General features: G+C 56.6%; 6 protein-coding genes across 14 annotated transcripts; 5 read left to right on the forward strand and 1 right to left on the reverse strand.

Annotated features, from left to right (window-relative positions):
• Positions 1 to 10,186: 10,186 nt before the first annotated feature.
• Positions 10,187 to 12,882, forward strand: TMED4 (transmembrane p24 trafficking protein 4). The gene is made up of 5 exons (XM_004582246.3): positions 10,187 to 10,385; positions 10,574 to 10,674; positions 10,762 to 10,887; positions 11,038 to 11,184; positions 11,951 to 12,882. Exons 1-5 carry the CDS (start codon positions 10,190 to 10,192, stop codon positions 12,098 to 12,100), a joined length of 720 nt encoding a protein of 239 aa, XP_004582303.2. The 5' UTR covers positions 10,187 to 10,189; the 3' UTR covers positions 12,101 to 12,882.
• Positions 12,883 to 14,739: 1,857 nt separating this feature from the next.
• Positions 14,740 to 20,989, forward strand: DDX56 (DEAD-box helicase 56). The gene is made up of 14 exons (XM_058678241.1): positions 14,740 to 14,894; positions 14,984 to 15,145; positions 15,314 to 15,474; positions 15,584 to 15,754; positions 15,839 to 15,929; positions 16,348 to 16,592; positions 16,867 to 16,986; positions 17,533 to 17,646; positions 17,742 to 17,836; positions 18,406 to 18,479; positions 18,572 to 18,661; positions 18,942 to 19,047; positions 20,288 to 20,364; positions 20,518 to 20,989. The coding sequence occupies exons 1-14, from the start codon at positions 14,835 to 14,837 to the stop codon at positions 20,593 to 20,595; spliced, it is 1,644 nt and encodes a 547-aa protein (XP_058534224.1). The 5' UTR covers positions 14,740 to 14,834; the 3' UTR covers positions 20,596 to 20,989.
• Positions 20,990 to 30,016: 9,027 nt separating this feature from the next.
• NPC1L1 (NPC1 like intracellular cholesterol transporter 1) lies at positions 30,017 to 48,299 on the forward strand. The gene is made up of 19 exons (XM_004582501.2): positions 30,017 to 30,067; positions 30,668 to 32,202; positions 33,274 to 33,374; positions 33,584 to 33,756; positions 33,976 to 34,104; positions 34,504 to 34,686; positions 34,999 to 35,113; positions 35,240 to 35,367; positions 35,679 to 35,816; positions 36,097 to 36,186; positions 43,612 to 43,802; positions 43,902 to 44,026; positions 44,436 to 44,562; positions 44,659 to 44,714; positions 45,832 to 45,982; positions 46,113 to 46,344; positions 46,464 to 46,577; positions 46,661 to 46,823; positions 48,073 to 48,299. The coding sequence occupies exons 1-19, from the start codon at positions 30,017 to 30,019 to the stop codon at positions 48,297 to 48,299; spliced, it is 4,029 nt and encodes a 1,342-aa protein (XP_004582558.2).
• A 12,225-nt stretch (positions 48,300 to 60,524) lies between these two features.
• On the forward strand, positions 60,525 to 120,416 carry NUDCD3 (NudC domain containing 3). 3 transcript variants are annotated; one of them, XM_058677978.1, is made up of 6 exons: positions 60,525 to 60,999; positions 62,074 to 62,414; positions 96,664 to 96,796; positions 105,152 to 105,295; positions 115,137 to 115,325; positions 120,255 to 120,416. In XM_058677978.1, exons 1-6 carry the CDS (start codon positions 60,808 to 60,810, stop codon positions 120,279 to 120,281), a joined length of 1,026 nt encoding a protein of 341 aa, XP_058533961.1. In that variant the 5' UTR covers positions 60,525 to 60,807; the 3' UTR covers positions 120,282 to 120,416. The 3 variants fall into 3 exon arrangements, with proteins under 3 accessions (XP_058533961.1, XP_004582305.2, XP_058533962.1); XM_004582248.2 differs by lacking the exon at positions 120,255 to 120,416 and adding an exon at positions 118,470 to 120,194 and having other exon boundaries at positions 60,527 to 60,999; XM_058677979.1 differs by lacking the exons at positions 60,525 to 60,999; positions 120,255 to 120,416 and adding exons at positions 61,148 to 61,298; positions 118,470 to 120,194.
• Positions 120,417 to 137,073: 16,657 nt separating this feature from the next.
• CAMK2B (calcium/calmodulin dependent protein kinase II beta) lies at positions 137,074 to 194,818 on the forward strand. 6 transcript variants are annotated; one of them, XM_058678050.1, is made up of 23 exons: positions 137,074 to 137,083; positions 165,105 to 165,199; positions 170,933 to 170,992; positions 173,508 to 173,562; positions 175,305 to 175,370; positions 176,793 to 176,865; positions 178,981 to 179,083; positions 179,161 to 179,244; positions 179,573 to 179,667; positions 179,781 to 179,903; positions 180,139 to 180,222; positions 180,655 to 180,697; positions 181,570 to 181,644; positions 185,011 to 185,048; positions 185,138 to 185,209; positions 186,120 to 186,164; positions 187,366 to 187,414; positions 188,344 to 188,457; positions 189,120 to 189,248; positions 192,279 to 192,354; positions 192,432 to 192,526; positions 192,833 to 193,066; positions 193,160 to 194,818. In XM_058678050.1, the coding sequence occupies exons 6-22, from the start codon at positions 176,839 to 176,841 to the stop codon at positions 193,063 to 193,065; spliced, it is 1,485 nt and encodes a 494-aa protein (XP_058534033.1). In that variant the 5' UTR covers positions 137,074 to 137,083; positions 165,105 to 165,199; positions 170,933 to 170,992; positions 173,508 to 173,562; positions 175,305 to 175,370; positions 176,793 to 176,838; the 3' UTR covers position 193,066; positions 193,160 to 194,818. The 6 variants fall into 6 exon arrangements, with proteins under 6 accessions (XP_058534033.1, XP_004582307.3, XP_058534029.1 ...); XM_058678046.1 differs by lacking the exon at positions 137,074 to 137,083 and adding an exon at positions 141,413 to 141,664; XM_058678048.1 differs by lacking the exons at positions 137,074 to 137,083; positions 189,120 to 189,248 and adding an exon at positions 141,413 to 141,664.
• A 2,689-nt stretch (positions 194,819 to 197,507) lies between these two features.
• Positions 197,508 to 207,047, reverse strand: YKT6 (YKT6 v-SNARE homolog). Of its 2 annotated transcripts, XM_004582260.3 has the most exons (7): positions 206,808 to 207,045; positions 203,358 to 203,440; positions 201,889 to 201,989; positions 201,274 to 201,378; positions 200,996 to 201,061; positions 199,251 to 199,352; positions 197,508 to 197,866 (listed from the first exon to the last, which is right to left on the reverse strand). In XM_004582260.3, exons 1-7 carry the CDS (start codon positions 206,909 to 206,911, stop codon positions 197,831 to 197,833), a joined length of 597 nt encoding a protein of 198 aa, XP_004582317.1. In that variant the 5' UTR covers positions 206,912 to 207,045; the 3' UTR covers positions 197,508 to 197,830. The 2 variants fall into 2 exon arrangements, with proteins under 2 accessions (XP_004582317.1, XP_058534167.1); XM_058678184.1 differs by lacking the exons at positions 197,508 to 197,866; positions 199,251 to 199,352 and adding an exon at positions 200,552 to 200,670 and having other exon boundaries at positions 200,902 to 201,061; positions 206,808 to 207,047.
• Between the last annotated feature and the right edge of the window lie 3,029 nt (positions 207,048 to 210,076).

Consider the following 210,076-nt stretch of genomic DNA (forward strand, 5'->3'; position numbering starts at 1 on the left):
ATCCCTCACTCCTTACCCTCTGTGCCTCCGGGGACCTGGCAATAAGTTTGTTAAGGGGGGTAGGTGGACACTAGCCCATGTGTGTAAGAGGGACAGAAAAAAATGTAGGAAAGCAAGTTTTGGGTGGAGTGGGACGAGTAAGCCTACTGGCAGTTATACCTGAAGTCGTTGTCTTGTGTGGGGTTCAACCCCCAACAGCAGAAACACACATACACCCCTCCCTGCACCAACGGGACTGTTAGGTCTGGGGCAGGCTCGAGGGAACTCTGCGTGGAGAAAACTCCCCACCCATGTTTCCCAGAAGAAGAAGTGAGGAAAAACGGGGCTCCACTCCTGTGGGCAAGCACTAGTCCGTACCGCTGGGGTCTCTGCTCCGTGCACGTCCCCTGCACTGGCAGGCGCCTGCAGCCTGGGCCGTGCCAGCCTGAGATGTCTGCCTTGGCTACCGGCTGCCCCGTCTCACTGCTCGGTTCCCTGCCCCTGCCTGGTAGTTTCACTGCCAGGCTGCTGGCACCGCAGAGCCAGCCTTCTCCCGCCACGGAGCACTGGTGGGGGCCTGGCCTGGGCTGGGCCGCTGGCTCGTCGCCTGGCACAGCACAGCTTCGCCGCCCGCTCCCGTCTTGTGCACTTTTCTCTACTTTTTGAGCAGAAGTCAGACATTAGACTTGCCCGTGTCAAGACAATGTTGGCAGCGATAGAAAAGCAACCCTTGTGCTGTGCTGGCTTCGTGAGTTTTGAGGTTTATGGTCAACGATACTGCTTTTCCTGTTTGTGATATTCTCCTCTGTGCTAAATGGTTTATTTTAGAAGCCTGAGGACTAGGTCTGATGGCTGGCATCCAGTGAGAGCCCTGAAGAAACGTGATTTCTCCAGGATGATGGCGTGCTGGAGGACGAGAACTGTCCCGTGTCTGGCAGCAGGTTGAGGGCCAACAAGAAGATCCAGCCGGCATTGCTGTACTCAACTATAGCGATGTGCTTTGAATCGAGGCCAGTGCTCAGACAGCCTGTGTGTCCTTTCACACATGTGGTTAGACCGAGAGAAGTTTCTGAAAAGAGATGGCAAAGTAAGAGCTGTGTGTGTGTCTGTGTTTAGTAGTGGAGAATATGGGGCCAGCACCTTGGCATAATGTGCTAAGCTTCAGCCCGCAGTGCTGGCATCCCACATGGTTGGCACCCACATGGGAAACACGGAAGAAGCTCCTGGCTCCTGGCCTTGGGTCGGCTCAGCTCTGACCATTGCCTCCATGTGGGGAGTGAACCAGTGGACAGAAGACCTCTTTGTGTGTTTCCTTCTCTCTGAACTCTGCCTTTCAAATGAAAATGAAAAAAATAATAAATGAATTCAAGTGGAGAACACAAGTGCTTGTAAGAAATAGGCAGCTCCTGAGCCGCTGCTTGCCAGCCTGGCCCAACCCTGGCCACTGCAGCCAGCTGGGGCATTGCGGCCAGCTGGGACATCGCGGCCAGCTGGGACATCGCGGCCAGCTGGGACATCGCGGCCAGCTGGGGCATTGCGGCCATCTGAGCCACTGCAGCCAGCTGGGCCATCGCGGCCAGCTGGGGCATGAACCAGCCTTGGAGGATCTCTGTTTCTCCCTCTGTAATTCTAATTTTCAAAATAAGTGAGCAAATCTTTAAAAACAAGAACAAGGTACCAGAGGTGTGCTGAGTGGCACGTGTCAGAGGACCGTATGTGGCTTGTGGCACTGGGCGGGCAATGCTCCCCATGGGCCTCTGGCACTCCTGGCCTGGCTCCCAGTTCGTGACTGGAAACAGGGTGAGGCCATCTGCCCACATGCGTCAGAAGCCGTGGTCTTCTGAGGACAGAAAGTTCAGCTGTAAGTCAGATAAGCCAGGGTCAGAAGTCCTGCTCCAATCTGACCCCTGGGTGGGTCGGAGGGGGCTGGTATACAAGTGCTGGTGGGCGAGTTCTCCCTGCAAGGATCTGAGTCAGGCATACAAAGCACTAGGGTACCTTGAGTATCAGATCAGGAACTTAAAGAGTGTGAAGCCTATGGTATAAGAATAATTAGGGGGGCCCGGCGGCGTGGCCTAGCAGCTGAAGTCCTCGCCTTGAATGCCCCGGGATCCCATATGGGCGCCGGTTCTAATCCCGGCAGCTCCACTTCCCATCCAGCTCCCTGCTTGTGGCCTGGGAAAGCAGTTGAGGACGACCCAAGGCTTTGGGACCCTGTACCCGCGTGGGAGACCCGGAAGAGGTTCCTGGTTCCTGGCTTCGGATCGGCACGCACCTGCCCGTTGCGGCTCACTTGGGAAGTGTAACATTGGATGGAAGATCTTCCTCTCTGTCTCTCCTCCTCTCTGTATATCCGGCTTTCCAATAATAATAATAATAAAATCTAAAAAAAAAAAAGAATAATTAGGGAATAGAGGAGTTGTTCTGGGTTTGGCAAGTCCAGTGGAAACCCAGCTTGGGGACACTCCAGCCAGATGGATACTCCTGCCAGCCACCAGGAGGCAGATGACTTAATGTTCATGTTTTGGGAGTTGCCTTTATTTAATGCCTCATTAGTTTTTGTTTTAGATGACTTGCAGTGTTTGTACAGTACATGGGCACAGTGTGACCTGGAGGAATCAGCTCGTTAGTGTATCTGTTTCCTGGCCTTTCCGTTTGGAGCCTGAGGACTGCTCTCACCTGGTCCTCCACAGTGGCTGCCCAGCATAGTGGAAAACCAGGACTTGCTGTTCCTCCGTGGGCTCCTCCTCTTGACCAATCTCCCTCCTCCCCATTATGCTTGGTGAGTTGGTCTTTTTTTTTTTTTTTTTTTTTAAGAGAGACAGAGATCTTCCATCTGCTAGTTTACTCCCCAAATGAAAATAACAGCTAGACCTGTGCTGATCTGAAGGTGCGAGCCAGGAGCTTCTTCTGTGTCTTCTGCGTGGGTGTAGGATCCCAAGGACTTGGGCCATCCTTTACTGCTTTCTCAGACCACAAGCAGGGAGCTGGATGGGGAGTGGAGCAGCCAGACACAACCAGTGCCCATTTAGGATCCAGCACTGCAGGCAGAGGATTGGCCTACAGAGCCACGACCCTGTACCCCACCCCATTTTTGGATGGCACATGTCAGATCTGTCTAAGCATACACTGGCAAATCCAAAGTCATGAGAATTTACCACTGTGTTTATTCTGAATGTTGTGTGGTTTTAGTGCATACTGACCTTGTTTATCATTGTTAGTCAGGTGTGTTTGAGGTACAGTAGGAGTCCAGCTTTGCCGCAGGCAGAAGCTAAGAGCCTTGAGAGAAACATGCTAGGGCGTTCTGCATTCAAGGCAGCGGTTGGCAAGAAGCTGAAACCCTCAGGGGCAAGTATTACCGAGTGAGAGGGAGGGACATCTTCCGTTTCCTGGTTCACCCCCCCAATGGCCGCAACAGCCTGAGCTGAGCCTGCCTGAAGCCAGGAGCCAGGAGCCAGGCAGGAGCTTCTTCCAAGTCTTCTTTGTTGGGGTAGGGTTAAGGACCTGAGCCATTCTTTGCTGTGTCGAGTTGTCCATCTCTCTGGATAGAAACCCTCTGGCCACCCGCTTTCAAAATCCATCTCAGCTCTCCTCGTTGCGCACTGCCCTCTCCTGGCTCCTGCTGCCAGTTTCAAGTTGCAGCCAGTTTCCTTGAAACCCCAGCTATTTTGATAGTGTTGGTGGAAGAGATCATCCTTTCCTTGTTGAATGAACATGACATCTGCACTCAGCAGCTTCTCGTTGCTCTGAACACCTACCCAAGAGAGGCTTCCTTAAGTCACCCTATAGGCTGGGGAGCTTTGTCAGCTTGGCCTGTCGGGGAGCTGGCATTGGAGGAGCAGAAGCAGAGGAGCAGTGGCGAGGTGAGCCATGAAGCTGAGGCACAGGACGCAAGCCTGCTGCTGGGACCAGCACTCTCACAACACCTGCCTTCCCAGAGCGAGCCCCTGGCCTCACGGCCGCCCACACACCCACCTGCCAAAGCCATAACTAGAACTCGTTTCCATCCATCATCGGCCACTGCTCATCAAGAATGCAGTCTTCATGGCCACATGAGTTTTGGGGATCAAGTCCTGTTGAACTCGGCAGCTCCTGCCAAGGTTGAGTTTATGTATAAACTCTCAATTCTACTCCGTGGGTCTGCATGTCCACCGTTATGCCAGTACCAAGGTGATTTGACTACTATTGCATTATAGTAAATTCTGAAATTGGAAACTGTTAGATCACCAACTTCTTTTTTTTCCTTTCTCAAGATTGTTTTTGGTGGTGTTGGAACCTGACATGCTGACATCCAATTTGGGCATCAGTGGGAGTCCCAGCTGCTGCACTTCTGATCCAGCTCCCTGCTAAAGTGTCTGGGAAAGGAACAGAGCTGGCGTAAGAACTTGAGCCATGAGGAAGCTTGGATGAGGTGCCTGGTTCCTGGCTTTGGCCTGGCCCAGCCTTGGCTGCTGTGGCTATTTCAGGAGTAAACCAGTAGATGGAGGATCTCTCTGCTATACTCTATAACTCTGCCTTTCCTTTTTTAAAAAAGATTATTTTTTTTTTATTACAAAGTCAGAATACAGAGAGGGGAAGAAACAGAGAGGAAGATCTTCCATCTGATGATTCACTCCCCAAGTGAGTGTAACGACCAGTGCTGCACCAATCTGAAGCCAGGAACCAGGAACCCCCTCCAGGTCTCCCACGCGGGTGCAGGGTCCCAAAGCTTTGGGCCGTCCTCGACTGCTTTCCCAGGCCACAAGCAGGGAGCTGGATGGGAAGTGGAGCTGCCGGGATTAGAACCGGCGCCCATATGGGATCCCGGGGCATTCAAGGCGAGGACTTTAGCCACTAGGCCACAGCGCCGGGCCCTAACTCTGCCTTTCAATTGAAAAAATTCTTTAAGAGCCAGGAGCGTTCACTGCATCTCCCACATGTGTGCAGAGCCCCAAGCACTTGGACCATCCTCTGCTGCCTTCCCAGGTACCTTGTCAGGGAGCTTGATTGGAAGTGGAGCAGCTTGGTCTTGAATGGCGCCCATAAGGGTTTCAGACATTGCAGGTGGTAGCTCTACTCACTGAGCCACAATGCCAACCTCAAAATGAATGATTAAAAAAATATTTTGAGCTATTCAAAGTCCTGAAGACTTTGTATGAATTTAAATAGTAGCTTCTTTGTTTTTGCAAAAGTGCTTGTTGGAATTTTGATAAAAAATGTGTTCAGGCCCTGGCACAATGGTTCAGTTGACTAATCTACCTCCAAGCACAGGGTCCCGTATGGGCGCAGGTTTGTGTCCTGGCTGCTCCACTTCCCATCCAGCTGCCTGCTTATGGCCTCAGAAAGCAGTGGAGGACAGGCCAAAGCCTTGGGACTCTACACTTATGTGGGAAACCTGGGAGATGCTCCTAGCTTCTGGCTTTGGACCATTGCAGCCACTTGGGGAGTGAAGTAGTAGTTGGAAGATCTTCCTCTCTCTCTCCTCCTCTCTGTTTATCTGCCTTTCCTATAAAAATAAATTTAAAAATATGTGAATTGACATTGTACCAGTATTAAGCTTTCTGATGAATACAGGATCTCTTTCTATTTATTTGAGCCATCTTGAATTTACTTCAGGGGCCCGGTGTGATAGCCTAGTGACTAACGTCCTCGCCTTGCACATGTTGGGTCCCATATGGGTGCTGGTTCTAATCCTGGTGGCACCACTTCCCATCCAGCTCCCTGCCATTCCAATAAAAGTAAATAAATCTTTTATTACAAAAGCAGATATACAGAGAGGAGGAGAGACAGAGAGGAAGATCTCCCGTCCGATGGTTCACTCCCCAAGTGACCGCAACGGCCAGTGCTGAGCCAATCCGAAGTCGGGAACCAGGAACCTCCTCCGGGTCTCCCATGCGGGTGCAGGGTCCCAAAGCTTTGGGCTGTCTTCTCCTGCTTTCCCAGGCCACAAGCAGGGATCTGGATGGGAAGTGGAGCAGCTGGGATTAGAACCGGCACCCATATGGGATGCCAACATGTTCACGGCGAGGACTTTAGCCACTAGGCCATGCCGCCAGGCCCAAAAATAAATAAATCTTAAAAAAATTGTTTTTACTTCAGTAAAGTCTTTTGGTGTTGGCTGTACAGGCTGTGGCCTCCTGAGTAAATCTATCTCCAGGTATTCTATTCCTGGCAATTAGTTTGCTCTCTTAATTTCCCCTTGGAATTGGTCATTACTAGGGTATTGATTTGGGGTTGTTGGTATTATATCCTACATCTTTGTGCTGAATTTAATTATTAACTCTAGTTGTTTTCTTCTAGACTCTAGAATTTTCTCCACAGGGTTATGCTGTCTGTGGACCACTGAGCATGAAGTTGTGACTTTGCAGCACAGACGCCTGTCGTTTTTGCTTCTTCTACAATTGCTCTGACTCGGAACAACCAGCACAATGGTGAATAGCAGGGCCTGCCTGCTCCTGATGCTCAGGGCACCTGTCCAGCCTTCCAGTGTGTGGCTCCATGTTGGCTGTGGGATTTTCCTGGGTGTTCTTTGACCTGTTCAATAAGTTCCTGTCTATTCCCAGCTGCATGTTTATTTTTTTTAAAGATGTTTTTATTTTTATTGCTAAGTCAGATATACAGAGAGGAGGAGAGACAGAGAGGAAGATCTTCCGTCCGATAATTCACTCCCCAAGTGACTGCAACAGCCAGTGCTGTGCCAATCCGAAGCCAGGAGCCAGGAACTTCCTCCAGATCTCCCATGCAGGTGCAGGGTCCCAAAGCTTTGGACCATCTTCAACTGCTTTCCCAGGCCACAAGCAGGGAGCTGGATGGGAAGCGGGGCTGCCGGGATTAGAATCGGCGCCCACATGGGATCCTGGGGCATTCAAGGTGAGGAATTTAGCTGCTAGGCCACCGCACCAGGAACTATGGAAGGGTTGGTCTTCTCAGATTCCTTTTCTTCATCAGCTGAGGTAGTCACGTGTTCCTCCTATTAATGTGTTTTGCTGTAATAACTGATTTTATGTTAACCTTACAGGACATTTTTCCAGGTAGCCTTGAACTGACCCAGTTCTTGGCCCTCTGTCACTCGTACTTCCCCAGAATAACTGTAGAATGTGTGGAGAACTCAACATCCTGTGATCAGGGGGTGGTGGCCAGCTCGGCCAAGCTGTGTTCCAGGCCGCCGCAGAATGAGGATGTCCTTCAGCACAGCCCAGCATGGCATGTGGCCCTTGGGACACAAACCCTGGGCACACAGCTTGCTTGGGTCCTTCAGCTGGGCACAAGTGGGGCACGGGCAGGCAGCACTTCCAGGCAGCTTCCTGGATCCCCTGAACACAGCCGTTGGCTTCCCTTGTGCCTGGCTGGGAGTGCCAGCAAGTGCCATACGTTCTTCCTCACTGGCCTTGGCAAGAAGTCAAGGGGCAGCCCAAGATGGAGTTGGCTCACGTGGTGGCCAGCGAATGGCCGGGCTGCCCTGCAGGGCCACCCTTGCTGCCACAGGACAAATCCCGTATTGCATGGTGTAATCCTCTCGGTAGACTGTCACATTTCACTTCTGCTTTATTCAGGATTTTTCTTAAAAAAAAAAAAAACTGATTTTTTTGTAGTAAGTCATGCAGTTGGGACAGACGGCACAAGGTGTAATGAGTGCGTCTCCTCAGCAAGGCCAGGAGTTGCCTCTGGCTGCCTAGCACAGTGGGCAGGATGTCTCTACTCACCTCATTGCTGCCTCACCCCATTATTTGGACCATCGATCACCTCTTTGCTAGTTTATGGAATTACTGGTATAATACCTGAAACTGATTATTTTCAATCATGTTATGGGAAAAGGGTCTTTAGCAACTTAGACAATGACAGACAGCTAGAAGCATACAATAGTACAATTGAGTCCACATTGTTTCCAAACCTCTTATTATGTTCCCACCTTTGTCCTGGAACTTACTCTAAAATGCATAATGTTCTCCTTAAGAAATGGCTTGGCAACAGTTGACAATAATGGAAGTACAAAGAGCTTCGAACTGCTGCCTTACACAGATGACGCAGTTTGGCTTCCCACCACATAAAGCGGAAAGTATACGGGGCATCTTCTAAAGGGAGACAAATGCTGTGAGCCCCTACAGGAAAATGGTTTGAAACTTATGCCTTATATTGCCACTTATAATCAGGGAAAGAAAATAGTTCAAAAAGATAAAAGGAAGTTTGTAGTGAAGGCCTTCCATTCAGAGAAAGGCTGAACTGCCCTGATCCTCCCCACTGCCCTTTAACAAAAGAACAAAAACAATTGAATAGGTACTAGGTGAGGTGATCAGTATATCATTGATTGTAAGATTTAATAAAGAATCTATGGGCCCGGTGCCATGACCCAGCTGCTAAAGTCCTCGCCTTGCATGGTGTAATGCGCCAGGATCCCATATGGGCGCCGGTTCTAATCCCAGCTGCTCCACTTCCCATCCAGCTCCCTGCTTGTGGCCTGGGAAAGCAGTTGAGGACGGCCCAAGGCCTTGGGACCCTGCACCCGCATGGGAGACCTGGAGGGGGTTCCTGGTTCCTGGCTTCGGATTGGCTCAGCACTGGCCGTTGTGGTCACTTGGGGAGTGAATCATCAGATGGAAGATCTTCCTCTCTGTCTCTTCCTCTCTCTGTATATCTGACTTTGCAATAAAAATACTAATAGGGCCTGGCGTGAATAGCATGGTGGTTAAGGTTCTTGCCTTGCACGCCCGGGAACCCATATGGGTGCCAGTTCTAATCCCGGTGGACCTGCTTCCCATTCAGCTCCCTGCTTGTGGCCTGGGAAAGCAGTCGAGGTCGAGGACGGCCCAAAGCCTTGGGATTCTGCACCCGCGTGGGAGACCCGAAAGAGCTCCTGGCTCCTGGCTTAGGATTGGTTCAGCACTGGCCATTGCAGCCACTTGGGGAATGAACCAGTAGACAGAGGATCTTCCTCTCTGTCTCTCCTCCTCTTTGTATTTCTGCCTTTCAATAAAAATAAATCTTTAAAATAATAATAATAGTAAAATAAATTTTTAAGAACAAAAAGAGGGGCTGATTGCCTCACACTGAGAGAGATGGCTTCCAGCATTCCCTGAAGGCGGCCAGCCCCTCCCGTTGCTTCCTGCTGTGTAAGAAATGAGAATGAGTCAGACCTCTGGTCAGATCCCGGTCCAGGCTGTTGGGCCTGAAACTGTAGTAACTACCAATGTGGATTTGAGTACAGGAGGCTGTGCAGGAGGAGGGACAGGGGCTGCGTTGATTTCCTTGCCACCCGCCTGCAGCCATCCGTGTGTAATCACCATCTTGCCTTGTGGGTGACCCGATACACATCTGGAACTCTGGGAGGGAGTGGACAGAGTGTTCAGAGAACCAGCTGGGCTTGTCCTGCACACTGGACCTTGGAATGCGTTATCTAATGCCTGGAGTATTAATGCTTCCTGGGACAGCTCAGGTGGACCAAGGTTAACCTAATTAAACTCCCCTGCTTCTGAGAGGGGCATGACTGCCCTCTTGTCTCAAGTCTGTCCAGTGAGCTGCATTCGAGGTGGCCTTGGCGCTGACTTCTCCCTTCAGGTCATTTGCCTCCTGGAGCTAGTGCTGGTACACTGGGTTGTTCTGAAACTGTTTCAAGCCTCCCCGCGGTGACAGCCTACAGGCCTGTAAGACCATCAAGATGTATCAGCCCAAACCCCCTGCAGACTGAGCAAGCTGACCCAGCTTCCTCAATAAGTAAATGGCAGGAAAAGGAATTGTTAAGAAATTAAGACTTAACAAGTGTGTCAATGAGCTACGCAGTAAGTAGACTTTGCTGCAGGAGGGTGGGCACGGGGTGACATAGGCACTAAATATCACTAAATATGAGATGATGGGAAGGAATTATCTTTAACTTCCAAGGGTATGATAATGGTGCACTTAGGTCTTTGACACCCAAGTGTCTACGAGATGAAAGGTGATTTGCTGTAATTTTCAAGCAAAAACAAAAGGGAGAGCAGCAAGAGGCAGACAACAAGGCGGAAGTTGCTGGCGGCGGTACAGGGGGGTCAAGCTGGCCCCATAGCCCTGCAGTCGCCTGGGAGACCGGTCGCCCGCACCACCCGGCGCGCGGCAAGAGGAGGCCGCGCAGACGCAGAGCGGAGTTGCCGTGCAGCTTCCCTCGCGCAACCCGGAAGTCTGGGGAGCGCGCAGGCGCGGAGCGAAGCCGAGACCCCCGCTTCGCCGCGCGGTGTCGCTAAGGCGACGCGCACGCGCATAGATGTGCAGTGCGCGCAGGCCTACGGAGCGAGGCTCCATGGCAGGTGTCGGCGTCTGGTGGCTGCCGGGGATGGGCCCTTCGGTGCTTTTGCTGCTCGCGCTGTGCGCCGTGGGCGCTCGGGGGCTTTACTTCCATATCGGCGAGACCGAGAAGCGCTGCTTCATCGAGGAAATCCCCGACGAGACCATGGTCATCGGTCAGCCGGGCCGAGGGGGTGGAGAGGCCTTTTGTACTTGCCCGCGCCCCGGCGACGCCCCCTCCTTCCGATCCTGGTCGGGTCGTTGTCCCCCCCACCCCCGGCCCCGGCCCGAGGATGTGCCGGGAGGACGCCAGGCCGCCGCGCAGCGCTGCGGGCCGGGCTGTGATTGTGTGTCTACTCTACAGGCAACTATCGCACCCAGATGTGGGACAAGCAGAAGGAGGTCTTCTTGCCCTCGACCCCTGGCCTCGGCATGCACGTGGAGGTGAAGGACCCCGGTGGGAAGGTAAGGCTGGTAGTGCGAGGCGCTGCCAGTGGCCGGGGAGCCGTTTGCAGAGGTCACAGCCAAGCTGGGCTCTGGCGCGTGTTGCAGGTGGTGCTGTCCCGGCAGTACGGCTCCGAGGGCCGCTTCACCTTCACCTCCCACACGCCGGGGGACCATCAGATCTGCCTGCACTCCAACTCCACCAGGATGGCCTTCTTCGCAGGCGGCAAGCTGGTGAGACTGCCCTTGCCGCTCCGCAGGGACTCGTAGGGGTAGCCAAGCGTGGGCTGCGTCGCCCTCTTGGTTTGTGACCGTGGGTGTCGGGGAGGTGGGCGTGGGTGGGCTGAGGATGCCACCCCTCGCACACCCCGCGTTCCCTTGCAGCGCGTGCACCTGGACATCCAGGTTGGGGAGCATGCCAACAATTACCCTGAGATCGCTGCCAAGGACAAGCTGACGGAGCTGCAGCTGCGGGCCCGCCAGCTGCTGGATCAGGTGGAGCAGATCCAGAAGGAGCAGGATTACCAGAGGGTGAGGGCCTGAGTGTGGGGACCCCTGCAGCACCTGCTGCTTGTGCGGCGGGCATGAAGGAAGCTCAGTGCTTGGGAGGCTCTGAGTGCTTGGGTCTGAGGTGTTAGCTACATTCATGATGTTGGGTACCCCTCCTCCCAAACTGAGCGTCTATACCCTCACACGACCCCGACCCCTATGCAGAGCCCCGTTTCTGTGGCTCACAGTGCACAGCGTGCTGGGGCTCAGCCAGCTTGCGTCACTTCCCTTTAGTCTAACAGTGTGCTGCAGACGTAGAGCCTCCTTTAGCTTAAGGAGTTGTTGGTGGTTTCTGGGAAGGCAGAGATGCAGGCCTCTCCCACAATAGCCAGAGCTGAGCCAGGCCCAGGCAGGAGCCGGAAGCCCTGTCCAGTCTCCCACGTGGGGACAGGGACCTGCTGCACATCGGCTGGAAGCCGGAAAGCAGAGCGAGGGCATGAGCCCAGCAGGTGGCTGTCTTGAGTGGTGTCCTCCCGTCCCCCTGCATGGTCACTTTCAACTTCTGTGAAGCAGTGAGGAATGGCTAGCTCACAGGCTAGTGAGAGAGTGCTGGTTTTCCCTGGGCTCTGTGTGACAGGAAAAGGGTTGCGATCTCGACCTAGCCAGGTGTAGTGGGCTGTCAGTGCTGAGCCTGGCACTCCCGCTGGCATCAAGTGAGGCATTGGGTGCTGGAGCCAAGGGGCCAGGCCCAGGGAGGACCTCCAGCAACCTGGTCCATGTAACCGCACTCGCCTCCTTGCCTGCGCAGTACCGAGAAGAGCGCTTCCGCCTGACCAGCGAGAGCACCAACCAGAGGGTCCTGTGGTGGTCCATCACGCAGACCGTCATCCTCATCCTCACTGGCATCTGGCAGATGCGGCACCTCAAGAGCTTCTTCGAGGCAAAGAAGCTGGTGTAGCGCCTGCTCTGTTGGCTTTCAGCTGCTCACCCACCTGCCTTTGAGAGGGACAAGAAAGAGGATGTGAGTCACATTGGTCCATGGCAACAGGACCTTCAGAGCAGCCATGCTAACCCTGGTTGTCAAGGACACAGGACCCTGGTCCAAACTTTCAGAAATCTTCTAGGCCCATGAGGCAACAGAGCTAACTCAGTGATTCCCCCGTCCTCTCACAAAATGAGCAAATGAAAAAAATCTTTTCATTCTGCTGTGTCTTGGACTGCTGGCACTGTGGGAGCCCGGTGTGCCCCGGGAGGGGGCCTCGTCCTCCTGCTTCCTGCTCAGCCCTGGGTCCCCCTGTGGCTTTGTGGATGTAAACAAGGGGCAGGTCTTGGCCCCAGAGGACTGACGTGTTTTTCTATATCCTAGAACTATTTTTTGATAAATTATATATTTTCCTTCCTAGATGAGAGTTACTGCCTATTCCTAGCCAACAACACCAGTGCAGTCCCCGTGCATTCTGTTTATTCACACATTTCTGGTAACTTCCATTACAGCTCTCGGGAGCTTTTGGCAGTCCCTCGGCCAGAAAGCTGATGTTCAGCCATTCTCGAGCTGAGTCGTATGTGACACCTGTGGTCCCCACCTCGCAGGACCACAGAGCCAGAGGCGTCAGCACAGGGCAACACACTCTCACCTTCCCTCTTCCCCTCTTATTTAAGGTGTGACAAATATTTTCTTCAAGGGAACCGGATTTGGTTCTTTATAGAAAAATTTCCAGTGAAATAAAATGTGTTGTAGTAGCTGTGTTGGAGATGAAATATGAGGCTGTGGGGCAGAGAGGAGGCAAAAAGGGAAAGAAAAGGTTCCTGGCTCGGGTCTGCACTGCGGGTGACCCCAAGTGGACTGGGTGTGGGTAGCTGGTGCTGGGGCTTGGGCTGGACCCAAGCCAGTCTCCACAGGGGAACTGGATGGATGGGCTCACGTCCTCCTGAAGGTCAGGCAGGGACACATCAGCAAGGGTTCTGGACAGAGCAAGTGTGGGTCCTCTGGGCGTAACAAGCCCAGCTGCTGCCCACTCTTGACATTCCATTTCATAGTGTTAAATATTTCCAATACTACATGTATCTGACCTCAGAACTAAATTGTCTTTATTTCTTAGTCGTACTATCATATATATACACATATAAATGATACTCCTTTTTTTTTTACTGTCAAGGATACATACAGTTCAATTCTCTAGGTGTTCTCATTTAACATCTTTGTATTGTGTAACTTGTGCTTATTTCTGCTTTCCCACTCTGGAGAGCCGTGACAGTCCCATGAGGTGTGTGCCAACATAGTTCAGAGTTCCCACTTCTCTCCAGGTGAGGATGAGCAGTTAGTGGGATGGCCTCTGAACCAGTTTGATGTGGGAAATGTGACTTGTGGGGAAGGGACACAGTTATGCACCACGGCTGTTCCTAGAAGTCTGGCCACAGAGCAGGGGCAGACCACCGCAGGCTGCAAGGACATAGGAGCCTGCCGTGCGGGCCGGGGCTGGACATCAGCACCTCCTCCGTGCTGACTGGGTAGGGAAGTTGAGTGTACCTTTACCCTGAAGGAGATGTCCAGGTGCAGGCCAGCAACTGGTGGCTGTGGGAACCAGGCCTTCCTTACTGGTGTCACATTTACAGATACACTGGCCTTAGAAGGTTTGTAAGTAGCAGTTAAGCTACATCCAAGAATTGGGTGTAGCCTTGGTTGCATTTGGAAGAGCTTTGTCTTTAGCATCCTGCTTTGTGCCCCTGACTCCCCAGCTCTCCCTGGGCCTGGCTGGCTGTGGGGCATAATGGCCTGTGGGACCTATGGAAGGCTGCCCACCCTCCTTGCACGCATGCCCTGATTCCTGAAACCTTCAGGGAACATGGCAAACCAGGTGACATCCAAAAGGTCTACTTGCAGTTCCACAGAGAAGAGACTCATCTTCCATCTACTGGCTTGCTCCCCAAGTGGCTGTAACTGCTGGGGCTTAGGTCAGGCTGGAGCCAGCTCCCCACTTAGACCCAGCAGCACTAGCGGGGACTTGGGTCAGAAGTGAAGCACTTGAACCAGTCGGTGCTCTTAGGGGATGCCAGCATCGCAGGTTGTGGCATATCGTGCAGTGCCACAGGGCTGGCTCCTAGCTGGATTTATAAAATATTTTCTCCTGGGCCCTCTGGGTGTGCCTGATGGTGGGGTCCCCGCTGCACCGGGACCCTTCTTTCATCTAACAAGCCAGCGGCAGAGGGGCAGTCCTCACAAGGCACCTGTCTCCTACTCTGGAGTCCCGGTCCCCAAGGGAGGAGCTTCCTGCTGCTGTCACCCCAACTCTGGACCTGCAAAACCCCGGGCCGCGAAGCCGGAACGGTCACCCCGACTTCAGACCCTGTCCCGACCTCGCCGAGTAGTGGGGGGGCAGCTCCAGGCACCCGCTGCCTTTCCCCAGCCCGGCAGCCGCAGCCGGCGACCCGCGCCCTCCCGCTGCCATTGGCCGGAGCCCTGACATCCTCAGCCCCGCCGAGTCGGGAAGCACAACTAAGGTCCGCCGCCAACCACCCCCCCCCCGGCCCTTTCTGACACCGGCCGTCGGTGCGCGCAGTCGTGTTCCCTTCCGGAACGCCAGAAGCACAGGCTCCGCCACTTCCGGGAAGTGACGCTCTCCTGCCTCTGATTGGTTGTCGCCGTCGGCCCTCTCTTCCTGACGCACGAGTGCGGCGTGGATTCCGGCATCGCCATGGAGGAGCCGGACTCGCTGGGCTTCGAACACATGGGTCTGGACCCCCGGCTGCTGCAGGTACCGGGGCAGGGGCGCTGGGGAGAAGCGGGAGACAGCGTCCGGGTCCCGGGGGGCGCCGCCCTAGGCGTACGCCTCGTGTCTCGTAGGCAGTCACAGACCTGGGCTGGTCGCGACCTACGCTGATCCAGGAGAAGGCCATTCCGCTGGCACTGGAGGGGAAGGACCTGCTGGCCCGGGCCCGCACGGGCTCGGGGAAGACCGCCGCCTACGCGCTGCCGATGCTGCAGCTTCTGCTCGACCGCAAGGCGGTGGGCACCGGGGAGGGTCGGGTGGGCGGGTCGGGGAGCCTCGCGTGGTCGTGGCCAGGTGGACGGCCCCAGGGAGCCTCGCGTGGGTGTGGCTGACGAGTGGGCTGCTTCAGGTGGACACAGCAGCGTTGAGCTCCTGCTAGAGCCTTCAGCTCATGTGTTCCACAGACAGGTCCAGTGGCGGAGCAAGCTGTGAGAGGCTTGGTCCTTGTCCCCACCAAGGAGCTGGCACGACAAGCCCAGACCATGATTCAACAGCTGGCCAAATACTGTGCTCGGGATGTGCGGGTGGCCAACGTGTCAGCTGCTGAAGACTCGGCAGCCCAGCGGTGGGTGAGGATGAGGGGAGTAAAGGGCAGTGGGCAGAAGAGATGTGGGCGGGTTGGGGCAGCCCTGACTGCTGTGCTCTCTTTGGTCCTGGTGCCCCGCTGGCCACAGAGCCGTGCTGATGGAGAAACCGGATGTGGTGGTGGGGACCCCGTCGCGGATCCTGGGCCACTTGCAGCAGGACACCTTGAGGCTGCGGGACTCCCTGGAGCTGCTGGTGGCGGATGAGGCCGACCTGCTGTTCTCCTTCGGCTTCGAGGAGGAGCTCAAGAGCCTGCTGTGGTGAGGGAGGGGTCCGGGGGAGTGGGGTGGGCAGCCACCCAGCTGCACTGCCTGTGTCCCTGACTCAGCTCTGATTGGTTTCAGTCACTTGCCCCGCATTTACCAGGCCTTCCTCATGTCGGCCACTTTCAACGAGGACGTGCAGGCACTCAAGGAGCTGGTCCTACATAACCCGGTGAGGGGAGCTGCTCCTCTGAGGAGGAGAAGGGGTGGGGACCCTGTCGCTGAGTGCCTCCACTTGATCTGGCACATGTCAAATCCGTCATTCCAGCTGGTCCCTTGCTGTCACCTGGTTAAAGTCGGGGTTCGTCTGAGGCATGGGCAACAGCCCTGTGGGACTGCTACGGGGGGACAGAATGACAGTCCTAGCCCAGGATTCTCATACCCACCCACTGCATGGCGTGGCTGCTCCTGGACGTGGTCTGCCCCATGCCCCTGTGTTCTGTGTGTGGTGGTTTGTCCCCTGTGTACTAGAACAGGGAGGGAGGCCCTAGGTGCCAGGAGTCCTGCGCTGCAGTGTCAGTGCCATGGCCAGCAAGCCCATGGCCGCAGTCTCTGTCTCTCTCCTGACCACAGGCCTGTCCTCCCTCCAGGTCACACTCAAGTTGCAGGAGTCTCAGCTGCCAGGGCCTGACCAGTTGCAGCAGTTCCAGGTGGTCTGTGAGACGGAGGAGGACAAGTTCCTGCTATTGTACGCCCTGCTTAAGCTGTCCTTGGTCCGGGGCAAGGCCCTGCTCTTTGTCAACACCCTGGAGCGGAGCTACCGCCTGCGCCTTTTCCTTGAGCAGTTCAGCATCCCCTCGTGCGTGCTTAATGGCGAGCTCCCGCTGCGCTCCAGGTGCACTTCTTTCTGGGGTCCCTTTTGGCTTCAGGGTCCCAAGGCACAGGCTGAAGAGGAGGGGATGCACTGGCCCAGTGCTGTGCCTGTTCCAGAAGCACTGGCGATGGCCAGGTTCTGGGCTTGCCAGGCACCGTGACATACCCATCACTTCGCATCTCGGTGAAGATGACGAAGGCAGAGAGTTCTAGAGGAGGCAAAAAAGAAAAGACGATGGGGTGCGAGGGTCTCTGTGGGCTCTGCGGAGCTGACTGCCTGCCCTTCCTTCACCCAGGTGCCACATCATCTCCCAGTTCAACCAGGGCTTCTATGACTGTGTCATCGCCACTGATGCCCAGGTCCTGGGGCCTCCGGCCAAGGGCAAGCAGCGGGGCCGAGGGCCCAAAGGGGACAAGTAAGTTCATGTTTCTCTCTTCAGCCCTTCCCAGAGAGGTCCGCTTTCTCAACTGTCTGCAAGACACAGCAGGGTGCCCAGAGCAGGGAGCCAAGTGCTGAAGGCCTGGTTGGGCAGGTGACACAGAGCGCCTCCTGGATGCTGGCTCAGTTGCCTGCATGGGCAGTGTGCTGGGAAGCTTGCAGCAGGCCTAAGGCTGCACCTGGGGAGCATGTTTTTGAGCGGAAAGGGGAAGGTCCAGGGCCTGGTTCTTAGAGTGGGCGACAGCCGTGAGTCCTATTCCACCCAGTGCTGATGCGTTCAGCTGAGGCCACGAGGCCCTTCCCAGGACAGTGCTGATGCATCCAGCTGAGGCCACGAGGCCCTTCCCAGGACAGTGCTGATGTGTCCAGGTGAGGCCACGAAGCCCTGCCTGGGGACAGCCTGGATGCCAGAGACTGTAATCCCTGTTGGTGCTCTTGATCTTGAGGTTTTGTTCAGTGATGCAGCCTGGGCTAATGTGCTTGGCACAGAGGGTGGGCCGACATGGCTGCCTCCTCCCTGCAGGGCCTCTGACCCGGAAGTGGGCGTAGCTCGGGGCATAGACTTCCACCATGTGTCTGCCGTGCTCAACTTTGATCTCCCCCCGACTCCTGAGGCCTATGTTCATCGAGCTGGCAGGTAAGAGAGCTGGGGGCATGGGGGAAGGCCCCAGTAGGTTGCCCATGGCCCAGCTTGCAGGCTGGAGATGCAGGCGTGGCCATGTGCCCTTGTAGGACAGCACGCGCCAACAATCCTGGCATCGTCTTGACCTTCGTGCTGCCCACTGAACAATCCCACTTGGGCAAGATTGAGGAGCTTCTGAGTGGAGGTAGGAGCTCCGGCTCTGATGGTGCCCTGACAGCCGTGTCATGGCAGCCACAATGCCGGCAGAGTGACAAGCAGCTGCCATAGTCTGTGCTTGTGCCCTGCACGTGGTAGGCCCTGTCCTTCACAGAAGGACAGTTGGGTTGGTTGTCTGCTTCATAGTAGTGCAGTGGTGCAGCCTGGCATGTGTGTGCAGGGAACTGGTGACAGCGCCTGCCACTGGGCTGTGGGTGTGGACCAGCTGCTCTCCCCAGCTGCCACCAGGCGCCACTGGAGGGGACAGCAGTGTGGCTGGGGGCCAGAGTGGTGGGAGAAGATGGGTGAGTGGGCCATGGATTCATGGCTCAGCAGTTGGCAAGCCATCCCTGTCCATGTGGCCCTGCTGGTTATCCCTGTGCATGTGTTGCTGGGCTGTCCCTGGTACAATCCAGCAGGTGCAGTAAAAATGAGTGTTGGGCTAGGTCCTCTGCAGCCTTGCCCCAGGGAGGGACACTGGTATCCACAAGCAGAGGGCTGGACAAATGCTGTCCTGAGCCTGTGGCAGACAGGGCCTGACTGCTGCCTCTTCTGCAGAGGGTGAGGCTCCTGTCTTGCTTCCCTACCAGTTCCGGATGGAGGAGATTGAGGGCTTCCGGTATCGCTGCAGGGTGAGCTGGATATGGGTGGGAGGGGAGAGGGTGTCGGGAGCGGCTGTGACCCAGGGGTTGCGCCTCCCCTGTGACCGTCGCTGTCCGCCCAGGACGCCATGCACTCGGTGACAAAGCAGGCCATTCGGGAGGCGAGGCTGAAGGAGATCAAGGAGGAGCTTCTGCACTCAGAGAAGCTCAAGGTGAGGCCCGGGGGAGGGCCGGCCAGCCTAGCTGGCTGCCCCGGAGCTCAACCAGCCAAGGAGTGCTGAGCAGCAGAGGGAGGCAGGGGGAGGAAGTGGCCAACAGCCCCAGAGGGGCCAGCCTGCCCACCGGGGGCCATTGGGCACAGCTCGTGGTGGACACTCCTGTGCCCACAGAGTGGCAGGTTCACATGTCCTTTGACGTTTTAAACTGCACTTCTCATGTTTCACGCCTCAGTCTGGCGGGGCGTGACATGCTGACTGTTGTACCTCCCCTCAGACCTACTTTGAAGACAACCCCAGGGACCTGCAGCTGCTGCGGCACGACCTCCCCCTGCACCCTGCTGTGGTGAAACCTCACCTGGGCCACGTCCCCGACTACCTGGGTGAGTGCACGTGCCAGGTGGCCCAGGTTCTTGTGCTGGTGCCCAGGCTGTGGTGGGGATGGGAACTGGGGCCGTGGGTGGCATGCAGGCCCATGAACACACAGCCCCGTGGGTGTGCTCTCCCGTTGGGATGTGTCTACCCACCGCGCGGGGCTGCTATGCTCGTCTGTCGTGATGACGAGCATGCGGTAGCACAGCTGGTAGCCAACCTGGGCCTTCAGTTCCCATGGGAGCTGGCTGTTGAGTGCAAGGCCACGGGAGGGTGTGGGTGGAGGCAGCCACAGTGCCACAATGGCCTGCCCACTGCTGAGCCATGAATCCATGGCTCACTTACCCCATCTTCTTGGGGTTCGTGGTCAAGGTCTTGCTAAAGCAGAGCGGCAGAGCTGGGGCCGGCACTGAACCTGACAGCTGCTCACGTGAGCGCTGGGAGCAGTGTCCTTCGGCTCCTGCTCGTGCTGAGTTGGTTCCTGCAGGTGGTAGTTTGCTAATGAGTATGTGACTTCCCTGGTTAAGGGAATTACAGGAGCAGCGTGGCAAGGAGGCAGCCCCAGCAGCTCAAGCCTCACTTCTCCCCTTGCATGGGCCCTGGTCTGCGTGGCCTGCCATGAGCAGCTGCTCCTCCCTAGAGAAAGAATGGGGTGGACCTTCCTGGACAGGCAAGGCCTGAGTGGTGGGAAGCAGGGCCCAGGAGAGCAACTCAGGAAAATGCCAGAGCGTAGCAGGTGTGTGGTGCAGTGTAAGCCGCATCCTGTGTCAGTGAGAGGAAGTCTTCCTGTTTGCAGCTTCCCTCCCCAGAGCTCTGACGGCCAGGGCCTGGCAGGGCTGGAGCTGTGTGCTGCATGAGTGGCAGGCAGCTGGTAACTTTAGTTGTCGTGGCTGCCTTCCCAGGTCTGCTGAAGCTGGGAGTCAGTGCTGGGGGTTGAATCCCGGTGCTCCCGGGTCGGGGGGATTGTGGGCATCTCCACTAAGACACACGGGCACCCTTCTCCTCTTCCAGCTGTGTATTGCTGTAATGCAGAAAAGCCCTGGCACAGGCAGTGACTGACGCTGCGTCTAGGCGTCCTTGTGGGGGGAGAATTGAGAATTTTACTGTGGAGCCAGGGTGAGGGGCACAGCCCTGAGGAGAGGGCACGGATGTCACCAGGACAACCTACAGTAACGGGCCCAGGCGTCCCGCCAGAGGGGGGCTTTTCAGAGGGGAGGGAAGGCCGCTGCTACAGCCTGTTCTGTTCCGCAGTTCCTCCTGCTCTTCGTGGCCTCATACGCCCTCCCAAGAAGCGCAAGAAGCCCTCCTCTTCCTGTAGGAAGGCCAAGGTATGTCACCCAGGGCCTTGGGAGTGACAGCAGGAGTCCACCCCAAGTGCTGGTGCAGGGGCTGGGCCTCGAAGGCTGCCTGGGGGCTGGTGTTGGTCTTGGTTAGCACAGTGAGACCGATTGCCCCAGTTAACCCGTGGTTTTGTCCTGTAGAAGGTGAAGGCCCAGAATCCACTGCGCAGCTTCAACCACAGAGGAAAGAAACCCAGACCCACAGTGTTGCCCTCCTGAGGTCACCGGGCCCGAGTCCAACGTTGGTGGGACTGCAGCCTGGGGCACCCATGTGGGCACTCTGGTCTCACTGTGCTGCCTGGACATACTGAACTCGGTGCAGGGCCAGCATCTGGCTGCATCACAGAATAAAGGTTCTGCCCCAGGTTGTGCTTCCAGACCTCAGGGATCAGGAAACTTCCGGAAGGTGGTGCCTGTGCCGTGTTCTGCAGTACCAGGCTGCACCAGCAGAGGTCAGCCTGGTGGAGCCAGCCCAAGTCCACTGCATCCAGTTTGTCCAGCTTCTTGTTTTCTTGGCTGCTGTAACCCCGCTGTCTGATGTGTCTCTGGAGAACAGGTCTTCCTGGCCACAGGTCTTCTCTTTTAAAGAGTTAAACCCCCCATGAGCAGGACAGCTCTGTGATGGGCTGGGCCTTAATGTGTGTGTCAGTTGTGTCTACGTGTTAGAGGTGCGTGCCAACAGCGAGACGTGTTCACACACCCTCTTTGGCTTCTCTGATTCTGTGGCTGAGCCTGGGCCTTCCACCTGCTGGCGCCCCGCCCAGAGACTGGGACTCTTTGCTGACTCAGCATCCTAGAATGTAAGGTGTTGTCATCTACTGGCAGGCATGGCGAGGCCAGGTTGGGGACCTGGCAGAAGTGCAGTTGTAGCCCCCAGGGGCTGAGGCTGCGGGCACCACGTGTGTGCCACCTGAGGTTCCAGGACTGGCTGAGAATTTCCAGGAAACTGCTGGGTGTAGGTTTGGCAGCATGAAGGCAACTGTCAGGGTCGTCCCCACTGGCCGGTAAGAGCTGAGAGTGAGGGGGGACCACGTGTGTGCCCGCTGGAGGCCCTGGCAGAGCGGCTTCCAGAAGGGCAGACAGTGCAGAGGGCTTTGCCTGCCTTGACCAGGCCTCCGCACCCTGCCCCAGCTGAGGGGTGTTGTGGCCAGGGTGATGCCTGCCTCGAATCCTGCTGGTGTGCTGCAGGGAGGTGGGCAGGCGTGGGCTGTCACAGCTGTGTTCCTCATTGGGGTGGCCGGAGTCTGGCCAGAGCTGAGAGGCTGAAGGGAAGCATGGTGACTGTCCCCTGCAGCTGTAGATGCAGGAGCTGTGCATTGAACTTGTCTGGTCAGCAGTGTGGGGCCACTGAGGCCTGCTGCTCATCCTCCTGGAAGAGCTGGTGGCACTGGGGGATGAGGGAGAATGGGGCAGCAGTGCATGCCAGTCTCAATGCTTGGGGCATCTCTGAGCTCCGAGAAACATGGCCTCTCCAGGCCTTAGGAGAGCAGTGACGTTGCCACCTTGGCCTGGTACAACCTCAGGGCAGGCCTGGGAGAGTGCCTGTGTGCAGCCAGGTCTAGGATCAGGTGAAGCAGCAGGCTCATCAGGGCAAGGATTGCCCATTAACCCGGCCACACTTCGTGCTTGGCCACGTATCCTGACAGTGCTGGAGCTGTCCATGAGTCCACTCCCAGAACTCTGGCCAACTGGTCATCTCTGGTTGGGCAGGGGCAGCTTCCACACAGGAGGGTGGAGGGGCGTTGGCAAAGCCTGTTTGGATTACTTTTGAAGACAGGATATACAGAGAGAGGAAGATCTTCCGTCCATTGGTTCATTCCCCAAGTGGCTGCAATGAACAGAGCTGAGCTGGTAAGGAGCCTGGAGCCTCTTCTGGGTCTCCCATGCTGTTGCAGGGTCCCAGGAGTTTGGGCCATCCTTGACTGCTTTCCCAGACCACAAGCAGGGAGCTGGATGGGAAGCAGGCCATATGGAATCCTGGTACGTTCAAGGCGAGGACTTTACCACTACGCTACTGCACCAGGCCCTGGACAGAGAACTTATTAAAGGAGAGGCAATGATGCGGGGCTTTTCAAGGGAGGGGTGCTGGGCCCGGCGGCGTGGCCTAGCGGCTAAAGTCCTCGCCTTGAACGCGCCAGGATCCCATATGGGCGCCGGTTCTAATCCCAGCAGCTCCACTTCCCATCTAGCTCCCTGCCTGTGGTCTGGGAAAGTAGTCGAGGACGGCCCAAAGCTTTGGGACCCTGCACCCACGTGGGAGACCTGGAAGAGGTTCCAGGTTCCCGGCTTCAGATCAGTGCAGCACCGGCTGTTGCGCTCACTTGGGGAGTGAATCATTGGACGGAAGATCTTCCTCTCTGTCTCTCCTCTCTGTATCTGATTTTGTAATGAAAACAAATAAATTAAAATATATATATAAATCAAGGGAGGGGTACTGATAAACAGGGCGCTCACACCACCTCTTGGTGGTGTGCCCTGGGCTGTGGTGGCAGATACCTTCCCTCCCGGCAGCGCCTCCGCCTCATGACTCAGCGGGGGGACTTTGTTCCCCTGAACAAGACTCCAGCAAATGCTTCCCCTCCCTGGAACAGTGGCTCACTGTGCAACACCTCACCAGGGTCAGGGCAACTGTGTGCCAGGCACAGCGTGAGCACATTCATGGCTTGGATTTGTCCCCTTGGATGCCCATGGAGTCCAGCATGCGTACCTGCTAAGGAGCAGTGAGGTGATGGAGCATTCCTGGCTGGGCCTGAGCTGGAGACCGGGGCTACAGCACTGGGTGCTCACTGAGCCTCTCTCCCCCCACCAGAAGATGCCTCACTGTGATCGGGCACTTCGGACTGGCACGAGAGCCTTGTTCTTTGGGGGTGTTCATCTGTAAGCCCCCTGGAGAGGGCCCGCCTCCGCCGATACACCTAGCCCTCAGACTGGTCTGCACACTGAGTCACATTGGCTGCCTGGTTCCCACCACCTTCCTCCTTGGTGAGGCTGCTCTGCTGCTTCCTGCACCCTGGTCTGAGGTGATGCTGTGATAAACACTAGGCCATCTGTTTTCCAGGTTGGCAAGCTGGGCTCAGGTGGAGGAGCCAGCCCAGTGGTGGGGCAGGTGCTTAGGCCTGGGGGATTCTAGTGTGGCCGCAGAGGTGGAGGCTGGAGCTTGCAGCTGTCTGGAAGCTCCACGCCCACCCTTGACGTAGCCTGAAGCTTTGTCCTTGGGCTTGGCACTGACAGGCTTGGCCTGGGCAAGTGCAGGTGTCCACTTGATGGGGCTTCAGGCCAACAGGACCTTGGTGACCAGGACCTGTTCTCACACCTCATGTCCAAAATTCAGGTCTAGTTGGGCACATTGCTTGATTGGCTGAATTTACCAGCCTGTGTGTCCTGCTTTCTTGGAACTGTGTTTGTTTTTTCTAATGTTTATGAGAGATATTGATCTTCCATTCTGTGACTCACTCCTCAAATGCCTGGAGCAGCCAGGGTTTGGCCAGCCTGAAGCCATGAGCACCAGATCTGTTTCAGTCTCTCATGGGGGTGGCAAGAACCTGAGCCCTTGAGCCAGCACCCCTGCTCCCCAGGCTGAAGCAGCAGCTCAACACTGCAGGGTGCTGCCCACCCCTGGGCTTTGGGACACTGCCTTGTGTTGGGTGATTCACTGAGGCAGGAAGCCCCACCCCACTCTACGATGCTGCAGGACTGGAGTGTGGCCTGGGGTCGGCAGCCACATCCCTGGCCTTGCAGACACCTCTGCAGGCACCCCACATGCTCCTTGGGCCCTGATACCTCTCCAAGAGGCTTGGCTTGAGGCTAGAAGTGGTGCAGTGGCCTTGGGAGCACCCCTGCAGGTGAGGGTCCCAGCAGGAAAACCCCGCCCCCCTGCTACCCAGGCCCAGCTCTCAGGAGGGCTGAGACGGCGGTGCCCACATGTGCAGGTAAGCTCCAGGGGCCAACAAGGGCTGGTACTCCCTTTTGGACCAGGCTCCTTGCTGGGGGAGGTGTGGCCTCTGCCCCAGGGAGTGGAATTTGGCGTTGGTGGAAGTGGGGCAGACTGATCCCAGATAACAGAGGGCAGAAGGTTCCAGGAAGAGAAACCAGTGAGGTGTGAGGGCTTAGTGGCGTGAGTGGGCAGGCACAAGGCAGCGTGGCCTCTGGGAGGGGCCTGCACAGCGCCGGAAGTCTCCTGCTCTGCCATCTTTATTTCTTAGGGAGGTAAGTAAACATGTGTGGCAGGAACTTCACAGTCTCACTGTGCACATATACTTTCCATAGCAGCAAGGACACTGCTGGGAACATGCCACGGCCTCACTAGCCCCTTGTCATTCCCAAGCAAAATTCCCCAGTTAGATACCAGCTCCCTTTGCCCTGCCCTGCCCCTGCTAAGTGCCCTCTCCTTTCCAACCCTGTAGATTGTACTACGCTAGGAGCCTCCAATTCCCATCCAGCTCCCTGCTGGTGGCCTGGGAAAGCAGTCAAGGACCCAAAGCCTTGGGACCCTGCAGCAGCATGGGAGACCCAGAAGCTCCTGGCTTCTGGCTTCAGATCAGTCCAGCTCTGGCCATTGCGGCTACATGGGGAGTGAACTAGCAGATATCTTTCTGTCTCCCCTTCTCTGTAAATCTGCCTTTCCAGTAAAAATAAATCTTAAAAAAAAGATAACATAATAAAAATTAGAAAAAAAGAAGATGCATGTATCTGAAATGGAATTCTCCCTTTCCACTGCTCTGGATATAGCTGTGAGGTCTCCACCTTGTGGTCCTGAGGCATCAAAGGTAAGGAAAAGTTAAGATGTGAAAAATGATGCCCCTGGGGATGGCATTGGCACAAAGGGCAGGCAAGGAAATTCTAGTGTCCAACTCCCCTGCAGACACACTGGGAAAGCAAGCTGGGGGTCTGGCGCAACTTCTCACAGAATGGGGAGGGCTCTCCGGCCCTCTGGTGACAGCCTCCTGCGCTGGGGAGGGGTTGCCCGTCTCCTTTAACCCTTGTCCTGCTTGCTCCATTGCGTGCCAGCCCTCCTAACAGCTCCCTGCCCAGATCCCTCCTGCAACCCAGAGGGAGCTGAGTAGGTCTGAATAAATGAGCAGGCACACCTCCACCCTGGTGCCTGTTACACTGCAGGTCAGGACTCGGAATGCAAGTGGCCTGGCACCAGAATCGCCTGAGCTGGGCCTGGAGATTCCCAGGTCCCCAGCAGCTGCAAACACAGTGGACTGTTCCCACTGCTTGCCCGGACAATATGCTGGATCCTAGCAAGCTTTACCCATAGGCCGGCTGCTGGCCCAGGGAGAGCCCAGCTAGGGTTGAAGGAAGAACTTTATCAGGAAGGCTTGCAGAGGAAGGGCTTCCGGCCTGGGTGCTTGGACACTGCCTTTCTCCCAGAGTCAAGGTTTTGGCGGTGGTGACCTGTGTGAATGTGTGTGGTCTAATGTCACGCCTTCACAAGAGTGGCTTTTGTAGATTTATCTGGTTCCTTTGGAAGCCACCTTTCCCTGCATCTAGATGACACTGTGGTGGAAAACTGGGCATTAGTGATGTGTAGTTATTGTGGAGATCCTTCCTTGTCGTTTAAAAACATTATTGAAGGCTGTAACAGTGTTTTTGGCACTTTCTGAGGGTTTTTTTTGTTTTGTTTTTTTTGGCTAGGACTTTTGTTGCTCTTTTTTTTTCCCCCAGATTTTTGTTTGAGAGGCAGATTTTATAGAGACCTAGAGAAGATCTTCCATCTGCTGGCTCATTCCCCAAATGCCTATAATAACTAGATCTGGACCAAACCAATGTCAAGTGCTTCCTCCAGGCCCCCACGCGGGGGCAGGGTCCCCAGGTCTGGGCCGTCCTCCACTGCTTTCCCAGGCCACAGGCAGGGGGCTGGATGGGAAGCGGAGCAGCTGGGACATGACTAGCTGCTTACAGGGGATGATGAAGCTACAGGCAGCAGTTTAACCTAGCCACACCACAGTGCTGGCCCCATGCAGCTTCTCTGACGAGGAAGGTAAAAGCCTTGGCGGGAGCATGCAGCAAGGTGGGCACAGTCCTTGCCCAAATCAGAACCCAGATTCCGACAATTTAAAGACAGCTGTGCCATAGCAGGCGGGTTACCCTGGTGATCCATAAGTTGGGGGTGTGATTCCTCAGGTCTGCTCTGGTCAGACTAGCGTGTACATGCAAGTGCCCGTGGCCCGTGGCCCAAACCCGTGATGGACTCAGCCCTGATCCTGCCCTTGTTATCAGGCAAAAGACTCACGAGCTCTGGGATGCAGTGCAAAACGGTTCCCCCCTCACAGCCCTGAGCCATCCTGATGTCTCCGGAACCCACCTGTCTCAGCCGGATAGGTCCACCCCTGGCCGCGGAGGGCCACTTTTTGCCACTGCTTCCTAGTGAAGGGGCACACAGCATGCTCTTCTTCCTGTACCTGCTCACGGTCATGTTCCATTCATAGGCTTTTTTTTAAGGTTTATTTATTTTTAAAGATGTTTTTATTTTTATTGCAAAATCAGATATATAGAGAGAGGAGGAGGAGGAGAGAGAGAGAGACAGAAATATCTTCCATCTGATGATTCACTTCCCAAGTGACTGCAATGGCCAGTGCTGAACCAATCTGAAGCCAGGAGCCAGGAGCTCTTCCAGGTCTCCCATGCGGGTGCAGGATCTCAAGGCTTTGGGTCGTCCTCGACTGCTTTCCCAGGCCACAAGCAGGGAGCTGGATGGGAAGTGGAGCTGCCAGGATTAGAACCGGCGCCCATATGGGATCCTGGCGCGTTCAAGGCGAGGACCTTAGCCACCAGGCCACGCCACTGGTCCCCTAACTCTGATTTTCAATTAAATAAATAAACCTTGGGCCCGGCGCCATAGCCTCTCGGCTAAAGTGCTCACCTTGAACGCGCCCCAGGATCCCATATGGGCACCAGTTCTAATCCCAGCAGCTCCACTTCCCATCCAGCTCCCTGCTTGTGGTCTGGGAAAGCAGTTGAGGACGGCCCAAAGATTTGAGACCCTGCACCTGCGTGGGAGACCCGGAAGAGGTTCCTGGTTCCTGGCTTCGGATCAGCGCAGCACCGGCCGTTGTACTCACTTGGGGAGTGAATCATCGGACGGAAGATCTTCCTCTCTGTCTCTCCTCCTCTCTGTATATCTGACTTTGTAATAAAAATAAACAAATCTTAAAAAAAAAAAAAAGAAAATCAGAGTTAGAAAAAGATGGTCCATTTCATGGTTCGCTCCTCAGATAGCCACAACAGATTAAAAGTGGAGCAGCCAGCCACTTCCCATCCAGCTGCCTGCTTGTGGCCTGGGAAAGCAGTTGAGGACGGCCCAAAGCCTTGGGACCATGCACCTGCGTGGGAGACTTGGAAGAAGCTCCTAGCTCCTGGCTTTAGATCAGCTCAGCTCCAGTCATTGCAGTCGTTTGAGTAGTAAACCTGCAGATGAAAGATCTTTCTGTCTTCTCCTCTCTATAAATCTGCCTTTCCCATGAAAATAAATCTAAATTAAAAAAAGCAGAAGAAGAAGAAGTAGAACCTCCAGGACTCCAAGTACTCAGATGAGATGTAGTTCGTAGGTGCTGGCTTTACCCACTCTGCCACAGCACTAACTCCACATTCAACTTACAAGCAGAGAAAGTCTAAACTGTCTTAGTACAATTGCGAAATTTGACAGCAAATACATGCAGAGGTGGGGGTGGAGGGAGTCGCCTTGTGTGGTGCTGCTGTGATCTGAGAGCCACACCCTTGGGGATGTTACCTCTTCCTTGGCCCAGGCTGCCATCAACCCTTATCCAGGCACAGGGACTGGGAATCTGATAAATCCCTGATAATGGGAGTGAGGAGCTATGCACTTGGGAATGGTAAACACCAGCTTGTTGCCAGGAAGATCAGTCCCCGAACGGAGAAACAGCACTGGGCCCAGGAAATCCTTTCATGAGAAGCAGAAGTGGGAGACCTGTGGCTTTGTGGGTCCTCGTGCTGGCCTGGGACAGGGGCCGCAGCGAGTGCTTGTGGTTAACGTCCCTGGGCTCAGTGGCAGGGGCTGTGCTGACGCATGAACATGCATGCCATGGGCACACATGCACAGGCCACAGACTGCGGCAGGCTGGGCAGCTTCTCCTCCAAGTCACACTGCAGTGCCCTCACTCTGTGGTCCTCAAGACCCCTAGTGACCTTGGTCTGAGCCCCATCCTTGTGTGGTGCTGGGCTGTTTACAGATGCGTAGTTGGGTCCCTCAGAGGCAGTTCTTATCTGGTCACTCCCAGTCTCTTGCATGCCAGTGGTGGCTTCCAGTGTGAGGGTCCTGGACCCTGCAGCGTGCTGGCTGCAGGTGCCTGGGCCCAAAGCTTCCAGGGCAGAAAAGAGGTGAGCCGCAGAGGTGGGCTGGGTGAGAGCCCCCGCTCCCCGGAGGGACCCAGGGGTAGCAGCTGCTCTTGAAGGCATTTTGGTTGGTTTCCTGTGTGGTCCCCCTGCGCACTTGCTGCTGTCACCCAGGTTCCCTGCCAAATAAACCATGTATGTTGGGATCCTTGTCTGAGGAACAAGATGATGAAACCAGGACAAGGGCAGAGAGAGGTCAGCTTCCTGGGTCTCACCCAGGGCCTGCCAGCGTGGGGCCAGGAAGGTGCTGGGGTGTTGACCCTAGGGCAAGGGCCTCCATCATCCCTGCCACTAGCCTGGGTAGCAAGTCGGGGAGTCTGGCAAGGTTACATGGAATATGAGTGGCAGCCAGGTTGGGGGACAAGCAGCAGGCCCCTCCCTGATGCTATTATGGGGGAGGGGGTAGCCATGCTGGACCTTCGGTCGCTCAGCCTTGGTGATGGTTCCAAGGTCCTGGCCCATCCTGGTGATACTGGGAGGCTGGGGGAGGCCTAGAAGTTTTCTATCGGGAAGGGACAGAGGTGTGTTCAGTGCACCTGGACTCACGTGGGGCAGGGCTGCTGCCCAGGAGGGTTGAGCAAGGGAGCCAGGTTGGCCTTAGGGAGCCAGGGACAAGAGAGCCAAGGAAGGAACTGGGTAGAGTGAGGGGTGTGCCCGCCGTGGCTCTGTATGGGCTCTGTCCTCTGTGGGTGCCTGCAAGGGGCTTTGGTTTCTGCATCATCCACCTGCTGTCTTATCAGTCTATTAATTATCGACAGTTGCTAAGGATGACGGAGAGAGCAACCAGCCCACAGCTGGCCCCAGGCTGGGGGAGGCAGGGCAAAGTAGGGGGTGTGAGGCTACCGTGGGGAGGGTGTGCAGACACTGGGGATCCCCTGAGCCCTTCCAGTACCCAGGGTCCCACCACTGTCCTGGGTCTGGCGCAAATTCCAGCAGAGACTGCCTAAGAGGGGGTGGTAGCAGGTGTGCCCCGGCTGGGCTTGGTCTGGATTTGGTGGCTTTGGGAGGTGGGTGGGGGCCCACTCCACTGGGAGGATCAGGAAAGAGGGGCCCATGGAACAGAAGCACTGTGGGAGGAGCTCCTAGTGATCATTAACCTGCAGACCGTGGTCCTATTGGTCCTCAACTAGTCAGGCTGGGGCTGTCCCTAGGAGCAGGAGGCCACCTTAGTACGCGTTCCCAGGGGCCAGCCCCTGGCTGTTGGCTGGCCTGCCTGCCACAGTCCCTGTGCGCTCGCTCGAAGCCTGGCCTGGTCCCCAGTGAACCCTCTCCGACCTTCAGGATGGTAGTGGCCCTGCAGGGCTGGCTGCTCTGGGCTCTGCTCCTGCAACAGGTGAGGCCAGCATTCCACCCTCCCCATTGTTTCCTGTCGTGGTCCTGAGGGGTTGCAGGCTCCTGGGAGGGGGTTGTGTATGGGAGGGTCTCTGGGGCACACGGTTGAGGGGGCATGGGAGAGGAGAAGCAGCTGGGGAGAGGGTCCCTGGACCTGGTGGCAGGTGGACAGGGGGCAGGGCGGGGGGAGCAGATCCTGGCCTGGTCTGAGACCAGCATCATGAAAGGGCAGCAGGCATTCTGGGGGAGAGAGGTGGTCCAGGCTGGCCCCATGCTGGGGAGGGGGACAATGCAACTGCCCCACACCTGGTGTGAGAGGCCTGGCTTATGGCCCACGCAATATTTGTAAGAGGCCCAACCTGTAGGGTGGACTTTGGTTTAGGGGGCCACAAGGCCCTCTGGAGTGGCCTCCGCCTTTGCTGCTCCCATCCATTCCCCTGCAGGGTGAACTTCGAGTCTTCATGGGCCCCATTATGCTTGGGAAGCAGGGCCTATGTTCACCAAGAGCCCTTGTCACTCTGGCGCCTGTGGACCACACACACACACACACACCTGTGCCCTCTGTGCCCCACTCAGCCATGCCCATCCTGACCTCCCACAGGCCCACGGGGAGCTGTACACACCTGTGCACCAAGCCGGCTACTGCGCCTCCTACGAGGAGTGTGGGAGGAACCCAGAGCTGTCCGGGGGGCTGACGTCGCTGTCCAATGTGTCCTGCCTGTCCAACACGCCGGCCCGCCTTGTCACGGGTGAACACCTGGAACTTCTGCAGCGCATCTGCCCTCGCCTCTACAATGGCCCCAACACTACCTATGCCTGCTGCTCCCCCACACAGCTGCTGTCATTGGAGAGCAGCTTGTCCATCACCAAGGCGCTGCTCACGCGCTGCCCCTCCTGCTCCGACAACTTTGTGAGCCTGCACTGTCAGAACAACTGCAGCCCCAACCAGAGCCTCTTCATCAACGTGACGCGGGTCGTCTCCCAGGGTGCCGGCCAGACCCCCGCTGTTGTGGCCTACGAGGCCTTCTACCAGCGCAGCTTCGCTGAGGCGGCCTACGAGTCCTGTAGCCGTGTGCGCATCCCAGCTGCCGCCACGCTGGCTGTGGGCAGCATGTGTGGCGTCTATGGCTCTGCTCTCTGCAATGCCCAGCGCTGGCTCAACTTCCAGGGCGACACGAGCAATGGCCTGGCCCCGCTGGACATCACCTTCCACCTGGGGGAGCCTGGGCAGGTGCTGGATGGTGGGATACAGCTGCTGGATGCCGAGATTGTGCCCTGCAACGAGTCCCAGGATGGAGCAGCTGCCTGCTCGTGCCAGGACTGTGCTGCGTCGTGCCCGGCTGTCACCCAGCCCCAGGCCCTGGACTCTACCTTCCGCATCGGCAAAGTGCGGGGCGGAGTGGCAATGGTTGTCATCCTTTGCAGTCTTCTAGCAGTGCTTCTCCTGATCCTCGTGGGTGCCCGTGTGATCTCGACCAAAGCCAAGGCCAAAGCCAAGGCCAAGGGCAAAACCAAGGCAGGCACTAGACTCTCCCACCGCATCAGCCTGTCCATCCATACCTTCCTCCGGCAGCTCTTCCAGTGCTGGGGCAAGTGGGTGGCCTCATGGCCACTGACTGTCCTGGCTGTGTCCTTGGTGGTGGTGGTGGCATTGGCAGCTGGCCTGGCCTTCACAGTGCTCACCACGGACCCCGTGGAGCTGTGGTCAGCCCCCAACAGCCAAGCCCGCAGTGAGAAGGCTTTCCACGACGAGCACTTTGGCCCCTTCTTCCGCACCAACCAGGTGTTCCTGACAGCCCCCAACCGGTCCAGCTACACATACAACTCGCTGCTGCTGGGGCCCAAGAACTTTAGTGGGGTGCTGTCCCTAGACCTGTTGCTGGAGCTGCTGGAGCTGCAGGAGCGGCTGCGGGCACTGCAGGTGTGGTCGCCCGAGGAGCAGCGCAACATCTCCCTGCAGGACATCTGCTACGCGCCCCTCAACCCGCACAACACCACCCTGTCCGACTGCACCATCAACAGCCTCCCACAGTACTTCCAGAGCAACCGCACACGGCTGCTTCTCACGGCCAACCAGACGCTGCTGGGCCAGACTGCAGAGGTGGACTGGAGGGACCACTTTCTCTACTGTGTCAAGTGAGTCCCCGTGGGAGCCCAGGAGGGAGCTGCCCCCACAGCCTCTCTCCCGCTCCCCCTCGGCTGCAGTTCCTACTCACCAGCCACCCTGTGTCCTGGCTTCAGGCCTGCTGGAAGGATCTGGCAGGCACAGCTTACGTCTGCCTTTGGGATTTCCTTCTGGTATCTTTGCCATTGGCAGCCCATCGAGTCCGTGGCAGGAATGGAGGCAGTCCTTGGGGAGGGAGGGGTCCTGCCCGGTCTCAACTACATCCTAATATGGTTGGCTTCATCCACAAAGCCAGCCAGGCTGGGCACTGGGTGGGCCCACAGGAGCATGGACCCCTTGAAATGGGCATGGGCCTGAGGTTTATTCTTGGGCCTGGGATGACAGCACAGTAAAAGGGGAAGCAGCATCTTGGGGCCATGGTAGGAGAACAGCTTGGCCCTGGCAGGTCTCTGGGACTTCAGCATGCCCAGGCCACAGTTTGAGAACCGTGAAGCCAGATGAGAAAGTCCACACTCCCTGCTCCTGCTCCTGGCTCCTTGACTTTGACCAGAGCCCCGGGTCCCAGCTGCTTCCCAAGTTCCTATGACAGGGGCAGGACACAGGGGCCCGTCTGACCAGCTTACACTCCTTGGAGATCATCTTGGATGGCCCTGGGGAGAAGTGAGACATCGAGGGGGCTCCTCCTGTGACAGCCGTCTGGGTGGAGCTCAGGAACCAGGACCCCTAGTTCAGAGTCCAGGGATTCCCCGGTGGCAGACCTGCCAAGGGCTTGGGGACAAATGGGCCACGCCAGACCTGGGGCACAGAATCTGTGCTTCTGGGAGGCAGTGGCCGAGGTAAGGACACATGGGAGATGGCTGGGCTGAACCTACAGGCTGGCTCAGCTGAGGCCGGGAAGCCTAGAGGCTCATGCTGAGGAACAGGCCTGGGAGGTGCTCTGGTTCAGAGGTGCCTAAAGCAGCCCTCTGCCCCCTGGGAGCCTGCGGCAGAATAAACACCTGATGGGCTGGGCTGGGCAGCCCAAGCCAGGGTGCCTGCAGGGTATCTACAGAGCCACGCCCATCCTGGCTGTCTCCCGGCAGTGCTCCCCTCACCTTCCAAGATGGCACGGCCCTGGCACTGAGCTGCATAGCCGACTACGGAGCTCCGGTCTTCCCTTTCCTTGCCGTGGGGGGGTACGACGGTAAGTTGGGCCAGCCTGGGAGTTGGTGGGAGAGCGACAGAGGCGATGGGAGCAGGGCGCATCGTGGCAAAGAGGGTCCCCTCGGTTCTGTTGGGGCCCTGGCTTTGTACCTGAGCACACAGTCTTTTCCTGAAGGAGGGTGGAGAGGGTGAGGCTAGGGAGGTGGCTGCCAGGCTAGAGCTGGAGGGGCTGAGCATTTCCTATCGCAGGGGAGGACTACTCGGAGGCAGAGGCCCTGATCCTGACCTTCTCCCTCAACAATTACCCTGCGGGGGACCCCCACCTGGCCCAGGTCAAGCTCTGGGAAGAGGCCTTCGTGCGGGAGATGCAAGCTTTCCAGCTTCAGACAGCTGACAGGTTCCAGGTCGCGTTCATGGCTGAGGTAGGGTTCCGCAGGGGATCCCGAGTTCTGCAGCTGCCAGCCCGGTGGGCTTGAGTGAGCTCTTACATCCCTGTCCTGGCCCTGCACCTTCCTGGGTGACCCTGGACAGCGGTTGCTTGCTCATCAGAGGGATGGCCAAAACTGTTCCCGGGACTCACGGTGGGCTGCTGGGCAAAGTGAGCCAGCGTGAGGTCAGTGGGGCTGCCGGTGTGTCTGCAGCGCTCGCTGGAAGATGAGATCAACCGCACCACGGCGGAGGACCTGCCCATCTTTGCCATCAGTTACCTCGTCACCTTCCTGTACATTGCCTTGGCCCTGGGCCGCTTCTCCAGCTGGCGCCGAGTGCCGGTGAGAGGGGGCAGGGTACAGCCAGGGGCAGCAGGGGGTCCCAGGCCTCTCCAGCACCTACAGGGGTCTGTAGACCATCAAGAGAAGCCTACCTCCTGCCCCACTCATCCACAAAAAAGCCAGGATTCACAATGCATGGGACGTGAGTCTTGGAAGTATACCCAGGGGTGCTTGGGCCTTGGTGGGCCCTGGGCCTGCCCCTCGGGAGCACAGCCTTGTAAGTGGACAGAGATGCAGATCCCAGCTCCTCACTGCAGTGGACGATGGCCAGCCCTCATCCCGAGGGGGGGTTGGTACTGAGCCTGCTGCCCACCCGTCTGGGCAGGTGGGAGGTGGTAGAGGGGGTGCTGTTCGGGCAGACACCCATGTGAGCCTGCGGCTGAGCCTGGTGCATTGCAGGTGGACTCCAAGATCACACTGGGCCTGGGCGGGGTGATCGTGGTGCTGAGCGCGGTCATGGCTTCCATGGGCTTCTTCTCCTACCTGGGCATTCCTTCCTCTCTCATCATCCTGCAAGTGGTACCTTTCCTGGTGCTGGCTGTGGGGGCCGACAACATCTTCATCTTTGTTCTCGAGTACCAGGTGAGATGAGAGCCAGCCCCATGCCCTGGGTAGTGCCTGTAGCCTGAAGTGTGCAAGCATCTGCAGGGTCCCCTGCATGCCACAGGCCCCTCCCCCTGCCACAGCTCTGCAGGAGGGCAAGCACAGCCCAGCACTCTTGTCAGTAGCATTCAGGGTTCCAAGATGGCTTGGACTGAGGATGCTCCAGGGTCCAGGCCCTGGAAGCGGGGATTGGGGTGTGTGGTGGTTGTGGGGCTGGCTCCTTGCCTGAGCCCGGCCCCTTGACTGGGGTTCCTGCTAGCTCTGGAGTGGTTCCCTGCTCTTTCTCCACAGAGGCTGCCTCGGAGGCCTGGGGAACAGCGGGAGGCCCACATTGGCCGTGCACTGGGCAGGGTGGCCCCCAGCATGCTGCTGTGCAGCCTCTCCGAGGCCATCTGCTTCTTCCTGGGTGAGCACAGCGGGGAGTGCTCGCAGGCACTGGACCCTGGCAAGCCCCTTTCTCCCTGCACCTGTTAGAGCAGGTGCCCCACCTGTCCTGGGCACCAGGGAACCTGATGACTTCCTGTCACTGCAGGGGCCCTGACCCCCATGCCAGCTGTGCGGACCTTCGCCCTGACATCTGGCCTGGCAATCCTGCTTGACTTCCTGCTGCAGATGACTGCCTTCGTGGCCCTGCTGTCACTGGACAGCAGGAGGCAGGAGGTAGGGACAGCCAGGCCAGGCCCGGGTCCTTGCTTGAGTGTGACCCTGACCCAGGGAATGGGCAGGGCCCTGTGTCAGGAGAAAACAACTGACCAATTTCTCACAGAGATAATTTCTGGAGATACAACCCAACTGCCTAGAGACCCAGGGTCAGAGCAGTAACTGCCATAGGCGGCTAGTGATAATGTCAAATTCAAGATGGAGACAGGACGCCTTTGATCAAGATGGAGATGAAAGTTTGGAAAGCAGCACATTGGCTGTCCCCTGTGGGTGGGCCTGGGCTCTGCCTGAGGGGGGCTGCCTTTCCCAAGGCTTCTCGACCAGACGTCTGCTGCTGCCTGAAGCCCCGGAAGCTGCCCCCACAGAAGCCAAGCGAAGGGCTCCTGCTGCACTTCTTCCGCAAGATCTACGCCCCGTTCCTGCTGCACAGAGTCACCCGCGTGGTTGTGGTGAGTGGGCTGGGTTGCAGGCTGGGGGCAGGGCCCTGGATGCTGTGGGGAAGTCAGTCAGGCGCAGGAGCTGGTCCACAAGGCTGCTGGGTGGAAGACAGGGCCTGGGATATTGTGTATGTGTGTGTGTGTGGCGGGGGTGAGTTAAGTGTAGGAGCTGTTCCACGGGGCTGGGCCAGAGACTCCCCCACCTGGGACGATTCCCAGGATGCTCCGGTCACAGACTTGGGGGAAGCTGGGGACGGTGGAGGGGGCTTCTCACACGGGCCTCCCCCTCCAGCTGCTGCTGTTTGCGTTCATGTTCGGATCAAGTCTCTACTTCATGTGCCAAATCTCTGTGGGGCTGGACCAGGAGCTGGCACTGCCCAAGGTGAGTCTGGGTGGCTCCCAGCCCTGTGACCCCAGGGATTCAGGAGGGGCAGCAGCTCCTAGTTCGTGAGGCCACAGGGCCAGGGCTGGATGACCATGCAGAATCGCCCACACGGGCCCTGAGGAGGGATCACCTGGGTGTAGGGAAGGAACAGCACAGGTAGCCCCAGTGGGCGAGATGTGCTGCTGCCCTGGGACTGGCCCTGGAGCACGACTGGCTGCTGACCCAGCCCTGGTCCCTGACTTTACTCGCTCGCCTACGCCCTTCTAGTGGGGTTGAGGGGTCTCAGCAGGTCTGATCTGAATCGCTCCCGTAAGTAGTGATGTGCAGCGTCTTGTTTTGTGATTACTGGTGACTTTGCCTCTTGCCTGGGCAAGTGACCCATTTCTAAATTTGTTGATGAGTTTGGAGAGTTCTCCGTGTGTTTTGGATGTCAGTTCCCAGTCAGCTATGTGACCTGCCAGTATTTCCTTCCTTTCTCAGGGTTGCCTTTTCATTTAGTTGATACTCTCGTTTGACACACAACAGTTTTTGATATATTTGTAAAAACCCAATATGTCACCTTTTTTTGTTGGCTGTGACTTTAGATCATAGTCAAGAAATGACTAACAAATCCAAGCTTGTGTCTTCTTCCAAAAGTTGTGCTACTGTAGACGTGACCTTGAGCTGCTTTCTGTACATCCTGTCGGGGAAGGGTCTGACCCGACATCTGCCCTTGCTGTACATCCTGTCGGGGAAGGGTCTGACCCGACATCTGCCCTTGCTGTACATCCTGTCGGGGAAGGGTCTGACCCGACATCTGCCCTTGCTGTACATCCTGTCGGGGAAGGGTCTGACCCGACACCTGCCCTTGCTGCTGTGCGCTGGCCTAGGCAGCTGCTGATGAGCTTCTCAGGAATTTAGAATTCACAAGGAGCAGCTTGGGAAGGACAAGGCTAATTTCAATTCACAGTTGATGGATTCACAGCTGGAAACTGGCTAGCCCCAATGGTCTGGCCCCGGGAGAATAGAGTGGAGCAATGCGTGTGTGTGTGTGTGTGTGTGTGTGTGTGTGTGTGTGTGTAGGAATGGCCATATGATGAAACAGGGAAGACAGAGGGAGGCACAGGAAGTGTGCTAGGTGTACCGGGCAGCTTTCTCATGAGACCCACCCTCTAAAGGCAGGCCCAGCCACCTAAAGAACTTACCCAGGCTCCCCTCCCAGCTGAGAGCTGGGAGCCAAGTCCTGTGAATTCACAATAGCACCCTCTCAACAGGAACTTGACCAAGGGTGGGTGGTGTGGTTCACTGGACTGAACTGCTTCCTGGGTGCTCACTGTGATGGTGTAGTTGGCTAAGCCGCCCCTTGCAGCTTAGTTCAATTTGCAGCCATTTGGTGTATGAACTGGTGAATGGAGGATCTTTCTGTCTCTCCTTCTGTTTATCTGCCTTTCCAATAAAAAGAAATAATTCCTTTTTTAAAACATTTATTCATTTTTATTGGACAGTCAGATATACAGACAGGAGTAGCGACAGAGAGGAAGATCTTCCATCCACTGGTTCACTCCCCAAGTGGCCGCAACAGCCGGAGCTGAGTTGATCCAAAGCCAGGAGCCAGAAGCTTCTTCCAGGTCTCCCATGCAGGTGTAGGATCCCAAAGCTTTGGACTGTCCTCCACTACTTTCCCAGGATACAAGCCGGGAGCTGGATGGGAAGCGGAGCCGCTGGGACGAGAACTGGTGCCTATATGGGATCCTGGACGTGCAAGGCGAGGACTTTAGCCACTAGGCTACCTCACTGGGCCCAAGAAATAATTCTTTTTAAAAAATAAACTGCCACATTGAATGCCCACGTCCCATGTCAGAGATCCCTGCATGTGAGTCCCACCTCTGCTTCCACCTTCGCTTCCTGTTGATGCATGGTGATGACAGATGGTAGCACAAAGGTGGGGGTCCCTGCTACCCACATGGAAGACCCAGATGCAGTTCCTGGCTCCTGACTTAGACCTGTCCCAGCCCCAATTGTCATGGGCATTTGGGGAGTGAATCAGCAGAAGTAAGATGTCTCTCTGGTTCCTTGATCTGTAGGTCTTTCTATGGCAGTGCCCCATTATTTTAGTATAAATTTTGAAAGCAGAGTGTGAGTCGTCTGCCTTTGCTCATCTTGTCAAGATTGTTTTGCTTGTTCCATGTGAATTTTAGGATGCATTTTTCTATTTCATCCAAAAGAAACCACTAAGATAGGAATTACACTGAGTGCAAAGGTCACTCTGGCAACACTGGCACCTTACAAACACTGGACATCCTCTAGTTCATGAACATAGGATGTCTTTGCATTTGTTTGTGTCTCCTTTAATTTCTTTAAGCAAAAGTTTGTGGTTTTTTACATACAGCTCTTTCACGTTTTGATTAAATTTAATCTTACGCATTTTATCATTTTTTGATGCTGTCAATAGTATTCTAAACTTCCTTTCTGGGTTGTTCATTGACAGTATACAGAAATACAATTGATTTTTGCGTTGTGATTTTGTTCTTCAACATTGTGGAATTCTTTCATTCTAACAGATTTTTCAGTGGAACATTTAGTTTTATCGCCCAAATGACTGCATCAGCCAGAGCTGAGCCGGTCTTAAGCCAGGAGATTCTCCCTGTTCTCCCATGTGGGTGTAGGGTCTTAAGACCACAACATCCCCTGCTGCTTTCCCAGCACATTAGCAGGGAGGCAGACTGGGAGTGAGGCAGCTGGGGCTTGAAGCAGCCTCTATATGGGATGCTGGCAATGCAGGCACTGGTTTAACCTACTGCTGTGTGATGCTGGTCCTCTCTAGTTTTTTCTTTTTGTAGTGTCTTGCTCTGGCTTTGGTGTTAAGGCAGTGCTGGCCTCACAGAGTGAATTAGGAAGTGTTTTCCCCAATGTTTTGAAAAATTTTATCTTTCCAAAAACAATTTTCAGAATAATTTTTTCAAAATATCTTTTCAAATTTCAAAATTTCAGCACATGTTCTGTGCTAATTCTTCCTGACATGTTTGCCAGGATGTAGGGCATAGGGCATGGTGGTAAAGAAGGGGCTTGCGACGCCCACATCCTATGTTGGAGGGCCTAGGTTTGAGTCCCAGCTCTCTCCTAACATATTTGCTTACTGGTGTGTGCTCTGGCAGGGAGCAGGTGACAGCTCAAGGACTTGGTTCCCTGGCTTCAGCCTGGCCCTGTCGTGACCTAGCGTGCAATCTGGCCTGGAGAACGGCCTGTGTACACGTGACAAGAGTGGGTTTTGTATTGTCAGGTAGGGTGTTTCATTAGTTTTCTGTGCTGTCCAAGTTCTCGATTTCTTAACTTGTCCTATCTGTTATGGGGAGAGAACTGCTGAATTCTCCGACTGCGTAACTGCCGTTCCCTCCTTTGCTTTGCCTAGATGCTTTGCTGGCTTGGTAGCAGGTGCATGCAGGTCTGCGACTGTATCTTCTCGCTGTGTACAACTCTTTGTAGTTATACTCTCCCTCTTCTCTGGTGAGCGTTGTTGTTTGGAAATCTGTGTTTCCTATTACTCACTTTATTTTAAAAATATTTATTGGGCCCGGCAGCGTGGCCTAGCGGCTAGAGTCCTCACCTTGAAAGCCCCGGGATCCCATATGGGCGCCGATTCTGGTCCCGGCAGCTCCACTTCCCGTCCAGCTCCCTGCTTGTGGCCTGGGAAAGCAGTTGAGGACGGCCCAATGCATTGGGACCCTGCACCCGAGTGGGAAACCCGGAAGAGGTTCCAGGTTCCCGGCTTCGGATCGGCGCAGCACCAGCCTGTTGCGGCTCACTTGGGGAGTGAATCATTGGACGGAAGATCTTCCTCTCTGTCTCTCCTCTCTGTATATCTGGCTGTAATAAAATGAATAAATCTTTAAAAAAATATATTTATTTATTTTTAGTCGAAAGGCAGAGATATATAGAGGAGGTTTTTTTTAAATTTAGCTATTTATAAAAATCATCAAAAATAAAAATAATTAATGGAAAAAATTATCTATTTATTTAAAAGACGAGGGGCCTAGTACGACAACCTAGTGGCGAAGTCATCACCCTGCAGCTGCCAGGATCCCATGTGGTCACGGGTTCGTGTCCCAGCTCCACTTCCCATTCTGGGAAAACAGTAGAGGATGATTCAGAGTCTTGGGACCCTGTACCTGCATGGGAGACCTGGAAGAGGCTCCTGGCTCCTGGCTTCAGATTGGCTTAGCTTCAGCTGTTGTTGGCCACTTAGGGAAAGAACCAGTGGACAGAGAGCTCTTTGTCATTCCTTCTCCCTGTAAGTCTGCCTTTCCAATAAAATTAAATAAATCTTAAAATAAATAAAAGGCTGAATTATAGAGAGTGGGAGAGACTCGGGGCGGGGGGTGGAGAGAGAAATCTTCAGCTGCTGGTTCCCTCCCCAAAGGTCTGTAACAGGCCAGGGCTGATCTAGGACGAAGGCAGGAGTTTCATCTGCCCCCCACCTCCCGGCAGGTGCAGGGTTCCAGGCACCACTACCGTCCTCTGCTGCTTTCCCAGGCGCTTTAGTAGGAGCTGGGTAGGAAGTGGAGCAGCCAGGACTCCAGCTGGCTTCTGGCTTCAGCCTGGCCCTGTCCCAGCTGTTGTAGGCATAAGTTGTGACCTAATATGTAATTTAGCCTGGAGAATGTAGCATGCGCACATGAAGAGAGTGTGTTGCGTTGTTGAGCTGAGTACGAGAGGCTGGTGGTGTGTGCGTTTGCTTTACCCACTGTGCCAGCCTCTAGAGGGCCTCATTTTCGTCGTCTCACCTTCAGTTGGCTAATGCCTTCTCCCAAGTGCTCAGATCTGCTTGTGAATTCTTCCAGTGAGGTTTATTATTATTATTTTTTTATTTTTAAAGATTTCTTTATCTTTAATACAAAGTCAGATATACAGAGAGGCGGAGAGACAGAGAGGAAGATTTTCCGTCCAATGATTCACTCCCCAAGTGACCGCGACGGGCCAGTGCGCGCCGATCCGATGCCGGGAACCTGGAACCTCCCCCGGGTCTCCCACGCGGGTGCAGGGTCCCAATGCATTGGGCCGTCCTCGACTGCTTTCCCAGGCCACAAGCAGGGATCTGGATGGGAAGTGGAGCTGCCGGGATTAGAATCGGCGCCCATATGGGATCCCGGGGAGTTCAAGGCGAGGACTTTAGCCACTAGGCCACGCCGCCGGGCCCGTGAGGTTTATTATTATTATTATCAGACTTTTTTTTTTTTTTTAAAGATTTTATTCATTTTTATTACAGCCAGATATACACAGAGGAGGAGAGACAGAGAGGAAGATCTTCCGTCCGATGTTTCACTCCCCAAGTGAGCCGCAACGGGCCGATGCACGCCGATCCGAAGCCGGGAACCCGGAACCTCTTCCGGGTCTCCCACGCGGGTGCAGGGTCCCAATGCATTGGGCCGTCCTCAACTGCTTTCCCAGGCCACAAGCAGGGAGCTGCATGGGAAGTGGAGCTGCCGGGATTAGAACCGGCGCCCATATGGGATCCCGGGGCTTTCAAGGCGAGGACTTTAGCCGCTAGGCCATGCCGCCGGGCCCCTATCAGACTTTTTAAATTGGAAAGTCAGGGATATACAGAGAGGAGGATAGACAGGGAGGAAGCTTTTCCTCCCTCGGATTCATTCCCCAAGTGGCTGCAATGGCCATAGCTGAGCCAATCTGAAGCCAGGAGCTAGGACCTTCTTCTGTGTCTCCTACGTGGGTGCAGGGTCCCAAGGCCTTGGGCTGTCCTCGACTGCTTTCCCAGGCCACAAGCAGGGAGCTGGATGGGAAATGGGGCTGCCGGGGTTAGAACTGGCACCCATATAGGATCCCAGTGCATTCAAGGCGAGGACTTCAGTCAGGGCTAAGCTACTGTACCGGGTCCTAATATACTTTTTTTTTTTTTAAGATTTATTCATTTTTTTACAGCCAGATATACACAGAGGAGGAGAGACAGAGAGGAAGATCTTCCGTCCGATGCTTCACTCCCCAAGTGAGCCGCAATGGGCCAGTGCGCGCCGATCCGATGCCGGGAACCTGGAACCTCCCCCGGGTCTCCCACGCGGGTGCAGGGTCCCAATGCATTGGGCCGTCCTTGACTGCTTTCCCAGGCCACAAGCAGGGAGCTGGATGGGAAGTGGAGCTGCCGGGACCAGAACCGGCACCCATATGGGATCCCGGGGCCCTCAAGGCGAGGATTCTAGCTGCTAGGCCACGCCGCCGGGCCCCTAATATACTTTTTAAGGTCAAGAATTTCTTTTTGGGTTTCCAGAATAACACAGCGTTTCTTTGCTATAAGCAAATTTGAGATGGTTGCCTTAAAGTCTTTTTCTAGTAAGTCTGCTATTGGCCTTTCCTGGAAATATTTCTGGCCAATAATATTTTTTGAATGGTCCGTCTATATAAATATTTTGTATGTCTGTGATTTTTGGCTAAAAAGTGAACTTTCGAGTCTGAAATGTAGTGACCTGGAGGGCAGTTTTTGTCACTTCCCTAGGCTTTGCTCATCCATGTGGCCACACTTCCCCATGTCATGTCCAGCTGAGGTGTGGAGTTGGTGTCTGCCCAGTTCTTTTCTGGACTACCACCTTTCTCTGGGCCTGTGAGATCACTCGCTAAGTCTCTTTATACTTGTCATTCCTGGCTGTCCCAGTCCTTCATGCGTATATCCCAAAGGATGGTCAAGTGTGCTGCCAGCAGGTGCTGCAACTACAGGCCCGATGGTTCGGAAATGGCAGGGCTGCGCTGGGGGAAGGAAGCACAAATTGATGTGTGTGCGCATGAGTAGGAACTGTGTTCATGTAGGGTGGTGTGTGTGTTGTGCCTGCATCTCCATGGGTATGTCTGTGTGTACCTAGTACCTGTGAGGGCCTGAAGGTATGCTTATGTGTGTGCCTGCGTGGTCTGTGTGTATCCTAGTGTGTACACCTGTGTGCATATCTGAGTGTGTTGCTAAATGTGTTCCTGTTTGTGTGTCTTATATGTGAGTGTGTACCACGTATACCTGAATGTATGCCTGTGTGTGTACTTGTGTCCTGTGTATCTGAGTGTGTGCCTGTTTGTGTAACTGAAAGGGTGCCTGTGTGGATCTGTGTGTATACAAGTGTGTACCTGTGTGTGTGCCTGAGTGTATACCTGTGTTTATCCGAGTGTGTTTCTGTGTGTGTCCCTGTGTGTCCCTGTGTGAGGTACTCCAAGTATGTTGGCTGAGTATGTTCCTGTCTGTGAAACCTGAGTGGGTGCCCCAGCTGGACTCCGGAGAGCAGGAGTTGGAGTATGGAGCATGCCTTCGCAGGGCGCATGAGGCTGTATGTGTCCCTGTGTATACAGGGCGTGTGTGGCTGAATGCGTCCCTGTGTGTACGGGTGGCTGCATGTGTCCCTGTGTGTCTTAGGTGTGTGTGGCTGCCAAGGCTCAGTGCCCTCCTGCACCCCCCAGGACTCGTACCTGCTCGACTACTTCCTGTTTCTGAACCGCTACTTCGAGGTGGGGGCCCCGGTGTACTTTGTCACCACCTCTGGCTACAACTTCTCCAGCGAGGCGGGCGTGAACGGCATCTGCTCCAGCGCCGGCTGTGACAGCTTCTCCCTCACCCAGAAGATCCAGTACGCCACGGAGTTCCCCAACCAGTGAGTGCCAGCCATCCCTGCCCCTGCACCAACCCACCACACGTCATCCATGCCAGGGCTGAGAAGGCCCGGCCTGATGCCCACTCCTCCCACCCCCAGGTCTTACTTGGCCATTCCTGCCTCCTCTTGGTTGGACGACTTCATCGACTGGCTGACTCCATCCTCCTGCTGCCGCCTTTACATCCAGGGTCCCAATCAGGGCCAGTTCTGCCCCTCAACTGTCAGTGAGTGGCGGACCCCATAGAGTTCACTGCCCCATAACCTGGGGAAACTGAAGAAGAAGGGAGAGGCCTGGCCAGGCTCCCTTAACCCTTATCCTCTGCAGGATCCTCGGGAGAAGGGTCCTGGGAGGAGCATTCGTGTGGGTGGTGGACGGCCTGTGTGCATGTGGCACCTGTTGCATCTCTGGGGCCTGTGTAGGTCCCCAGCGCCTCTCCCCTGAGGTAGCTGAGGGCAGCCGGTTCTCAGCAGGAACCTGTGCCGCGATGCCATGCAGGCAGCAGCCACCGCTGGGGTGGGGAGTGCGGTGGTGGTGGTGGCGGCAAGGGACGGGGCAGAGCCGGGGTAGGGAGGAGCAGTCGGCCAGAGTGCTGCTGCCTGCTGCCTGCTGCCTGGGGCCTCCTGTCTCTGCAGACTCCCTGAACTGTCTGAGGAACTGCATGAGCCTCACGCTGGGCCCGCTGCGGCCCTCAGTGGAGCAGTTCTACCAGTACCTTCCCTGGTTTCTGAGCGACGCCCCCAACATCCGATGTCCCAAGGGGTAGGCCCAAGATCAGGACATCTGGTGGGGAGTGAGCTGGGTGGAGGAGAGCAGGGAGGCCTCGTGCTCACTCAGTCTTGTCTCGGCCTCCCGCAGTGGTCTGGCAGCATACAGCACCTCTGTGAACATGAGCTCTGATGGCCAGATTTTAGGTAAGTGTGGCCTCCCCTGCTGAGGCCACTGCAGCCTGGGTACGCCCTGCGTCCAGTATGCCATCCTCAGATCTAGATACACCCTGTGTCCAGTGTGCCATCCTCAGATCTGGGTCCTGGTGCCAGCATAAAATTCGGGGATTTCTTTGATTGACAGTTGATGCTTTTCTGGCAGCGTCCCTCTCCCTACTCAGCTCTTGGCTTCACAGGCACTCAGTGTGCCCCCATGTGGGCAGGGGTGGCTGGTTGAATGGATACCAACAGCCAGGGACAGTGACAGGGAGCTGACATTGCATAGCTGTGAAAGGGACCCTGGGTTGTGAAGTCAACGCAGCAGGTGGCAGATGCAGGGGTGCTGCTTGCCGAGGCAGCTGATAAGGCTGGGTGCCCAGCCTGGCATGGGAGTTGGGCTGGGACCGGCTGCAGGGCACTGCCATCCCACCCCTCAGCTTCTCTCTCAGAGCCAGAATCTGCCCCAGCTGACTCCTCCATGAAGTTCCATTTCCAGCAAGGGAGGTCCACCTTGACAGGGGCCTGGTCCTTGGTCTCTGGTGCCATAGGCTGTCATGGGTTGAGGGTAGGTGTGGAGGGAGTGGACGGGGGAGCTCACCTGGGCAGGACCTGGCCCCTCTGACAGCAGCGTCGACAGGAACATGCACCCAGGTTAGCCACTTCTCCCAGTGGGGTCATGTGGAAATTGCCAGAAACACAAGGTGCCAATCCCGTGGAACCTCTGTGAGGGGCTCCTGAGGGAGGCTCCCAGATCGCTGCCGTGCATGTCCAGGAGCGCTGTTTTTCCCACCTGTGTCCCACTGCGGGGGCTCCACGGTGGGTGTCTCACTGTCTCACTCCCTAGCCCCTGGCTAGCGGGATAGCATATCAGAGCATGAATTTCAAAAGCCCTATGCCCACCTTGCAGCCACACACTGAGGGGCTGGGGTTTCTACCCAGACCTCTTCCCCAAGGTTGGCCTGGACTGGGATGTCTCCCAGCGCTGGTGTAAGGTGAAAATTCAACCCCCTTAGTCAGGATCTCCGGGGGTGGCTTGAGCAGAGTCTCTGTCCCCAACGCACGCGCCGCTGACTTGCCTCTGTCCCGTGGCGCGGTCGGCCCCCAGCCACTCGGTTCATGGCCTACCACAAACCCTTGAAGAATTCCCAGGACTTCACCGAGGCTCTGCGCGCATCCCGGGCGCTGGCAGCCAATATCACCGCTGGCTTGCGGCAGGTGCCCGGCACAGACCCAGCCTTTGAGGTCTTCCCTTACTCGTGAGCACCCCCGTGGGGTTGGGGGCGGGAGGGGACGGAGGCGGGGCCACTGCGGGGCCGGGCTGCGGGGATTGGCTGGGCAGTCTCCCCTGTGTCAGTGAGGTAGCCACCTCGCGCCTCTGCCCCGCAGGATCTCCAACGTGTTCTATGAGCAGTACCTGACCGTGCTGCCAGAGGGACTCTTCACGCTCGCCCTCTGTCTTGTGCCCACCTTCGCCGTCTGCTGCCTGCTGCTGGGCCTGGACCTGCGCTCCGGCCTCCTCAACCTGATGGCCATTGTCATGATCCTCGTGGACACGGTGGGCTTCATGACCCTCTGGGACATCAGCTACAACGCCGTGTCCCTCATCAACCTGGTCACGGTAAGGGCAGGGTGAGAGGAGAGCCTGGGGCGGCTGGAATGCAGCTTCCCAGGCCCCTCCCGGTTCCATGTTCAGCAAGCCCTGCCTGTGCCCATGCACCCTCCTCTCTCTGCCCCCAGGCAGTGGGCATGTCTGTGGAGTTCGTGTCCCACATCACCCGCTCCTTTGCCATTAGCACCAAACCCACGAGGCTGGAGAGGGCCAAGGAGGCCACCATCTCCATGGGCAGTGCGGTGAGTGGGCTGGGCTGGCTGCTGTGGGCTCCACCTGACCCTGTGCCCCTGCCAACACAACACGTGGCTGTGGTCTCCCCCAGGTCTTTGCAGGGGTGGCCATGACCAACCTGCCCGGCGTCCTCATCCTGGGCCTGGCCAAAGCCCAGCTCATCCAGATCTTCTTCTTCCGCCTCAACCTCCTCATCACCCTGCTGGGCCTGGTCCACGGCCTGGTCTTCCTGCCTGTCATCCTCACCTACCTGGGTGAGTCGCCACGGCACCGCTGCCCTTAGAGCTCGGCCTTCAGCTCGAGTGCATGCACAGCTGCTGGGACACATGGCGCAGTCAATCATCAACTCAAGTTTTAAAAATATTTTATTTATTTGAAAGGCAGAATGCTCTTCATCTGGGTCTCCCGTGTGGGGTAACAGGAACCCAAAGACTTGGGTCATCCGATCTTCCCCAGGCACGTCCAGCAGGGTGCTGGATTGGGCCGGTGTTGCAAGCAGAGGCTTAACCTGTTGTGCCCCAGTGGCAGTCCCTTCTGTCACTGATCTTAAAAATGCTTGTATCAACCTTCCGAATCAATTTCACACCTCCTTAATAAGTGTCAGGAAGTCCCTCCCTTTTTGATGGTTGTAGAACTCCACCTGGTGGATGTAAGGCTCTTCTGGAATTTTTGTGATATCGACCAGTGCTGCCCTGAGGACCTGGTGGCTGGGCCTTTGAGTGTTAACTGCTGCTGTTGAACCAGACAGCTCCTGCATTTGCACTTGGGCCAGCAGTGAGTGTGAGGGCACCCTCGTGCCCAGAGGCGACCGTTATACCACAAGCTGCCCTGCACAAGATGGTTGGGTCTCATTTCTGCCCCACTGGACCCTAACAACAAGGAGTGCCTGGCAGCAGGTGTGGGAGGTCCTGTTGGGCATTGGCACAGGAGTCCTCAGTCGTCCCAGCCCCCAGCCCCTTGCCCGCCCTGAGCAGGTGGGCATCGTTCTCCTCCCCATTGCGGACCAGGGTCAGCTGGAGCTCGGGTTGGGGTGTGGATAGGTAGCAGCTTGGTGCCGTGCCTCTCTGGGGTCTTTTAGGAGCTCCTGAACCCTCGGGGAAGAGGGGAGTATGGTTTGGAGGACTGATGGGAGAGGCCCCAGGCAGGGCCAGGAGGGCAGCCCAGGGCCTCCACCATGGGTGTGGCTGCTCCTTTGGGGTTCTGGAGCACCTAGTCCCAGGGCAGGGTGGCAGGCGAACAAGGAGCATGCAGATCTGCCCCACCCCACATAGTAGCCAGGACCACTCGCAGCCCTGGGCCATGTAGGCAGTGGGCAGCTCCATGGGAACCCTTGTGTGGGAGCCTGTGCAGGCAGGGAGAGCCCATGGGTGTGGCAGCTGTAGAACCCCTAGCCTGGTGCCAGCTTCCCCGGGCAGGGAGTGCAGGCGATGGTCGGGGCTCAGCTACGCCCCTCGTCCCCTGCCTGGCTCTGAGCATGGGTCTTCATCCTTGTCCCTCCTTCAGGGCCTGATGTCAACCCAGCTCTAGTAGCTCTAGAGCAGAAGCAAATTGAGGAAGAGGAGACGGCGGTGGCAGAGGCGGCGGAGACAGAGGTGGCTGGGGCTGGGGCTGGAGCAGACTCCTGGCACAGGCACCCAGACCCCATTTCTAACCCTTATGTCAACTTGGGCTTTGAAGATGGTGCCCAGGGTGCAGGAGCTGCCAACAGCTCTGTGCCCCACAGAGGGTGAGAGTTCTGAGGGCGCCAAGCCCTGTTCAGGCCCCTGGCCTGGGGTGAGACTCCCTAGTGTGGTTCTTCCACTGCCTCCCACTCTTAGGGACGGTGCAGGAGCAGGTCTGACACCCCGGCCCTGAGCTGTCCAGTGGCACCCAATGGTTTTGGGTAAAATGAGTTGACCTCCATATTGTGGACATGGACCTGGGCCTGGGGGCTGCTGGGAACAGACACACTCCACACTTGTCCCACACTCAGGGTCCCCTGGCTCCCACTTCTCAGCCCCACGTCAGGTGCAGCTTGATCCCGCGTCTCAGCACTCATTGCTTTTCTCCTGGACAGTGGCCCTGCAGCATGTCCAAGAGAGACCCGCGATGTACTTGCCGGGTGGGCAGGAAGAGGAGATGAGATGGGGTTCTTCAGGTGCACACAGGCCTGGACAGAGGGCCTCACAGCCCTTGTAGTCACGAGTCACCCCTGTGGGAAAAGGTGCAGTTCGGCCTCCAGGTGGTGCCTGTTGGGACTGCCCATTGGCCATTCAAGGGCCGAGAGCTTGTGGGGAAGTCTCCAGGAGGTCAGGGAGAAGCTGCGTACCTTGTGGTGTCCTTGGACCATGAATAAATATTTTCTGAGCAGAAGCGCTGTTCTCTGTCATATGTCCCTCTGGGGGGAGGGTGGGGAGTGTGACAGGTTTTGTCAGCGTCACAGCTGACATGTGTGGGATGCGATCTGTGGAGCTGTTGGCTCTGGCCTTGTCCCCTTGCTTCTTCCTAGGGTGAAGGGGGCAGCCAGGCCACCGCAGGCCTTGGTGGAGTCCCCTCCGACAGGAAGCTGCAGGCCTGGGGTCGCCCAGGGCCGGGCTACTGCTTGTGTTCCTCTGGAAGCAGCCTGGGGAGCAGGCAGCAGGGCCCCCCAAGCCCTGAAGAAGCCACCAGCCCCTGGGAGGTCAGTGACCCTGAGTCAGGACAGTGGCCAGAAACGCTGTTGCCTCTCGGCAGTGATGTCACCACGCTGGAGTGCCGTTCTGGTGTGTGAGGCCCATTGTTCACTGGCGCAGTGGTGTGTGCTGTGCGACTACATGTTTTCTTTCTTTTTTTAACAGACATTTATTTTATTTTTGGTATTGTTTACATTGTTGAGAAGGATGTATATCAGGTGGAGATGGTTGAGTTATGGGGGAAAGCGAGTGAGACAGTTGCTTCCAATGTTTTTTCTCCCTGTATCTGGAGGGAGGGGACAAAGAAGGGGATACACCTGCCCCCAGCAGCCTAACCGCATCAGCATCGGGGGTGGGGGACGGCCAGTCGGTGTTATCCCAGGTTCCCTGATGTGGGGCATGTTCTGAGGGTACTGCTTAAGTGCTTTCAATAGCTCTGAGTCGCTGTCGATTGCACTACTCCAAGGTTAAGTAAATCCTTCCAAGGTCCATTGGCTGGCATAGTCCACCTTAGCGTCTTCACTCACACAGATCATCACTGTCAAAGCTTGGCTGGAAGAGGTGTCCAGTCTGTTCTGCCCTCCTTCCTCTGCCATGGTGCCAGACGTCCTCCACAGGCCCCAGTGATCTGTCATGTCACCATGTGCATATGGGTGTGCTCACAAGTCTCCAAGCCTGGTCCACCCAGCACACCATGCCAGCACGCCAGCCTGGGGCCCTCTCCATCTTCACCCACATGCCTGAAATCCAAGCATGTGTGTGAGTCCCATGCCCTGGAAACAGGTGTCTAGCGGAAGCAACACATCAGCAGACTGTGTGTTTTCAGGTGACTACACAAAAATGTTGTATGTTTTTGTGAAACTAAATTTTTATAGTTATGAAATATCTGATAAAATTGTCCCTTTCTGTCGTTAGTGTTTGTTCAACTCTACAAGGTTATTATGCATGCATGCATAGTATACTTATTAAACATAGGTACACGTACACATACAAGATTATTCTACAATAATCTTGTAGAACTAAATGGAAGTCACACTCAGGCAGGAACTATGAACCTTTTTCCCTGAGATTGAGAATGAGACAAGAATGTTGACTTTTCCTGAACATTCTCCTAGAAGGTTTAATCATTGTAACAGGACAAGAAAAAGACAAATAAAGTTGTCATCGTTCACAAATGATGTGATTGTGTATTAGAATAGCCAAAGGATCTGCAAGTCGACTACGGGAATTAACCTAGGAAGAAGTGTTCAAGACAATTACACAAAAATCCAGAAAGCAGTATTGTGAGACATTGATTAGCTAAATAAATGGAGGGAAATACCATGTTCATGATTTGAAGGTTTTTTTTTTTAAACTTATTTTTATTGGAGAAATTGAGTTACAGAGAGAGAAGCAGACAGATCTTCTACCTGCTGGTTCACTCCCCAGATGGCCGCAACAGCCAGAATGGCAGCAGTCCGAAGCTGGTTCCGGGTGGCTGCAGTGTTCCAAGGGCCATCCTCCACTGCTTGCCCAGGTGAGCAGCAGGAAGCTGGATAAGAAGTGGAGTGGCCCATGTGGGATGTGGGCACTGCAGCTGGAGGGTTAACTTGCTGTACCACAGCACTGGGCCCAGTTCGAGGGTGTTCTGTTTTAAAGTCATTGCTTTTCTTCAGATTGATTTCTTGAGCTCTGCGATTCTAGTGTGCTTTCAGATACTCCTTTTCTTCATGGAAACTGACAGGTGAATTCAGAAATTTATACAGAACCACAAAAAGATCAAAATGAGTGAGAAAAATCTTGAAGAAGAGCAAAGTTGGAGGATTTAGGCCACCAGAAATCAGGACTTCCTGGAGCCACAGGGAGTAAGATAGTGTCATTTGACACAGGAAGGACAAACAGAAACGTGGACACGATGGAAGGTGCGGAAGTGGATCGCCTTCGTGGGCACACACGATTTGTGTGTGTGTGTGCGGCGTGTCAGGGAAAGCCGAGTCTTGTCACCCACGATGGGGAACTCATTTGGTACCTGCAGAAAGAACTGACTTTTGACCCTGCTTCCCTACATGCGCAGAGATCTGTTTGTCACAGATTGCACATCTACATATGAGAAATAAAATAATAAACTTCCATAAGATAACACAGGGGAGTCTCTTCAAGACTTTGAAATGGAAAACATTTGCTTAGTCAGGAAACAAAAGCCTTAATCATAAGGAAATAATTGATAATGCGGATTGCATTGAAATAAAAAAACTCCTGTTCATCTAAAGCTATCTTGAAGAAAGTTGAAATTCGAGCAGCAGAACGAGAGAGCTCTTTGTTCAGAACTAAGATAAACACATATTTGAGAAAGGGCTTGTATTCAGAATGTATAAAACACTGTGGTTATGCAATAAGAAAGACAGAGTGGCTGTCTCCTGCACCGTGGGGTGCTCCTTTTACACCTGCCTGCCACATACAGGTGCCTCGCTCCATTTTGGATCCAGCTTCCTGCCAGTGTGTCCTCCGGGAGGCAAAAGCAACAGCTCAGTACTTGGTTCTCAGCCACTCGTGTGGGAGATCTACGTGGAGCTCCAGGCTCCTGGCTTCAGCCTGGCCTGGTTCTAGCTGCTGTGGGTATGTGGGAAGTGAGACAGCAGACCAAAGAGCATGCTGTCCTATGCCTTGAAAGTGAGAAGTAGACCCATAACCATTCAGAGAGAGATGGTCCTAAGGACGAGCAGTGCCGTTGCCTCGGTCAAGACAATGGCCAACACACCTTGCTTGACTCAGTGGTCAGCAGAGCGCTGCCAAGCTAGGGCATGGTGAGAGTTCTTCCTCCTCCCTTCCCTTCCCTCTCCGAATAACTGCTCCTGCTCAGACATTGTGGCTAACTGAGTTCCTTAGGGTCAGAGACATCCCCTGGGAGTGAGACTGGAACCTTGGGCATGACAGGGTGGTTTTCTCACCACTAACTATGTTTTATAGCAAGACAGGGGCCCCAGGGCAGCCAACTTAGCACTGAAGAGCAACCAGGCCAGGGCACTGGCGCCGTGCACCTCAGGACTGGCCGCCAAGCTGCGGCAATCAGCACAGTGCGATTCGGGTGAACGAACAGAGGAACAGAGTGGGACAGGAGCAAGAGAGCAGAAATGGAACCAGCTGACCTTGATGCAGGGTCAAAGGCAATTCAAGGGAGGCAGGACAGGCTGCTTAACAAATGCTCTGGGAGAACTGGCCACCCACATACAAAACAAGAAATCAAGACACAGGCCTCACATGCTTCACAAAAAAAATTAACCAAAATTGGGCCCGGCGGCGTGGCCTAGCAGCTAAAGTCCTCGCCTTGAAAGCCCCGGGATCCCATATGGGCACCGGTTCTAATCCCGGCAGCTCCACTTCCCATCCAGCTCCCTGCCTGTGGCCTGGGAAAGCAGTTGAGGACGGCCCGAGGCTTTGGGACCCTGCACCCGCGTGGGAGACCTGGAGGAAGTTCCTGGTCCCGGCATCGGATTGGCGCGTACCGGCCCGTTGCGGCTCACTTGGGGAGTGAAACATCGGATGGAAGATCTTCCTCTCTGTCTCTCCTCCTCTCTGTATATCTGGCTTTCCAATAATAATAAAAAATCTTTAAAAAAAATTAACCAAAATAGATCTCAGACCTAATACACGCTGAAAAATCACCTTTTCAGCATCCCTAAATCTCATGTGAAGTTTAGGTGGGGCGTGGGGAATTGAGGGATGTGGGTATGTTCACCCCTGCTGGCCTGTGGGTCTGGGGCCTTCTGCAAGTAGGGTGGTCCAGGACAAAGGGGTGCACCTGTGTGTGTTCCCCAGCAGGAGGCCCCAGCACTGAGCCCTCTTCCTCTGCCTTTCCAGCACATAAGCGGGGAGCCTCTTCTTCTCCACTTGCTTATTTTGCGTGATCTCTCTCTGTGTATCAGACACACGTATCTGTATGTCATCCTAAATATCAACATCCTTCTCTCTACCTGTCTGCTTGCGGGGATTCATTTGGTACATTCTTTTTTTTTAAGATTTATTTATTTTCATTACAAAGTCAGATATACAGAGAGGAGGAGAGACAGAGAAAGATTTTCTGCCCGATGGTTCAATCCCCAAGTGGCTGCAATGGTCGGTACTGCGCCAATCCGAAGCCAGGAGCCAGGAGCTTCTTTTGGGTCTCCCACTGGGGTGCAGGGTCCCAAAACTTTGGGCCGTCCTCAACTGCTTTCCCAGGCCACAGGCAGGGAGCTGGATGGGAAGCGTGACCTTGAGATTAGAACCGGTGCCCATATGGGATCCTGGCGCATGCAAGGCGAGGACTTTAGCCACTACGCTATCGTGCCGGCCCATCTGGTACTTTGGATCCTAATATAATGCTATCTGAGTTGTTGCTCAGATTGTTGCTTGTCAGAACTCATCACTGTCGGCTTTTTTTTTTTTTTTTAAAAGACTTATTTGTTTTAATTGGAAAGTCAGATACACAGAGAGGAAGATCTTCTGTCCGATGAGTCACTCTCCAAGTGGCCTCAACAGCCATAGCTGAGCCAATCCAACACCAGGACCCAGGAGCCTCTTTTGGGTCTCCTACATGGGTGCAGGGTCCCAAAGCTTTGGGCCGTCCTTGACTGCTTTCCCAGGCCACAAGCAGGGAGCTGGATGGGAAGCGTGGCCTTGGGATTAGAACGGACGCCCATATGGGAGCCTGGACTACTGTGCCAGGGCCAGCTTTAGTACTTTGAAGGCGGAAAAGCACACACGGGAGTAGGGGAGAGAAAGAGAGAGGGGGAGAGAAAGAGGGAGGGGGGAGAAAGAGAGAGAGAGAAATATGTTCTCCACCTGCTGGTTCACTATTCAAATGGTCACAACAGCTAGAGTATGGGACTGGCTGAAGCCGGGAACTAGGAACTTCATCCCGGTTTCCCACATGCATGGAAGGGACTTGAGTGACCTTACTCTGCTTCCCAGCACATCAGCAGGAAGCTGGGCCAGAATCGAAACACCCAGAACTTGAATGGGCACTCTGAATGGGATGCAATCAACCCAAGTGGTAGATTAGCCTGTTGTACCACAATGCCCACCCCTCATGCCTTTTTTCCCCCAAATTTATTTATTTGCAAGACAGTCTCTCTGATTCTCTTTCTGTCTCTCACCCCTGCCCCCACATAGAAGGTATCATAATTAATGTTTTCACTCTGTAGCATTTCAGGGTACCTTGGGCCTATCTTGTGGACTTCCTGCCCAAATCTTGGAACCAGCCAGTCCTGCGTGGAAGCCTGGGTCCTTGGATTGCGTACTGATCTTGGAAGCCAAGGTCCGGTTGCAGATGTGCTCTTATGTGATTAATTTCTTTCTTTAAGATTTATTGATTTTGGGCCCGGCGGCGTGGCCTAGCGGCTAAAGTCCTCACCTTGAAAGCCCCAGGATCCCATATGGGCGCCGGTTCTAATCCCAGCAGCTCCACTTCCCATCCAGCTCCCTGCTTGTGGCCTGGGAAAGCAGTCGAGGATGGCCCAATGCATTGGGACCCTGCACCCGCGTGGGAGACCCGGAAGAGGTTCCAGGTTCCCGGCTTCGGATCGGCGCAGCACCAGCCTGTTGCGGCTCACTTGGAGAGTGAATCATCGGACAGAAGATCTTCCTCTCTGTCTCTCCTCTCTGTATATCTGGCTGTAATAAAATGAATAAATCTTTTAAAAAAAGATTTATTGATTTTACTTGACAGAGTTGCCCAGAGAGACAGATATGTCATCTGCTGATCCACTGCCCACAGGCTACAATGGCCAGAGCTGGGCCAGACCAACGTCGGGAGCTTCTTCCAGGTTTCCCAAATGGGTTAAGTGGCCCAAGCACTTAGGCTGTCCTCTGCTGCTTTCCCAGGCAGGGAGCTAAATCAGAAGTGGAGCAGCCAGGACTGGAACCCCAGTTTATATGGGATGCCACGTGGCGGCCGCTCTATTATGCCCCCATGTGATTTCCTGAAAGACTACATACATTTAGGTTCGCTGTTTATGTTGTGTGTTTCCGGGGTTTCAACACAGGCATGGTGTCCCGCACACCTCATTGACATCACACAGGAGAAACCCAGAGCGCTGCTTCACTCTTCAACCTGTCTTAAGCTCAGCTCGAACCGGCGCTGATCTTTTTACTGCTTCTATCTGCTGGCTTTTCAAGAATGCCAAATACTTGGAGCTCTTTAAGTAGGCTTGTGTCTCTTAGCAACATGTATTTACGATGAGCTCATATCACTGTTGTTTGTGCTTTATTATGTAACTGCACCAGTTGATGCTTAAAAAGCATTTCCCTGCTGAGGACATCTGGGTTGAGTTCAAATCTTGGGAAGTGTGAGTAAAGCCACAATAAACATTTGCATGTAGGTTTTTTTTTTTAAAGGATTTACTTCTTTATTTTTTATTGGAAAGGCAGATTTACAGAGAGAAGGAGACACAGAGAGAAGATCTTTCGTCCGCTGATTCACTCTGCAAGTGGCCACAAAGGCTGGAGCTGAGCCAATCCAAAGCCAGGAGCCAGGAGCTTCCTCTAGGCCTCCATGTGGGTGCAGGGTCCCAAGGCTTTGGGTTGTCCTTGACTGCTTTCCCAGGCCACAAACAGGGAACTTGGTGGAAAGCGGATCAGCCAGGATACAAAACAGTGCCCATACAGTATTCCGGCACGTGCAAGGATAGTACTTTAGTCACTAGGCTACTGCGCCAGGTACTATCTTTCACTTTATTCCAAAAATTATGGGACTGATGTGATGCTTAACTGAGTAATCTTCTACCTGCAAGCACCGGGATCCCGTATGGCCACTGGTTCATGTCCCAGCTACTCCACTTCCCATCCAGCTCCCTGGTAGTGGCCTGGGAAAGCAGTAGAGAATGGCCCAAAGCCATGAGACCCTGCACCCACATGGGAGACCCAGAAGAGGCTACGGGCTCCTGGCTTTGGTTTGGCTCAGTTCTGGTTGTTGCAGCACATGGGAAGTGAAACAGCAGACGGAGGGTCGTTTACTCTGTATCTCTCCTTCTCTCAATAAATCTGCCTTTATAATAAAAATAAATACAACTCCAAATTTTAAAAATTAGTTTGCTTTTTGAATAGAGAATGCATGTAGTTGGTGTCAAATTCCAAAGCCAACCTCTCTCTGGCTTTATGTTTGCTTTCCTTGATTTTCTCTTCTGGATAGTCTCTCTTCTGTTTCTTGTGACAGTTTTAGATATTAAAAACTTGAGTTCAAAACTTTAGACTGTAGCGAGCAGATGGTGTAGTTACCTGCTCATCACAGAGTTGTTCATTCTCTGGGGCCGCACTCTTGGGGTATGTGTGTCCAGGGCCAAGCTAACAATGCCAGGATGTTAGCCACCTGCCTACTCTGCTGATCACTGCAATGGCGCTGCACAAGTCCCGGGGTGAAATTAGGGGGTCTAGGAGCAAGCGAGGCCGAGGCACTGGTGCAGTCTCCTTGGGCTGGGCCACACAGCACCAGGGACCGTGTAGCTTCAGCATGCCCTGGCTGTTGTGGCCACAGTGCCAGGATCAGGTGCTGTTGGGCCAGCTTCCCACCAGGGCACTCTTCCTCGGAGCCACCTCACTGTGTCCTTGCGTGGCTTTTTTTTGGTGGTGTGAGTGCGGAGGCTTGGAGACAGAGATCCATCTGTTGTTTCTCCCTCTTAATGCTAGTTCTATTAGATCAGGGTCCCATCCTAACTTCAGGTAACCTTAACCACCTTCCTGAAGTCCGGTCTCCATACACAGTAGGGAGCTGGATGGGGGCGGGGCTGCCAGGATTAGAACTGGGACCCATATGCGATCCCAGCGTGTATGAGGCAGGACTTTAGGTGCTGGGCTATTGCCCCAGGCCCTATACTTTTTCTTTTTCTTCTTGTATATGGGGGAGAGGGAGATACAAGAGAAGAAACCACGCCAAGCCTCCCAACTGCCTCGTTAACCGAGGGATGGGGAACCGCCACCCGATGTCATCCCAGGGTCCCCATTGTGGAGCATTTTCTGAGGGTTCTGTTCATGTGGTTTTGATATTCTGAGATCCTGCTGACATCACCACTCCATGGATGAGGAAATCCTTCCAAGGTCTATTGGCTGTCATAATCCACCTCCTAGTCTTTGTTAGCCCAGGTATTTGCTGCGAAGCTTCACTGGGGTAGTTGATCAGTTTGTTCTGCCCTCCATCCTCAGCAATCCAATGGGTGCTGTGGCTCAGCCCAGCCCCGGCCAGCCCAACAACTGCTTGGCCCTCACAAACCACAAGGGGGAGCTGCAGCTCAGTCAGAGCCACCCCCCAAAACTCCCCACTGGATTGGCCCCCTAGCTCTGGTTCCTGTGCCTACCAGCATGTGCAGTGGAATGTTCCAGTCTGCTCCACTCCACTGGGATCTCGTATACATAGGCATTGAAGCCTAACTCAACCCAACTAACTCCACCCTCCAGCACACACTCATGCCAGCGGGTGCCACTGCCTGTCCAGCCAGGCCTGCACCCAGTGCTGGGTCTCATGCTCGGCAGTTCTGCATATGTATGAGTGGTGGATGTTGTGACCCAGCCCGCCCCACGCCATATTCTTGGGTGAGTCTGCAGGTGCAGCAGCCTGGAATGACCTAACCTGTGCCCAATCCCAGTACCCATGAGTGTCCGGGGGTTTCTTGCTTATGCCTAACTGCAAGTGACTGCAACGGCTGAAGCTGTGCCTATCTGAAGCCAGGAGCCTGGAGCCTGGAGCCTTTTCCAGGTCTCCCACACAGATGCAGGGTCCCAAGCCTTTGGGTCATCCTTGACTGCTTTCCCAGGTCACTAGCATGGAGCTGGATGTGAAGCAGGGCTGCCAGGATTAGAACCAGTGCCCATATGGGATCCCAGCAAGTGCAAGATGAGGACTTTAACTACTAGGTTACCGTGCCAGGCCCTACATGTTGCATTTCTTGTAGCTCTGCCCTTGTTAGAAATTATTTGCCTGTTTGGGGTCAACATTTGGCACGGTAGTTCTGACATGGCTTGAGATGTGCCTGTCCTGTGTGTGAATGTTTGAGTTCAGGTTCTGGCTCATTGAAGACTGTGGCTTCCCTGGCAACAGCGGGGCTTAGCTTGGAGTCAGGACCATTCTTCCCGAGACGTGCATTGTGTGCTGGGCTCCTGGCTGCAGACCGGGCCAGCCCCGCTGCTCAGGGCATCTGGAGAGACCTAGAGGGTCGCTCTCTCTGCCACTCCAATAAACAAAATTTTAAAAATTACAGAAGTGGTCAGTTTCACTAAAGAATGCAGTTGGGGCTGGGCCCGGCGGCGTGGCCTAGCGGCTAAAGTCCTTGCCTTGAATGCACCGGGATCCCATATGGGCGCCGGTTCTAATCCCGGCAGCTCCACTTCCCATCCAGCTCCCTGCTTGTGACCTGGGGAAACAGTGGAGGATGGCCCAAAGCCTTGGGACCCTGCACCTGTGTGGGAGTCCTGGAGGGGGTTCCAGGTTCCCAGCTTCGGATCGGCGCAGCACCGGCCGCTGCGCTCACTTGGGGAGTGAATCATTGGACGGAAGATCTTCCTCTCTGTCTCTCCTCCTCTCTGTATATCTGACTTTGTAATGAAATAAATAAATCTTAAAAAAAAAAGAATGTAGTTGGGGGTTAAATGTAGTTGTAGGCATTTTATTAAATGTTGACACTTGAGACCAAGTCTTTTTAACACTGTGCACAGTGAAACAGAAATAGACACAAAGCACATCTACCTCCTATGAAAGTCACGTTGGTGCCTTTGATGCCAACGCCAAGTCCTCGGGTGACTCAACTGCCGCTGGAATGAGCAGAACTCATTAAGGACACAGAATCTCAGGAGGCATTGAATTTGTCACCTCAAGACAACAACTGATAATGCTTACTCCAGTTGTACAGTTCATATTTTAAAGCCAAATTTAGAATAACAATAACCCCCCATTTGGCTCAAGGAGCTTGGCAGCCCAGCAGTGAACATGTTCTGCGGTGAGTATGGGGTGGCATTAACGAGTGCCAGCCTAAGGAAATGAGTGACCGTGGAAAGAACTGTACCTCGTCGCCAGCCGCCACTTCCAGACGATGGCACAGCACCACGCATGGACAGTGCAAGACACGTTCAAAGGACAGGCCGGATGCGTGGGTGTCAATGATCGTGGCAGCAGAAGCTTGCTGATCTGGCTTTGGGACACACACTGCAAAGTAACCTTGAAGAAACCACTGCCTGCTGCATTCTGATGCTGTTTTAAAGAGGAACACCCACGTTTATTTGAAAAGACTAGATATACCTGTCATTTCCAACTATCAAATAATGTGACATGAGGTTTCTCTATGTATCTCAGTCCACAACAGATGGGAATATGTACCCTGGTAGGCACGGCTATTGCTCATGTGGTGGTCCCTGCCACCTACCTGGGAGACTCAGATTTCTGAGTTCTTGGCTTTGGCTTCATTCTGGCCCAGCCCCGGTTATTGTGGACACTTGGGGAGTTAGGCAGATGGGCATTGCTTCTGTCTGCCTCTCTGGGGTAGGGGTGGACCAGGACACGGGCAGGAGCCAGAAACTTAATGTGGGTCTTCTCTGTCTGCCAGTACTTGGGCCCTCACTTCCTGTCTCCCAGGGACACTAGCAGTGAGCTAATGGAAGGTAAAGGTGGTTCAAATGGAATTCCAGGCACTGTAGGCATTGGCTCAATCTGCTGTGCCACTACTGCCTGTCTGCACTAACTTCTATTGGTTTCAACCAACACTGCTGTCTCATGATAATATGTAGATGCTTTTATGTTACTTAAAAATCAATAAATATTTTAAATTTCTATGTGGTAAATCTTGATAAGCAGAACCCATGCAAAACAAAACTTTCCTGGTGCCTTCCATAAATGGTATCAGCACCAATGGGCACAACGGCAAAGAGGAGTTAGAAACAGTGGCCAAGGGTAGCCAGTGTGGCCCTATTACAACTCACAGGTTCTCACACACTAGTCAGATTTTCACCATATGGCCCGCTTAAGTTTATTACTATTTTTGTTGGAGTCAACACAGGCTACTAAGAGTATCACCCATTAAACACAAAGAAGTTCACTTTTCCATATGGGGCCACAGAGCAATCTTCCTGCCCTGAATATACATTGCCCCCCGCTCCGCACACACACACTGCATTTCTTGGCTCCTTCTTTGAGCTCCCTCTAGTTTCCCTCTCAGCTCAGTTAACAAGAAACCCACACAACCCGTAGGCACGCAGGTGCCCGTCTAAGAGCCTGTGGGCCTGCAGGGACACCTGCAGGCAGCGAGGCTTCCAGCACCACGTGAACAAGCGCACCCGATCATGTGACGCTGCCCTCGCATGGCTCTTCCGCCCGCCTCAAACATGGCCGCCACCCGTCCCTTGCAAGGCGGCCAGGGGTTTTTCAGCGTGTAGGAACTGTGTCGGGTCCCGCATCCGGCGCCTTTCGAAAGGGCTGTCCGGGACAGAGCGCGGCGGGGCGTTAGGGTCCGCCCGGGGGTCGCTCGAGGGCGGACCGGAAGTCCCCGGGGGAGCCGTCCGGGGGAGCGGTTGGGCGCGCGCCGGAAGTGGCGGCCTGCGGTCCGCGGGAGCCGCGGGATTCGGGTCCCTGGGCGGCGGCGGCGGCGGCGACATGGAGCCTGGGGCTGCGGAGCTGTACGATCAGGCCCTGCTGGGCATCCTGCAGCACGTGGGTAATGTGCAGGACTTCCTGCGCGTGCTGTTCGGCTTCCTCTACCGCAAGACGGACTTCTACCGCCTGCTGCGCCAGCCGTCGGACCGCATGGGCTTCCCGCCCGGCGCGGCGCAGGCCCTGGTGCTGCAGGTGAGGCGGGCGCAGGTGCGGGCCCCGGCCCGTCCGGCCGCTCCCTGCCGCCCACGGCTCGCGGGGTGGCCGGTGGTCAGCGCGGCTCCGCGGGGCGAGGCTGGGCCCCGGAGTGCCGAGTGGAGGCACAGCCGGGCGCAGCGCAGCGCTTCCCAGGTTGGGTTCATCGCGTGTAGTGCGGCGAACTGGGCGCTTCTGAACGAAGCAGTCAGCTTTCTGAGCGTCTTTGATGCTGCGGGCAAGTGGGTGTGTGAGTCACGGGACGGAGGACGGCCCGCTGGAAGACAAGGGGCGGAGAGGTGGATGTCTGGCATCAGAGCCGTTGGCTGGGACTTGAGACCCCAGGCTCCGTTCTGCCTTCCTGCTAATGGGCCCACGGGGAGGCGGCAGGTGGTGGCCTGGCCCTGGGTATCGGCAGCTTTTGGAAGGGGTGCCCTCCCGCCTTTGTCTTCTGTGCCCAGCGCTTGGGGTCCCGCCCACTTGGCTGCAGCGGCAGCTTCCTGGTGGCAGGTGGGTCTCGCTCAGGGCCGGCGGAGCCCTCCCGGTGGCAGGTGGGTCTCGCTCGGGGCCGGCAGAGCCTTCTTCCTTCCTCCCAGGTTTCCTCCATTGGCAGTGCTCAGCGCTCCCTTGAGGCTGGGTTGGGGTCTGACTGGGGGGAGAGATGGCGCACGTTACCGGTGTGACTGGGACCCATGAGAGGTGCAGCCTTGAGCACACGGCAGAGTTCTCCTTTCTTAGGAGGTGGGAGCCATCCCTGGTGCACTATGGGTGGGTTAAACGCCTGGCCCCTATGGGTTAGGAGAGGGGCACATGCTCCCACCAGTATCCCCAGTTACTTCTTGGGGGTTGAGTTTAGCATGTGTCCAGTGTGGTTGTGCCTGGCGCAGCGTGAAGCAGATCGGGGTGTCAGATGGCTCGGGCTCAGGCCCGCTCTGCCAGCTCGCATGGCGCTTTGGTCTGCCAGTGGAAAGCGGTTTCTTGCGTCGTGGACCTGGCTGGTTTTGCTGCAGTCCCATGGCGTTTGTGGCTTACGATGGTCCCGGGGGCTGATGGCTGTGTGGCTCTTGATTTTAGGTATTCAAGACCTTTGACCACATGGCCCGTCAGGATGACGAGAAGAGGAGGAAGGAGCTTGAAGAGAAAGTCAGAAGAAAGGAAGAGGAGGAGGCCAGTGGAACAGCCCCCGAAGCCAAGGAGGAGCGGGGGGCCGGCCCAGTCCCTGGGGCCGTGCAGGAAGTAGAGATTGATGCCACCCCAGAGGTGGGTGGGCCCGCAGAGGCGGAGAAAGCCCCCGCTCCAGGCCTGCAGGACACGGTGGTGCTGCCGCTGGCGCCTGGCCCGGAGGAGGTGGCCGCGGCTCCTGGAGCAGCTGCTGGTGCTACGGAATCCCCCAGGGACCCTCCAGCTCCCTCCAGGTAGGACTTGTGCTTGGCTGGTGGCTGCTGGGTGGTTCTGGTGACACCAGCTTTGTCTCTTTGAGCTCCGAAAGTGTGCAGCCCATGTGGTGGTCCTTTAGTCCTGCAGGGTGGCTTCAGTCCTTGTCTTCCTCGGTCACCTGGCCGTCAGGAGAGCACCAGTTCCCGGGCTGGACCCCCCTTGGCCTGCTGTGCAGCTTTGCCTCCGTGGCTCGGTTCCGATTCCCGGCATCTGTGCCCACAGGACTGGGGACACACACCGCGCCCTGCCTCTCCATGACAGAGCCGCTGCCTGCTCCGTGGGCTTGTGGATGTTAGATGAGCAGCAGGGCAAGCTGCTGCCGAGTGCTGGGACTTGACTGTGGCGTGAGCTTTACGCTCCCTTTCAGTAGCTGCTTCCCAGGACCTCGAGGGAGTTAACAGCCCGTGGAAAGAGGCTGGCCTTCTCTGGGCTGGCAGGCAGTGTCTGCAGAACGCTCATGGCCTGTTTCTAGAACAGTCTCTTCTGTCTTCAGTAGCACTGTCTCTTCTTTGGTATCACTGCCCCGCAGCCCCATTCCTTCTGCTCTTCCCACTCCTGGTACCCCCTGACATAGTTTGAGGGGATTTTCAATTGTGCTTTCTAGTTAAGGAAGCCAGGTGGGCCACCTTGAGTGACTTATAAACAAGTTACGTAAAGGTAGAGTTATGTAAAGCCTGAAGACCAAGCCAGGCCTGGCTTCCCAAAGGCAGTGGCTGGGCATGCAGGCCGAGGGGGGAGGACGGCCTTGCTGTGGAGCTCTGCAGGAGGAGTCTGGGAGTAGAGGGAGAGCAGGAATGGATATTTTCTTTTTTCTTTCTTTCTTTTTTAAAGATTTATTTATTCTTATTGGAAAGTCAGATTTACAGAGAAAAGGAAATACAGAAAGATCTTTTATCCACTGGTTCATTCTCCAAGTGGCTGTAATGGCCGGAGCTGAGTTGAGCTAAAGCCAGAAGCCTGGAATCTCTTCTGGATCTCCTATATGTGGGGCAAGGTCTCAAGGCTTTGGGCCGTCCTCGACTGCTTTCCCTGGCCACAAGCAGGGAGCTGATGGGAAATAGAGCAGCCGGGATTAGAACTGACACCAATATGGGATCCTGGCTCGTGCAAGGTGAGAGCTTTAGCCACTCCACTAGGCTACCACGCAGGGCCCATGAGCAGAAGAATGTTCTTGGGGCCGGTGCTATGGTATTCTAGGTTAAGCTTCCACCCACATGGGTGCCAGTTTGAGTCCTGGCTGCTCCGCTTCCGATCCAGCTCCTTGCTAATGTGCCTGAGAAAGTACCAGAAGATGGCCAGAGCACTTGGGCTCCTGCGCAGTGTGTGAGAACCGGAAGAAACGCATGGTTTCTGCCATTGGATCTGCCTGATTGTTGTCGTTGTGGCCATTGGAGGAGTCGGCCAGCAGAGAGAAAATCTTTGTCTCTCCTTTCTATATAACTGCCTTTTAAGTAAAATAAACACATATTTTTAAAAGGACACATTATAAGGGTGGATTTTTTTTTTTAAGATTTATTTATTTTTTTACAAAGTCAGATATACAGAGAGGTGCAGAGACAGAGAGGAAGATCTTCCGTCCAATGATTCACTCTCCAAGTGAGCCGCTACGGCCGGTGCTGCGCCAGTCCAAAGCCAGGAACCCGGAACCTCTTCCGGGTCTCCGACATGGGTGCAGGGTCCCAAATCTTTGGGCCATCCTCGACTGCTTTCCCAGGCCACAAGCAGGGAGCTGGATGGGAAGTGGAGCTGCCGGGATTAGAACCGGCGCCCATATGGGATCCCGGTGCATTCAAGGCGAGGACTTTAGCCGCTAGGCCACGCCGCCGGGCCCTCATTATAAGGGTTCTTAATTTGCATCTTTATTCCTTGCTTTGTTTAGAAAATAAGCCCCCCTTTTTAAAGATTTATTTATTTTTATTGGAAAGACATTATTTATTTATTTTAAAAGATTTATTTTATTTATTTTCATTGGAAAGTCAGATATACAGAGAGGAGGAGAGACAGAGAGGAAGATCTTCTGTCTGAAGATTCACTCCCCAAGTGATGGTAGTGGCCGGTGCTGCGCCGATCCGAAGCCAGGAGACCGGAGCGTCTTCTGGGTCTCCCACTGGGGTGCAGGGTCCCAAGGCTTTGGGCCGTCCTCGACTGCTTTCCCAGGCCACAAGCAGGGAGCTAGATGGAAGTGGAGCTGCCGGGATAAGAACTGTCGTTGTATGGGATCCTGGTGCGTTCAAGGCGAGGACTTTAACCACTAGGCTAACATGCTGGGCCCTGGAAAGACAAATTTAACAGAAAGTAGGGGAGAAGAAGAGAAAAATCTTCTATCCTCTGATTAACTCCCCAAATGTCCAGAGTGGCTGGAGCTGAGCCGTCTCTGGCTCTTGCGGGTGGGTGCAGGTCCCAAGGCTGTGGCCGTCCTCTGCCGCTTTTGCGGGCCACATGCGGGGAGCTGGAAAGGAAGTGTAGCAGCCGGGACTTCAACTGGCACCATATGGGATCCAGGCATAGGCGAGGATCCTTGCCACTAGGCTACCATGTGCTGGGCCCATGTTCTATAATTTTTTAAAAAAAAAAGATTTGGGGCCCGGCGGCGTGGCCTGGCGGCTAAAGTCCTCGCCTTGAAAGCCCCGGGATCCCATATGGGCGCCGGTTCTAGTCCCGGCAGCTCCACTTCCCGTCCAGCTCCCTGCTTGTGGCCTGGGAAAGCAGTCGAGGACGGCCCAGTGCATTGGGACCCTGCACCCGCGTGGGAGACCCGGAAGAGGTTCCAGGTTCCCGGCATCGGATTGGCGCGCACCGGCCGTTGCGGGTCACTTGGGGAGTGAATCATCGGACGGAAGATCTTCCTCTCTGTCTCTCCTCATCTCTGTATGTCTGGCTGTAATAAAATGAATAAATCTTAAAAAAAAAGAAATTTGTTTAGTATTTTTTATTGGGAAGGGAGAGATGGGGAATGGGGGGTGGATTTTTTTGATCTGCTGGTTCACTGCTTAAATGGACACAGTAGTCAAAGCTGAGCCAATCAGGAACTTGGAGCTTCCTCCAGGTTTCCCATGGGAGTACAGGGACCCAAGGACCTGGACCAGTCTGCTGCTTTCCCAGGCCATCAGCAGGTAACTGGAGTGGAAGTGGAGCTGCTGAGACTAAGCTGGCACCCTGTGGGATGCTGGCGGGGCAGGTAGAGGCTTACCCTGCTGTGCTGCTCTGCCTGCTCCTGGTTTCTAATTTCTAAAAAAATATGTGAGGGCCTGGCGCTGCAGCTTAGTGGCTAAAGTCCTTGCTTTGCACGCACCAGGTTCCCATGTTGGTGCCAGTTCGTGTCGCAGCTGCTCTACTTCCCTTTCAGCTCCCTGCTTGTGGCCTGGGAAAATAGTAGAGGACAGCCCAAAGCCTTGGGACCCTGCATCTGCGTGGAAGACCCAGAAGAAGTTGGCTCCTGGCTTTGGACTGGCTCAGCTTCTGGCATTGTGGCCACTTGGGGGGTGAACCAGTGGATAGAAGATATTTCTGTCTCTTCTCTAGAAATCTGACTTTCCAATGAAAATAAATAAATCTTACAAAAATTCTTTTTGAAAGGCAGATTTACAGAGACGGTGTGGGAGGGGAGAGGGAGACAGAGAACTCTTTCATGTGCTGGTTCACTCCCTCTGTGTCTGCCGTGACTGTCACTGGGCAGTGCTGAAAGCAGCAGTGGGGAGCTTGTTCTGGTCTCCCGCGTGGGTGCGGAACCTCTGCTTTCCCAGGCGCATCCGCAGGCAGGTAGATGGGAAGTGGAGTGTCTGGGACTCAGACCAGCCCGGAATTGCTGGCAGGGAGCAGCCGTGCCACTGGGCCAGCCTGTTTTTATTCAAATTTTTTTAAACTTTTTTGAATTTCTTTTATGATTTCTAAAATGTTATAAGAGAATTTTTTATTTCTGAGTATTGGACTAGAATAACCATCTTATTATATAGATGCTTTTTTTTTTTCTTTTTATTTGAAAGGTGGAGAGAGCAAGCCGGCAGTAGGTCAGGGGAGGTTGGTATAGAAGACTTCCGTCTGCTGGTTCACTCTCCCAGTGCAGCGCTTGCCGGAGCTGATGCGGCCGGAGCCTGATCGCATGCATTTGCCATGCTGTACCAGGGACCCACGCCCTGGCCACTCCTTCCCAGGGTGCTGTTCGTGGAGGCTGGATTGGAAGTGAAACAGGCCAACTGCAGCCAGGCTCTGCGTAGTGTTGTGGGTTAGTCTTAGGGTTGGTCTTGCAGGTTCTCCCCTCATGATCCATGGAGTGAGGACTTGGGTGTTCCAGGAGACCTGGGCTGCAGCTCGGCAGGCCTCATTGGGCTGGAGCTTCAGGACTACTGAGCTCCCGGTGCCTCAGTGCTGGAATGCTCTTGGCTGTTGGCTGCTGGCTTTCTGGAACCCTCACGGGGAGCTGTGCCCCAAATCTGCAGGCGTACAGGATGTGTCTGCTGGACTGAAGCGGGGGATGGAAGATCATGCTTCTCCCACTGCACTGAGCGGTTCCCGGGTGCCCAGCAGAGTCCAGGGGGTTGACCCCATTCGCTGGAGCTGGAGGGGCTGCATGTCTGCCGGTTGATGGCTTGGGGCGCTCATTCCCTAGTTGACTGTCCTGTGCTGTGTGTCGCCTGGAACCCAGGCCCACAGTGACTGATGTCTGATGCCTGCTGGTGGATGCATGTTGGTTTAGGCTCTGCCCAGTGTTGGACACACTGCTCTCCTGTCACCCCGTGTGTGGGTTGGATTGAACGAACTCAGCTGAAACACACATGGGGCGGGATGAGAAGAGGCAGGTCTTAATGATTTGCATTTGGTTTGTTTACAAGCTGGCCATCGTGCTGTGCTTAGTGCAGGAGAGTTTCCTTCCGGGAGGTCTGGGTCCAGTGCGGCCCTCTGCAGTGCAGAGGTGTCATCAGAACTTGGTTTGCAGTGTTGGGCGGTGTGGCCTGTGTCTGTCGCTGTGGTTTGGATAGCTCTGCTGCCCCGGGCCTGGCAGCCGGGGGCCGGTGTCCTGCCCTCAGATCGCTGGACTGCGGTGGCGTTTCCCATGATCGAACCCCCTGTCCATGTGCTCTCTGGTTTGTTTTTGCTGCCCCTTTGTGTGTGGTTGATCCTCCAGCAGTTGTGCCGGAAGCTTTGTCTGTGGGTTGGGAGCTGCTGCTGCTGCGATGTGGCCTGCTGTACTGTGACGCAGCATGGACTTCGGGCCACGCTGCTGAGCCTGCACACTGGGCGCTCTGCGAACTCCGCTGTCAGGCTGCAGCGGTGAAGGGCTGCGCACGGCACCCTGTCAGCCCAGTCTGAAAGTGAATGAGAAAGCCCAGAAATAAACCATTTGTGAGGTTCAGATTGTTGCCGTTGGTCATTGTTGATCTTGTGCTGTGTGTGCCAGGGTGTGTGTGTGGGAGGAGGCTGGAGTGGGAAGCTGTCCCGGTCGTGGCCCTGTGGGGAAAGGGCTGTTGCCTCCCTGATGACTGTGGCTTTGCACTAGTGGCCGCGGGTGGAGGTGTTTTTGGGCGATTAGGGATGTTTCAGTGTCCTAGTTTTGCCGTCACCCTGCTGGGACCGTTTCCTCAGCTGGTGAGTTGTGGCCGCCCGGGATCCGTTTCTAACACCTGCCCTTTGTTCACAGGTGGGCCAGGGCAGGTGTGAGAAGGCTGAGCTTGGCACGTGGAGTCCCTGCAAGGTTGTGAGAGTGGGCTTGCATGTGGTGCGAAGATGAGCTTGAGTTCTCGGTGAGGAGCGGCGTCGTCAGAGATGCTCTTCGAGTCTTCATGTGGGTTTTTTTTTTAAATGATTTACTTATTTTTATTTGAAAGGCAGATTTGCAGAGGAGAGATAGAATGATCTTCCATCGACTGCTTCACTCCCTAAATGGCCTCTGTGGCCAGAGCTGAGCTGATCTGAAGTCAGGAGCTTTTTTCGGGTCTCCTGTGTGGGTGCAGGGTCCCAGGGATCTGCTTTCTCAGATCCTTCTTCCACTGCGTTCCCACTGGATGGGAAGTGGAGCAGCTGGGACATGAACTAGCACACATATGGGATGCTGGTGCTTGCAGGATGCAGATTAACCAGTTGAGCCATTGCACTGGCCTGTAACCTCCTGTTTATGCTGTGCTTGTCAGGGTGGCCGGTGGTGTGTGCCCCTGGACAGCACCTGTGAGCGGGGGTGGGGTGGAGGGACTCGGCATGTAGCCCCTGGCTGCCAGTCTGAAGTGGGTATCACTGGGGAGAGCTGGTTGCTGCTTTGCTCCGTTCTCTGCTCCCTGCACTTCAGGATCTTGACCTGCAGGTGTCACTGTGGACAGCAGGGTGAGAATTGGATTTGCCGGGGTTGGGATGGCGGGATGATCTCTGAAAGAAAGGCTGTGCATTTGTGGGTTTCCCTTTGTAAGTTAAGGACAAAATTCTTTAGGAAAGAAGCCAAGTAAGGAAGTAGCACTGAGGTCAGTTACTACCTGGAGACAGTTATTTTTGTCCTGAGTACTGGGAGGAGGGGTGCTTGAGTGTGTGGCTGTGGGTCTGTGGAAGCCCCTCTCTGCCCTGCCCAGGCCCGCCAACCAGTGGCAGCATGAGGGGAGCGCTGCGGGGCAGGCGTGGAAGCCACCTCTGGCCCGAGCCTGGTGGAGCAGGCTTCTGAGGACGCTCTCGGGAGCTGGCCTTGGTTCCTCTGCTGGGGCCTTTGCGCCCAGCTGCTAATAGACACTCCTGGGGAAGAGAATGGTGCTGTCAGCTGTCCTAGCCACGTCCCTGCAAAGGGCTGCAGTTCCATGGCTCAGGCCCGCAGCATTGGGAACACTGCTGCCTGCCAGCCTGCGTGTGGGTGGCCAGCTGTGGTTGGAGCGGAGACCTGGCACTCCAGTGTGCAGTGGCTCGCGCTCCTGTTTGGTTTGCTCCCTGTCTTGGCCTCTTTGGGCTGCTATAATGGAATCTGCTTGGGGAGTTAAGAACAAATGCAGTGGGCCCGGCGGCGTGGCCTAGCGGCTAAAGTCCTCGCCTTGAAAGCCCCGGGATCCCCTATGGGCGCCGGTTCTAATCCCGGCAGCTCCACTTCCCATCCGGCTCCCTGCTTGTGGCCTGGGAAAGCAGTTGAGGACGGCCCAAGGACTTGGGACCCTGCACCCATGGGAGGCCTGGAGGAGGTTCCGGGTTCCTGGCTTCGGATCGGCGCAGCACCGGCCGTAGCGGCTCACTTGGGGAGTGATTCATCAGATGGGAGATCTTCCTCTCTGTCTCTCCTCCTCTCTGTATATCTGACTTTGTAATAATAAAGTGAATAAATCTTTAAAAAAAAAAAAGAACAAATGCACTTTGTTGTGGTTTGGCATGGGGGTAAGCTGCTGCTTGGGCTGCCAGGCTTCCGGGATGGGCGTGCTTGGGTGCCAGGCTTCCGGGATGGGCGTGCTTGGGTGCCAGGCTTCCGGGATGGGCGTGCTTGGGTGCCAGGCCAGCTGTGCTTCGCTCGCTAAGGAAATCCTGGACTTGGCAGGTGGTGGCCTAAGTACTGGGGTCCCTTCCACCATGTGGGAGACCTCTATTGAGTGCCAGGCTGGCTTAGCCCTGTCTTTAGTGGGCATTTGGAGGGTAGACCAGCAGATGAAGATCTCCATCTCTTTGTAAGGGTTTCTCTGCCTTTTATTTGAATAAAATAAATGAATAAATAAAAATTACAAAGTTCTGCAAGTCATTGGTGTGGGTGGTTTAAACAGTGTCTTTGGTTTAAAAACCAAAACAGTGTAGCAGATGTGTGGCACAGTGGGTTAAGCCTTTGCTGGGAATACTCTCATCCCATTTTGGAGTGCTAGTGAAGTCCTGGCCTCTCTGCTTCAGATCTGGCTTCCTGCTGATGTGTGCCTGGGAGGTTGCAGCTGACGGCTCCAGTCCTTGGGTTCTTGCCACCCATGTGGGAGACTTGGGTAGACTTCCAGGGTCCTGACATTGCTTCGGCCCAGCCCTTGTGGTTGGAGCCACAAGCTGATGGGAGCGAACCAGCAGAAGGAAGAGCCCTGTGGCTCATCTCACTGCTTCACCAGTGAAGTACAATGCGGTAGTAAGAGCGGACGCTGATGTTCTGGGCGGCGGTTCTGTGTCCGTGGGGCTCGTTGGATGTGGATGGTCCCTTCTGGGTGCCGCTATGCTGGGGAATGAAGACAAGTGGATTCTTCCGGGTCTCTTCCAAAGGTGCTAATCCCACAGGTGGGGTTCCTCTTTGGGCACCCAATCACCCCCACCTGCTTCCCAGTGTCCTCACCCTGAGGGACACAGCTGAGGCATAGCACCTGCCGTGACCATGACCCGTGCCCTCCGTGTGCCCAGGTGGTGCTGGCTGGCTGGGGCTTGCCCTACTTCCATGTCTGGCCCCCAGGCCTCTGGTTCCGTGGTTGAATTTCAGCAGATTCTTCCTTTGCTGACAGAGCAGGTTTGTTCTAGTGTGAATCCTGCACTTGACACAGGTGAGCAGTCAGGGCTGCACAGGCACATGTTCTGCCCTCAGTCCTTCCACTGGAAGGCAGGGCCAGGGTCGCCAGGGTCTGGGCGGTCCTACTTGGTGGGGGGTGGAGGTGGGGGGGCGGGGAGGTCTTGTTGCAGGCCTGGCCTGGGGGCTGGTGAGTTGCACACCTGGGACTGGCCTACATCCGGTCTCCGCGGGTCTCCCCTGGGCTGTCCATGGCTCCATGTCCTGTCAGCATTCCCAGCTTTCCAGTGACTTGGTTGTGTGCTACCACTCTTCCCTGTACTCAGTAGACTCGACGTCAGGCTGGCTTGTGCGTCCTTGCTGTGTGTGGAAATGGCCCTGGGGGAATTTTGGGCAGTGCTGGGGCTGCGGCCTGGGTCTCTTAGAGCTGTGCAGCGTCTGGCTGCCAGGCCTAGGGACCCTCTGCGTTTCCTACTGTGTGTCTGCATAGACCTCGGATCCCGGCTCTTGGTCCCCTCTGTGTATTTACAAACCCTGCCGTATTGGTTCTCTTTGTTTGCTGCTTTATTTCCCTTAGCTTATCATGAATTTTCACACTTGTTAGAACTGGTGCTTTTCTCTCAGGTTTTCCTTGACTATTCCTGAAAATTAATTATTTGTATAGAAATTCTTCAGAGGGCCAGTATTGTAGCAGAACGGATAAAGCCACTGCTGGAGACGGGGCATCCCAGGAGGTGCCAGTTGGTGTCCCGGCTGCTCCACTCCAGTGCAGCTCCCTGCTGATGCTGTGGGATGAACAGCGCAAGATGGCCAGAGTACTTGGACCCTCGCCATCTATGTGGGAGACTGGAAGAAGCTGCTGGCTCCTGGCTTTGACCTGGCTGCAGCAGTGGCCGTCGTGTCCATCTGGGAGTGAGCCAATGGTTGAAAGGGTTTTGTCTCTCTCCCTCTCTCTGTATGTAAATCTTAAAAAAAAACTGTGTGAACTATTCATTCAGAATGCAATGAATTGATAACGTTTTGATTTAAGAGCTGACGTCTTGACTTTGTTGAGTCTTTGAGAGCAGGGTGTCTTTGTTGAAGCCCTGGGTTCCTCTGTGGACCCCTAGCGTGCGTATTCACTAGATCCTCTGCGTGTGCCGATCCCGAGTTGGCTCACTGGCTTCCAGAGGTTTCTCAGTTGATTTTCTTGGATTTTCTGGGTGTGTAGACTAGTATTTATAGTGCTTTAGTAACAACTATATTTAGTCATAAATTACATGTGTTTTTCACATTTTGGGTTTTAATGTAACTATTTTTCCTCCTCCTCAAAATGTGTTTCTCAGTAGCTGGAGGCCGAGCTGGGAGCCCCCAGAGCCTGGGAGGGCAGCTGCTGTGGGTAGTGTGTCAGTGTGCTGGTGCCCTGGTGTGAAGACGGGGGAGATGGCCGAGGTGGGGCAGAGAGGAAAAAGGGCTGGAGGCCGAGCCTGCCTGTTGCCACCCGAGGCTTGGGCTGGGCAGGGAGCGGGGCCGGAGAACGAAGCACGGTCAGGTCAGGGCCCCCACTCGCCTTGGCTCACAGGATCTTGGGGGCTTGTCCCTCAGCCCTGACCAGCACCCCGAGTCCTGGCTGGGCTTTTGGCAGTCTGTCAAACCTTCCCATTGGGCGTCCTGTCGTCAAGCCGTCCCCGCTCTGTGGTGGCCTCCGCGTGTCCGTGGGCAGGTGTCCTCAGGCCTCTGCTGGGAATGGTGGCCACAGACACTGCCAGCCCCCAGGCGCTAGGCCCTGCCTGCCTGTCCTTTTGTCCTCTGTATCCTCCTCAGTCTGCAAATGAGGAGGAGACAAGTCGGCTGACAGGTGGGCAGGACTGGACCTGGCTCAGGGCACTGACCTTGGGTTGACTCTTGCCACAGACCCCTTGCTGGGCACTGTCTGTCTTCCCGTGTTGGATAGGCCTGACACGTACTGAGTAGGGCTCCGTAAACACTGGGATGGAGAGAAGCTGTTCAAGGATTATTGCATGGCTGGTTAACAGCAGCCTGCAGTGGCCACATCCCATATGGGTGCTGGTTCAAGTCCTGGCTGTTTCACTTTGGATCCACTTCCCTGTCAATGCCTCTGGGAAGCAGTGGAGGGTAGCCGAGTCCGCGGGCCCTGCACCGCTTGGAAACAGAAGCTCCTGATCCTGGCCTTGGCTGGCCCAGTCCTTGCCGTTGTGGCATGAACAGCAGATGGAAGATCTATTTCTCTCTCTCTCTCTCTCTGTAACATTGCCTTTCAAGTAAGTTAAAAAAATTTTTTTTAGGGCAGTTTTGTTTGAAATGATTCATCTGATTTTCACAGAGCATGAACGTTGTCACTCAGTAGTTGAGCTCTCACCTTCATTTGAATTCTGGACTTCCCTGTCTTCCTCTCAGGGTATCAGGAATGGTACTTTGTTTTTATTATTTTTTAAGATTTATTTATTTTTATTAGAAAGGTGGATTTTTTTTTTTAAGATTTATTTTTTTTTATTGCGAAGTCAGATATACAGAGAGGAGGAGAGACAGAGAAAGATCTTCTGTCCGATGATTCACTCCCCAAGTGACCACAACGGCCGGTGCTGTGCTGATCCGAAGCCGGGAACCAGGAACCTCTTCTAGGTCTCCCACGTGGGTGCAGGGTCCCAATGCATTGGGCCGTCCTCGACTTCTTTCCCAGGCCACAAGCAGGGATCTGGATGGGAAGTGGAGCTGCCGGGATTAGAACCAGCGCCCATATGGGATCCCGGGGCGTTCAAGGCGAGGACTTTAGCCTCTAGGCCATGCCGCCGGGCCCAGCACTTTACTTTTTAAACTCTTACTATTTAATTTGAAAGAAAGGGAGAGACAGAAATCTTTCTTCTACGATTTTACTCTTCAAATGACCACAATGGCCAGAGCTGGGCAGGTCTGAAGCCAGGAGCCAGGAATTTCTTCCTGGTCCTCCGTGTAGGTACAGAAACCCAAGCACCTGGGCCATCTTCTACTGCTTGCCCAGGTGCATTGGAAATGGAGCAGCCGGTACACGAACTGGTGCCCATTGGGTGCTGGTGTTGCAGGTGGCAGCTTTACCTGTTAGACCACAGTGCCAACTTCTAAAGATGTTTTAATCTTTCTAACTCTCCTGTGAGACTACTCATCTTTTTTTTTTTTTTTTTTAAAGATTTGTTTATTTTTGTTGGAAAGGCAGACTTAAGGGAAAAGGAGAGACAGATCTTTCACTCCCGCAGTGGTCAATGGCTGAGCTGATATGAAGCCAGGATCCAGGAGCCTCTGCCGGGTCTTCCAAATGGGTGCAGGGTCCCAAGGGTTTAGGCTATTCTCGGCTGCCTTCCCAGGCCACAGCAGGGAGCTGGATGGAAAGTGGAGCTGTCGGAATTAGAACTGGTACTCATATGGGATCCTGGCACATGCAAGGTGAGGATATTAGACACTAAGCTATTGCGCTGGGCCCAAGACTATCTTAAAACACAACAGTACATTTGTACAAAAATACTTCTTTAAAAAAACAAAACAAAACTACTTTCATTTGATTTGAAAGGCAGAGAGACAGAAAGTAGATAGAGCCAGCTCTTCTGATCATTCCAGTGCCCTACACAGCCAGAGCTGGGCCAGACCACAGCCAGCAGCCTAGAATGTCAGCTGGGTCTCTCATGTGTGGCTGGGACCCACGTGCTGAAGCCAGCACCTGCTGCCTCCCGGATGCATGTTGGTGGACAGCTGGGACTTGGGCATGCAGGCATTCTGGGCTGCAGCTTAACCGCTGTGCCCAACAGCTGACCCCAAATTTCTTCTTTGTATATCCTTATTTTATGTGATTTTTTTGAGTTAAGTTTTAGGTTTATTTTTGTGGTTGTTGCTTTTCAAAGAGTTCTGTTAAAAATAGACACAAAGGGCCCGGCGGCGTGGCCTAGTGGCTAAAGTCCTCGCCTTGAACGCCCCAGGATCCCATATGGGCGCCAGTTCTAATCCCGGCAGCTCCACTTCCCATCCAGCTCCCTGCTTGTGGCCTGGGAAAGCAGTTGAGGATGACCCAAAGCTTTGGGACCCTGCACCCGCGTGGGAGACCCGGAAGAGGTTCGAGGTTCCTGGTTCCCGGCTTCGGATCAGCGCAGCACTGGCCAATGCGGGTCACTTGGGGAGTGAATCATTGGACAGAAGATCTTGCTCTCTGTCTCTCCTGCTCTCTGTATATCTGACTTTGTAATGAAAATAAATGAATAAAAAAAAAAAATAGACACAAAGGCTGAAGACTCTACATTCTTCCAGGTGCTGGCATCCCATATGGATGCTGGTTCATGTGCTGGGAAAGCAGCAGAGGATGGTTCAAGTCTTTGGAATCCTGTACCCATGTGGAAGACCTGGAAGAAGCTTCTGGCTCCTGACTTCAGATTGACTCAACTCTGACTGTTGTGGCCATTTGGGGAGTGAACTAGCAGATGAAAGATCTTTCTGTCTCTCCTTTTCTCTTAGGTCTGCCTTCCCAATAAAAAGCCAAATAAATCTTAAAGCCCTAGGGTACAAATAGGTCGGCAGCATCACTGTCCCACCTCCATGTTCTGTCCCGCTGTGAGGTCACTGTGGGTGGTGGTCACATGCGAGGAGCTGTCCTCTCCTGCAGCAGCCCCTTCTGGGCATCCCCTGAGGCTGCCTGGGGCACCTCCTGGGCAGGGGTTACCCTTCCTCGAATACGGGCCTGCTTGACAGCAGGTAACACACCAGGACTGGTCCTCTATCCCAGCAGTCACCTTTCAGAGATGGGGCCCTTTGGTCAGACTTCATAAGTAGCTTGTTTGAATCTGTGACACTTCTGCTCGGTCTTCCTGGCTCTGTGGTTCTACTGTCATCTTGGGAGACCACCAGCACGCACGTAGTCTGTCCCTGCCCTTATGTGACTCGCAGGCTGTAGGAGGTATAGTCTTAGAAATGAGCAGACACAATGCTTGTTTGGGGGCCTTGAGGCACGTGGCATACAGGTACTGGGCTCCCCCTGACCCCCTGAGTTGTGCAGTTTGAGTCAGGAAAGGGGAAAGGAAGAATTCCCTTTGGGCACCCACTGGAGAGGTTTTTGTGTGGGCGCATTGCTGTCCCTGAGTTAAATGAGCAGTTCTGATTCGGTTTACTGCAGAAGGCGCAGCCTCACGCTGAGCAGTGGGTGTTTGTACGCTGTGTGTTGGAGGGACACCACCCCCACAGTGTGTCTGTTCCATTCTTCAGTGGGTAGTTGGGCAGCCCTGGTTGCTCTCTGGGCTACAAGAGTGGTTGGTGGTCTTCACAGGCCCCAACATGAGTGGACATCGCGCAGCAGGTCTGCAGAGGGCTCCCCCATCTTGGCCTCTGTGTGGGTCCTCATGGCTCCGACCCGCATCTTCTCCTGGGAGGCTGGCACTGGGGCACAGACCCTGGTGGGCCATGTCGCCGCCACAGGGCTGTGAGACCTGTGCCTCCAGCGCGTCTGTTGCTTGGCCGGGTTGCCCAGCACTGCCTGTCCACTGCTGCCAGAGTTGCCAGTAATTGGGTAGCTAGGACTAGCTATGACCTAAAAGCACTGAAGCATTAGCTGGACGTCCCCAGTGCAAAGCTGAATACAGCAGGATAAATGTCGTTTGGAAGCTCCTTTTCTCTGAGAACAAACTTCTAGCTCCTCTGTTTCCGCTTTTCCCTCAAGGCTTCCAGGCTGAGCTGAAGAGCATGCACAGCCCAGGCCAAGAGGAGCCGATGGGCCTGGGACCTGCTGCCCCTCCTGATGCTTCCCAGCCCCTGCCCACCTTACTTGTTCTGAAAGAAGACAAGCAGAGCTACATCTGCCCCAGGAAAAGGAGCCCTCAGGCCTCCCAGCAGTAAAAGCAGTCAAGCCTGGGGTGTGGGGTGTGTTGGCACGCCTTCTGGAGGGGCACCTAGCAGGGTTGTCTGGGATGTGGGGCTTCAGCTGCCTGCTTTAGCTGTTTCCCTCCTCCTTGTGACCTACAAGGCTGCTTCCTGCTCCCTGGAGCTTCAGCTGACCCCAGTGCAGCCACCACGGGCTTTGCCAAGGTCCCTTGGATGGTGCTGCTGCGGCTTTTGTATGGTTCACACTCTGGCCCGTCTCCTGCCCCTGGGGGATCTTTGCTGTACCACAAGCATGTCCAGCAAGTGCAGTGGTACTTCAGGTCTGGTCACCTACCCGCAGTGCCCCTGCTGCCAGAGTCCTGTGTGGGGCTCTGGTGAGTGAAACACAAGTGAGCTTGTTTAGGTCTTGCCCTGGTATTATTATTATTATTACCACCTTTTAAAAATTTTATTTTTAAAAAAGATTTATTTATTTTTATTGGGAAGTCAGATTTACAGAGAGGAGGAGAGGCAGGGAGAGAGATCTTTGATCCGCTGGTTTGCTCCCCAAGTGGCTGCAACAATTGGAGCTGAATCCGTAGCCAGGAGCCAGGAGCCTCTTCCGGGTATTCCACGCAGGTACAGGGTCCCAAGGTTTTGGGCCGTCCTTTTCTGCTTTCCTAGGCCACAAGTGGGGAGTTGGATGGGAAGTGGAGTAGCCGGGATACAAACCAGCGCCCGTATGGCATCCTGTGTTTGCAAGGTGAGAATTTAGTCACTGAACCATTGCATCGGGCCCTTAAGGACCAGTTGTGTGTGTTCGTCTCAGAATATTCAGTGTCTTTTGTCTGTGTTTCTTCTTGGGTTTCGTAACTTTATTTTTTTTCTCTCCCTGATGTGTTTGCAAGCCCGCGACAATCACTTTTCCTGGTTCACAGTCCACATTTTTGCGTACCATGGCAGGGCTGCGGCCAGTGTTAGGCACAGGGACTGTGGTCCAGTGCTCCCACTTGGTGGCAGGAACCCTCAGCACTCCTTCCCAGCAGGATCCAACCCAGCAGGAGCCCAAGGCAGGGCCTCCAGGGAGGGATGCTGGGCATCTTAAGCACTGGGCTGCGCCCTACTTGTTCGTGCCAGTTCTAGGGTATGATGCACGGAGGAGAACAGAACTCTATCTGTAACCCATGTTATAAACCCATTTCCCCCTACTTTATTTTTTGTCTTGAGAAATGACAGGTTTTCGTGTGTGTATATATGTAACATGAGTTTTTTTTAAAATAAAATGTAAAAATGTTCATATTATAAACTTTTCCAGCCTTTTTTTTTTTTTTTTTTTTGGCCTCTGAATTTTAAGTCAGAGTTAGAAGGTGTACTTTATACGAAGGTTTTCTCCCAGTTTCCCTGGAGTACTTGTATTTTTTCCTGCAATTCTGTGAAATGACCTTTTTGAGCCTTCTGTGTTCGTATTTGTGTCTGGTTCATTTGGAGTTTACTCTCCTTGGAAGGCATGGTTCTGATTTTGCCGTTAATGAATGCTCCATGTCCCGGCAGCATTCAGTATAATTCATGAGGACTCTGCTTTGAAGAAGGCTCTTCCTGTTGCCTGGGACTTGAGCTTCCTGAGTTCAAGGCGGGCAGCTTCAGGTGTGCCTCTGAGAGGGCTGGAGCTGCCTGGCTGCTTTGGGTCCTGCAGGATGCCACCTGGAAGCCAAGACGAGGGCGGGGGAGTCCTTGCTGCAGAGCTCCCTGGGTCCCTTCTCCTCGGGTGCTCCTCCCTGCAGGGCCACTGGAAATGGGCCAGCAGCTGGGTATTGGCAGGAACGTGAGGTACAGGTCTCTTCGTGGTGGTGGTCGTGTTCCCCAGGCTTATGTCTTAGTTTCTGATCGGGGAAGTGAGGTTTGAAGTGGATGGTGAGTCCCAAAGGTCCAACATTGTGACAGTGAGCAGAAGTGATGCCTGTAGCCCTCGGAAAGCAAGGGGGTGTTGTGCTGGTAGAAAGGTGACTAGATCTGAAGAGCGGCCAGTGCCAGATGTCTTTACAGAGCAGTTGTAATCCTGGAAGATACATGATGTACTAAAACTTTATTGTTGTTATTATTTTAATCTAAAATGGAGTTGGGCTGCAGGCAGAGGTGCAGTGGAAACGTGCTTCCCCCTCTGGCATCTGTCGGGACGTGTGGAGGAGGCTGGGATGGTGGGTGGCTGGGATGGCCTCGGGTGTGCTCTGTGCCTCAGTGGGCTGCCCTATGCTTTATGCTTGCTCAGCCTGTGAGAAATGCAACAACTGTATTGTATTCTTTCTCTCAATTCTCTCTTTGGTCTCTCTCATCTCCAAGCTGTGGAAGCGTCTGCCTTTCCTGAGGGAGCCCACGGTGTTCAGGACCGTCTGCCTGCACAGCTGAATGAGCTCAGTCCTGATTGGTTTGCTGTTGGGCTGTGCACCTGGACGCTGTCCCATCACCACCTGTCCATCTCAACATTGGACAGCTGCCTCGTGGCCCTGGGTCAGAACCTGGCTCCCAGACTTCCCTTTCTGTGCACCTCTACCCCCGGTGTCCATTGTGGCACAGGTGTGTGGCCATGCTATATGTCACCCTTGTGCTCGGGCGCCCAGGCCCTGGGACGGTGGAGGTGTGATAATGAGTTATTCTCCCAGGCCGGGGAGAATTCCCTTGGGGAGTGCAGTGTCTGTATCAGGACCTCCTCGAGAGTCTGGTGGTGATGGGAATGTGACGTAATCCTGACAGTCCTAAAGATGCTGATGGCTCTTCGACGTCAGGGATCTGAAATCCCCAGTGCAACCTTCGCAGTGCGGCGGTAGGCCGAGGTGGGTTCCTTCGGGTGGTGTTCGGGGATGTTTATGGGTCCCAGGAAGCGAGACTGGTGTTTTCGTCTGGGTCCATCACTTGGGCACTTCCCTTTTTCCTTGTTCAGGGGTAGTGTGGGGAGCATCTCCATGATACCAGTGATGACCAGTACCATCTACTGATTTGGTTTCTAACATTACTGAATTAGAACTAATGGTGAATTTTAAAATTTTTGAAAATTTGTTTGAATAAGACAGAGAGCTTCCATTCATTGATTCACTCCCAACGTGGCTGCAACAGCTGGGTCTGAGCCAGGCCAAATGCCTGGATGCAGAGGAGGAGCCTGGACCCAGCCTCTCTGACGTGGGGCCGGGGGGGGGGGTGGCGTCCTGACTGCTGTACTGATTGCTGGCCTAGGGATGGGTTCTCCTGGTGGTCTTAGCTTTGGGGGGCAGTTCTGGTGTGTGCTGGTGGTCTCTCGCTTCTCTGACCCTGCTGATGAGTATATTTTAAATTGTAGTTGCAGTTTAATTTGTGTCTCATTGGTCAATAAGAAAGGATTTCTGCAGGGCTTTCCTTTGGTATTGCCCTTGCTAAGGCAGGTATGAGTTTGAGTGTTGCCCATGGGCTTAGGGTGTTACGGTAAACCCCGCACTGTTCACCCTTTCAGTTGTGGTCTGGCTCACGTGTGGTGGTTTTATCCACATACATTAGATTCTAGAACTTCTCTCTCCCATTGTAGGCTAAACATCCTGTTTGGTCTAGTAACAGGCCTGGGACTGTTTCTTAATATGGTCTGATTCCCTTATGATGAATTTCATGGTGACTTAATCAAGTTGTGGATTATACCCTCTTTGGGACTTTAATTGATGCTATGTGAAAGCTGCATATTAAGTTCAAGGCTATCATCCGTTTTGCCCATGAAGTGTTCCCGTGAAAAGCAGGTGTATCACTCCTTGGTGAGGCTCCTTTTCTGCCCTTAGAGTCAGTGTCAGCATGCTCCCCGGGGAACGCCCCGTCACTCTCCTGCGTGCCGAGTTCTAGCAGCAGTGCTGCTTCATGGCTGTGTTTGCCTTTAGGAACAGCTTCTTCTCCCAGGATGTTTTACAGCTGTGTGACAGTTAGGAGCACGGCTGTTTAATTGATCATGAAAGGAGTAACAGCAGGCTTTAGAAATTCTGGAAAATAGAGAAGAGCATTCAGGTTCTGTCACTGTTATGTTAGCATTAAGCTTGTAATTGATTCATTCATTATTAGAAAACACAAAGTCACTATGATGGGTGAATTACAGACACGTAAAAGTGTAAGTAAACCTTGTTCTCCCCACTCTGGTCCAGGGGAGCCAGTGCTGTCCCATATGTGTCCTCGCATACACACGCATCAGACCACACCTGCACAGTAGCTTTTGGTTGGCTGTTTAGTTTTTAGAACTCTGTGTGTGTTGGGGGTAGGGCAGCTTTCTGTCTGCCTTCTGCAGGCTTACTTCCCAAATACCTGCCCAGCTGGGCTGGACCGGTCTGAAGGCAGAAAGTGGGGACTCGGCCCAACTCCCTCGGGTGTGGCAGAGACCAGTTCAGCTGAGCCATCACCTGTTGCTCCCCAGGGTGGGATTGATAGGATGCTGCGCTCAGGAGCAGAGCCGGCAGTCAAACCTGACACTGTGGTGTGCGAGGCTGCACCACACAACTGCCCCATGTGCAGGACTTTTAAAAATTGAGGTACAGCAGACATAGCTTAAAATGTCCATGTTGTCAGATGTCATTCAGGTCTGTTTGTTTAACTATATTGACAAGATTGGAACCATCACTGTCATCTAGTCCCAGAGCACCTTTCATCCGCTGGCAAGCTGCTTTAGCAGTCTCCCAGTGCTGTGTGACCAGCAGTCAGCTTTGCCTTTGTAGGTTGCTAGTGCTGATACTCTGCGTGAGCTCGTGCAGCGGGCTGTCTTGTGCGTCTGACTTCTTTCAGTTAATGAGATATTCTCAGGGTTAACCTGTGGTGTGCCAGTGGTCTGCTGTTCCCTTTGGCTGAGTGTTTCAGTGTATGGTTGTACCCCCGTTTTCTTTATTTCCTTATCATTTAATGTGCATTTGGGATGACTTATGGATAATGATGCCTCAAACACTTGTATATTTTTGTCCTTGGGAACCTGTGGAGAATTGGTCCAGGACTCCCTATGATGTGAAATGGCCTAATATTTGCATGTCGCGTACATACATCCTTTTCTATGCTCTGGGACTTACGGGTGCAGCGTGATAGCCTAGTGGTTAAATCCTTGCCTTGCATGTGCTGGGATTCCATATGTCCTAGCTGCTCCACTTCCCTTCCAGTTCCCTGCTTGTAGCCTGGAAAGAAGCAGAGGATGGCCCAAAGACCTTGGACCCTGCACTTGCATGGGAGACCTGGAAGTTCCTGGCTCCTGGCTTCAGATCAGCTCATGTCTGGCTATTGTGACCACTGGGAATGAAGAAGCAGATGGAAGCTTTCTCTTTGTATCTCCTCTCTGTAAATAGGACTTTCTAATATAAAAATTAATTTAAAAACTAGGATTTATTTGGAGGGCAGAGTGACAGATAAGGCTAGAAAGAGATTTTTTTTCCCTGGTTCACTCCCCATATGGTTCAATGGCTGGAGCTGAATCACGTGGAGGCCAGAAGCCAGGAATGTCAGGCAGGTCTGCCATTTGGATGTCAGGGGCCCGAACACTTGGGGCGTCCTCTGCTTCTTTCCCAGGAGCATTAGCAGGGAGCTGGATTGGAAGTGACACAGCCATGACCTGACCCGGTGCTCCAGTATGGGATGCCAGATCAAAGGTGGTGGCTACACCTGCTGTAGCACAATGCTGCCCCTGCGTGCTCTAACTACCGCTGGATTACTTAAAATGCCTACTGTAATGCCCCACTATGTAGAGAGCTGTATGTGGCACCACTTAGGGAAGAAAGATGAGGGAAAAAGTGTGTACACGTTCAGCTGTAGTTTTATCTTCTGGAATGGTATTGATCGAGTTTGGTTGAAGCCACAGGAAGGGAGACCCGCTGAGGACATTGGCTTCTTTCTTCATCTTGGGTCGGTGCTGGGAGTGGAGTTGCGGTGTCAGATAGCCTGTGTAGCCTGTTGAGGAAGTGCTGCACTGCAGTGTGCTGGCCGTCTTTTAGGGTACTGATTCTTCCACATCCTTGCCAATGGCTGTGGTACCCATCTTCCCTATATGTTTAATTAATTAATTTAGTTGTTTATTTGAGAGGCTGGGAACTCAGCCCCAGGATTCCCCTCTGAGTGGAAGGAGCTCAGGTGCGGGCACACTGTCTCCTCAGGTCTGCATTGACAGGACACTGGGGTCCGGAGCCAGAGGCAGGTCTTGAACCCCAATGCTCCAATAGAGGATTTTGATATTGTGACTGCTAGGCCAGGTGTCCACCCGTTAGTGTAGTTCTGACTTGCATGTCCCTATTGGGTAGTGATGTTGAGCAACACAAGTGAGTGGAGACCTGCCTACAGCACGAGACTTCCCGCTCACCGTGCCTGAACTGCTTGGCCATGGCAGCGCTGAGCATGTTTGCAGTGCTATGAGGCCATTGTCACTGTGTGGCCTGATTGTGCCACTTACAGTTCCTGAGCTCGAAGTGAGCCCAGGACAGTGCTGTTGGGAGTGGGGCCGGGCAGGAAGATGAGGCCATGGGGCTCAGTCCTTTTGAGTGCTTTGCTGTCCTAAGTCCCTTGGCAGGAGCCAGTCCCGCTCCCTCGCTGGCTCTCTTGTGCTCTCGACCACGGATGATGCAGCCCAAAGCCCTTGGCACACATGGGTCTCTAGGACTTCACAGAGATTTTTTGGAATAAATTGCCCAATCTGTGCTGTTCTCTTATAGGAACACAAACTGTTGGATCAAGTCACTTACCGTCTCCAAGGCTTTTTGCTTCTCCGCAACAGCAAATTCATGCTCACTGACACTGTCTTTCTTCCTTGGTGCCCACCGGGCTGCACCTCCTTCCCTCCGTGAGCCTGGCAGCCCTGAGCACCCCGCACAGTCGCATTCCCTTTGAGTTGGGCTCATTGCATGAGTGGTGTGTCCTGAGGTTCGTCCATGTTGTAGCAGGTGCCGAGTGTCACTCCTCCCTTGGGCTGGGTAATGCCCGTGTGTGGGTCGGGCCTCGCCATGCCCAACTGGCTGGCTGTGGAGGGGTCACGCCTGTGTCTTTCTGCACGTGGAGGGGTGTGCACTTCGTCTCCAGAATGTGTGCCCTGTTGGGGTCTGCTTTCCTTAGGGCCGGCTGTGAGGCTCAGGGTGTCATGTGTACTGGTAGTCCATCACCGTTTACTCCTTTCTGTTGCCTATCGGGTCTTCTGTTGATGGCTACTTTGGTTGTTTCCACCTTTGGCTTTGCAAGCAGAATTGCTGGGGACATTTGCACGTGAGTGTGTGTGTGGACAGACCATCTTGTTCTCCGTGGACAGCTATGCCCAGAGCGGATACTGCCCCATTCTCTTCAACGCTGCCCATGCCTCTCCCCTGACATGACAGGGATCAGTCCCTATCCATGCAAGCATTGTGGGTTTAAGTCTTTGATTCAGGACATTCTCGTAGGTTCACCATGGAATTTCATTGTGGTTTAAATTTGTAGTTCCTGATAAGTAGTGACAGTGCAGTCCTTCAGATTGTCTGTCTGTCTTTACAAAGTCAGACAGACAGAGAGGAGAGACAGAGAGGAGGAGAGACAGAGAGGAGAGACAGAGAGGAGGAGAGACAGAGAGGAGAGACAGAGAGGAGAGACAGAGAGGAGAGACAGAGAGGAGGAGAGACAGAGAGGAAGATCCTCCGTCCGATGATTCACTCCCCAAGTGACCACAACGGCCGGTACTGCGCCGATCCAAAGCCGGGAACCAGGAGCTTCTTCCAGGTCTCCCATGTGGGTGCAGGGTCCCAAGGCTTTGGGCCGCCCTCGACTGGTTTCCCAGGCCACAAGCAAGGAGCTGGATGGGAAGTGGAGCTGCTGGGATTAGAACTGGTGCCCATATGGGATCCCGGGGCGTTCAAGGCGAGGATTTTAGGTGCTAGGCCTCGCTGCCAGGCCCCATATTGTCTTTCATGATGTCTGTCTGACTACACTACCTATCTTTAAGAAGTTGGGTTGATTTTTTACTACTAAATTTTGAGAGTTCTCTGTTCTGGTTGTGAGTACTGGGCTGGAGTCTTTGTCTTTTCCTTCTTTCAACGTGTCTCTCAAAGAATGGAAGTCTTTAGTTTTGAGGAAGTTGAGAATGTATCATTTTGTTGTTTTGGATTATGTTTTTGGTGTCATATCTAGGAAATTTTTGCCTAATCTAGAGTCACAATTTTCTATATTTGCACCTGTGATTCATTTTGAATTTTCAGTTCTTGGTGCAGTGTGTGGCTGGGAGTTTGTCTTCCTTTGTGGAAACTGGCCTTTCCTCGCTGTGGTTGGAGGCCTTTGCACTTGGCACCTGCCGTGCCCACCTGCTCCCAGCCTTGCACCCTAAGCACATTCCTGCTCCCCATTCTTTGTCCCTCTGCTGCCTCTGTCCTCCATCCCACCCAGCCCAGTCTCTACGTGTACCCGTGATGATGGTTAGATTTCTGCAGCTGGTCAGTGCCTGTGGCCAAAGTGGCTGGTGTTCTTTCCTGGCCTTCTTGCCTAGCTTCTTCCGGTTGATGCTGCTGATCGTCCTTTCTCCCTGGTCACAGGTTTGGCTTCTCGAGTCCCCTGGTCCCCCTGCACCCCCTTGCCCGTGATTAGTCCTCCAACCTGTTCCCTGGGCCTGTCACCCTCCACCCCTTCAATGTGGCTGGCTGCAGGAGTGTTGTCTTCCTCCCTGCTCTGCTGTACGTCTCTGGTTTGCTGTGGCCTTGATCCCTGCATGTGTGCTGCAGCTTCTGTTGTGTGTCCTGAAGATCTGCTGGGGGCCTTGGCAGCTGCCTGACCCATGTACCCTCCTGTGCAGGGTCCTGACGTTGTCACCATGCCTGGGTTCATCACCCAGCCACCCCTCACTGTGATCTCTAGAATGATGCAAGTAGTGTGCACATTCTTGGGGAGGAAGATCCACAACTTATTATTTTTCTCTGTGTTTTTGTGGAGTGAGGGTGGGAGAGCAGAGGAGATCGGTCTGAGTAGAAGCAGGACCCTGGGTTGACCAGCTGCTGCTGGGTAGGGGCTCGGCAGGCTGTCACTGCCCACATCAGTGGAGGATTCATCCACGTGGCCAGCTGTGCTGCTGAAGCGGCTTCTGTCAACAACAGCAGCAGCATTGGGAGATGCTGTGGCACCTGTCACTCAAGCATGAGATGATGCAGCATTGAGCCTGCTGTCTGGCCCTGTCTCCCGGGGCAGGCAGTGGCTGCAGACAGACTGTGGGCATGTTGCAGCGCTCATGCACTGGGCACTGCAGGGTTAACCTGAGCCTGGGAGTGCCAGGTGGGCAGACTGTAGTGCAGGAGAGGCATGGAGCTGTGTGCACTGAAGGGAAGCTGCCTGCAGGTCCCACTGTATTGGGCACAGCCAGGGCCTGGCAGACCCTCCCAGCCAGGGCACTGGGCGAGGTGTGGCCTTTCCAAGTGGTGGTGAGCTATGAGTGCAGTCCTCCGCTGAGCCCTGGCTCTTCCCAGTCCTCCAAGTTAATGGTGTGTGGTGTGGGTGTGGGGGCATCACCTAAGGTCTGTGGCTCTGAGTGTGACAAATGCAAGTAGGGTGTCGTAGTGCTGTTAGAATTCCTGAGAACAAAAATTGGTTTCCTCACAAGGTCAGGGCACAGGCCAAGGAGGTGGGTGGGTGCACACTGCTCTGTGCTTCCACAGGAATCCTTTGAGCTGCATCCTCTGGAGATGGGAACGCCATGTGCCCCATGAGCAGAGGCAAGGGGGAGGCCTGTTTGCTAAGGGCCTGAGTCCCAAGCATGAGTGGGGATCCCTGGTGATCTGGGCACCCAGCAGTCCCTTCACAACACCGCCCCTGGTTCTGGAAGAGACACATGGAAATCAGCAGGTGGCACTGGTGCAGATGGGCTGGCCAGACCTGTCATTTTGATTTCCTCATCTTGAGGCAATGGGCTTTGGCAAGTGAAGGTCATGACCATTGAGTTGGTGTGGACCATGTAATTTTTTTTTTAAAGACTTATTTTATTTTTATTACAAAGTCAGATATACTGAGAGGAGGAGAGATAGAGAGGAAGTAGAGCTGCCGGGATTAGAACCAGCAGCCATATGGGATCAAGGCGAGAACCTTAGCCACTAGGCCACGCTGCCGAGCCCAGGACCATGTAATGTTGAGTGGGCTCTGGTGAGTACCGTGGGAGGTGGACTCGCAGGGGCCTGCCCCAGCCCTGCTCTGGGAGCCTCTCCTGCTCCTGCTCCTGTCCTCAGGGTTTGCCCTCAGCAGTCCGAGCCTGTGCTGCTGGAGCCGCCCACCTGGCAGGTCTCCTGGCAAGGCTTTAATGGGAAGTCTTCACTGTGAAGACTTCTCAAAGGAAGTTAACGAGCGTTGGCTGACATAGGACTGCGTTGCTGAGGCATTGCGTTGTTGTGCACTGGGTTTCCTGGTTTTCACTCGGTTTATATGACTCTGTGGGATGGCATATGTGGTCCGGCTGGTTAAAAGGGTGCTTGTGGGCGGAGAGTGTAACTCAAGAGCTTCCCGTGGGACGCTTTTTTTAGGGACACAATAAAATGATTCCCTTACCCAGATGTCAAATGTGGAGGAGCAGAGCCAAGTGTGGCCACCGCTGGGCCTGGAAGGACCTTGGATGTGCCCAGCCAGCCAGCTAGTCAGCCAGCTCTGTCACCCAGGGCTGCCCAGAGGATCTTCACCCATTTACATGCAGAAGAGGAACAAATTGGCTAACACCGAAGCTATATAAATAGTAGGGCTGTTTCTCCAGCCTGTCTCCATTCTGTTCACAGCTAAAATTTTCCTGGCAGCCTGCAACTAATGGGAGCGGAAAAGTACTGTTTGCCAAGGCTTGAGCCAGCAGCCTCACCTTGTTGCCCTAGCTGCTCCTGGGGTCGGGGGCAGACACTTCCATGAGAGCTGCTGTCTTGGTGAGCACTCTGATGAGACCGCTAGGTGCCCACCGACAGGGTCTGATTCGTCACTGTGGGCTGGCCACATGTGCTGGGCAGCTGAGCAGTAGAGGTCACAGGCTGGTTATGCCCCCATCACTGACCCAGGCGGAGCAGACCTCACTAACCAGTGCTGAGCAGGGTTAGCACTTAGGTCTTCGTGCTTGCATGCTGAGTAAATCTGCTCTGTTGTTGTCTGGGTCTGGCGGGGATAGGACACAGCAGGGACACGCCCTCTCTCATCACATCCTGTTGGGGACACTAGGTTTTGCAAGTGTTCTTTTTGCCATGAGGTCCTACCTGCCGTTTCCGCGTGGATGTTCGCGTTGTGTGTTCACCTGGTTTCCGGTCTGCATTTTTTAAGGGAGGAGTCATCTCTTGCCCATCATTGGTTTGCAGTGTGTCCAGTTATTGGTGTGTATTCTGTGCTCTCATGTATATTTGCTGTATTTATATTTGGTGTAGTGTGGCTGTGATCCGTTTCCCGTGAAACTGTGTTGAAGTTTAATCCCGGTGATCTGACCTGGTGTTTGGAGGCAGAGCCTTGGAAGTGATTTCACTGGGTGAGGCCTAGTGTGGAATCCCAGCAATTGAACCTGGGACTTTGCAAGAGGGAGAGAGACCTGAGACAGAGGCATGTTCCTGGCCTGTGGTGCAATCCCTTCGTGCCGCTCGGAGACTCTGAGCCAGGAGGCTGAGTGTGTGCTGCTGCCCAGTGCCTCCATCCATCAGGTGCATGGTAGACAAACATGAGCTGTCACTGCCCCTCGCACGCCTACTGAGAGGGTGGGCCCAGTTTCCTCCTGTCTCCTGTGGGCTCTGCCCTCCGTTTCCCCATGGTCTACGGTGTGGCCCTCCTAATCCCTGGACCTTCCTCTAGGGCATTGCAGCCCCTACTGTGTGATAAATACTTGTGGGCAGTGGCTGGCTGACTTAGAATGTGATCTGTGGCTGCAGTGCGACGCATGTCACAGGGTGCCCAGGTGGCACATACTGCCGTGGTGTCCTGTCTCTGCATAGCGCACCCACACATTTCATTTTGCTATTGTACTTTGTCCCACTGTGGAGATTTTTAAAAGTTATTTACTTTTATTGGAAAGGCACATCAGATTTCCTGAGAGAAGGGGAGACAGAGAGAAAGATCTTCCATCCTGGTTCACTCCTGAAATGGCTGCAATGGCTGGATCCAAAGCCAGGAGCTTCTTCTCGGTCTCCCATGTGGGTGCAGTATCCCAAACCTTTGGGCCATCCTCCACTACTTCTCAGGCCACAAGCAGGGGTTACATGGGAAGTGGAACAGCTGGGACGTGAACTGGCACTTGCAAGGTGAGGATTTAGCCTCTGAGCCATGCACTGGCTCAGTGGAGATTTTATACGTGCCCTTTGTCACATTCCGTTCTGGGGTTTGTACCTTACGGCGGTGTAACTGGGGAAGTTTATAGTCCCTGCAGCTGCGTTTGGCCCAGTGGCTGAGATGTCTGATCCTACATTTGGAAAGCTTGGGTTTTTGTTCTGGCTCTAGCCCCTGACGCCGGCTTCCTGCCGACACAGACCCAGGAGGCATTGGTGATGGCTCATGCCCTTGGAGACTCTGATGGAGTTCTTGGCTTTTGGCTTTAGCCCTGGCCCAGCCCCAGCTCTTGAAGGCATTTATTTGGGAAGTGAGCCAGTGAATGGGAACATGGTTTTTCTCTTTCTCTCTTCCTGTATCTCTTGAATAAATATATTTTTAAAGTATATTTTATTTATTTGAATGAGTTACAGAGAGAGACAGAGAGAGACCTCTCACTTGCTGGTTTACTCTCCAGATAACCGCAGTGGCTGGGCTGGGGCTCGGTCAGGCCAGAGCCAGGAGCGTCATCAGGGTCTCCATGTAGATGCAGGGGCCTGAGGGAAGTTTACACACCTTATGTCCTGGCCCTCCTGTGATAGGAGGGTAGGAGTAGCGTTGGGATTGGCTGTAGGACAGGGAGCCTGGATGAGGGCAGTCTGGATTGGTGGAACCCACAAGGCTGTGCGTCGAGGGAGGGCCTCAGAGGTCCTGGGTGTGCACTGATTGGGGGAGTGCCTGGGCCTTGGTACAGTTCTGAAGAACCCTGGCCTGGGCCAGAGGCCATAGGGCAGAGGGCAGCGGGCGTCTGTCCTGACTCCCTTCAGCTGCTCACCCGCCTGGTGCTAGGGGAAGCATCTGCGCTTGTGCTGGGCCTGCTTCTCAGAAGTAGTGTGTGTAGGACTACCCTCTCAGTACTGGTGGCTTTCTTCGGCCTACTTGTTTCTTTTTAGAGCATACTCATTTCTCTGAAAGCCAAAAGGGAGAGCCCTCCCTTCGCTCACTCAGCAAATGCCACAACAGTGAAGGCTGGGCCAGGCTGAGCAGGGGCTGGGTTGCCCACAGGGGTGGTGGATCCAACCCCTTGGAGCATCTCCTGTTGCCTCCGGCTTGCTGTGGCTTGAAGCTGATTGGAAGCACAGTCGCTGGGACCCGAACTGGCACTGGTAGGGGCACAGGTATCCCAAGCAGCAGTTGAACTGGCTGCCCCTCAACAGCCACCCACTAGTTACTCCTTCACTGGGGAGTCTTTTGAGAACTGAAGCAGTAAAGCACGTGTTAGGTTTTTCTGGTTTTGAATGAATAGAAAAAAAATTGAGTTGAAGGCTAGGGTACTTATATGATTCAGAATTCTTAATATAATTCTTAATTCTTGATACATTTATGGAGTAGTTTATTTTTTTTATCTTATTTTAAAAAAGATTTATTTATTTTTATTACAAAGTCAGATATACAGAGAGGAGGAGAGACAGAGAGGAAGATCTCCCATCCGATGATTCACTCCCCAAGTGACTGCAACGGCCGGTGCTGCACCAATCCAAAGCCAGGAGCCAGGAGCCAGGAACTTCTCCAGGTCTCCGTTGCGATTGCAGGGTTTCAAGGCTTTGGGCAGTCCTCGACTGCTTTCCCAGGCCACAAGCAGGGAGCTGGATGGGAAGCGGAGCTGCTGGGACTAGAACCGGCGCCTATATGGGGTCCCGGTGCATTCAAGGCGAGGACTTTAGCCACTAAGCTAGGTTACCACACCAGGCCCTGATTAAAATCAATTTTTAAAAAATTACATGAGAGGTAGAGAGTGCACAGGCCTGTGCCAGTGCCCTGGGGTCTCCCCAGGTGCCTGAGATGACTGGAGCTGCGCTGGGCTGAAGCTGGGGGTCCCTGGATGTGTGGTGACAGGAACACGGAGTGGGTGTGCTACCTCCCAGGGGACGCACTGTCAGGAGCTGGAGTGAGGAGCCTGCTGCACCCTGAGAGGGGACAGGGGCATCTTAAATGCCAGGCCACCTACTCACCCCAATTAAAATCATTTTATAGTAAACGCTGCCTGATTTTCCTGCTGTTAGCTGACTACCTGATGTAGGTTGTCAAAATGTGTTTTCTAAATTTGCATTTTTAAGCCTTTTCAGCTTTGTAAGAACTTTAAGCTTGAGTGTTGATGGTTTTCTTTGACCTAATTCTTTTTAAAGTTTATTTATTTATTTGAAAGGCAGAAAAACGTCCCTCTGCTGGTTCACCTCCCAGATGGCTGCAGTGGCTGGAGCTGATCTGCTCTGAAGCCAGGAGCTTCCACATGAATGCAATCACCCTCTGCTGCCTTCCCAGCAACTGGCACTAGAACTGGTTTCCCTGAGGTACTGATGCTGTAGGCAGAGGGTCAGTTTGCTAGGCCACTGCTCCTGGCCCTGAATTCTTTATTTTAAGCCTGTAGGTATAGGGGCCGACATGTTGACTCAACTGGCTAAGCCTCCACCTCCAAGTGCTGGTATCCCATATGGGTACCCGTTCATGTCCTGGCTGCTCTACTTCCCATCCAGCTTCCTACTTGTGGTCTGGGAAAGCAGTAGAGGATTGCCTAAGGTCTTGGGACCCTGCACCCGTGTGGAAGACCCCGAGGAAGCTCCTGGTTCCTGGCTTCAGCTCAGCTCAGCTCCAGCCGTTGTGGCCATTTGGGGAGTGAACCAGAGGATAGAAGATTATTCTGTCTCTTCTTTATATAAATCTGCTTTTCCAATAGAAATAAGTATTTTTTAAAAATCTGTTGCTACGGGCCCGGTGGTGTGGCCTAGCTTAGTGGCTAAAGTCCTCGCCTTGAACGCCCCGGGATCCCATATGGGCGCCGGTTCTAATCCCGGCAGCTCCACTTCCCATCCAGCTCCCTGCTTGTGGCCTGGGAAAGCAGTCGAGGACTGCCCAAAGCCTTGAAACCCTGCAATCGCAACGGAGACCTGGAGAAGTTCCTGGCTCCTGGCTCCTGGCTTTGGATTGGTGCAGCACCGGCCGTTGCAGTCACTTGGGGAGTGAATCATCGGATGGGAGATCTTCCTTTCTGTCTCTCCTCCTCTCTGTATATCTGACTTTGTAATAAAAATAAATAAATCTTTAACAACAAAAAAATTTGTTGCTACAAAATCAGTTTTAAAATATAGACGCAAACTTTTTTGCAATATGTCTTTTAATTTTTAAAATTATTGTTAAAGTGAGCTCTCTCATCCGTGCTCTATCAGTGGGCAGGCTCCTGGGTTCCTAGGTGCAGCAGCAGGACTGGGAGGCCTGCCGCCCAGGTGGCAGCCTGAGACACACGGGCCAGTGCAGCCCCCGGAGGTACCTGTGCAGATCCAAGAGGCAGGAGCTGGCTCTCATGGGAGGAGGGTGCATCACAAAAGACAAACTGATTAAAGAGAAGTAAGGAGAATGCATGAAGAAATGAAGACTGAATGAGAAGGGGTGCCGACTCTACGGAGTGCAAGAATCCTGGGATCGCCTGGATCTGGGCGTGAGGGCAGGAGTTGTGGACACACGGAGTGGGGTGTCAGAGCCCAGTACAGATCACACGTGGGCGAGTTGTGTTGACCTGACAGACATCTCAGTATATAAAGACAGCTTGTAAAACAACACGAGGTGTTCTAACATCCATTAATAATTCCTATCAAGATATATAAAGAACTTCCACAAAAAGGAAATTACACACAAGAAAAATTGCACAAGGCAGTTGCAGAATTTCACAGGAGATGGTGTGTGGCCATGTGTGCTTTGCTGGTATGAGAACTGCACTGAGCGCCTCTCTTCTGCACATGTGCTGGCCAGAGTGTCCAGGGTCAGGAAGAAGCAAGATCGCTGGCTCTGGGCATGAGTGACAACCTGGCCGTGCCCGCATGCGGTTCTGCTGAGGCGGTCTCCTGGGGCGCAGGCAGCCAGCTTCCTGGCTGCACGCCTTGCACTAGGAGCTGGGGCTGTACCTGGGGCTCTGCGGAGCCCAATTCTCCTCACCCGGGTGCTCTCACTTCCTGTCCAGCTCTCGAGGGACGTGCACTGGCCTCTTTTATCATGGTCTGGTGCTTGCCGCTAGCTGTTGTAACCTCAGGGTCCTGATTCTGCCTGCACAGGCAGACTCGTGGGCTGGATGCTGCCCACCGGCTGAGGCCATGCCGCAGGTCGATGGCGGAGCACCTCCAGCAGACAATGGGCGCCGGCCGCCTCCCTGTTCAGCTGCCGCCAGTGTCTGGCAGCCAGAGTTGGCCCAGCCCAACCCGGTTCCCTCCCCCACTTCAGGACCTGTCCCAGCTCATTGGGAGTGGGAGCCAGGGTGAGACCAGCTCCCTAATGTGCAGAGTGGTTGACTCACCCCTCCTACCCTGCTGAAGCCCCAGCTCCCACCTCCCGCCTCCCTAGACTCACAGTTGCAGCCAGAGCCACCTGCGCCTGACAGGACACCTATTTTTATACAATGTCGGCTGGAAATAATCGACTCTGTTTAAAGAGAATGTATATTCAGAGTGTTAAAAAAAGCAACCATGAGATGCTAGGGCTGTTTTAGGGGCAGTTCTGCCCCATATGGAAGGAGGCTGCGGGGCCTGGCAGGCGGCTGATATGGCTGGGCTGGAGCAGGTGCATCTGTGGGGATGTCCCTGGTCCGGCAGATGCAGCCACGGTCTGCTGTACTGAGCTGCTTTCCTTCGGACAGCGGGGAGGCCTCTTCCTGTTGGCTCCGACTGCCAAGTGCTAGGCCATGTGCATCTGTGTTGTGTGGGGCCATAGTGTGGGTCCTTTTCCAGTGCTGGAGCATGCCCAGCCATCAGTGAGGAAGCAAAACCCCTTCTCTCCCAGGGCTGCTACCGGGCGCGTTCTTGGGACTGTCCCTGTGTGTTAGATGAGAGTTCCATGCCACCATCATGCTCACATTGGAGGGCCTGGCAAGTTCCTGTCACTGTGCCTGCTTCCTGTGCCCTGACCTGGGGTCTTCCAGGTTGGCTGCAGGGGTTGTGGGGTGCCTCGTTGACTCTTGTGGACACTTACTGTGTGGTTGTCATTATGGTTTGAAAGGCAGAGTTGGGATTGGGGGTGGGAGAGAATAAGAATGAGACCTTCATTCACTGGTTCACTCCCCGAATGGGCTGGACCAGACTGAAGCCTGGAGCCAGACACTCCACCCAGGTCTCTCACCTGGGCAGCAGGGACCTAAGCCCTTGGGCTGTCACCTGCTGCTTCCGAGTGTATTAACAGGGAGGTAGGTCAAAAGATGCTCGTGGGATGCCACAACACTAGTTCCACTTTTGTTTATTTTATTTTTAAAAGATTGATTTTGAAAGGCAGGGTTTACAGATAGATACAGAAAACATTTGCTGTTCCACCACCAGCTGGCAGGAGTGTTCAGAACTGGGCCAATCAGGAGCCAGGAACTTCCTCTGGGTCTCCCATATGGGTACAGGAGCCCAGACACTTGGACCAAGCTATGCTGCGTTCCCAGCCACATTAACAGGGAGCTGGGTTGGGAGTAAAACAGCTGGGATTCAAACCATTCCTGTTGTGCCATAGGAAACCAGCACCCCAGGGGGCATCCCTGCGCCCCATGCCACAGTGGTAGACACTAGCCCCACTTTTTCTTTATTAATATGGATTTATTTATTTTTTTTTAAAGATTTATTTTATTTTTATTACAAAGTCAGATATACTGAGAGGAGGAGAGACAGAGAGGAAGTGGAGCTGCCGGGATTAGAACCAGCAGCCATATGGGATCAAGGCGAGGACCTTAGCCACTTTATTTTAACTTGTATGTGAAAGGTAGAGTTAACAGCAAGCGATTGGGTTGAGGGGGAGAGAAATCTTGCATCTGCTTCGCCCCCTGCTGGCCGAGTGGCCAGGCCAGTGCCTCTTTTCAAGGGAAGCTGTTTCTCTTGGCTGTTGGGGGGCATTGAACTGACTCCTGAGGAAGAGTGAGTTCTCCAGTGGTCCACCGCGCGAGGTAGCCAAGGGTGACAGGCTACCTGTAGGGATTTGCTTTTTCATGTCACTTTGTACGAATATTTCCTGCAGAAGCTGAAGCCACACATTAGATTTTTTTTTAAGATTTATTTTTACTTATTGGGAAGGCAGAGTTATGGAGCTAGAGATCTTCAGTCTACTGGTTCACATCCTGAATGGCCTGAACAGTCAGGGTTGGGCCAGGCCAAAGCATGTGGACAGGAGTCCCATTTTGTACAAGGGCGCAACCACTTGGGCCATCTTCCGCTACTTTCCCAGACACATAAGCAGGGAACTGGACCAGAGCGGGGCATCTGGTACCTGAAGCAGCGCTCCATGTGATGCTGGCATGTGGGTGGCAGCTTAGCCCATTGTGCCCAGTAAGCAGTTTGGAGAATAGTCTTGCAGAGGGTGTCTGGGCCGTTCTCTTGCTCCATAGCTTTCTCCTGTCTTTTTGCCCTCTGCTTCCTGCTGGCAGCAAGCTGCACACTGCTGGTGCGGCTCACTTGTTGAGTGTCCCTGCTCTGCTTGAAGTGCTGGCCTATCCACTAGATAGACCCAGGCCATCATGCAGGTCCTCAGCACTGTATTTGGTATCATCTCTGACTGAGATTAGCTTCCTCAGTCTCCGTTTGCTTGGTTGCGCAGCCATGTACCCTGAAAGAGTGGCTAAAGCCACATGGATTCCCTCTCTACCCTGAGGCAGGGTGCTGGCTGGGCTCTGCTCCCTGGGCAACCCTGGGACAGGATCTTCACTGCCATACCCCACTGCACGATGGCTCGCAGTCGTTGGCATTCTTTGGCTCACAGCAGTGTCACCCCAGTCTCTTCCCTCTGGGTGTCTCCCTGTATGTCCAGGATCCCCACTTTGAAGGACACCGGTCCCATTGGTGTAGGCCCCATCCTGTTGGCTGCATTATAACTGGATCACGTAGAGGTACTATTCTGGTGTCCTGGGGCTTACAATGTCAGTGTATAATTTTGAGGGCTGCCCAACACACACACAGGGTACGATGTACCACAGTAGATGTGTGCCTTCTTGCCTCAAAACTTGGGCCAGCCCTCCTCAGCCCTTGTCTGTTCTGCAACGTAGGCATCGGCCTATGGTTGGTGCTTTCCTGTTGAGTGAACTCACAGGCTCAGAAGCCTGTAGGGCCCTCTTCCTTCCCAATCCACCTGCTGCTCTCAGCACCTTGCAGCAGGGCCTGAGCTATCTCTGGTGCTGCTGGAATGTCCCATGCTCGTAGCTGCTGCCTTCTGTGGCTCATGTCTTCCTGTGATGGACTTGTGGGTTCACACTTAAGTTGTGTAGCATTAAGTTGTGTGCTGACACCAACTGGCTTGGCCTGTGTGCACCTGTGTGTTAGGAACAGGCATGTGTGGTGAGGTCTGCCCGTTGGGTTTTCAGGCCATGTCCTGATAGCTGCACGGTCTCCCCACAGCGCCTGTGGTTTTGATTCACTCTCCAGGGGACGGTAAAGGCACCAGGGTGGGTTCTAGTTTGGTGCTGTAGGATGACGTTGCTTGGCCTGGTTCTTCTTTACTTGTAAGGGTAGACCCTATCAGACAGTTTATAGGAAAGAGAGACCCAGTGGTCATTCGTGTCCAACCCTCTGGGGATGCTGGCTTATGGTCCTAGAGGCTTTTCCTAAACTCTGTGAGGTTTCGTCTCTAGCTTTTCCTTACTCTTGTCTGGGACACCCGGGAATGGAGTTTGAAGGTGTGAAAGCAGGTGACTTTGAAGGGGCACTTGGCTGGGCTCCTGGGACGTGGGGGAGCGTGCCCCAGCCCTGGCCTCTGCCCTGCCTGCCTCTCACCTTCTTGTTCTCTTTCAGGCTTCAGGAGCAATTCCAGAGAAACCCTGACAGCTACAACGGGGCCGTCCGGGAGAATTACACCTGGTCCCAAGACTACACAGACCTGGAGGTCAGGGTGCCAGTGCCCAAGCACGTGGTGAAGGGGAAGCAGGTAACAGCCCTGGGTGTGTGCACGCGCCCCTGTCCTTGCCCTTAGCCTTTACCCAGAGGTACTTCCAGCTGGCCAGCAGGGGTCCCCGTGGCTGGCACTCCCCATTCTGGTTCTGTGAGGCCTCGGTGGGGCAAGCATGTCCTGGACGGCCCTGGTTCTTGGTAGCAGTCACAGGTGTCCCCAGGGCCTGGTGCAGATGGCCTGCCTCTGGGGTCTGGCAGACACTCAGCTGCTACCTCAGTGAGCTCTGTTTTCCTAAAGATGTAGCTTACCTGAGGTTTCCCCAAGGAAACTCCAGTCAGCTAACCCCCCAGGGCAGGCCTGAGGGTCTCGAGTTTTCTGGCCAGGTCTGCCCACACTGGGCACCGTGGGTAGCACTCATCATGTGTGTGACGGGCTGTGGGTCAGAGAGTCAAGTCTGTGATTGTGATGGTGGAGAGAGACTCGGTGCTGCAGCACCCCAGGCACGGGAGAGCCGAGGAGGGATGGGCCCAGCCCATGGGCCCGGGACTGTTGTCACTGCGCTGCCTCCGCATCCTGTTGCTGAGGAGTGAGCATGGGTGACACATGTGCCCAGGGAAGACTTCCTGTCCGCTCTCCTCCTTTCTGGGGGTCCAGAATCAGAGGATTTCCCATCTCAGTGGAGCTAGTGCCCTGACATCACACATGGGTGCCTGCTCCTGCCTGCCCAGGCGCAGGTGCAGGCACAGGGCTGGGTCACAAAAGGGCTTCAGTGTCTTGAGTCACAAGCACTCCCAGCTTCCTTTAAACCGTGTCAGGTCGTAGGTGAGGTCCCCTGGGCTGGCCCTCAGAAGACCAGGGGCAGCTTTAGGTCACAGTGATGACAGGGCATGTGGCTCACGTCGTGGAAGGCTGTGCTGTCACAGCGGCAGTTGGTGTCAGAGACTTCCGTCCCGTGGGCTGGAATACAGTGCTGTTATTTAGTGGGAGAACGCTGTTTACTTGGGGATCTTGATAGAAATAACATTATTGTAGGTTGTTGTAATTGGTAGGCTTCCCTTACAGGAAGGGGGAAAAAATCTCTTATAGCATGCCAAACAGGACGTTACATAATTGTCAGTGCAGCAGAAAGAGCTGGCTGTGTGCCCGCAGCAGCGTCCTTACTCCAGTCCTCAGGAGAAGAACCTGCTCTCTGCGGGGCATGCCAGTGGTTCCAGTCTGTGGGTGTGGATGGGGCTGAGGCAGGTCCTGGTCCTCCTCCAAGAGCAGCAGGCACCTGGGCAGCCTTGGTGGAGTGACACAGTGAAGTGTATTGCTTCCAAAACCTCACAGCTCTGCCCGGGCTGTGAGCTTTGCTTCATCATCACAAATGTCACTGGCTTCCCCTCTCTGCAGGGGGTGACCACTGTGAACAGTGGGTGTGACTTGGCTCTTGCCCCTCACCCCATGCAGCGTACTTGGGTACTTGGGTCACCGTATGCCTTACTCTGCCTGGGCCAAGTAGGTGTAAGGTGCAGTGAGGCCCCAAGACGGTCCCTGAGGCTTCTGGGCTCCACCTGAAGCCAGCAGACCTGCCCTCGATCTGCCTGGAGCAGGGACCACAGCCCTTTGAAGGCTGGGTCTTCTGGGAGGGGAGATGGCGTATTTGTTGCCAGCGGGTGGCGGGGCCCACACCTTCAAGGCACAGTGACCCAGCTTTTCCAGGAAGCATCCATCTGCCTGACTCCTTCTCCCTACCTTGGGAGATGACTCACAATGCCTGGTGACCCCAGAGGGCACAGAGGCCGCTGTAAAGTGAAGCTCCAAATCGGCCCAGATCCCTAGAACTCCTGTGTGTGTCTGGAAGGCCAGAGTGGCGCCCACTGCTCTTCTGTCATTTGCTCCGCATTGTCTCGGCGTGTTAGTGGCCTGGGTGTGACTACCGCTCACTTGGATGAGTTGTAAGGTGTTAGTGACCATACGTCATTCACTTGCTGACAGTGACTGCCAGTCTGCCAGCCTCCTGGTCTGTTGTCTGACTTGAGCTCTGCAAGGACCCGCACAGGCTCCTCCTCAAACAGATGGTGCGCTCCGAACTTGGGACCAACGACCAGGGCAACCTCGTGTTGGAAATGGGACGCTGTGGCCATGGTGCCCCTCTGTGGGGACCCCTTGTGCAGGCAGCCTGTGCTGTAGGAATGCACTTGCCATGATGTTTGTGGTGACAAAGCCCTGTCTTTACCGAGGGTGACCAGGCTCTGACTCACTCCACCGGGCATTGTCTGAACCCCACGCGTGGTGGTCGCCACTACACAGGACAGAGGGGCTTACTAGAGCTGAGGAGTCCTGGTGAAGGACTGCCCAGGCTGGCCCTGGTGTGGGGCTCTCCATTTATGTGACAGTGACCCTGCCCTGTACTGAAGGCACTGGGCTCTCCCAGGGCTGACCCGGCTGCCCAGGTGACCCTGGCTGCTACCCCAGTGGGCAGTGGGCACAGGTGGGGTGCAGCAGCTGAGAGCATGGCAGAGCTGTGCTGCTGTGCCCGCTGTGTGTCACTTCTGCCAGCAGGGAAGCCTTCCTCCTCTGGTCTTCAAACACCGTCATTGTTTTCAGAAAGTCTTGGTTGGTCCACTTCTTGGCGACCCTAGAGTTTTAGTTGTGATCCCTTAAAACTTGGCAAGAATCTCTTGTTTCTGGGCTTTTGCTCTACTAAGGGCTTTTCCTCTCAGCTGAAGAACCCTTTTGGGTACTCCTTAAGTGTCCCTGTCCCGCTGCCTGCCAGCAGTGTTGATGCTCGGGTTTGGTCTGTGGCACTCAGCAGAGGGAAGCATGGTGCTGGCCGTGAGTGCAGTGGCTTGGCCGACAGCCGGTGTTTTGCTGCTGGGGAAAGGAAGGTCTCATGTGGGCAGCTCTGTGTTGGCTGCAGGGATGAGAGCCACCCACGGTGCTCCTGGGGCAGTGCCTCTGGGCATGACCCTCCCACTGGGGGTGTGGAGGACAGGACAGTGTGTGAGAGGAGAAAAAGTTACAGGCATACAGCATGTAAAAATGTCTCTTTCCTGGTGAATGTGAAGAACTTGGTTGTCCTGGAACTAACTGAAGTCGCCCTGCGCTGTGCCCTGGCTTCCTCTGCGCTGCTCTGTTGGGAAGCACAGCCTGGCACAGGCACAAGGCGTGTCACCCCCACAACCCATGACACACAAGCTTATGTGCTGCCCATGTGAGACCAGGGCAGTCGAGCTCCGGGGGTTTTGGTTTAAGCTGTTCTGGTAAGACAGACCATCCCCCAAGTGCAAGTGCTCAGCGGTGCCAAGGCACAGATGTGGCTGAGAGACAGGAAGATGTCACTCCTGTCCTTCCTCCCAGGCATTGTCCCTGCCAGGAACCTTCCAGAACAGTACCTTGGCCCTGGGTGTGTCCCATGGGTCTCCTGATACTGGGGTCTGGGGCCTGTGGTGTCACCTTCCCGTGAGCCTGTCATGGAGGCCCTAAGTGTGCTGCTGGCATCATGCCAGCATCATGCCACATGGCGCCTGTGCTAGGACTCATGTAGGAAGCCTAGCCGGGAGGCTGCAGTTACCTCCCGATTTTCAATTTACCTGGTTTTTGAATACATCATTTGCTGGCATGGTGAAAGTGTCCAGCGTGCACATGCAAGGATCCTGCCCCACCTCTGTGGTTCTTGGCCTGGCTCACCCCCGTCAGCTTCCAGCTGACTCAGGGTGCTTGAATGCATAGATAATCAGATGCAAATACTGGCTTTCCCAGCCCTACTTAGCACAGATACTGTGTCCACTCACTCAGACAACTTCCTTGTCCCTGCCCAGGGCTAGGCTGGCCCCCATGCACCTGCACTGAATGGTGCACAGGAAGGCGTCAGTGGATCCCCGTCACCTGTTGCGAAGCCAAGACCACCATTTCTCATCCCTGGGCTCCTGCCCTGGGATTTTGCCTCCTTATAGCAATGGGCCAACTTTTTTTTAAAAGACTTATTGATTTTATTTAAAAGGAAGATTAAAGAGAGAAGAAGAGTCAAAGAGAGATCTTCCATTCACTGGTTCTCTCACTCAAACTGCCTCAGTAGCAGAGCCTGGCCAATCTGAAGCCAGGTATCTGAAGCTTCTTCCGGGTCTCCCACATGGGTGCAGTGGCCTAAGGACTTAGGGTATCCTGCCCTGCTTTCCCAGACACATTACCAGGCAGCTGGATCAGAAGTGGAGCCGCCGGGACTAAAACGAGCACCCACATGGGATGCTGGCACCATGGACTGAAACTTAGTACATCACGGTGCTATGCCCCCAAAAGGTTGACCTTTCCAATCATTTTTCTCTTAAAAGATTAATTGATTCATCTGTCTGTCTAACAGAGAGCTATTGGTTCATTCTGCAATAACCAGGTTTGAGGCAGGTCAAAACCAGGGCCCAGGCCCTCCATTTGGATCTCCCACATAGGTGTCGGGCCCAAACACTTGAGCCGGCATCACTGTGTTCCCTGGTACATTAGCAGGAGATGGGAACAAGATAGTTAGGACTTGAACTGGCGGTGTGGTGCAGGATGCCTCTCCCAAAAGTTGGGGGCCCAGTACCAGCCCTAATGGGCTGGTTATTAAATTGATTCCCTGCTCATAGGTTTTTAGGTTGTTCCAGTCTCCGGCCTTGTCAGCATCAAAGCCACGACTGCTCTGTGTGACTTCCAGTTCGCAGTGTGCTTTGCTAGGGACTAGTCCCGTGGAAATGTGGTTGCCGTTTTTCTGAGTCTCGTTGGGGTGTCAGGGGGATTGGATACCCTGCATTCAGGATGTCGGGGGCCAGAGGCGCCTTCAGACTTGAGAGAGTTCTGAATTTTGGAATGTTTGCATAGATTTTTCCAGTTGAGTGTGTCAGTCTAGACAACTGATGTTTCTGACCGTGTTAGGGGCACCCAGAGTGTGTGTGGTCTTCCCTTCCGTCAGAGGAGGTGCCTAGTGGTGGGGTGCTTATCGCCCTTCCTGGGGTCACTGTCGGGCAGCGCTCAGATGCCAGGTGGAGTTGGCATGTGCCTTTCCTCTGAGCTGGTCCTGTTTTTGGGCTGCTGCCAACATTAGGTTGTTCTTTTTCTTACTGATTTCTGGGAGTTTGACACACACCAGACAGGATTTTGATGCAGCATGGAAGGATGTGTTCCCGGTTTCATCCATCGCGTGGAGCTGTGATGACTGTTTCTGTGTCACCGTGTGTCTCCAGGGCTAGGTCTGTTCCTTGTGCTGATGGGGCGCAGGGGCCTCACTGAATCATGTGCTGTGCAGCGGAGGGGCTCAAACAGTGAGGTGGCTGGAAGCACACATGGCCAACAGGCTCGAGGTGGCCAGGTGCATTTTTTGTTATTAATAGGATTTTAAATTCTGACCTTTTCTCCTCCATGTGTTTTTCACTTTGGGGCTGAAGCAATGGTGGAAGCATTCCATAAACAAGATGGCAGCCACCCACGCGGTCTGATGTGTCGCCAGAACATGAGCAAATCGCTTTTGTTTTGTTTTCCAGAGCTCGCCGGCTCCTCGCTCGGTGTCCTCTGCCTGGCTTCATTCTGTGCCTGCCATGGTGCCCCACGGTAGCAGAGTGAATCCATGCTCCCGTGCTCTCTACCTGGGTTCCTGGGCTCCTGGGCCCCCCATGAAGGCTGGGCGGGAGGAACAACCTGGCCTTGGCACAGTTGAAGACTGGCTGTGTGTAGTGCCAGGCTGCCCCAGCAGCGGAATGGGCCCACATACTGTGGCCTTGGGGACCCTGGCTAAAACCTTCCTGCACACGAAGCACTTGCCGTACACTGTGGCTGTGGCACTCGCGGGCCCAGGTGTGCCAGCCAAACTAGCACAAGTTTCTTTTCCCTTTCTCATGATCTTGTGGATAGGTTTGCTGTTACCATAGAATTTAGCAACTGCACTGTATTTTTTTTTTCCATGAAATTGAGAGGAAGCCCTGTGACTGCTTCTTTTGGCTTCTGAATTGTCAGCGTGTCTGCTTTGGCCTTTATGGGGCATTATCAAGTAATGTGAGGGCTACTGGAAGCCAGATGTGTGCGGTGCCCTGGCAGCCCTGTCACCAGTGGCAGCTGGTGCTGCGCAGCAGGACGGGTGGCCTTGGAGTAGTCCTGTGGGAGGAGTGCAGCCCAGGGCTTCCCTCTGCCCCTATCCATGGACACCTCAGAAAATCCAGGGACGGGCCCTGCGGCGTGGCCTAGCGGCTAAAGTCCTCACCTTGAACGCCCCAGGATCCCATATGGGCGCCGGTTCTAATCCCAGCAGCTCCACTTCCCATCCAGCTCCCTGCTTGTGGCCTGGGAAAGCAGTTGAGGACGGCCCAAAGCTTTGGGACCCTGCACCCGGTGGGAGACCCGGAGGAGGTTCCTGGTTCCCAGCTTCGGATCGGCGCAGCACCGGCCGATGCGGCTCACTTGGGGAGTGAATCATCGGACAGAAGATCTTCCTCTCTGTCTCTCCTCCTCTCTGTATATCTGACTTTGTAATAAAATAAAATAAAATAAAATCTTTAAAAAAAAAAAAAGAAAAGAAAATCCAGGGACACCAGATTAAAGGATAATGTGTTTTTAGTGTAAATGCAGTTTAAATTTTGGGCCCAGTGTGGTAGCCTAGCAGTTTAAGTCCTCACCTTGCGTGCGCCAGGATCCTATATTAGGAGCACAGCGGAGTCCTGTCCTCTACCCCGTGGGCTTCCAGAGGTCCAGCTCTTCCCGGTTGTGTGCTCACCTGGCTGCTGGCCCCGAGCTGGGGCTGTGCCTCCTGAGTGACCTGCTTCCTTCCTCAGCCCGGTGAGCGTTTGCTCCTACCTCACCCTCCTCGTTCCCCTCACTGCTGGGCTGTTCTCTGTGCTTGTCACTTCTGACGGTCACAGAAGCCAGAGAAATGGCCGCTCTTCCCTGTAGAGTCTTCAGCAGGTGCTCCTGGAAGCACCTGTTGTCCAGTGGTCTCCCTCGGGGGGAGAGTTTGTTACCGTGTCGGACTGCATGGGGAGTCTGGTTTGTTCACGGAGCGATTATCACCATCTCTGTTTTCCCAAGAAAGATGGGTGTGGATGGACATGAGGCTTCATGGGGAGGAGTCCCTGGGGTTGCGTGTGGATCGGTGGTACAGCCCCGGCAAGCAGAGGGTCCTAGCTGGCTCCACACTGGGCACGGGTGTGCCCTGGGCAGCTCCTAGTGACTTCTCTCCGTGGGAGCTCAGGAACCTTAGCCTGTGATGGCAGTCCCCGGGGGCCTCTCCACCCTGTCGCTCACTCGCAGGCTTTGAAGCTGCAGCTGGGGCTCAGTGTTGTGTGTTACTGGCAGTACTTAGCCGCAGTGTGGAGATGCTGTGGTGTGCATGGTTTTTCTGTAGCATAGGCCAGTGGCCTCCAGGTGGTTTTGATTCTGCACACCTGATGGTGGAAAGACCCTAAAGTCCATGGAATGCGTGCTTCCTGCAGATACAAGCTGAGTGTTCCAAGCCCTGAGTCTGGAATCACCTGTAGGTGATTCCAAAACATCTCAGGGGACTCTGATCAGGGTGCTGAGTGGGCATAGTCTGTGATCTGAACGCTCTGGGCCCAGACACAACCCATGTATATATATATATTTTTTTTTTAAAGATTTATTCATTTTATTACAGCCAGATATATACAGAGGAGAGACAGAGAGGAAGATCTTCCGTCCGATGATTCACCCCCCAAGTGAGCCGCAACAGGCCGGTGCTGCGCCGATCCGAAGCCGGGAACCATGAACCTTGAACCTCTTCCGGGTCTCCCACGTGGGTGCAGTGTCCCAATGCATTGGGCCGTCCTCAACTGCCTTCCCAGGCCACAAGCAGGGAGCCGGATGGGAAGTGGAGCTGCCGGGACTAGAACCGGCGCCCATATGGGATCCCGGGGCGTCCAAGGCGAGGACTTTAGCCGCTAGGCCACGCCGCCGGGCCCCATGTATATTTTTGTATTTAGGACTTGGATTTTAAAATGTGTAATTTAAACAGACTGCCCCAAACAGAGGGTAAGTAGCAGTTTGTTTTCCTCCCCCTCCAGTTATGACCTGTAGGAAAGTACCAGGGGCATGACCCCAGTCTCCCAGGGTGCCCCCTGGTGGACACGGACGCCTGCAGGGCTGAGCGCACCGGAGCTGAGCCCTGATTTCTTCAAGAACCTAGATGAACTGATAAATAGAAGGGCTGGCTCTGCTGTCCCCACTAAGGCTGAGCCGTGACCAGGGCCCTGAGCCTGTACTCACCTCCACCGTGAGAACTGGAGAAGGAAGAAGGTGTGTGGGCAGATATAGCCCAGAGCTCCCATTGTGGCCAATGTTCCCAGGTTTGCTGGGACTTGCAGCTGGAGTCATGTGGCGGGGCGACAAGCCGTGCCTGCCTACAAGTGAGCTGCGTGTCTCTTGTGTCCCCAGGTCTCTGTGGCTCTGAGCAGCAACTCCATGCGTGTGGCTGTGCTGGAGGGGAGTGGGGAGCGCGTGCTCATGGAGGGGAAGCTCACCCACAAGATCCACACCGAGAACTCGCTTTGGAGCCTGGAGCCGGGCAAGTGCGTTCTGGTAAGTGGGCACCTAAGTGCAGCCTGGCAGTGGGTGGTACAGTGGACAGACTGTTCTGGGCATTTTGCACTCTGCTGCAAGTGCGCCTCGTGGCATTGCCATCGGAGCCTCAGGTCCGTGGGTCATGGTTGTTCCTGAGAGCTTGCTGTCTTCATGTCAGAAGCAAGGCAAACCCATGGAGAAGTACATATTCCGAGACATAGGTAAGGGGAGTACGGTGCACAGGCCCTGGACCAGAGGCCCTGCTCGCACAGCCAGGACCCACCATGGTGAGTTGCCGGTGGCAACGCAAGCAGACAGCTGCCAGGCTGCCAGGAGCCAGCTTGCTGACAAGCCAGTGACGGCTCTGGACCCCGGGCCCTGTGAGAACACTGAGCCTTGTCCACACTCCTACGGATGCTGTTGGGGAAGGCTTCCTGCGGAACCCCAGGGGGCGACAGGGCATGAACGGCCACCTCCTTCCTCCCTGTGGATGTTTAACCCCTAGTGTGGGAAAAGGGCTGAAGGTGCAAAGAAGTTTTAGGACAGAAACCATTGGGATTTGCCTTTGTCCAGGCTTCTGCATGGACACAAAGTGTGCCACGAGGAGGGAAACGGGAAACAGGGTCCGCATGACGGGCAGGTGGGGACTTGCTTGGCCTGTGCATGGAGGGCCGCTGGGGCCCGGGGTTGAGCTGGAGAGCTGTGTCGGCCTGGCCACAGCGGCACACATGGCTCTGGGCCTTGGGATGCTCGGCCCGCTGGCTCTCCCTCTGGGTGCTGCTTCCTGGGCCTGATCTCTGGGTGCCCTGCCTGAAGTGTAAGGGACTGGCCTTCATTGTTGTGGCCTCTGGGCTTGTAACCCGTGTGGGGAGGATCACAGTCGCTCCTTGCGTGGTCTCTGCAGGCATGGTTATCACTGGAGCTCACTCACTTCCGTGGTACATGTGACTGGGACTCGGCAGTCACACTGCATGGTGAAGGAGCAGGCACAACGGGGGCCAGCTTCATTGAGCGGGTGTGGGTGGCATGGTCTTCTGCACACTCGTTTCACAGGTCAGCATGCCGAGGCTCTGGAACGGAGCTGGGCTGGATGAAGCCCACTGCAGGACTCCTTGGAGGAGGGCAGGAGGAGGCACAGAGACTTGCGGGCCTGACCTTGTCTGTGTACCACGTGCCATCTGTGTCTTCAGTTTATTTTTGCCTGGCACATCCTGCTGGCACACAGGTCACAGGAAGCAGCAGGGCAGCTGTGGTGACCCGTGCCTGCTCTGCAGAGTACACCAGTGCACAATATGTTTCTAAAGTGACCCCCTCACTTGGAAATCATGGAGGATCAGAGAAAAGAGGCCCTGCCCCCACAGCGCCCCAGCCTGCAGGCCCATGTGCTTGCCTGGCCTGCCCCTGCCAAGGGGAGGCCTCTACCTGTGGCTGCCTCCCCGGCCACACAGCCTTGAGCCCAGGGAATGTGTATGCAGTGCTTTTTATAGGCTAAAAGTTGCCTGGTTACTTGAAAGAGAAACAGAGAAATCTTGCATCCCCTTGGTCCATTCCCCCACATGTCCAGCCCAGGCTGGGCTATGCCAGAGCCAGAGCCTGGAACCTCACCCGAGTCTCACACATGGGTGGCAGTGACCCAGCCCTTGGGCCATTGCCTGTCTCCTCCAGGTGCACTCGCAGGAGGTTGCATTGGAAGTGTGTCCTGGGAGCTCAGTTGATCTCAGCCTTGGCTTGCTGTGCCACAATGCCCACCCTGAATATTACTGTTTATGGAACTCTAAGAGGTTGTTTATGTTCTTGATTCAATTTTTTTAAAGATTGATTTATTTTTATTGTAAAGTCAGATTTACAGAGAAAAAGATCTTTATCTGCTGGTTCACTCCCCAAGTGGTCGCAACAGCTGGAGCTGAGCCGATCTGAAGCCAGGAGCTTCTTCCAGGTCTCCTATGCAGGTGCAGGGTTCCAAGGCTTTGGGATATCCTCTACTGCTTTCCCAGGCCACAAGCAGAGAGCTGGAAGGAAGTGGAATAGCCAGGCTGCAAACCAGCGGCCAGATGGGATCTCAGCACGTGCAAGGCAAGGACTTTAGCCACTAGGCCACTGTGCCGGGCTCTTGATTGGTTTGCTAATCCCGATAGTTGCAGTGGCTGGGGCTGGGCCAGGCTGAAGCCGGGACCCATGGTGTCCACCTGCTTCCTGTATGACTGGCAGGGGTCCAGGTACTTGAGGTTTCCTGTAGCACATTAGCAGGAGATACGTTGGACAGCTGGGACTTGAACTGGCACTCTTTTATGGGGTGCCCTGAGCCAACCAACGCAGTGTTCTTTTTTTCAAGATTTATTTATTTTTCTTTGAAAGACAGATTTGCAGAGAGAAGGAGACAGAGAAAGATCTTTCATCCATTGGTTCACTTTCCAGGTGGCTGCAATGGCTAGAGCCATCCTCTGCTGCTTTCCTAGACACAGGCAGGGAGCTGGATGGGAAGTGGAGCAGCCAGGACATCAACTGCCACTCATATGGGATGCTGGCACTGCAGGCAGAGGACTTAGCCACTAGGCTACCATGCTGGTCCCCAAAAGCTGTCCCAGCAGCTGGTTCACTCCCTGGGTCCTTCAGTAGTTGGAGTTGGCTCTAGGCAGAGCTGATAGCCAGAAACACGGTCTGGTTTCCCACTTGGGTGGCAGGAACCAAATCCCTTGAACCCTCCCCTGCTACCTCCCTGGTTCTACAGTGTGGAGTAGCTGCACAGAGGAGCTGGAGCCAGGAATTGAACTTGAGCACTCTGATGTGGGACACTGGGTCTTAACTGACCTTGATTTACCCATTTGAGCTGTTGGTGATGTGTTGGGACCTGTAGTTCCTTGTGGTCAGCTGCCTGACATGGTACTGGGAGCTGACAAGCAGATGGTTTCACTCTTGAAGGTCCTGTTTGTCCCATGCGCTGCACCATGTCTACCAGAGTGAGTGTGGTTGCAGAGAGCTTTGCTGGGAACTCAGCAGCTGGCTCTGGGTGTCGCTTTGGCTGTCACCTGGCCCGGCCTAACTGCACCTTTCCTGGTTCCTTGCATGCAGAGTAAGGGTGCTCCTCCAGGGCCGTGGGACGGGCCTGTGCTTGCAGCTTCCTCTGGAAGAGTGGCAGAGGCGACGGCGGTGAAGACCGTCACCACGAGGCCCTCCTGGAGTACCCCACCAGGCCCCAAACCCAGCGATGCTTATTCTTGGGAGAAACAGAGACAGTGAGGAGGGAGGGCCCTGGGGCAGAGGGAAGTGGGTGGTGTCCCCATGGGGCCAGGGACATGCAGCACTGGGAACAGGAGTTGCAGGAGGGCTCTTCCCCCAGCTCTGTGGGAGGCAGCCCCAGGGTTCAGGCGCTGCAGGCCTGTGTCCCTCTCCAGCCTGGGCCATGGATCTTTTGCCACCACTGGCCCAGGACCCTGAGGTAGGGCTTGGAGCACTGCTGTGAGTGAGGCTGCTGCAAGCCAGCCTGAGGAGAGGGGCTGCCCACGAACCGTGGACCCTCGGCCTTCCCAGCAGGCAGGCAGGTGCAGGCGGCTGCAGTCTCCCCCTGCCGCCCCGGCTGTGGATCTCATCAGACAGCCGGGGCGGCAGGGGCGGCAGCTATAACCGTGTGACAGCTATTGCCTCCCCCCTCCTCCCTCCTACACTTCAGAATGTTAAATGAGACTTCTTGACTCAGGCAAGCTCCTCGCCTGGTTACAGGGACACGCAGTCAGCTGTGGCAACAGCACTGGCTCCTTCAGTACCTTGTTCAGGCTCAGAAACCAGATGCTTGGGGTATACGTTGTCCTTGTTTTGCCCTCTCCGGGGATCTGGCAGCCGTGGGCAGTTGTGGGCTGGTGGCGCCTGCTGCAGGGCTCTTGGGCATGATTGTATCGGGGGCGTGTCGTACATGAGATGACACTGTCCACACACATCTCTGTGCAGACACTGCGCACACACGAGTGGGAATGCGGCCCAGAGACTGAAAGTGCTGGCTTTGCATCGCTGAGCCCTGAAGAGCCATCTAGCCCACGCCCCCTCTCCCAGAAACGGGGGACTGAAGCGTGGCACTCCCCACTGGACCCCCCAAGCACCTCCTGGTTTCTGTGTAGATTCAGAGTCATCTGTCTGCCTGTCCTTGTCACCAGGCTGCTTCCCGCCCCCCCACTGGCAGCCTCTGCCTGCTTGGCCAGCAGGTGTGGATGTGTTAAGTTCGTCTTGCAAGACTCCCAACGTCCTCCTTTGAAATTTAGAGTGGAAACTAGGTGAAAATTCTGAAGTTGGTGTGGCTTTTCTGGTGAGAGCCCACAGCCTGGGGAGGAGTGTATGGAGCGAGACAGGAGCCCACGGCCTGGGGAAAGCTTATGGAGTAAAACGGGAGCCCTTTGGCTTCATGTGACTCAGTTCTCCTAGAGCCCCCAACACTGCACATGGAGTCAGGATTCTGTGTGAAGTGCTTCAAGGCTGCGGGTTCCAAATCGGGAGGGCGGGGTGCCAGCCTGAGGTGTCCCTGGGCAGAGGGGAGCCCAGCCCAGCTTCCCTGCAGAGGGAGGATAAAGGCCTCCCCCAGTGTGTCTACTTGGAACCCTGGGGCCTCCTGGCTCCAGCCCACACAGACCATGGCTGTGCATCTGGCCTGTGCAGCATCTTGATTGTGTTAATTTTTTTTTTTAAGATTTATTTATTTATTACAAAGTCAGATATACAGTATACAGAGAGAAGAGACAGAGAGGAAGATCTTCCATACGAGATTCACTCCCCAAGTGAGCGCAACGCTCACTTGGTGCTGCGCCGATCCGAAGCCGGGAACCATGAACCTTGAACCTCTTCCGGGTCTCCCACGCGGGTGCAGGGTCCCAAAGCTTTGGGCCGTCCTCGACTGCTTTCCCAGGCCACAAGTAGGGAGCTGGATGGGAAGTGGAGCTGCCGGGATTAGAACCGGCGCCCATATGGGATGCCAGTATGTTCAAGGCGAGGACTTTAGCCGCTAGGCCATGCCGCCAGGCCTGATTGTGTTAATTTTTAAACTCAAAAAGAAGTTGAGGGAATAGGCCTTTAGCCCAGCAGTTAGCATACCTGTAGCCGTCAGAGTCAATGCACTTGCCTCCCAGTGTCAGCTCCTGGTTCGGCTCTGCTAACACAGACCTGGGAAGCAGCAGTGATGGGTCAAAGCACTGCCCTCCTGGCTCCTGCCCTGGCAGCATTGGCATCTATAAAGTGGACGAGCAGATGCGGGCTTATTGTCCATATCTCAAGTTAGTCACAAAGTTTAAGGATTCACTGATAGCATTAAAAAGGGAATTTGCTTGCCCAGTGCTGGCTTGTGGCAGAAACTGGAAGGGAGAGCAGGGGGACACGCAGCTTCACAAGGCCACCTTCTCCTTGCCGCAGTGCCGGTTCACACAGACGACCACAATGGAGGCGATGCTTCTCTGGCTAGACTGAAGGCTCTGATGCTAAAGGGGGAAGGGATGTGGATGCTGGGGGCCACTGGCACAGATCGAGGCCCGCACAGTGTCCTTGCAGGGTTTGAGGTTGCCCTCCAGGGATGTGTGGGGAGCACTGTGGAACTCAGAGGTGGCATGTAGGTTTCGCCTCTGTGTTCTGTCACCCCGGAAAGTCAGGACATGCTAAGGAAGCAGTGGGGTTGCAAGGTCACAGGTCACTGACTGGTCTGGGACCCCTGGCATCCACATGATGAAGGATGACAAACTCTGGGCCCCTGGGGAGCCAGCAGGCGCCTTCCCTCTGGGAGAAGGCACTCACTGCAGTGAAGTGGCTTGGTCCGTGTCGAGGGACTGGACCAGGTGGTGTCTTCTAACCCTATGGGAGCAGTCCTTGGTCCGTGTCGAGGGACTGGACCAGGTGGTGTCTTCTAACCCTATGGGAGCAGTCCTTGGTCCGTGTCGAGGGACTGGACCGGGCGGTGTCTTCTAACCCTGTGGGAGCAGTCCTTGGTCTGTGTCGAGGGACTGGACCAGGTGGTGTCTTCTAACCCTATGGGAGCAGTCCTTGGTCCGTGTCGAGGGACTGGACCAGGTGGTGTCTTCTAACCCTATGGGAGCAGTCCTTGGTCTGTGTGGGGGAACTGGACCAGGCGGTGTCTTCTAACCTTGATAGGAGCAGGAAGCCGCCCCCACCAGGGTACTGAAGAGGGGTGTGCCTGCCAGTTGGTGACATCAGTAACTGGGCACCAGCTCCATCTCCCAAGGCTATCTGCAGGAGGCACCCATGCAGGTCCTGCTGGGTTTGCGCTACTGGCTTAATTAGAGTGGACATTGGGCCAGGAAGAAATGCTGAGTAATGGGCCAGGTGAGAAGGTGCAGGACTCTGGTGGTGGCAACATTGTAGCACGAGCTGACCCCTGCCGTACCCCTGGGTGTTGACCAAGGTGATGAAAGTATGTGGCTGTCCATGGCAAGTTTGCTGCTCAGTCATTCCAGGACTTACTTATCCAGAAACTGCAAGACTTCCACATGCCCACGACAGGTATGTGGTCACCTGCACCATGGAACAGCCATGGGGCAGACTAGGCTGTGTGTGCCATGCCTGCTTATGTGTGGCCTAGACAGGGACAAGTGGACGCAGCAGAGGACAGAGGGCAGTGGTAGTGATGGGTCCCCTCGGGAGGGTGAGCTTCACTCTGCCAAGCCAATGTGGCAGGGGCCTCTTAGCTGTGGCCCAGGAGCGCTGCACTCACATCTCCTTGGTTCTGCATTCCACACGGAGCCCGAGAGACAGCCCTGCAGGGTCCATGAGCCCTGTCTGTCCAGTGTCTGAATGCCTGTTCCAGAAGTGGCCTGTTCCAGAAGTGGGTGTAGGCAAGCCATGCCAGTGTGTAAGGCGAGAGTGGAGCAGTGGAGATCTGTCTGCTACAAGACACAGGTGTGTGTGGCTTTGAGAGGTGAAGGGTGGAGCCCTGGAGGAAAAGGGGTATATTGGGGTGGAGCCACAGCCCACGGGACAGGGGAGCTGTCCAGGAGAGTAAGTGTGCAGAATGGCTAGAGTGCAGTGTCATGAATTTCACCAGCAAGCTTATGCTTGGGAAAATACAGTGTCCTGGGGCCCGAGGTAACCACGCACTGGATGCCTGAGAGCAGGTCCTGTGCGCTGCCTGGGCACGATGGCCGCCTGCACCTTCCCCGTGCTGAGAAGACAGGCCGGGAGCACTCGAGTAACAGTCTGGATAAAGCACCATTTGTGCCACCACAGCCGTGAGCACGATGGGGACTGGCATTGAGGGCTATAAGCTGCTGCTCGAGACAGTAGCAACCCAAAGCGGAGTGCTGGCTCCTGTGTCAGCTGCTTTCCTCTTGTGTCCAGCTTCCTGTTAAGGCGCCTGGGAAGGCGGCGGAAGATGGCCCGAGGACTTGGCCATCTCACGCCACGGCGAGAGACCAGGATGGAGTTCTGGCTGCTGGCTTTAGCTTGTTCTAGCCGCAGCTGTTTCAGACATTTGGCCAGTGGGCCAACAAGTGGAAGGTCGCTCTGTGTCCCTCCCGCCCTCCTGCCTCACTCGGCCTGTCACACTAACACACACATGCAGCAGCCTTAGAAGTGGGCGAGGTAAGAAGCATTGCAGGTAGGGAAGTTGGAACCCCGTGTGCACTGCGGTGGGTGTAAAGTAGTGTGGCTGTTGTAGAAGAGTCTGACAGTTTCTGGACAAGTTAGTCCTGGAGTGACCGAGCGGCACAGCTGTGCCACACGGCAGAAGAGCAGGAACCAGGAGCAGGGATGGGTGTGGTGTTACCTGTGCCAGGAAGTAGGTGGGTGAGAGGCCAGGCCAGGCCCTCTGTGCTCAGTCTGTCAGGCCGTGCTCAGCCTGACCAAGGTGCTGCACAGATAGGCCCTGGGTGTGTGACACGGCCAGCACATGCGGATGTCCAGAGGTGAAAGGAAGCAGTGCCTGAGGGCTGGGAAATAGAGGGGAGAGCATTAGGGGGACATGGGACTTCTTTTGGTGTCATGGAGAATGGTGCAAGTCAGTCCCTCTGCCTCCCCTCCAGCTTCCTGCCACCCATATGGAGACCGAGGTGGAGCTCCTGGCTCCTGGCTTCAGCTTGACCCAGCCCTGGCTAGTGTGGCCTTTTGGGTAGTGAGCCAGTCAGTGGAAAATATCTCTTTCCATCTCCCTCTGTAACTCTGCCTTTCAAATAAATAAGTCATTTTCTTTCTTTCTTTCTTTCTTTCTTTCTTTTTAATGAAGACTTTGCACCAGCCAGAGCAGCAGTCACTGGGCAACCCCTGACAGGCAGAGCAAGTGACTGGTGGAGTTACGGTCTTTTTCTTTTCTTATATTGCTATTTTAAATGTTGAAATCTGTTAGGCTCATGCCACCGGATGCTTAACTGGTGGTTAGGATTCCAGTGAAACTGCTTGCTTCCCACACTGGGGTTCCTGGGTTCCACACCAGCTTGGCTCCCGACTCTGGCTCCCTGTGGGAGGGAGCAGGTGGTGTGTCGGGGAGCCTGGACTGGGCTCCTGGCTATTGCAGGGCGTGAACCGGTGGGTGGAAGGTCTCTTTCTCTTTTCCCTTGCCCCTGTCTTCCAAAGAAATAAAACATTAATTTGCAAATGCGAAGAGCAGTGTGCTGGGCACTGCAGCAAGCACAGTCCCCGGCGGAGCTGGCTGCGGAGGGGTGCCTGCTCAGCTCTGTTCTTCACTCCCCACCCTGCTCTAGAAGGCAGGGTGGAGCCTGATGTCTTGTCACGATCGCACGTTTGTCTTACTTTTCGCATTTCTGAAATATTTCTGCTGTGTGCCCTCCTGCACCCAGGCCCTGCGCTTTCAGTGTGCAAGGAGAGCTGGCAGGGCTAGGAGCTGCACTCCGGGGAGGCAGGGGAGGGGCTGCACGCAGATGCTGACTGTGGCCAGGGCCCCTGTGGGTCACCTGTCCACAACCCGACTCCTGGTCCACACAGCACACAGACCCCGCAAGAGTTTCTCCTGCTTGCGGGCTTCTCTTTCTGTCTGTTCATGCTGGCAGGGAGCTTGGGCCTTGTCCTGTCGCACGAATGTACAGCGGGAGGACAGGGTGGGCAGGTGGCTATGTTGCTGTGATACCCTGGAGGGAACCGCCCCCTGGAGCCCAGCCACTGAGCACATGGCACGTGTGGCCCTTGCTCAGGGACTTTCAGCACATCTGGTGTTCTGATCGTGTGCCTGCTGTGTTTCAGTTGGTCTTGAGTTTCTGTGCTGGTAGATGAGCTTGTGTGCTCAGCACCAGGGGCTTCACCTTGAGGCTGGGGGAGGGGCTCAGTCCAATTTGTCATGAGCAGGTGAACCAGGGTGGGGGTGGCTCCAAGCAGGCTGCTCAGTCTGCAGCCTGTTGAGACTGAAGGATGGAATAGAGAAGGCGGAGAAGGCCTGAGCGGGCAGGATCCAGGAGTTCTTGTCCTGCCTGAGTGGACAGCATGCTCTTGTTCTGTGAGCCTAAGCCCTGAGTCTCAGGCCTGTGCCTTCCCCACTCAGAGCAACAGGGAGAGTGCAGCCAGGGAAGTGGCTAATGGCCAGTACCCTGGGTGCCCACTTCTCATGGTGGGCTTGGGGCTGGCTGCGCTGGCCAGGACCAGGTCCTAGTGGGCAAGCCCCACTCAGGGCTCGGCCAGTGTCCTTTCTCAGGACAAGGAAAGCACACTGCTGGACCCCGTTCTGTTGGAGGCTCGGGGGCCTGGGAGAGAAGGACAAGGTTGCTGTCTGTGTGTTCTCAGGTTTAGGGCTCCTGCTGGGGCAGCAGGGGGTCCTGGTGTGCTTACCCTAGGGCCCAGGACCCCTCCCTCAGAGTGGTGCTGGTTGGCCTGAGAGGCCCGCAGGCTCAGGCTTGCTGCCCATGACCCGGGACTCTGCCTTTTGTGACTGCAGGTGAACCTCAGCAAGGTTGGGGAGTACTGGTGGAACGCCATCCTGGAGGGCGAGGAGCCCATCGACATTGACAAGATCAACAAGGAGCGCTCCATGGCCACCGTGGACGAGGAGGAGCAGGCCGTCCTGGACAGGCTCACCTTCGACTACCACCAGAAGCTGCAGGGCAAGCCACAGAGCCATGAGCTGGTACGCAGGGCTAGGGGTTGGGGGATGGCTGGGGCCACCTGATCCAGGCCGGAAGACAGGTGCACTGAGCTGCCTGCCATGTTCCACACCGGGCCACAAGCCAGCTGCAGGGCTGGGGTGGGGATTGAGAGGTGTAGCCATCCGCCCAGGGCTCTCCAGTGCAGCTGCTGCCTGTTTGGCTGTCCCACTGTGGCCTCTGTGCACTCCACAGACCCCTTAGTGGAGAGCATGGCCTGGTTGCAGGGCCTGGATGGAGCCAGGGACTTCCAGTCTGGTGTGGTGTGGGTAGCCGGTGTGAGGAGGCGTGTTGTTGGCGGCAGTTGGGCTGGGAATTGGTCCAGGTGGGGACAGCTCTTAAGGAGACACATGAGCTTTTCCTCGCTGCTTCCCTAGTCCCAGGGCAGCTGTTTCAGTTTTCCTGAGATGGATTTTACTGCCCAGTGTCCCATGTCCACAACACGGTGGACCAGGTGCTGCCCGGCCTGGCTCCTTATTCTCCGGAAACACACCTGGACACACCTTTCTCATCTGTCTGAGGGGAAACCAAACCTAGACGTCTACAGGGACAGGTCTGGCCTTCCGGGGCGGTGGGCACTAGCAGGTGGCTCCCTGCACTGTGTTGGCCACCCTTGCCTGGCTGCATAAAAGCCCTGTACACTTCAGGGTCAGCTGACATCCTCCTGGGCTCTGCCCGCTTGGGCCTGTTGTTAGCGCCTGCTGGGCGTGGGTGGGGTGAGCTGGTCTTGATCCCTCAGGACCACAGTAGAGAGGTTACAAGGTTACTGTCAAGCAGTGGGAATGGGATTGAACTCAATCTGATTCCAGACCCTTATGTCCTGGCCTTCCAGCCCCTCCCCCAGCCTGTGTCTGTGGGAGAGATGTTCCACTCCATCAGGCCCTTTGCCATGGGTCCGTGTGGACCCAGGTCCCGGCTCCTCCTGAATGGTACCCACAGGACTGACCAAGTGCACCCCGGGGTGTAATCAGCCCTGCTTACATGCAGTTGAATCTAGTTGCAGGGTGTTTGCGTGTGGTGCCAAACAGTCAACCTGTGACCCTTTGCCTTGGAGGTGGGCCATGAGGGGCCTGTCCACCCCGCAGCCAGGGTGCAGCCTGTGTCCACTGCCTTGACAGGTGCAAGGCAGTGGGGGAAGGGGTCTGCTCTCCCTGGAGCCCTTTGTCCTGTGTGTTTCTAAGAAGCCCTGAGGGCTGACCTCTGTGCATCAGGTCCTGATGCCGAGTCTGCGTGCGTTAATACCTTGTGTTGTGTGAGCTGTGGGGTCTTCAGGGGAGAAGCTAGAACCTCCTGAGGCTGCTGCTAAGTCCTTGAGTGTCTTGGGGTGGCAGGCCTCGCAGGGGCTGCCGAGAGCCAGGCATGCTTGCGTCAGCTGGGTGGACAGACGTCTCTCCATGATGTCTGCTGGGGAACAGTGCTGCCTCGTTCTGCCATGTGACTGTCACCCTCCCCCGGGAAGCGGCTGCTCCAGGCTCTTTTAAGGACCCGAGGGGTCTTTCTCCTCCTCATGGCTGTAGCCTAACCTACTGCCTAGGACTTTCCAGCAAATGGATTTAGCTCCCAGAAATATCGGGGGCTTCAAGCTTGTACCAGGATGTTTCTTGCCAGTCTGTCACAGGCTAGCTGGCACAGCATGTGGGTACTATGTTCCCGTGTGCCTGCATACATGCAACCTCACCTCCCAGGACCTGACAGTGCCAGAAGTGCTGCCCCCTGGGCCCCGTGCTGGACCCTGGTGTGGTAGGAGGCAGGAGGTTCTGTGTGAGCTGGGAGCCCTTGCTCATGTGCAGCACGCGACTGCCTGTGGCCTGGCATGGAGCGATGGGCAGCTGGATGAGGCAGGACCAGAGAGGAGCCTGGTGATACTGTGGCCCAGTAGGGTCTCTGTGCTGCGTGTGCCTCAGTTCCACTGTGGACCTGCTTTTATTTTGAAGGGGTGACACCTTGGTCACTCGGGATGTTCCTACGTCACTGTGAGGTTGCTCCCAGCACTGCTTGGCTGGCCTCTAGTTCCTTTCTCGAGTGCGGGTGTCCAGGGCCCACAGCTCTGTCTGTGCACAGGTGACACTCCTTACTGTGGCCGCTAGTCCCCAGGAAGTGAGGACACCGGGGCCAGGACAGGTCTATGCAGTGCATCCAGTACCCTGGGCCGCCTCCTTGTCACCACTCAGTTTCTTGCAGGGTGGCATGGCTGGCGTGGCTCTGGCCAGGCTCCAGTGGCCTCTGGTGGCTTCCTTTTGTGTGCATCACGTGTCAGTACATTCCTGTGTGGGTGGGGACTGACTGGCCTTACATCTCCACGACTGGGCCATGCCCTGGCTGGTACTGCCAGAGACCGCACACACCTCCCTGCCATCCATTGCAGCTCCCAAGGTGACTTCTGCAGTCCCAGAGCCCTGAGACGCAGGGTGTAGGGCTGACGAAGCCCTTGTACGTGTTCCATGTCTTTGATGTACTGTTGCCTTGCTGAGGGCTGCAGACACGAAACCGCTGCATTGAACTTGAGGAAGCTGTGCTGTAAGGCCGGTAGCCTTGCTGGAAGCCGGGAATTTTCCACACTGCTCCTCAGGCGGAGGGGCCGAGCTCATTCTGCTGTCCCAGTCAGAAGAAAGGAGGTGCCCAGCTCTGGTGTGCCTGGCTGCGGCTGCTTAAAGCAGATCACTGTGGAGATGCCGCGTGGAGGGGGCCTGCTCAGTCGTGTGTGCACCCCCTCCACCTTGGAGGAGGACCAGGTCTGAAGTGGCCACCTGCTGGGAAGGGCTGTGTCTCCCAGGAAACCGGGGCCTTGCTGACTGGCAGGGCCCTGGCTAGGCGGGCTGGGGCTCCCTGCCTGAGGAAGGGAAGCTGGGCAGCTCCTCCACATTCTGTACTTGGGGTCTTATGGCTGTGGCCGGACAGGCAGTGTGGAATTTGGATGGAAGACGGGCCGCAGAGACATCCTGCAGGAGAGTTAGAGATGGGGCTGTGGACACAGCATCACAGAGGACCTGGCAGGTGCCCAGCCCTCCCTGCTCGCAAGCTGCCCAGGGGCCTGCTGGGTGTAGTGTATGCCCCGAGGAAGCAGGTGGGCTTAGCCGGCAGTGTGCATGCTGTGTGACCCCTTTAATCTCTCTATTTTCTGTTTGTAGAAAGTCCATGAGATGCTGAAGAAGGGGTGGGATGCTGAAGGCTCTCCCTTCCGAGGCCAGCGGTTCGACCCAGCCATGTTCAACATCTCCCCGGGGGCTGTACAGTTTTAGTGGCCTGGAGGAGAGGAGCCCCCGCCTGCAGGGCTGTGGGCCTCACCCTCAGCCACCCCCTCTGGCTCCCTGCCCGCCAGGGGCTTGCTTGTCCTGTTCATCCCTGGCCTGCCTTTGTCTCCAGGGCGAACGAGGCCTTCCACTCTGACCTTGCATCCAGACTGTTCAGCAGAGGCTTGGGGCCCCTGTGGTGTGGCCGCCGCAGCTGCCGCAGACTGGAGGTGTTTGGAACACAGGAGGGAGGCGTCCGGCACCAGAGATCATGGGCTTTGTCTCCACAGCAACCAGCCGTGCAGGCCGCCTCTCCTCCCCTGCTCGCTGCTTGCTGCTGTTTGATGCTCCTCTGCTTGCTTCTCTGCTTGGGGGGTTGGGAGGGAAGGGAATTGGTGCTGGGCAAAGCCAAAGTTGTGGAAATTGTGGAGCTGGACACGTGCATGAGGGCCGCGAGGGGTGCTGCACTGGGGGCTGCTTCAGGAAACCCCATGCCCTTCCCTGTGGGCGTATGCTGGCTGTCTTGTAGGTGGCGCAGGGACCCTGGGTGGGGGGAAGGCCTTGCTCCAGCTCCAGGCTCCTCTGACCGGCTGCCAGCGCATGGCCTGGGCTACCTGGTCCCATGAGGCCTCCCCTAGGCAGACTGTGGGGCATTGTGGGCAGAAAGGAGCCTGAGGCACACCTTGCTGCCCTGCGGCAGGACCCCAGCTCAAGACTGGCCGAGGAGGAACCCTGCACGCACTGGCCTCCTGCAGCCAGGCCGGGCCTGAAGACACAGCACCCCACCCTCCGGGCCCAGCCCCCCTTCCTTTCCCACGTGTTCAGGACCTGGCCTCTGCCTCCTCACCCCAAGGCCTCACCTGAGCCAGGGCTGCGACCACCCCTCGGCCAGTGCTCCTGGTACTTGTGGGGTCTCTGGCCATCCCCAGGAAAATGGTGCCCCTACCACCTGGCACTGCTGTCAGCCTTGGTGTGCGGCTGCCTGACACTGCCTCCAGAGGGAAAGAGCCCCCGACAGCTGCATGCTCCGTGGGCCCTTGCGGAATGAGAACAAGTCGGCTTCCATCGTCATCACTTTGGGGTGGATTTCTGATGGCCCCGCAAGAAAGTGTTAGTAGTGTGGGGGTCTGGCTGCGCCACTGTGTCCCTGTCTTCTGCTCTGTCACCAAGCCAGGGAGGTCTCCCTGACGACTTCGCTCCGTTCAGCAGGACTGTCACCTTTAGGGCCTGAGAAGGCCTGTGCTTCTGTTGCCCAAGTTGCCATCAGAGCCCTGGGATTGGCATGTGGCTGCCCTGCCTGGGGAAGGAGGGCTGTGTGTGTGTGTGTGTGTGTGTGTCCCCGCCCATCCCCCCAGAGCTGCCTTCCAGGAGCAATCAGCTAGTGGGTGGCGTGTGCCACACTGGGTCATCCAGGAGGCTGAGGGCTCACTTCCGTGGTGACATCTCTGCCCAATTTTATTTTGTGTTACTCTTCTCCCTGTTTCCTGCCCTATTAAATAACTGGTCGGTCCGCGCCTGGGGGTGAAGGGGCAGTGTGGGCTGTTGGCTGCGTGGTAGCGGCAGCCACCTTGTGCCCCAGGCCCTTGTTCCCAGCACATGGCCTGGGAGTCTTGTGCACCCCAAGTGCCGCCTCCGCCCAGCCCAGTGGCCGGAGCTGGCCCACTGCCTGTTTTCTCTTTTTAGACACAACAGCCGCAGTATGGGCACTAAGTCCCACCAGCTGAGGCCTGAGAAAAGCGGGGTGACGTGTTCCCCTTGTCCAGGGGCCCAGGAGAGTGGGGCACCCAGCCTGCAGAGCTGCTCCGGTTCCATGGTGTGTGTTTGCAATAAACCTGTATTTAAGCAGTCCTGAGCCCGTGTGTCATGTTTGTCTTTGGGACAGCCCCATGCGCCATCACTGCCTGTGACGAGCTCAGGTCACGGTGCTTGCTCTGCAGGGTTGCTTCGCATCCAGGTTGGGCACCCAGCTGTGGCAAGCCTTCCTGCATCGTTCTGAGGGCCATGAGCCTGTCATCGGGGAGCAGTAAAGGAGGCAGCTGCACACGGATGTCAGTCGGGAGGTTCTGGAGGCCCATTGTGACCTGAAGCTTGGTGCTTGCGGAATCCTGAACATTTGCACAGGATGGTTACCCTCACGAGCCTTGGCCATGTGGCCTGGGGTGCCATGCCGTTAGATGCACCCTGGCAGTCACCCAGTCTTTGCAAGTCCAGGTCACTGGTTCTCCCTGTCTCCCCAGTACCCAGGAACCAGCTTGTCTCCTGCTTCCTCTGCTGGCTTCTTCTGTCTTGGGATAGGCCCAGGAAATGGCAGGTGTATTTCTTGAATGAACGAAGAGTGTGGCGAATGTTGAACGGTAGAATGGCCAGATATAACCCAGCAGAAAGGAGCAGCTCTTGAGGGCTGGCCCCAGGAGTGCAGGGATGGGGGGAGGGCAGCGGAGAAGTGTTTTTGTGGACATGTGTCCAGGAGGCGTCAGCTGCTGCACAGAGAACTCACTGCCCAGAACACTGTGCTGGGAGAACAGACCCTCACCCTCCTCAATCTGCTCCCACAGTGGGCCAGCTGGCAGCCAGCTCAGCCAGGGAGGGCGGCTTCGCTTTTGTGAATAAAACGATGAAGTTGTCAGCGCAGCACCCTGTCGGCCCTGGCTGAGCTGCTGCCCGCACGCTGGAGTATGTCCTCAAGCGAGCTGTGGCATCTAGGCCCCTGGGCTCCAGTGTTGGAGTTGGGCTCCTGGCCCGGGGAGTGTTTGCTGGGCACCAGGACACCCGACACAGGCTTGTGTGATCACATAGTCCTGGCAAGGGTGGCACAGGCATTCCTCAGCGGTGAAGGACAAGTTTATGCACAGTCCTTCCGGCTCAGCTGACTCCTCTGCTCGCGCTGATATTTTGTTTTGCTTTTTCTCTTTAAGGCTGGGAATTGAATGGACCAGTCTTTACTTCAGACACCCCTGAGGCCACTTCACTCCTGGGGAGTTCTTTGCACCCACCAAGTCTGTGCACCCCACCAAGACACCCTGTCAGGGGCACCCTGTCAGCCTGGAATGTGGACTGCCCACCACCCTGTAGTCCAGTGGGGCTGCTGGTGTAAGCCCAGATTTATGGGCTCTGTGGCTTCTAGTGAGCCCAGACCACTGTCCTCAGAGGAAGATGGGTTGGGAGGCACTGGCAAGAAGGGTGCCTGAACCCCAGGGGATCGGGTCTTCCCCATTCCCCAGCACTGGTGGCTCAGGCCTCAGGCTCAAGCTCCTCAATGTACTGCGGACAGTGAAGGGACTCCCAAGGGAGCTCAGGGCACGGCGCCGTGGGGCTGGGGCTGCACCCTGCTAGACCAGTCACTCCCCACCCCCCTCTGGTTCTAGCCGTACCCTTTGACATGGCATGTGGCACACACTGCTTGGTGGATAAAGACAAGGGAGGGAGGGCCCCTTGGTGTGGTCAGCCCAGATCTTGGTGCCTTCCTCCACCACATCCTTGTCAAGTGGGAGAGGCCGCTGAAGGATAGCTGTGATAGGGTCTGGAGGATCCCCTCGCTCTCAGTTAAGTGGGCTAGATCCTGGGTGGAGGCTGGGCTCCCAGGGAACCGGGGTCAGGGCCATACTGGGACCCCTGTGGGAACCTGGTGCAACCAGCAATCTCCGTTCCCAGTGGTGCTCAGGGGGCCTGCTCACCCAGTGTGTGGAGCCCTTGCCCACACACACGTGTGCCTGGAGAGGCGGCCCTGAGCGACAGGAGGCCAGCCACCATGTATAGGTGACCTCCTGTCCCCATGGAGAGTGAAGAAAGACTTGAGTGACCCCACGGTGACAATTCCAAGCCTGTCGTCATACAAGGCAGACTTGGGTTCGGGTGCCTGGGACCTGGAGAGGGAGAGACCCAGCCCAGGAAAGGACCTCACCAGCCAAGCGTGCAAGCCATGCTTGTCCTCAGGTGGCAAGGCCAGGAAGGACCCAAGCCTCCAGAATCAACCCTGGGCAGGTGGGCGTGGGCATCGTGTCCCCGTCTCTGGACTGGTGTGTTCTGAAAATCTGCAGTTTGCTTTCAGTTCCAATTCAGACACTTTTTTGCCCAATTCCTTCTTGTCAAAGAGGAGGTCACCCGGTCTCAGCCTGAGCCCCAGCCCATGACACCTGCTGTTGGAGGTCACCACCAGCCCCAGCCGGGCCCAGCCCCTTGCTCTTAGCCCAGCATTCTGCCCAGGACTGGGCCCTAGGCACCCCTAAATATGTGCATTGTTTTCCATAGTGCCGTTATAGTGGCAAGCTTTTGGTCCCCAGAAACTTCAGGTGGTGACAGTCACTCCAAAGCTGAGTGACAGCAAGAAGGGGATGATGTCCCTGGGCCCGTGCCCCTCGCTGCCCTTCATGTTCTCTTTGGCTCCCCTCCAGCCCTGGGTCTGGGCCACTGCAGCTCCTCATGTGGACTGTGCCCCTGAGGGCAGGTCTCAGCCAGCTGCCCTGCATGCCCGTGGAGGGGGTTGGAGACCCCAGGAAGTCCCTCACCAGCTTAGGGTTCCACAGGGTGCTGGCTTGAAGAGGGGACTGCCCTGGGCCAGGCAGGGGCGTGTGTGGCGCATGAAGACAACAGAGTTGACTTCGTCCCAGGAGGAGTCAGTGGAGCAGTAGGGCTGTGCTCCCAAGGGTGTCCTCGTGGTCAGCTCTCCCTCCACCCCCTAGGAGCCCCAGTCCCCCAGGTCCTGCTCCCAGCCCAAGGGGCTCCTGCTAGCTCATGGAGCAGGCCCTGGGGGGAGGAAGGAAACCCATGTGAACCCTAGAAATGTGCCCAGCCAGGGCCTCCAGGTCCTGTGACCCCGTGTTGTGGGGCCTTGTTCAAAGCCATCAAGGAGCATGTCTGCCCCCCTGGGGTCCTAACCCACTGACTAGGGATGCTTCTGAGCCCAGCTGGGCCAGGCCAGGTCTGTAGGGGGCTACCAGCCCATAGCCCCAGACTAGTCGGCCAACCTTCCTGGCTGAATGGCACGCACCACCCATATCCCCACCACTCTGCCTCAATGGCTACCCATCTCTATGCTCCCTGGGTTTTACGTTAGTGCCTGCTGGCATCCAGGAAGGTCCCAAGTACTTGCCCTTGGGTATGTGCCGTGGTCAGTGTGTACCCTCCAGCAGGTGGGTGAGCCACCCAGCATCACTGTCTGCCTAGGGCCTGGATCCACATTGTGTGGAGGCTAAGTGTTTCTGTTTACATTTTTATAGGTCTCAGGTTTCATTGTCTCCACTGATCATTCGCCTTGTATCTGGCTCCTAGGAGTGTGTGGAAGTCTGACTTCCCAACCTGCAGCCTGACCCTCAGTTTGAGTTCTTTGTCTGCTCTTGGGGGTCTTACTCTGCCCAGTTACGAGGACACCCCTACTCTGTCCTCAGGCTGGGGAAATCCTGGCAGAAGGGGCCAAGTGGAGAAGTGGGCCTGTCCAAGCTGCCCCTGTCTCCCGTGGGCCCACAGTCTGTGCTGTTCTCCGTGGGTAGCAGGAAGCCTGGCTCAGGAAGGAAGTGCCAAGCACATGGCATGGACATGCTTCCAGTTCCTGTCACACGTCCACATGTGGACAGCAGAGAGCAGTGACCAGAGGGGTGCCAGTCCATGCCCCAGTGGGAACAACACACCCCCTGGATCCAGGCTGCCCTGCTGGGACAGCCTGGCTGCACCCCACTCCTGCCTCGGGGAGGTGGCTCAGTGCTGGCCACTAGACCTAGCCTCCATGTTCCCTCACCCATAGCCCCTTCCCAGAAACCTTCAGGAAAGTGTCATCCAGCCCCTAGGCCATTGCTGCTTCCCCAGCTCCCTGTGCAGCTGGCAGCAGAAGAGTGGGGAGTGGTCATAGCCACCTGGCCCCCACTTAGCTGAGCTCTTGGAGGCAGCAAGGGGCAGGCGCTCAGCAGAGCCCCCACATGCCCCAGCAAGGACACATGGTGCTGCTGGAGAGGTGGTCCGGCTTCGGGCTGATGCAGCTCTTGGGATTGGTCCTGCTCAGGAGTAGGCACCCCAGCTGCAGGGCACGGTGAGGCTGCCTGCAACCTGGCTTCGGCTGTGGACGTGCCCATGGGCCACGTGAGCCCACAGAGAGCAGGGCCAGGGAGAGGGACAGGTGTTAACTCAGGGAAGGCTAGAGAGGCAAGGATAGGGTCCCACTCAGGGAGGCCACAGGCAAGATGAAAACGGACTGGCCAGGAGGTGTCAGGCGTGCTTAAGGTTGTGGGGCCAAGGGCATGGGCGGGGAGGGGATGCAAGAGAGTGGCCGTGGCATCCCTGTGCGTTGCTGGCTTCAGCTGCCACGTGATGTGATCCTGATGCTGAGTGACAGGCAGAAGGCACCTGGGGTCCCTGTGATCCACTTCCTGCCCTCTGGGCTGGCCCGGAAGGAAGAGTTGATGGAACAGAGATCCTCACCCTGGGTTCCTCCTCCGTGGCCTGGGCACCCTGGGGCTTTGCCACCAGGGGGAAGCCAGGAACTAGAGCTTCTCCAGTCTCCTGCATGGGTACACCCTTGGTCCACCCTTTGCTGTCTTTCCAGGACATTAGCCCAGAGGTGGATGGCAGGCAGAACCCAGGACTCCAACTGCCATATCATATGCAGATATCATAGGTGGCCGATTTACCCACTACCCCAGGATGCTGGTTCCAGAATATTCTATTTCAATTTTAAAAACATGCATCAGGGTCAGCTGTGCGGTGCTGCAGGTTAAGCATCACTTGTCATGTGGGAGTCCCACATCTGAGTAACATGTGGGGCACGTGGGAGGGCACCAGAGGCCTGCACCGAATGGAAGGCCTGCATGGAGTGCCCGATGGGACTTGCCAAAGGGGGAGAAGACAGGGCATCTTCATGCTTGGGGCTGGCATGGCACATGCACCAGCCGGGGGGCATGGGCAGGAGTGGCATGAGGGCTGCCAGTCCCCCTCTGTGCTCCACAGCCCATGGAGATCACTTTGGCAGGCACCCAGCACTAACTAGGTCCTCAGAGCCAAGAGGACAGGCAGTGCAGACACTGGGGACAGCCAGGTGACATCTCAGTGGAGCGGTATGGGTGAGGCCTAAAACGTGGTCAGTGAAAGCCCCAGGGATATGAGGTCTGGGCTGTAAGAGGCCGAGTGGAAGACAGCCCAGACACCACACCCATAGCTCTCCTGCCAGATGGAGCCAGGGGCCCTGCAGGCCCTGCCTTGGTGACCTGCAGTCAGCGCCCACACAAGGTTGGCATCCACATGGAGTCAGCACCCACACAGGGTCAGTGCCCACATGGGATCAGCACTCACATGGTCAGTCCCACACACAGTCAGCACCCACATGGAGTCAGCACCCACACAGGGTCAGCACCCACACGGGGTCAGCACCCACAAGGAGTCAGCACCCACACACGGTCAGCACCCACATCGAGTCAGCACCCACACAGTCAGCACCATGTCCAGTGGTTTCAGCAGGGACACTTCTCATTCTGCAGGAACCAGCCTGGGATACAGATGGTGCTGCCCATCTCCCAGTGGGATCCCTGTGTTGTGGTGTGCCACAAGGTCTGCGGTGTGTGGTGCCCTGTGTATAGTCTCTGGTCTGCGATGTGTCATAGGGTGCTCTGTGTGCTTTCGGTGGGGTGCTCTCTGTGGTGTGTGGTGCCCTGTGTGCCGTGCGCAGTGCCCTGTGTATGGTCTATGGTGTGTGGTGCCCTGTGTGCACAGTCTGTAGTGTATGGTGTCCCATGTATGGCCTGTAGTGAGCAGTGCCCCATGTACAGTGTGTGGTGTCCCGGGTGCCATGTGCAGTGTGAGATGTGCCATAGGGTACCCCTTCCTATGCAGCAGCAGTGGCCTTCGCAAGGGTGCCAAGTAGCGCACATGTTTCTCAAGCTGACCTGACTTGTTCGTTCGAGGTCCGTTCAGGTCCCCCTCCACAGCTGAGTGCCGGAGTCCAGCTCCAGCCTGGGTTTCGGAACTCGGGAAGGGTGCGTGGATGAGGCGAAGAAAGAGACGGACCACTAGGTTTCCATGATGATAGTGGACTATGCAATAAAGCCGTCCGCTTTATTTATACAGTCAGTCAAACCCTGGCTCAGACTTTTTACGTCATGATCAAATGGGTGTTGCTAAAGATAATTCTGCCGTTTGTCTCACCTAAGGAAAGCTCAACCAGTAACACATGCCTCTTGAATCAGCTAAGGGAGGAATGTGTCCGGAGGCAGGACCCAAAAGATCAAAGAGAGAGAGAAAGAATGGGTTTCCCCTATACCTGGGAAGTTAGCACCCTTGATTAGCATATCGTCAATGGGAGAGGAAAGGCTGTAAACAAGTCCCCACCACCTGAGGACAGAACACCTTTGATTAACATAGCAATGGTGGCAGCCGTAGCAGCCTAGGTAAAAACCTTTATGCTGGAAGCGAATATCAGTAACATCAACTTCCAAGCTCGCACAGATACCACACGTCAACTGTTAACTCCGCAGGGGCAGACAGTGCCTAGGCAGATCACTGAAAACTCAGTGGGGAAGTCCTGTGTCCGGCAATGGAAAGCGGGCTGCATTCAGATGATCAAAGCAACATCCCGCCGAAGCCTTGCTCGGCGAGGAGTTCCTTTGCGGCCTTGCCTGTGATGGAAGCAATGCTCCTCACACCTTCCTGTTTTCCACGTCCATCACACGGACCCCGGCAGCTGAGGGGGTGATTCCCCACCACCCACGGAAGGACACACAGGGACCTTCCAGGCACTGTGAGGAATAAAGCCGTCACAGGTCTTTGTTTCCTTTTTTTTTTTTTTAAGATTTATTTATTTTTATTACAAAGTCAGATATACAGAGAGGAGGAGAGATAGGAAGATCTTCCGTCCGATGATTCACTCCCCAAGTGACCGCAACGGCCAGTGCTGCGCCAATCCAAAGCCGGGAACCAGGAACCTCTTCCGCGTCTCTCACGCGGGTGCAGGGTCCTAAAGCTTTGGGCCGCCCTCGACTGCTTTCCCTGGCCGCAGGTAGGGAGCTGGATGGGAATTGGGGCTGCGGGGATTAGAACTGGCGCCCATGTGGGATTCCAGCGTGTTCAAGGCAAGGACTTTAGCCACTAGGCCACGCTGTCAGGCCCTCTTTGTTTCCTTTTTAGCGTGTCCGTTGGAGAAGCAGAGCAGGTTGCCACCTGCGGGTCAGCTCCCCAGAGGTCCCCAGAGACAGGGCTGCAGCCGGGACCAGAAGGTCTGTCCAGGTCTCCCCTGCGTGAGCCGTCAGCACCGCCCACAGATCCCCAGTGGTCTCCTTGGTTTGGAAGTCCACCTTCCCTCCTGCTATATGGATAAATGATTTAACTGTAGCTGGTGCTGACCGACATCTGCCATGGTTTTTCTGGCGGTGGGTCTTCTTGGGGCTGCCATAGTGTCAGGCTGCGTGTTTCTGGCCATCTCCGCGTGACAGGCATTGGAAATAGCCATTGATACTTGAAGCATTCGTCTGTCATTTGATCTCCTGTTTCCTGATGATTTCCTTGCTCTGCATTCTGCTTTCTTCCCTGCACCTCCTTTTTATGATTTCATTTTGATGTATTTGTCATTTTTTAAAATGTTACTCTAGTGCTTCAAGAACTGCTACAGACATAGGTTGTCAACAATTTCTCACTGCAATAAGCATAAAACTTGGCTTCTGTCAATGTCCCCTTGTCTCCTAAATGCTAATTTTTTTGCTCAAGTATTTGCACTGAGGAGCTGCATTAGATAGTGAGATTTTCAGTGATAAGCTAGGGATGGAGTCACAAAGTGAGGAATGTTCTGTTTGTGGTCCTGTCCTGGCCACTGCTCACCCAGGGTCAAGGGCCTGCCCTCGGGGCCACCCTGGGCCCAGGGACTCTGCTCCACTTCGCCCTGGGAGTGCCTTCACTCCCACATGGCAGATCCAGGGCCAGTGAGCCTCCAAGGCATGGAGCCCCCTGTGATAAGCGTCTCCCTGGAGTGTCTCTGTGTGTCAGTCGGTCATGGTGTTCTGTCTGGAATGCACCTGTTGCATAGGGTTGTATCCTTTGTGAACAGTGGCGTGTTTCTGCACACTGACTCTCTGATGGCACCTGCTTAGTCCATGGGCGTGGTCCTCCTCCTGGCCTCTGCTGATGCACCCCTGGGGCTCTGGCCTGGGTTCCTGTGGTCTGCTTTCTCCCTGTGGGTCACAGGCTGAGCTGTGTTGTCCTCCCTCCAACTTTGCTGATTCTTTCTCCATTCCCTCTCTGTTAGAGTTCATTCAGCAATGTTTCTAATTTGATGTATGTGCTTTTTAGCTCTGTAATTTTTCTCTGGGTTCTTTTTTATAGAAATGCAGGTTTGCAGTCTCTTCATTAAGACTTTGCATGCGCGTGTGTTTGGGGAGCACCAGTGCTGGCCGTTGCAGCGTGTTTAAGACGTTCGCTTTCACAGCCTCACGATCTCAGCTTCTGATTTGCTGTGGCCTGAGCTTTGCCAACGGGGCTTCCCCTGGCTCTCAACACGCTGAGTTATTTCCTATCAGATCCTGGGTGTTACGGCTGTTAATTGGGGGACTCCTCCTCCCAGCCAGGTTTTCTGTTCCAGCAGCCCTATCCAGGTTTAACGCGTTGGTCAGATTCCTAGCAGGACTGTCATGTCCTGCCTCACTGCCTGTAGTAGAGGCAGGCCCCTAGCTAGCTCCTGCAGCTATGCTGGGCAAGGAGCCCACCCGCCCTGCTGTGTGATAGCGTGGTGCCCAGTCTGCCGAGTTGTTGTGCCCACTGCAGGACTAGTGAGGGAAGAAGAGCCAGCTGGAACCCTTGCCTCTGCCCAGGCTACTGGCCACCCTGCCCTGCCCTTGTCCTTGCAGCTATCAGGGCCCTGGTGGGCGTCTGGGGAGGGCAGAGTGTACACCATTCTGTCCAAGACAGACGTGACCACATGATGCCCTTGGTCCCACCAGCTGCAGCCCATCTGAAGGGCTCCACGGCTCTGGGCTGCCCAGTCCTCAGCTGTGGGGAGAGGGTGATGGAGAGTGGCTGCAGCAGGGGGTATCTGAGAGGCTCATATGGCTATGGGGCAGAGGGCTCACTCTGAGCCTGTTGTGGGGGCGGTCCATGGAGCTCGCAGAGCTTTGAGAGAGTGACAGCATAGCATGGGGGCACAAAGGATCGGGGTAGGGGTTAATGGGGAGGAGATAGTGGACTTTGGAAATTCAGAGGCCCCTACAGGTGGGAACAGAAGATTGGGAGGGAGCAGAGGGGGAGGCTCTGGGGAGTGGAAAGGTGCCCACATGGCACCGGAGGGAGCAGCTCCCTGGGGGAGCAGGAGCTGTGGCACTTCCCAGCCGTTCCCATCCTAGGGATAAAAATACCGGCTTGCAGAATCAGCTGCTAATCTTGTTGCTAGGTAGAGTTCAGTCCTGAGTTGCTTTCTGTGCTGACTGGCTGCATAGCATTCCCAGGGACCAGCCCCCCAGCCAGCAGCTCTGGGTCCCTGGAGGAGGCCACGCGCATGGGGACATCCTGGCCACTGCTCCCCAGTGCTAGCTGGTGGGACACATGCAGGGGAGACACACACACCATCAAACGGGAGGCAGGCAGAAATGACCGAGGCAGAGGGGCATGGCGACACCCTCCTGAAACCCCTGGGGCCCAAGGCCAGAGACTCAAGACAGGTGGGCATTGCTGGTCAGAGAGGGGACCATCCTCCCACTCTTCACTCATCACCCAGGCCTCTCTGCACAGATAGTTTAGGTGCCAGTAAGGCAGGAGGGCGGCCAGCCTGGCCAGCTGTGTAGCTGGAGGTGACGAGAACATTCGGGTGCCCCTGGGGACCGTGTACCCTAAGGAGCTGGTGAGAAGTCCCGGGAACTGCTGACCAGGAGTTGCTGCACACAGCCTACATCCTGCCGGCCCTAGGTCAGCCTGTGCTGTCAGGGAGGCAGGAAGTCCTGAGGTCTCAGGGCCTTAGGAATGGGTGTGAGGTGGGAAGAGGGATCTGAGCTCCCGGGCAAGGCCACATGGGGCCCAGGGCACTGCCTCTAGCATCCCACTGCAGCCAGCACATGCAGGCCTGTCAAGGCCTGCTGTCCCCTCCTCCCCAGCCCCTGTGGGCCAGTGGCCACCCTCTAGGGCAAGGAGGACTTCCCGCCCTGACTTCTGTGGCAGCCTGCCATGGGGCACTGCACTCCAGCCCATTACCCGCTCTGCTGCAGCCTCAGCCCAGAGCTGCTTGCCAGCTCCTCAGGTCCCCGGGAACCAGCCAGCTGCCACCTAAGCTCCTACAGTGGAGCAACAGGGGTACCATCCCTCCCTAGGACCTGCTGGCTGCCAGGCCTCCAGCCCTTGCCCTGGGACTCCCTTCTACTCTTGGGGTCAATTCCCTAGGACTGAAGATCTGGCAACTGCAAGAAAGTTCAGAAAAGACTCTTCATTCCCAAAGGCGTGACCCTGGGGACAGAGGGCCTCTGGTTATGGTCACAGTCCTCAGGCAGCAGGTTTCATTGCCTCAAAGCAGAACATGGCACTGCAAGGCTCGGGCCGCCAGCTGTGCCCGCCATTGGTTTGTTTATTGAAGTGTGGTTCCCAAAGCAGAAAGCGCACCCTGGGAGCGTATGACCCAGGGTTCAGCGGGTTCTCAGAGCCAGGCAGCCACCCCATGGGCTCAGCTTAGATTCCTGCAGTACCTCTGAGAGAACTCTCATATCTGACCATTCCCAACCACTGCCACTTGGCATCCTCTGCCCAGCACTCGGGGAGTGGTGTGCCCTCCCCCTCCCCTGATTGCTTCCAGGGGTGCCTGGACCCCCACCTCACACCATAGACCCCTGAAGATAAGAGCTGAGTGCACACCATGCTTGGAAGAAAAGGGCTGGATCTTCTCAACCTTGGACGCGACAGTGGCCACTCAGATACTGTACCAAAGCAGGAAGAGCAGAGTGACACTTTGTTAAAATCAAGAGCTTGAGCACATCAAAAGGTAGCAAGGAAATGAGCATGCAGCCCGCAGAGTGGGAGACACGTTGGTAAAGGACGCTTTCAGTGAGGGAGCAGAGGCAGAGTGCAGGAAGAACTCCAGCTCTGCCCCAGAAAGAAAATCTTACCAAAGTGTGAGGGAAGTGACACATGCCATGGGCACGGAGCAGATACTGAGGAAGCCATATAAAAAGGAGATTGTGAGAGTGAGGAAAAGACTTCTTGCAAACTAGAATGGCTACACTTTTTTTAAAAAGTGAAATTGTGGGCCAGTGCCATAGTGTAGCAGTGTGACCCCCACCATGGGCGCCGGTGTGTGTCCCGGCTGCTCCTGCGTCTGGCCTGGGAAAGCAGCAGAGGATGGGGCAAGGCCTTGGGCTCCTGCACTCACGTGGGAGGCCGGAGTTTCCCCCGTCCCCACACTAGGAAGTTCCTGGCTTTGGATTGGCTGAACTCTGGACATTTGGAAAGTGAACCAGCAGATGGAAGATCTCTCTGTTTCTCTCTCCTCTCTGTAACTCTGCCTCTCAAATTAAAAAAAAATAGATAGATAGATACATAGATAGATAGATATTTTAGGGCCTGGCGCGATAGTGTAGGGGTTAAAGTCCTTGCCTTGCACGCACTGGGATCCCATATGGGCGCCAGTTCTAATCCTGGCTACTCCACTTCCCATCCAGCTCCCTGCTTGTGGCCTGGGAAAGCAGTTGAGGACAGTCCAAAGCCTTGGGATCCTGCACCCATGTGGGAGACCTGGAAGAGCCCCTGGCTCCTGGCTTTGGATCGGCTCAGCTCCAGCTGTTGCGCTCACTTGGGGAGTGAACCATCAGATGGAAGACCTTCCTGTCTGTCTCTCCTCCTCTGTATATCCGCCTTTCCAATAAAAATAAATAAATCTTTAAAAAAAAATATATATATATATATATTAAGTAAAATGGCAAACGTTAGTGAAGATGTGAAACTGATGTGTGTGGACATTGCTGGTGCAAACGTTAACATGGTGAAGCTCTCACAGGAAGTAGTCCATGGTTTCCCCAGAAAGTTCCAGAGTTACCCTATGGTCCAGAAATTTCACTCCAAAGAATATTCCCAGGAAAACTGGAAACAGAAGAATTCAGATAGCATTTGTATGTGGTTACTCATTGTAACAATACTTAGAATGGCCTGAAAGTGGCCACTGCTTGCAGGTGGACTACTCCTCACTCGTGCCGAAGAACCAAGTTCCAACACCTGCTGCAGCATGGACAAGCTTCAGAAACACTGAGCTGGGGCAGGCGCCGTGGTGCAGCCCCTGCTGGCGTCCCACAGGAGTTCAGGTCCTGGTGTTCTACTTCCTGCTGGTACCTGGGAAAGCAGCAGAAGGCCCTAGTCCTTGGCCCCTGAACCCCTGGGAACATTGGATAGAACTCTGGCTGTGGCCTGGCCCAGCCCTGGCTGTTGCAGACATTTGGAGAAGTGTCAGTGGGTAAAGTATCTCTCCTTTCTCTCTCTCTTCCAAATAATCTTTTAAAAAGAACAGTAAAACAGCTAACAGGTGATGGAACAAGAAATAATATGTAAAGGCAAAAAAGAAGGGTCCGTCGTGGTGGCTTAGTAGCTAAAGTCCTCCCCTTGAACGTGCTGGGATCCCATATGGGTGCTGGTCTGGTCCCGGCTACCCCACTTCCCATGCAGCTCCCTGCTTGTGGCCTGGGAAAGCAGTCAAGGATGGCCCAAAGCTTTGGGACCCTGCACCCGCATGGGAGACCTGGAGGAGGTTCCTGGTTCCTGGCTTTGGATTGGCTCAGCGCCAGCTATTGCGGTCACTGGGGGAGTGAATCATTGGACAGAAGATCTTCCTCTCTGTCTCTCCTCCTCTCTGTACATCTGACTTTGCAATAAAAATAAATAAATCTTTAAAAAAGAAAAAAGGAAAAATATGTATAACAGATGGGATAAGTGGATTCTCAACGTGGGTGTAAACTACGGTAGATGAGGAAGTACATTAGTTGTAAGTGAATTAGACATTCCCAGAGCGAGACACAAATGATAGAAGCTCTGGCTTGCTCTAAGAGGTACACGTGACTATGGGAAAGCAGGGAGGCCGAGGCGGCAGGTGGTCAGGGAGGATGGATGAAGAGCACAGTCCAGGAGAGTTCTGGAGCAAGTTGGCAGTGTCCAAGGGCCAAAGCCAGTGGAACACCAGCACGTCTTCCAGATGTCCCTGACCAGGGCAGGGAGGCCTTGCCTAAAGCTGGACCACCCTCCTCCCTGGGGGCTAGTCACACAGGCACGCATTGCATGATTCAGCTGACCACTAAAGGTGCCCAGCCCCTCTGCTGGCCTGCTTGGGTCCATCTGCTGCGCTGCTACTGTAAATGACATGGTCACAGCAGCTTTGACCACAGAGCTGTGTCCACTCCCAGTCCTGGCAGCTGGAGGTCAGTGTGGGCCCCTCAGCCCTCACACAGTGCCCTCACCACTCCACATATACCTTCCTACAGGTCCCTCATGCTGGACCAGCGCCTGCCTAACAGCTCACTCTTTAAGCCCACACCACTTTAAAGAGCCTGTCTTGTGCTGCTGTGGCTCACTGGGCTAGGCTGACTCCCATGTCACCGGCATCCCTTTACACTGATTTGAGTCCCAGCTGCTCCACTTCCCGTCCAGCTGGGAAGGCAGCAGAAGGTGGCCCAAGTGCTTGGGTCCCTGCACTCGCTTGAGGGAACCAGGTGGACTTCCAGGCTCCTGGCTTCAGCCTGCTCCAGCCCCTGCCATTGTAGCCATCTGGGGAGTGAACCAGCAGATGGAAGGCCTCTGTCTCTCTCCTCTCTGTAACCCTGCCTTTCAAATAAATCTTTTTTTCCTGTTTATCTGTTCATTTATTTATGTCAAAGTAACAAATTTACATAATTTTGTAAGTCAATACTTCACAAATTAAGAATAATGTAAATATTTTAAAATAAATAAAAATACAGTCACCTTCTGAGGTTTCTAAGCCTGAGTTTTTGGTGGCAGGCTCAGTTTGGTCCATAATGTTGGCATCCCTGGGGTGGCATTGCCACGGTCCTTGCAGGTCATCTCACAGGCTGCTCCTGCTACAGCCATGGCAGGAGGCAGTGGCACCTGAAAGCTGGCTCTGGTCCTGGTGTTATAGCCTGGTGGTTAAGGTCCTCACCTTGCACGCACCAGGATCCCATATGGGCGCCAGTTCTAATCCTGGCTACTCCACTTCCCATCCAGCTCCCTGCTTGTGACATGGGAAAGCAGTTGAGGACAGCTCAAAGCCTTGGGACCCTGCACCCATGTGGAAGACCTGGAAGAGCTCCTGGCTCCTGGCTTTGGATCGGCTCAGCTCCAGCCGTTGCACTCACTTGGGCAGCGAATCATCAGATGGAAGAGCTTCCTCTCTGTCTCACCTCCTCTCTGTATATCTGCCTTTCCAATAAAAATAAATATAAATCTTTAAAAAAAAAAAAAAAAGAAGGTTGGCTCTGCACTGTGCCCCATGCAGGCCCTGAGCCTGGGCCAATGACTGCAGTTGGATTGCCTGAGATGCAGCCAACACTGGGAAGAGAGCAGCAGGTAAGTCACAGCTCTGCCCAGCGCACCTGTCAGTGCCGAAAGGAGAGAGAACATCTGACCGTCGTCTTCATCGTGGAAGGCTTTAACTTCCTCTCATGGTGAGTGAGAGAGGGAGCCGATGGAGAACCCCCGGAAAAGAGAGGGCTTGTAAACGGGACCAGCAGCCCAGGTCTCCCCAGCCTGAGCCAAGCCCTGGGGTGGAGACGAGCGAGCGTTGTTGGGTGCCCGTGGAGCATTGCAAGAACTGGTCAGATGGCCCAGCCATGTGTTTCCACACGTTTTACAAGATGAGAATTATTCCAATCATGTCCTAGGAATAGAAGGGAGATTTCTTATTCTGTTAAAGAGGATCTATAAAAAGCTTCTTAATGATGGAATGTTTAACATCCCCCACCCTGCCGGTGGTGAGGAATGAGATGAGGACAGCAACAGCCCCCACCACTACTACTCCATGTTGCTCCTTGTCTCCCCGCCCACGCCCACAGAGAACGTGTCCAAGGGCGCAACGGGCGAGTACTGGGAGCCCCACCTGGTCGTGCGGCTGGCGTTCCCTGTGTCTGCACACAGCTAGGAGCCTCCCTCGCATCGTGGACCTGCATGCCGGGAGCCTCATGAAGAAACACAGGGGTCATGTGGACCCCAGCCGTGGCCACAGCACTAGTGCTGACTGCGGGCAGGTGGTGTAAGCAGGGCAGACAGGCCAAGTGTCAGGCAGGATACAGTGAGGGTCTGCATTTTGCTGTTCGGAGCAACAGGGAGGGAGTTTAGTACGAAGTCACCTGCTGTCTACTGTCCCTCGATTGTATCCAGGTTTATTGTTCTTAGGGTGGGAGCCCACAGTGTCCAACGGAATCACGGGACATTCTGGAAGAAGCAGGTAGCATGCCCTGACTCCCACGTCCTCCTGGACCTGCAGTGTGGTGGACGCCAGCATTGCTCTGCCCTGATGCTGCCCAACTCCCCCCCGCTGTGCCCCCTCCTGCTCCTGGGGCCACCTCAGTCACTGCCCCTAGACTGTCTCCTGCTCACCTGCCTCCAGGTGCTATGTCACTGATGGCATCGTGGCGGGTCTCTGATTATGGTGTTCCGGAGGCCCAGGGCAGGCGCAGCATCATCCCAAGCCTGGGCTTGCATTTGGTTTCCCTTCTGGCCGTCCTCAAGCTAGACAGCTGCTACTCATGTCCCACCTGCGCAGCCATCATCTTAATCACAATGCAGTCTTTCAGGCCCTGGCCACAGCACCAGCTGTGGACACCTTCCTGTGGGCAGCGGCCAGGGGCTGCAGAGCAGCGCAGGGGATGGCCGCCGTGGGGGCTGGGCATAGGGAGCTTTGTAATTTCCAAGACACAGCAGGACAGTCATTAGGCCTGACCCCAGGGAGCAGGAGGTAGGGACAGGTGGGAGAAGGTGGGAGGGCTCAGGGGCAGCCCCACCCTCAGCAGGAACGCCACCCTGCTGGCAATCTCAGGGTCCTGGGCATCAGTCGTGTCATCTGCCCCTAGGGAGTCAGGGCTGGTACTGCCAGGCCAGGCCCCTGCAGGGAGCGTCCTGGTAGAGAGCCCTGCCACGCGCCCAGAGCCCAGGAGCTGAGCCATGCCTGGTCCCCAGCGCTGGCTGCTGCCCAAGATTGGAAACAAACGATGCATGCCCCCTGAACACCTTCCATGCCTACAGTAGCAGAGCAAAACCCACTAGAAAGGAGAGGCCGCAGTGGGCTCTGAGGTGCTCCACTCAGAAATGACCTCTGTGCCCTGGGGCTAAGGGAGACCACCTCCACGACAGAAGCCCCCCCACACACACTTTTTAAGGTTTTATCCCCCATTTTATTTTTTAAAAATTTGTTTTCATTTTTTTAAAAGGTTGATTTTATTTTTATTGCAAAGTCAGATTACAGAGAGGAGAGACAGAGAGGAAGATCTTCCATCCGATGATTCACTCCCCAAGTGAGCACAACGGCCGGTGCTGCGCCGATCCGAAGCTGGGAGCCGTGTTCCGGTACCAGTGAGTGTAGCTTCTGAGAGCTCCTTCAGGTGAGCACCTGCGAGTATGAATGCTGGGCCATTGGCGAAGACGGAACACCTTCTCTCTCTCAGACCCCCTGGCCTCTGGCGAGGAGTCAGCGGCAGGTCCCTCAGCATGCGGGGCAGAGGGACCGCCACCCTCTCCCAGGACCATTCCATCTTCTCCAGTCGTTTCATGAGGTGAAGGGAGCAGACTGCTGCCCCCAGGACCATGAGGGACAAAGCTGTTGGATGCCCAGCATTTGTCCTCCCCTCCCCCATCTGCTGTGTGCATTATGGATGTGGTATCTGAGCAACAGGAAGGGGCCAGCCTCAGACACCAGCCTCTGCCGCCACCCTGGGAATACGAGTGTGGTGGCCAGTCTCCAGCATGATCTTATGCCACAGCTGGAGGCTGCCCAGGGCAGCATAGGAGGGCACAGGTGTCAGCTGCCATGGCAAGATGGAGATCCCTGCCCTGGCCTGAGCATCCCTGTGACAGATGATGTAGGGGTCAGATGCTGGGGCTGGCCCAGGCAGTGGGGCTGACAGCCAGGACAAGCCAGTGGAGGCCAGCAGGCGGGGCAGCAGGTGCAGTCAAGCTTCAGCCAGGATGTGCGTTCAGGAGCTACCTGCCTCCATCCAGGGACCTGCCCTCTTCTGGGTGTCTGCAGAGAAAGCAGAAGTGTGCAAACCTTCCTGCTCCCTGGGGCCCAAACTGAGCCGCAGGCCAGGCCTACGGCCACTTCCATGCCAGGGCTTGATGGCTTTGCTGAGCTGTCAGCAGAGTGGCTCAGCACCCGGCAGGACGCAGGTGCCAGGTGGATGCTGCCAAGGAGCCCTTGACAGTGTCTCAGGGCCTCCATGGGTTTCTGCTCCACTCCCTTCACCTCCAGCTTGGGGGTGGCCTTGGCACAGCCCCTGCCAGCACCCTCACTACAGGCCCTCTCTGTCCTTCAGTGCACAGTCTGATATCCCCCGACCCACGCAGGATGTCTCCCATGGCACCCATTCTAGATGCCATCTGGTCACCTTCCAGCAGGTCCCCTGAAACAAGCCCTCAGCCACAGCACCCAAGGCCTGCCTCGAGGGAGCTTTAGCATGGCTTCTGCCATGTGATGGGGTCTTCTAAGCCGCAACTCTGGCCTTCATTGCCACTCGCTCCCACTCTACCCTCACCGTCACCATCATCTTCATCATCATTGCCTTCCATCTACTTGCCTCAAGCTTCTGTCCAGGCTGCCATGTCCAGCACTGGGCGATCAGGTATCCATGCCCAGGCCTAACAGATGGTGGCCGTTGGTGACAGGGACAGGGAGGCGAGGGCTTTCTCTGGGAGAGTGAGCCCCATGTGCAGCACTTTGGGCTCTGCAGATGTGACGCCTGTTGCCATGGTGACTGTCCTAACAATAACCTCCCAGCACTGATCTCCCCACACCCACCCTAGCTGCCACCTGGGAGGGAAAGCCCTGCTTGCTTCTGCCTCTGAGGGAGCAAGGACAAGGTGGGAGGCGGCGACGACATGGGAGCGAGGGTGCTAAGGGCCCTTCCTGCAGGTGGGGGGGAGGCCGCAGCAGGCGCAGCAGAGGGCTCCTGGTGGCAGGCTGGCAGCCTCCTTATCCTCACCAGCCTTCTTTTCCTGCTAGGGAGGACAGAGAGCACTGGGGTGGGCGGGAAGGGGCTAGTCTGTGAGGTGATGCAGGGTAGACTGCTGGCAGTGGTGAGCCCTGCCCTGCCCTCCCTCCTGAGTGGGGGCTGCCCAGGTCACCTCAGGTGCTGGCACATGTGGAACCCCGGATCGGGCCCAGCACGCAGTAGGCCTCAAGCTGCATCCCTAGGTGACCCCAGCCTCTTTTTGTTTGTTTGTTTTTTTAATAAAAAAAACAATTTTTTATTTGAAATTCAGAGATATCCAAGAGAAAGAGAGAGAGATCTATATGCTGGTTCACTTCCCGGGTGTGGCCAGATTGGGCTAGGCTGAGGCCAGGAGCCAGGAGCTTCTTCCTGGATCTTCTCCATGGATTCAGGGGCCCAATGACTTGGACCATCCTCTGCTGCTTTCCCAGGCTGTAAGCAGAGAGCTGGATCAGAAGAGAGGCAGCCGGGACATGAGCAGGTGCCTAAATGGTATGTTGGCATTGCAAGCAGTGGTTTAAACCACCTATGCCACAGTGCCCGCCACAGTTCCTGGCATCTTGTACAACCTTGGTCCTGCCCAGCCTTCCTCCACCTTGCAAAAAGTGACCTCGCCAAGGCCCACCCAAGGTGCTGTGCCCCAGCCTAAGGCTACATGTTGGAAACTATGTGGGCATGTGTGTTTTGTGTGTGCTTATAAATACATGTGTTTATGCATGTGTGTGTGCCTGTAATGGTGCGCTGTGTTTGCATGTGTGTGTATCTTCCTATCCCAACGGTTTGTATCCCAGCTGCATCTTGGGATGTCTCTAGGGCCTGTTGACACAGGGACACTGGCACGCCATGCATGTGGAATTGCTGGGGAACTGGATGAGGACACATAGGTGAGAGGCCCACAGCACAAGGGCAGGTCTGCAGTGTGAGGACTCCAGTGCCTGCACCTGCTGGTCACCACCCTTGGGCAAGGCAGGGCAGGTGGTTCTGTGGGGTTACCAATCAGTTTCCTACACTCCCTGCTTCTGGGACCAGCAGGTGCTGGGGAGACCCCAGGGTTCAACACAGGCCCCAGGGGAAACTTGAGCCAGGTCTGTGGGGCCCCAGCACCCTACTTCTGCCTGCTGCAAGGGGCCCAGCTCCCATATGCATCTTGTCTGGCTCTGCTGGGCTCCTTTCCTGCTGCCGCCACGGCCAGCTACTCCTGTGACTCCAGCATGTGGGACCTGCACTTGCCTGCATCATGTTTGTCCTTGTCCATCAACCATCTCCTGGGCACAGGCCACCCAGGGCCTGGACTCATGGCCAGGACTGTGGGGTGTATCTTGCCTGAGAGGTCAGGAAGCTGGCCCCCTTTCCTGTACTCCTGTACTGGGGCAGCAGGCACCAGGATTCCAAAAGCTGCTAGCTCTGGCTGCAGACTGGGAGAAGGATGGGTTCAGAGCCCATACCAGAGGCAGTAGAAGGGAAAGTTTTGGTGGCCAGCAGCCTCGCTCCATCCACAGGTACTGGAAATGCTCCTCCAAGCTGCCAGGCTTGTGGTCTCAGGTGGGAGTGGGCTGCCAGGGCAGATCTAAAGTCCCAGTTCTTGAGGCAGCCCTGCCTCTGCCTTGTAACCCTGTGCACTCCATTTGAAGGGGGCAGTGGGCACAGAGAGCCATATTTTCCTCGGCCAGGCCAAGCCAGGGCCATGCAAGTGAACAAGTGTGGGCAGAGGGGATGTGCCCACCACCTGGGCAGGTGGCCCAGCCCTCTGGCCCATGTCCTCCCTTGAGCAGCTCTCACTGTAGGCCATTCCCAGAACCTCCACTTGGGATGCTCCCAGCCTTGGCCACGGGTCCTGGAGGAGTGGAGGGGGGAGGCTGGCACCTGCTGCAGGGCAGCCTCCAGTCCACCCTGTTGCTCCTCACCCAGGTGCCTGGTGTGTGCACCTAGCCAAGGAGGCCCTGGCAAAGGGGCCTGCACTGCATGTGGCATAGAGGACTCTGGCATCATCCCCACTCCCGGGGACGGGGGCGATCCAGGAGCCTCAATGCCCTTTGCTGTTGGTGTCAGGGGGCATCCATGGATGAGACAGCCTGGGCTCCCTGTGTGCCCTGCGGGGTGTGGGTGCAGTGCAGGGGCGTGCATGTGTGTGGGTGTGATGCAGATTCCAGGCTGGGGGTGCAGGGTGCAGGCACAGTGTGGGGGCAGCCCATGTGCAGGTACAGCTGTAGGGCATGGATGCGAGGATGCAGGCCTTGCCAATGAAAATCCGTGAGCCGCAGGGCACGTAGGCTGCATGGCATCGGCGCCTGTCCGGGTTCATGGTGCAGCCGTGTGTGCTGCGCAGCACAGATGCATGTGCTGTGAAAGGCCTGCTGTATGTGTGGGTGTACGTGCGGGGCACGGGAGCGGGGCAGGTGCAGGCGCGGCCACAGGCGACGGTGGGATGTGGGTGCCAGAGAGGCGTGTGTGCTAGTGCATCCGCTCAGCGTCCAGGCACCGTGCGGGTGCAGGCGCAGCGTGTGCCGGGCGTGGTGCGGGTGCAGGACAGTGGTGTGAGTGCAGGGTGCAGGTTCGGTGCAGGTGCAACAGCGCGGGTGTGGTGAGGTGCGAGGGCAGGAGCAACGTGTGCCGGGCGCGGGTGCGGCGCGTGCTGGGGCAGCAGGCCGGGAGGCGCGGCGGCGCCAGTGGCGGCGGTGACAGCTCTCCCGCGCCTCCCCGCGTAGGTGTGCGGCGCGCTCCTGGCGGGACCCGAACGAGCAGATCTCGCGTGCGCCCGCCGCGCGCGCAGCCCCAGCCCGGCCCCCGCCCGGCGCCGCGAGCCGAGGTGTCTCCGCGCCCGCGCCCGTGTCGCTGCCGTGCCCGCGAGCGGGAGCCGGAGTCGCCGCCGCCGAGCGCAGCCGAGCGCACGCCGAGCCCGTCCGCCGCCGCCATGGCCACCACGGTGACCTGCACCCGCTTCACCGATGAGTACCAGCTCTACGAGGATATTGGCAAGTAAGAGCCGAGGCGCGCGCGTTGGCCAAGACCCCCGGGCGCTGGAGCCTCGGCCCGGCCGGCCTTGGGCGCACTGCGGCCCGGCGCGCCCCCGGTTCCTCCCGGCCCCGGCCCAGGCGTGTGCGGGCGGCTCCGTGCTGCCCGACCCCGACCCCGGCTCCGGGCTGCTGGACTTCGGTGCTCGGCCCTGAACAGTGTGGGGCTCGGGGATCTGGACTCGCCCGGCGGGGGCGGCAGCAGGTGTCCCCTAGCGCTGGGCAGACGTGACGCATTTGGCGGCGGGGAGGTCACCGAGGAGGGGCGCACCGGGGCCTGGCGCACCCGGACAGGTCGGTCGCGGTCCCGGGGGTCGCCCCCGCGTGGCGCGCTGTCCCCACCCCCATCGGGCGGCGGCGGCGGCGGCGGGGGCGGCGGGACCCGCTTCGTGCCTGCTCTTGCACGGCCCCCTCCGCGCGGGGTGCCGGCGTGGGAGCAGCTCTGCGTGGGTCCCCAGGGAACCTGGGAGGATTTTCCCGCAGATTCTTCTGGAAACAGTTATTTGGAGGTGGAGGCGAGGTCAGGGAGCCCAGGTCAGGTCAGCATGATGGGGAACTGGGAGCCCGTCGAGTGGGCTCCCGATTTCAGAGACGGCTCTGGAGACTGGGTCTGGGAGCCTTATTTGTAGGCGCCGCGAGGGGAAGAGACAGTGAAGGGCTGGAGCAGGTGGGGCCTCTGGGAAACAGGTGCCCCAGCCCCGGGCTCGCTCTGCGTCCTGTGCTACCCTGCCATGCGGGCCGTGTCCTGGTTTGGGGTCTCCAGGCCCAGAGTCGCGCCTCGGGTCGGAGGCCTGGAAGCCCCACAGCAGCCCTTTCCCTGGCCCGGGGTTCCCCTCTAGGAACCACCGTGGCTACACCCCTTCCCCCGCCCCACCCCCACGCTGGCCTCAGAACTCCTGGGTCTCCAGGGGCTGGGGCCCCATCCTTCCCTGCCCCCATCTTCCCCCGGTTCTGCTCTCCTGCGGGTGGGGGCGCTGGCGAGATTTCCTCTTACACATCCAGTGGCGGATCCTTTTTTCCCTTTACTAAAAAAGCGCCTGGTAGAAGCTTGTGGTGGGCGAGGGACACCGATGGCTGATAATTGTGGAGCGCCTGCAGGAGGGAGGGGTGTCGGCGGGTGCCTTCCCTAGCTTTCTCTGCACTTGGGGGCGCTCAGATCAGGCCCCGGGGGTGGGTAGCCCAGTGTGGAGGGGAGGTGATGAGGGCACCTCAACCTTGGTGGAGGCTGGGTGGGCCTGGGAGGCAGCCCAGGGAGCTTCCCTTGCAGGCAGGGTATGGGCAAGACTGGAGGCCCCCAGTGGGGCAGGGGCAGTGGGCTGGTGTCCTGCAGTGGGAGCCCTGCAGATGTGTAGACCGGCCGCGGGCTGCGGTTGGTCCCAAGGGCCATCCTGTCCACCTGTGGTCAAGAGCATGCAGGCCGTTACCCCTCTCAGTGCTGCCCACTCCCTGCTGGGCCTCCGCCTCCCCTGTGGCCCAGGCCTCCTTCCCCTGGCAGCAGCTCAGATTGCCTGGGTCTCCCCTCAGCCTCCTAACCCAACAGCAGCTGGCCGTTGGAAGCTGCTGCCGGCTTGGGAGTGGAGGGCCCTAGGGCCAACTCCATGGTGGGACCAGGTGAGGGCTGGCACTGCCCACTGGGGGTAGGCAGGTTAGGAGCTGGCAGGGAGCGTGTGCCGAGCTGGGGCAGGCATCTGGGCTGGCAGGGAGTGAGACCGGGACCAGAGGCTGCCTCCTGCCCGAGCAGCAGGCAGCCCAGCCCAGCCACCTCTGTGGAGCTCTCTGGCCCCTGGCCCGGCCCGGTGGAGTAGGGTGGGGGGATGTCTGCTGGGAAAGGGCCAGAGGTGAGGAGAGACCCTAGGTGAGGTAGAGATGGCATGAGGGCAGAGGGCTGGGAGAGAGGCCGAGGTCTGAGCAGCCATGCTGGCTGCTTGTTGGCAGTACTGGCCCCGGGGCACAGTTGGTGCTTCCTCCCAGCCCAGGTGGACACAGCCAAGTTTATTTAAAGCTGCAGCCCCTGGCACCCACTCATTCAGGCCAGCCGAGCTTCCCGTGGCCCCTGCTGGTGGGCAGGCTGGGCTGTGGGGCCATGGCAGTGTTGGTGGCGCAGCCTCTTCCTCACCCCTCGCCCACTCTACTCTGCTCCTGGGCCTCAGCGCTGGCTCAACCGCCCGAGGTCCTGCAGCTCGGGGGCTCTCCCGGCATGCCGTTCATCGTGCAGTCCTGCAGGCTCATGGCCACTTGTCCAGGAGCCAGGCCAAAGCTTCCTTGAGCCTGAGGATCCTGAGGCGGCAGGCAGGAGGAGCTCGGCGAGGAGGCCCCCGCATGCAAGCGGGCCAGCCTGCAGCGTGGGTGGTGGGTTTCTGCATCTCACAGATTTTAGTAATTCTGAAAATACTGGGAGTCGTCAAATCACGGTGACTGTCTGCTGCTCGGAGTGGGAAACTGTCTGTCTTTGGCCATTTTGGCTTTGAGTTTTCTCTCTGATTTTTAAGCTATAAGAAGTAGAATATTGCAAACAAATGTATTCAGAGCGCGTTTCCCTTGGCGACGGCCACGCATGCGCACAGTCTGTCCTGGGCCCCTCCTGTGCCCTCACTCACATGCAGACATCTTGAGGTCGGGGTTCTTTGGGGTTCTCCGTGGAGAGTCACTGGATGTGGACAGACTGGGCTTGATTGGCCCTTGGACGTGGAGTCCAGGTTGCCTCCTGGTTTCCTGCGCTGCCTGTGTTGGCTGGCACAGCCTTTGTCCCAGGAAGGGTACCCCTCCCTGTGCTGTGATGCCGGCACTGGATGAGAAGAGGGTGCCGATTTCAATGGGTCCTCTTTCTGGGGAGTTCTTGTCGCGAAATATGGGTGCTGTCTGGGGGACCTAGGGGTTGGATTGCAGTTTTGTGGCCCATGGGAGACAACCCCCCAGCAAGCCCTGAGAGTCAGATCTGACTGGCAGTTCAAAGAGACCCCCACCCCGGCACTCAAGGAAAGTGAGCAGCTTGCTGAGCCCTGAGAACCAGGGGGCCTGGCATCCACCCCTCCCAACCACAACTCGGGGGCAGGGACTGGAGCTCTAGTGTGTCATTGACACTGGGGTATAGGGTTGTCTACCCCAGCCACAGGGGACAGACAGTGTGGTGGATGGTGGGTGGACAGTAGACTGGGCCACCGCTGTCTCCGTGAGCTGGTGAGTGGCCTGCTAGGTGCTTAACAGATACACAGAGGACATCCGAGCAGGTGGATTTCTGAGTTTCTAGGGAGGAAGGGAATTGGGGTGGGGGCCGTAAGCACCCTGTTTGCCTTTTCCCTCCCTGGGCGCACCCAGCGTCATCCCCCCTTCCCTAGACTCTGCCCCTGTACCCCCTCTTGTCCTTCCCACCCAGTCTTGGCCAAAGCGCCCTGCGCCGTCTCCTGGGCTGGGCCCCAAGTGTGGAGGGGCGTGATGGGTCCTGGCCTCGCCTTGCTAACGAGGGTAGTCTAGGAAGGTGCAGCACAGGCCCGCGGAGGCTGGCGGCCAGCGGTGGCAAGGCGGGCGGCTGAGTTACTATGTAATGGTATTTTTATACCATAACCTACTTTGCCGAGGAGCTAAGAATACACTGCGTGCTCGCCGCCCGGACTCTCTCCTCCCTGGTGACAGTTGCTGGCACCTAAATGGCGCTGCTCCATGCGCGTACCCAGTCTGGGATCGGGCACGGTGGTCATCCCCAGGTCTCTGCAGTGGCAACAGAGGCCTGCGGAGATCCTGTCCCTGCAGACCCCCTGAGCTTTGCTGCTCTGCGGGTCTTGCCTGCTCCCCTCTCAAGCTTTCGGTGCTCCTGCACCCTAAGGTTGCACACACTGCTGGCTACCCTGTGGCCGGGTTACAGGCTCCCCGGGGATGTGCCTGGCCATGGCCAGTGGCCTGCCATGCTGACTTTGTGTTCCCAAACCCACGATGCTGCCCATGGCTCCCACTTAGGAAAAAGTCATCACCCTCCATGGTCTCTCCATGACAACCAGATCTCTGCCCCCATTTGGGACCTTTAAGGCTCAAAAATCTTACTTCATGAAGAGTTTACCAAGGGTGTGTGGTCATTTTATAAAACAAGGATGCCTGCAGCACAGTTGGGACGCCCCCTCACTGCTCAGAGGCGCCTGGCCTGGGGGTGCCAGTGTCTGTGTGACACGCTTACATATCCATACGTGTGTGAGTGCACAGACATGTACCCCACTCGCATGTGAATTGAAAACACAGGAAGCACCATGCGTGTACTTCCTGCCAGGTCTGCTGGGCATTTCATGTCCCTCTGACATACACGTGTTTTTAAGTCCATGACTTTGAAACTCCTGATCCCCTATGGTGCATGTGAGGAGATGGTGGGACCCTGTATGTGAGACCACAGCCTGGAGGGTCATCAGGAGGCGGCGACTCCATCCCTGTCAAGGAAGAGGCGAGCTCTGGCTGCACAGGTGGTACTGGCAGGTGTGTGCTGGCGCTGGTCTCCCTGGAGGGAGCGAAGGGTGCACTGGGAGTCCGCCAAAACTGAGGCTCCCAGCGGGGCTGGCTCTCATGTCTGCCTCCCAGGCCTGGAAGTCACAGCAAGTTCCACAGACGCAGATGTGCCATGTTGGCACGGGTGAGCCAGTAGGTCCCCTGCTGCCCGACATCCCCTGCCGAGCCTGAGGAAGGGACATGAGGTCCCTGGAGACCGCAGATGCAGCTTCAGAAATGCCAGGGCCTCCTCCTCCTCCACACAGCCGGCACCTGGTGGGATGACTGGGAGGCATCCTTGACTCTGCCAGTGTAGACACGGAAGAATGGATTATATATTGATGCGGCACTAGCCAGATTAGCATGTTGGCAGAGCACCTAGCAGTATGTCGTGTACTCATTTTCATAAAATCTGCATTTGCTTAGAGTGGAGACCCCTGCTCATGTTGGGAGTTGTGTTGCTGAGCTGCCAGGGCCCTGAATGGCAGGATTGGTTTCCTGGGTTGATGCCAGACTGAACCAGGGCATAGTGGACAGTGGCCGTTTACGAGTGGGAATAATAGTCATGAACAAAGAAAGTGTCTATTTAGTTCTGGAGCAGATTGGCAGTAGCCAGGTGGAGACTTGAAAACCACGTTGCCACCTGTCCCGGGGCAGCTCTTGGCAGGTGGGGTCCCACAGGGAAGGGGGCGAGGCCTCTGCCTTGAGCCCCGCCCCTCCACCCGCCTGACAGGCATGTCCTGTGTCTCTGCATTTGGCACTGTGATCAGTGCAGACCTGCAGGCAGCACCTAGCAGAGGCTCCATGACCATGGCCTGGGTCACCCAGCCCGCTTCGCAGGGCAGTGGCTCACCCACCCTGCATGGGCGGCCTGTAGGGACTCCTGGTGCTTGGCAGCTGGGCTGCAGGTCTGCCCCCTCACCTACCCCTTGACAACCATGGAGCTGGACCCCAAGGGACTTGTCTCGCTTACCCACTTCCTCATATAGGTCTTCACATGTGTCCTGGTGTATCAGCTACAGCCCCTTCCTCGGAGGCCCGGGGACTGTCCAGGGCAGTGATCAGGGGCTCCTGGGCCTGAAGGAGCACAGTCTGCTGCAGATGACCCCGAGACAGTGGGTCCTGGCCTGGGCTGCGCATCCGAGCCTGTCCATCTCTGTGGTGGCACCATAGATCCAGCCTAACCACTTGCTGGGGCCTCAGCTCCAGCCCATGTTGCCTTAGTCCACTCTAATCCGCGGCATTGGCTATTAACGTGCATGCTGAGGGCCTGAACTGCTGTGCTGACCCCTCTGCATATTTCCCTGCGTGGCCCCAGATGTCCATGTCCTGATTTGGGCTGAACGTGGTCCAGGACAACAGCAGCTGCAAGCTTGGCTCACAAGGGCCTGTGTGTCCAGGCCCCCTTGGCTGCTGGTTTTGCTTGAAGCTGCAGGTTGCAATTGGGGCAGTGTGAGCTCTCGGGTGCTCCTGTCCAGCCGATCCACCACTTGGTCTGTGCACATGTGCCTGGCACTCTCCAGGAGCCAGGGCAGCAGTGGGGAGCAGCGCAGCCAGGGGCCGGGGGTGCCTTCCCAAGAAGCCTCTGGCCTGACAGCCATATGAATGTGAACCAGCAGATGGAAGATCTCTCTGTCTCTCTCTCTCTCTCTCTCCCTCTCTCTCCTGCCTCTTTCTCTTTCTGTAACTCTTTCAAACAAATAAATACATTTCTAAGAAAGAAGAGTCTACATAATCACCATATTGACCAAATAAACAAAGCAACCACAGGTCATCCCAGTAGATGCAGAGGAAGCTTGTGGAAACAATACTCTTTTCTAATGAAGAACAAACAAAAACCCAGCAGGCCAGAAGAGACCTTTGGAAAAAGACATCTATGACAAACCCATAGCGAACGTTTTTATGAAACACTCACTTTCCCTACTCCCACTGACCACGGCCGGGAGCAGGCTGTTGGCTGTCTCTGCTGCCTGCCCGTCAGAGCAAGTGGACAGGATAAGGACGCACAGGCGCAGGGCACTGGGCAAGTGCCTCCGTTTGCCAACAGCGTGGTTCTGTGTGGAAAATCCTCAGGAATCCACTAGAAACCACCAGAGTTGCATGACACAGAATCAACATTCAAGAATTCATTGTATTTGATTAAACTATGGCAATATTTGCTGTCAAAATATTGTAAATATTTTATTTACAACAGCATCTAAATAATTGAGAACCATCTTGTAATGAATTTAATGAAAGAAATACAAGACGGTACATTGGAAGCTGTTGAGAGAAGTTAGGAGACTTAGAGACATGGGAAGCGATCCAGTAGACCAGAAGAGCTGATGTTGTGGGGTGACATGCACTCTGGACTGAGTCTTGGGGTGAAAGCTATCAGAGCTATAGTTGTCTTTCTGGTCACAGTTCATAGGTGAGTGCTAAAATTCACATGAGAATCCCAGGAGCCCAGGACGGTCAAGGCAGTGTCGGCAAGCGGTGAGCTGGAGACCCTACACATCACTGCTGCAGCAGATGTGGCCATGATGTTGACGAAGGCAGGGGCAAATGCCTACTCCCCAATCCCAAGCAGGCTGCGTATGGCCAGGGTGCCCTGAGCGTTGGCGTGGTGTATGCCAGCTGGGGAGTCTCAGGGGCAGTGAGGCTGGAGCCCTACCTGTTATCTCACAGTGTACCATGGACTTAAATTTGGGAGCCGTATTAAAACCTCAAGGAGATTTGGAAGTGAATGTTGGTGACCTTGGGTTAGATGTTGGTTTTGTTAGATATGGCCCCCAAAGCATGACCAGTTATGACAGATCAGACATCAACGTGAAAGCCACAACACTGTCCAGAAAATGATGACGGCTGCCTTGGGAAGCGAGAGGCCATTTACAAACAACACACTCTGGAGGAATCTGTGCTGGGAAGTTCCAGAACTCCTACTCCATCACGGTAAAAAGAACCAATTTAGACCTGCACTGGGGGGAACTGATCTGTGGCTCTGGCTGGCACTTTCCCAGGTGTGCACCCGAGGGCCGTGTAGACCCGGACACACCCAGGGCTATGCTTGTCTCCACCGTGCGTGAGCAGAAGCCATGTCCCTTGCCAGCCGAGTGGCTGAGACAGGATGCCCCATCTGCACCCTGCAGACAGACTTGGAGTTCTAGAAAGTGTCACCCCATCCCACGGCAGGGGTGAGAACAGCTACCAAAGGCCTTGTGGGACACAGGTCACTTGGGTGTTGCAGCAGGCTTGCCTGGGAGAGCACTGAAGGATGGGTGCCTAGCTCTGGGAATGCCATGTTTAAACGTCTGGGCATGCCAGGTTCAAACCTTCTGATAGCCAAGTTCCCTGTTTTCATCAAGAAGTTCAAGTGTGGAACCTGCTTGCAGAGCAAAGGCTTCTGCATCCAGAGGCCAGCATCCCTGGTCGCTGAGAAGTGACCCGAAGGCCCAGGTGATGGCCAGGACCTAGCCGGCAGGAGCCGGTCCCGTGACGGGAGGGCCTGGTGTGTGCCTGGTGACTGTGTCGCTAAAGTTAGCTAGTCCCTGGGCCTCTGCCGGATGCCAGCTCAGAGCCAAGTGCAGGCCAGGCGCTAGGGTGGGAGTGGTCAGGTCAGGCTCCCGCTGGTGACAGCAGAGTCCCTGGGAGCAGGGCCAGGCGCCGGGAGGGCTCTGACCCGCTCCCAGGTGTCACAGGCCACCTGGGGAAAGCCCGGCCCCTTCCAGAGAAAATGGATGGGATGGGGAGACATCTGCCCTACTGCACTCTGGGAACTGCCTTACGGGGGCTGGTTGCTTAGCACACCAGTACCCTTCAGGGGTCACTTTACAGAGTGTCTCCCGCCGCTATCCTATCCGAGGCTTTGGCGTTGCTGCAGCGAAGGGGTCCAATCCACCAGTCCCCTCTTTTCTTTCTTGGAGAAGATCTGGGCCCTGCAAGCCTGGGTACCTGCTGCTCACTGTGGGGCTCCCAGGTGCAGATGTGTCTGCGCATCAGGCCCCAGCTGGGCTGTGGAAAAGTGGGGGTAGCGGGCCCACTGAGCAGGGAGAAAACATAGCCAACCTGGGAGCCTTGGTCTCTCCTGGCAATGACAGATCAAGCCTGGGCCTCTGCCGGCACAGATGGAATCCCCCACCCATCCGGAGCCCTCTGCCTCCCATGGCTCCATTGTCACATAGTCCCAGGGACTAATATGCAACAGCTCATCCGGCCAGAGGCCTGGAGCAAAGCCTCTGCAGCCTGTCCTGTTGGAAGCTGCCTTGGCAGGCTCTTGGGTTCCCTGGTGGCACCCGGGGCAGACGGCCTGTCCTGTGGGAGAGGTCTCTCTCGGCGCTCTCTCTGTTTGCCCAGAGCTGAGGCAGAGTGGGCACAGCTTGTCCCTGTGTCCATCCCTGGGACACACATAGGAATTTTTTGTTTAAAGACACAGGATTTTTTTTTTTTTTTTAAAGATTCATTCATTTTATTACAGCCAGATATACACAGAGGAGGAGAGACAGAGAGGAAGATCTTCCATCCGATGATTCACTCCCCAAGTGAGCCGCAACGGGCCGATGCGCGCCGATCCGATGCTGGGAACCTGGAAGCTCTTCCGGTTCTCCCACGCGGGTGCAGGGTCCCAAAGCATTGGGCCGTCCTCGACTGCTTTCCCAGGCCACAAGCAGGGAGCTGGATGGGAAGTGGAGCTGCCGGGATTAGAACCGGCACCCATATGGGATCCCGGGGCTTTCAAGACGAGGACTTTAGCCGCTAGACCACGCCGCCGGGCCCAAAGACACAGGATTTTTAAAAACATTTATTTATGTATTTGTTTATTGGAAGGCGATGTGACTTAGGGAGAGGCAGAGAGCTCTTCCATCCACTGGTTCACTCCTCAGACGGCCACAGTGGTCCAGGTTGGGCCAGCCTGAAGTCAGGATCCTGGAATGCCATCTGGGTCTCCCACCTTAGGGTCCAGGGAGCCAAGGAATTGGACCATCTTGTTGCCCTTCCAGGTGCAATTGCAGGAAGCTGGCTCCAAAATGGAGCAGTTGGATTTGCACTGGCACCCATGAGGGTGCAGACGGCAGCATAGCCCTCTGTGCCACAAGGCAGCCCCAGCTCTTTCTGTGAAGCCACAGATTTCTGTGTGGAGACTGGAGTTTTTTCCTCTGCAGCTTTCTTTTCTATCACCAGAGCTTGTAATTTGATTCATCACATGGCACAACAGGTTTTAAAACACCATTGTAAGTAGGAGCTTCCTTATTTCTCAGTGATAAGATATGCACTATAATAGCAATTTGCCATTTGCACTGTCTTAAAGTGCCCAGTTCATGGCATCGGGCATACTTGTCAGCACCACCCATCTCTAGAACCTTCTCATTTGTCCTCTTTCCTCACCCCCAGCCCGTGGCACCCCCATCCCACTCTCTGTCCCAGCCACTCTGCCCCCAGAATCCTCCTGTGCATGGAGTTGGTGACTGGCTTGTCCAGGCGTAACGGCCTCATGGTTTATCCACTCTGTGGCTGGCGGGGACCGTCCCTCCTGGCGGGCCGTGAGCTGATCTGGGCTTGTCTCACGGACATGAAATGCCCACGGAATGAAGCACTTGCAGGAAAAGAGCCAGTGGACGCAGGCCCCTGCCATGAGTGCGGTATGGGATCCCCACGGTCACTCTGCCCACGCCTGACCAAGGCCCTCTAACTTCCTGCATGTCCTCTGTGAGGGACGTGGCCTTGGCTCTCTCCTGTTGCCGTTTCAGATGCTCCAGGCTGTGACGCAGGCTCTGTCCCCAGGGGTGACTTTCCTGCAGAGTGTGCTGGTGGGACCTGGGGAGAGCCGTGGCGGGGATGGGGGCTCTGCTGCCACTGACCAGAAGCTCAAGTTCTGGGGACTTCCTGGGGGCACTGGGGCCTGTGGGACCTTGGCTGGGCTGCCCGACGTGGGGTGATGATGATGGGCCCTCAGGAGGTGCGTGTGCGCATGCAGGGTGCAGTGGGCCCCTCATCTGTTCCTCCCATAGCCGGTCTGGGGCCAGCAGTCACGTGGGCCTCTGGACACAAGATGGAGCTGGGGTCTTGCACGGCCCCCTTTTCTGGCCTCTGTGCACATGATGCTTAGCTGCCCCCGAGTGTTCCCGCAGACCCAGCTGAGGCAGGGCAGCTGGATAGGTCTAGGGGTAGGTGCTGAGGAAACTGCCAGTGGGAGCATGGCGTGTAAGGGAGAGGTGGGAAGAAAGGGGTGCATGGGCCCTTGGGCAGGGTGCCCATGGACAGGTGTGACGGGGGTGCCAACTGCCTCCAGCCCACCTGGCCTTCCTGTCCAGCATCCCAACTCCCCTGCCTGGCCAGCACATGTGTCCTGGTGTTTGTCTGGTGAGCGGTTCCCGTGGCACTCCAGAGCCGAGAGGAGGGATAGCCTTGCCTCCTGTACGCTCCTGCTGGCCGCCTCTGTGCGGGCCCAGCTGCCAGGGAGGACACGTGGACTGGGCACAGCTACTCTAGGCCAAGGACTGCACCGCTGGGTGGATGTGGGCCAGCGGGTAGCTCTCTGCTGGATGGGCCCGAGGGCCCCCAAGCGTAGGCAGGAGAATGGCAAGGATGTGGCCAGCCCAGCCTGTCCCTAGCTGGGGCCACGTGATGCCCACATTGACAGAGGAAGCAGGGTGGCCACTGTTTATTCCACACCCCCCTGTCACCACCCCTGTTCCCATGGCCGGCTCCGTGAGCAGCAGGACTTGCCCAAGGTTTCCTTGGGGTAAGCTGGGAGCAGTGTGGGCTCCCACCCCAGCTGGGCTGGCCCTGTCCTTCCTTCTCTTCCTTCTCAGACATCATGGGGAACTGAAGGAAATCTTTTGTGGCTGGAGATTTGGGCAGCTCATTGTGGGCCCTGGGGAGTGTTGAACCACAGGAGTGGAGACCCTGATGGACGGCATTTGTCCCTGTTCCCTCTGGCTGCCAGATTCTGCCTGCGTGCTGGGAGGAGCTGCTCAGACCCACAGCCTCTTCGCAGCCCAGGGCAGCAGCCTTGGCTCCCTGCTGGGTCCCTGCAGCACCCCTGCCCTGGCCAGTGCCCTGTCTGCCAGACTTAGGTCCTGTGGGTCATTCTTGTTCTTGTCCTGCCTCTCCCACAGCGCAGGACAGCACTGTCCACCCCAGAGTCCTCTTTGGCAGGGAGGGGCAGGCCATCCTTGGGGTCTGCTGAGCTCAGGGGCTCAAGGCAGGGTGTGGGGTGACTCAGGGTATCTCTTGTCACGCTGCTCCTGGGTTGCAGGGTTGGGAGTCCTGAGGCTCCTCAGTTGGGTGCAGTGTTTTTGTTTTTAAAGATTTGTTTAATTGAAAGAGCAGTGGAGTTCGCTCTTGCAGTGGGCGCAGCAGCTGGAGCTGGGCCAGTCTGTGATCCGGAACCAGGAGCTCCAGCTCCAATGGCCCACTTGGCTGGCAGGAGCCTGAGCCCTTAGGCCGTCTTCTACTGCCTTCCCGGGTACAGCAGCAGGGAGCTCGACGAGAAGCAGAACGGACAGGACTAGAACTAGTGCTTGGATTTGAGATGCCAGTACTGCCAACAGCAGGTTAACCCTCTGCACCGTAGTGCCACCCTCTCTCCTGTCTGCCTGCCTATCTATCTAGGAATGTTGTAGCTTTGCATTTTTACATTTAAGGCTGAATCCACTTTCAGTTCATTCATACATATGTATATATATAATGTATTTATATAATGTATGTATTCACAAAACGGAGAGAGAGGGAGAAAGAAAAGTGTAGCCATTGTTCAGTGAGAGAGAAAGCGAGAGAGAGAGAGGTGGCTATTGGTTCAGTCCTGTCCCCAGAAAGAGCTATGGGGCTGGACCAGGCTGCAGCCAGGAGCTTGGCGGTCCATCCAGGCCTCCCATGAGGGGAGCAGGGGCCCGAGGAGTGGGATGTCGCCCACTGCTTTCCCAGGCACATTAGCAGGGAGCTTGATTGTATGTAGAGCAGCTGGGATTCCCTTGGGCATCGTAGGGGATGCAAACATTGCAGGCACTGCAGGCGGCTGTCTACTAAGCTCCAACACTGGCCTGCTCTGTTTTTTTCTTCATTCACCTGCCTAGCAGTTTCTCAACTTTATTTGTATTTTAAAAGCAGCAGCTTTGGACTTTGTTGGATTTTCTGCATTGATTTCATTGGTTCTAGTTTTTATCGGTTTTGTTTCTTTGGGATTGACTCTTCTTTCTTACTTTCTCTAGATGGAGAATTATTGATTTTGGATTTTTGTTCCTTTCTAGTATGTGCAATTGATGCTATAAATCTTGTAAGGATGACTTTGGCTGCATTCCACAAATTTTGATAAGTTACATTTTCATTTTCATTTAGTTCAACCTATTTTTAAATTTCCTTTGAGAGTTTTTCTTTCCCTTTTTTTTTTTTTCCCATTTGGCAATATCTGTGTATTTTAAGCTTCTGCTGCTATCTTGCTGTTAATGGATATTTAGTTGAATTCCCCGGCAGTTTGACCATGTTGTTTGTTAAGCTTGTTGAGGTCTGTTTCTGAGCCGGGCTGGTGAACGTTCAGGGTGAGCCTAGAAGGAAGAGTGTGCCGCTTTGGTTGTGTGAAGGAGCCCTGGACACCCACCCGCTAGGCTCTGGGCGGTGCTGTCAAGGTCAGCCGTGTCCCCCCTTGACTCTGCCCGCCGGATCCGCCCATCTCTGGCACAGGTGTTGAGTCTCCATGGTGACTGGAGATCCATCTGTGTCTCCTGCCAGTTCCATCTGGTTTCGCCTCATGTATTTGGATGCATGTTGAAGAGGGCTTCTCTTGGAAAACTGGCTGCTTTATCACTATGAACAGTGTATATCTTTTAAAATACATTTATTTTCATTTCATTTCAAAAGGAGGGAGGGAGGGAGAGAGATCAACTGATTTATTCCACCAGCTGGTTCATTTCCCAAATGTCTGCACCAGCCAGGACTGCACCAGGGTGAAGCTAGGAGCCGGAAGCTCCATCTGGGTCTCCTTTGTGGATGGTAGGAACTCAAGCGTGTGGGCCATTATCTGCTGCCTCCTGTGTGCATTAGCGGGAAACTGCATTAGAAGTTGAAAGGCTGGGATTAGCAACAACACTCTGAGGGCGATGTTGGCATTCAAAGCAGTGTGGCTGCTTGCTTAGCCTGCCGCACCATTACACCCGCTGCATTGTATATCTTCATCCCTGTTACCATTTATTTATTTGCCCTGGAGAGGCAGATCTACAGAGAAGGAGAGACAGAAAGGTCCTCGGTTTGCCAGTTCATCCCCAAAATGGCCCCAACAGCCAGAGCTGAGCAGACCTGCAGCCAGGAGCCTCCTCTGGGTCTCCCACGCGGGTGCAGGGTCCCAAGGCTTAGAATCATCCTCTACTGCTCTCCCAGACCACAGGCAGGGAGCTGAATGGGAAGTGGAGCCACCAGGACACAAACCAGCACCCACATGGGATCCTGGCGTGTGCAAGACAAGCATTTAACTGCTGAGTCATCATGCCAGGCCTGTTCTTTTATTTGTTTGTTTGTTTGTTTTAATTTATTTACTGGAAAGGCAGATCTACAGAGAGAAAGAGATACAGAGAGAAAGGTCTTCTGTCCACTGGTTCACTCAAGTGGCTGCAAGGGCTGGAGCTGAGCTGCTCCGAAGCCAGGAGCTAGGAGCTTCTTCCAGGTCTCTCATATGGGTGCAGGGTCCCAAAACTTTGGGCCGTCCTCTACTATTTTCCCAGGCAACAAGCAGAGAGCTGGATGGGAGGTGGAGCATCCAAGACACTGGGATCCTGGCATGTGCAAGGCAAGGATTTAGCCTCTTAGCCATTCCGCAAGCTAAACTGCACATACTAGGAAGGAACAAAACTCCTTTGTTCTGAAGTCTATTTTGTCTGGTACTGATAGAGCTGGTCCAGCTTTGTTCAGTTTAATGTCAGGGTGGTATATCTTTCTCCATGCATTTAGAATCTGTCAAATATACAAACCACAAGACTTACCATTTTAACCACTATAAATTATTACAGCTGGCATTTGTTGAATGTGTACAATACATCAGACTATGCATCATTTTTTAACTTCTACAAAAACTGTGAGACTGTTATTACCCTGATTGGCAGATAAAGATTTTTTTCATGCCACACGGTACAGTAAATGGTAGAGACTAGAACTGGACGAAGAATTGTCCAGTGTAAGCTATTGGCCCCCACAAGCTATTGTTTCCACTAATTTGTACAACTGTTGCTCTAACTTGTATTGCACGGCATTTGCGTAATCAAGCCACATCATGGTGGTCACTCTTGTGCAGGACTCACCACCCGCTTCCCCTGTTGAGACCCTGCTGCTGGTCGACGCACCTGCAGCTCTCCTCCTCCCAGCCCTGGGCAGCTGCTCCTCCCTGTGTGTGTTCTACCTGCAGCCAAGGGCATCATAAGCACTGCTTTTCTATGCTCCTAGTGCAACGCCATCAGGGTTCACCCGTGCCGTGGCACGTAGTCTGACTTCGCGAGTTCCTTCTACCTCTTGGCTGTCTGTGACGAATGCAGCTCCGAAGGAGGGCGTCCATCGGCTTCCTTGCTTCCGGGTGCTTTGGCTGCGCCTGGAGTGGGACCATGCATCACTCGGTCGTTCTATGTTTAGCTCTGCCAGGCTCTGCCAAGCCGCTTCTCACAGCGACTGCACCATTTCGCAATCCCGCTAACGGTGCACGAGTGTTCCAGCTGCTCCACATCCTCACCAGCACTTGTTAGATCCAGTTTTCTAGAACAATTTTGTGCAGTCATCACCCTAATGGTTTTGGTTTCATCTCCCTTACGGCTGGTGGTGTGGCGGCTTCAAGTGCTTCCTGGCCGTTTGCGTGTTTTCTTTGGAAGAATGGCGACAATTCAAGTTCTTTGCTCATTTTTGAACTGGCATGTTTGCTTTCCGCCGTTGACTTTCCAGGAGTGCGCCTGCATTTATCCCAGTTCAGATGTGTGGACTGCAAGATATTTTCTCCCGTCCTCTGGGTGGTTTTTGCATTCTCTTGGTAGTGTCGCTTAAGGCACAAAAGGCTTATATATTGATCAGCTGGACTTTATCCATTTTTAATTTTTGTAATACATTTTTTTAATGGATTGATTTGTTATTTGAAAGGTGGATTATACCAGGAAGAGACAGAGATCTTTAGTCCGCTGGTTCACTCCCAAAATGGCTGTGATAGCCAGGGCTGGGCCAGGCTGAAGCCAGGCGCCTGGAGCTTCACCCTGGTCTCCTTTGGATGGCAGGAGCCCAGGTCCTTGAGCCCCCTTCGGCTGCCTTCCCAGGAGCATAACAGAGCAGCCGGAGCTAGAAGCACAACTTCAGGGTGTTCCCACATGGTGGTAGCCTGGGCCTTGCTGGATTGTTTTTCTTTTGTTGCCTGTATTTTTGTATCACTTCCAAGAAGTCATTGCTCCACCCACTGTCATGAAGATGTGTGCCTCTGCTCTACTCTGCTCCTCTGCATGTTTCCTGATCTTTGCTGTTGTGTAGGTCCTTGCTCTGCTCACGTAGTTGTTGCTGTGGTGGTAGGTGAGGGTCCTGCCATGGCTCTGCGTGTGACCATTCTGTTTGCCCAGCACTGTCCAGGAAAAGGCTATTCTACCTTCATGGTGGAAACTTGGTGGACGCCCCTCAGAGGATTTATCTCTGGGCTGTTTCTTCTAGTTCACTGGTCTCTGTATTCTTGACCATACTGTTTGGATAACTACAGTTTTGTGGTGACATTTGAAATCAGGGAAAGTAGGTCCTGCAAACTTTTGTTTTTCAAAGTTGTTTTGGCTGTCTAGTGTCCCTTGGTTCCCTGTGACTTTTAGGATTGGTTTTTCTAATTCTGCAACAAATTTAAAAAGAGGGAACAAATGTAAGCAGAGGGCTATTAGGATTTTTATATGGATTGCTCTGAACCTACATCTCTGAGTCATATCCATGTCTTTATGTTTGAATCTATTTATATCATTTTGTTAGAAGTAGATTCCTTGGAGACAGCATATAGTTGAGTCTTATTTTTTAATGAAGTCTAACCAGCTGTATTTTTAAATTGATGTGTTTAGACACGTTAAGGTTTTAAGTGATACTGCTATAGCCATCATTTTGTTATTATTTCCTATTTATCCTCCTTTGGTTCTGTTTTCTACCATTGCATTCTGTTTCTTGCTTCTGTGATCTCACTGGACTTTTAAAAAAACTAATTTTGCTTATTGAAAGGCAGACTGACAGGGAGAGAAGGATATGGAGAGGGGAAGAGGCAACTTCCATCTGCTGCTTCACTCCCCAAATGGCCGCACTGCCCTGGCTGGTTCAGGCTGAAAGCAGGAACCTGGCATTCCCAAGGGGATAACAAGGGCCCAGGAATCTGGGTCATCTTTCACTGCTTTCCCAGGTGCATGTGCAGGGAATTGGTGGGAAGCAGAGCGGCCAGGACTTGAGCCAGAGCTCAGCTGTGGGATGCCAGGGTCGCAGGCGGCAGCTCAGCTGTGAGATGCCAGGGTCGCAGGCGGCAGCTCAGCCACTACACTGCCATGCCCACTGCTCTTTGGGCATTTTAGATGCCCCTCTGTCCTCTCCTCTCTTACCATTTCCGGTTCTTCTTTCTTCTCCTCTGTGCTTATTGAAGTGGTTGTCCCAGAGTTTGCAATATCCATTTGCGGCTCATTGAAGTCCACATCCAACACCACCCCACCTCAAAAGTGGTGGAGTCATACCAGGACTGATTAAGAATGAGAAAAAATACTTGGCGTTATCTTCACTCACTTCTCTCTCTCCCTCTTCCTGGAGATTTGGGTTCCTGTCCCTTGTTTCAACATGCCTTGCCAGGCAGGCCTGCTGGGGAGCAGCCCTCGGCGGTGGCTGGAGCGCTCCCTGCCTTCTCTCTGACTTTCGCAGGATGATTTTTTTTTCTGGATAAGGAAGTCTTACACTCGTGGTTCTTTCCACATGTAGAGATGTTTACTCTCTTCTTATTCTCTTGGTTTCTGAAGACAACTCTGATGTCATTCTTGTCTTTGCCACTGCAGGGAAAGTATTTTGTTTACCTTGTAGCCGCTTGAAAGCACTTTTCCTCATCTGAGTTCGCAGTTCGGATGTGATACGCCCAGCTGAAGATTCTGGGATGTCCTCTAAACTTTCTGTGGCTTGGTGTGCCCGTCTTCACTTGTGGAAAACCCTCAGGGCATTACCATTTCCAATGTTTCCTCTGTTTACCTCCCTTTCTCCTGCTGGAATCCTGTTACGCATCTGTCACACCTGCTGTGAGTTTTCCATCGAGCTTGCTTGTGTCGTGTTCACTTTCTCCCCATGTTGTGTTTCTGTGTTGGATGTCTCCCTGGGCCAACCGGTTCTTTGCTTCTTGTTGAGGAGCTCGCTGGAGGCTCTCTCTCCTGTTACGGGTTTTGTTTGTTTGTTGTTGCCTCCATGGTCCTTGTGGAGTTGCTTGTTGTGCCTGTCTGCCCTTACTCCACATCTGCTTTCTCTTTGGCACCCTCCATGGAGTTGGTTACACTGCACAAGTCTCTGCCATTGTCGGTCTGGCTCTGGTGCCTGGAGTCTTCAGGCTGTGTTCTGGGTGGGGTGAGTGTGACGGATTGGCCTTTTATGAGGGGTTGTAGTGACTAGACGTGGCAAGGTCCTAGGGTCTGTGTGTACCTCCATAGGCCACAGAGTGATGCCATTGCCTCTCCCTTTGAGGGGGATCCTGGAGACTTCCCTTTAGACCCTGGCCCAGTTCTACCCATGCAGGGCAGCCCGGGCTCCTGTGCCTTACTAAGCTGAGCCTTGACCCCATGAAGACTGATTGCACGTGGGCACTGGTTCAAGTCTCAGCTGTTCCACTTCTGATCTAGCTCCCTGCTAAGGCACCTGGAAAAGTCATGGAATGTGGCCTAAGTGGGAGACCTGGAGGAAGCACCTGGCTCCTCGTTCTGGCCTGGTCCAGCCCTGGCCGTTGTGTTCATTTGGGTAGTGAGCTAGTAAATGGAAGATCTCTCTCTTTTTCTTCCCCCGTCTCTGTAGCTCTTTCAAATACCTAGATGAATGAATCTGCCTGGGAGCCCTTTCTTGATGTGGTTTGAGGTATGCACCTGCTGCTCTAACAGGTCACCTGTGTGATGGGTGTTACTCATCCCAGGTCTTCCTGATTAAAGCCCACAAATCCTTTCCTCCCTCCTTGGCTGCTGAGTCCAGAACCATGGGCCTGGCCATTAGGCCCTGACTGCCTCTGTTCTGGAGCACAGCTAGGGGTGTGTGTCCCCTCACCCCACTCTCAGCCACAGCTGCATCAGACCCAGTGCCCCCAGGGACTAGGAGGGGTGGGCACAGACGCCATGGACCAGCACGGGTGGGCACAACGCCGTGTCCCAGGAGAGTGGTCCTCATGTGCCTGTGCCTCCTGTGCATGGGTAAGTGATGGCTCAGGTGCTGGCTGGCTTTGGGTGCCCCTGGGGAATAGAAACTAGGGCTGGAGAAACTTGTTGAGCTGTCTTGGAGAAGGGTGTCTGCTGGGTGCCTCACCCAGGAAGGGTCTATCACCGTAATCAAGGGCAGATTGACCCATCAATTGCCTGGGCTGTGATGGGAGAGATAACAGATACCAGGAGGTGGGACTTGCACCAGTTGGAGGGTGATGGAAAGGCACAGGCTGGCAAAACAGCCTCTTGGCAGGAGGATTTTTCTAGGTCGGAGATGGAGCCTACATGAAACATGGCCCTGGCGCCCCATGCAGCACCAGGACAGACATTACTAATCAATGACCGAGAGCCTCTTCTGCGCCACAGGGCTCTGTCTGCTCCTCCATGTCTCCAGGCTTTCGCAGGGACAAGAGAGCGAGTCACGGGGGAGCCTCAGCTAGTCCCCTCTGTGGGCCTCACACATCAGCAGCAGCCCAGGACACCTGTGGCCTGGTCCCCACCACCCACCCTGCCTTCCTGCCCCCACCATGAGTAGTGGACAGGCCTCCCAGTGCCCTGGAAGGTGGTGTCTTTAGTGAGGCAGGTGGGCAGGGCCTCATGGGCTAGAGGCTGCTGGCCCCTGCGTGTGTCAGCCAAGGCAGCCTGGGAGGCAGGTCTCGCCTGTGAGAGAGGAGTCCCCCAGGCTCCAACACAGTGCCAGAGCCAGGCTGATCCCACATGCCATGTGTGACAACTGAGCTGGCTAGCAAAGGTGACAGTGGTGAAGGCGTGCTAAGGCTCTGCACCCCCTTGCTGGACCATGTGAAGGAATCCCTGCTCTTCCCTCAGCTGTACCCACTTCTGCCCTCCTGCAGGGGGTTGCTGGCCTGAGACCAGGTGGATCCAGGAAACCAGGGTGGGCCGCCCCGCTCCCCCCACACACACTGCTACTGTTTTCCTGGTCTGGGATGCACCTGCCAGCGTAGAAGTGGTTATGTCCTTGGTGTCTTTTTGTCCTTGGGTCGTCTGAAAGAAGCACCTGGCCTCCTGTGGGCTTGCAGGGCTGCAGATGGGGTCAGGAGCAGGAAGCCACAGGCCCCCATCCCAGCCCCCACAGCCTTCCCGGCATGGAGATTTCCGTGGTCATGTGAGAAAGGGCACCTGTCTGCAGAGCCACAGGGCAGGCCCCCGAGGAAGGCCCCAAGACGTGCAGGAGGGAGGGAGTGTGCCGGGGGCCCTAACTGGGTGCACACAGATGCCTTGGACCCAGTAATACCTCATGGGGGCCGAGACTGGGGACGTGTCCACCTGCCCCACCATGGCAGCCTTGGGGGTGAGCCCAGGCTGAGGGCTGAACTGTGTACCCTGAGGGGTGCTGGTGAGGCCCTGAACCAAGCATCTCCCCTGAGCCCTGCCCGCTGGGAAACAGGCCAGCCACAGGTGTGAGCTGCTAAGGAATGGGGTTCCTGCCGGAGTCCGGAAGGACAGTGGATCCCAACCTGCGTGGGGACACAGGTGGTTCTAAAGGCAGAGAGGGATGATGAACCAAGAGCCAGGGATGGTACTGATAGTGAAGGGTGTGCTGTGCCTTGGGGCCCAGGAGGAGAGAGCTTCAGCGGCCCCGTGAGGGACTCTGTGAGCTGCCCAGACTCCAGGAAGAACCTGGAGAGGGCTGGGCGACGAACAGTGGGCTGTCCACTGCTGGGAGGGGAGATGGCCCAGACTGCAAAACCTGGTAAAGTCGCAGAGGATGACCCAAGAGCCTGGGCCTGTCACTCCTGTCACTCCTGGGCCTGTCACTCCTGTCACTCCTGGGCCTGTCACTCCTGGGCCTGTCATCCTGCACACTCCTGGGCCTGCCACTCCTGTCACTCCTGTCACTCCTGTCACTCCTGTCACTCCTGGGCCTATCACTCCTGGGCCTATCACTCCTGGGCCTGTCACTCCTGGGCCTGTCACTCCTGGACTTATCACTCCTGGGCCTGTCATTCCTGGGCCTGTCACTCCTGGGCCTGTCACTCCTGTCACTCCTGGGTCCGTCACTCCTGGGCCTGTCACTCCTGTCACTCCTGGGCCTGTCACTCCTGTCACTCCTGGGCCTGTCACTCCTGTCACTCCTGAGCCTGTCACTCCTGGGCCTGTCACTCCTGTCACTCCTGGGCCTGTCACTCCTGTCACTCCTGGGCCTGTCACTCCTGTCACTCTTGTCACTCCTGGGCCTGTCACTCCTGTCGCTCCAGCCCAGCCCTGGCTTTTGTGGTCATTTGGGGGAACGAACCAGCAGAGGGAAGGTCTCTCTCTCTCTCTCTCTCTCTCTCTCTCTCTCGCTCAGAAGGAAATATCCAGTGATAGGGCTATGCCTTTCATTAGAGGGTAGCTCCTGAGCCCCATGGGGGACCTCAGGCAGGAAATCAGATGAGAAAGTGTGGTTTTCAAAGCCGATCTCGGGGTTAGACACTCCCAGCTCTGTTGGCTCCAGATGTGGCCTCTCTGTGGGCTGACAGGTTAGCATGTGGACCCTGGGCTGTCATCGTGGCTAGACAGTTCCAGCCGGTCCTGCAGTGTGCATGTGCCTGTGTGAGATGCAAGGTGTGTGTGTAATGTACACCATGGGTACATGAGGTGTACTGTGACGTGTAATGGATGCTGGGCCGGGCAGCAGGGACAGGGGAAGGGCCTGCTGCCCACGTACGCCCTCAGAGGAGGCACAGATGGCGGTGTTCCTTTGGCTCTGTGCACCTGAGAGATTCCCTGGGTCCTGGTAGCAGAGTGGGGGACCACCCCTGTGGGTGCCAGGCCTGCCACCAGCTTCCCCAGTGGTTCCTTCATTTCATATATATGTGGTCTGGCGGGAAAGGTTGGACCATCTTCCCACACAGGATGGTGCCAGCCCTGATGTCTGCAGCAAGAGCCAGCATTCTGGGGTACCCAGGTCTCCCCGTGATGAGGAGCCCTATCCCCCGCCACCCCACTCAGCCCCTCCAATCCCAGCCCAGACTTCAGGCTATGTGAGCCCATAAGGCAGCCTGTGTGACCGGGCAGGGCTGTGGCCAGCAGCCGGACCTGGTAGAGGGTAAGGCGGGCCGAGGCCACGGGTGCTGTTTGGGGGTGGTGGGAGCTGCGGGTGATGGCGGGAAGGGAGGAAACCGCTGCTGGAACAGGGCGGGCACTGGGCACAGCTGAGAGCCGCAGCCCCTAGGACAGCTGGGATCGGGGATGCCCTGAGCCTCGCTGGAACCTCACTCGGGCCAGAACAGCATGTTGGAGCCGAAGCTGTCCTGGTCTCCCAGGCCAGTCCCCTACCTCACCCCCGCTGCTGTGGCTCCCACTGCCAATGAGGGAGGTGGCGCTGAGCAGTGAGAGGCAGGGGCACAAAGGCAGTGTCTGGTTTCAATCAGCTTGATTTGATTTCAAAAGCTGCAGAGCGCGCTTGGTGCCGGGGGCCTCCTGCATGCACTGAGCAAGCTGCCAGCATCCCTTCCCACTGCCTGCAGCCTGGCTAGAGGCCACCTCCAGCAGCCGGGGACCCACGGCGCACTGGCCACCTTGACCAGGACGCCCTTGACAGAGCAACAGCAGGAGGTAGCCACAGCCTGCTGGAGCCTAACCTGAGAGAACCGAGGGCTTCACCTGGCCCCGCACTGGCGCAGCGCTAGGTCCTGCCATGATGGGTGCCCCTCACCCCTGGGCTCCGCTACCCTGCTGGTTTCCTCAGGGACTCCACTAGGCCCTTTCTCCGGCACTGGCCTCATCCCACCATCTCCGCAAGCTCTGTGCCTGCTCTCATCCTATGTGCTGGACTGGACAGGTGCCACGGTCCCTCCTCGTGACTCTCCCAGCTGACCTGAGCTGCCAGGGTCTGTCCTGTAGCCTCGTTGTAAGCCGGGAGCTGTCCTGACTCCAGCACCTGTGTGGGCTGGCCACGGATGACTGTGCAGGGAGGGGCAGCCCCAAGCGCTACGAAGTGAAGTGATCAGGCACTGGGACGCTGTGACATGCAGCGCATGCGTGTGCAAGTGCTGGGAAGACAGGCTAGGCAGGAACTCACAGGAGCCCGAGACACTGGCCGGGGGTCCTGGTCACCGTGATGCTGTCTGAGTGCGGTGGCTATGCTGCTACCCTCTCCTTGGAGCCCCTGGCTGTTAGGCCTGGGGCAGCAGAGGGTGTGCCCTGAGCGGGGCGACCAAGGCCGGTGTGAGATGATGCTTCTCCCTCCCTCTAGCACCTGCTGTGTGTCCCGCTGTATGCACCTGCTTGGCACTTTATTTCCCTGGGAGGGGAGGAGTCCCACCAGGGACCCGCACACTTAGAGTGGAATTCCTGGAGTGGAGCTGCATGGGGGCCACTGGCCTCTCCCAAAACTACAGCTGCTGCTCCTTCTCACAGCCCTCACAGGGGTGTGTCTGGCAGAAGCTGCCCCAGAGCAGGGCCCTGTCCTGCGGGAGCCAGGGAGCGTGGCCGGGAGCGTGGCAGCAGAGCACGGACTGCCCGGGCGTGGCCTGCTGAGGCCTGGCCAGTGGCGGCATGCTGCCTGCTCCGTGGGACCTTAACCAGCTCTCTCCCTCTCTTGCTTCTGCCTCCTCCCTCCAGGGGGGCTTTCTCTGTGGTCCGCCGCTGTGTCAAGCTCTGCACCGGCCATGAGTATGCGGCCAAGATCATCAACACCAAGAAACTGTCGGCCAGAGGTAGGCTGGGTCCCCTGCTGCAGCTCCCCGGTGCACGTGGTGGGGCTTCGGTGTCTCAGGGAGTGGGGGGGCAGGGTATGAACCTTCACATGGCCCAGGACTGTACCCTGCTTGCTTGGGTCAGACATCCTCCCCTAGCTGTGCCTCTTGGGGTCTCTGCCCCAGAGGCTGGGGTGATCCTATCCTATCACTGTGGTGTCACCTCCCTGACATGTGTGGTTGAGCAGACCTGGTGACCCAGAGCTGCTGCAGGTGCCAGACTGGCCTGGGCACTGGTGATGGGGCAGGCAGGTCCTTGTCTGCAGGGCAGGGCAGGGGTGTCTCACGCCCTGGGCCGGCAAAACTGACATGACAAAGTCAGAAACCAGGCTTAGCAAGTTCCCTAGCAATGCGGCAGAGACCTGGGTCTGTAGGGAGTGAGGCAGGGGTCTGGCTGGCCTCTCCGAAGTGGAGAAGGCGGGGGCTGGCAACTATGCAGGTGAGCACAGAGTGGGTGGGCTGGCACAGCACTGCCCACCCCACTGGACATCTAAAAATAGATCTGAACCTAGGCTGGGATCACAGGTTGGGCAAGGCATCCTTCAGCTCCGCCCTCCCCACCCCAGGAAGCCCCTAGTCCGGTCCTCCAGGAGGAGCCTGAGGCCATGCAGGACACTGGTGAGGAATGAGGCTCGTGGATCCTTCACGGGGAGGTGCCCACAGAGCTGCTCTGCAAGGCTGCACGGGCTGGACACAGGTGGATGGAGGTGGCCTTGAGGCCACCAGAGGGCTATGGTGAATAATGGGGACCCAGCATGTTTCAGGTGCCTGGGACACATGGCAGCAAGAGAAAGTGGCCTATGCCTGCTGCACTGCTGTACGCATCTGTCCGGATCTGCCAGCCTGGGGCCCAGACCCCACATGCTGTCCCTCCTCCTGTCTCTCTTTCTGTCCCAAAGGGGTGTCCCCTGCTCCTTACAGGAGTGTCCCTGGAACTTGGACCCTGAGATACCTCCCTCGGGGGGCATGTGGTTGAGGCTGGCACACCCCAAGCCCCTGACTGGGGCATGCTGACCCTAGGGAGCCACTCTGGGGACCTCTGCACACTGGGGGAGGCCTTGGCTTCACCATTGTTCCCAAGCTGCGGCCGGCTTCCCTGGATCCTGGAAACAGGGCTCCTGGCCCCCAGCTCATGGGTGTCACCTGTGGCCTTGTATGGGGAGGGTGCCCATAGATGCCCACAGAAGCCCTCACTGGACAGCGGGGCCCTGCAGTGACCATAGGTCCAAATGCCAGCTGGCAGGGGTCCTAGGAGGTTATGGAGGAGCTCTGTGGGCTGGAGGCTGGAGTGAAAATGAGAACCGAGCGATGCCAAGGGCAGAGGGACACCCAGATGGCACATGTCCTGGACTTCCAGGGCCAGAGGCAGTGAGGGAACTCACTGTTGGGGACCTCAGCAGAGCTCGTGCCAGGCATCTCCACCTGGCAGGAGTAGGAGGGGCCCGAGGCCTGGGCAGCTGGCATAACCAGGCCCTGCCCTGGCCTGTTGCTCCAACTGCTGAGGGGCCTGTCTGGGCTACTCCAGCAAAGGACATGAAGGCCCTACTGAGTGGGGACAGCAGCAGAGGTGGGGCACGGGGCCTGTGGGTAGGCGTGCGGGCCTGGGGAGCTCCTCTGAGACCAGCATTGGGTCCTGGTGGCTGCTGTACCTCCAGAGAGCTTAGTCCAGCGCAGAGAGCAGTAGGGTCCCCACTTACGGCAGGCTGGGCTGGGCTGAGCTGGGCCCTGAGTGTGGGGAGGCCCTGTCCCCAGGGAGAGAAGCTGGCCACCAGCACATAAGCCATCAGCCCTACTTCCTGGCTGGGTGGCAAAACCGGGAACTCCAGCTTGTGCCCTAAGCTGATTGGGAGTCCTGCCTGGGCAGGCTGCCCAGCACACGGACCCTGGCCTGCCTCCCCCGGCCGTGAGGGGAGACAGCTGCAAACCAACAGAGGGGCTGGTGCCTCCTGCGCCTGCGTGTGTTGCTCTCACTGGTGGGGTAATTGCCGGTTGCCAAGCTGCCTTCTTGTCATCGAATGTGCGCGAAATGCCACCACAGGCTCCCTGCAGGTCTTCTGCAGCACTTGCCGGGTAGGCAGCTGTGCAGGTGGGGCTGGACATGCCCGGGATCCCAGGACAGGAGGCTGAGTGGCATGTGGGGGTGACTGCCTCTGCCCTCGGCCTCCATCTGGCCCCAGAGGGAGGGCGGGCAGGAGTCATAGTGGTGCCAGCTCCACCATGCCTGGGGTCAGCTCCGATGCCACCCTGGAGAAGTACCCCGGAAGGAAGGGGGTTGCTGACGAAGTGGCTTCCCCAGGGTGCAGCCCCTTGCTCCTGGGCCTCCCTGCGCCTGTGCCTGGGGTCCTGACTGCTGAGGCACCACAGCTGTTTGCAGGTTCTGTGCCCATTCTCAGCAGCATTTGCCTTCTAGGAGGAGCAGCCAGGACCTGCCCACCAGCTGCTCAGGGACCCTGCACAAGCCGAACCTGGGTCTGGCAGGCAAGCTGACTCTTTTCTCCACACTGACCTGCCTGGGCACAACCTGGAACCTCCTGCGCTATGCCAGTATTGGCAGGTGCCAAAGGCTGTTGTGGGCAGGATGTGGATTCAAGCCTGCTGTAAAGGTCCAGGATGTTCCGTGACTCTGACCTGAATGTCCACAAGGGCTGACTGCTGAGCTCCCGTGTGTGCCGTCAGTTCCAGCCGGGGCAGATGGGGCTATGTGAGTGGTGTGTGCTGAGAGCAGACGGTGCGTGGGTGCACCTGCTGGTGCGGTGTGAGTGTCGGCAGCCATCCAATACTCTAAGATGCCCCAACACTGTCGGACGGTGCAAGTGGTTGAGACGGGCAAAGGAGGGAAGACCCGTGTGGCAGGCTGGGCATGCCTTGCGGATCAGGGGAGTGGGGACCCTGGTCCCACCAGAGCCCCATGTGTTGGACAGATGCATTCCCAGCTCTACAAGGAGCCTGAGGGCATGAGGAGCGCTGACCTGGGGGAGTCCAGAGAACTCTGGAACAGCGATGCTGGGTGCACACCTTTCCCAGCTTTTCGGTGGAGGGGCCTGAGGCCTCCAGTGGGTTTGGGTGCAGCTGTAGCTCTCTGGGCAGGGCCTGAGTCCTGGAATGTGGTCCTGACCATCAAGGCACCTCCAGCCACCCCCGCTCCAGAGAGTGTCACTGTCCACCGCCCCTGTGGCCCCCCTGCTGACATCTCCACAGCCCCATATTCTCCCAGTGGCAGGCCTGCATCTTGGGGGCAGGCACCACCACACCCACCCCTGCTGTTTGCCACCCGTTGCCGGGAGCAGATGGGGAGCCCTCCCCCAGCCCCATTCCCAGCTGCACGAGCGGAGACAGAGGGGAGAGATTTTTACCAACAAGCAGGCTTGTCCTGGGCTTGTGGCTTCTGCCCTGTCGGACCCTCCTTCCTGATGGGTATTGATGGCCATGTGGATGGGGCTGCTGTGCTGTTGCCAAGCTGCCACAGACCTGGTAGCCTAGGGCTCCTGCTTCCCCACCCCCTGCTCTGGTGGGGCCTCCCGCAGCAGGGGCCCCAGAGTCCTTGAGGCTCAGCAGTCATCTCCAGCACCCTCAGCTTACAGGGTGACCCTGAGCAGTACCCCAAGCACAGCCCAACAGAGCCCTGGTCGCACACCTCTAAGAGCTGGGCCCAAGGCCCCAGGGCCTGAGTGTTGGTCACGTGCTCTGCAGGGCTGTGGTCCCCCTAGGACAGGCTGCCGCATCCAAGTGGCCACAGCCTGGAGCATGTCCTTGCTGCAGGCGACACCTGCCTGCTGGGACCCCTTTGAGTCCTGCAGGAGGCTGAGACATGGAGGAGGGGAGCCTGGGACACAGCCCTGGCCACCCAAGTCAGCAGGGAGGGCTGTGTCGTGAACATGGGCTTTGGTCCCCAGCCACAGGAGAGCATGGGGACAAAGACCAACGCACAGCTTCTGACCTTGGCCTTGAAGGCCAGCCACCAATCTCACCCTGGACCTGTGGGATACTTTCCACCTGCAAAGGATTAGCCCAGTGTGAGATCTGCACAGCTTGACTAGGGCGTTCCCCTACCGCACTGGGCCCCCTCATCACATCCTGCTGCCCTCAGGGGCACTCAGGGCACGGGGCTGGCAGCACAAGCGGGCAGACATCAGGCTAGGGCTCTGCCTGGAGATCCCAGTAAAATCACCTGGAGAAGCCTGGGGGCCCGGCTTCCCTGGGGCGGGGCAGGCAGGGTGTTGTGCTGTCATCTGAACACAGGCTGGTGGGCGGGTAATTGCAGGCTCCAGTGTAGACTGATCCGGGAGTAAAATTGTTTGTTTTGTCTTGTGTCGTGTTTTTGTATGTGTGGTTTTTGATAAGTGCTTTCGTGGGGGTATAAATGAGCGCCTTGTGATATCTGTGGGCTGCTCCTCCGGCAGAGGGAATACACAGCTCCTCGTGGTGAGCATCCCCAAGCCAGCCCAGGGGGGGCAGATGTACAGCAGATGCATGTGTGTGGCTGTGCCCAGGTTCACCCCACAAGACCCAGCCCGTCACCTTCAGCCTGTATTTAGCCCCTGCCTCCACTTGGAGTGCTGAGTCTTAAGCAATTGGGAGATGAACCAGCACTGCCTGCCACTGGAATGTTTGCAGGGCCAGATGCTATGGTGTCCAGCCGCGCTGCAGGGTGGAGCCTGACCCCATAGGCCTGGAGGTGCCCTTGGGTGAGGTGAGCAGAGCTGGTTGGGCAGGACAGGGAGGCTGGGCATACTGGTGAGGTTGTGTGGCCTGCACCCCAGAGATGACCTGCCCAGGCCTTCCTTATCCCTGTGCCTGGGGAGCAGAAACCATAGACCACCTAACTGTCATGCTTCCTGCTGGTCACTTTTAGCTGTCACCCACTCTCTTTGTCACCAGAGGAACCACTGGTAGTCCCCTGGGAGGGTGGGTAGAATCAGGTGCTGGATTCCCCAGGAGGGGTCTAGTACCCAGCGAGGGTGTGCAGTGGGAGGGGGATCCAGACAGCATGCCCCTTCTCAGGCACATCCCCCCAGGAGGCAAGCTCCATCCTGGACTCTGGAGAGACACCTGTTTGCCTGCACCACTGCTTGTATGGCAGGTCCCCAGGGCTGGGCTGCCTTTGGCCTTGGTGTCATGCCCTCAACAGGCTGCTGGGATCTGGGGCACTGGTGGGACGCACCGCACAGCGGCATGCTGGCCATGTGCCCACCCTCCTCCTGGCCGCTGGGACTGGGGAGCTGCTTTTCACTGTGACCTTTTCCCCAGCACCTCTGAAGGGCTGAGCTCTGGCCAGCAAGCCGCTCCTTACTTGGGGACCCTGGAGGAGCTGCCAAGGGGCAGTACCCTGAGGGTCCCACTCCCTACTGTCACCACCTTGTCCACCTGGCCCTTGTCTCCTCTGGAGGGACAGATCCAAATCAGCAGGAAGCTCCTGCAAGTAGATTAGGACAAAGAAGACAGGGCTCCAGGCTGTGATGCCTGTGCCTGTCACTTGGTCTGGGCAACACCTTAACCCCGAGTTAGTCCACCTGCCCCTGCTTCCTGCCCAGAGCACCTGTGGCTGCCTAGAAACCAGGCAGTGGCAAGTGGCGACACCCCCTCCTCAGGTCACCTGGAAGTTGCTGCAAACCCATGTGGGAATCTCCCGGCCTGGCAGTGTGGTTCCCGGGCCGCTGGGGTGTGAGGTGACGTCAGGTCCTCTTCTGCCCCTAGATCACCAGAAGCTGGAGAGAGAGGCTCGGATCTGCCGCCTGCTGAAGCATTCCAACATTGGTGAGCTGCTGGGGTGGAGGCGGGGTGGGGCAATGAGGGGCAGAGTGCAGTGGGAACATCCTCCCTCCCTCCCTCCCCACAGCAACCCTCCCTTGTGGGTCACCCCATGGAAGGACTAGAAGGTTCCCCTTTCCTTCTGCCTTGAGATGCTCACTCGGGTTGGGGTGGATGTGGTGGTGTCAAGGCAGGGTCCCTCTGGGACCAGGCATGCTCATCCAGCGGCCTGGCCCTCTGCAACCCTGCCCTACCTCTCTTCCTCTCCATGCCTCCCCCAACTGTGGACTTGCATCCTCGGTTGGGGAGCAGCTGGAGATGCCTTGGGGTGGGCACCAGGAACTTATGGGAGGGGTCCTGTACCAGGCTGGGCCCAGGAGCCTGAGAGGGATGGCCAGTCCTGGAGTCCGGGGTGTTCACACCTGCCCTGGGCCAGGGATGGGAGGGGCCAGGGCTGCCCTGAGTAGGGGGCTGGGAGGTGGGATCACGCAGCAGCCCCAGGCCCACATATGCAAGCTGTAAAGGCTGCCCTGGAAAATTGCGGGGTCCATGCCTGCTCAGAACCTCCGTCTGAGCTCAGCAGCAAGATATGGCCTCCAGACCCCTGCTCATCCATGTTGCACGGCCTTCTCCCCAGGCCCCACCTGCCCTGGCTCTCCCCACACACACTGCACAGCCAAGGGTGGTGCCTGTTAGTGTGTAATTGCAGGAGTTCCTTGTTTGCGGGAGAAGGAGAGCTCATAGGAACTCTGAGGGCGGGTATATTTGGAGAAGCCTCCTGGCCTTGCCTGGGCGCCTGGATGGGTCTCGACTGGCTGCAGGCGGTCCATGATGAGAAAGTGGCCCCTGAAGTTCTTAATAAGCGCTTCATGCCAGGTGGATTAGGGTCCCGAGTTACAGAACAGAAATGAGGCAGATCTGGGTTTGCAGGGTTCACACAGAACATTGCAGAACACAGAGGAAGCAGGTCTGAGATTGAGGTTCACACGGAACATTCCAGAACACAGAGGAAAGAAACCTGGTGCTTGTATTTCATATGGACCCTCCTGTGTCCATGTAGGGTCTCTGAGCAGGGATTTGTGGTGAGAGGCCCTCCCCTTGCCCTCAGCCCTACCCTGGGAGTGGACGCAGGACCAGGAGGGCCCCCTGCCCCCAGCCCTGACCCAGTCAGGGTGCAGCTGAGTAGGGCTGGGGCATTGCTTTCTTGCTCTTTCTCTGAAGGGCAGCCTCGCTGCATGGGCATGCTTGCACAGGCGCCTGGTCTGGGGACAGGGGTCAGCGCCTTGACCTGCTTGAGGTGGGCGGCCCCACACAGATGACAGCACCGGCCTTTAGGTTAGCTTGTGGGGTCCAGTGCTGAATTGAAGCATGGGGTACTTTGTGCAAGGTTGCTAGGAATTTCAAGTGTCAGGCTATGAGCCAGCCCCCAGCCGGCCCTGCTCAGGCCCCATGTGCTGTGAACGCTGGCCAGGGCTGGGTCTGCCGTAGCCTTGCTGCCTCAGTGGTTCTTCATGTGGCTCTCAGCCCAGATGCCCCTCCCTGTGGCTACAGGGGCCCAAGTGCTGGGTCATCCTCTGCTGACCTCCCAAGCCCATTTGCAGGGAGCTGGATGGGGAGTGAAGCAGCCAGGACATGGAGCAGCTCCCACATGTGACACTAGTGCGTGTGTCTCTTCTGATCTGGACAGGGGACTGAGCCGCACCCATATCACCACCAGCTGCCCTGGACACCCCAGGGAGTCCCTGCCAGGGGAGAAGCTTCGGTTTGTTCTTCAGCATTCCGTTGCAGACACCGGCCAGGCGCGGTCCAGAAAGGGAGGTTGGGCTGCTTGGGGCCAGCCTCTCTGCCCTCCACCACTGTAGCTGAGTTCCGGGGTTCCGGGGCCCTTGGTCCCTGGACAGGAAATGGACAGCTTGCTGGGCAGAGCCGGTGGGAGTGGAGATCACACCACCTCCCAGCCTCCCCCCACACAGGACACTAGGGACTCGTTTCTGTCTGATTTGGGTGTTTTCCCTGTGACAGCTGGGCAGGGGAGCATTCAGGGATGGAGAGCTCTGGGGGCCCCCCTTGGAGACAGGGAGCCCGAGGAAAGGAGCTGGATTGAGAGGGTTCCAGTAATTTGCACCACGAGGCTCTGTAGGCCTGTGGACTTCCCAGGTGTCGAGAAGAAGATTCCATGGCTGCTTGGGGAGGGCACGGAGGCCCCAAGCCCCTGACCTGGGACCCAGCAAGGTCCTTGAGTGTCCCCCACAGGGATGCAGCCCCTGGTGGGAAGGGCCTGAGGCTGAGAGTGATGCCCATATGTCCTCTCCCAGGTCCTGCTCCTCAGGCTCTTGTCCCCAGGACTGCGCAGTGGGAGCCCCTCGGGCCGCCCTCCAGGGTGCCTGGGTAGGCACAGGAAGGCAGGCCCTAGGTCTCTCACCACCTTTCTGGACTCTCCCCACACTGTAGCCAGCAGCCCCCCAGGCCCTGAGGGCAGGGGCTGTGTCCACATCCCCTCATGACCCCTCTGTGCCTGCAGTGCGCCTACACGACAGCATCTCCGAGGAGGGATTCCACTACCTGGTCTTTGATCTGTAAGTGCCTCAGCTGGGGATGCCCAGTTCCCCCATCTGCATGTGTGTGCCTGTGTGTGTGTGCCTATGGTATGGGTGCATGTGTGTATGTACGTGCCGGTGGGTATGTTGTGCATGTGTGTGTGTACATGTGCTTTTATTTGTAGGGGTGTGCTTGTGGGTGCGTGTGTGTGAGAAGGTACATGTGTATTTACATGTGTGAGTACGTACATGGGTACATGTGGGTATGTCTGTGTCTGCATGTGTACATATACATGTGTGTATATAGGGAAGCACTGCATGTGTGGGTGTTTATGGGGGGTGGTACGCTGTGGGCCAATGTGTGCAGGAGCTGAGTGAGCAGGCGACTGGGCCACTGCCACCTCTCACTTCCTGCTGGATTTAGAAGCAGTGACGTCATCTCCCTCCCGCTCACAGCTCCCGCTGATCAAACTATATTTAGCTGTCCTGAGCCAGCGCCAAGGGCCTGGGCTGAGTGGGCCATCACTGTGGTCGGCCCTTTTGGCCTCTGGGTGACAGCCAGACCACGGAAGCCCGCCTGGCACGGTTGCCATGGTTACCCTATGCCTAGGATCTGTGCGTGGAACTGGTCCAGCGCAGTGAGACGGGCCTCCTGGTCAGGAGAGGTGAGGCTCTCCATGCAGGGACTTGGTCTCCTCTCTATTACCTGTATGAATCCTGAGATCGCTGTGAATTGCTGCCTGGTGACCAGGGCCACCCTGGGACTCTGTCACTACCTGAAAGGCCCATCATGTCCAGGGAGCAGCTGGCTCACCCTGCTCTGGGGTGGCCCTGTTCAGGCCCCTGGGATGTACTTGTGGAGCTGAGACGGGGAGAGGCGATGGTGCCAGCTGCAGCTTCCTGAGCTCAGCCGTTGGTGATGGCCTGGACCCTCCCTGGGGCCTTTCTGCCGCTGTCCAGGGTGCCTGGATCCGAGGCCCACAGAGCCCCATGCTCAGACCCGCCCCAGTGGAGAAGGGACAGTAATGGACCCAGGCCTCGGGGTGTTTCACCCTCACGTGGGCCTTTGGTCCCACTTCTGGTGGTAGGGTGCCTGACTTGGGGGTCAGTGGCCTTGGGGCCCAGCCTGGTCTCTTCCAGAGGCGGGGCGCCCCCACGCTGCGGCTGCTGGGGGCCCATAGTCCTGCTCAGCATTCCTGCACCACTGAGCAAGTGCCCACTTGCACCAGTACCCCTGCTGAGAGCCCCTCCCCACGTTCCCCTGACGTGAGGGAGGCCTTTCCAGAAGAAATGAACAGACGGAAGTGCTCCACAGGGCTGGCCCTGAGGGCTGGGGGTGAGCTGAGCTGAGCTGAGCTGAGGCTGGGGGCTAGAGGCCCAAGTCCCAGCCAGTGGTGGGGCCCATCAGTGGCTGAGCTGCTCTCGGGAGGTCACTTGCTCTCAGCCTCCTCATGTGCAGTGGAGTACAGTGCCCTGGGTGACTGTGCAGAGGTCAGTGTCAAAGGCATCACGGGCTAGCAAGCATGTGGTCAGCTCTCAGTCCCAGTGACACTTCTGAGAGGGCAGAGGTAGAGATGATGGTGATGGTGATGATGATGATGGTGATGGTGATGATGGTGTTGGTGGTGAAGGTGTTGGTGATGATGGTGATGGTGATGATGGTGTTGGTGGTGAAGGTGTTGGTGATGATGGTGATGGTGGTGAGGAAGGTGGACACGATAGTGATGTGGGGATGGGGTGAGGGCTTTTCCAGGATCCATGCTGCCTGTGCTGCCCCACAGGGTCACTGGCGGGGAACTCTTTGAAGACATTGTGGCAAGGGAATACTACAGTGAGGCTGATGCCAGGTGGGTGTGAGCCACTGCCCCGCGCCACTTCCTCCCTGGCCCTACCTCAGCCCACTGCTGCCCCTTCTGTAACCTTCAATGAGTCCTGGGCAGGTACTGGGTTCCTCCCACAGCCCTTGATTGTCCCCAGGCCCACAGCCTTGTTGGCTCTGCCAGGCACCTGCTGGACAGCTGGGAGGTTCAGGGAGGCAGGGGGAGGGGGGACCTGCAGGGGGAGGTAGTAGCTGGAGGGTGGTCTTTCCACCCTTTGCTTCTGTAGGCTGCCCCCGTCTCCAGCCTGGGAACTACACCCTCTCCATCTTCGCTTTCTCCCAACACTTCTAGGCCTGAGCTGCCTGCCTCGGGTTCTCTCGCCAACCCCTCAGCCCCACCCAGCCTGGGCATTGTGCCCAGGCCTGCTGGCAGCCAGTGCTGGTGCAGCTGGCAGGGAGGGGACACAAAGGGCCCCACTGTGTGTGGGGTGGGGAGGTGACTGAGGGGCTTGGATCTCAGCCAGCTCAGGAGCCCTCGGGGGCATCGCAGGACAGCCCTCCCCCACCTGGCCCTCACTGACGATGCAGGGGCACAATGGCTGGCTGTGGCTGGTGCCAGCTGGGAGGTGACCACTACATGTGCCTGCTGGGCGAGGCACAGAGCAGCCTGAGTACGGCCAGGGGCGGTTGGTCACATTGCCTGCTCAGGACCCCTGTGGGCCTGGAGTGACATCTGGGGTCTTCCAAGGTCCTCAGTTGTTGCTTGGCTGTTCTGGACCTGGAACCTTCTACAAACTGCAGTTAGGGGAGCCCCTCCCTGAACCCCCCACAGCAGGGGTTCCCCAGTTGAGAGTACCTTGGGTTGAATTCTCCCTGCTTGCTCTCCCAGGTCTGCCACCTGCGGGCTCTCAGGGTGGCAGCAGAAGGTCCTGGGGATGGAGGGCATTGCACTAAAGGGCAAAGATCGGGTCCAGGGGTATGGCGAAAGTCAGGGCTTCTGGCTAGCCCAGTAGTCCCCTTACATCCCACGAGCTGGACTGTGCAGCCTACGTGACTGGCACAGACTGACCAGCAGGGCAGCCACCGCCCACATGCAGGTCAAATCTGTTTACCCAAATAAAGTGGGCCTCAGTCCTGGCTCCTGACCGCTGCCTCAGCTTCCCCTCACCCTCGCCCACACTCCTTCCGTATCTCCCTCCCTAGGGTGCTGGCCTAGGCTCGGGCATGGGCCTGTGTGGGCCTGGGCAGCCTGAGGCCCATTGGGACAGCAGAGCCAGGACCACTGGCCTTGGGGGCAAGGGGTGCGAAGAAGCCATGGCTTCTCCTGCCGGCTTCTCACCTGCCTGCCCTCGCTCTCCACGGCCCTGGGTCCCCAGGCTGGGGCCCACACTGCAGGGCCACACAGCACGAGCTCCCCTGCTCACACTAACTTGGCTGCTGTCTGCCACAGCCACTGCATCCAGCAGATCCTGGAGGCCGTGCTCCACTGTCACCAGATGGGGGTTGTCCACAGGGACCTCAAGGTGAGTTCCCACCCAGCCCTGGCCAGAGGTCACGTCGAGGAGGAGTGAAGCCAGACAGGGTCAAGGGAGGGGCATGGGGGTCATGCGTGGGGGAGTGTGTGCATATGTGTTCTCCTCATGAAGGTGTGTGTGCCCATCTGTGCACAAATGGGCATCTGTGTCCTTGTGGAGGGACACATGTGTGCAGGAACTCTGCAGCTTCTTGCACCACGTGGCCTGGGCACGTACATATGTGCGTGTGTGCCTGTGGTCTGTGTGTGTGCATGCGGGTGGGATGGCCTGGCCCAGTGTGGCAATGACCAGCTGTCTATGGGGAGTCACACTGGGTGGGGTCAGGATGTGCATCCATCTTTTTTAAGATTTATTTATTTATTTGAAAGACAGAGCTGGAGAGTGAGGGGGAGAGACAGAGAGAGCACTGGACCAGGATGAAGCCAGGAGCCAAGAGCTTCTTCAGGGTCTGCCATGTGGATGCAGGGACCCAGGCATTTGGGCTGTCTTCTGCTGCTTTCTCAGGCCATTAGCAGGGAGCTGGATCAGAAGTGGAGCAGCCGGGACTAGAATCAGCACAAGTGGCAGATTTACATGCTACTCTGCAGCACTGGCCCCTCCATCCATCTTTTTTAAAAATTATTTTTGGGCCCAACACAATAGCCTAGTAGCTAAATCCTTGCCTTATATGGCACCAGGATCCCATATGGGCGCTGGTTCATGTTCTTACTGCCCCGCTTCCCATCCAGCTCCCTGCTTGTGGCCTGGGAAAGCAGTTGAGGATGGCCCAAGGCTTTGGGACCCTGCACCCGTGTGGGAGGCTCAGAGGAGGCTCCTGGCTTCGGATCAGCTCGGCTCCGGCCGTTGCGGTCTCTTGGGGAGTGAATCAGTGGATGGAAGATCTTTCTCTCTGTCTCTCCTCTCTGGAAGCCTGACTTTCCAGTAAAAATAAGTGAATCTTTTAAAAATGTATTTGTTTTATTTGAAAGGAAAAAAAAAACAGGGAGAGAGACAGGACTGGGCCAGGAGTCCAGAACTCTGTCCGGATCTCCCATGTGGGGGGCAGGGACCGAAGTACTTGAACCTCACCCGCTGCTTCCCAAGGTACAAATTCACAGGAACCTGGGTTGGCAGCAGAGCTGGGATTCAAGCCGCAGCCCTCTGGGCCTGGGGTGTGGGCTTACACATTGCGCTGATCACCAGGGACCTGAGCATGGCAGCTGCTTCAGACAAGCACACCTGTGACCCCCGTGCCCCTTCTCATGTTCCTGCCTCCAGCTCCCCCCCACCCCCCCGCCGTCTGTGTGACTCAGCGCTGATCCTACTCTGTCCTGCCTTCCATCCTGTGCCCAAATGGCCACAACAGCCAGGACTGAGCCAGGCAGAAACCAGGTGCCTGGAGCTTGCCCCAGGTCTACCCAAGTGCTTTAGCAGGGAGCTACCAGGAGCTGAAGGAGCACCCGTATGGGATGGCAGCTTACCCCACTGAGCTAGCTCCTGGTGCCATCTGTAGGCTGTCACAGCAACCCTAACCTCAGGAGCCCCCTAGTGGTCAAGGTTTAGGCTGGCGGCTGGGCACCTGCCTGGCTTGGAGCACTTCCCAGGCCTTGCTGTTCACTGGGTGGTGATGCAGCTTTGGAAGCCAAACAGGAAGGAACTTTGGGCACATCAGCCCTGAGACTTCAGGCCTACTGTGCCAGAAGCCCCCTCCATAGCCACTTCTGTGGATAGGGAATGCCCCCCACTGCCCATGGGTACCACACAGGCAAGTGGCGAGGATAGGACATGCTTTTAGCCCTGAAGGGTGGATGCCTGGGAGTCAGGTGGGACTTGGAGGGTGGGCCGTGCCTGCCAAGTGGACTTGCTGGACTGCTGTGAGGGCTGCAGCGCCTTGCCTGGAAGGAGCGGTGACATGGGCACACTGTCCTACAGGAAGTGCTTCATCCTCCCATAGGCAACCCCTGTGCCACAATGTCAGTAATGGGGAAGGGAGAAGCAACTTAGTTGTCTGTAACGGTGAGGCTTGTAATGGGGTGCTAGGCTGCTGGAGGCTGGAAGGGGCGCCCCGCTCCTGCAGACCACTGCCCGGTGCTGTCCTGAGCAAACCTCACGCCCTTCCTGCAGCCGGAGAACCTGCTGCTGGCCAGCAAGTGCAAAGGGGCCGCAGTGAAGCTGGCTGACTTCGGCCTGGCCATCGAGGTGCAGGGAGACCAGCAGGCATGGTTTGGTGAGTGCCGGGGTGGGCAGGTTCAGGGCTCGTGGGGCCCTTGTGGCCCCTCACAGCCCCTCCCCCATCTCTGCTAGGGTTCGCGGGCACGCCGGGCTACCTGTCCCCCGAGGTTCTTCGCAAGGAGGCCTATGGCAAGCCTGTGGACATCTGGGCGTGTGGTGAGGCCTTTGTGGGGCAGGAGGGGTCCTGGGAGTGTTTCTGGGTCAGAGTGCTAGGGTCCATGTGACCTCCAGGACCACATGTGTCACCCCTGCCCTTGGGTCACCTGGGCAGGTGTCTGTCTGTAGCCTGGAGCCCTTTTCCCCACCAGATGGGGACTGCTGTTGGGATGCCCAGTCTGTTGTGTGTACTCACCTCTGCTCAGAGTGCAAACCAGGGTGCAGGGCTGCCCTTTGGAGGTGGTCTCCGCCCAGGCAGGGGTGCAGCACAGGGGGTGGCCTCCCGCGGTGACAGCAATGGCCTCGGTGCTGTCCCCGCTCCACGCAGGGGTCATCCTGTATATCCTGCTGGTGGGCTACCCGCCCTTCTGGGACGAGGACCAGCACAAGCTGTACCAGCAGATCAAGGCCGGCGCGTATGATGTGAGTGGTCACGATCCCAGGCTGCCCTCCCCTGGAGTGGGGGTGGGGGCCCTGCGGCCGTGGCCCCCAGAAGGGGCCTTTAACTATGGCCCATGCCTTGCTTTCCCATGCAGTTCCCGTCCCCCGAGTGGGACACCGTCACTCCCGAAGCCAAAAACCTCATTAACCAGATGCTGACCATCAATCCTGCCAAGCGCATCACGGCCCATGAGGCCCTCAAACACCCATGGGTCTGCGTAAGTTGACCCCACCCCTGCAAGGGCCCCTCCCCTCCAGCCGGACCCTGGGTGCCCCCTGAAACCTCGGCACTGGGTCATGCTGGCCGGTGGGTCTTCCAGGATGAGACTTGGGGAGCAGAGTAGGGAACGGCGCTTACTCCGGACCCCAGCCTGGTTGGGTCCTGGAGGAAGCAGCTGGAGTCGGGCCGGGGGCCGGCACTGACACCTCCATCCCTGGTCCTCCTGCCCACAGCAACGCTCCACAGTGGCCTCCATGATGCACCGGCAGGAGACGGTGGAGTGCCTGAAGAAGTTCAACGCCCGGAGGAAGCTCAAGGTGAAGCTGCCATGGGGGGCTGGAGGGGGGCTGGGCATCCGTGAGCCCAGGCCTGCTCCATCTTGGGGGAGCAGCCCAAATGGGTTGCCGAGCTGGCACGGAGTGGGGGTGAACACAGACTGTACCCAGTTACACTCCCTCCAACAAGCAAGTCCAGAAGCTTCTGGCCTGGAGTAATAGGCCGGGCCTGTGGCCCCCTGCTGACCACTCTCCTGGCATCCTGGGCCATAGGGGGGCCAGGGGCTCCCAGGAGCCAGGCAGAGGTGAGCAGGTGTAGTCCCAGGAGACGGGCGCTCTGTCTCCTGGGTAGATGTCAGATGGGTCCTGCAGAGTCCATGGTGGGGGCTGGAGGGGAAGGGGCATCGGGGCTTACTCTCCCAGCAGGAAGCTGCAGGCTGACAGCTGACCCTGGCTCTGTGTGTGTCTCCTCAGGGGGCCATCCTCACCACCATGCTGGCCACACGGAATTTCTCAGGTGAGCCATCCCCACACCCTGGGCAGGACGGGCACTGCCTGGGCTACTGGCTGTTCCCCAGAGCACCCTCCTCCCTCAGCAGCCCCCACTCCAAGACATCATTCCCTGCCGCCCACCCGGCCCCATAACCCTCCAGGGGCAGCTGGAGCCCATGTCTATCCCTGTCCCATCCCAGGGTCCCAATGTCTGTGCCGCCCGCCGCCCGGCTCGCAGCGCCGCGAGTGTACGTGTGTGCGTGTGTGTCCAGGCGTGTGTCAGGCAGCTCCGTGGCGTCCTTGTCGTCCTCAGTGCGCTGAGCACCGTGCTGTGTGCGGGAGGCAGGCAGGACCTTCCTGCTGTGGTCTGTGCCAGTGGGTGGATCGGGGGGGAAGTGAGGTTGGTAGGGGGTCTGTTGGAGACCCCCTCAGGGAGCCAAGGCACTGTGGGCCCACCGGGGGCCAACACTGGCCCCAAGGGGAGCTGGTGGCCCCAGCGCCTGGACAAGCTGTGCCTGTGGCTTCTCCGTCGTCCAACACCGCGTGTCCGAGCGTGTGTGGCCGTCCGTGTCGCTGTCCGTTGCACCCGGGCCCCTCCGTCGCTCATGAGGACGCTAATGGGACTGTCTTGTCTGCTGTGTGCCCGCCGTGACCCCATGGCGGCCGCTACCCCAGAAACCCCCGCTTGGGGTTTTCTAAGGAGAAAGGAGGCAGAGGCCTTGCTGTCTCCCAGCCTATCTTGCTCACTCCCTCCTGGGAGAGCGATGCTGGAGCTGCCAGCACCCAGACTTGAACTCTAACTTCTTCTGCTTGCTTTGTCTCTTCTCTCCCCACCTCGCCCCCACCTCGTCTGTGTCCGCCCCTCCCCTCCCCTCGTCTCTAACCTGGTGCTTGCAGTGGGCAGACAGACCACCGCTCCGGCCACCATGTCCACCGCCACCTCCGGCACCACCATGGGGCTGGTGGAACAAGGTAGATGTGTCTTGCCCAGTGTCCATCGCTCGTCCCCCGCGCCCCTGCCGCTGGCATGCAGCCCCCTGCTGCACGCAGCCACCGCCAGGACCCCGGGAGCCCCTGCTCCCGCCGCCATGGTCAGTCCTAACCAAATTCACTCCCCGACCCCATTTCACCTGGAAGAAAAGGGGACAGAGTAGGTGACCCCTCCCCGCCAGGTGCATTGTACTGAAACGTTCCCTCCCCATCTTGACTCCTGAGGTCTGGGGGTCTGGAGACCCCCATGAAGAGCGTCAGAGTCCTGAAGGGGGACCCTAGGGAGCAGGCCTGAGAGGCAGGGCTGCTATCTGTTCAAGGTCCAGTCAGTCCCTGTCCCACAGCCAGAGCCAATGGTCTGTGCTACTGACCCCGGCAAGCTTGGCCAACCCAACCTCTCCAGAGAGGTGTCCTTTGCTGCTGCCTGGCCTCATGGCCAATAGGTGATTCTGCTGACCTGTTCTTCTGGGGCACCCAAGCTGGGACCACGGCCCCCACAGGAACTGAGAGCCGAGAGAGCAAGCCATGGCTGTCACTCAACAACCAGAGCCCACCCGGGCCTGATCCCTCCCAGGGGCCGGGGCAGGACAGAGGTCCTGAATATGGGGACAGCCCTCCTGCGCACCCACCCTCTCCAGCCCACAAGGCCACCGGGACACAGCCAGGTCACCCCCATCCTACGACCTCCTGGCGGGGACGGGGAGGGGAGCTTAGCCAGGGACAGGGAGGGATCCATTCCCCCCATTGGACTCTGTGGATGTGCAGGCCCAGGGCCCGCAGTTTGCAGCCTGCTTGGCGCTCATGGAGGGAGGGAAAGGCCGGGATTTGAGAGCTAAGCCAGCACTCCCTGGGGAGGCCCTGCTGTCCAGGGGACCACGGCCCAAGGCTGGCCGTGCTCTACCCAGGGCTGCTGCTGCAATGCCCGCCCACCCGCCTGCCTGCAAGCGAACCCGGGACAGTGGTGCATGGGGCCGCCTGCATGCGCAGCTCGGCCCTGTGCTCCATGCATGTGGACAGCATCCAGCATGGCTGTCCAGAGTACTCAGATGGGGGCCAGGCAGCGGTGAGGCCTGGAGGGCTCCCTGTCTTGGCAGGGCCCAGCCTGGTGCAGCCCACAGACACAATCTCCCCCTCACGTGTGTGGTCAGGTGATGGTGGAGACCAGTATGTTCCAGGAGTGGCAAGGTACTTGCCAGCCAGCAGGAGGTGCTTGTGTGCTGAGTGTGTTGCCGGGTGGGGTTGGGGAGGGAGACAGCTGAGGGCCATGGCACTTGCCTTGCCTGATGACCCTTGTGGGGGCCAAACCTCCCAGTGTGGGGACCCCCAGGCCCAGGTATCCAGGGCCTGTCCACCTTGGACCCCCACAAGGCACCCCGAAAGAAACCCTGTGCCTGCAGATGTGAGTGTGGGCAGGGTCCTGGGTTCTGCCGTGGCTGTTGAGCCGTTGTGGAGACGGGATACCCCCATGGCCGACGAGCACAGAGATTTGATTGTTGGGGACACAGGTGACCCTCGGGGGATGCACTGCACCCTGGGCTGCACAGGAGCTGGCTCAGAAGGGGCGTTGCTGGAGGGCAGCAAGTGAGTGAGCAGCTCTGGCCCAGCTACATGTGCCGATGGCCATGCTGTGCCTTCTCCAGCAGCATGGCTTGGGACTTGGTAATGCGGAGCTCGGGAGATGTGGGCTGGGCCTGGCCTTGGGGCCTCCTTTCCTGCAAGAATCATCTGTGGACAGCCAAGGGCAGAAAGCCAACCTCCCCACCTCACTTTGAGCGCTATGCTGGCCCCACGGGTTGGGCTGCGCTGGTTCGACCCCCGAATGCAACTGGGAGCAGGCTGGGGGGTGGTAGAGGTGGAAAGGCCTGCCTTTGACAAACCGCCCAATGAGACTGGCTACCTTGCTGACTTGATCACCTCAGGGCCCAAGAGGCCCCTCATCTGCTTAGCTCCTTGTGACCGGGTTCTCCAGACAGGTGGCTCTGCACTCAGGCCCTGAAGGAGGCCTTGTCTTCAGTTGTACCAGGCAGCCAACTGCCAGCATTGGGCAGATGTGGTCCTGCTGGCCGGGCTGGGACAGAGGAGCGGGGGCAGGACATGTCGGGGCAAGATGCCCTGGGCCCTGTGGTGAGCTCCAGGCCGAGCTGTAAGGAAGTCGGTGTCTCGGCTCCCAGGAACGTGCTGGGCTGGGTGCCGTAGTGTGGGGAGGGCCAGGGCAACCCTGTTGCCACTGGACTGGAGAACCCTGTGAGTGTGGGTTCGGGTTGACTCCACAAAGACCAGCCTGTTCCTTGCATCCTGGAGAAACTCCTGGACTCAATGCAAAATTCTGTGCGTCCCCAGGGGAGGGAGGCTGTGCTGGGAGTGTGGAAGGGCAGTGGTCAGCAGGGAGCCTGCGCCTGGTGGTGGAACTGAGGTCTCTGGAGGGACTGCCCACCCGACCCGTGCCGACTCTGGGGCTGGGGCTGGAGAGCCTGCATTTCGGACCGTGTGGGGTGGCACTGCTGATGTGCTTGAGGACCCAGGAGAATCCGCTGCAGCCTAGGCCAGGTGCACCTGCCTGGCCCGTGTCCCTTCCTCCTGCCTGGCCAGCCTCGAGCCTGGTGGCTGTGGCCCCTCCTTCCCCAGCCAGCTTGGGCTGAGGCCCCTCTGTACCTCCCATGACCTAGCTGTGCCACTGGGCACCTTCTCCAACAGCCAGCCCCAGGGCTGCTCTGCCCTGCCCCGCCCCCGTGGGATCCCACATGCAACCTGCTGTGTTGCAGGTGGTGCCAGCAACCCCTGCCAGAACCAACACAAATCTTGTCTTCTCTCTCTCCCCCTTTCTCCCTCACCCCATGTCCTCCTTGCCTTGCCTTTCCTGTAAGGTAAGTGGACCTTGTCTCGTTTTGAGTGCATGGAAGAAATAGGTGATGGGGAGGAGTTCCTCCCCAGCCTGGAGTTCCAGGGGGCGGGGTGCCCTGTGGCACAGGAAAACCGGCGTCGGCCCCAGCCCATGCCAACCAGTGTTCCTGGGGCCAGTGCCCAGGGGCAGCTCAGTCTTCTGCTGCAAGGGGGCACTCAGGGCCATGATCCGGTGGGAGAGGGTGACACCTCCTAGAGCAGGAGACCTGGGGGGATGGTGGGCCTGGCCTGCCCTCCTGACTTAGCTGCCCATATCTGATGGACAGCACCACAGCCAGGGCATCTGCCCTTTCTGCCTTGAGAAGAGCCTGCATGCAGCTCAGATGCTGAAGGCCACAGGATTGGGCACCCACAGGATGCCCAGGGTAGGGGAGAGAACAAGGATGCAGGATGGCCATGGGACCCAAGCCCAGCACTCATGGTGCCTCTTCCATGTCCATGCAGCAGCCAAGAGCCTGCTTAACAAGAAGGCTGATGGAGTCAAGGTGAGGCCCATCCCCCATGGCTGCTGCCTGACCGCAGGCCCTGGAGGGGTGCACGGCTGCCCCTGACTGCGGCTCTTCTCTGCCCACAGCCCCAGAGCAACAGCACGAAAAACAGCACGGCCATCACCAGCCCCAAGGGGACACTGCCTCCCGCAGCCCTGGTACTGAGCCCTGCCCCTCCTATCTCCAATACCTGCCTGGCTCCGGCCCTGCTGGGGGGGCGGGTAGAGATGCCCTCTAGAGGGGAGCTGCTTGAGGGATCCCTTCCTGGGGCCTGGAGATACTGGGATATAGGAAAGGCACCCACGGGGGGCACCTCCCCAGGAACTGCAGCTGGAAGACTCCAGGGGGCTTGAAGCAGGGACCCTTGGGACGGGGTGGCTTCTCACCCCTGAAGGGATCTGCTCTGCCCCCACCCCTGCCCGCAGTCACCCAGCTCCTCTCCGCCCTTCCCAGGCCCAACCACCCTGCAGGGGGCCTGGCTAGGCCTATCCCATGTGCTCTGGGGAAAGGGGACAACCAGGACTTCACCCATCCCCCCAGGCTTCCACCAGAGCCCCACCTCTGCTGGTGGCTCCATGGGACATACTGGCCAGCTCTAGGAATGTGGGGTTGCAGCCTCCATGCCATCCTCAGGGCTGGGGGTTCATGGGAAGGCGGGGCTGGCTAGTGGCCACCCCAAGCTTGTGGGGCGTCTGTAGGACAGGGGAGCTGCTCGGGGCTCCCAGTGGACGCGCCGGCCTCATAGCCAGCCCCACCTTGGACCCCTCCACGTCATGTGCCACCCCATAACACCGTCAGGCCCGGGCTGGAGAGGACCCCCGGGGCATAGCGTCCTCTCACTGCAGCCTCAGTGGACCCCCATGTGCCCGCCACCCTCTGGTTGGGCAGCTGGCTCCATTCACATCGGTCCACCCGCGCTGACCACCTGCTCCCTGTTCTGCCGAACTCTGCCATGCCCAATGCCTCTCTGGCTCCTGCTGCCCGCTGCCCGCTGCCCGCTGCCTTCTGTCTCACTGCCTCCCCTCCTTTCTCTCCCTCCCCTTCCTCTGTGCTTTCCTCCCACTATAGGAGCCTCAAACCACCGTTATCCATAACCCTGTGGACGGGATTAAGGTACTTCGGCCTCTTCCCTTGCCACCCTCTCCTCAAGCCAGGGCACAGGGCCAGGGGCCGCGGCAGTAGCAGAGAATACACAACAGGAGACCAGAGGCCTGTCCCCTGTGGGCCAAGGCAGGGCAGAGCCCATAGTGCCCCCACTTGAGAGCCCATAGCCAGCTCAGTGCTGTCCCGAGAGGGTCCTTTGCTGCCACCCCCATGCTGAGCCAGGTGCACTTCCCAGGAGCCATGTCCGCGTTCCCCGGGTCTGTTTCCCCAGACTCGTGGTCCTAATGCTTGCTGCCAAGCAGCCCCTCCCCTCCCCCCGCTCCTATCCACTGCTCCATCACATCGGCATTGTCATGGGGTCAGGGCGGGGCTGGCTCTGGGGTGGGGAGGGGCAGGGTGGGCGGGGCAGTCAGGCCAGACTGCTGCCTGGACTTGGGCTTCCAGGTGAGCCCCTGAAGCACCTCTTTGGGGGCCATTACTTTCTATGGCCAGAGCCGCCATCCCAACCATCTTAAGAAGACCCCTGGCCTGCCATTGAACCTTTTTTACCCTAATTAACTATGTAAAGATTGTCAAAAAAAAAAAAAAGACCCCTGACCTGGGGCAGGTGCCAGTGATTGGGGCTTTACACCCAGGGCTTGGCACCCTCCCACTTTGCAGGGATTCAGACACAGGGTGTCTGGTCAGCTGTGTTTTCCCCATGAGGGTCCTGGTCAGCTTCTGGGAGGTGCAGATGCAGGTCTCCACCTGCAGGCCCAGGCCTGGGGCCATATCCATCAGTGTGCACAGAGTTGGTCCCTGGGGCCAGAGCAGCAGAGGGTCAGTTCTCCCTCAGCAGCCTCGACGGCTGGCGATGCACCTGGGAGGACAGCTGACCACAGGGTAGCACCTTCCTGGGACAACAGGTGTGGACTGCCCCCAGCTGGGCAGGGACTCCAGATAGCTGGCAGCTTCTAACCCAGGCTGCTGAAGACTTGGGCTTCTGGAACCTTCCAGTCTCCAGGGGCCAGCCAGGTCCTGTTCTGTCTAAAGCACCACTGTTCCAAAAAGCCCATTCTCCTCTCTGGGTTGGGATGGGGGAGGCCAGGCAGGCCCCCCTGCCTTCAGTGGCCACCTGGAGGGTTTTCCAGGGCCAGGGCCCCTGTGGCTATGGGAACGCGCGGCCCCCAGCTCCCAGCTAGGCCCCAACCACTCCCTCTTGTTTTCCCAGGAGTCCTCTGACAGCACCAACACCACCATAGAGGATGAAGACGCGAAAGGTACCTGTGCTCAGGCCTTGCCTGCCGGCCATTGCTCCAGGCTCCCACGGTGCCAGGGTGGGACATGCACCGAGGCCTGGTGGGAGAGAAGCCCCTAGGAGGAACCTAGGGCGCCTGGCTGGACTCCTCCCTGCTTCCTCAGCCGTCCCACACTGGACTCCACGGCCTGCAGGCTGCTGGCCTCACAGTCACCTAGGCAGATCCTAAGCTGCCCTCAGGACGGCGCAGTGGCTTGCCCCACCATTGCACCCCGGGGGCGGAGCTGAGCACACGATTGTACACCCCAGGGCCACTACAGCCCTCACCTGCCACCCAGTCTGGGGCATTGCAGTGGCTGGCCTTGGGCCTGTTGGGGATGGGGGCTGCTGAGAAGCAGCACCCGTGATCCAGGACGTCCACGGCCTTGAGGGTTGGGCAGGCTGCTGGTCTGCCTGCTGTACAGTGCAGGCCTCCCGGTACTGAGTCAGATCAGGCCACAGCCATCAGGCCCACTCCGTCTCCTGTCCTTACTGTGGCCTCAGTCCGGTTGCCTGGTGGGGGCAGGGCCACCCCCTGTAGCACCCAGACATGGTCAGGTGTTGTTGCCCCGTCTGCTCCTGTGCCACCAGTCCCTAAGGTTCTGCTCCAGGTCCTTGGTGTCTTGAGCTCCTTGAGGAGGGGCCAGGAGCCCCTGCCCTGCCCTCAGCCCCTAGCCCTGCTGCTGTTGGAGCAGGCGACCCCTCTGTGAGGAGCCAAGTGTAACCTGGACTCCAGCTCTGGCCTGCCCCCACCCTGCCACCACTGTGGCTTCTGTGTTCAGGGAGCCAGCTGCACCTGTGGGCAGCCCTGGCTGGCTTCATGCTGCAGCCCCCGCCCTCAGGGGGAGCCATGACCCTCCTCCTGTCTGTCTGTCCGTCTGCCTCTGTTCACCTCTGTCTGTTCCGCCCCAGTCCCCAGGATCTCTGACATCCTGAACTCCGTGAGAAGGGGCTCGGGCACCCCCGAAGCTGAGGGCCCCCCTCCCTGCCTGTCTCCAGCTCTCCTAGGCCCCCTGCCCGCCCCGTGTAAGTAGTGGTGGTCTCAGGTCTGCTGCTCGGCTGCCGACGGCCAGTGGCCACAGCTTCCTGCACCTGCCCTGCACGGCCCAGCTGCCCCCAGGCCCGGCTGCCGGAAACGCAGGTGCTCCCAGGGCCACACTGCATCTGGCTTCTCCCTGCAGGGCCCTCCCTAGCTCCCTGCCCACCCTCATGTCCCACTGGCACACTAAACCGCACCTTCATATCCCATCAGTCCGGAGTCTGAGCTGTACCCCGGCATCCCCCAAAGCTATCCTGGGAGTGAGTGTCCTGAGTTCCTCAGAGGGGGCACTGATGAAGGAACCAGAGGCAGTCCTGGCCAGGGGCCCAGGAGCTCAGGGGGACGAGGCCTGGCCGGGCTGCTCCCTCCTGGGCATGCTTTGTCCCTGCCTGGCCAGTCACCTGCCTCAGTGGCTTCTTGAAGTTCAGCTACCCACGGAGCTCCCAGCCCCACCTCTGGACCACAGAGCATTGGCTGTTCACTCTGTCCCTACCCCATACCATCTAATCTGCTCCCCTCTAACCTGTCCCCTGTGTGCTGTCCCCATCCCCATAGTCCCTGCCCGCTCTCTGGATCGGCTCTCTCTCCTGCATGCTCCCTGCTCCCTACCTCCACCCCCACTGTGTCACCTCTGTCTGTTCCGACCCAGCACCCAGGATTTCTGACATCCTGCACTCAGTGAGGAGGGGCTCGGGCACCCCGGAAGCCGAGGGCCTTCCGCCCGTTGGGCCCCTGCCCTGCCCATCTCCGACTCTCCCCGGTCCCCCGCCCACCCCATGTAAGTAGCACCTGAGAGTCCTGCGGCCACACCTGGCCCGCCTCTTCCAGGAAAGGGCCAGCCCATGAGGCAGGGCACAGGGACCCTGTGCTGCATCGCAGGGAAGGGGCCAGGGCACGGAGTCGCCGCTGACATCTGTGTGCGGACGCTGTGTTGGGGCAAGCGTCTGCCCAGCCAGTGGCTGCCCTGTGGTCTTCAGTTCTTTTCTGGTGGTCCTGAGCAGTAGGCAGCATGCTGCGGCACGGGAAGCCGGAGCTCACCCCCGTGGCAGCCTGCTTGTCCCCGGGTTGGAGTATGGAGGGGGCTGGGGCATCTGCCCGTAGACAGCAGGGCAGAGCAGGGAGCAGTGGGGCAAGGCCATGGAGACCTGAGGGCGGGCGGCGGAGCCCTGCGTGCTGTGGCTGGGGTATCACTTACAGGGATAGATGACATCCCAGAGCGGCAGCAGCGCCTCCCCCACCTGCCGCCACTGCTGGGAAAGACTGGGGCTTGGGGTGGCACTGGATGCTCTCACAGAAGAGGCTGCTGGGCCAGGGGCCGGGCATGGCGGGCCAGGGGCTGGGTGAGTGTCCATGTCTGGAGGGCTGAGGGTGGGAGAGCTGGGTCCGGGACCCCGAGGTGGCTGTGGGGAGGTGTGAGGTGACAGGCCTTGTGGTATTGGGGGCGGGGTACAGGCAGAGTTGACATGGAGGTATGGGGGCTGGGGTAGACATGCCTCCAGCCCCCATCTCAAGGCACCTTTGCTGCCGTGGTTGAGGGGGTGGACCATGAGGGTGCCTCTGCCTGGGGCCTTGCAGGCGCAGTGTGAGTTTCGGAGAGCAGCCATCCTGCAGGGTTGGTCCCAAGCTTGGCAAAGGGAGGAAAAGTCACTGAAGGGCTCACTTGCCAACCAAGGGAGGGGCAGGACAGGGCTGGGGGGTGGAGCAGAGGGGCTTCAGGGAGTCTTTCATAGTGCAGGGCTGGCCAGCCACAGACTACAGCTAGGACAGGGACCCACTGCTCACCTCCAACTCAGGCCCCTCCCTAGTCCCCTGCTCCCTGCGCCCTAGGCTGTACCCCTTAATCGGGGATTATTCCCAATCCAGGCTGATCCAGGCTCATCTGTGGGCTGCTGCTGGCTCTGAGGACCAGAGCCTGGGGCCGCCTGGGGTCGCAGGTGGCCGCTCTAGATCTCCCTCATGCCAGAACCCCCATGCCAGACCCCAACCACCGCTTCAGGCTTGTCCCTGGAAGCTACAGAGCCAGGCAGGTTCCCTAACTGCTGGGCCGGGGGTGGTGTGCATGTGGGGAGCTGAAGGACCTCCGGCCTGGGTACCTCAGTCTCCTTATCTGCCTCTCCTCCCTGAAGGACTATTGCCCAGGTCTCTGCACACAGCGCCACTTCAGTTACACTTCAAAAACTTGCAAGAGGACTTCCTCACGTGGAAGAGATCAGTTTCTCTTCCTGCAAAGATAAGATGACTGTAGAAACAGAGTGTGCTGGAAAGCAGAGCATGCCATGCAGCCCCTTAGGGGAGAAAGAACAAGCATCAGGGGTCCCCATGATACATGGACACCAGTTGACATGGACCACAGAGATTCCAAGGCAGGAGAGCCTGGAGTGCCACATGCAGCCGCCTCCAGGCAGGATAGGTACAGACGGCAGTATGATGGGTCGGGGAGAGACCCATGCTCCCCAAGCAGAATGCAGTGCGGGGTGGGGGACAAGGATGGCTGCTGCCCTAGGGCCTGGAGCCAGAGCTGCCTCTGGGGGCCAGACAGGAACAGACAGGACGGGCAGGTGAAGTGTGGCCAGGTAGAGGGCAGCCCCAAGAGCACATGCATGCACACATGCACTCACACATGTGTATGCACAACACCCAAATGTTGCACATGTACATACATGCACGTGGGCACCTGTGTGCACACTGTGGCGAGCACGAGTGAGTGTCCACAGCCCCAGACAGGTGTCACTCCTGTGCTCCTAGGCACATAGATGCCTTGATATCAGCACATTCAGGGGCACACCTGGGTGAGGCACATGCCTAGGACACCTGGAGGAGCTGGCAGGAGGCAGATGTGCCCTGTGCTCTCTGCCTCTCCCACTCATTGAGGGCACCTTGCAGTGGAACTTAAAACATCAAGTGGGCTTCCAGGGACTGCCGTGGAGGCCCAGGTCAGCCTTGGCAGGTACCCCAGGGACACTTGGACTTAAGGGCTGCAGTGACCATGGACGGCAAGCAGGTGGAGCCAGCAGCTATGGCTTACAGGGTGAAAAGGGGTGTGGCGATTGTATATTTCAGATTCTTCCTGTGGAGACCTCCACAGGAGGTCATCACCCCAAGCTGCCTCTCCTGTAGGTCCCCAGAACTCCCTCTTCCTGCTGAGGCACGCTGCCTCCCTGGCCTTGCTGGGCTCTGTGACACCAGCCCGTGTCCAATCCCCAGGATCGTTTGGAAGGAAGGAAACTCTGAGCAAGGAAGCACAGGTAGAAAGACTGAGCTGGCAGGCAAGTCACAGGATGGAGGGAGACATACACACACACCCCCTCACACACACACCCGACAGACCCTTGGCCAGGCCTGGTGGACACAGACACACACCCTCACACACACACTGGACAGACCCTTGATCAGGCCTGGTGGACACAGACACACACCCTCACACACACACCTGACAGACCCTCGGCCAGGTCTGGTGGATACAGACACACACACACACACACACACACACTCTCCCGACAGACACAGACCTGCAGCGGTAGGCGGTCAGCCCCTCCCCCGGGGTTATGGAAAGGCATCTTCCCTTTCCAGCCTTTGCAGACATTTTTGTAACATAGATGGAGTAGTTCCCTCTGGTTAGATTCTGTTGAAGGAAGATGAATTAGAAGCTTTTGCACTTGGAAACGAGGAACCATTGGGCACGTGGAGGGAGCCTATTAGCAGCAGCGGGACACGGGCTGAGACGTGGCACGATCAGGGTGCTGTGGGCGCAGCCCAGCGCTGGCCAGAACCTGGGGGTGCTGGGGTGACAGGCCGCGTCTCTCTGCAGCCCGGAAGCAGGAGATCATAAAGACCACAGAGCAGCTCATCGAGGCCGTCAACAACGGCGACTTCGAGGCCTATGCGTGAGTCCCCCGGGGCTGGGGGGCAGGGGAGCCCAAGATGGAGAACGGCCCCCTCCTCACTGCAGTCTGCCCCGCAGGAAGATCTGCGACCCAGGCCTGACCTCGTTCGAACCTGAAGCTCTTGGTAACCTGGTGGAAGGCATGGACTTCCACCGGTTCTACTTCGAGAACCGTGAGTGAGGCACCCCTGCTGGGATGCGGGCTGCCGCGAGGGGTGACCACAGATCAGCTCAGGGTGGGCCAGGGAATCGAGTCCCTACTGCCTGGTGGGCAGGAGACTGATGCAGGCAGGGCTGGGAGTGGACACAAAGGGAGGCAGGTGGAAGGGGGCAGGGGAGCAGTGGGGCATGTAGGAGCGGCAAACGTGGAGGCAGTGGGGCATGCAGGGTCGCAGTGGAGCGTGCAAGGAAGGCCCCTGTTGTGGGGGCAGGCGTCTGCAGACAGGGTGCACCTGCGTGCCTCTGCCCCGTGCCTGCAGTGCTGGCCAAGAACAGCAAGCCCATCCACACCACCATCCTGAACCCGCACGTGCACGTCATCGGCGAGGACGCGGCCTGCATCGCCTACATCCGCCTGACGCAGTACATCGACGGGCAGGGCCGACCGCGCACCAGCCAGTCGGAGGAGACACGCGTGTGGCACCGCCGCGATGGCAAGTGGCAGAATGTGCACTTCCACTGCTCGGGTGCGCCTGTGGCCCCACTGCAGTGAGGTGAGCCGCGTGGGACCTCGTGTGGGCCAGGGCACGGGTGGAGGGGGATGGTGACAGGTGACACCGCCGTCTTCCCTCCCCGGCCCCTTACAGAGCCATACCTGGTGTCACCGGACAGTTGGTGTCGGAGCCTGGCCGCCGTGGGCGCGGCCTGCCTGTCGCATGTTTGTGTCTGCCTCGTCCCCTCCCCTGGTGCCTGTGTCTGCAGAAAAACAAGACCAGATGTGATTCATTTTCAAAACTAAGATGACAGTGACAACCACAAAAAAAGAAAAAAGCAACAAAAAAAAGGACATTGGATTAAATGGAAACAAAAACTAAAAGAAAATGCTGTATAAACCACTGGTGTTCGTGGAGCCACCCCCACCCAGCTCCACGAGCCCCGGCGGTGGCGGTGTGGACGGGGTTAGCTTGTCCATTGCACGGCTGCGCTGCTCCCGGCCAGCCAGGAGCCGGGCAGGGCCAGCGTGTCCTGGGCCACTGCCTCCCGCTCGCTCGTGGTGCCTGTCAGCTGCTCTGCTTCCTCTCCCCACCTCCCTCCTGTGAAGGGCTGGGCGTGGGCGTCCACGGAGGGCCCTCCCCGGCCCCTGGACGGGCCCCCATGGCCATCATCAGCCCAGGCAAGCCACCGGGAACCCTGCCGGTTGCTGCTGGCCTCGCTCCTGTTTGGTTCCCCACTCCTTTCCCGCCGCTCAGCAGCACCCCGCAGCCCTGCTCTCCGAGTCGCAGAGGGCAAGTGGCAAAGGCCTGGGGGTCCCTGATGGATGCTGGGGCCAGGCTGGTGAGCTGGGTGCCCACCTGTAGGTGGTGCCTGGCAGCTCACAGCTTGGTTAGGTGACACAGTGAACGGCAAGGAGTAGGCTGAATGGGGGCTGCCAGGCTCCTGGGCAGAGCCAGGCATAGGGCTCCCGCAGGGATGTGATGCTCTGAGGAGCAGAATCCGCAGCGGGAGTGAGGGTGAGGAACCGACAGGAGGGTGAGGACAGACCCTGGCTGCTAGTCCAGCACCCCTGCAGGGGGATGGAATGCTCTCTAGGGCTCTCCTCATGGTGGGCACTAAGAGAGACTGGGGACAGAGAGCCTGAGGGGATGCGAGGGGTGCAGGTTACAGGAGCCCTGAGTATGGAGGTTCAGGGACTACTGCCCTAATGCCTGCCTGCCCGCCCACCCGCTTGGAATGTGCGTTGTTCTCAACACGTGTTTTCTTTCTCTTTCCCATAAATGAAGCCAAGGGTGGGCTGCAGAGCTGGAACAGGACACAGGATCCTAAATCCCAAGGGACTGTCCAGCCAAGACAGTGGGTGCACCCCCACCATACACAGGGTAACACCTGCCAGGCCCCACATCTGTGGCTGCCTAGCCCCGGGGTAGCAGCAGTGCTCACCACGGACAGCGTGTGCCCCCTGCGGCTGGTCAGCCTGGCACTCTGAGGCCCCCTCTTCTGCCACTCCACCCATTTTCTCCACGGAGCTGCCTGTCTGGGATATTTTGGAAATTTTTTTCTGGGGGATAATTCTTTTGCATGACCCTTCAAGAGCAAGCCCCACATGCTCTGCTAGCTAGGTGTTGGCGGCGTGGCAGCACTGGCCACCTGCTGGCACTGCAGGTCGTGCTGCCCGCAGGGCCGGCCGTTGTCCCCCCCTCCTCTTTTTGCTCAGTTTCCTTGTCTTTTCTTTCTGAGCCTTGTAAGTGTACAAAGATTCTTATTTTGTTCTGTCTCGGGAAACTGCAAATAAAAACAGGACAAACTGCTTCAGGGGAGCTGTGTGCATTTTGGGGGGACCCTACCAACTGCATAGGCCTGTCTCAGGCCTCTCCAACATCCCTCTGGGGTGACAGGGCCAAGGTGAGTAAGCAGAACCCCCTCACCGTGAATACGGAACCGAGACTGTCTGGAGTCGCCGTGGCCTGGCCCCGTGGGCACCCTAACAGCCTCCAGGCAGGAAGGAGTCCTCGTGTTCCCGAGTCTCCCTTTGCTACCCTGTGGTGCTCACCACTGCTGGGCCTCCTGCTCCGTCACAGGTCATGCAGATGCCACATGCAGTGACAGCAGCAGCAGCCACAGAACTGCCACTGGTGAGCAGGGGGCCATGGGGCCGAGCAGCTGGGAGCTGCCAACCTGGGACCAGGGGTGTCCTTGGCACAGCAGACAGCAATCCCAGGTCCTCCTGCAGCGCTAGCCTTTCCTCCCAGGCCCCTGAGAGATGGGAGCGCCTGCCCAGCCTGTGCCACCGGGCCTTGCTGGCTCTTACCAGTCCAGATGCTTTCTCTCCTGCATACACTCCAGGCATTCTCGTTGCCGTGGGGACAAGCCTACTCAGTGAGGCCCTAGCTTACTGCTGCCCAATTTTCATCCCAAACAGCAGGTGCGCCTCTAACCTCAGATCAGGAGTTCCTGAAGGACTCCCCAGGACTAGCCAAAGCTGCTGACCCTGCAGATGGACCTGGGTAGGTGTCCTCTGTGTGGGGCAGAGCATCTAGGACAGTGCCTAGGGGCATAAGCATGGTGGCTCTGTCCCCGCAGGCACCACATCTGAGGCCCTGCTGCCTGTCGATAGTAACCGGAGCTTTCCCAGCCAGGCTTCCCCAGGAAGGCTGCCATGGCAGACCTGGAACTGGCATGTATTATTCCTGAGGCAGTTCAAAGAGCTGGTACACTGCCTGGGCTGAGCCATTTGGCGGGGGCGGGAGGAGGGCAGGTGCTACACCCAAGGGACACAAAGGGCTTGCTGACCAATTCCTGCTCAGGGCAAGCTCCATGGTCACCTGCTGAGAGTAAGCCGGTGGGACATGGTGTGGGACAGCCTCAGGGTCTCCAGACATGAGGGTTAGAGGCCCAAGCCCAAAGGGAGGCCAGGGTCTCCAGTGAGCAGCCACCCCCAACTCCCTGGACTTGACGGTCTCCGACTCCAGTCTGACCTGCCTTGGCTCACTTCCTGGTCTACAGGCCAGTTCTTGGGGTGCAGCCCCCACATGCCCTGCACATTTGCACCTGTGATGGTAGGATGCCAGGATGACCTAGGCAGGCTCGGCAGGTGGGAGGCAGCCCTCCCAGGGCCGGTTTCATAGATGACCAGGCTGCTGTAACAGGGCTCCTGGCTGTTACCAATGGTGCCTGCTGCAAAGGCCTGGCCACGGCAGGAGCTGGATGCACGGCCACAGCCAGGGCGGAAAAGGTCCTCCTGAGGCTGGGAAAAAGCACACAAGCACTTGGAATTTCAGAAGACGGTTTTATCCAAACCAGACCCTCTCAAGCAGAACACAGAGGAAATTACGTACCAGTTATTAAAATACACACTCACCAATGATTTGACGCCAGAACACAGCAGGGAGCAGGAAGTATGAGGCAGTATGGCCCATCAATCACAGGGCCAAAGTCAGATCATGCCCCCGACGCTGCCCCTGCTGGGCCAGAGGCTGTGGGAGGGCACCCAGATGCAGGCAAAGCTGACTGCCCGCCCCCTGCCCTGTGCCTCCCCAGCATCCTCTGGAGAAGCAGTGACGCTCACTGCTCCTTCTGCAGGCACCAGGGCATGGGCTGAGTATGGGGCATCCTGGAGCAATACAGTGACCCAGCAGGCCACTGCAGGTAGGCAGAGCCCCCTGGCCAGTCCAGGGACCAGAGAAAAAAGGCAGCTGTAGGCAGGCCAGCCAGGAGCCCTCAGCACACATAGGGGCCCCTCTGCCCTCATGCCAACCCTCACGCTGTCGCACTTCAGTGGGCACAACGGAAGCTGCCAGGACGGTGTGGTAGGCTCAGGGCAAGGCTCCAGGGGACGAGACCACACTGGTCCAAACCTCCGAGACGACACCAACTAGTAGAAGATCCAAGAGGAATGAACCCCAGAGGTGCACGCCAAGCACGGTGGGGCACGAAGAGGCAGCTTGGGATGCAGTGCTGGCACAAGGGAGCCGGATGTTTCAGGTCTACGGCTCCAGTAGTTGCCTTGGGGGCAGGGCACCCTTACAGCTGCATGTGACCACAGGTGAGTACAGGAGCTCCAATTGCAGGTGCTGAAGGCAAGACCCATGGGCTCAGACTCCCAGAGCAGCCACAGTAGCTCCAAGAGCAGCTGCTGCTCCTTCTATATGCCAGTACAAAGTCAAGTCCAAGTCAAGGCAGCTGAGTGCACCTGTGCTAAGATCATCCCCTCGAGAGACATCCCCAGCTGACCATGTCCTACTCCAGGGCTGACAAGACAACGGAACTCCCCATCCCCTAAGAGCACATCTGAGGTCTGGATGAGGCCGTCAGCACACGCAGGCCCGAGTGCTGGCCCCTGACAAGGCTCCAGCTACCATGCTGGGCTGCCTCACCCCTACAGCGGCTCTCACAGGCATTCACTCAGCCCCCATCCCCAGCCCCGTCACAGGATGCTCCTGCCCCCCACCCCACTTCCCGCAGAGTTAGTGTTATTAATGCACAAATGAAATGCAGACATTCCCGGATCAAACAAGAGCTGGCCCTGGATGTCATGGGCAGCTGAGAACCAGCCCTTCAGGATCTGCAGGAACCACTCAGTTTATGGTTTCATTTGCCCAAAATACACCATGAAGGACCTCAATTCTCCCCCCCACAGAAAAAACCCACCAGTCATGTGAATGAATATTTCCCACCCTTCCACCTTCCCTTGGGTCCTTCTGGAAACTCCAGAAAAACAATGGCCAGGCTGCCGTGCCGCAGCCTCTCCAAGGGCGTCTTGTCCCATCCGGGCTGTGTTCCTGACGTGCTGAAGGCGGGGTCCAGCACGGCCACGTGCTGTGTCACATGATTGCACAGCACGAATTCTGCTTCCGGGCCTTGAAAGAAACAAGAGGAGCTGCTGAAGGGCCGTCCTTTCCCACCCACCCCATCAGCGCACTCAACATGAGTACAGCTCCTGCGGCACCAGCCCCTCAGCCACTCTCACCCCGACGCCACCTGTGCTGCCTACGCCCAGAAGGCAGTTTCCACGTGACAGACATCCCTGCCCAGGGCTGCAGGGGCAGCTACCACCCCCTCTCCCCTTTCTGGTCAGACTCTCCTTGTCACCCCACCCAGCCACCTTGTTCTGACACACACACACAAAAGCTGCTGTGTGGAAACAAAGAGGGTCCGCTGGTCCCCACCAACAGCCAACAACAAAGACACATGAACACTGGCCTGAGACGGGGCAGCAGGCAGGAAGCTCTGCGCCAAGGTCAACGGGAAGTTAACTGAAGGTCTAAGGGCCTTTCCAGATAAAAAGGTGAACAGCCGGCATCTTAAGCCAAACACTCACAGATAGAAAAACAAGGGCGAACCCTGATTAGAGCTTGACTCAACCTCTGCCTCCCTGGGACAGGGGAGTGCTGGGGCAGGCCTGGGGCAGGGCTGGGGCAGGGCTGGGGCAGGGCTGGAGCAGGGCTGGGGCAGGGCTGGGGCAGGGCTGGGGCAGGCCTGGGGCAGGGCTGGGGCAGGGCTGGAGCAGGGCTGGGGCAGGGCTGGGGCAGGCCTGGGGCAGGGCAGGGCTGGGGCAGGGCTGGGGCAGGGCTGGAGCAGAGCTGGGGCAGGGCTGGAGCAGGGCTGGGGCAGGGCTGGGGCAGGGCAGGGCTGGGGCAGGGCTGGGGGAGGGCTGGAGCAGAGCTGGGGCAGGGCTGGAGCAGGGCTGGGGCAGGGCTGGGGCAGGGCTGGGGCAGGGCTGGAGCAGGGCTGGGGCAGGGCTGGGGCAGGGCTGGGGCAGGGCTGGAGCAGGGCTGGGGCTGGGGGAGGGCTGGAGCAGAGCTGGGGCAGGGCTGGAGCAGGGCTGGGGCAGGGCTGGGGCAGGGCTGGGGCAGGGCTGGAGCAGGGCTGGGGGAGGGCTGGGGCAGGGCTAGGGCAGGGCTGGGGCAGGGCTGGGGCAGGGCAGGGCTGGGGCAGGGCAGGGCTGGGGCAGGGCTGGGGCAGGGCTGGAGCAGGGCTAGGGGAGGGCTGGAGCAGGGCTGGGGCAGGGCTGGGGCAGGGCTGGGGCAGGGCTGGGGCTGGGGTGTGGAAGGACTGGGGCAGGGCTGGGACAGGGTTAGGGGAGGGAGACTTCTCACAGCTCAGGGGGGCCTGAGTGAAGCAATCTCATTGCGTGGGTCTGGGCTTTGGTCTCCACTGCACGAGCAGGGCAGCTCACCTGCCCTGACACAAACTTGGGAGGATCTGCGTGCAGCACCCCCTGGAGGCCAGCGTGGGACTCACAGTTTTGTAGAAGGCCTTGGACTGTGTTCCCAGCACTTCTGACTTGGACACTAGGTCATCGAGCTTCTCGCCTCGCTCCAGCAGGGATTCCATGGTGTTGTGCTGGACAGAGACAGAGGACAGAACTGCTCTCTCTGCTTGGTGACTGTTGACCCGAGCTGCTCGAAGCAGCTCCATGTCAGGGCAAGCACCCACAGTTTCCTCTAAAAGATACCACCTCTACATGTCAGACCCACTCCCAGGAGGGCCAGCATCCCAGCAGGTGCAGGACCTGAGGGCTCTCTCACGACACAGTGCATGTCTTCGTACCTGTGCACTGCCCCTGGTTCAGGAGTGTCTTGTGGTGTATGATAGTTTCTGGGAAGAGAAAGCTGCAGCCAAGCATTACATGGCTATACTGGCCTGCACAGTGGCTCCCTGAAATGCACAGCCATCCAGAACCCCTAAATGTGACCTTATGCAAATGAAACCTAAGGACAGAGACACAGCCCCACGAGGTGACAGGAGAACAGGAAGGAGGCCAGGGACTTGGGGACGAGCCTCCCAACCCGTTTCACCTGCAGCGGCATCCAGCCTGCGAGGAAGCTGCTGCTGTGTCAGTCACCCAGGGCATGGGTGCCTGGGCGTGGCCATATGAAGCCAACCCAGTGGGCGCTCAGCCGTGACCAGGAGTCCACGCAAACATGTCAAGCACAAGGGTTGGGCTTCAAACACTGAGATCCAGCACATGGCAAACACCAGGACTTCAACACCACCTACCACGGTGAGAAGACCACAGCAGACACAGCAGGCCAGATGCAATCCCATTATTTTCCCTTTACTGTGCTGGATTATGGTTGCTATAAAATTCAGTGTCTCTCACACACACATACACACTCAAGCGTGTGCCACACTTAGACTGACAGCACTGTCTCTGCTTCCCCATGGGGCTCCAGCCTAAGCACTAGTGCCACCAAGCCTGGGCTCAGGGTGGAGGCCTAAGGAGAGTCTGGCTGTCAGGGCCGGGGGTGGCAGTGGCAGCTTACAGCTACCCTTGGGTGGCCAGGCCAGAGCAGCTGCTCCTGGGGGAAACGACACAGGAGTAGTGACCCTCGAACGGGGGGCTTCCACGTCCAGCGTGAAGTGAACCAGATAAGAGACATTCAGGCAGTCTCCTGCGGCAGTGAGGCCACACCGCCAGCCGGCACCTCTGGAGGCCAGCACAGATGCTCATCTGGTGCTAAGGCAGGGCCAGGGCCCGGGCCGCTCACAGCCACACTGTAGCAGCAGACACAGGCCGGGGCCCGGGCCGGACACGTGCAGCCACAGCACCCCAGCGGCCGAGAGCTCCTCAGTTATGGAGGAGACAGACGCAGCCACTCAGCACTGTCCCTTCTGCTGTTTGCTCCAAAGTCACACCGTTCAGGCAAAGTCCGCAGACCTCCAATGGGACGCTGGACTCTATGTATGGTGTATGCTTGCAATGAGGGAATCCCAGAACAACTTGAGCTGTGGCTATGCAACAGGATGGAAGAATCCACCGGGGGGGGGAGGGTTTGGGGTGAAGGGGTGAGAATTCCAGTACCTATGAATTGTGTCACGTAATACATTGTAATTAATGGAGAAAAAAAAATAAAATTAAAAAAAAAAAAAAAAAAAAAAGTCCGCAGACCTCGGGGTAGATACCCGAGAAGCTTCTGCAGCATGCAGAGTCCCAGGCCCCGCCTCAGGGAGTGCGGACGCACACAGGGTCCTCTCCTGCTTACCAGAATGATTTTGGTCTCATCGAGTTCAGCTTGCACCTTGGTCATGGGGTCTGCTTCTCGAGGATTCTAGAAAAGAGCCAAGAATAACAAAGTCAGACCTGGAGTGGCTCCCTGGAAACAGGGCTCACACCCAGGAAGCCAGACAGGCCTGCATCGAGCCCGGTTCCCAGGCCTGAGGAAGGCAGACTGGCTCTCTGCGCCCAGGGTTCAAGGGTGAACAATGGCCGGAGGATGCCCCCAGCAGCCCCGGCAGGCAACTCACTGTCCAATCTCCCTACCTGGTATTTGCTCAGGTAAGCATCCAGCGCTTCATATTCTATTGTGGCAGGGGACCCCACCGGCCATTGGATCCTCTCGACCTCCTTGGAGAATTCATCCAGTACCTGCAAAACAAAGCGGCCTTTGCATTTCACCCACCTGGGCCTCTGGCATCTGAGTCACCGGGACAACTCTGCTAGGGGGCCCTCACCTGGCCAATGAGAAAGGTGCTTCCATTTTAAACTAGCTTGCCTGGAGAAAGGGTGCTGGCTGGTTAATGTTCCCAAGTCGTTCTTCCCCAAGGGGACGGGTCCTGTGAATTTAAGTGTCACCCACCCTCCTGCCAATGCTCTAGTGCCTCAGGGCAGGTGGAAGCCTGCCTTGGACCAGCTTCTATCAGCTGCACAAGGAGGACCTAATGACACATAGACACTGAGCCCTCGGCTGGGAGCTGCAGCACCTGGGGAGAGGCCATCCCAGAAGGGAAGCTGCAGCTGACAGCCTGGACACAGGTGTGAGGGCCACAGCTGCTCTGGAAGCGACAGGGATGGTGACCTTCAGCTAGGGGCTTCAGGCACTGTGCACCAAGCCCCAGGCTCGCCCTCGGGACCAAACTGACCAAAGCACACACTCACCTTCTCCAGCAAGGTGAAGGCTACCCGAGACGGGTACTCACTGTCAGCAATGACCACCCCCGCAAGACTGTCACTCCGCACATAGACATGACACAGGTACTCTGAAGACAGAATAGCACACACAGATCAAAGTGTCACAAAGCGGCTCTTGCCTATGGAACAAAGTCACCACAAAGCTCCAAAGGCACCAAGTGAGGCCGGCCATCGGCTCCCTGGTACAGCCCCAGGAAGTACTCAGCAGTCTCACATACGTGCCAGCTCCAGAGCTACGGAAGGCACAGCCCCCAGCAAGGCCTTGGGAGCAGCACGGCGCCATGCCCTGGAGCTCCAGTCAGGCCTGGCTCGGGCCTCCTTCCCCAGTGGGGCAGACCCTGGGCAGACCAGACAGCCTCCCAGGCATCTGCATAGCCCACTCCACCCTGGGCAGGGGACCAGGAAGGCAGGTCCTGGCTGCCAGGACTTCGTACCCAAGGACCAAGGTCTCAGCATGACCTGGATGCCGCGGCTGTCGGTCATCAGCCAGGAGGGGCTGCACCAGGGCATATGGTGCTGTACTGTGGCGCAGTGGCTAACACCGCCATCTGCAACAGTAGCATCATACAGGGGCACTGCTTCATGTCCCAGCTGCTCCACTTCTAATCCAGCTTTCTGCTAATGCGCCTGGGAAAAAACAAGGTGACCCAAACATCTGGGCCCCTGCCACTCACATGGGAGACTTGAAAGAAACTCCTGGCTCCAGTTTGGCCAGGCCCCAACTATTATGGCTATCTGAGGAGTGAACCAACCAGCAGATGGAAATTCTTTGTCTCTTCCTCTCCCTGTACTTCCTCAAATAAAAAAATAAGCCTTTAGGGGCTGGTGTGAAGGCTCAAACGGATAATCCTCCGCCTTTAAGTGCTGGCATCCAATATGGGTGCTGGTTTATGTTTATGTTCTGGCTACACCACTTCCAACCCAGTCCCCTGCTTGTGGCCTGGGAGGGCAGCAGAAGATGTCCCCAGGTCCTTGGGCCCCTGCACCCATGTGGGAAACCTCAAGGAGGCTCCTGGCTCTGGATCAGAGCCAACTGGGGAGTGAGCCAGTAGATGGAAGATCCTTCTGTCTGTCCTCCTCTCTCTGTAAATCTGCCTTTCCAATGAAAATTAACTAAAAGCAACAAAAAGCCTTTAAAACAACTCTTACACAGAACCTAAATTATGAAAAATAGAACACAGTGTGTGTTGAGGTTTCTGGTCAGAAGCCCAAGCAGCCCAGCATGCAGCCTCCTGTCCGTAGGCCCACTGCTCTGCAGGGGCTGTGACCAGGGTGACACACGGACTGTGCCTGCACTTCCAGACAGGGACCCTCTTCTGCATGAAGCCATCCCCCTCCAAGCTGAGTTTTGGGGCTCTGTGGGGCACAGACTCCTGTGCAGGGAGGACAGCAGAGTGGCCAGCGGCCGGGGCGGGGCACTGACGACCACGACCTACCTTGTTCCTTGACGGAAGCTCTGCTGCCTGGGGCTGAGCGCTCCACAATCAGCTGACTCGTGAAGGTCATGAATTCCTGAACACTAAGGAGACAGCACAGTCACTCTCTTCTCCTGCGGCCTCGTCCCCGACAACGGAAGGTGACCGTTTCAACACCAAGGAGCCACTGCTGCCTGCTTTCCTCCCTTCCCCCCCAAGCCCAGTCTCTCCTGCACTCACACCCTGCATGAACACAAATCCAGATCATCACAAACCGCCAGCACCACACAGGCCTACTATGGCCCGGCACACCTGATAAGCATTAGCAGACTTTTGGGGCACGTTCTGCAAGCTCGGAGCAAGTAAGCTCTGGGTTAAGGAAGCAGGATGTGGCTCCTTCCCTTAGGGACCCATTAACTTCCCGAACTGCACTAGACAGACACAGCAGCAGGGCCAGGGACAACAGTGCCCCACAACAGGCACTGTGGTGTCACACAGCTGCCCACGGGGAGCCAGGCCTGCTCTGCATCTCCTCCTGGGATGAAGAGTAGAAGGGAAAGGGCTGGCCATGGCACGACGGTGGGAGGCAGTTCAAACAAAGGCTGAGGCAGACAGGCTCAACGTGTGTCCCAGGGATCCAGAGGAGGGAACTGACTAAGGAGCAGCTCAGGAGAGGGACAGGGGCTTCCCAGGAGCCTCCTCTGGGCGCCCCAGCTGGCCCTGACAGCCCACATGGGCTCCTGTGGAGCCTTGGGGAGGTCTGGCCCCAAGGCTAGGAACCCTCTTGCTGCCCAGGGCCACGGGGGAACGTAGAGCATCATCAACTGCAGAGAGACCTGCTGTAGGTTTACTGAACTCTCACTCCCGCCTGCGGTCACCTTGGCAGGGCCAGGCCACAAGACTTCCTGGCAATTACGGCCCACAGGCCAGCATACCCCACCCACGCCTTACAAGGCATGTGAGGGCTCCACCAACTACTGCTCTGTGCTCAAGGGTAAAATCAAGGTTCCGTGGCAGTTCAAGCAGTTAGTACCCAGAGAGCACTCGGCACAACACTTGGCACACTGCTCTTATGAAGTAATATTCCCTTACAAAAAAGCCCTTTTAGTAAAACTAGACAGGCCACACTCATAGTGGGGCCGTCATTAGACCAAGAGAGAACTGTGGTAAACCCTGGAGAGGCTGCCCATCCAGGGCAGAGAGGACAGAGTGAGGGGTTTGTGTGAGATGGCCCTCATGAGTGAACCTGCATGGTGCGCCCAGCAGCAGAGTGCTAAGGCCCGCAAGAGTGAACCTGCATGGGGCCCGGCGGCGTGGCCTAGCAGCTAAAGTCCTTGCCTTGAACACCCCGGGATCCCATATGGGCGCCGGTTCTAATCCCGGCAGCTCCACCTCCCATCCAGCTCCCTGCTTGTGGCCTGGGAAAGCAGTCGAGGACGGCCCAATGCTTTGGGACCCTGCACCCGCGTGGGAGACCTGGAAGAGGTTCCAGGTTCCTGGCTTCGGATAGGTGCAGCACTGGCCGTTGCGCTCACTTGGGGAGTGAATCATCGGATGGAAGATCTTCCTCTCTGTCTCACCTCCTCTCTGTATATCTGACTTTCCAATAAAAATAAATAAATCTTAAAAAAAAAAAAAGTGAACCTGCATGGTGCGCCCAGCAGCAGAGGCTGAGGCCCGCGCAAGGCCCAGGGATCTTCAAGCCTAGCAAAGAGGAAGTGAATCTGAGTCTGTCGGCACCTCTGCCAAGTTTCAGCACAGAAAAACACTGGCTTGGGGACCCGAGGCCACCGGGCAAGTGTTGAGAAGGACCTGTGGGGAGCCAAGAGATGATGCACAGGCCCAGCAGTGACAAAGCAGTGGGGTCCGGAGGGGGCGTGCACACCACGCCCAGGCACAGGTGTTGCCCCACCAGCAGTTTGGGAGAAACAAAACACTGTGTATAGGCATAACAGAATCAGGAGGCAGACAGTTCTGCATGTGGGACAGCGTGGAAAATCCTGAGGATGTGTCTCTAACTGAAAGGAGCCAGGCCCTGTAGAATTCACAGAGCCAAGTCCCTTGGGCAGTCAGCTTTGCAGAGGAGGAGGGAGCAGGAGCGAGCTTTAATGCAGCTGAACGTGGACTTAGAAACAGTTAACACAGTTCATCTCTTGCTGTGTGCACTTAACCACAGTAGAAAATTAACAAAAAGGAGCAGAAAGTTCCAACACGACAATGGCTATTTGGACAGATGCAGCCAGCAGTGCCAACAGTCCCAGGGCTCGGTCCCCTAGCCCTGGAAGATCCTGCACCAGCTCATGGGGTGATGCCTCCACCGTTGGGCTTCCGGGGGCGGGGTTCACCCTGCTGGGATTCAGTGAATCCGACCAAGGCTCCAAGGCAAGTGAGAGGATTTTATTGTCTAGTCCAAGGGGCAATCTCTTGCCATAAGCAAGATGCACCCCGACTGAAATAATCGTGGGGTTTTTATAGTAAAAGAATCAAAAGCTACATTTCAGTAAGCAAGTACATGATTAGGGGCTAGCACTGATACAAAACACAAAGCATGCAGCAGGAATTTACAATGTATAGGCTTGGGGGTCCTGATCATATCACTTCAACACAGACAGTAATAAAATGGCATGCCTGGAAGGTATCTGTTTTCCTCATAAATCCAAAAACTCCAAGGTTATCCCTCTCTCCTGCCTGCCTCGTGGTCTCTCAGGAAACAAGAGCTTTGCTCCTAACAGGATAAGGTGTCTCTTTGGAGATTCCAGACTTCCAGGAGTACAGTCACCTGTACAATTAACCCTTACATCATCCTCACTGCCAAGCATGGCAGGATCCACACCTCCCCGGGGGGCTCAGGGTCAGGTCCTCTTGGGGTGTCACGGATGTGGCTTATGGAAGCCACCACACCCCAATGGCCCTCACCGTCCATTGCGGGGTGGCAGCCATGGCGGCCAGCAAGGTGTGGCTTTACACACGTTTGTGGACCTCCGCCCACTGGGTCAGTGTCTGGCCAAACACACTACGGACGATGTGCACCAACAATGGGGCCCCCAGACAGGGCAGGGCCACACTCTAGGACCAAGGAGGAAGAGGCCTGGGCTGGCGGAAGGGGCTGAGCTCGGGATTAGGGCCCTGGGCCGCGAGAACCCTCACCTGCCCCCGCCACTTGCCCCTCAGGGCCCGCCACCTCCCTATCCCTCCCCAACCCCCTCCCCTCCGCGCCCAACGGCCCCTGCCCCTCACTGCCCGACGACCCCGTCCCTCCTGGACCCCCGCCCCTCCTGGCCTCCTGTCCCTCACCTGCCCCCTGTCTCTCCCCATCTCTGCCACCTGCCGCTCAGGGCCCGCCGCCCCCCGCCCCCTGTCCCTCCTGGACCCACAACCCCTCCCCGCCCTCTTCCAGAGTGGGCGGCCTCCCCAAGACCTCCAGCCCCCGGGTCCCGGCTTCTCCGCGTGGCCGGTGGTCGGCCCGCTCACCTGGACCTCTGGAAGAAACTGAAGGAGGACACGTCGTACGCAGCTTTGAGCAGCACCACCTTAGGAGCGCCTTTGTACAGGACGCTGAGGCTGTACAGCTTCATGGCGGCACGGCCGCAGGGCCGGCTCCCACGGAGCCGCGCGGCCGCCCCCGGCCTGCCCGCCCCCGGCCTGCCCGCCGCCCACCGCGGCCAGCTGCTGACCGAGCCGTCGCCGCCGCTTCCGCCTCCGGGATCAGGCCGTTTCCGGTTCCGTGCCGCAGCCCCGCAGGGGAAGGCCGGCGGGGCGGGAACCTGTACCCCGGATGCAGAACGCCGCGACCGGAAATGCGACGTAGCGAAAGGAGGGGTGCGTGGGGCGGGGCGCGGGGAGGGCGTAGGCCCTGCACGCTGCGGGGTTGGCCTGGTCCCTGGGAACACTTCCGGCGCGGGAGGCAGTCGGTGACCCTCATCCCCGGGCCCGCGTCCCTCCCGGGAGCCACGTGGGCGCCAGCACCGCCCAGGCTCCGCCCGCGGTGCCCCGGCCGCCGCCTCGCGCCCGTCTCGCTCATCCCGCGTCGGAGGGCCTGGGGCCAGCTTCCTGCCAGGTGGCAGGGATGGCTCAGGTGTGCGGAGACCCGGCGTGAGCTGCGGGTACCCCGCGTGAGCTGCGGGTGCCCGGCGGCGGGCAATAGAGCAGGAAGCAGCAGGGGAAGTGTGGCACACAGGCCAGGTCTGAGAGGACATGTGGGTGCTTTAGGCAAGAAAATCCTGGGGCTGGAGTGGGGAGGCAGCACCCCGGGCCGGGCTCCCACCGGAGGCCGTGGGGAGAACCGAACCGCTGCCTTAACACTCCCGCAGCCACAGCCGCTGCGACCACCTGCGGGCTTCCTGGGCGTTCCCAAGAGCAGAGGATGGCGGGAGATCCCCCCCCCTCCGCACTTCTATCTTGGTGGTACCCAGGCCATGTACGGGACAGGGGAGAGCCATTTTTTTTTATTTATTATTTTTAATTCATTAATTACATTGTATTATGTGACACAGTTTCATAGGTACTTGGGTTCTCCCCACCCCTCCCCAAACCCTCCCACCATGGTGGATTCTTCCACCTTGTTGCATAACCACAGCTCAAGTTCAGTTGAGATTCCCCCATTGCAAGCGCCTACCAAACATAGGGTCCAGCATCTTATTGTCCAGTCAAGTTCAACTGCTTCTTAGGTGTACCCTTTCTGGTCTGAAGACAGAGCCAGCAGAGTATCATCCCAGTCAATTGAAAGCTCCAACATACCATCAGCAAAAATTTACATCATTATGGAGTTAATTGACATAGTAATGAGTAACCAATATGTTAAAAGTAAATGCGAGTTCCTAGCCACCTTCTGTGACCACCTCATTGACATTTCAATTTTAGTTTATACACAACATATAACATTCATAACATAACATGTTATACATAACATCATATCATCTTAAATTAAGGCAAACATGTGGTATTTAACCTTTTGGGATTGGCTCATTTCCCTTAGCATTATGGTTTCCAGTTTGGCCCACTTGGCCACAAAGAACTGCATTTTGTTTTTTTTAATAGCTGAGTAGTAGTCCATGGAGTAGATGAACCATAGCGTTCTTATCCAATCCTCTGTTGATGGGCATTTTGGTTGCTTCCATGTTTTTGCAATTACTGATTGTGCTGCTATGAACATAGGAGTGCATGTTGGTTTCTCATAAAACAAGTGTTCTGGATATATTCCTAGGAGTGCTATTGCTGGATCATATGGTATGTTGATTTTGAGTTGTTTGAATATTCTCCATACTGATTGCCATAGAGGCTGTACCAGCCTGCAGGCAGCCCCACCAGCAGTGGAGTAGGGTTCCCTTTTCCCCGCAACCTCGCCAACAAGTGTTGTTGGTGCTTTTATTCATGTGGGCCAGTCTTACTGGCGTTAGGTGGTACCTCATTGATATCTGAGAGTAACCTCTGGGACAACATGCGGGTGAGCTGGCTGTGCCTCACACCAGGCACGGCCTCTGACCTGCCTCCTTCAGGCCTCCTGAGCCAGGGGCAGGTGGCGCCAGCACCTCACACATAGGCTTCAGATGTCTGCAGGGATCTCCTGTGGCTCAGACCGCAAGACCTGTCGCCCAAGGTGCACTCAGCCCCACACTGCCTCACAAACCACAGAAGAGGGAAGGTCCTGACCTCTCAAACTAGCGGTGTAGCTTTCCCCCAGGCATGCGGCTGAGATTGATCCAGCACAGTGTCTGGCTCAGGCCATTGTCACAGGGAGCTGCAACAGGGACAGTCGTGCTGCTGGCAGTGACGACAGTAAGGAGATGGGATCCTCGTGGGGTGAAGGCGCGGAGGGGGAGTTGCAGCTGGGCTGAGAGCTAAGTGTGCACCGCTGGACAAGGCACCGGCAGACCCCAGGGACCGAGGACAGAACCAAGGAGTCCTGGTCCAGGTGGGAGCTTGGCCACCTGTGTCACTGTAAACCGTGGGCCTCCACAGTTCCTATGGGAATGAGAACCTGAAAGTGGCCATCAACATGATGGTTGGTCCCCAAGCCTCAGGTACAGATGTGGTGCTGTGGCAGAGTAGCTCCACAGCATCCTCTGCCGGGCCCAGTTCCCCTGGGGTTCTCCAGGCCCCCCAGGATTCACCAGCACTCAGATCAGTGGGGACTGGCAAAGCTGAGTAGGGACCAGGGCCCCTGCAGGGCGTCCCAGAAGCTGCGATGACCCCAGCTGGGGGCTGGGGGTGGACACATACCTGGGGCAGGCTGGGACAGGTGGCCCTTGGGTTGATGGCTTTTCCTGTTCATGACTGCCCTGCACAGAAGGTAGCAGGTCTGTAGAGTAGGCAAAGGGGGATGGAGGGGACTAGGGATGTCCCTGCTCCAACCCTTCATCCCCACCGCCACCCTGCCCCGGTCATCTCCCGTGGCCATGTGAGGGCAGAAAGGGGGAAGGGTGAGAACTGCCGGAGAAACTGACAAACCATGCGGTGGCTACCAAGGCAAGTCCTTGCAAGGAGCCTGGACCCGACACCAGCACCTGCCTCCCAGTTGACAAAAGCAGTGTCTTGGAGCATCCAGGCCTGGACTGATCAGGCAGCACCGTTATTGCTGCAGTCCTTGGTTCACAGGTGATAGTAGCTTCAGCCAGTCAGCACTGGCCATTCAGCAAGCCGTCCAGTTAGGACAAACCCATGGAAGAAGAGAGTGACAGTGTGATTGGCAGAAAGCTAAGGAAATCAGCAAGCCCCAGACAGGACCAGTCCAAACTGGGTCC

This window comes from Ochotona princeps, chromosome 20 (genome assembly GCF_030435755.1).
Source record: "Ochotona princeps isolate mOchPri1 chromosome 20, mOchPri1.hap1, whole genome shotgun sequence".
Lineage (NCBI taxonomy): Eukaryota > Metazoa > Chordata > Mammalia > Lagomorpha > Ochotonidae > Ochotona > Ochotona princeps.

Coding starts and splice junctions, on each gene's coding strand:
- TMED4 (XM_004582246.3), top strand. CDS start 10,190: ATGTGCAGTGCGCGCAGGCCTACGGAGCGAGGCTCCATGGCAGGTGTC. Junction 10,386..10,573: donor CGACGAGACCATGGTCATCG/GTCAGCCGGGCC, acceptor TCTACTCTACAG/GCAACTATCGCACCCAGATG. Junction 11,185..11,950: donor AGGAGCAGGATTACCAGAGG/GTGAGGGCCTGA, acceptor TTGCCTGCGCAG/TACCGAGAAGAGCGCTTCCG.
- NPC1L1 (XM_004582501.2), top strand. CDS start 30,017: ATGGTAGTGGCCCTGCAGGGCTGGCTGCTCTGGGCTCTGCTCCTGCAA. Junction 32,203..33,273: donor CACTTTCTCTACTGTGTCAA/GTGAGTCCCCGT, acceptor GTCTCCCGGCAG/TGCTCCCCTCACCTTCCAAG. Junction 35,368..35,678: donor TGGACAGCAGGAGGCAGGAG/GTAGGGACAGCC, acceptor GCCTTTCCCAAG/GCTTCTCGACCAGACGTCTG.
- DDX56 (XM_058678241.1), top strand. CDS start 14,835: ATGGAGGAGCCGGACTCGCTGGGCTTCGAACACATGGGTCTGGACCCC. Junction 17,647..17,741: donor TATGTTCATCGAGCTGGCAG/GTAAGAGAGCTG, acceptor GTGCCCTTGTAG/GACAGCACGCGCCAACAATC. Junction 18,480..18,571: donor GCTTCCGGTATCGCTGCAGG/GTGAGCTGGATA, acceptor CTGTCCGCCCAG/GACGCCATGCACTCGGTGAC.
- CAMK2B (XM_058678046.1), top strand. CDS start 141,600: ATGGCCACCACGGTGACCTGCACCCGCTTCACCGATGAGTACCAGCTC. Junction 173,563..175,304: donor CACTACCTGGTCTTTGATCT/GTAAGTGCCTCA, acceptor GCTGCCCCACAG/GGTCACTGGCGGGGAACTCT. Junction 179,084..179,160: donor AGACCAGCAGGCATGGTTTG/GTGAGTGCCGGG, acceptor CATCTCTGCTAG/GGTTCGCGGGCACGCCGGGC.
- YKT6 (XM_058678184.1), bottom strand. CDS start 206,911: ATGAAGCTGTACAGCCTCAGCGTCCTGTACAAAGGCGCTCCTAAGGTG. Junction 201,990..203,357: donor AGCTTCCGTCAAGGAACAAG/GTAGGTCGTGGT, acceptor TTCTGTCTTCAG/AGTACCTGTGTCATGTCTAT. Junction 201,379..201,888: donor CCTTCACCTTGCTGGAGAAG/GTGAGTGTGTGC, acceptor TTTGTTTTGCAG/GTACTGGATGAATTCTCCAA.
- NUDCD3 (XM_004582248.2), top strand. CDS start 60,808: ATGGAGCCTGGGGCTGCGGAGCTGTACGATCAGGCCCTGCTGGGCATC. Junction 96,797..105,151: donor ACGTGGTGAAGGGGAAGCAG/GTAACAGCCCTG, acceptor TTGTGTCCCCAG/GTCTCTGTGGCTCTGAGCAG. Junction 105,296..115,136: donor AGCCGGGCAAGTGCGTTCTG/GTAAGTGGGCAC, acceptor TTGTGACTGCAG/GTGAACCTCAGCAAGGTTGG.